The sequence below is a fragment of the Lithobates pipiens genome, unplaced genomic scaffold (assembly GCF_037356315.1).
Source record: "Lithobates pipiens isolate NorthernLeopardFrog02 unplaced genomic scaffold, aLitPip1_a1.2 Scaffold_16, whole genome shotgun sequence".
Lineage (NCBI taxonomy): Eukaryota > Metazoa > Chordata > Amphibia > Anura > Ranidae > Lithobates > Lithobates pipiens.
This window is the reverse complement of record NW_027507748.1, coordinates 261,998,414-262,286,771: the sequence shown is the minus strand read 5'-3', so window position 1 is coordinate 262,286,771 and position 288,358 is coordinate 261,998,414.

Here is a 288,358-nt window from a genome sequence, read left to right as displayed (position 1 = left end):
AATTACTTAAGTTTGCATTACCTGGGTCTGATTCCCTATTGAGGTTGATTTACTAAAGGAAAATAGACTGTGCACTTGCACTCTGCGAGAGAAGTTACTCCAGGGCCTAGTATTCCACCATCCAATCATATGCAAGCAAAAAGGCTGTTTTTTTAAAAAAAATCTTGAACCTGATTGGGTATTCTTTGCAAAGTAAAGCTTTACCTCATTTACTAAGCTCTGGAGCAACTGCACTTGCAGAGTGCAATTGCACTTTGCAAAGTGCACAGTCTATTTGCCTTTAGTAAATCAACCCCATTGTGTTAAGTGTTGTGCTCGAATCATCTTAGAAGATTTTTTCTTGTCAGATTTTTTTGTCCTTTTTAGGGTTTAGGGGCCGAGTATTCCCACCATATTGTAATCTTTTACGTGAGGAATTGATCTCAGTTGCAGTGGTAGTGCTTGAGTTTCTCTGTTGGGAAAGGGATGATGACAAAGAGGAATCCGATTCAATATCTGTACAAAGGGTTTTGGGTAGTTAACTTGTGGGGGTCCCCTTCTACCAAAGTTTTTACCTGACCACTTATACGCATAGACTTCAGAGAAGGCTAATTTATCTTTACAAAATTTGCCTGGTTTGTTAACTATTATCTCTTTGTTCATTAATTCTGTCCGGTCCTTCACTTCCTTACATTTAGTAGAGAAAGTGGGTATGATATTTAATTGGGGGGTGTCTATAGTATACCTGTAAAGTGGCACCCTTTTCCAGTGTTTACAAAATGACATTTCTAAAGGAAAAAAAAGTCATTTAAAACTACTCGTGGCTATAATGAATTGTCGGGTCTCGGCAATACAGATAAAAGTCACTGAAAAAAACGGCATGAGGATCCCCTCAAAAATCCATACCAGGCCCTTTGGGTCTGGTATGAATATTAAGGGTAATTCCAAACCAAAATGTAAAAAACAATTGCATGGGGTCCCCACAAATTCCATACCAGGCCCTTCAGGTCTGGTATGGATATTAAGGGGAACCTTGCGCCATTTTTTTTATAAATGGCGTCGGGGTCCCTCTCAAAAACCATACCAGAGGTCTGGTATGGATTTTAAGGGGAATCCCACACCAAAAAATGGTGGGGGTCCCCCCAAAAATCCATACCAGTCCCTTATCCGAGCACACAACCTGGCAGGCTGCAGGAAAAGAGGGGGGGCCTGAACCATACCAGGCACATGCCCATGCTGTTTTTTTTCAATTAATTTTATCTGTATTGCCAAGATCCGACAATTCATTATAGCCGCGAGTAGTTTTAAATTACTTTTTCCTTTAGAAATGTCATTTTGTGCAGGGCCTGTTGTAAACACGGGAAAAATGCGCCACTTTACAGGCATACTATAGACACCCCCAGATACGAAATTGAAAGGTATATTTCAATTTTATTGTTTCACTTTAAGCATTATTAAAATTACTGCTCCCGAAAAAAACATCAGTTTTTAAAACTTTTTTTTACACTGATACATGTCCCCTAGGGCAGGACCCAGGTCCCCAAACACTTTTTATGACAATACCAGCATATAAGCCTTTAAAATTAGCACTTTTGATTTCTCCCATAGACCTTTTAAAAGGAGTTCTGCGGCTTTCGAATTTGCCACAAACACCCCAAATTGTTCGCTATTCGGTGAACAGGCGAACACCTGATGTTCAAGTCAAACTTACATTCAACTCAAACATCGGGCTCATAACTAACTACAATTAGTTAGTGTGGTTGTGGAAAAATTTGGACTCTCAGGCCCATAGAACAAGTGTTTTCAGTGATATTCAGTTTAAAATATTCAATGTGCCAGTGCAAGTGAGATTTATGTTTCAATAAATTGAACATCTTATTGAAAAAGACCTTGACATCCTCATCAGTTTTATGGCTACTCAGACAGGAAGTCTGTCCGTTAGTCATAAAACCTGCCCAATCAGTACCAAGAACGTCCATACCTGCCAAGGGTTTTTGGTACTCTCCAATTAGTCTCTCATCACACACCTGGAGCAGCAGTTCTTTTTCTTGTATCCTGCCAAGGGTTGGGTTGGCCTCCAGACTACAGAGAAATTGAAATTCAATAGTGTCACATAAGTTCTGTTAAGTTAAATGAATACAAATTGGAGGCACCCAGAGGCAACAGTTGTTTGCGAAGAGGAGGAAAGAGAAATGTTCACCATAGTCACACCTGCGAGGTGCTCTCTCAAACAGCCAACAACTGGTGCAAGTAAACGTTAAAGTAAAAACATTCGTGTTTTATGAGCCACATGTAGCCATCTGTTAGCTGTTTTTATACAGACATGATGAAACCAGCCATTCCCATATATTAAACTGTTTGTTAGAAGTTCTGCAATTAGGGGGTTGTGTGTGTTATGTTTGATTTTTGTATAATGTATTTATCTTCCTAGAATAACTATTTGGTTATGAAGTTCCTGTCTCTATGATCCTGTTTTTGATTTGATTAAAAATGTAAATGCGCTAGGTACATTGCTGGTCCGTAAAAATGCTGCCTTTATATTGGTGCTCAGTGTAAATGTCCCTCCTACATTGTTGCTCAGTGGAGAATGTCCTTTTATATTGGTGGTCAGTAGGAAATGCATCATTAATCACTTGGTTACAATGTACTGCAGGCGATTGGCTGCTGTAGGCAAAGCATTGTACCCTGTACGTAGATGCCTACTTCCGGGTTTACAGCGTGCACATGTGCGCCTCCCGCCCAGCTTTCGCTATGATTGTACATAGCAGGGGTCTGTCAGCAAGTCCTGCCCCATTATTCACGGTTGGGATTGCAAGGTTGCAATCACAGCTAGTGATGGACGAACTTCCGACGGGACGTTTCGCGAACGCGAAACGCGAACGGGCACAAACGTTCGCGAAAACGACCGTTCGCCGCGGGCTCCATTGACTTCAATGGGAGGCGAATTTCGCAAACCTTTAGGTCGAATTTGCGGCCACGGGGTAATTATTAGGGGGTAGCACGTAGTCCCACCACCTGGACAATAGCATAATACATGTATGAGGTGAATTTGGGATCGATAACTACAAGCATTTTTTTTTTATTTGGGAAATTGTTCTGACAATTCAGGACTATGGAGCTAATGAAGGCAATGGAGGAGAGGGAAGGTCAGGGACCAGGGTAGGCAAACAAGAGGGTGCAGGAGATACAGAGCACTGACAGCAGCACCGTAATACAGAGCACTGACATCAGCACCGTGACATACAGCGCTGACAGCAGCTCCGTGACATACAGCGCTGACAGCAGCTCCGTGACATACAGCGCTGACAGCAGCTCCGTGACATACAGCGCTGACAGCAGCTCCGTGACATACAGCGCTGACAGCAGCTCCGTGACATACAGCGCTGACAGCAGCACCGTGACATACAGCGCTGACAGCAGCTCCGTGACATACAGCGCTGACAGCAGCTCCGTGACATACAGCGCTGACAGCAGCTCCGTGACATACAGCGCTGACAGCAGCTCCGTGACATACAGCGCTGACAGCAGCTCCGTGACATACAGCGCTGACAGCAGCACCGTGACATACAGCGCTGACAGCAGCTCCGTGACATACAGCGCTGACAGCAGCTCCGTGACATACAGCGCTGACAGCAGCTCCGTGACATACAGCACTGACAGCAGCTCCGTGACATACAGCGCTGACAGCAGCTCCGTGACATACAGCGCTGACAGCAGCACCGTGACATACAGCGCTGACAGCAGCTCCGTGACATACAGCGCTGACAGCAGCACCGTGACATACAGCGCTGACAGCAGCTCCGTGACATACAGCGCTGACAGCAGCTCCGTGACATACAGCGCTGACAGCAGCACCGTGACATACAGCGCTGACAGCAGCTCCGTGACATACAGCGCTGACAGCAGCTCCGTGACATACAGCGCTGACAGCAGCTCCGTGACATACAGCGCTGACAGCAGCTCCGTGACATACAGCGCTGACAGCAGCTCCGTGACATACAGCGCTGACAGCAGCACCGTGACATACAGCGCTGACAGCAGCTCCGTGACATACAGCGCTGACAGCAGCTCCGTGACATACAGCGCTGACAGCAGCTCCGTGACATACAGCGCTGACAGCAGCTCCGTGACATACAGCGCTGACAGCAGCTCCGTGACATACAGCGCTGACAGCAGCTCCGTGACATACAGCGCTGACAGCAGCTCCGTGACATACATCGCTGACAGCAGCACCGTAAGCAGCCCCAGGAGGAAGTCAGCACAGCACAGGGATGGTGTGATCCCCTCATAATAAGAACCCCCAGGAGGAAGTCAGCACAGCACAGGGATGGTGTGATCCCCTCATAATAAGAACCCCCAGGAGGAAGTCAGCACAGCACAGGGATGGTGTGATCCCCTCATAATAAGAACCCCCAGGAGGAAGTCAGCACAGCACAGGGATGGTGGGAGCCCCTCATAATAAGAACACCCAGGAGGAAGTCAGCACAGCACAGGGATGGTGGGAACCCCTCATAATAAGCAGCCCCAGTAGAAATATGACACCGCTCAACCTCTTCAAAGAGGAGGGTAGGGGCATATAGTACGGTGTGCTTTTTTGGGTCAGGGAAGTGAGCCAAATGAATTAAGAAGGTCTGTGTGCTTGATTCCAAAAATTGTTTATAGACATATACATGGTCTACTGATCACATGTGTTGAATTCCTCCGAGATCCATGCCTCATTCATTTTTAGAAATGTGAGGTAGTTAACACTGTGGTGAGCTAGGCGAGTACGCTTATCGGTCACAATCCCCCCTGCTGCGCTGAACGTCCTTTCGGACAGGACACTGGATGAGGGGCAAGCCAACAGTTCGATTGCAAATTGGGCAAGCTCTGGCCAGAGGTCAAGCCTGCCCACCCAGTAGTCTAGGGGTTCATCACTCCTCAGAGCGTCCACATCGGCCGTTAACCCAATGTAGTCGGACACCTGACGGTCTAGGCGTTCCCTGATGCTGGATCCGGATGACACCTGTCGATGGGTCGGCTGAAAGAATGACCTCATATCCGAAGTCACCAACACATCTTCAAACCGGCCTCTTCTTGCAGGCGCTGTTGGATTGGTACCCGCAAATCCTTCTCTGGGAGTGGGAATTGCTCCTCTGCCAGCGCACGCAAAAGCAGAATGCAGCATTTCTCGAAGCAAGGCCTGGAAGTGCTGCATTCTGACAGCCCTCTGCGACGGCGGTAACATTTCCGCCATTTTGTGTTTGTACCGGGGGTCTAAGTACGTTGCCACCCAGTACTGGTCCTTGACCCTCATGCTTTTTATACGGGGGTCCCTATTAAAACACTGGAGCATGAAGGCCCCCATTTGCACTAAAGTGGAAGCGGTGTGGTGGCCTGGCTCCTGCTCATCATCCAGGATAATGTCGTCCTCTTCATTCTCCTCTCCCCATCCTCGCACAACAGGGATCCCAGAAAGGTTTAAAGCATGCTCTTCTTGCTCCTGCTCATCCGCCCCGGCACCATCCTCCTCTGACTCCTCATCAGACTCCTGTTGTTGACTTGTCTCAGATAGAGTAGCCCCCCCTGGGAATTCATCCAGCATTGCGACTTCCTCATCTTCCCGCTCCTGCTCCTCCACAGCCTGATCAATGACACGACGCAATGCACGCTCCAGAAAGAAGGCATAAGGTACCATGTCACTGATGGCGCCATGGCTGCGACTGACCAGTTTGGTGATCTCCTCAAATGGCCGCAGAAGTCTGCATGTGTCGCGCATGAGCAGCCACTGGCGCGGTGAAAAAAAACCCAGCTCCCCAGAACCGTTTCTTTCGCAGAGTTCATACAGGTAGACGTTAACTGCACGTTTCTGCTGGAGCAGCCTATCAAGCATATAGAAGGTTGAGTTCCATCGCGTCGGGCAATCGCAAATAAGACGTCTGACCGGCAGATGGTGTCGCCGCTGAATGTCAGCAAGGCGAGCCATGGCCGTGTAAGATCTTCTGAAATGGGCCGAGATTTTCCTTGCCTGCCGCAAGATGTCCTGGACCCCAGGGTATTTGACAAGGAATCGCTGCACGACCAAGTTTAAGACGTGTGCCATGCACGGCACGTGCGTGATTTTGCCCTGTTTCAATGCGCTAAGCAGATTGGCACCGTTGTCACACACCACTTTACCAACTGTCAAATTGAGCGGTGTTAGCCACTCATCTGCCTGTGAACGCAAAGCTGAAAGGAGTGCCGGGCCAGTGTGGCTCTTTGCTTCCAGGCACAACAGACGCAGCACGGCATGGCAACGTCTCACCTGGCATGTGGAATAGGTTCTGGGGAGCTTGGGCGGTGCAGTGGAAGAGACGCTAGCAGCGGAAAAGGAGGAGGCAGCTGAGGAGGAGAGGGAGGAGGATGGAGTAGGAGGAGGAGAAGAAGAGTCAGGCCTGCATGCAATCCGTGGCGGTAAAACCAAATCTACACGGGTGCCACGGGTTACATGCTTGACGGCCGTCAGAAGGTTCACCCAGTGGGCAGTAAAACTGATATACCTTCCCTGCCCGTGTTTGCTAGACCACGTGTCTGTGGTCAGATGTATCTTGGCACCGACACTGTGTGCCAGAGATACATTCACTTGCCGCTGAACATGGCCATATAGCTCTGGGATGCCCTTCTCTGAGAAATACTTCCTTCCTGGGACCTTCCATTGTGGTGTTCCAATGGCCACAAATTTGCGAAAGGCCTCCGAGTCCACCAGTTTATATGGCAGTAGTTGGCGGGCTATGAGTTCTGACAAGCCAGCCGCCAACCGTTGGGCAAGAGGGTTATCCGGCGTCATCATTTTTTTACGCTCAAACATTAGGCCCACGGAAGCCTGCCTTTTTGCAGAAAAATGTGAGCTTGGCGTGATGGAAGGTGGAGTGGAGGACAATTGTGAGGAGAGAGGAGAAGGAGAAGTAGAAGACGAGGCTGGACGGTGAGAGCCTGCAGTGTGGCTTTGTGTGTTCCGTTGCTCCCACTGGGCTCGGTGATGGCTGCTCATGTGCCTTCTTAAGGCGGTCGTCCCTAGGTGAGTATTGGGCTTACCGCGACTAACGCGTTGACTGCAAAGATTGCAGATGGCAACGCTATTGTCAGCAGCGGACACGTTAAAAAAAGCCCACACTGCGGAGCCATGTGCCGGTGTCCTGGGAGCGCCAGATGTGACCGTACATGGTCGATGACTCGCTCCTGATACATTTGCAGTCTGCTTTGTCCCTGCTGTGCAATGTAAGTCATTGCTGCTTCTCCTCCCTATCTGCTGGTCCATATCTCCCTCTGAACTCCCCTCCTCTTCCTCTCTTGTGGGCACCCACGTGACATCACTAGACACGTCATCATCAACGTCACCTTCCCCACCGCTATAAGTAGAGTAGGCAGCAACACCGGGGACCAACCTCCTCCTTGGGCTGATCTGGGTACTGGCGTCAGACTGCTGAGTAGCGCTTGTTGCTACCTCCTCTTCCTGATCCAATACCAAGAGTGGCTGCGCATCAGAAATGTCCTCTTGATATGGATCGGAAAATAATTCCAGTGACTCAAGCGGAAGGTATGTGGTGGTGGTGGTGGTGGTCGTGTTGTTGGTGGTAGTGTCTTTGGGGGTGCACATAGCAGAGAGTGAAGAAGAGGGTGCAGATCGAGAGGATGAGGAGGGTGCAGAAGAATAAGGCTGAGTGAGCCACTCAACCAAGTCTGGTGCGTCCTTTAAAGTAATTGAACGCACCTTCTGCAACTTCCCACTTTGGCTCAAGGCTGTTGCTCCTGCCCTACCCCTACCACCCCTGCGGAAGGGCCTGCCTCTTCCTCTGCCTGTCATTTTTTAAATCACCCTGTGACAAAACTCTTAGTCCCTATACCGCTGAAGGACTGCTGCAGTATAGGGCAGCGGTCAGCAGTAGTGCACGTCAACCCTATGTATTGTGGACCGATAGCGGTCCTTACAGAACAGCAGACTGTACTGCACTCAGGCCTATGTACCGTAGCACCCTATACCAAGTTACCAGTCCTTATAAAAACTTTTGTGGACCAAGCAGGTTGTGTGTTAGTGATTAGCAGACTGTACGTCAGTCCCTATACCAATGAAGGACTGCTGCAGTATAGGGCAGCGGTCAGCAGTAGTGCACGGCAACCCTATGTATTGTGGACCGATAGCGGTCCTTACAGAACAGCAGACTGTACTGCACTCAGGCCTATGTACCGTAGCACCCTATACCAAGTTACCAGTCCTTATAAAAACTTTTGTGGACCAAGCAGGTTGTGTGTTAGTGATTAGCAGACTGTACGTCAGTCCCTATACCAATGAAGGACTGCTGCAGTATAGGGCAGCGGTCAGCAGTAGTGCACGGCAACCCTATGTATTGTGGACCGATAGCGGTCCTTACAGAACAGCAGACTGTACTGCACTCAGGCCTATGTACCGTAGCACCCTATACCAAGTTACCAGTCCTTATAAAAACTTTTGTGGACCAAGCAGGTTGTGTGTTAGTGATTAGCAGACTGTACGTCAGTCCCTATACCAATGAAGGACTGCTGCAGTATAGGGCAGCGGTCAGCAGTAGTGCACGGCAACCCTATGTATTGTGGACCGATAGCGGTCCTTACAGAACAGCAGACTGTAACGCACTCAGGCCTATGTACCGTAGCACCCTATACCAAGTTACCAGTCCTTATAAGAACTTTTGTGGACCAAGCAGGTTGTGTGTTAGTGATTAGCAGACTGTACGTCAGTCCCTATACCAATGAAGGACTGCTGCAGTATAGGGCAGCGGTCAGCAGTAGTGCACGGCAACCCTATGTATTGTGGACCGATAGCGGTCCTTACAGAACAGCAGACTGTACTGCACTCAGGCCTATGTACCGTAGCACCCTATACCAAGTTACCAGTCCTTATAAGAACTTTTGTGGACCAAGCAGGTTGTGTGTTAGTGTTTAGCAGACTGTGCGTCAGTCCCTATACCGCTGAAGGACTGCTGCAGTATAGGGCAGCGGTCAGCAGTAGTGCACGGCAACCCTATGTATTGTGGACCGATAGCGGTCCTTACAGAACAGCAGACTGTACTGCACTCAGGCCTATGTACCGTAGCACCCTATACCAAGTTACCAGTCCTTATAAGAACTTTTGTGGACCAAGCAGGTTGTGTGTTAGTGATTAGCAGACTGTACGTCAGTCCCTATACCAATGAAGGACTGCTGCAGTATAGGGCAGCGGTCAGCAGTAGTGCACGGCAACCCTATGTATTGTGGACCGATAGCGGTCCTTACAGAACAGCAGACTGTACTGCACTCAGGCCTATGTACCGTAGCACCCTATACCAAGTTACCAGTCCTTATAAGAACTTTTGTGGACCAAGCAGGTTGTGTGTTAGTGTTTAGCAGACTGTGCGTCAGTCCCTATACCGCTGAAGGACTGCTGCAGTATAGGGCAGCGGTCAGCAGTAGTGCACGGCAACCCTATGTATTGTGGACCGATAGCGGTCCTTACAGAACAGCAGACTGTACTGCACTCAGGCCTATGTACCGTAGCACCCTATACCAAGTTACCAGTCCTTATAAGAACTTTTGTGGACCAAGCAGGTTGTGTGTTAGTGTTTAGCAGACTGTGCGTCAGTCCCTATACCGCTGAAGGACTGCTGCAGTATAGGGCAGCGGTCAGCAGTAGTGCACGGCAACCCTATGTATTGTGGACCGATAGCGGTCCTTACAGAACAGCAGACTGTACTGCACTCAGGCCTATGTACCGTAGCACCCTATACCAAGTTACCAGTCCTTATAAGAACTTTTGTGGACCAAGCAGGTTGTGTGTTAGTGATTAGCAGACTGTACGTCAGTCCCTATACCAATGAAGGACTGCTGCAGTATAGGGCAGCGGTCAGCAGTAGTGCACGGCAACCCTATGTATTGTGGACCGATAGCGGTCCTTACAGAACAGCAGACTGTACCGCACCCAAGCCTATGTACCGTAGCACCCTAGACAGACCAAGTTACCAGTCCTGATAAAGAGCTTTGTGGAACAAGTGAGTTGTGAATGATTAGCAGACTGCAGCAGAAGGGCAGCAGTCAAGTATAATATTCTTTCTATATTTGGAAGAAAGAATATTATACGTGTACAAGCCTATTACCGTACCACTGATACCAGTCCTGAAAAGAACCTTTGTGGAACTAATAGTAACAGCAAGTCTTTAAAATTATCCTCACTGCCTGACAACACTGCTTCCTGCCTGTCCCTATACAAATTGGCAAAAAAGAGTAGGCTGGAACGATTAGCTGGAACAGCTCTTTTGTGGACCTGATAGTAACAGCTAATGATGATGATGATGATGATGATGAAGAAAGACTAATCTGGCTGAGCTGTCCCTAAAATAGCAGCATACAGCGCTCTGTCCCTTTATCTAAACTGACAAAAGAAACTCAGGCTGCTGACCTAACACCTATACCAGTCCTGAAAAGAACTTTTGTGTACCAAATAGCTAGCGTTTTCTCTGTCCCTACTCCACACAGGATCCTTTCCCTACAGTGACAGAAGAAAGAATGTAAAATGGCCACCGGATCGGGTGTATTTATAGGTTAGGGGGAATGTCCAAGTGTCCATGAGCTGTCATGTCTCAATTGGTTGTCCTGTAACACATGATAAACGTGTCACGAAAGGTTAAAGTTCTTGTATACATTAAACACGTAAGTCCGCCGGGGCGAACGACGGAAAAAGGCGTTCGAACCCGCGGACGGCGAAAGTCGGAAATTCGCCGCGAAACGACCGCCGGGCGAACCGTTCGGCCATCACTAATCACAGCCCATAGCTCTGTGATGGTAAACACAGAGCTCTGTACAGAGTCCTGCAAAGCATGGATGAGAAACAGAGATCTTTAGCAGAAAACAGCACACTTTACACACATTACACATAGTTAGGCACATATTTAACCCTTTGATCGCCCTAGAAGTTAACACCTTCCCAGCCAGTGTCATTAGTACAATGACAGTGTATAGTATTATCACCTTTTACTGTATTAGTGTCAATGGTGAAATCAATGGCATTAGTCAGTTCCCCCCAGCATAAGTTTGTGTCAGATTGTCCGCCACACTATAGGTCACTGATCGCTGCCACTAGTAGTATACAAAAAAATAAAATGCCAGTATATATACTATAGTTTGAAGGCAACTCCCACACAATCCAATCAATATACACTTTGATATATATTTTTTTTTAATCCAAATCATGTAGCAGAATACAATTTCACCACAATTTATGAAGAAACTGAATTTTTTTTTTGATATGTTTTATAGCAGAAAGTAAAAAATATTGAGATTTTATTTTCAAAATTTTGTGTTGTTTTTTTCGTTAATAAAAAATAAAAAAAAAACTCAGTGGTGATCAAAAACCACCAAAAGAAAGCTCTATTTGCGTGAAAAAAATTATACAAATTAAATTTGGGATCACTGGGAAATTACCACTTAAAGTAGCGCAGTGCCGAATATCAAAAAAATGGCTTGGTCATAAAGGGGTAAAATCTTTCCCGGAGCTCAAGGCGTTAAAATAACCTGTTGATTGGTGAGTGAAGTTCCACCTTACACTGACGATCAGTGAAGACATCCCCTTAAGCTGAAAGGGCAGTAGAGAAGTTCTCCCTTTCATTGGTGGTCATTGGGAACACACGATTGCATTTCAGTGGTCAGTGGGAAAGTGCCCTCTTACATTGATGAAGATCGAATAAGTGTCATAGATATACATACACATAATCCAACACCACATCTCAAAACCATGCATCAAAGGAAATGGCTTTCAGAACTGGCAACTAAAAAAGAGCAGAGAGACTTTTTAGGTGCCTACTCCTTTAAGAAAATGCACACAAACATTTGTCAAATCAAAAAAGTTTATTATTGTTTATGACAAATTAGCACAGCTAATAATAGAGCTGGTTGATAGTCTTTAAAGGAGAAGTATAGCCAAAGCTTTTTTTTTTCCCTTCTCCTGTGGGTCACCGTAGTGCAGTTTGTTCTGTAATCCCATGAACCGTTTTCAGCTGACAATGTGCTGAAGCCAGTCCAGGCTCTGGAAAGATCTTGACCATATGTTTGCGATCCACCCAGAAGCCTGGATCGGCACCAGGCTCAGCCTCTCACTGATCTGCCGAGAGCCTGAGTCAGCCCCTCCACAAGGAAAACAGAGAGCTGCTGACTGAGAGTCACATCTCTCTGCTCAATGGGGAGAAGAGAACTAAGCGATCAGCAGTCTTTGATCGCTCAGTTCTCCCTACAGAGTTGGCAGGGGACAGATGCAGCATCGGATCACTGCTGCATCCACCTACATGAGTATAATCCTTCCAGTGGTCCAGAAAGGTACAGCCCTAGTTAAAACATGAACGTGGCAGAACTGGTCCTAATTACTGGTGTGACTGTTCCCAAGGTGGGGCACACAGAATTTCATGGTCCACAGAAGAAGCCCTCCCACCTGAGAGAGATATTGAAACATACCTCTATACCTCTACCAAGAAGTCAAGCAGATGCTAGAATAGATGATACAAGGGGGGTGATCAACGACAAGAGCCCATGAGCATCTGTAATTCCCTGGGAAAGGAAAAAAATAGCATCCATCACTTTTGAGTGGAATATATGCATCTGAATGTAGTTACCATAAAGGACACCTATCCTTTTTCCAATTGTTGCGTAATCCCTTGTTACTCAAAGGCAGGCAAATTTTTTAACACTCGATATTATCAGTGAATATTGGCAGATGCCTTTTGTCAAGGTGGACCAGCCTAATGCTGCGTACTCACGATCGGAATTTCAGCCAGCAAAAGACCCATGAGAGCTTTTCGTCGGAAAATGCGACCGTGTGTAGGCTCCATCGGAATTTAGCTGGCCGAATTCCCGCCAGCAAAAATTTGAGAGCATGTTCTCAATTTTCCCGACGGAAAAACTTTCTAGCGGAAATTCTGATCATGTGTATGCAATTCCGACGTGCAAAAACAAAAACATGCTCAGATTCAACTAGGAGATGGAAGCTATTGGCTACGGGGTACTGAAATTCCTTCTTCCAGTCCCGCCGTATGTGTTGTAAGTCACCGCGTTCTTGATGGAATTTTGTGTGACTATGTGTATGCAAGGAAGTTTGAGCGAAACCCCTTCAGAATTCCATTGGGAAAACCATTAGAGTTTTTTCCGACCAAAATTCCGATCGTGTCTACGCGTCATAAGACCATTTTTGTTATTCCCATCAGTTTGTGCCAGTTCAAAAGGATGCCTTTGCTGACCTACCCTTCCATTACGGTTAAGAACCAATGCCAGTACTTAGGTCCTAGGGGGCCAAACTCTTGCAAGTACAAGGCATCTAATTTCAAGAGAGGGTCAAAGGGTGAAAATCAAAGCCTACATGCAACTGTTAGGAACTCTGAAAACTACAAGTCTTTCAAGCTGGAGTTGAACTTTGTGTGATCAGTCAACAAAGTACCTGACAGAAGCCAAGTTGGAGGTCTGGATGGATAACAATCCATTGGGCCATCTCCAAACAGGTAATTTTAGTGCTCTGAAGCAACATAGGGCAACCAGTGTGGTCAAATTTGAATTTTCCTAGCATTATCATCCTGGAAAAATCAACCAGGTGGCAGATGCCCTGTCTGTCACGTTATCCACTAGCTAGGCCTCACCGAGACATGGATAATGAAGCTGATGTGATTGAAATTCCTAACTCGACTGAAGAAATGCCTATCAGTAAGCCCCAAATGAACCTCATAACTGGAAGAATTTAACTGGACATAAACACAGAGAAAGGATCCAGTACTTATCCTCTAATAGAGGTGATATAGTTGGAGCAGTGGCCTAGTCCCACATAACGTTTAAAGCTAATAGTAGAAACCAACAAACTGCTGAGTGAGAATGGCCCTTACTCATCCTGGGAGATGGTACATATGCCAAAGGCCTGGACCCTCTCTGGAAGAATCTATAAGAGGGACACTGGAGTAGGCAAAAAACGTTTATCTGGTTCAAGAGACAAGTGTGTGGTACTGTTGCAGTTGGTTGAACATGTCTTCCACCTGGTCGGTTCAGTATTGAAGGAAGCCGAGACCTGGGATTCATCTCAGACATTTGCCCTACTGATCGTTGTCTTTCTCACACTCAACATGTCAGAAGCCAGATACCATCACATTCTAGTTATAGTGATATTTATGTTTCGTTTAAATATGAACTCCAGCTTTTCCTCCCCAAAACAACAGATGCATTGTGTATGTAAAGGAATCACAATCCCTGTCAGTTTGTGTGCAACTTACCTTCTTTAGCTGTATACAGCAGGTTTCTGTGTCTGTGATGTCACTCCTCCTCCTTCTGGCTGAATTTCAAAGTTCTCTGACTTATTACCTATTTTCTTCCTTTTTCCAGTTCTGATACTACATCTCCCATGATCCTTTTAGCCTCTGTAGCTTCAGGGAGGGGTAAAGAAGTCACTTGTATCAGTTCTAGGAGTTGATTTGGGCCGGTCCTTGGGTTACCGTGGGTGTTTCTGGGTATATGTCATACCTCCTCCTGTTTTATTCCCATCTTGCTGCATACCAAAGAATAATGGTTTAATACAAGACTACAGAGAAAGGGCTCTGGGAGGTTATTATGAAGGTGATTCCTTCCTATGTAAATTAATCACTTCAGAGAGAGCAGGGCTCTGGGAGGGCGGGAGCTGAGGGGTGGGACTCTCCATGTTCACAATGGCCGGCATATTTAACTAGGCAGGATTGAATTCTAATTGCGGTCCATCCAATCCTGCCCAGCAGCAGCACAGCTAGCTTTCAGAACAATCTATGTATGAAGGCGTTTCCTTCTTGAATAATGCTGTAATCTGTGGGGTGGGATTTGGGAGGTTAGGATTCTTCCTGTAGGTGTGACTGGGCAGAATTGAATGCTAATTATGATGTATTCAATCCCACCCAGCATCAGAGCTGTGAAGGAAGTTACATCATTTGCAGAGGCTGAAAAACTACAAAAGGGAGTGTTACAGGTGCTAGCTGCTGCAGGAAGTGGCTGTGGAAGGGACAGAGTCTATCAGCAGGATATAAAGAGTGTCACATGATCACAAGAGTTGGAATTCAACTTTAAATATTTAAGCAATCTACCAGTAATACTGTACATCTGTACAAAGCATGTTAGGCTTGTCTTGAGCATAGCAATTTTTTGTTGCATGTAGTGTTCTAACTAACCTCAGAAGATAGCATGCAGTATGGAAAAGACTGCCAGAGTTGGATGCTGCACTTAGAATGGATGGTATCTCTCTTTCTGTAAAAATTAAGCTTTTCCCCCGTTTTGTGTGTTGCATTTGAGATCAGCGTGATATGTGAAGTTCGGCTGTGAGAGGTAAAAAGAGAAAATAAAAAGATAGAGCAGCCCTGTTTCACTCATCTTTATATTTATTGCATTGAGTTATCACCTAGAGCTCAATGTGGCCTCCAGCTATCTCCTAAATCATTTAAGGGATGACAGGTTGTGTGGGGGGGGGGGGACGCTCCTGTAATTCTTCTGTATGAGGTCCATTAAACAGCCATAAGCCATGACAAGATCTTGAATTACATTAAGGAGATTACCCTGTAACAGTTCATAATACTTTGTAATATACCATTCCGCAAATCTCCTGTCAATCATAAATCGTGCCCTGTAATGGGGCAATTATGACCTCCAGTCCAGTGACTGTCCCCAATGTCAACCTGATATAAGAAGCCACATAAGCAGGGACAAGTGTGGGGACAAGAAAATGCATAATTTTCCCCTAGAGAAGTGTTTACTTGAATACTTCTAATTCTTACACAAAAGCACGCAGTTGTTATTAACTTTGTGACTATTCCATCAAAATGTAGATTAAGCATGGAGATTGGCACAACTGTACAGCACACAGTTTAGTTATTAGTTGTTGTTTTTAAACTTTGAGATAGTAATTTTGCCCTGTGCAGATGCTTTTGCAACATTTGTAGATTTATTGTGTACCAAAGTTGGCCAAAAAAAGTATCTTTGGTATGTTGGTGGAATTGTTTGAACGACTCCTCAGAATACGACGCCATGTCCATTCTAAAACAATGTATGTGGGTATCAGTCATACCAGTGATTTTATAATAATTATACAAATTTTAAATGTTTATATGGAGGCAAATAAAAATATACTCTTGTTTCTAGTAGTTGTGAAAAAAAATATATATTCACAATAAAACAACTCAATATACTACTTTCTATCAGGATGTACTGTAGCAGTAATTAAGAATATGTTCTGGTGAAAAATGCTCATTTTATTATTTGAAATAATTCACCTGGATTGTCCTTGTTTAAAATCAGTAATGGCTAAGGCAAGCAAATAAGGAGAGTATAAGATAAGTATATACAGCAACCGTATTCTGACAACAGATCACAACGTCTCTTTTTTTTGTATGCATGGCAAGTGTTGTGAGCAGAGTCAAACTGCAATGGTTTGCCACTTCTGCTGATGTAATAATCTAGTCCTGGAACCACTGTCAGCCCACCACAATACAAAAAAAGTCTGATCAGGCATATTAGGAATCCCTTTATGGGATACAGCTATTTTGCTGTAGTCGGCCTTTGGGCAGGGTCTCCTCACTCTGCATTCTTGGGGGTACCTCTCCTCTTATATGTACGGCCATCAATGCCAAGAAGCAGGCAGGGCCATGTTCATGTGAAAGTCAACATTATGGCAGTACCCCAGGTTAGAGGTGAGCTATACATTGTGTGCTACTGTTAAATATACAGAGTCCCTCTGTAAAATGTGCTGTCCCATGTTACTACATCTCTTTCTTGCTGAATGTTGCATTTAGGAGGGACACTACTGGGCCTATGCCCTCTCCACCTTACTTCCAGTAACATAATAGGGTCCTGCTGTGCCACCTAGTGTGCTGCTGCCTCAAATGATTACTAAGTTTTGCTCCAATCAGGAGTGGGAACACCTAAACCAGTCATCCATTAATCCTTTTTAATGGATTAATGGATTATAGGTTGAAAAAAAAAAATACAAATTAACCAATTGAATGTGTAGATGGGGGAAACCTTCTCGCTGAGCTTTTGTATTCTGACACCAGGGAAACTTCCCCAATGTCAGAATACAATGATCAGTGTTTCGGCTGTAGCCGGTGCCACTGATCATTCAGTGAAAACCCAACTGACTGGTTGTACAAAAGTAAATCGATAGATCTGGACTGGCCGCACCTGGAGTATGCTGTTCAGTTCTGGGCACCAGTCCTCAGGAAGGATGTACTGGAAATGGAGTGAGTACAAAGAAGGGCAACAAAGCTAATAAAGGGTCTGGAGCATATTAGGTATGAGAAAAGGTTGCGAGCACTGAACTTATTCTCTCTGGAGAAGAGACGCTTGAGAGGGGATACGATTTCAATATACAAATACCCTACTGGTGACCCCACAATAGGGATAAAACCTTTTTTGCGGAAGGGAGTTTAACATGACTTGTGGCCACTCATTAAAATTAGAAGAAAAGAGGTTTAACTTTAAACTACGTGGAGGGTTTTTTTACTGAGAGTGCGGCAGGGATGTGGATTTCCCTTCCACAGGCGGTGGTCTTAGCATGGGGTATCGATAGTTTCAAGAAACTATTAGATAAGCACCTGAACGACCCCAACATACAGGGATATACAATGTAATACTGACATATAATCACACACATAGGTTGGACTTGATGGATTTGTGTCTTTTTTCAACCTCACCTACTATGTAACTATGTAACTTGTGTACAATCAGCCATTCCACTCATAGATCGGAATTCAGCCAGTCCCTGCTGGACAGGCCAAATTTCAATCCATGTATGACCATGCTTAAGGGAGGGAAATTTGACATTTGGAAGGTTCTGTCAGCGAATGGAGATGTGTGGTGACAAAATGAAGAGCGTACATCTTGTGCTCTCTGTGGTAAGGAAGAAAAACTATCACAGTATAGGAACTTTTTGGTACAGTATAGGAACTTTTTGGTGTCCTCTGTTCTTGCTGTGTTCTCCCAGGGTCTTTAGAGATTATCCTGTATAGAGAATGGGAGTGGAGAGAGGAGAAAGACATTCCTAGTGTACCAGATGTAACTTATTACCTTAGTGAGAATGTCTTGTCTAAATAAGGAAAGAGACATGTATGTGAAGACTATTTTAACCACCCTGACGGTCTTCCCGAGTCTGGCCCGGGGTGGAATTTTTGTACCATTAGCGGTAACCCCGAGCCAGACTCGGGACTGCATCGCTGGATCCAGGACAACGCTTACTTACCTTCTCCCTCGGATCCAGCGTCGTCTCCCCGCTGTACGAGCGAGCCGTGTCTCGCTCCATCTATGACGGAGCCAGTCTCCGTTCCCTGCGAGCGTTGCGATGCACGGGGACGGAGATCGGCGCCAAATTCAAAAAGTGAAACACACAGTATACATACAGTATAATGTAATCTTACAGAATACATTGCTGTATGTAAATATTTCACATCCCCTTTGTACCTAGTGGTCTGTCCAGTGTTCTGCATGCAGTTTTATATTATAAAAACTGTTCTTTATGCCTGGAAACTGGAGATTGTCCATAGCAACCAAAACTGTCCCTTTACATCAAAAATGGTTTTAGACCAGCTAGAAAACAGCGATAATAAATTGGAATCACTCGCAGAATTGAGCGACAGCGATTTGTGGGGAGATCCGTCATCAAATATTGAAAAGTAATGACAGTGACAATTCTGCAACTGAGCAAATTTCAGTGTTTTTGATTTGATTACATTATTGAATAATTTTTATTATTGTTAGATTATTATTTGGTACAATTATTTATTATATTATAATTTATGATTTCATTTTTCAAACTTTATTATACCCGGGATGTCTGCTAGACTTTGGTTTGGACAGATTTAAGAGAGTTATTCCTAAGAATTACAGAACTACAATATAAAACGCCAAATTTTCATGCAAAATAATGGTACCGCTTTTAGCACCTAAAATCCGAAATAAATCGTACCGACAGGGAGGCTAGCGAATCTCGCATTTAATCTGCTGTCTGCATTTTTTTTAAATAAATTCTGTTTTATGGAGTTTTTTCTGGAAAGATTACGAACCACATTAAAACTGATGTCAATACTTAAACCCCTTTCACACTGAGGCATTTTACAGGCGTTTTTTGTGCTAAAAATAGCGCCTGAAAGGCGAGTGTAAACGACCTCTTCTGTAGTCCCAGTGTGAAAGCCCGAGTGCTTTCACACTGGGGCAGTGCACTTGCAGGATAGGAAAAAAGTCCTGCAAGCAGCATCTTTGGGGCGGTGCGGGAGCAGTGTATACACCGCATCTCCAATGCTCCTGCCCATTGAAATGAATGGGCACCGCTGCAAAGCAATTCGCCTGTGGTGCTTTTCGGGCGATATTAAGCCTTTCCTCAGCCGCTAGCGGGGGGTTAAAAGCACTGTGCTAGCGGCCGAATAGCTCTGCTATACCAGTGGTAAAGCACCACCAGAACTAGCGGCGCTTTACCGTTAATGCCCCCCATCCCTGTGTGAAAGGGGTCTTAACCAACAGTCCACTAGCAGAGGTAAGAAGATAGAGACCACTACCGAAGGTCAGTGATAATTAACAACACAGGTGAGCCCAGACCCACTACTCAAATAATACACAAAAGGCCAAATAATGTTATAAAGCTTCACAACAGCAGAGGATGTCCCTTATACAGACAGTAAATCAATTTATGCTGTCTACATGCTTAAAAGCCTTTTGCCTGAAGTAAAGTTAAAGTTTCTGTATGCCTAATCACAAAATTATCCTACTATTCCAAAAGAGATCCTGTGTATAGAGAATGGGACAGATACCAGTTACAGAAGGGACTACTATGTAACAAATATAAGTTATCTAGGTTCACATTTTTGTGTTGTGGGGACGCACGCAAAATCATGCCTTTTCCCACAACACACAAAAAATGTGCATCCCATTTGCAGGTGCGCCGCAGTACCAATAATTCTTATTGGTACATCCCAAGGCTCAGTATGGGGACCTTTACTTTTTAACATACATTTATAAATGACACCAAGCTATATAGTGGAATTAAGTCCTTACAAAATGTCTCCAATTTACAAACCAATGTCAGTATACTATTTATTTGGGCAACTATGTGGCAAGTTAGGTTTAATGTTGATAAATGTTAAGTTATGCACTTGGGGGCAAAAATATGCATGCATCATACATTCTAGGGAGGAACAGCTGGGGGAGTCAGTGGTAAAAAAGGATTTAGGTGTTCTGGTAGAGCATAGACTTACGAATAGAATACAATGCCAAGCTGCAGTTTCTAAAGCTAGCAAAGTACTTTCTTGTATTAGAAGAGGCATAGACTCCAGAGAGAGGGAGTATGTACAAATCATTTGTAAGACCTCATATGGACTATGCAGTTCAGTTTTGAACATCAGCTCACATAAAGAGTATTGGAGAACTGGAGAACCAGATATACTGTGGGGATAGGATGTAGCCCTCTTTTGGGTGATGTTATGAGAACTGACTCTCCCCAAACAGGACAGTGCGCTAAACCTGTAGGTAAATGAGAGGCAGAACCTTCACTAAGTAGAAGAGTGTGTTTCATAATAAAGCTGGCAGTGCCAACACCAAGGACAAGTCTTCTTTAACAAACAATTACACAGTGCAGGGTGGTAGCTTAAAATAGGGGGGCTGGCAGTGATTCATAGTGTAGGGTTACAAACACTTTAACAATAAGTACAGTATATACTGTAGATGCACACCAGTATGGAAGTAATACAAGATTTATATAAAAACAAAATAGTAATAGTACATACATCCACTGTACAAACAAATCAGCAAAGGGCCCAACAGAAGTCCTGGTGTATTTGTGCACATATACCCGGTTATTATACTGTATAGTCACTAAAGGAGATACTTCCAGATGAATGTTAAAGCAAAGTTCAGTTGAAGGGCCCCCTGAAGATGATCATGATGCAACATCTGTCTTTGTGTCAGGGAGGTCAGCAGTGATGGGGAGATACTGCAACCATTGTCCAACCAGCCTGGAATACAGATTCTCACAAGCAGAAACCATGGTGAGACACTGGGATCCAGAATCAGCCTGTCTATTGTACGTCTTAGTCCCTAATTGTTTCTTCTCTGTCATGCAACCAGACCTCTAACTACCAGAAGTGTCTGTTGTATGTCTAATCTGGCTGTAGCCTATGGCAGTTATTGAGCCGTAAGCTAAAATTAGCCATAGAATCCCAGACCAGAAGGGATAGGGTTAACTAAAATAACATAAGCTGTATGTAAACTCTATTGCAGGGGTAGGCAACCTCGGCCCTCCAGCTGTTTTGAAACTACAAGTCCCAGGAGACATTGCAAGAACTTGGCAATAATAGGCATGACTCCTAGAGGCAGAAGCATGATGGGATTTGTAGTTTCACCACAGCTGGAGTGCCAAGGTTGCCTACCTCTGCTCTATTGCAATAAACAGGTTCACCTATTAACATACAGCAAGGTGACCAATACACACACACATACTGTATCAAAGACTTAATTATCTGGTATAGTGCAGATAACAACAAGGAGACAGATATACCTCTGTCTCCAGTCTTTCAAAAACAGTATATACAACCCCAGTTCCAAAAAAGTTTTGGACTCTGTGTAAAATCTATATAAAAACAAAATGCAATGATTTGCAAATCTCAAACTCATATTGCATTCACAATAGGAAATAGAAAATATATCAAATGTACCATTTTAAGAAAAAAAACAGGTAATTTTGAAATTAATAACAGCAATCAGTCTTAGGGCATATGACCTGTGACATGAAACTGACTTCCATAACCTCACCTTAGTAGCATAATTTGTCTGTTCCTCAGTTTTAAGCCTCTTACACAGCTGCTTCTGTTTCAGTTAATAACTGTGTTTCAGCCTATATATGAAATTGATGATCATTAGCACCTGTTTGCTATAATTGGTTATTCATACACCTGACTTTATGTCTACAAAATCCCTAACTTTGTGCAAATGTACTAAGTGTGCAAGTGTAAGAAATTATGCTGGTTTGAAGACTAAAGCCCCATACACATGATCAGAAATTCTGACAGCAAAAGTCAGATTTGAGCTTTTGGTCAGAAATTCCGACCGTGTGTATGCTCCATCGGACTTTTGCTGGCAGAATTCCAGCCAGCAAAAGCTTGAAAGCAGGTTCTCCATTTTTCGGTCGGAAAAAGTTCCAATCAGAAATTCCGATCATCTGTACAAATTCCGATGCGCAAAATTCCTACGCATGCTCGGAAACAATTCGACGCATGCTCAGAAGCGTTGAACTTAATTTTCGCGGCTTGTCGTAGTGTTGTACGTCACCGCGTTCTTAACGGTTGAAAGTTGAGAGAACTTGTGTGACCATGTGTATGCAAGCCAAGCTTGAGCTGAGTTCTGTTGGAAAAACCATCCAAGTTTTTTCCGATGGAAAATCCACTTGCGTGTACGGGGCATTAGGGTAGTTACACAAAATATTGATTCTATGTAGGTTTTTCTTATGTTCGATCACTTTGCATTTTGTAAATTGATAAAAACAAATAATTTAAATATACATTTTTGAAAGCATTCTTACTTTACTGCAGTTCTTCACACCTGCCTAAAACATTTGCATAGTATATATATATATATATATATATATATATATATATATATATATATATATATACATATACACACACACACACACACACAGTATCGCACACAGTGAGTACACTCCTCACATTTTTGTAAATATTTCATTCTTTTCCTGTGTAAAGTAGTGAGTGTACAGCTTGTTTAACAGTGTAATTTTGCTGTCCCCTCAAAATAACTCAACAGACAGCCATTAATGTCTAAACCGCTGGCAACAAAAGTGATTACACCCCTAAGTAAAAATGTCCAAATTGGGCCCAAAGTGTCAATATTTTGTGTGGCCATCATTATTTTCCAGTACTGCCTTAAAGAGGAAGTAAACTCTCCCACTCTGATGCTTCTTTTCATTTAGTCCATTATAATAAGTCATTATCAGACTATAGCCACTGTAATCCAGCCCAAATTGCATATTAAATACTGTTTAAAGAAACTTTAAAAAACTTGTTTCCAGGGGTTAGGCAGCACCATCTTAAGTATTGTTTTCGGAGTCCACAGTGGAGTGTATTTCCGCCCTTACATTGAGCACTTCCTGTACTGTTAACCAAGCCTCCTTCTCATTTCAACATTTCTCTGGCAACCCTGCTTCCCTGTTCATAGCTGACTTGTTTATTTTATAGTATTTACTTGTGCTTATGTCTGATGTTTCTCTTTGTCAGACTTATCAGCTGATAAGACTGCAGTAATGGCTGCAGTTTAGACAGTATGTGAGGTCACATGGTGACATGGTGTGTAGGAGGAAGCTCTGAGTGATTAGCAGAGTTCAGTGTTGTGCGATAGGATGTCCTGATAACAGATAGATAAGACAGAGAGTGCGCCTTAAATCAGGGGAGATCTGGGCATACTCAGTGACTTCATTCTACAGAACAACAAGGATTACAACAATACTAAGCAAGTAAGGAGATATCTACAAGCAGTGTTCATTAGGGTTTTTATGCTGATTTACACGGGACAAAGTTGTGGGGGAGGGTTTACAACCACTTTAACCCTCTTGGGCATGGAGTTCTCTAGAGCTTCAGAGGTTGCCCCTGGAGACCTCTTCCACTACTCCATGATGACATCACGGAGCTGGTGGATGTTTGAGACCTTGCACACCTCCACCCTCCATTTGAGGATGCCCCACAGATGCTTAATAAGGTTTGGGTCGGGAGACATGCTTGGCCAGTCCATCAACTTTACCCTCATCTTCTTTAGCAAGGCAGTGGTAGTCTTGGAGGTGTGTTTGGGGTCGTTATGTTGGAATACTGCAATGCGGCCCAGTCTCTGAAGGGAGGGGATCATGCTCAGCTTCAGTATGTCACAGTACATGTTGACATTCATGGTTCCCTCAATGAACTGTAGCTCCCCAGTGCCAGCAGCACTCATCCAGCCCCAGACCATGACACTCCCACCACCATGCTTGACTGTAGGCAAGACACACTTATCTTTGTACTCCTCACTTGGTTGCTGCCACACACGCTTGAAACCACCTGAACCAAATACGTTTATCTTGGTCTCTTCAGACCACAGGACATGGTTCATGTAATCCATGACCTTAGTCTGCTTGTCTTCAGCAAACTGTTTGCAGGCTTTCTTGTGTATCATCTATAGAAGAGGCTTCCTTTTGGGACTACAGCCATGCAGACCAATTTGATGCAGAGTGCAGCGTATGGTCTGAGCACTAACAGGCTGACCCTCCCACTCCTTTAACCTCTGCAGCAATGCTGGTAGCACTCATACGTATATTTCCCAAAGACAACTTCTGGATATGATGCTGAGCACGTGCTCTCAACTTCTTTGGCCGACCATGGTGAGGCCTGTTCTGAGTGGAACCTGTCCTGTTAAACCACTGCATGGTCTTGGCCACCGTACTGCAGCACAGTTTCAGGGTCTTGACATTCTACCTATAGCCTAGGCCATCTTTATGTAGAGCAAAAATCTTTTTTTTCAGATTTCAGATCCTCAGAGAGCGATAACACCAAATTGAACACACCTACTCCCCGCACCTGAGACCTTGTAATACTAATGAGTCACATGACACTGGGAGGGAAAATGGCTAATTGGGCCCAATTTGGACATTTTCACTTAGGGTGTACTCGCTTTGGTTGCCAGTGGTTTAGACATTAATGGCTGTGTGTTGAGTTATTTTGAGGGGGCAGCAAATTTACACTGTTATATAAGCACACTATGTTATATAAGTACACTCATTACTACATTATAGCTAAGTGTGTGTGTGTGTGTGTGTGTGTGTGTGTGTGTGTGTGTGTGTGTGTGTGTGTGTATAAAATATATTTGCAACTTTATCTTACAGACACACTGTGGTAGTATGGTACCCCACCAGCAGAAGAATGCAGGGGCAGGTTGAGGGGCTCCAGGAAAGTTCTTTGTTTGTGAGGAAACTGGCTTTTCAGTTTCCTCATTGTTTTCAAGAATCCAGTTTGGGACCTGGAGCCCGGAGATTCCATAGTGTTATGGGTGGGATGGAATCTCCAATCCTGGGACCGGGTTTTGGGAACAGCCAGAAGTCTTTCTGGATGATTGCACAGGTGGGTCCTGGGTTTTAAAACAGAGCCAAGACCATGGTTCTGGGCTCCACCCTCCCAAGGAGTCCAGACATGCAAGGGAGAAGCGTGCATATCTGCAGGGTATAGCTAGAGGGCTGAAGTGTAAGCCTGAACGGCACGCTTCTCCCTTGCACGCCTGGACTCCTCGGGAGGGTGGAGCCCAGAACCATGGTCTTGGCTCTGTTTTAAAACCCAGGACCCACCTGTGCAATCATCCAGAAAGACTTCTGGCTGTTCCCAAAACCCGGTCCCAGGATTGGAGATTCCATCCCACCCATAACACTATGGAATCTCCGGGCTCCAGGTCCCAAACTGGATTCTTGAAAACAATGAGGAAACTGAAAAGCCAGTTTCCTCACAAAGAACTTTCCTGGAGCCCCTCAACCTGCCTGGTTGAGAACCCTGCATTCTTCTGCTGGTGGGGTACCATACTACCACACACACACATATACATATACACACACACACAGAAGCTATTGGCAGGACACATGGTCAGGACAGGACACATGGTCTCAAACATTCTAGCTCTCTTTACTTCCTCCTTCTGGGGTTTTCAACCCAACAACCAAGAGACAGGAAGTGCTATATATATTTAAATCTGTGCACAGCTGTTTACAAATATAGACAGCATAGGGCAGCAGATCCTTACATGTACATGAAGGTTTTTACATGTATTTCAAATGCAACCTGCTGTTTAATTTTTTTTTTTTTTTTCCAATATTTTTATTCAAATTTTCGGCAAGAGAAAATGACAAGTTCAGTATCTGACAATAAAGATACTTAAAAGTACAAGAAAACAATACGAAACAATTCAAGTAGAGAGACGGAAAAGGATAGACTGGCATTACATGTGTAAAGTTGCGAGGGCACTTCAAATAGTTACTGGCCCACCCCCTCCAGGTAATCGCCCTGGATCTTGCTTCATTTAGGGGTCAAGAGGCACACATCTGAGCGCTGATTATCCAACCCTCCCTTTTGACTTCAGTACTAAAATAAATCCTAAATGAATGATAATAAAAAGGTACTGGCGCATTTGTTTTCAGGTGTACTCCAATAAAGAAGGAAAGGAAGAAAAGTAACTCTAGTAAGATGGGATAAAGAAATAGAGGATAAAAAGCAAAGAAAGAGGAAAAGAAGAAGAAGGAGAAGAAGAGGAAGAAAAAGGGGGATGCACTCCAGATCCCGGGGACCACCCCCCAGCCACTCACCAGAAAAACCCTCTTACCCAGTTACGAGATCTTTAATCCAAGGTTCCCACACTCTGTTGAACCAAGCCATTCTATCAGCAAGTATTGCCGATAAACGTTCATTCACCATTATCCAGGACAATTTTGTTTTAAGTAAATAAAACGGGACAATTGGTGATCTCCACGATTTGGCTATGGAAATCCTTGCTGCCACAAAGATAAAAGCTATAAGCTTGCTCATTGGCTTTGAAGCCCCTTCTACGGGGCGACCCAGAAGCGCATGCAGGGGCGATTTGCGGAGGTTCACACGGGTCAAAGAATATATAAAGTTGTACGTACGGATCCAAAACCGTCGCACCTTCGGGCACGACCACCATATATGATACATGGTACCATCCGCATTACAGCCCCTAAAACACCTCGGGGACGCCCCAGGGGCGAAGGTGGCCAATCGAGCTGGAACCATATACCACCTCATCAGTACCTTATAGTTTGCTTCAATCAAGGAAGTGTTAATAAAAGATTTAGAGGCACCTTGTATTATTTTGTTCCACTCTTCCATCTTCAAAGTGGTATGCATATCCCCTTCCCATTTCTCCATATAAGGCAATTTCTGAGAAGGAGGGAATAAAATATTGTATAGCAGAGATATGTGGCCCGTGAGGTTGTCGTGTGTCTTACAAATAGTTTCCATCGGGGTGTATGTAGTGAGTGCAGAAATGCGACTTAATGTCGCCAAAAAGTGCGCTATTTGAGTGTAGCGGTAGAGTTCCGACCTCGGGAGCTGATACCTTTCTTGTAGGGATGTTCGCGACAGAGCCCCCCTATGGTCACATAAGTCTGCTATACGTAGTAAACCTTTGTTGGTCCACCATGAAAAATCTTGGGGGCGGAGACCCGGGGCGAACATGGGATTGTTAAGCAAAGGGGCTAGTGGAACATGTCCGGATCTGAAGTTGTGGGTAGCAGCTAGCCTATCCCACAAATTTAGAGAGAGGGACAAAGTCGGGCACATCACCTTAGGCCTATCTTTTGCCCTCAACCACATTAAGTGACTAATTTCTTTTCCTGGAAATTGAGAGGATTCCAACAGCATCCAGAGCGGCCTGTCGCGATAGGTATGGAACCGAATTAATTGGGAAATTAGTGCCGCCTGGTGGTATTTAAGCAAATCCGGCATGCCCAGGCCACCCCTCGCCTTTGGAGTAAACATCGTCTGTCTATTCACCCTGGGTCTTCCGTGCTCCCATATATAGTCCAACAGTTTACTCTGGAACCTCTGGAGTTCTCGCCTATCAATAGAGATCGGTAGAGACCTGAATAGGTAGAGCACCTTAGGCAAGACTGTCATCTTGATTGAACACAACCTGCCAAACCATGACGGAGGGTTATTCGACCATCTTTTGAGATCTGCAGAGATTTTCTTAAACAGTGGGGGGAAATTATGTTTATACAATGATGTAAGAGTAGGGGTCAGTGTGATACCTAAGTATTGTAAGGCCTTGTCTTGCCATTGGAAGGGAAAAGAGCTCCGTAATGCTCGGACTATGTGTGGTTGTAGGGATACATTAAGTGCCTGGGATTTGGAATGGTTTACCTTTAACCCTGAGAATGTTGTAAAATGTTGCAATACCCCGTGCAAAGTAGGTAAAGAGGTGACTGGGGAGGAGAGGAGCAGTAAGATATCGTCTGCGAACAATGCGCATTTATGTTCCCGTCCGCCGCTTTGAATACCCAGTATATCTGGATGTTCACGAATTTTAATTGCCAATGGCTCCAAAGCTAGTATAAACAATAGGGGGGACAGGGGGCACCCTTGACGGGTCCCCCTGCGTATGTAGATGTTCGGTGATTGGTAACCTTTGATCATTAAATTCGCCGTGGGGGTGTCATAAATCATTTTAAGCGTGGCCAAGAAACTCGGTCCGAATCCATATTTACCCAAAATAAAGAATAAATAATTCCAGGACAAAGAATCGAACGCTTTATGTAGGTCGAGAGAGACCAGTAGTGCTCCTCTCTGTCCCCCGCCATCCCAGCCTGAATTTAATGCAGAGATAAGATCAATGACGCGTCTGGTCTGATCCGGGGCCTGTCTAGCAGGGACAAACCCCGACTGGTCCGGATGAATATAGTGTGCTAGGAACCCATTCAAACGCGTAGCCAATATCTTGGTCATTAATTTAAGGTCCACGTTGATTAGAGAAATGGGCCTATAGTTTGTGCAATCACCGTGGTCTTTGTTTGGCTTGGGAATTACGTGTATGTAAGCCCTGTTCTCGTGTGGAGGCAAAGGGCAGCCCCTGCGTAGCTCATTGTAGAAAGAGCAGAGATGAGGAGTCAGAATCTCGCTATATTTGCGGTAATAGTGGCCCGAAAGGCCATCCGGGCCCGGCGATTTTGACGGGTGCAGGGATTTGATGGCCGCCGCTATTTCCCGCTCTGTAAACTCTGACTCCATTATTTCCGCATGGTCTCTAGATAATGTGGGGAGCGGTAGATCCCGCAAGAATGCTTCCGCTTCCTGTACATTAAGATCATTGGGAGAATCGTACAACTTAGAGTAGAATGTGTGGAATTCCTTCATGATGAGCTGAGGATTTTGGGAGGCGTGGCCAGTTTGTAGTCTCAATTTGGGGGGTGCTGGATTAAAAGGTCTTGGATTGAGTTTCCTAGCCAGTAGTGTGTTAGGCTTGTCTCCGAGAGAATAGTACCGGTGCCTATTCCATCTGACGTATTTGTCCGCTCTTGTGGTGAGGCTCAGATTTAGGGCCAATCGCGCTGCGTCAATCTGGCTCCTAAGATCTGTTTGCGGGTTGGATTTTTGTGTCTGAGTTATGTCTAACAGCTCCTTCTCTTGCTGCTGAATCAGCCGGTCCCTATCCCGTTTGATTCTGGCAGATAGCTGTATTAATTTGCCCCGAACAGTGGCCTTATGGGCCGCCCACACTATGGAGGGAGAGGTATCCTTAGAGGGATTGTCCTGGAAATAATGACGTAGAGTTTTTTCTATCTCATCCGCAATGACTGGGTCATTCAATAAGGATTCGTTCAATCTCCACGCGGTCGAACACGGTCTGGTCCATAAGCCCGTTAGGACCACCTGGACCAGAGAGTGGTCAGACCATGCCACAGGGATAATTTTGGATTCCAAAACATATGGGAACAAAGGGGACAGAGTAAACAAGTGATCTATACGGGAGTATGTTTTGTGCACTGGAGAATAGAACGTATAATCTCTAACAGAGGGGTGTGCATTGCGCCAAAGGTCGATGAGGTCATAGCTGTGCAATAAACGAGCTATTTCGCAGCTGTGTTTTGGGGCGTGTTTCAGAATAGGCTTCCCCAGGTTAGACCTATCCAAGGTCCGATCCAGAGAAGCATTGCTGTCGCCCCCTAACACTACATGGCCGGTTACATGGGGCATTACCACCTGTAACATTGCCCGGAAGAAGGATAATTGACCCGTATTAGGGGCATAGTAGGAGAGAAAGGTGACAACGCTGTCATCTATCTTCCCGACCACCAGAATATATCGACCTTCCCTATCTTTTATAACATTTGTCGGAGTGAAAGGGACGCGTTTCGCAAAGCATATGGCCACCCCCCTTTTCTTATCGGGTCCGCTAGACAGATAAGCTGTGGGGTATCTGGCATTCAGGTATTTAGGGGCTGAGTTTCGTGAAAAATGTGTCTCTTGTAATAGTAAAACGTCTACCCCCATTTTATGGTATTGGTGAAAAGCCTTTGCTCGCTTGGTAGGAGAGTTAAGGCCTTGTACATTATGTGTCACTATGGAATAAGTCAGTTGTGGATTATTGGCCATGATGGTTTAGCAGGTTGTACTCACTGTGTTGCCGCTGGAGGTGGAACCCTCCGAGGCCGCCAGGAATTCTCGGCCGGATCCGGTCCCGGAACCAGAGCGCATCCGTAGAGGAAGAGGTTGGAGAAAGGAAAGAAAAGAGGAAAGAGGAAAGACATAAGGTTAGAAGCATAACAATAACAGTATAACTGCGCATTTAGTGCCACCACAAGGATGGCAGAGGTAACTAAAGTTACAACTAGCAGTAACCCGTGCACTGTCTGACAGTACACCTATTGGGGCACCAAGTCCCCTTTATTTTTTGTGGAGTTGTCCCCACTAATAGTGTAGCAACAAGTCCACCACGAGTGGCGTGCGCCCTCCTCCGGCTCTAAGAACACGGCCGTTGAAGGGGTCAGGCCAGGCCGCCATCGGAATCAGAGCATGCTAAGATAAATAAAAGCAAGGTAACATTAGGGAGCTTAACATAGTCATCCTCAAGCTATTTGGAAGAGGAAACGAATAAACTCCAGGAAAGTAACTCCCCAGGCAACCGTAAAACAGCACTCCCCCCCCCCCCCCCCAAAGAAAAAAAAAAAAAAAACCATCAGAGGAACAATAACTTCTCTCAGTCTAGGGGGGGGGGGGGACACACAAAAAAAGGAAAAAGGAAAAAATAGCAAAACAAAACAAGAAAAAAAAACCCCTGAAGAGTCACAGGACAGCGTCCGAATCCCTGAGCCATATCAGGTACAATTTTGGAAAAGGCCCATCAGGGCCGATTTGGGGTATGGAGGTCCCACGACAAGTCAGGTGACCGACTGAGACTTCTTGGCCCTGGACTTGCCTTGCCGTGACCACAAGGGGGACACTGGACGACTCTCGTCCCCAGGGATGTTGGGGGCGTGAGGTTCCATAGAAAGCAAACCCAGATTCTGGAGCAGTTCCTCCCCAGACTGGAAATCAGTGAAGTAGTGGGTTTTACCCTTGTAGGCGAATGTCAATCTGAAAGGAAAAGACCATCTATATTTGATGCGGTGATCGATAAGTTGAGTCAGAAGCGGTTTTAGTGTCCTCCTCTTTTGGATCGTCGATGGAGCTAGGTCCGCGAAAATCTGGATCGAGTGTCCCGCCATAGAAATGTCTCCCCTCTGTCTTGCTTCCAACATTAGCCTTTCTTTAATCCGGTAGAAGTGAGGTTTGACTATCACATCTCGCGGTAGTCCATCCGCTCTTGGGGCAATCAGGGCCCTGTGGACCCTGTCCAGCTCTAGCTGATGGGGGGAGATATCTGGTATCAATTCCGTCATCAGGGCATGGATCGATTCTTCTAAATTCGTCTCTGTCTCTGGGAGGCCTCGTACTCGAAAGTTGTATCTCCGAGATCTGTTCTCCAGATCCTCGATCTTTGCGTTCGCTTGGTCAAGTTGATCTTGGAGAGATGTGATCATTCTAGAGTTCTGGTTCACACGCTTCACCGTACCATCCATTTTAGACTCAATGGTGTCTAGCCTTTCTCCAATGTTTTGAAAGTCGTTTTTTATGCCTGTTGTAATTACATCACACGCTTTGGACAGTTCTTGTTGCAACAGGGCAGAAAATCTGGCCAACAGGACAGTGTCCCCCGAGTATGCAACTGTAGGGGGGGGGTATTGGGCCGGCCCGTCTTCATTTTGGCTCAGCACAGCCTCAGCCATTTCAGCCATCTGCCTGTCTGTGGAGGAGGCTGGGGAATCTGTGAACCTTAGAGCTAGTTCAGGGGAGTCTGGCAGGGGAGACGATTGAGGGTGACCCCTCTGTGAGGAAAAAAGCTCTTCCTGGGACTGGGATGAGAAGGGGTCCCTGTGGACTTCAGCCTGGGTGATAAGGCTAGAGCGGGGCCGTGTTGTCAGCAGAGCTTGTCCCCCTCCTCGTGCTGCGCCCCCCCTCTCCCCCTCCTGCATGGCTTGAGGGGAATAGGCATAGGCCGGAACATTGTCTGTGTCTGTGGGATCCAGTGCTGCCTGGGGTCGCTGGATGTTAGGCCTGCTGCTGTCTGTTATCTCCTCACCTCGCTGCCGCTCAGTCTGTGCCGGGCGCTGCAGAGGGGGCTGTGGGCTGCCTCTCTGTGTGTCTCTCCTCCCGGGCGCCATTTTGGCCTGCTGTGAGGCCTGTGAAGTGCGGGACTTACGAGGCTCCTGGGGATGTTTTCGTTTGTGTGAGCCTTTCCCCGTCGCTCTCCGCTGCATCCTCCGCTCGCGGGAGTCTGTCTGGAGGTCCGGCGGCGTTCCGGTCGTTCCCCCTCGCTAGTAGTAGCTGAATTTAGCCGGAGAAGTGCGGAGCCCGATCAAAGCATGTCCGATCGCGGCGCCGCGCGCATGCGCACTTCCTGCTGTTTAATTTTTACTGCAGTATGTGTACAGCCATGGGTAGCTTAGGCAGAGGGTAAAACTCTGGCTCAACCATCTGGTCTTGCCGCACATGTGAAAGAAGTCTTATGTGGCAGCAACTATTTCCCACAGACTGATTCCAGCAACTAAGGGGCACTCCAAATTTAGAGGCAAAGGACTTTGGACCACTCCAAAATGGTCAATGCAATTTATATCTAGGGGATAGCCACATAAATTAGGGATACACTGTATGTGTCAGCCTAGAGTCCGAATGTGACATCAGAGGAAGGAATGTTCTGCAGGATAGACTTGAAGGACGGAGATTGGCGAGAGAAGTTTAAAGCGGAGTTCCAGCTGCAAAAATATATATTTTTTAAGTCAGCAGCTACATACACTTCAGCTGCTGACTTTTAATAAGGACAATTAACTGTCCAGGGAGACCACAATGTCAGCCCCCCGAGGCCGATATGTCCATCACATCGGGTGCAGGCGCCGCCATTCCAACTAAGGGAAACCTGCAGTGTAGCCTTCAGCTGTTTCCTACTACGCATGCGCGAGTCACGCAGCATTTCCTGAATGGTCCTTGCATCTTCTTGGACACACAAAGGTCCCAGAAGGCAGCAGGGAGAAAAGGATGCAACACACTGGGCCGCGGCGAGGCTGGGGTGGAAGTACACAAGGTACTTCATAAAAGGTAAGTAAGGAAAAAAAAAAGATATCCAAAATCGAGTGGTGGAGGGATTGTCATTATTTTAAGATAAAGTTGCAAAAGTGGGTGGAACTCCACTTTAAGGAGAGGAAAGCAGAGAGAAACTCCAGGGAAACATCCTGTGGATTCTTCAGTGAATTTCCTGTTCAGTGTCTAGAGAACAGCACAATAAGGCTGGAGTAGATTTTACCTAATATTGGTAATGCCGTGTACGCGTGACCAGACTTTTCAATGGACTAGGTCCGACTGTCTTCCTGACTGACTTTCAGCGGAGGTCCGACGGACTTTCTGAACGAACGTACTTGGCCACACATGGCCGGACTAAGTCCATTTGAAAGTCTGTTCGTTTTGAACGTGATGTCGTAAACGGGACTAAACAAGGAAGTTCAATAGCCAGTAGCCAATAGCTGCCCGTGCGTAGTATTTGGTCCATCGGACTAGCGCACAGACGAATGGTTTTCCCGATTTTTAGTCCGTCAGACTTGAGTCCGTCGGATAGATTTGAATCATGTTCTATTTCTAGGGCCGTCTGATTTTTTTAAATATAAAAAGCGGTCGGACTAGCCCACACACGATCAGATTGTCCGACAGACTGATCCTGTCGGACCTAGTCTGCCAGAAAGTCCGGTCGTGTGTACGCGGCATAAGATGAGTGAGGAGAGCTAACTGCTCTATTGTAAGTGCCACATGGTTTCTGCAAATAAATTCTTTGTGCTATTTTGTGAGACTGTCTCAGATATCTAGAACCACATTTTGCAATACAGTACCGCCATATCTTCAGCTATCTGTTCATCTCATCAGGAAATGAGTGATAGACAGTATTGCATTTTCAATGAAAGACTGTTCAGCAACAGAGGATATATACAGACAACTACTTTGCTGAAAAGGTTACATACAGGCAGCTGCTACTGTCTGGGAAGAGACTTTTGTCAAGGTGAATATCTTAAAGGGACCACACACCTGTTGTGTCACAGAGGCAGTACATTGGTTACCACTTTGTTGCGTTTGATAGGAATTTGTTTACTGCATAGTTGTTGGAACAACAGACAAGTTTGGGATTTATATATAGCTTATAGTTCGCTTAGCTAAATCAGAAAACTGGACTGCTAGATCACATTTGTTGATGTTCTAATGCCAAAACTGTGACTCCAATTTTGATTATTGAACTTGTTGCTTTGTGTGCTTTAATAATTTTTCTTATTTTCTTCATGCTGCCACTGCTGAATAAAGTTGCATATTATTTATCTTTGTCCGTTTCACTGTGTCTCGAGACTTGGAGGAGTCATTCAATTTAGGTAGGAGCAGTGCCTGCATAACTATTAAAGCCAACACCTACGGTTGCGCTTTATTAAATATTTTTTTTAGATTAACAACAACCTTTGTTACTACACTAAATGACAGCATTTAGGCCACTTAGAAGAAACAATTATACAGTCCAGTGGAGAAATGTCGTTATCCCAGTAACATTGCAACATTTAATCTCCCAATAAATGTTTATCACTCCCATATGTACCATTTAATTCCCCCTTCAATATCTCGTACCAGAAATACTTGCATTAGTGTCAGTGGGGTCAAACATGCAATTTTTTTGGTGGGTAGAAAGGCTGTAGAGGACTGTTTTTTGTTCTCAGGATCAGTGCTTCAGTTCCTACATTTATGTTGGCAGAAATTGAGTCTCAGAAGCAGGAATATATTATTGCACAGGGTACTACATGGTATGGTGACTTTAGCAACTGCCCCTATGGCCTTTGCATTACTTATAATTGCAAACAATTATTTAATAGAGGCAGTAGGGTGTTAATGAGACAAGATTTGTCTGGAGGTAATGCTGAGAGAATTGCTGCAGTTACAGTGCACCGGGCTGTGGGCTGCCCAGGAGGCACAGCATTGTACTCCACTGTTTTATTTTTTATTGCACTAGTCCTGTTTTCCACCACAAGGGACATACCATGTAAACAACACCTTCATGGTTAATTCACACTGGTGCTCAGTCAAATTGCAGAGCAGCCAGAATGATTTAGCGCTCTGGCCGCTCTGCGTTGCTGGCTGGCTTGGCTGTGTCCAATCACAGACAGAGTTCTGTGTTTACAAAAACACAAAACTCTATGTGCATAGAAACAGTGATTTGGCTGTTGCAGGGAGAAAAAACAGATCAGAAAGTAAAAGCAACGCATATTACACATTGCTAGGCACACAGTTAATGCCTTGATTGCCCCTAGATGTTAACCCATTCCCAGCCAGTGTAAATAGTACAGTGTCAGTGTACAGTATTATCACTGTATTAGTGTCACTAGCTACATCCGTGTCAGTTATAGACATGTGCAGAGTAAAATATTTTGTTTCGGAATTTCGTTTTCGTCCGAAAAATTAATTTATTTAGTTACTCCTGAAATTCTGTTTATTTATTTAGTTTTTCGCTCAAAAATTGCATTCGTCCGATAAGCCACATGAATTACAGTCGAATCTGTCTTTGAAGGCTTTATGGTGTCTGTCGAATGTATGAACAAGAACTTTAGACCCCTATTAAAGTCTATGGGACTCCAACGTTCAAAATCAAAAGTGCTAATTTTAAAGGCTAATTTGCAAGTTACTGTCCTACAAAGTGTTTGGGGACCCGGGTCCTGCCCCAGGGGACATGTATCAATGCAAAAAAAGTTTTAAAAACTGCAGTTTTTTCGGGAGCAATGATTAAAGTGAAACAATAAAAGTGTAATATTCCTTTAAATTTCGTACGGGGGGGGGGGGGGGGTGTCTATAGTATGCCTGTGAAGGGGCGCATGTTTCTGGTGCTTAGAACTGTCTCTGCACAAAGTGTCATTTATGCAGGAAAAAAAGTCCTTTAAAATCACTCGCAGCTATTATGAATTGTCGGCTCCGTAATACAGAGAACACTCATTGAAAGTCATTGATAAAAAATAAAATAAAAAAAAAGCGTGGGGGTCCCCCAAATTCAATTACTAGGCCCTTCAGGTCTGGTATGGATATTAAGGGGACCCTGCGTCAAATGTTTAAAAAAATTTGACGTGGGGTTCCCCCTAAATATCCATACCAGACCCTTTATCCGAGCACGTAACCTGGCAGGCCGCAGGAAAAGAGGGGGGGACGAGAGAGCGGCCCCCCCCTCCCTCCTGAACCGTACCAGGCCACATGCCCTCAACATTGGGAGGATGCTTTGGGGGTCTTGCAGAGAAGGGCCTCATTCCCACAACCCTGGCCGGTGGCTGTGGGGGGCTTATCAGAATCTGGAAGCCCCCTTTAACAAGGGGACCCCCAGGTCCCACCCCCCCTGTTTGAAATGGTAAGGGGGTACAAAAGTACCCCTACCATTTCACAAAGAAAGTGTAAAAAATAGTTAAATAAGACAAACACACTTTTGAAAAATTCCTTTATTAAAAAAAAAAAAAAAAAAAAAAAAAAAAGATTCCAGCAGTGGTAATCCACTCTTGCCATCCAGCGACGGCCGATCATATCTCCGGGGTCCAGCGATGGCTCATCTGAATCAGCGCAGCGAATCCATCCATCTTCTGTCTTCACGGAGGAGACACTGCGGGGATTCCGGTGGCTTGACGTTTGTTATATGCGGAGGACGGGGCCACCCGTCACCTGACCCCGCCCCCCTCTGATGCAAGGGGAAACCCGGGGTTCCCCATGACGTATGGGTGACCCCGCACCCCTCTGATGTAACACAGGCAGGTTTCCGTTACATCAGAGGGGGGCGGGGTCACCCATAGGTCACGGGGAACCCCGGGTTTCCCCTTGCGTCAGAGGGTGGCGGGGTCAGGTGACGGGTGGCTCCGCCCTCCGCATATAACAAATGTCAGGCCGCCGGAATCCCTGCAATGTCTCCTCCGTGGAGACAGAAGATGGATGGATTCGTTGCGCTGATTCAGATCAGCCATCGCTGGACCCCGGAGAGATGATCGTCCGTCACTGGATAGCAAGAGTGGATTACCACCGCTGGAATCTTTTTTTTATTTTTAATAAAGGAATTTTTCAAAAGTGTGTTTGTCTTATTTAACTATTTTTTACACTTTCTTTGTGAAATGGTAGGGGTACTTTTGTACCCCCTTACCATTTCAAATGGGGGGGTTGGGATCTGGGGGTCCCCTTCTTAAAAGGGGCTTCCAGATTCTGATAAGCCCCCCGCCCGCAGACCCCCACAACCACCAGCCAGGGTTGTGGGGATGAGGCCCTTGTCCTCATCAATATGGGGACAAGGTGCTTTAAGGGGTCACAGACCCCCAAAGCATCCTCCCAATATTGAGGGCATGTGGCCTGGTACAGTTCAGGAGGGAGGGGGAGCCGCTCTCTCGTCCCCCCCTCTTTTCCTGCGGCCTGCCAGGTTACGTGCTCGGATAAAGGGTCTGGTATGGATTTTTAGGGGGGCCCCCACGTCAATTTTGTTTTTAATTTGACGCAGGGTTCCCCTTAATATCCATACCAGACCTAAAGGGCCTGGTAATTGAATTCAGGGGACCCCCACGCTTTTTTATTTATTTTTTTATTTTTTTATCAATGACTTTCAATGAGTGTTCTCTTTTCTCTGTATTAGGGAGCCGACAATTCATAATAGCTGCGAGTGATTTTAAAGGACTTTTTTTTACCTGCATAAATTACACTTTGTGCAGGGACAGGTGCAGCAGTTCTAAGCACCAGAAACATGCGCCCCTTCACAGGCATACTATAGACACCCCCCCCGTACGAAATTTAAAGGCAAATTTACACTTTTATTGTTTCACTTTAATCATTATTAAAATCACTGCTCCCGAAAAAACTGCCGTTTTTAAAACTTTTTTACATGTCCCCTGGGACAGGACCCGGGTCCCCAAACACTTTTTAGAACAGTAACTTGCAGAATCTTTTCTCTCTGTCAAATCTTTTTTCTCTGTCGAATATTTTCTCGATATAATCTTGGACTAATAGAGGTAAGGTTAGGCACATTCGACCACAGGTTCTATAGACACAGATTGTTATTGTCAGAGTCACGTCGAATCTCCTATTCTATATCGAACTGTTGTAACAATGAAAACGAAAATAAAGCATTTATGTCGGATCTTTTGTTTTTCGGATTCTGTGCTTTCGTTATCGTTTGTCAAAACGAAAATGAAAATAGCTGAAATTCGGACGAAAACGAATGCACATGTCTAGTCAGTTAGTGACGCTACGAGATTACAGTATAGAGTCTATAGTTTGTAGACACTATAACTTTTACACAAACCAATTATTATACACTTATTGGGATTTTTTTTAACCAAAGACATGTAGCAGAATCAATTTTGCCCTAAATTTGTATTTATTACTAATACCACCAAAATAAATCTATATTTGTTTGATAAAAATGATATCAATTTCATTTGCGTACAGTGTTATATGACTGCACTTTTGCCAGTTAAAGTAGCACAGTGCTGAATAGCAAAAAATACCCTATGGGTAAAACCTTCTGGAGATCAAGTGTTTTAGCCATGCAATGATAATGTGCTATATGCAAGAGCCCACAACAACATTAAATCTCAGTTTACAACAGCGTGAACTCGAATTAGTTGGGACTGCACATTACTCTTTACCTTTTAAAAAAGGTATTTTATAGAAAAAGTATTCATGCCGTTTGAAATTTTTTACATTTTGTCATGTGACAAACACAAAAGTAAATGTGTTTTATTGGGATTTTATGTGATAGACCATTACAAAGTGGCATATAATTGTGAAGTGGAAGCAAAATAATAAATGGTTTTCAATTTTTTTTTACAAATAAATATCTGAAAAGTGTTGCATGCATTTGTATTTAGCCCCCTTTACTCTGATACCCCTAACTAAAATCCAGTGGAATCAACTACCTTTAGAAGTCAGCTAATTAGTAAACAGAGCCCTCCTGTGCATAATTTAATCTCAGTATAAATACAGCTGTTCTGTGAAGCCTTCGGATGTTTGTTAGAGAACCTTAGAGAACAAACGGCATCATGAAGGCCAAGGAACTTGACAGCCAGGTCAAGGGTAAAGTTGCAAAGAAGTTTAAAGCAGTATTAGGTTATAAAAGAAATATCCCAAGCTTTTAATTTCTCACGGAGAACTGTTGGCACAACTGCAAACCTACCAAGACTTGGCCATCCACCTAAACTGACAGACCAGGCATTAATCAGAGAAGCAGCCAAGAGGCCAATGGTAACGCTGGAAGAGCTGCAGAGATCCACAGGACAACTTATAGTCATGCACGCCACTTATCTGGCCTTTATGGAAAAGTGGCAAGAAGAAAGCCATTGTTGAAAGAAAACCATAAGAAGTCCTGTTTGCAATTTGCGAGAAACCATATGGGGTACACAGCAAACATGTGGAACAAGGTGCACTGGTCATATGGGACCAAAATTGAACTTTTTGGCCTAAAAGCAAAACGCTATATGTGTCGGAAAACTAACAGAGCACATCACCCTGAACGCACTATCCCCACTGTGAAACATGGTGGTGGGAGGGATGCTTTTCTTCAGCAGGGACAGGGGAAGCTGGTCAGAGATGATGGGAAGATGGATGGAGCCAAATACAGGGCAGTCCTAGAAGAAAACTTGTTAGAGTCTGCAAACGACTTGAGACTGGAGCAGAGGTTCACCTTCCAGCAGAATAACGACCTTAAACATACAGCCCAAGCTATAATGGAATGGTTTAGCTCAAAGCATATTCATGTGTTAGAATGGCCCAGTTAAAGTCCAGACCCAAATGTAATTGAGCATCTGTGGAAAGACTTAAAAATTGCTGTTCACAGACGCTCTCTATCCAATCTGACAGAGCTTGAGGTGTTTTACAAAGAAGAATGGACAAAAATGTCACTCTCTAGATGTGCAAATCTGGTAGAGTCATCCCCAAAAAGTCTTGCAGCTGTAATTGCAGCCAAAGGTGGTTCTATAAAAAACGACTCAGGGGGGCTGAATACGAATGCACACCACACTTTTCACATATTAGTAACAAAAATTTGAAAACCATTTATCATTTTCCTTCCACTTCACAATTATGTGCCACTTTGTGTTGGTCTATCACATAAAATCGCAATAAAATACATTTAAGTTTTTGGTTGTAACATGTTGTGGAAAATTTCAAAAGGTATGAATACTTTTTCAAGGCACTGTAAGTTGTGTGTTAGCTATGGCTCTGTTTTGTGGAAGAGTACAGTGTCAAAATTATTGTGTGTGTTTCTTAAAGCCAAGTTTTTTTTTGCATTGGCCCACCTTGAACCAATGTAACTATACATCTTCCATATCTGTTCAATTCCTTTGGAAGCGGAGAATTACTTTAGTGGCCACCACTACAGTGATCTTCACCATCTTTCAGGTCCTGCGCCAGGTGGCTGCCCTGCTGCAAAGTATCCAAAGAGGGTCACCATGGGCACCATTCAGAGAACACTTTGTGGTTTTCTCAATAAATACAAAGCATTCTCTGAATGGACCAGTGGAGATTGTGACATCACTGCCTTATATTTATTGAGAAAAATGCACATATCCTGGAAGACAGTGATGATCACTGTAGCAGCGGAAGCTACTAGCGTGATTCTCCACTGCCGCAGAGATCAGCCAGGTATAGTTAATTGTAACTATGCAAAAAAATAAAAAAATAAAAACACACCTAAAATTTCGCTTTAAATTGGTATATTATGTTTTATTAGTATTAATTATAACAGGTTTATTTATTTTGAATGTTTAGCTCTAAAAGAGATAGTTGGAGAAACACTTAAAGCGACACAGAATGCAAATCCCTTAAGAGATTCTTCAGGAAACTAGAAATCCCCTGTTTAGTTTGACCCTATAAATGTATAATTAAACCCCTTCATGTGGCTCTTTTCTTTTTTTTTTGGTACAGAGTGATACAAATACAGATTTCAGTATTAGCTCAACCTGCAAGTAATATCTTGTGTTTTTGTGTAAACTGATTTAAAAACAGACCACAAAACCCAAAAGCACAAGTAGATGCGAGTCCGAGATCCTTCTACTGTTTTACGAGGGGAAACCGCAAACTCACTTCAATATCTCAGCCTCAGAAAGTAAGGAATAAAATAAATAAATACACAGGAAATTGCGTAGTGCTAATTCATCATTAGTCTAACGCATAACTAGTTTCGTAGAATGACCTCTTTTTTGTTAAAGTACTTTTTGTCTTTTATTACCTTATCACACCTTGTTCTTTTTCTGCCTTTCACTTAGTTATCTTTATGTGTTGTACTTTTTTGTCCATTGTTACCAACTTCGTCACCAGTGTCTCTTTCTTTCCTCATTTACCCTGATCTCTTTTTTTATTTTGTGTCCCTCCTATTTCTTTCTTTTCATTTTCTTTAATTCTCTTTTTTTTGTGCTCCCCCTGCGGCTTTCCCAACTGCTAGTGGATGACATTTCCTTTCATGTTCGGGCTGAGCGGAGGCTTTGAATGGGGGTTTGATTCCTTTAAGATAATAGCTGGTTCCCTGTCAGATGCAGACTGATCAGTTAAAACCTTAATCACGGGCTGTCTGCTTGCATGGCACTTATTTTTAAGAGATTAATCCCCTAAGCTCCGCACTAGCATACATTCAGAGGGGAGAAAAAAGGGCAGCATTTTCTTTTTCTTATTGTTTCCTCTTCTCTTTTCTTTGTTCAAACCACTTTCCTCATTTGCCTGACCTCGGGTGGACCATTTACCATCTTATTTTCACTGCGTCTGTCAAGCAACTTGAGAAGTACAAATATGTAGCTACATAGTTGTAAATGGAAAATTACATATGTAGGTTTTAATGTACTCCTCCCAACCCTGGCACAACTTTTTTTTTTTTTTTGTAACTGTAAAATAGATCACAGTTTAGTCTGTTAATAATACCTGAACTGAACAATGACATCCGTTAGCAATACTACTTTTATCAATTTTTTTAAGAAAAAAAATACTGTCAGAAACACGTGCAACATTTTTTCTACTAATAGTTCAAATGATGACTTTATATTCACCCGGATGTGAAGACTGTTCTAATACAAGATAACCCTGGACTTGATTTGAACTTGTAGTTTAATGATATTTATTTATTTGCCGTTTGTGTCCCATTGGGGATATTTCCCTTGACTTCCTGTCCTGTCGATATAACAAGAATTTAGAATCTCTCCAAAGTAAATGAAAGGTGTTTTTAAGTTCGTTGTCAGCAGAACAAATGTCCTAACTGTTAGAATTTACTACCATTCTGTATAGGTGACCAAATTAAAATTATACATTTTTCACTCACTGACCAAGGTCCCAAGGACAAATAGAGAGAGTGTAAACATACTTCATGTCCTGTAGATACAACAGGAACTTAGAGGAAATCTCTCCAAAGTAAATGAAAGGTCCTTTTAGTTGTCAGCAGAACAAATGACCTAACTGCAATATTTTACTACCATTCTGTATAGGTGACCACTTAAAATTTTAGATTTTTCACTCACTTTCTGTCCTGTGACAATGGTCCTCAGGACAAATAGAGAGAGAGTAAACATCATTCACAGGTGTCAGCATAACATTTGCTTATTTTTTTTTTTTAAATCAACAGCGCCCTTAGATGGTCTTTGCTACCTAAAATGTAAATTGAATACAGGCATACCCCACTTTTAAGCACACAATGGGGTTTATTTACTAAATCTGGAAAGTCCAAAATCAGGCACACTTCTGCATAGAAACCAATGAGCTTCTAACCCCAGCTTGTTCAATTAAACTTTGGTAATAAAACCTGTAAACTCATTGGTTTCTATGCAGAAGCGAGCCTGATGCTGCACTTTCCAGCTTTAGTAAATAAACCCCATTGCGTACTAAAAGTGGGGTATGCCTGTAGGTGGTCCTTGTGTTTGTGGATTGCCTGATTCAAGGTGAAACTAGTTTGGGTAAACAGATGCATTCATCACTACTTGACAATGTCTTCATCTCTACAGTATACCTGTAGCGCAAGGCGACGCAGGGAGTGCTTGGATGGATATGCATTTTGGTTATTCCAAGAGGGTCATGACAAATAAACAATACTTGATATTGTGGCAAATTAGTAAATAGGGTCTTCAGAGCTGTTTCACTTTGAATACTCAATCAATTGTATGGGAAATTAAAGCTGAAGTTTAGATATGGTAATTTTTACATGGTTACATTGGTGCAGCTTTGACTAAATTATTATTATTATGCGCAATTTATATAGCGCCAACAGTTTACGCAGCAATGTAAGTATGTATAAGCCATACCTGTGAAAGCTGGAAATCACTGTATTCTAAGTTCAAATCTATGCATGTGCTGTTAATTCGTTTTTGAGGGTAATTTTCTAGTGTGTTTTGTGTTTTTGGGATGCGTTAATGTTAATAGGGGGCGATGTCTGTTGTCATGCAGGAAACGCACCAAAAATGCATATACATGCATTTTTCATGCAATTCCATTGAAGTCTATGGAGCCAAAAATGCATCGTGCTGCATGGCAAAAAGTCCCTGCACCCTTCTAAACAACACGCCGGTGGACACTGCATAGATATGAACCATAGGAACTAATGTTAAATGGACTTTAGTGCGTTTCTGCAAACACACTACAGGGATCTCCACTAGCTTCTGGGTCCCATGCCAAACGGCTACCCTGCTGCTTAGTGAACACATTAAATCATCTCAGCAGGGAACACTTTGCATTTTCTCAAATAACGCAAAGCAATTTCTGATTGCACAAGGTAGTGAGGTGACATCACAGTCTCCACCTCGTTCAAGCAGAAAACCCTGAGGGTTGATTTACTAAAACTGGAGAGTGAAAAATTTGGTGCAGCTCTGCATTGGAGCCAGTCAGCTTCTAATTTCAGCTTGTACAATTAAACTTTGACAAAACAAAAAACCTAGAAGGAAGCCTATAATCAACCCTTTTGTATTAATTGAGAAAATGAAAAGCATTTCCTGAATGGCGACCAGGCTGAACAAATAACCTCCTGTGTTCAGTAAGCAGCAGGGAGGCCCGCTCAGCACTGAACCCAGAAGCTAGTGGAGATAACTGCTGTAGAAATATATTTTACAGTGATTTTCAGCCGCCACAGAGATCTACCAAATATAACACATGCATACGTACATTGGCCCAAGCTGGAACCATGTACAAATTGTCATATCTAAATTTCAACTTAAAAAAAAACCCAGTATATTTGCTATTACATAATTGGTTGAATAAAGTGAACATACCTTATTTACACTGAGAAGCGCCTCTTTTTCTCTATTAAATCAACCCCACTGTGAAAGACAATTACAATCATGTTGCTAGAAATATAATTAGGAAATAGGTATTCAATTTTCATGTCTGGGATACTGATGTATGTATATCAACATATACATAGTTGTTTAAGAAGATAATGTACAGAGCTGTAATCATGTGTAAAAAGCAATAACACATAATAAACAATATACATTTTTTTGTAAACTGATCTGCCCACAGTAAACTGGGGTCCAAGTTAGATATTCTGTTTTTTTTTTTTCATTGTACAAACTCCCTATTTAATAAGCTTAATAATTGAAGAGGTTTGCGTATTAATTTCTATAGAGGCACCAATATTTTAACACATTTCTGAGTTAATCCTTCTACAAACAGTTAACAATACCCTGGTATTTTCAATGATTCTTCACAACATAGTAAAGACAAGCATTCTGTCCGCTGAAAGCTGTCCAAGCATAACTAAGCCATAGCTGTGAAATTTCACTATATCAGAGCTTTATTGTTACAGCTCTGCAAGTTTCTCCCAGTATGCCCGAAGATTTCTGAGAATGTCAAAGGATGGCAGAGACAGCCTGGTCATAAACTAATGCCGCAACACTACAGCAAAGGACTACAGACAGCAGACAATTAGGACACTGGATAGATAGAAGGAGTAAAAAAATAGGCAAAGTGCTGAAATGTTTATTTTAAAAATGCACAGCTCGCCATATTCTGATAAAAGGTGACTATAGCTTATGAACTGGCCAGGAAATGGCTAATCACGTAAACACTGAGAACACGTTTTTTTGAGATTCCCAAGAAACCCAAGTACTAAAAGGAGTCCTTTTTGTAAAGGCCTCTATTAATTAGAGATGTCAGGTCAGTTTCTAAGTAAATGTCCATTTTATTTGATCACAAACCTAAATTAGCATTTAAAGTGAACAAAAATCAGTCTAAAATAACTAATCTTGAAAATCATTTCTAGAATCCTAAAAAAAAACAAAAAAACAGATCTGATAGCAGAAATAAAATAATAAAAGGCACATTAGAAGACCTTTGGCATTCTAATTACAGTATCTGATAAAGCTTTCTTTATCCATTGAGTAGCAGAATAAAGTATTTTCTTCATACTGGTCACTGCACATCCCTTTTCTAGGCAAACAGTTCTTGATTCTATCAATCTTGGCCATGTCATGTCTTTAGCCTAATGTTTGTCACACTATGCTCTAAACTTTTATTTCGTTTCCACAAAACTGTCAGAGTATTCACCATCCACCTGAAACAGGAGACTATTAGAGACAATATGTAGTTACATTTTATATATGTTATTTTTACCATTTTATATATAACAATTCTAGTGAATTTATTAACTGTATTTTACTAGAGCTTCACACCTTCTCCGGCTATTGATTGCTGACTGGTAGCAGACATGGCAACATGAGTACAGGCAATAGAAACAAGACTCAATCCTCAACAAAGAGAGTCCATCCTCGTATTGCCCAGGGGGATATCTAGCAATATTTTACCTCATCTTTATGAACCTCCCCAGGGGTTATAGCGGTGATACCACGTAATCTGAGCCATGCTACAAACAGCAGACTGGACCTTCCAGCACCTCCCGCCTCAATATCGCAACATGTGTTTATGCCAACACGCATGGAAAGGACAAGGCCACAGCTTAATTAAATTCCAACACATAACATGCACGTGCACATATTCAGCCAGTGCCAGTCACAGTCGTACTGTGAGCACTTAAGCAAAAGAGGGAAGTGGGGCCTGTCCTTACCATAAGTGCTAGACAGACAGCCTACTTCCAATTTTCCATCAAAGGCATAGCCCATTACAGCAACTTTAACTGCTGGCAAGGTCAAAAACACGCAGCAAGCTGTGACATACCATAAGAGGAAAAAAGGGGTGGGAGGGTGGACAGCTCTTCCAAACGACTCTTCCGAAAGACCCAGAATTCCCTGGGGCACACGTTCCCTGAGCTCAGGCCCATCCCATCCCAACTGTCCCAACCAATTGTTCCCCTTGTCATGCATCTAGCCATGCCCCCATCAGTCAAGGCTCTCTTTCCCTAGGGAGCTCAAGAGGCCTTCATGACTGCTGAGGCGCAATGGGCTTAGGTCCCAATTAAAGTAACACAATGGGATCAAGTCCCCCACAACCCTTGTCCTTTACCCCATTAAATAAGACACTTACAACCATTAGGTTGGAAAGGGCAAGGCCACAGCTTTATTAAATTCCAACACATATTCAACCAGTGCCAGTCACAGTCGTATTACAAGCACTTAAGCAAAAGAGGGAAGTGGGACCTGTCCTTACCATAAGTGCTGAACAGGCAGCCTACTTCCAATTTTCCATCAAGGGCATAGCCCGTTACAGCAACTTTAACTACTGTCAAGGTCAAAAAACCGCCAACCGCCCATCAATAACTGACGAGCGCCCCACCGCAGCCAGCACCTGTTTCACACCTCGCTGCAGGCCAAGGTTGAACATGTCCAACCCAATGTCATTAAGGAGAACACCATCTCGCCTCAACAGATCGTTAGTACCCTCCAGATCCTTATGACGGATGACGAACCCACCGATTTGCTGAACAAACTTGGCGACCTGGGCGTTTGACAGAAGCATTCTAGCTGGGAACCAGGTACTTCCCTGGCCCACAGAAAGCGAGGCACGATTACAGACCATATGAGCACCAAGTTGGTATAAACTGCATAGCATTGAGCAATGTCCCGTTTGATAGCAGAAATAAAGTCCAGAGACCATGTATAAACCACATCATTCCCTCCAGCGTGAAGATTTAAAATTATGGGGCCAGACACGTGGGACCGAAGGCACAAACACTCTGGAAGGACTTGGGGCCAGCATAAACTGCGAGGCCCAAACCAGCGGATCCTGGCAAGATCATAGGTAAAGCCCAAATTCTTCCCGTCGCTCCGAACTACCGCACGACAAGCGGCCCAGTAAATGAAGGAATCTCCCATGATCCTGACCATAGCTGAGTAATGATCTGAAATTTAAAACAGGTGATGGCGGACATACAAAGAAAAAAACACCTACCCAAATGCTGGAGTTCCGTATCAGCGAAACCCATGCCTAAAGCAGCGGAGGCAGCAACGAAAAAACCTGCATAATTGGAACGTGCTAAGAGAGGAGGAATCAGCATGGACAAAGAAAAGGGGGATGGGGGTGCGTGAGGACAGGAAGGGTGACGAAACCAAGGAACTGGAAGAACCTTTTGTAGTAACTAAGCAGATTAAGAAAATAATGCCACACGTCGTTCCTGTGAAGCGAAATGGAAAAACTCACTGCCCGACACCTGATCCCGTTTGTCCCACATGCGACAGTACGACACCCACGTCCAAGAGGATAGCGATGCCCGGAAGAGATTTAGCAAACATCAGAAACAAGGTTCCAGCAATAGGCCAGACAGGGAAGGTCCTACAGGGAAGCCAACAGGGCGAGGGCACGGAAACGATCAAGCTGTGAACGAGAGACAGCATCGGCAATATCATTAGCAGTGCCAGGGACACGCCTAGCTCTAAAGCAAATGTTAAACTGAAGGCATTTTAAAACCCAAAAATTCAGCAACGACACAACCGGAGGGGATTTGCAGACTGTTGATTGACCACCTGCACCACGCTCATGTTATCGGAGCAGAAAAACCACCAAAAAGATCCATGCGGGCCCATGAGGCCGGCCTACATTTAGCTGGCCACTCCCCTTGGGAAAATGCCCAAAACCCCAGGAGCCTGCCGCATCAGTGTAAAGCTCCAGCTGCGAGTTCGGTACCTCCTCCAGCAACCAACATGACTGGCCATTGTAGGAAAGGAGAGCCACCCCCTTTGTGGCCCACGCCAGACATCTAGCCCTTTTTGCCAAGCGGACCAGGGAGAGTAGCCTGGCCAGCTTGTCACTGAGCAAGCCGGAAAAACCATCTCCACTGTGTCAATTTCAATACCCAAGAAGGCCAGAACCATCACGGGGCCCTCGGTCATGGCTGAAAGTGGGATGGCAAACCGCTCACAGGTGTCCTGAAAAACAGACAGGAGCTGCTGGCACTCACCGCTTTCAGCTGGGCCCATGAAGAGGAAGTCGTCCAAATAGTGTAACACGGAATGCAAACCAGCCGCCTGACAGCTACCCATTCAAGGAAACTACCGAAGAGCTCAAAGAAATCACAAGAAATAGCACAACTCATGGGAAGGCACATGACAAAAAGTAGCTTCCCTGAAAGCAGCATCTGGGCAAATGGACGTATTCCGGGTGGACCGGGAGGAGGCATAAGGCGGACTCCATGTCTGCCTTGGCTAGAAAGGCCGAAGGGCAAGTCACCCTGATCAGGTGGAGCGCCTTGTCAAACTAGGCATAGTGGACCCTGGTTTCTTCCTTGCCAATGCCGTCGTTAACCAAAGAGCCAGAAGGATAGGACATGTGATGGATGAGGCGGAATTTTTTCCTCAACCCTTTTGGGTTTCCCCCACCAAAGGGGGAAACCCTCAGGTTGTGGAAAGGGGGAAGATGACACGGGCCGCCATGCCCCCCAAATCCAATTCCTTCTGGAGTTTCTCGGCCACCATGGACTCGAAATGAACGGCCGTTTTAAAATTAGGTGCCATGGTTGGCATACCCAAAAGAGTTAAGGGGAACCAAAAAACCATGGTACAAACTGCCCCTCAAGATCAAGGCCTCTCTATGAAAAGGGGGGGTACTGGTCTAGCCAGAGAAGCATCTCTGACACGATCACTGGGATCCTCCAGTTTAGAAATGTCAGGCTTGGCCCTCAGCCGGGAAAGCAGTTGTTTTCACTTTCAGAAGCACCAGCCAGGTGAGCGCCCCCGCAAAGTGAGCACTCGTGCTTAAAATGGCACGCTGTGAACCACTTGCAGTGGCTCTCATTGAACAGCCATACTTTTTTGGGGTTTTGGCAGCTTCGGGAGAGAACAACCTGGGGGGAGCTATAGCACACAAAGAGCCCCGTAATTTCATTGGTCAGGAACCAAACCCGGGCCTGACAGGCGAGAATTCTACCACCGAACCACCAATGCTCCATGTCGGATATGTCGATCGTTTCACGGTCAGGAGGGACGAACGCAAGGAAATCCATAAATACGCAACACCAGGTTCTATCCTAGACATCTTCCGACAGGTGTGTACTGGTGGTGTAACTGCCCACAAAGTGCCACCCGATGAAGAGGCCGAACTGGATACCGAACCCAAAGCACCCACACGAGACAGGACCGATATTATGCCCGTAACAATGCCATCGTCCTGAGCACCCGATATGACAGCATTACTAGACCTACCCCAAATCAAACCACAATCGTACTCACTGATTCGCAGATGTGCAGATGAAGAAGGGCAACTGACAGCTGGTCCAGAAGGACTCCCCAGTTCAAGATTGTCCACATGATGAGCTGGCTGGGGGCTGTGACATCCATCACCTTGAGGAATGTTGATGGCTAAAGGAAAGTCCAGTGGCGGCGGGCCACCATCCCCCACCCAGCAGGGTGCATGGGGATGTGAATGCATAATGGCCAGGACATGAGGGCAGAGGCAGTATGGACTGTGCTGAAATATGAATCTCCCGTCCAGCTGGGAGCAGGGAGAGATGCTGGCAGGGACACACCAGCAGTGAGAGACAGCGTGGAGGAAGGAGGAGGAGGGGCAGCCTGTGCGGAAGCTCCGGGCTGGCTTGCCTGGCCTCTGGCACTGCGTGACGCCCCCCACCCGGCCCGCGATGTGCATCGATGGTGGGGGACCCACCGGGGAGGACTCAGGCAGTGGATGGCAGCAGGAGGAGACAGAGGGGGGGGGGCCATGACCAGTGGCCTCAGGGGCTCCAGAGGGACATGGGGGAGAGGAGGCAGTGTATGATGGACTGACCTTGACCTTGAAGAGCCAGCTCGTGGACCCTGGGCAACAGGAGGTCAGTGCCCATGGCAGAGGTGCTGGGTTCCACAGCAGCTCTTCCAAACGACTCTTCCGAAAGACCCAGAATTCCCTGGGGCACACGTTCCCTGAGCTCAAGCCCATCCCATCCCAACTGTCCCAACCAATCGTTTGTCATGCACCTAGCCATGCCCTGATCAGTCAGGGCTCTCTTTCCCTAGGGGGATCAAGAGGCCTTCATTATGGGGGATGCTACCTGCTATTGCCTTTTTTTTTTTTTCTTTAGCATTTTTTTTTTGCACAAGCCTCTTTGGAATAAGAAGATATATGTTTACTTGATATGGCTATAATAATCATAATATAATAATATTTATTCTTCAATTGTACTTGTCTCTATTTTTTCTTTTTTTCTTTACTGTAGCATTTTACTTGGTGGTTTCACTTAGGTAATTGTTTGCCCCTATGTATTTTGAGCACCTGGTAATTATTTTAATAATTTGTGATCTTTTTGTGGGTTTTTTCCTTTTTTTTTTGCTGTGATTTTTGCAGCTTGTATAAGATATAAGCACATGTTTATTTGCATATCACTACTTTCACTATTTTTGACTTACTAGATGAACGTCCACTCCCATAGGTGATCCTAGGGGGCCAAGGTTCCAAATTTATATTTCCTTTTTCTTCTTAAGCAACTTATCACGTTGTTGATGCTAGCTGCTGATTTTTACTCGATTTTACTTTGACTCATTTGTAGCGCAACTTTTCACATATTTTTTGTTCATAAGTAAGACGTTTGGAAGATTGACTGAGTTCACAACGGGACACTTGATTGTGGGAGAAGACCTAAATACTCCATTAGCCCCAGTAGAGGACATATCCTCCGGCGTGTCATTTCTTTTAGGGCACGAAATCACATTGTCCCATCTTTATCTCAGAAGTCAATTGATTGTCTTGATGGTGTGTCCTATTAAATAAAAAATTTGAGGAATTTATTAACTGTAGTATTATTACTGTTAGTTTTCTGCTTAGATTAGGATTTGATGTTATTAAGAGAACTAAAAAGCAGATAAAATAATAGACAGATTAATATACTGTATATCAACAAATTGCACATACTAGGCTATATTTATCACTAGGGGCATGCTTGTTTAAAACCTTTAATTGATAAACAGTTATTTCAAATATAACTAAACCCAAGAACAAAAAATTAATATATTGCAACTTACCATTATACATAAGAGGCACCTGCATTGATATTATTTTTTCAGAACTTTTTTCTCTGCAACGTCACTTGGTAACCATTTTTTGTTCATGCCTGGATATGATTATTCCTCCACTGTAGCTATAGAGTTGCTAACCAGGCTGGACATGATGAGATTAGTAGTTTACAGAGAAAGATAAGGTTGTTTGGGCTTTCTGGTTAACTCACAGGAATCGACAAGGACACTGCATTTCTAGCAAGATCAACATGTATTTTCTGAACTTGACAATGTAGTGTCACCCCCCCCCCCCAAGGAGCCACTTGGTAATTTGGGGTTCTCTGTTCTGTGCCTTGACCCCAAGAACAACCTCAGCCCCTCTGGCACACCTGGTTGAATAAAATTGCTGCAAGCACAAGTAACAACACAAGTGTTAAATACATTTCTCCTGGCTGTGAGGTATTGCCAGTAAAAAACACACACACCCGGTTAGTGATAAACACACCTAATCTAATAATAATGCAGATTAGCATAAATGGCAAATTACACAGAATTAAGCACAGAGCAGGCTGCTGAACAGGGTAGAATATATATGCGGAAGTAGAAAAGGAAAAAAGACAATACATTTCTATATCATTGCTAAAATCAATGTATCAATTAGAAAAACAACAATGAACAGTGTATAATAACTCAAAATGTGTTCAGAATGATAGTGCAGGATGATAGTTCAGAATGATAGTGCACTCATATGAACAGACAGGGGTGGGATACCACTTTAGCTGGCCAGTAACTAAAGCTTTAAGGTAGTTACAATTATGGGCAGTCCTTAGTCCCAAGTCTTCACTGGTTAAATATTGGAGCTCGTTGGCGTGCATTACAGCCATCAATAAGGCCTGCAGGCAGTATTAGAGCTATGGAGTCACTGGTTAAGTCGTTTCTAGTAGTGGCCGCAAGGCCTACACACTGGGCCTGGTCACACTGTGGTAGTTGTCTCTCCGATCAGGTGTCCACTCGCTTGGGTTGCTTGGGCAGGCAGCACGGCAAAGACCGTGTCCCAGCAGTGACTATCTCTCCACCCTCAGCTCACAGATCTGCTTCCCCACACTGTAGTGGCTTCCAATAGTGTGGTCCCCTTCTGTCTCTGGAGATTACACCCCACATCTCATCCTCTCACCACACTGGCCTCTCACAGCTGTGGGCTTCTGCTGACACAGGCTCTCTCTTTTAATGGTGTTGCCTTAGCACCGTCCTCTTGCTCCTCTCATTCTCTCTCTGGCTGCACTACTTCCCCCAGCCCATTCCCAGGCTCCCTAGGGTTCCAATCTGGCCGCCAGTCCTCGGGACTGCATGTCTCATGATGATGCTCCCCTTGTGTCTTCTGATTGGCCTTTATTGTGGCCAATGGGGAGGGAAACAGTAGGCAGCGAGCCTAATGAGAACCACTGTTTATCTCCCGCGGTGCTGAGATGAGAAGGGAGGGGGGCAAGTGGGGGAAACACTCTGAAAGCCCTTAGCTTGCCTCTCCCCTGTCACAGTGGCGCTGTGTTCTCTGGGGGAACCAAGCAAGGGCAGGGGAGCCCTGCCACTGCTCCACTGGTGAAGTGGGGGGCACTGGAGAGAGCAGAGGGAACAGATGTGGAGGGTAGCACCTGCTACACTAAGAAAGGGCTTAGAATGAAGAAAGATAATTAATACAGCCACCACATCTAAGGACTGGAAATCTTTAAGACAATACAGTTTGGATTATGGGTTAAAGTAAAGGCCACACATGCATGGAACAGAAGTAGCTGGCATAAGGAAGCCACAAGTGCAGCGTTCAACCTAGTATTGTAACAAATGGCTGTACACTGCTATACAAGGGTTTACTTTGATGCTTGTGTAAACTCATGCATACACAGGGGCATTCAACCATGGATGCAGACTGCCTGCATCCAGAATTTTACTTCCTTGATCATGTTCAAGTTTATGCAAGCTTTGGAGTAAACACTCATGTAGCAGCGCATAATCATTCATTGCACACTGTACCTGTGGCTCTAGGTATTTGGGCTCCATGCATGCTCTTACGCCCTCATGTGGCCATGTGCATAAAAAACCTAACCCTCCCCTACAATTTTGTTTCAAAGGCCACTTTATGCATTGTACCTCCTTTTTTTTTCATCTTATTCAAATTTTTTTATGTATAGGTACAAAACATATCTTTTAGGCTAATACATACAAAAAACACATAACTACTAAATAAACATCCTATTAAAAAAAACAAAAAAACATTCCATACACCTCTCATAGTTGTTCTCCCATAGAATCCAAGCAAGTGTTAAAGATTAGTAAGGAGATTCTTGTTCCCGCTCTACCATCAGGATACTGGATCACGGGGCACATTAACTCTAAGTTGGATTCATACCTGAACAGATATAACTGGAGTCATCACAGAGGAGTATATTCATTCATAGCATAAGCTAAACCTTAAAAGAAGTGGATGGATTTAGTCTACTGCATCCTGATCATCAATTGTATATTCTGAGTCTGTCCACAAGCGCCAGACCCTCTCAAATTTTTTCAGGGCAATTCTAAGCCAAATATGTAGCTCTGTATAGGGGTACAGTCCCTCTGATTAGACACTTCCAGAAGGGCAGAGTAGGGCAGAGTAGGGGCCGTGTCTGATTTCCACTTGAGCACCATTGCCTTCCTGGCGTAAAATAATAAGAGGCCCAATAGACTGCATATTGCCTCACTAATGGCCAAGGAGACGACTAACCCCAGGAGGCATACGCCAACCTTTACAGGGACATGTACAGTAGTCATGGTAAATATAAACCAGGTCACATCCTGCCAATAGCTACTAATCTGAGGGCACTCCGAAAATATAAGATATAGGCAAATCCTGCATGGTCACTATAGCATCTCTAACAGCAGGCAGAGGAATTAGGGTAAATACAATGTAACAGTTGTGGTGTAAAATAAATTCTGTGCACTATTTTAAATTGGATCGACCGGTCTTTAGTTAAGATCAGTGCTTGACTTGGGCTGTCCCAGAAATCTTCCCAATCTTCACTGTCTAAATCCTATCCCTCTGAACATCACACAGTAAGCAAGGCATCTAGTCCCACGCCAACAGAGCGCAATAGTGACTTGAAGTTTTTTTGAGAGAGTCATCCCGAAGGAGAACCTCCCAATCACCCTGCTCCTATCTAAAGGAAGAAAACTCAAATTGCGATGCATAGGCTTGTGGGAATTGCAGGAATTGGAAGAACACATTAGGCAGTGTAAAATAATTTTTCAACCTATCAAACATAAATAGTGCACTCCCACCACAAATATCTGAAAGGTATCTGACCCCTTTAGGTAAAATCCTGGGTTTGGTAGAGAATGAAATTCCGGTAACATGGGATTGTACCAAAGTGGCGTTGATGGGGACCTTTTATTCCTTACTACATTGGGTTTAAGAATGACAATGTACCAGGCCTTAATAACTATCTTCATAGCAGCAGTAAGAGACAGAAGAGAGACTCTCAGAACCCTATAGAGGAGATTACAGAGGGTCTCATAGGATCCCAAATGTGCAGCTTCTAATACTACTGAGGCATTTGTGTCATCAGAGATAAGCCAATTGTGAGCATGGGTAAGCATAGCTGCCAAGCAGTAGGTATAAAAGTCTGGGCAAGCTAAGCCCCCTTGTGTCCAAGGTCTGCGTAAAACCTTTCTGCTAAATCTAGTCCGGCGGGATTGTCATAAAAGGAAGCCTATGAGGGAATCCAATTATTTAAAAAGGGATTTTGATAGCCAAATTGGGGAGTGCAGTACAGTAAAACTGGGAGGATTTTCATTTTTATTATAAAGTACCTCCTTAAATCTATTCTGTTAGGACAGTATGGTCACCTGCTGACTTCCACAGTTTAATTCTTCAACAAGACACAGAAGTAAAAGCAATTTTACTTCAGTTAATTGCAGTATACAGAATGCTTTTCCAGTATTTTTGAAGTGGAAGAAGACTTTCTTGAGCCCTGTCTATGCAAAATACTAACACTGATTGAGGTAACATAAAAAAAATGGGTAGGGACTAGCTAGTACTAAACTAACTAGTAGGTATGAGCCGAACACCCTCCTGTTCGGTTCGCAGCAGAACATGCTAACAGGCACAAAATTCGACAGAACACGCGAACACCGTTTATGTCTATGGGACACAAACATAAATAATCAAAAGTGCTAATTTTAAAGGCTTATATGCAAGTTATTGTCATAAAAATTGTTTGGGGACCCGGGTCCTGCCCCAGGGGACATGTGTCCATGCAATACATTTTTTTTTAAAGCAGATGGTTTTTCGGGAGCAGTGATTTTTTAACACTTAAAGTAAAACAATAAAAATTAAATATTCCTTTAAATATCATGCCTGGGGGGTGTCTCTAGCATGCCTGCAAAGTGACAGTTGTCCTGGGGATGAAGTACCCCTGGCCCCTCCCTGAAAAAACTGGCCCGGTGCCCACGTCGAGGTCATGAGGCGCATCCACAGACTGATGTCTTTGTGATCCCACCACAGTGCCAGACATATCGCCCTCCTCTGCCGGGAACTGCTTATCATACTGTAGCCATGACGTGCCTCCGTAGACTCTTCCTCTTACCGAATCCATGTAACAAAAATAGGATTTTTATAACAGCTTACCTGTAAAAATTCTTTTCTTTTGAGGTACATCATGGGACACAGAGACTCAGTAATTACTGATGGGTTATAGGGTATTACTAGGTGATTGGACACTGGCACACCCTAAAAAGGAAGTTCAATCCCCCATATAACCCCTCCCCTTACTGGAGGTACCTCAGTTTTGTAGCAAAGCAATATAAGTGTATTAGAAGAGGGGAAGGACCTCTGTGTCCCGTGATGTACCTCAAAAGAAAAGGATTTTACAGGTAAGCTGTTATAAAAATCCTATTTTCTTTCTCGTACGACACAGAGACTCAGTAATTACTGATGGGATGTCCCAGAGCAATGCTATCTGAGGGGAGGGAACCACACAACATAGGGTGCAATCAGACCTGAGGACCCTGTACAGCTGCCTGCAGCACACTATGCCCAAAGGTGATATCCTCATGTCTTCTCACATCCACCTGATAAAATTTGGTGAATGTATGAACTGATGACCAGGAATGCGGCTTCGCAGATTTGAGCCATGGAGGCCTGGTGATGCACTGCCCACGAAGCACTAATAGCCCTAGTGGAGTGCGCCTTGATCTGAAAAGGTGGAATATTTCACTTTAAACCATAAGCGTGAACAATTACTTGTCTAATCCATTTAGCAATGGTAGATTTCGATGCTGCCTGTCCTCTATTAGGACCCTATGGCCATACGAACCTGAGCAGTCGCTTCCAAATAGGTTTTGACTGCTCTCACTACATCCAAGGAATGTAGTGACTTCTCTTCCGTAGAGCAGGGATTTGTAAAAAAGGAAGGCAGAACAATATCTTGGTTTAGATGAAAACCTGAGACCACCTTCAGTAGAAAACTAGGATGAGGGCGTAACACCACTCTATCCTTGTGCATTATCAGATAAGAGACAAGAGAGGGCCGCTAATTCTGATACTCTTCTGACAGAAGAAATGGCCACCAGAAAAATAAATTTCCTTGTCAACAGAACTAAGGGAATTTGATGTATCAGTTCAAAAGGCTGCTTCTGTAAAGCTGACAGAACCAAATTCAGATCCCAGGGGTTTAGAGGCACCTTAACTGGAGGATTAAGGCGTGTTACCCCTTGTATAAAGCTTCGGACCAAAGAATGCGAAGCAAGTGGACATTGAAACAGAACTGATAAGGCCAAGGCTTGGCCCTTGATGGTACTCAAGGAATGTTTCAACTCTAATCCCTTTTGCAGAAATTCGAGGATTCTGCTTATGACATATTTTCTGGGGTGCCACACCAGGAGACATATGCTTTCCAGACTCTGTGATAAATCATTCTGGAAGCTGGATTTCTTGCATTAATGAAGGTAGAGATCACAGGGCCCGAAAGCCCACGATTCTTCAGAATGTGGGTTTCAATAGCCAAACCGTTAAATTTAGCGTTTGTAAGGTAGGATGCAATACTGGTCCCTGGGATAGCAGGTCTGGACAGGACGGTAGGGTCCAAGGAGAGCCTACCGCCATCTTCCCTATTTCTGCATACCAAGTTCTTCTGGACCACGCTGGGGCCACCAGAAGCACTGACTTCCTTTCCTGCCTGATCCTGCAAAGAAGTCGTGGCAGTAGCAGAATAGGAGGCAATGCATAAATCAGAGAGAACTGATGCCACAGAGTTACCAACGCATCTGCAAGAGGATCCCTTGTTCTTGACACAAAGTTGTCGATCTTGTTGTTGGACCTGGACGCAAAGAGATCTACATCTGGAATCCCCCATCTCTGGCATATGACCAAGAAGACGTTGGGGTGAAGAGACCATTCCCCTGGGACTAACTGCTGGTGACTCAAGTAGTCCGCCTCTCAGTTCTCTACTCCCGGAATAAGGACAGGATACTGTTTTGCATCAGCCTCAAATGAAACTGAGTGTATGGAACTGCTTTGAATGAAGCCACCATCTTCCCCAACAACCTCATACAAAGACTAATAGAAGGGCCTTTCTTTGCACTGACTACCTGAATCAGTTATTTTATAGCACTGATCTTTGCTTGGGACAGGAATACCCTCTGCTGCGTTGTATCTATGACCAGACCAAAATACTCTAGTCTTCTTAATGGTTTTAAAGAAGACTTCTTTAAGTTGAGGACCCAACCTAGGTATTCCAGGTAGTTGATTGTGGTGACCAAATTATGGTCCAAGCGGGCTACAGACCGGTCTCTCAAGAGCAAGTCATCTAGGTATGCTATTATCATTATACCTTGGTCCCTTAATCTGGCCAGAGGAGGGGCCAAGATCTTGGTAAACACTTGAGGTGCAGTAGCTAGCTCGAAAGGCAGCGCTACTAACTGAAATTGGCGTTTTTTTCTACTCTGAAACACAGGTTTTTTTGATGAGCAGGGAAAATAGGTACATGCAGGCAGGCATCCTTGATGTCTATTGACGCCAGAAGTTCTCCTCCTTGCAGGATGGAGACTACCGATCGGATCAATTCCATGTGAAAGGACAGTATCTTTAGAAATCGGTTTAGCTCTTTGAGTTCTAGAATGGGTCTGACATCTGGGTTTGGCTTTGGTACCGTGAAAAGGTTTGAATAAACCCCCAATCCCTGCTCTTGCATGGGAACTACCATGATAACTTTTTGCGACAATAGTCGCTCCAACGCTAGAAAGAGAGACTTCTTTTTCTCTGGGTCTCTGGGTACATTTGATCTGAGGAAACGAGGAGAAGGGAATTCTCGGAATTCTAGTTTGTAACCTAGAGTTATTGTGGAGACCACCCATTTGTCCAAAAATTCCTCCTACTAGAGCCCTGAGAACTTTAGTAGTTTTCCCCCCACTCGAGCGAGCGAGGGCGCCCCTTCATAAGGATGTCTTAGCATTTTGTTTTGAAGACCTTCAACCCCAGGACTTCTTTTTGTCCCTGGGGTTGACTCTGAGTTTTAACCTTTGAGCCTGATGGAGGAGGCCGTCGTGACTGCCTGGAGGTTGATGACCCTGGCACTGGAGAAAGAGCCTGTTTAAAGGAGGGACGTTTACTCCTTTTCTTGACTGGTAAAAGGGTTCTTTTCCCACTAGAAATCCTTTGGATATAATTGTCCAAATCCTCTCCAAACAGTCTTGCACCACGAAAGGGAAATCCTGGCAGGAGTTTCTTACATGGTGATTCGGCTGACCAATTTTTCAACCATAAGATTCTACGCATATGTACGAACCCAAGCGTAAGGCGAAACGTCTGAAGGATAGAATCTCTGATAGCATGAACAGCAAAACATGAAGCCGCTGGTAGATTGACCAACCCCCGGGCTTGCTGTTCAGGTAAAGCTTTAAGCACCTTTTTAACATGGTCTCTCAAATATTGACAGACTTCAATAGTTGCCACTGCAGGTTGAGCTACTGAACCTGCCAAGGCGAAAACGTTTTTTAATAGGAATTCCAATTGTTTTTCAGTTGGATCCCTAAGCATCTAAGCGTTGTCAACAGGACAAGTCAGGCTTTTATTTACGGAGGATATGGCGGCGTCAACCACCAGTAAACCCCACATTTTAGTAAATTTTTCCTAGGATAAAGTGTAGAAAACTTTTTAGTAGAAAAAAAAATGTTTATCTGGGTGATCCCACTCAGAATAGATAAGCTTTTCCAGTAAACCATGAACAGGAAAGGCATGTGCAGTTTGAGGAGGCTTCAGTGAACCCAAAGAAGAAGTGGGTTCTTTAACCACTTCAGCCCCGGACCAATTGTCAGCCTAAGGACCAGAGGTCTTTTTTACAATTTCACACTGCACTGCTTTAACTGGTAATTGCGCGGTCATGCAATGTTGTACCCAAACGAAATTTGCGTCCTTTTCTTCCCACAAACAGAGCTTTCTTTTGATGGTATTTGATTGCCTCTGCGATTTTTATTTTTTGCTATATAAATGGAAAAAGACCAAAAATGTCGAGAAAAAAAGATATTTTCTACTTTTTGTTATAAGAAAAATCGAATAAGCTCAATTTTAGTCATACATTTAGGGCAAAATTTATTCAGCCACATGTCTTTAGTAAAAAAAATGTCAATAAGCGTATATTTATTGGTTTGCGCAAAAGTTATAGCGTCTACAAACTAGAGTACATTTTCTGGAATTTACACAGCTTTTAATTTATGACTGCCTATCTCATTTCTTGAGGTGCTAAAATGGCAGGGTAGTACAAACCCCCCCAAATGACCCCATTTTGGAAAGTAGACACCCCAAGGAAATTGCTGAGGGGCATGTTGAGCCCATTGAATATTTTTTTTTTGTCCCAAGTGATTGAATAATGACACACAAAAAAAAAAAAGTTTACAAAAAGTTGTCACTAAATGATATATTGCTCACACATGCCATAGTTATATGTGGAATTGCACCCCAAAATATAGTTACATAGTTACATAGTTAGTCAGGTTGAAAAAAGACACAAGTCCATCCAGTTCAACCTTAAAAACAAATAAATAAAATAAAAAATAATCGTACAATCCAGATACCCAATTTTATGCCCACAATTGATCCAGAGGAAGGCGAAAAAAAAAACCCAGCAGAGCATGCTCCAATTTGCTACAGCAGGGGAAAAAAATTCCTTCCTGATCCCCCAATAGGCGATCGGATTTTCCCTGGATCAACATTACCTATGTTAGTACCTAGTTATATTATGTACCATCAGGAAAGTATCCAGGCCTTTCTTAAAGCAATCTACTGAACTGGCCAGAACCACCTCTGGCGGGAGTCTATTCCACATTTTCACAGCTCTAACTGTGAAGAAACCTTTCCGTACTTGAAGATGAAATCTCTTTTCCTCTAGACGTAAAGAGTGCCCCCGTGTCCTCTGGGTTGACCGTACAGAGAACAACTCAACACCAAGTTCACTATATGGACCCCTAATGTATTTGAACATGTTGATCATATCCCCCTTAATCTCCTCTTCTCAAGAGTGAATAAATTTAGTTCCTCTAATCTCTCCTCATAGCTGAGTTCCTCCATGCCTCTTATCAGTTTGGTTGCCCTTCTCTGCACTTTCTCCAGTTCCCCGATATCCTTTTTGAGAACTGGTGCCCAAAACTGAACAGCATATTCCAGGTGAGGTCTTACTAATGATTTGAACAGGGGCAAAATTATATCTCTTTCTCTGGAGTCCATACCTCTCTTAATACAAGAAAGGACTTTGCTCGCTTTGCAAACAGCAGCTTGGCATTGCATGTTGTTATTGAGCTTATGGTCTACCAAAACCCCCAGATCCTTCTCCACTATGGATTCCCCCAGTTGAACTCCCCCTAGCATGTATGATGCATGCATATTCTTAGGCCCCAAGTGCATAACTTTACATTTATCAACATTAAACCTCATCTGCCACATAGTCGCCCAATTAGACAGTGTATTGAGGTCGGCTTGTAAATTGGAGACATCCTGTAAAGACGTTATTCCACTGCATATCTTGGTGTCATCTGCAAAGACAGAAATATTACTTTTGATCCCAGACCCAATATCATTTATAAAGATGTTAAAAAGTAAGGGTCCCAACACTGAACCTTGGGGTACACCACTGATAACCTTAGACCATTCAGAGTAAGAGTCATTAACCACTACTCTCTGAATTCTGTCTTCTAGCCAATTTTCTATCCATTTACAAACTGATATTTCCAAACCAGTAGACTTTACCTTACACATGAGCCGTGTGTGGGGAACTGTATCGAATGCTTTTGCAAAATCCAAGTATACCACGTCCACCGCCACCCCTCTGTCCAAGGTTTTACTTACCTCCTCATAAAAAGAAATCAGATTTGTCTGACAACTTCTGTCTTTCATGAATCCATGTTGTCTGTTGCTTAAAGTGTTTTTGTTCAGCAAGAACTCGTCGATGTGGTCTTTTATTAAACGCTCCAGTATCTTCCCAGCTATAGAAGTTAAGCTAACAGGTCTATAGTTACTTGGTAAAGACTTTGATCCCTTTTTAAATATAGGCACCACGTTCGCCCTGCGCCAATCCAGTGGGACTATTCCCGTCATTAATGAGTCCCTAAAAATTAGATACAATGGCTCTGAAATTACAGAGCTCAATTCTTTTAGGATCCGTGGGTGGATGCCATCAGGGCCAGGTGCTTTATCCACCTTTATTCTGTCTAAGTATTTCTGGACCATATCACTTTTGAGCCATTGTGGATCATTTGGGGCTGTGTCACTATCACCCCCATTATGGACATGCGCTCCCCCATGCTCTTTTGTGTACACAGAGCTGAAGAAAGTGTTTAATAAATTAGCCTTCTCTTTGTCCCCAGTCACCAACTCTAGATTGTTTTGTAAAGGGCCTACATGCTCAGACTTGACCTTTTTACTATTAATATATTTGAAGAATTTTTTGGGGTTTGTCCTACTATCTTTTGCAATCTGTCGTTCGTTTTGAATTTTTGCATCCTTGATTTCCTTTTTACATATTCTGTTAATTTCTTTGTAACATTTAAATGACACTAGTGATCCTTCATTTTTATATTTTTTAAAAGCTCTTCTCTTACAGTTTATAGCTTTTTTAACTATATTCTGCTGCTTCTCCTGAGTACGGGAATACCACATATGTGGGACTTTTTGGGAGTCTAGCCGCGTACGGCACCCCGAAAACCAATCACTGCCTTCAGGGTTTCTAAGGGTGCAAATTTTTGATTTCACTCCTCACTACCTATCACAGTTTCGAAGGCCATAAAATGCCAAAATAACACAAACCCCCCCCCCCCCCAAATGACCCCATTTTGCAAAGTAGACACCCCAAGGAAATTGCTGAGGGGCATGTTGAGCCCATTGAATATTTTTTTTTATTGTCCCAAGTGATGGAATAATGACACAAAAAAAAAAAAGTTTACAAAAAGTTGTCACTAAATGATATATTGCGCACACATGCCATAGTTATATGTGAAATCGCACCCCAAAATATATTCTGCTGCTTCTCCTGAGTATGGGGATACCACATATGTGGGACTTTTTGGGAGTTTAGCCGCGTACGGCACCCCGAAAACCAATCACTGCCTTCAGGATTTCTAAGGGTGCAAATTTTTGATTTCACTCCTCACTACCTATCACAGTTTCGAAGGCCATAAAATGCCAAAATAGCACAAACCCCCCCCAAATGACCCCATTTTGGAAAGTAGACACCCCAAGCTATTTACTGAGAGGCATGTTGAGTCCATGAAATATTTTATATTTTGCCACAAGTTGCAGGAATATTACAATTTTTTTTTTTTGCACAAAGTTGTCACTAAATGATATATTGCTCACACATGCTATGGGCAGAAGTCAAATTACACCCCAAAATAAATTCTGCTGCTTCTCCCGAGTACGGGGATACCACATGTGGGGGACTTTTTGGGAGCCTAGCCACGTACGGGACCCCGAAAACCAAGCACTGCCTTCCGGATTTAAATATAAAGCGCTACCAAAAAAACTGTTAGCGATCGCAGGGATCAGGCCTGACTCTGCGAACGCTGCAGTTATGTGTTTAGTGTTTTGTAAGTGACAGTGATCAATCGATCCTGCACTTGGGTGGGCTGCGCGGAGGGGCAAAACGCAGGTGCTAGCAGGTATCTGGGCTGATCCTGCTAACAATGCATTTTTTTGGAACCCTAAACTGCTGAGGACGCTAGTATAGATTTGATCAGTCAGATATTGATCTGTTCAGATTCTATACCACCACGGGAGGTTTATGCTTTGCGCGTGGGTGTTAGCGGTACTGGCACTAACCTAGCGCTGCCTGGGGCAACGCTGACCCTGACCCTAAAACCTAATTGATATCACCCGCCGGGTGATCAGGGGGGTTAAACCTTTATTGGGTAATAAATGGTGGGTGCCCTGATGCTATAAAAAGCGAACTAACTAACCAGAGTCACCCATAACACTTATACAGTGATCACTGGTGAAAGGGTTAACTAGGGGCAATCGGGGGGTTCAAATTTTTATTAGGTAGTATATGGGGGTCCCTGACGCTATATAAAAACCTTATGGGGAACTTAAATAACTAACTGGCTAACCAGCGTCACCAGTGACACTTATACGGTGATCGCTGGTGAAAGGGTTAACGAGGGGCAATCAGGGGGTTAAAACCATTATTGGGTAGTATATCGGGGTAGCTAGCGCTATAAAAACCTGGCGGTGAACCTAAAAAAATAACTAGCTACCTAACAGCACCAGTGACACTAATGCAGCGATCAGAAAAACGATCGCTTAGTGATACTGGCAAAAGGGGGTGAAAGGGTTAACTAGGGGAAATCAGGGGGTTAAAACCATTATTGGGTAGTATATCGGGGTACCTAGCGCTATAAAAACCTGGCAGTGAACCTAAAAAAATAACTAGCTACTTAGTGGCACCAGTGACACTAATGCAGCGATCAGAAAAACGATCGCTTAGTGACACTGGCAAAAGGGGGTGAAAGGGTTAACTCTAGGGGAAATCAGGGGGTTAAACCTTTATTGGGGGGGTAGGGGGCTACCCTGGACCTAACACTAACTGCCCTGACAGTTTTTACTGTCACAACTGACACTGAATGCAGTGATCAGTAAATAAATGATCACTGCAATCAGTGACACTGTGACTGGGAGGGGGAGGGGGGGCGGGGGTATCGGGGGGGAATTTGGGTGCCTGTGTGCGTCTACATGTTAGTGTAGTGTTTGTTGCACTTACTTTTAGTGTTCTCCGCCTAGTCCGGTCAAAAAGACCGCCCCGAGGAGAATGACATCACTTCCTACCTGCCTGTGTTTACTATACACAGCGGGGGGAAGCTTCTCATTCGCCAGGAGCGATCGAGAGGGGATGGCCAGAAACCAACGGCCATCCCCTCATCCCGCATCGCACCTGAAGCGAAACGGACCGCTGCATCCAGTGGGAGGGGGTCCGATCGGACCCCACACTCGCTGGAAGGCAAGCACGTACATGTACGTGCTTGTGCCTGTACATGTCATTCTGTTGACGTACATTGCCATGCGGCGGTCCTTAAGTGGTTAACTGACTCAGGTACCAACATCTTCTCATCCTGAGAAGCTTAAGAGGGCCCTTCTCCACTAGATTCCTCAGAAGTGGAATCATCAGTCTCCTCCCGATGCTCTGAGGGGGATTCCTCTCCTTTATCCCAGAGTTCCTCACTCTGAGGGTCCTGGGTGACAGCTGCAGGGTTTGAAGAAGCGTTACAGGTAAAACCTTGTTTCATCGGACATGAGGCCTGGGTACCATCCAATTCGGCCTAGAAAATACACTTTGAATGGATCTGGTTGCATAGCTGGCCCCAGTAAGGAATATTCCAGCTCAGCACAGCACTACTTGTGACCAACACCTAAGACACTGGTGTACCTCCAGTAAGGGGAGGGGTTATATGGGGGATTGACCTTCCTGTCTAGGGTGTGCCAGTGTCCAATCACCTAGGGTGTCTAATCACCCTATAACTCATCAGTAATTACTGAGTCTCTGTGTCCCATGATGTAGGAGAAAGAAAGAGCGCCAAACATTTTTTCCGGTTTTTTTTCTCCTATTACACTTAATAACCATACCATAATAGCAAACGCTTGCAACCAGTTGGTAAACATCAGCGGAATCAGTCGATGCCTCATCTTCTCCTCTTCCTCCTTCTTGGACTCCTCTGGCTTAACCCTATCCAGGTTAAACTTTTCTAGCGGCAGCAATGATAACATCTTCACGTACTCACCCTTCCAGATTTTTTGCCTGACCTCTGGCTTCAAGTGAGCTCCCAGCAGACCCTAAAAACACACGGACATTTCGCATTTCCGCCAAACGGATGACATCCTGTTTTCGAACGGTGTCCCCCGCCACCACAGCCTTCCCGGCCCCCTGCTGTGTTGGCACCACACTGTCAGCCGCTGTGGGTGGACTCACTACCACCGACCCCCCGCTGGCTGAACCCACGCCGCCGACAGGCTGGTTGTGGCGCCTTCCCCCTTCTCAAACCTGCCAACCAACTTAGCCCAGCCAGGAAACCCCACAAGCCCCCAGCTCCCCCAGCCGTGGCCCCATCCGCTGCATCTGCCTGGGGAGAAGCCCCCTGCGAACCACCCACTACTGCCGCCGCTGCACTGTGACCACCCCCACAAACCATCCCAGCCATATCTCCATCGTTTCCCAAAGAAGGCAATGAAAATTTTGACTTACTGGGCTGCCTAGGAAGAGTCCCACCAGCCGACCGTCCCACATCCACTGCTGCTGAGCGTCTCAGGGGAAAACAATCATCCTCCGACTCCGTCAGCTCGCCCTGTGACCTCTGTACGACCGTCTCACTCTAGTCTGATGAAAGCCCTCCAGGAGCAGCGTCTCTGGATGCTGAGGATCTAGCAGCTGTCTGGCCCCACCTCCAAGCTCCAGACCTGCCCACAGACTTCTGCATCACCTTCCCTGGGTCAGGGGGCTCCCCCACCTGCTGTGTGTCATTAGGCATGGTGGCAACCTCTCTTGGATGTCCGTCCTCTCATGAGGGTCACCAGCCGAGGCCGTGGAGGGCCCAGCAACTCCAACAGCTAATCTCCCCTGCTGAGGCTCCCCCCTGCTACTGCCCCATCAGGGATGGGGTCCGCACTCTCCTGGTCCATGTGTCGAGCAAGCCGCATGGCCCCCCCGGTATTGCCGGTGTGACTGCCCAATGAGCCCCATCTATGTGGGGGATTCCTTCTGGGCCCCCCCAAGCAAGGCTGAATGCTTGGTGGGGGAGCCTGAGGGGGACTCCCTGGCTGACGCTGGGCCTTTGGGTGAGGGGTTGGGTGAGAAGCACTCTGGAGGCCAAGACCTCCGAGCTTGCGTGTGCTGCCTTCCCCCTGAACCTTTCTCCATGGACCGTCCAGCAAGCATTGGCCCCAGGGCCTCCCTGCAGGCAACCCGCACCCCGTGATGCCGCCCCCGCCCACAGCTGTGCCAGAATATGCTTCACCTCTGCCATAGCTCTGTCTCCCTGAACTTTCCCTCACGCCGTGGTACTTGGGAGGAGGGGACAGCACCTTTTCTAATATACTCCCCCTCCCACTAGCTTCTCCCCCAATCCACACTCTTCTAATATCTTGTACCCTGTTTCCCCAGTCGTGTCAGCCCTCCACTCATTTCTGTGACTGACACTTGTAGCTGCAGCAAAGATCGATATAGTGGTGATTGAGCACAGTGGTAATTTGCCCCGCCCCTTGCTGTCATATAAGGCAGTGGTCATCAACCTTAACCTCAGGGCCTACTAACAGGCCAGGTTTTATGTATTACCTTGGGGAGATACAGACTAAAATACTGCAATCACTGAGAAGCAAATTATATCACCTGTGATGTAATCCAGTTATCTTGCAAACCTGGCCTGTTAGTGGGTCCTGTGGACAGAATTGATGACCACTGATATAAGGGACACAGCCAAATGTAAGTTTCTTCCTTCCATATGTAAACATGGCAATCAGTTCTCCTGATCTCTGTCAGTGTGTCCTGCTTTATTCCTCCACTGCCTCCCCATTACAGCTCAGTGCAAGCACAGGAAATGCGCAGAGCTGCTCTGACAGCCAGAGATTGTCAGCAAAGATAAGCTGTCCTGAGGTATAAGCACAGAGCTCCCTATCATGGATGAGCTCCAAAAAAAACAACAAAAAAAACAAAAACGAATGCAGCCACCACATCTAATGATTGGTAAGGCATGGGCCATGATGATTGGCCATCCATGACCGGGGGGGGGGGGGGGGGCTTGGGGGGGCACAGTGTGAAATGTTCACTCTGGGCACTGGATGACCTTGTCCCATCACTCGTGATAAATAGCGAGTATTCAAAATGGTCCGGTGTGGTAAGTGGGGTCCCCAAAGGATCTGTCTTGGGACCAATTCTGTTTATATTATTCATAAATGATATGGAGGATGGGATAAACAGTTCCATTTCAAAATGTGCTGATGATACTTAGCTGAGCACGGCAATAACTTCTCCGCAGGATGTTGAAACATTGCAAGAAGATCTGAACAAATTAATGGTATGGGCAACTACATGGCAAATGAGGTTTAATGTACAAAAATGTAAAATAATGCATTTGGGTGGCAAAAATATGAATGTAATCTACTCACTGGGGGGAGAACCTCTCAGGGAATCTAGGATGGAAAAGGACCTGGGGGTCCTAATAGAGCACAGACTCAGCAATGGCATGCAATGCCAAGCTGCTGCTAACAAAGCAAACAGAATATTGGCATGCATTAAAAAGGGGGATTAACTGGATGTGCTGGAACTGGAGAGAATCCAGAGAAGGGAAAAAAAAACTAATAAAGGGACTAGAGAACATTAGTTGAGGATCAGGAAAGGTTTACGAGCACTGAACTTATTCTCTCTGGAGAAGAGACGCCTAAGAGGGAATATGATTTCAATTTAAAATACCATACTTTTCCACGAAGGGGAATTTAATAAGACATGCAGGCATTCACTAAAATTTGAAGAAAAGTGGTTTAACCTTAAACTGTGTAGAGGGTTCTTTACTGTAAGAGCGGTAAGGATGTGGAATTCTCTTTCACAGGCAGTGGTTCAGAAGGGAGCATCAATGTTTTTAATTAGATAAGCACCTGAACACCACACCACACATACAAGTATATACATAAAATCACACACATAGGTTGGTCTTGATGGACTTTTTTCAACCTCGCTTGTAACTATGTAAGCTGCAATACATAAAATTTTTGGTTTTCAGGCTAATATTTCTTTAAGTGAACCACTCCCCAGTTCATGCGCACTAAAGTATTGTAGATATTCTGAACAAACAGTAAAAGAACCTTAAAGTGGACCCACCCTACTCTAAAAAACCTTTTATAGCCCAATCTATTTCCAATTTTTCATTATTTTCCTTTTCCTTGATAGGGTCAGACCATACAGAAATGTATTTTATCTTATCACCTCTTATGCTCAACTCACGTGCATGCTCCTGAAGAGTGAATCAATTAACAAAACACGTAGAGCTACCAATGCCATGTTTCCAATCATCACGTGTCTTACCGGATTATTTTTATAACATGTATTATGTGACATTGCTGTCTGCAATTATGTGGTATCTTACATTGTATATTTATAATGACTCATGATTACCATTTTGTATTATACTATTAATTTATACAATAAATTCTATTAATTATACCTACGTGCTTCATTTAAAGTCATACCTCCCCTTTCCAATTAAATAGGCATGGAGGCACTGGACCTTACCAGGTCACCGCCTCAAGTCCCAAACTAACCAAGCGTTTCTTTCTATAATTATCATAGGGATGGAAGCACACAGTTTATTTCTAGCTAGGTCTGACTATACTTATTCTATTATGTATTATATCTTAGTTTATTGTTTTGCCTAATTCCCCCCTCTCTCCAGGGTTTATATCCATAGGATGGTGTTTTCAATTCTCATCCCTCATTTAATTATAGTCCATCTCTTTCTTATGCAGAGTGTGTCACATGATCCAGATCAGGAGCCTCTGGCTCGCATCTCTTCCGGGAGATCCGATGCGTGCCTCGAGCCATCCTCCTCCCCTTTCTCTTAGGTTGGGTGGATGTCTCTGCTGCACACATCAACGTCATGCTCTCTGCACTGGAGGTGCTGCGTCACATGATGTTGCGCCTTCTCTCTGGTGTCGTTTACATCTAGCAGCTAGGCGGGGGAAGTTCATTGGTGCCGATGTCGGGCTAATTGCTTGTCCAGTTGGAGGCACCTGCCTCCCACCCACAGGGCATGCTAGTGTGATGTTGGTGGGTGTGTGGCGGCAGTGCCCTTATAGGCTTCATTCAAGGGTGGTTTATTCACCTTGATGGTTTCCATTGCTGTCGTTGCCTCACTCCGTGTATTATCCTGGACCCCAGGTTCTTATTCACTAGTTTAAGGTAATTTAGTTATTCCCAATCAACTATTTGTTTAATGCGCATATGAATATTGATGTATAATAAAGTGCGTACATGTCATGTGAAAAATAAAGACTGCTGATAAACATCATCATAAAACAACCAACCTACCAAAACTTAAGTCCATGAAATGGAATTTGAAACTAAAATTACATCCAAAAAAGGAGTTAATTCCAATAATCAATAGGTCTGCCACAAACACGGTGATTCATGATAAACCAGGAATAATAGTGGAATTCTGAAGAAATTACTTTGATGATCTAAAAAAGATGGGTACTCTTACCGGAGCCAATGGACCTACATATCAGCGACACCAGGTCAAACGAGCATACACGAATGGAACCGCGATCATGCACGAACAACGCAGCAGGCCGCCCGGAGTCCCTCAATCGATATGGAGCAATCCGCGTTGTCCTCAGGAAATCAAATCTTCTCTTGATGGGATTAGGAGAATGGAAGAAAAGCCATCAAGCAATGAACCCCCAAAAGGTGATTCAAACCGGCTCATAGAGCAGGTAATATGTAAAGCAAAAGGAAAAAAAGCTTTCAAAAAAAGATGGCCATTTATTTGCATAAAAACCACATACAAATTAAATGAAAGAAACAGTGATCACAAAATATAAAAAAGGCTATATGGAGAGCGGAGAAACCAGGCCCTACGTATTTCATCCAAAAAGGACTTCTACTGGGCCATCTTACAGCTCCCCCCATATTGCAGATGTATACATAGATATCTAAAAAACTTTTACACCAATCACAGACCTCCATCAATGATTGGTGAAAGTAAGCTCTATGATGGGGGGGACTGGTTACCTGGTGGATCATACTCCCCCCACATATGTGGGACTTTTTGGGAGCCTAGCCGCGTACGGGGCCCCGAAAACCAAGCACCGCCTTCAGGCTTTCTAAGGGCGTAAATTTTTGACTTCACTCCTCACTACCTATTACAGTTTTGAAGGCCATAAAATGCCAAGATGGCACAAAACCCCCACAAATGACCCCATTTTAGAAAGTAGACATCCCAAGCTATTTGCTGAGAGGCATGTTGAGTCCATGGAATATTTTATATTTTGCCACAAGTTGCGGGAAAATTACAAACTTTTTTATTTTATTTTATTTTTTCACAAAGTTGTCACTAAATTATATATTGCTCACGCATGCCATGGGCATATGTGAAATGACACCCCAAAATAAATTCTGCTGCTTCTCCTGAGTACGGGGATACCACATGTGTGGGATTTTTTGGGAGCCTAACTGCGTACGGGGCCCCGAAAACCAAGCACCTCCTCCTCACTACCTATTACAGTTTTGAAGGCCATAAAATGCCAAGATGGCACAAACCCCCCCCACCCCATTTTGGAAAGTAGACACCCCTAAATTTAGGGGTACACTAGTGAGACTCACAGGTAAAAAAGCACCTAGGCTGTCAGCGACTGTATCAAAACGCTACAAGAAAAACTGTTAGCGATCGCAGGGATCAGGCCTGACTCTGCAAACGCTGCAGTTATGTGTGTTGTGTTTTGTAAGTGACAGTGATCGATCGATACTGCACTTGGGTGGGCTGGTCTGGGCTTGGCGGAGGGGCTAAACGCAGGTGCTAGCAGGTATCTGGGCTGATCCCGCTAACAATGCGTTTTGGGAAACCTAAACTGCTGGCGACGCTAATATAGATCTGATCAGATACTATATTACTAAGGGAGGTGTATGCTTTGTGCGTGGGTGTTAGCGGTACTGGCACTAACCTGACGCTGCCTGGGGCGACGCAGACCTTATCTGACCCTCAAACTTATATCACCCGCCGGGTGATCAGGGGGTTAAACCTTTATTAGGTAATAAATGGCGGGTGCCCTGAAACTATAAAAAAATAACTTACCAACCAGCGTCACCTGTAAAAGTTATATGGTGATCACTGGTGAAAGGGTTAACTAGGGGGCAATCAGGGGGCTTTATGCGGTAGTATATGGGGGTCCCTGGCGCTATAAAAAGCTGCGGCAAACCTAAATACCTACCTGCCTAACTAGCGTCACCTGTGACACTAATACAGTGATCAGAAAAATGATCGCTTATTAGGCTGGGTTCACACTGGAGCGATGCAGGAATGCCACGAATCCGCGGCGGGTTCCCGCATCGCATGCCTCCCGGCGGCAGTTCACACTGCCCTCTGCGAACTGCTGGGAGTGTCAGTGAAATGTTAATGACACCCCCAGATCAGTTCGCATATCGCAGTGCGATCTGCAAACTCGGATCGCATGGTGTGAACTCCCATGCGATCCGATTCTGCTGCGGACCAAAAAAAGGGTCCCGTGCGAATTTGCGGTGGGTGCGGCGGGTGCGACGCAAATTCAGTCATACTATCTGTATGGCTGAACTCGAATCGCACAGAGATCGGATGTGATTTGCACTCGAGTGCGGTGCGAATCACATCCGTTCTCATAAACCGCTGCAATGTGAACCCAGCCTTAGTGACACTGGCGACGGGGGGTGATCACGGAGTTAAACCTTTATTGGGGGGGTTAGGGGGGTACCTTAGAACTAAAGGGGGCTAACCCTAACTGCCCTAACAGTTATTACAGTCACAAATGACACCCGCCGGGTGATCAGGGGGTTAAACCTTTATTAGGTAATAAATGGCGGGTGCCCTGAAACTATAAAAAAATAACTAACCAACCAGCGTCACCTGTAACAGTTATATGGTGATCACTGGTGAAAGGGTTAACTAGGGGGCAATCAGGGGGCTTTATGCGGTAGTATATGGGGGTCCCTGGTGCTATAAAAAGCTGCGGCGAACCTAAATACCTACCTGCCTAACTAGCGTCACCTGTGACACTAATACAGCGATCAGAAAAATGATCGCTTATTAGGCTGGGTTCACACTGGAGCGATGCAGGAACGCCACGAATCCGCGGCGGGTTCCCGCATCGCATGCCTCCCAGCGGCAGTTCACACTGCCCTATGCGAACTGCTGGGAGTGTCAGTAAAATGTTAATGACACCCCCAGATCAGTTCGCATATCGCAGTGCGATCTGCAAACTCGGATCGCATGGTGTGAACACCCATGCGATCCGATTCTGCTGCGGACCAAAAAAAGGGTCCCGTGCGAATTTGCGACGGGTGCGGCGGGTGCTGAACTCGAATCGCACAGAGATCGGATTTGATTTGCACTGCAGTGCGGTGCGAATCACATCCGTTCTCATAAACCGCTGCAATGTGAACCCAGCCTTAGTGACACTGGCGACGGGGGGTGATCACGGGGTTAAACCTTTATTGGGGGGGTTAGGGGGGTACCTTAGAACTAAAGGGGGCTAACCCTAACTGCCCTAACAGTTATTACAGTCACAAATGACACCAATGCAAAAAAAAAAAAAAATAATGCAATTGGTGTCACTGTGACTGGGGGTGCAGGGGTGATTGGGGGGGGATCGGGGGGTGAAGGGGGGGTTAGAGTGTGCCTGGCATGTTCTACTGTGTAGTGTCGTGTTGGTGCAACTCACCGATCCTCTCTCCTCGGTGCCGGAACGAAAAATACCGACACGGAGGAGAGATTACATCACTTCCTCTGCCTGTGTTTACATTACAGGAGAAGAAGTGATGTCACGCCTCACTTCCATTCGTCAGGAGCGATCGCGAGGGGGTGGCCATGAACGAATGGCCGCCCCCTCATCCCGGATCGCTCCTGAACGGATACCGACCGCCGCTGGCACCGGAGGGGGACCGATCGGGCCCCCCACCCGCGGGAAGGCAGGGACGTACAGGTACGCCCATATGCCTGCCCGTGCCATTCTGTCGACGTACATCGTCGTGCGGCGGTCGGCAAGTGGTTAAAAAGGGCCGGTAGTAAATATGTAAATACAACATGTGGCGCATGAAATAAAAAGCCAGCGAACACCGATTCAAAGCCGCATTATGAACATTAACAAATCGGGAGCGGCCGTACAGCCCCTTTTGTTAGATGCCTCAGAAGAAGTCCTTTTTGGACGAAATGCGTATGACCTGGTTTCTTCGCTCTCCATATTGCCTTTTTTATATATTGTGATCAGAATTTTTTTTGTTTCATTTGTATGTGGTTTATATGCAAATAAATGGCTTTCTTTTTTTTACCTCCACCATTGGAAGCTTTTTTTCCTTTTGCTTTACATATTACCTGCTCTACGAGCCGGTTTGAATCTCCTTTTGGGGATTCATTGTTTGGTGGCTTCTCTTCCATTCTCCTGATCCCATCGAGAGAAGATTGGATTTCCTGAGGACACCGCGGATTGCTTCATATCGATTGAGGGACTCTGGGCAGCTTGCTGCATTGTTCCTGCATGATCGTGGTTCCATTCATGTATGCTCGTTTGACCTGGTGCCGCCGACACGTAGGTCCATTGGCTCCGGTAAGAGTACCCATCTTTTTTACATCATCAAAGTAATTTCTTCAGAGATCCACTATTATTTCTGGTTTATCATGAATCACCGTGTTTGTGGCAGACCTATTGATTCTTGGGACTGACTCCTTTTTTGGATCTAATTTTAGTTTCATATTCCATTTCATGGACTTATGTTTTGGTAGTTTGGTTGTTTTATGTTGATGTTTATTTATCAGCAGCCTTTATTTTTCACATAACATTTGTCATGAGCACATGACATACGCACTTTATTATGCATTAGTATTGTATGAATGAATGAATGAATGAAATACTTATATAGCGCGCAATGCGAACTGAATCGCCTCTAGGCGCTGTGGCGAGCTTTGATCATCTGCTAAAAGAGGAAGGTCTTGAGTTTTTTCCTAAAAGCCAGGTGATTTTCTTCCAGGCGGATGTTGATTGGTAGAGCATTCCATAGCAGAGGCCCTTGGACAGCGAATCTCCGATCACCCTTGGATTTATACCGGGCTTTGGGCACGAGGAGGAGGTTTTTGTTGGCTGATCGAAGACTGCGGTTTGGTGTGTAATGATTTATTTTCTCCATTAGGTATTGCGGAGCTTCTCTATGCACGCATTTGTGGGTGAGGCAAAGGGTCTTGAACGTGATCCGATTTTTTACGGTTAGCCAATGTAAGCTCCTCAGTGAAGGAGAAATGGATTCCCAGGGTTTTTTTCCTGTTATCAGCCTTGCCGCCGTGTTTTGGATCAGTTGTAATCGCGCAAGTTGATATTGTGGTAATCCTATGTAAAGCGAGTTTGCATAGTCCAGTCCTGAATTAATGATTGTTCCAACTACCACTGCTTTGTCATTCCTTGGGATAAAAGGGATGAGTCTGCGAAGCATGCGCAGTAGATGGTGTATAGTCACTAACGCTACATTTTTATCCCTTCACATTTATGAATTTTGTCACATTTGTATTTAGCTGCTCTTTTTTGTTTTTCCTGTAGATTAGCGCAATCATTTTTTTACATTTTGCAAATGAATATTGGCATTTACTTTCTTCTCTCCTGTTGGTCTCTATCTTTTACCACTGCATTATTTTTTTATGTATAGGTAAATAACTCCCGCACTGTAAAAAAAAAAAGAACTAAGGTACACTGCAGCAAACACCTGGTAAACTGATCTTAGGCAGAAAATGGGTGAATATATAAATGATGGTGTTGTGCTTTGTAAGTGCAAATGTATGCCAGAGAACTATTTAAACAAGTGAAAATTAACGTAGGCAAAACTTGCTCAAAACAAACAATTGAGTGAAGTGATTGAAATAATGACTGATTATAAAACATATACAATCAAGCCAATATAAAACAGGTGAAACAAAGTAATGAAAGTCCAGTGCGCACAACCAAATAAACAGTGAAAAGGCTGCAATCAACATAAATGATAATAATCCAACGATTGAACGATGTGATCCAGAAAATATTAAATTATGACAGTCTAAACGATTTTCCACACAGGTAATAAATCCCTCCACCGTGATACAGCCAACCAGTGCCTGTCCAGTCTTCAATTAGTGACACCTCTGTGTGTGCAAGCCCCTTGCCTTACTGCCGTAAGGTATACAGCATGAATTAAATCACAGGTATCAGTCTTCAAATGCTCCCCTCTTGATCAAATGAATGAACCTTCTTTCAATCGTGGTCTCAATATCGGGGTTTAGATGTAAGAGAGAAAACAGCCCAAAGTGTGATCCCATATAGGAGGATTTTTTGCAACGAACAAAGACAAAACACTCACTTTTTTAAATGTAGCACCCTCTACCATAGGTAGGTGCTAGCAAAGGATTTTTTTCTAGGCAAACTATCAGCACAGGTAAATTTAGGCAGGCCTATCCTTTGAGCTAGACCTGTCTGTATTGATCTGGGGGCAGAGAGTTGTTAGTTTAGAAGTGGGTGTGACCACCTGTGCTTCAGTGCTGAGGCACCTCCCCTGCTTCCAGGGAGAATGTTCTAGAAGAGGGGCAGGGCCTTGAACTGGAGTGGCAGGTAGCTCATATGGGAGCCCTGACCAATACCCAACTGGAATTGTCAGGGGAAGGGCCACCTATATAAGCTGATTTAACAGGCCACTGGGAGGAGTTGTCGGCCGGGAGAAGTGAAGAATGGAGTGTTAGACAGCAGCAGGAGGGCACCCCCATCTGGATATGGTGGATGTTTGCTACTAGTGGCTACATAAAAGTAACAGATGGCAACAATCCACGTGCGCTCAGCTCATATGCTTCTGCCCAATCCTGGTGGTGTATGACATTCAGATCCTTTCACTAGTGATTGGTAATACTGTTCGGAGGGGAACTGTTCGGAGGGGAACTTAGTGGCCAGTTCTTTGAGCTGTGTCCTGACGGTGCTGAAATGTTCTCTCGCTTTCAAGCTCTTTGCAGGAATGTTATTGAATCCTCCTGATGGACTCCCTGAAGTAGGATGAGGATCTCCCGAGCCGTCTGCTCCAAAGTCTGCACCACCTCCCGGATATCCTGGTCAGCGCTCAGGCCGCTCTGTAGTTCCTAACTAGACATCTGCACTCTATATGTAGGTATAATCAAGTGTGGCTATCAGGTGTAGCTTAGATGATTGGTCATGCATGACCGGGGGGGGGGGGCTTGGGGGCACAGTTTGAAATGTTCACCCTGGGCACTGGATGACCTTGTCCCAGCACTCGTGATAAATAGCGAGTACTCAAAATGGTCCGGTGTGGTAAGTGGGATCCCCCAAAGGATCTGTCTTTGGACCAATTCTGTTTATATTATTAATAAATGATATAGAGGATGTGTTTATCCAACAGTTCAATTTCAACATCTGCTGATGATACAAAGCTAAACAGGGCAAAAACTTCACAGAAAGATGTGGAAACCTTACAAGGAGATCTAAATAAAGTAATGGAATGGGCAACTACATGGCAAATGAGGTTTAATGTTGAAAAATGTCAATTAATGCACTTGGGTGCTAAAAATACAAATGCAAGTTAAACCCCATACACACATCAGATTTTCTGCTGATTTTTTACTTCAGATTTACCAAAACCATATAATATGAGGTCAAACCTTAGGAGTTTCAATTTGTATGCAATCAGGCAGGCCCTTGCACTACATGGTTTTGGTAAATCTGAAGACAAAAATCAGCAGAAAATCTGATAGTGTGTATGGGGCTTGACTCGTTAAGGGGAGAACCCTTGGGAGAATCCAGGATGGAAAAAGTTCCAGAGGTCCTAGTAGTTAACAGGTTCAGCAACGGCATGCAATGCCAAGCTGCTGCTGCAAAAAAAAACAGAATATTGGCATGCATCAAAAAGAGGATTTACTCCAGAGATAAGACTCTGGTCCGGCCGCATCTTGAGTATGCTATCTAGTTCTGGGCACCAGTTCTCAAGAAGGATGTGCCAGAACTGGAAAGAGTTCAAAGAAGAGCAACAAAGCTAATAAAGGGACTGGAGGACCTCAGTTATGGGGAAAGACTACAAGATTTAACCGATATACAAACAAAAAAGCGGAAACTGGGCCAAAGAGGCCTAGGTCGGACTTCAGAGGCAACACTGGACGATATTGCAAAGGATAATTTGATTTATACAAAATACAATTATGCAAGAAGAAAATACCACAAAAAGAGTTAAAATCATGCAGAGTGAGTTAAAATGAGAAATTACAGGGTGCAAACTGAGGAAATGCACCATGTAGCTATAGTGAGCCTCTGTGCATCATTGTATTTTGTATAAATACAATTATCCTTTGATTGCAATATCGTCCAGTGTTGATGCTAAAGTCTGATCTATGGCTGTTTTGCCAGTCTTCCTCTTTTTTGTTTGTATATCCATTATTTATGGATGTGGGTTTAGGAGTGTTTTTGCTTTAATTAGTTACAAGCATTAACCCTTTCACTGCCAGGTCTGTACGGCGTACAGACCTACAGCATTGCTTCCAGCTGGCCAGGTCCGTACACCGGACCTCATTTCTCCTTCTGCCATAAGCTCGTGGTCGATTCAGTGACCAAAAAATTATAGCAGAATTGTTGAGCAGACTCTGCTGAACAATCCTATAACTCTGATCAATGGATTACAATCTGCTGATCAGAGTTATTCAGCTCAAATGTGACCGCTCCCCATGCTGCTGCTTCTCTGTCCCCAGCCTCTCCACCTCCCACCACTCCCCTTCCTCTCCTCTAAAAGGACTCCTCTCGTTCTTATTTCCTATGTCCTTTATCCCCCCCCCCCCCCCCCCCCCAGCACTTATCCCTTACTGCTACCCTCAGAAGCTGGCTTTCCTCCTGTTAAAGGAATACTTAAATATTTTTGACAGCCTGTAAGGTGTCAAGTACCACCTATGATATGTTTTTGAAAATGTTCCCAGTGCTCAACACAGAAAGACATACTGAAGCTCGATTGTATGGTTTCAACCATTGCTGTAGGGAGAATTCTTTCTGCAGATCTTTTTCCCATTTGAACATGTTGGGTGTTTTAGACAATAATATGGGGCCTGTCAGGGAGTTGTAAAAGAAAGAAATCCCATGGTTCAATTTGTTTGAATTCCCTTGAAGGAATTCCCAAACAGAGATTGGAATTTCTATGCTTTCCTTGCATTTGGTAGTTGAGTGGAAGTGTCTGATTTGTAATGACTTATAAGCGCCATTAGGTAATCCGCTTTGATGTAAGTTGTTTGTGAAGTTTATACCTCGTTTATGACAATCTCTCACGTTAAGTCCCTAATTACCAATTCATATGTTTTATCTCGTTTGTGTGTGTTTTCTATGTAGTTTTTACGGGAAAGTAATGTGGGCCATGCTTTAAGGGTGGCTCCAGTTGTGGGGTGATGCACCATGGAGGTTACTTGGGGGGACATAAGAGAAGCTGATAGGAGTAATAGAGAATCCTGGTGTTTTATAAAGCTTTGTTCCATGTCAACCCATAATTTGTCCTCAGTCAGTTTAATACAGTTTTTGGCTTGATCTATTAACCACTTGCCGACCGCCTCACGCCGATGTACGTCGGCAGAATGGCACGGGCAGGCATAAGCACGTACATGTACGTGATTTGCCTCCCGCGGGTCGGGGGCCCGATCGGGCCCCCGCCCGGTGCCTGCGGCGGTCGGTTTTCGTTCGGGAGCGATCCCGGACGAGGGGACGGCCATTCATTCATGGCCACCCCCTCGCGATCGCTCCCGACGAATGGAAATCCCCGGTGACATCACTTCCTCTCCTGTAATGTAAACACAGGAGAGGAAGTGATGTATTCTCTCCTCCGTGTCGGTATTTTTCGTTCCGACACGGAGGAGAGCGGATCAGTGAGTTGCACCAACACATCCCACACACAGTAGAACATGCCAGGCACACTCACACCCCCCCTTTACCCCCCGATCACCCCCCCAATTACCCCTGCCCCCCCAGTCACAGTGACACCAATGTCATTTTTTTTTTTTTTTTTTTTTTTTTTTGCATTGGTGTCATTTGTGACTGTAATAACTGTTAGGGCAGTTAGGGTTAGCCCCCTTTAGTTCTAATGTACCCCCCTAACCCCCCCAATAAAGGTTTAACCCCGTGATCACCCCCCGTCGCCAGTGTCACTAAGGCTGGGTTCACATTGCAGCGGTTTATGAGAACGAATGTGATTCGCACCGCACTGCAGTGCAAATCACATCCGATCTCTGTGCGATTCGAGTTCAGCCATTCGCCGCACCCGCCGCACCCGCCACACCCGCCGCACCCGCCGCAAATTCGCACGGGACCCTTTTTTTGGCCCGCAGCAGAATCGGATCGCATGGGTGTTCACACCATGCGATCCGAGTTTGCAGATCGCACTGCGATATGCGAACTGATCTGGGGGTGTCAGTAACATTTCACTGACACTCCCAGCAGTTCGCATAGGGCAGTGTGAACTGCCGCCGGGAGGCATGCGATGCGGGAACCCGCCGCGGATTCGCGGCGTTTCCGCATCGCTCCAGTGTGAACCCAGCCTAATAAGCGATCATTTTTCTGATCGCCGTATTAGTGTCACAGGTGACGCTAGTTAGGCAGGTAGGTATTTAGGTTCGCCGCAGCTTTTTATAGCGCTAGGGACCCCCATATACTACCGCATAAAGCCCCCTGATTGCCCCCTAGTTAACCCTTTCACCAGTGATCACCATATAACTGTTACAGGTGACGCTGGTTGGTTAGTTATTTTTTTATAGTTTCAGGGCACCCGCCATTTATTACCTAATAAAGGTTTAACCCCCTGATCACCCGGCAGGTGTCATTTGTGACTAATAACTGTTAGGGCAGTTAGGGTTAGCCCCCTTTAGTTCTAAGGTACCCCCCTAACCCCCCCAATAAAGGTTTAACCCCGTGATCACCCCCCGTCGCCAGTGTCACTAAGGCTGGGTTCACATTGCAGCGGTTTATGAGAACGGATGTGATTCGCACCGCACTGCAGTGCAAATCACATCCGATCTCTGTGCGATTCGAGTTCAGCTATACAGATAGTATGGCTGAATTCGTGTCGCACCCGCCGCACCCGCCGCAAACTCGCACGGGACCCTTTTTTTGGTCCGCAGCAGAATCGGATCGCATGGGTGTTCACACCATGCGATCCAAGTTTGCAGATCGCACTGCGATATGCGAACTGATCTGGGGGTGTCATTAACATTTCACTGACACTCCCAGCAGTTCGCATAGGGCAGTGTGAACTGCCGCCGGGAGGCATGCGATGCGGGAACCCGCCGCGCATTCGTGGCGTTCCCGCATCGCTCCAGTGTGAACCCAGCCTAATAAGCGATCGTTTTTCTGATCGCTGTATTAGTGTCACAGGTGACGCTAGTTAGGCAGGTAGGTATTTAGGTTCGCCGCAGCTTTTTATAGCGCCAGGGACCCCCATATACTACCGCATAAAGCCCCCTGATTGCCCCCTAGTTAACCCTTTCACCAGTGATCACCATATAACTGTTACAGGTGACGCTGGTTGGTTAGTTATTTTTTTATAGTTTCAGGGCACCCGCCATTTATTACCTAGTCTCACTAGTGTACCCCTAAATTTAGGGGTGTCTACTTTCTAAAATGGGGTCATTTGGGGGGGGGGGTTTGTGCCATCTTGGCATTTTATGGCCTTCAAAACTGTAACGCCCTTAGAAAGCCTGAAGGCGGTGCTTGGTTTTTGGGGCCCCGTACGCGGCTAGGCTCCCAAAAAGTCCCACATATGTGGTATCCCCGTACTCAGGAGAAGCAGCAGAATTTATTTTGGGGTGTCATTTCACATATGCCCATGGCATGCGTGAGCAATATATCATTTAGTGACAACTTTGTGAAAAAAAAAAAAAGTTTGTAATTTTCCCGCAACTTGTGGCAAAATATAAAATATTCCATGGACTCAACATGCCTCTCAGCAAATAGCTTGGGGTGTCTACTTTCTAAAATGGGGTCATTTGTGGGGGTTTTGTGCCATCTTGGCATTTTATGGCCTTCAAAACTGTAATAGGTAGTGAGAAGTGAACTCAAAAAATTACGCCCTTAGAAAGCCTGAAGGCGGTGCTTGGTTTTCGGGGCCCCGTACGCGGCTAGGCTCCCAAAAAGTCCCACATATGTGGTATCCCCGTACTCAGGAGAAGCAGCAGAATTTATTTTGGGGTGTCATTTCACATATGCCCATGGCATGCATGAGCAATATATCATTTAGTGACAACTTTGTGAAAAAAAAAAAAAAAAAAAAAAAGTTTGTAATTTTCCCGCAACTTGTGGCAAAATATAAAATATTCCATGGACTCAACATGCCTCTCAGCAAATAGCTTGGGGTGTCTACTTTCTAAAATGGGGTCATTTGTGGGGGTTTTGTGCCATCTTGGCATTTTATGGCCTTCAAAACTGTAATAGGTAGTGAGGCGTGAAATCAAAAATTTACGCCCTTAGAAAGCCTGAAGGCGGTGCTTGGTTTTCGGGGCCCTGTACGCGGCTAGGCTCCCAAAAAGTCCCACATATGTGGTATCCCCGTACTCAGGAGAAGCAGCAGAATTTATTTTGGGGTGTCATTTCACATACGCCCATAGCATGTGTGAGCAATATATCATTTAGTGACAACTTTGTGTAAAAAAAAAAAAAAAATTTTTTTTTTGTCATTATTCAATCGCTTGAGGCAAAAAAATAAAATATTCAATGGGCTCAACATGCCTCTTATCAATTTCCTTAGGGGGTCTACTTTCCAAAATGGGGTCATTTGGGGGGGTTTTGTACTGCCCTGTCATTTTAGCACCTCAAGAAATGAGATAGGCAGTCGTAAACTAAAAGCTGCGTAAATTCCAGAAAACGTACCTTAGTTTGTAGATGTGACAACTTTTGCGCAAACCAATAAATATACAATTATTGACTTTTTTTTTACCAAAGACATGTGGCTGAATACATTTTGGCCTAAATGTATGACTAAAATTGAGTTTATTGGATTTTTCTAATAACAAAAAGTAGAAAATATCATTTTTTTTCAAAATTTGCGGTCTTTTTACGTTTATATCGCAAAAAATAAAAATCGCAGAGGCAATCAAATACCATCAAAAGAAAGCTCTATTTGTGGGAAGAAAAGGACGCAAATTTTGTTTGGGTACAACATTGCATGACCGCGCAATTACCAGTTAAAGCAGCGCAGTGCCAAAGTGTAAAAAGACCTCTGGTCATTTACCAGCAAAATGGTCCGGTCTGAAAGTGGTTAAGGACGCATTATACTATCCCTGCAGACCTGTTAAACCAATACCACCATTGGTTCTCATCAATTGTACTGAGGAAAGGGCAATTTTCAGATTTTTGCTTTGCCAAAAATAGTTCTTCAAGAGAGAGTTACATTTTGCGAAAAAAGGGAATGGGGACAGTGATAGGGAGTACTTGCATTTTAAATGCGGCAGCTCTACCTACCCAAGAAAGTTAAGTTGTCCCCATTCGTTTTAGATACTCAGAGATACTGGACAATAGCGGGTTGAAATTAGCCTCAAAGTGAGCTGGTGGGATAAGAGATGGATTCCTAAATATGTGATTGATGTAGCTCCCCATGTATATGGGAATTCACTTTTCAGTTGGTTTATTTAGCGTTGTGGCAATCCTATGGCCAGTATTTGACTTATTTCACTTATTAGAATTGATCTTGTAGTAGGATGCTTCTCCAAACTCTTCAATCAGTTGTTGGGTTCTATGTGGGGATTTGAGGGGGTTTGATAGTGACACAATAATCTCGTCCGCAAACAAACCTATTTTGTGTTCACAGCGGCCCACTCGCAGTCCCTGGATAAGAGAGTAATTTCTAATGGCTTCCGCAAAGGGTTCGATAGCTAGGGAGAACATAATTGGTGACAAGGTGATCCGGACAGGATGCTGTCAACATATACCCTCGCCGAAGGGTTATAATATATAGGTCACAATAGCTGAATATATTGTCACAAGCAATCCTAATTTAATTAGCACTTGTGACAGATATTCCCAATGAACTCTGAATGCCTTCTCCACATCCAAGGCAAGGAGAAGAGAAGGCACCCAACATGACTCAGCATGATGAATTAGGTTGATCATTTTTCTTGTACCGTCTGGAGCCTGCCTCCCTCTCATAAAACCAACTTGTTCTGGCCTTAGAAGGAGTGGTGTTAGATCTAAGAGTCTGTTATTAAGCAGTTTGGAGTATATTTTTAAATCCAAATTTAACTGGGTCTGAAGTTTTGTGGATGATTTGACTCCTTTCCAGGGTTAGGGAGAGTGATAATAACTGCTTCTAACATTTCTTTTGGGAAGTGTCCTGTTAGAACAGCTTGGTTATATAGTTCAAGTAAGGGTTTAGAATTGGGTTATGGGATTTATAGTATAGAGAGGCCATCTATGCCCAGTGATTTGCCTAAAGGGAGGGAAGCAATGACATTTATAATTTCTTGCTTTTCTATAAGGCGACTGAGATGGTTTAGCGAGGTAGCATCTATCACCAGTCATTTTTTATTTTTTTTAGTAAATTGGAGATTACCTCATCATTGGGTTAAGGGATGGTGTAATCTTCTTTCAGATTGTACAGTGCAGCATAGTAATCCCTGAATGTTTGAGCTATATCTGCTGGGTCAAGGACATATTTACCTGTTTTATGGTGATAGAGTTGTGTAATTTTTTTTCTCTGGCTCTTTGTTTCAATTGTATAGCCATTCTTTTCCCTACTTTATTATTTTGTGAGTAAGCTGCTAATTTAAGGTCCTTGATATATTTATCATGCTCAGATATCAATACTGTTCTAAGTTCCACTCTGAGTATTGCAAGTCGAGACAGTAATGTGTTTTGGGAAGATGTTTTGTGCTGAGCTTCCAATATGGCTATTTCAGTAAGAAGAGTGGAAATTTGTAATTTGCTCTTTTTCCTCTCTCTGGAGGCCATCTGGATCAGCACTCCCTTAACAAAGGCCTTATGAGTGCACCAGAGATTGAATACACTGCCGGAGGATCCCGCATTAAATGAAAAGAATTCCTCCAATTTTGTTCCCAACTCTGCTACATATTCTGGGTGAGACAATATAAAGGTATTATTTCTCCACAGTGGTCTATGTTTACCTGTGCATCTCTCTGAAATTTCCAGCGAGATAGGGGCATGGTCAGACCATGTAATATTGTGTATAGTTGCCCTTGTTACCTGCTGGAGAAGAGTTCTATCTGTAATAAAGCAATCAATTCTTGAATATGTGTTATGGGGATTAGAGAAAAAAGTATAGTCTCTTTCTGTTGTATGTTGATAGCACCATGGGTCATGGAGATCTTCTTGCAGCAGGAATTGTTTGAGTCCTGGTTCTCCCACTGAGTTCCTAGTGGTAGGGTCTAGTTTGGGTTCCATGGGGATGTTGAAATCACTGCAAATTAGAAGTTGGCCTTTTTGGATTGAGCGAGCTTTGGCCAAAGTCCTTCTGATGAACCTTATTTGGTGCCTGTTGGGAGCATAAATATTGATGAGGGTATATAGAGCTCCATTTAGATCTGCAACTAGGATTACATATCTGCCTTCTTTGTCCACCAGTGATGCATGTAACTTAAAGGATATTGAATCTCTTATTTCTACCATAACGCAGCTTTTTTTTTTCTTATAATTAGTTTGGTAAATGTGAGGGAAGTGCTTATGAGTATAACTGGGAGGTTTTGCAGTCAGGAAGTGGGATTCCTGCACACATAAGACGTCACCGCAGTGGTTTTATGCTTCCTTCCATAGAGCCCTTCTTTTGCATGGGCTGTTAAGCCCTTTAGTATTCAGTCAGATTGCGAATGAATGATTCGTCTTCTAAATAAGCATGTTGCTGGATGAGGGAAAGGCAAACATGGTAACAGGAACACAAAACAAATAAAAAGAGAAAAAAAACAGGATACTTGCAGTGCTGTAGTCCCATTCTTGACGATGAAAGAGAACTTTTAGGGTACAGGTGTCTCCTGTACACATATCCAATGGAATGTAAAGTCTAACCGGACAGGATTTTAGTATGCAATATGGTGGTTTCTTTATATCAATAGAGCTGTAAACTTTCAAGGCTTTAGGGCTGGAATGTGATTCTGATCCTGAGAACTCAGGTGTGTGTCGACAGGTCCGTGATATCCTCTTCATCTTGTGGAAGGAGTCCCCAAGACTTCACTAGCTCCTTCATCTAGAGTGGTCACAATTGAGTTTTTGTTGTATATTTAAATGGACAGCTTAGTTGGAAACTTCCATTTATAGAGAATATTGTTATTTCGCAAGATCTTGGTAATGGTGAGGAGGTTTTTGCGGGCTTGTATGGTTGCATGTAAGAGGTCTATATATAGTGAGATTCCAGAATATGGTTCTGGTAAGGAATTGCATTTGTGGAAGAAGTCCATGAGCGGTCCTTAATGTGGAAATAATGGATCCTAGCTATCACATCTCTCAGTATACGTTCCGATAGATAGGATGGCTTTGGAAGGCGGTGGGCCCTGTCTATCACCAACTTTGTGGGTTTTGTCGCTAGAAGTAATTCAGCTATCATTTTTTGCAGATATGGGCAGAGTTCCCCTGGGGGGACCAATTCCGGAATGCCTCTAAATTTCTAATTTTTCCGACAGGAACGATCTTCTATGTCCGCTATTTTGATTTTTATGTTGCGGATTTCTTCTGCTAGATCATCGTAGGCATCTACTACTTCATTGCGTGCTAGCATGTAATCACTCATGTTCTCTAATGCCGTGTACACATGAGTGGAATTTCCGACAGAAAAAGTCAGACGGAATCTTTTCATCCTATATTCTGATCGTGTGTATGCTTCATCTGACTTTTTTTTTTAGGAAAATTCTGATGGACCTAGAAATAGAACATTTTTTAAATCTTTCCGACGGAACCAATTCCTATCGGGAAAACCGTTCGTCTGTATGCTGTTCCGACGGACCAAAAACAATGCATGCTCTGAAGTATGAGACGGAAGCACTCAGTGTTGTAAATCTAGCGTTTATATTGGCGCTAGCACATTCCTCACACTGCTAATTCTGTGATCTTTTAATGCAGCGCATTCTTTTCTTCTTTAGAATGCTGGAAGAATGAAGTTGTTTTGCTGCTCATATTCACAGTTCTCACAAACTTCTTTCTTCATTATTTATCCTCATCTCCTGGCTAATTTTCTATTTTTTAAAAGACCGATCTCCATAATAATGTTTACAATTATTTTTTATACTCATCTTTTATTATTTTTTATTTCAATCAAGATTTGTTTTACGATTACTTAAAAACTATTTTCTAGTGATCAGCATATCCTGTTGAGATCTTGTGGTCCTGCAGGCTTCTCCTAGTCGTCAAGTACCGCAAGGTGGCGACTAGGCTCTGCTCCGGAGTGATGGCTTGTTGCAAGCAGGTATCCTGCCTGCTGATATAAGGGGTGAGCAAAGCCCACAGACGGTGAAAAACGGGGTCTGTAACCCTGAGATAATTCCTGAAATCATTAGGATTATTCTCCTGGATCTCACAAAGCATAGGCCTAGGCATGTGCAAGAATTGGTCAAGCTGGGGTAACCAATTCTTGGTCCATGAACTCCTCCTTGCCCTGTTCATGGACTGGGCTTGGGTCAACACCAAGCCCCCACATAGCATGAACTCTACACCATGCTTTCAAAATGGTCGGCTGGTCAGAACGAACTTAACAGAATGCACTGAAGAACAGCAAGGCCTGTGAAGAGCGAGCTGAAAATCAGTAACGAGTGGACCATAACGCACCGAAAAACAGATACAAACTGACTATGCGCACTGAAAACCAGATACAAACCCACAAGCACAAACTGAACTGCAGTAAAACGATCAGAATAAACTGGAGTCTGAAAAGCGCTAATCGTCTCTAACCAACTAACATGAGATCAGCAGAAGGAGTCCAAAGGGTGGCGCACTGGGTATTGAACTTCCTTTTTCTAGTCCCGTCGTACGTGCTGTACACCACCACGTTCTTAACGGTCGGACTTTGGTGTGATCGTGTGTATGCAGGACAGTTTCAGTGGAACTCTATCGGAACTTCGTCAGAAAAACCTTCAGAGTTTATTCCGACAGGAAAACCGGTCGTGTGTACGCGGCATAAGTGATCCACTCTATCACCTATGGCTGCTATTTCCCTGCTAGTTTGCCTCATGAAGTTAGACGTGTCATGCTGCAGTGCTCCACGTAATGTGATTAGCATATCTTTGAGGGCAGAGTCCAATATAGGCTGGCCCACTGTAGGAAAGGCATCCAGCTTCTCACCAAAGCCGTTAATGTCAGCCTGACTGTTAGTGTAAAGGGAGGCATCACTCACTGTGACAGTTTCCTCCTTTGCTTCACTGTGTCAGTTTCCTCCTTTGCTTCACTGGACTGTTGAATGTGGATGGAGGAGAACGTCCTCCACTGTCTGGAGCTGTGGGGTCATGCAGCTGGCTTATATTCCTTGCTGCTGCGGCCGCCCCCCATTCTCCTCCTTGAGAAAGCCGTTGCGCCGGGGCCATCTTGAAGGTAGTCATTGGATTTTGGGCCCCTGTACATGGCTAGGCTGCCAAAAGTCTCTCATATTATCACCATACTCAGGAGAAGTAGCAGAATGTGTTTTGGGGTGACTCAATATGGCTCTCAGCAAATACCTTGGAGTGTCTACTTTCCAAAAAGGGGTAATTTAGGGGTTGTCTGTACTGTCCTAACATTTCAGCACCTCAAGAAATGTGATAGGCAGTCAAAAAGTCAGAGCTGCGTAAATTCCAGCATATATACCATAGTATTCAGATGCTATAACTTTCACACAAACCGATAAATAAATATATCTTAGTCCTTGTACACACGGTCGGAGATTCCGACGGAATGTTTCCAATCGGAGCGTTTTGTCGGATATTCCGACTGTGTGTGGTCTGCATCAGACTGTTTCCGTCGGAGTATCCGATGGACCAACTTTTCCAACTTGCCGGTAAAATTTTCCGACAAAATGCTCCGATCGGACATACTCCGATCATGTGTAGCCTACTCCGATGAACAAGGTGCCACGCATGCTCACAATCAAATTCGGAAACGCAAGCGCTCGCTCAGGTAAAACTACTGCTCGTAATCGATATAGCACATTTGTCACGTTGCAATGTTAAAAATTCTTTCATGAAGCGCATTCTCTTGTTCTTTACAATGCTGCAAGAAGGAACTTTTTTGATGCTCATAGTCACACACACTTTTCCCGAACGTATTTCCTGAGTCTTTTTTACTCATTTCAGCAATTTTTGAAATCGTCACATCTACACAATTTTTTTTTTATTGTTTTTTGGGTGAATTTTGTGTTTGTTTGTTTTTTCATAAACATCTCCTTTTTTGACTGTTTGCTCATCTTTCCATTTTTTGGGGTGTGTTTTGTGCGTCAACTTACCACAGCAACATTATTATCCTTTTTATATTTTCCTTTTTAATCTACAGGAGGTTGTTTAGTGTTGGTACCCCTTGTTATTCATGTCACTTTGTATTTTTGAAATGTACCTGCCTGTTCACAAATAAACTGTCCTTTTTGAAGTCAAACACATACGCAAGTATTTCTTCAAACAAAAAAAACCTTTATTTAGGTGTCAGTAACAGATAAAGGGGGAGGCAGCGATGGAGAAACTGGGGAGATTAGCGAAGCCTTTGGCCCCCAGGGCACACATCAACTATTTTAAAACAAAACTTGGTGGCCTGAGGAGTACATATCTGAGGGAGAGAAGTCTGGTCCTGAAGTCCAAGAAACCTGGAACAGCAGCAGATGACATCTATGTTCCCAGGCTGTGGTACTACAAGAGGCTGCATCTTCTGTCAGACCAGACTAAACCCAGGTCATCACACTCTGGTCTTCCTTCCACGCTTCCTTCCAGGCTGTGGCTGTGGTGCTGGAGGTGTGGCAGAAGGAGGAGGAGGAGGAGGAGGAGGAGGAGGAGGGGCATGGACCAAATCACACAAGTGTGTTTGTGTCATTTGGCCCAACAGACCCTTGTTGAGGGTGTGTATAATTATCTCCTCACACAAGAGCTGTTGCCCCCTCCTCCATTTTGTCCAGTTTGCACGCAGCCAAGGCGGGAAAGGCTTCTTGATAGGTGGGTTTGGCTTGGAGGGCCGCTGAAGCCTCCCGGATCAGCCTCAGAGCCGACTCCTCCACATTCCCCCCCTTTCTCGCCCTTTTGCATGGAAGGCGGAGGGGAGGGACCTGGCATTCTGTCAGGCTCCTTTGCCCGCTCACCCCCTGGCTGCCGCTTACCCCCACCTCCTCCTGGCTGCCACTTTCCACAGCCACCTCCTGGCTGCTGCATTCCACGCCCTCCTACTGGCTGATGTCTTCCTGTGTATGAAAAAGGGACATAGTTTTAGTTTTTGGTTCATCAAACACACACAATTATCACATCAAGACTGTTGCAAATTGTTAAGCAATACAAAAGACTATCATTCTGAGCCCAGCATTTTTCTTTCGTGTCCCAAAGGTTTTGGCCACTACTGTCTATTGATATGTGAAATCAGCAATTCGTGAGCAAAAATCAAGTTAACATCATTCATTTATACTCCCAAAATATGTACAACAATACTATACCTGGCTCAAGCTGGGCTCCCCCAGTTCTTCTTGAGTGGAAGGCCCAGGTTGGGCGTCGGAAGACTCAGCGGGTGTGGAATGTAGCATAGGGCACGTGGAAGGAAGAGTAGAGAGTGATTCCCTGGCCTCAGCCTGGTCTGACAGAAACGACATCCTGTTATAATACCACAGCCTGGGGACATAAACGTCATCTGCTGAAGCACCAGATTGCATGGACTGCAGCACCTTCTTCCTCTCCTTCAGATAAGTACTCCTCAGGCCACCGATTTTCACTTTTAAATAGTTGACGTCTGCCCTGGGGACCACCGGCTTCACAAACTCAACCAGTTTCTCCATTGCTGCCTGCCTCTTTTGTCTGTTACTATAATGAGGGTGCGTCGCTTGCCACAGGCAGGGCAGCTCCCTGTATTTATCGATGAACAGAGGGAGGAAGCTATGATCATTGAAACCGTCCATAATCTCTGCAAGACACAACACAAGACAAACCCTAATGTCAGGCTAAACTCCACTAATGCAGGCCTCAATCTAGAAGCAGTATAGCCTAGTGATGTACCAAGTTCAAAATTTTACCTTTGTTTGCACGATCGTCGCGTCAGCTTCTCTCTCTGTTCACAGATCATACGGACGACACACGCGGGTTGCGTTTTATATACAGTGCACATGCGTGAAACTCCGCCTGCCCCGACGTTCTTTCAAGACTATTCCCCGCCCTTTCGCTTTCGCTGCAGTGGGGAGAGCACATGGCGGAGAGAACGCAGGTGCGCAATCAGAGTTCCACTAACGAGGAGGAGGGCGAGGAAAGCCCAGAGCCTGAAACGTCCTGATCCAGGAAGAGAAGATTTAAGGCCTCAAATATGTCCTTTGTAGAGGTGTTGGAGATGGTGGACATATTGAACAGGACCGACTATGATGGGAAGTATGGACCTTACCCAAACCCAAATATCAGAAAGGCCAAGATCATGACTAAAAGTTGTGAAGAGTCTTCAGAAGAATTTTGGGGTACGCCGATCCATGGATCAACTGAGAAAATGCTGGTCAGACCTGAAACTGAGGGAGCACGATCAGTACAGAAGGATCAAGCGTGTTCTTGAAAAAAGTAAGTAGTTGTCGTGTGTTCATATGATTATTCTTGCTTGCATACTGCTCCATGTGCTTTGATTTCATGTTGTGCATTTTAAAATGGCCACTTTCAAGTTCATGGTTTCATCCGTTCTGCGGGTAAGTATTCCAGCTTAACAAAGTGTCCACAATAATTTTCTCACCTTTGAACTCGGCCAAAAAACACAATTGTACAACACTTCCAAGCAATGTTTCATATTCCTATTTCTGCCCTCTGTGTACTAATTATTTATTTTTTACATTCTCATAGGGGAGAGAAGACTCGGGAAGTCTGAGGACACCAGGGACCCCACCCCTCCCAAAGAAGGCAAAATTCCAAAACCAGAAGCAGAGGAGCAGGAGGAGGAGGAGGAAGGAGAGATTGTTGAAGTTGGGCAAATTGTCCCCACAACAGGTGAGTGTTGGAGAACACAGCTTCCGGTAAGCTCATGAATGTATGTTGGCATATTTATAATACATGGTGTGTTTTTTTGCTTTGTTTTGTAGGTGATGTGGAAGAAGAATCACATTTTACCAGTGAAAGTGTCCAGATCCTGATTGGGGAGATAATGGGGTGCAATCGGGATTTAGAAAATATACAGCAAAACATCAATGATGCTAAAAATAAAATGAAGACCATCATTGATGTTTTGGGGAGAGTGTGAAACAACACAAACTATCTCGTGTTTTATTTTTTGCTTTTAAAAAATAACTTTTGTCTTTTATAAAAATCTAAATTTGGAAGATGAACACAGTGTGTCAACATGTGCTATCTCCTATCGTGGGGGATCAATGTACGTGTTTTGTGGAAAGTGGCTGAGATGAAGCGGTTGCAGCCCCAAAACATGTACATTGATCCCCCATGATGGGAGATAGCACGTTGACACACTGTGTGCATCTTCCAAATTTGGCTTTTCCAGGGTTGACACCCCATGTGATGAAGGCAATATCAGCCCAGTTTGTACATACTCATGTCTGATATTGTCTTCACTTTTCAAAGTTGAACTTTGTAAGTTCCTGTGTTCTGTATGTTACGCTTTGATACATGCCTGTTTACACAAAAACACCAAGTTACAAAAAAATTACCTGAAATAATGTTTTTGATACACCCAATATGTTGGTTTGTTGTAAAACCCTTTTCTAAACGCATATGTGAATGTGCTTTGATTAAAAAGTTAAATTATCAACAATGTGTGGCTTCCTTTTTCATTGCGCAAAAGCAGTATTTGGAGTAAAATTGTTGTGTTCGGTGACAATGGGTGTTATTTACTAAAGGCAACTCCACTTTGCACTCCAAGTGCAGTTTCAGGTGTACTTTTGCAGTGCACTTGTAGTGCATAGTCGATGTGCCTTTAGTAAATAACACCCATTTTTCTGCCATGGTGCTGAAAATGAGCAAGATTTTGGTAAGTTATGCACTACATACAGTACATTAGTTAACAAAAACAAGGTGTGTGTGTGTAGCAGACCCACAACATAATAAGATTATCTGAAGAAGAGACTGTCCCCTCATCTCGCTCAGAACTTGGGTTTGCACTGTTGTTGAAAAAGGCACAACAAGAAAAAACATAAATTTACCTAGGACCTAAAACCAAGCCAAGCTGTAAATGAAAACAAAGATTGCAGTTCTCAAAGAAAAATTTATTCCAAAAATGCCTCTCAGACATTGTCTGGCATATCAATGGCCCCCTACCCACAAAGTAGTCCATGTATTGGGTTCTGACCTCACGGGCGCTTGGGTGGGGCAAGCCAGGACGAGCAGCTTCATTTTCAGGCAAGTCTGCTTCTTGGACAACTGAGACCACATAGTTTGCAGAATGTCTTTTTAGGAAATTGTGAAGAACACAGCAGGCCAGCACAATGTGATTTATTTTGTATTCCGCCATGTGGATAGGCATTAAAAAAAAGGCGGAACCGGCTGCCCAGTATTCCAAAAGTGTTCTCCACCACTCTTCGGGCTCTGGACAGCCAGAAATTAAAAATCCTCTGGTCCGGGGTGAGGGTCCTCATCGGGAAAGGCCGCATCAGATGGTTTGCCAGGGCAAACGCCTCATCCGCGACGAAGACGAACGGGAGTCCTTCCTGATTCTCCTCTGGGGGTGGCAAGCCCAGACTGCCACTCTGGAGATGCCAGTAGAACTCCGTCCGTGAGAACTCTCCACCATCAGACATCTGGCCATTTTGCCCCATGTCCACATACAAGAAGTCATAGGTCGCAGACACCACCACCATCACAATACTATTAAACCCTTTGTAGTTAAAGTGGTTGTAAACCCTTACAAACCACTTTGACCTACAGGTAAGCCCAGATTAAGGCTTACCTGTAGGTCCAAGAAATATCTCCTAAACCTATATGGTTTAGGAAATATTTGCCCGAAAACAGGCACCGCTGTCTACGGCACATGTGCCGTAGACAGCGGCGCGCAGGCGCACTGAGCACGGCATTCTCAACGACGGAGCTGCCGCGCGTGTCGGCTCCCGCACGCATGCGCGGGAGTGACGTCATGGCGGCTTCGCCGAATGACAGCGGCGGAGCTGCGAGACTCCACCAAGAAGATGGATGCGGCGGACTACAGGGGACAGCTGCGACTTCGCTGGCTCCTGTGTCAGGTAAGTGACACATAATGGACTACTATGCGATGCATAGTAGTCCATTATGTTTTGCCTTTGCAGGGAATGAAAGAGGAAGTAAACTCATCAGGGTTTACTTCCTCTTTAAAATACTACGACCCCGAGTTGGGTTTTGGGATGATGTGGACGTGTTTCCCATCAATTGCACCTCCACAATTGGGAAAGTCCCAACGACTGGCAAAGTGGAAGGCCACAGTCTGCCATTCCTGTGGCATTGAAGGACACTGTGAAGAGAAACAAGACAAAAAAAATTGTAATTTTGCTAATCAACTTTGCAAGCAGATTAGACACCAACATTTTTGGCCAAGATCAGTATAACATTTTGGGAACTGAGTATTTAAAGCCTAAAGTAAAAAGGTCCCCTTATGAGAGTCACACACATAACATTTGTAGACATTTTAGGGGGTGTTTAGGGGAAAGCAATACTATGGAGCTGACAAAAGACATTGGTAAGTGACTAGACTATAGTTTTATGGGCCAAGAAGAGCATGGTGGGAAAGTTAGTGAGGCAAATATGCCTGAGGACAAAGGGGCAGAGTATATGAATTAGAGCATATTGCAATCATGGTAATTAGGGAATGAGGAAAGAAATGCAAGACATTAACATCACATTCTATGTATTTAATGATTGCTAAAGGATAAAACTTACCTTCATATAGTCCTTCTGCAGGACCTGAATGATGGCAGAACAGGTCTCTGGAATAATGATCCCGAGAGCCTGGGGGGAGATGCCTGTAGAGAACTTGAGGTCCTGAAGGCTTCTCCCTGTTGCCAAGTAGCGCAATGTAGCGATGAGCCTCTGCTCCGGAAGTGATGGCGTGCCGCATGCAGGTATCCTGCCTGCTGATATAAGGGGTCAGCAAAGCCAGCAGACGGTGAAAAACGGGGTCCGTCATCCGGAGATAATTCCTGAAATCATCAGGATTATTCTCGTGGATCTCATGGAGCAAAGGCATGTGCGAGAACTGGTCACGCTGGCGCAACCAATTCTTGGTCCACAAACGCCTCCCCTCCCTGTTCATGGACCGGGCTTGTGTCAAAGTAAGAACCCCAACACGAAGCCCCTGCACAGCACAAACTCTACGACGAGTACATAGACGAAACATGGTTTGAAAACGGTCAGCTGGTCAGAACGGACAACAGAAAGCGCTGATAAACAGCAATGCCTGAAAGAACGACCTGAATAGCAGAAGCAAGCAGACAATAAGCAATGCAAATCAAAGCCGTACTATACCAAGATACAGTCCACAATGAGAAACAAATACTGACTACACGCACTGATTATCAGATACGCAAAGACAAGCAGAAACTGAAGAGCAGTAGCGAACTGAATCACAAATCTGAAAAGCGCGAATCGTCTCTCACCAAACTTCTACTAACACGCAATGCACACGAGATCAGCAGAAGGAGCCCAAAGGGTGCCGGACATGGTGCTGAACTTCCTTTTTCTAGGCCCGCCGTACGCGGCTTACGTCACCGTGTTCGTGGCAACCCGAAATTCCGACAACTTAGTCCGACGGTGTTTATGCAACATCGCTTCTGGACCTCGTCCGGAATTAATCCGTCGGAATAATTCCGACTGATTTGGTTGTCGGAATCTCCGACCGTGTGTACAAGGGCTTAGGATTTTTTATTTAGGACATAGCAGCAGAGTAAATTCTGGCCTAAATTTATGAAGAGATTGTATTTGATTGGATATGTTTTATAACAGAAAGTGGAAAATATATATATTTTTTTTTTCTTATTTATATAATAAAAAGAAATAAAAAAGACAGTGGTGTTGTGTATGTGCATGATGAAAAAACCCGTTTGTGATGGAATACCACAAAAAGGAAGCTCTATTTGTGTGAAAAAAAATCTATAAATATAATTTGAGTACAGTGTTGCATGACCACGCAAGTTAAAGTAGCACAGTGCTGAATAGCAAAAAAATGGTCTGGTCATGAAGAGGGTAAAACCTTCCAGTCAAAAGTCTCTAAAACACCATCTCCCAACCCTAAAACACTACATCTCAAATCTCCCCCCACCCCCCCACCCCCCAAAGAAATGGTTACAAAAAAAGAAGGGGAGGGGGGCCGCAGCTAAATTGCAAAGTAAGTTGTTGTAGACGCACAAAAAGTTCTAGAAAGGGCACTTGGGTCTATACACTGTGTACACAGGGAGGTACATAGTAAAAAGTGCACTACACTGTAAATGACTATCTACTACATGCCTCCTTAATACACAGTGAACAAAAGCTGCTGAGAACCAGGACTTTTATAGGAATGAGGCTGAAATTTTAGAAAATCAGAATGATTGGCCCTGTTGAGCCACCTGACCACAGTACAGAGGGCAGAAAGTGCATTGCTGCTAATTGGTAACTGTGGGTCTAAACGGACGCATTTTTTCAGTCTGAAAAGGCTGAGTATTTCATTTTAATGTTTACAGAGGAGACCCAAGGCTGGGTTCACACTGCAGTATGAAGTGGCTCACAGCAGGGGATACGTGTGTCGCTGTTCACCATTTCAGGTCCGATGTTTGGTAGAATTCAGACCTGAAACGGACCAGAAGGCGCATAGGACTCCTGTGCAATTCGCTCTGGAGATGTGTGAACTGGCTCCATCTATTGAGAGACGGTCACAATCTCCTGACACCCGCATCCAATTTGCAATAGTGTGAACCTAGCCTTAAGAAGAAATTACTAAATCGGGAAAAGTTTTGGATACTGACCCTGTGTACATGTTTTCTTAGGGTAAAACTTCAGGTAGGAGATCAGTCTGCTATTTTCCTAGCCTTGATTCTTCCTAGCCTGGATGATTTTTCAACACATTTTTGTATTGTTAATAGCATTTACAATTTTAGTGTCTGAGTCCCCAGAATACATACATGATTTTTTTAATACCATTTAATACATTTTTTTTGAATATGTATATGTCCTTGTACACGTTACATTTAAATAGTCTATTCCAGAGTTGAGACATGTACATAAGAATTATTTATGTTGATTGTTTGAGAAAGAATGTCTGAAACGCGTAGCAATGCATTAATTTGCATTTTAACCATTCATGTCCTGTTATTGTAAAAGAAAGTAGCAGGGCTTTGCTCAGGAGGGCTTTAATTTGACTATAAATAAACCTTTTGGCTGGGAAAAATGAGACGCAGGCAGGGAAGAAGCTTAAAGAATGGTGATATAATTAAAATGATGAACTGATTATTCTAATTTAGCCATGGGCTCTCCCTCGGTTGGGCAGCTTGATTGCTATTTCACTGATAGTAGCTATTAATTACTCTGTGTTTCAACAACTCACTGAAAAGACTAAAGTGTCTGATGCTGGTGGTTTGTCCCAATAAACGATTACGATTGTACCTTTTATACAAAAAAAAAAAAATTCTCTGCCTGTAAATGATTTGTTTTAAAGCACAGGGTTTGTTTTATGCAAACACAATATAATTCTGTTTAATTCCAAATTAGGCCAGGATTGACAAAACTGCAGCCAGAAAGATTGGTATACTGTATGGTCAATGTAAGAAAAGGCTTGACTGTTCTAATACAGTGATTTTTCTTATGAAAACCTATAGTCCTAACATAGCAAAAGGCTGGATTGTGGTTTTCCTGAAGAGTTTTTTTTTTTTAACAGGACAGAAGATAACCTTGTCTACAAAATATGACACACACAGTTTGAGGAAAGTACTGGTCTAATATTTTCTTGTAACCAACAATACTAACACGTAATAATGGACTCGATTAGTAAGGGTGTTATGCCTGTAGTGGCAGCACAGCTTGGTCAATGCGGCCTGCTGACTGGACAATCATGGTCTCCCATCGCACACCATGGTTTCGCCCCTTCCGACTCCCTATGTCACAGAGTCTAATGGTGACCTACCTTTCCCCAGTATGAGTGCTGCTGTGCATATAAATAAAGGATTGTCACGTGAAGACAAATCTTCTTACACTACTGAATGTTATACTAGCTCAAATATATTGTACAATGATTGTTGAATCATAAAATTATTGTATAACTGCATTAACTGGTGTTTTTATATCTTTCTTACATTTTCCTTTAAAAATGAAGTGTACCTCATGTCTTAAATTTTGGAGCCAATTTTATTATCGTTTACATTTTTTTTTTTTTTTAATGAAAGGTTCCTGAGACAAACATTGTGTCAACTGGAATACAGCTGAAGAGCTTTTACATTTTAGTTTTCTCAGCGTGTAAATAATGAAAGATAGAAGCTGATTGGTTGCTGTATAATTTGTCTCAGAGTTGGAGTTGAGTATACTTTCTTTGGTGTACAAGAGTACAATCTATTAACATGGAATAATTTTAACAGACAAATGAAAGAATATTAACCACTTCCCGACCAGCGCGCGACAATGTATGTCGGCAGAATGGCACGGGCAGGCAAATTGGCATACAGGTACATCCATTTGCATTTGCCGCCCTGCCATCAAGTGAGCGCCAGCGGCGGCACGCGCATGTGCCGGTTGGGACCCCTGTGAGTCCGGTTGCGGGTCCCGCGGACTCGATCGCCGCGGGGATACCCGCAGTCGTCTTGCGGGGAGGCTGATCGGGGAGATGTTGATGTAAACAGCATCTCCCCGTTCTGCCTAGCAACAAGTGACACTGATCTCTGCTCCATGTGATTGGAGCAGAGATCAGTGTTCACTAAGACATAGCCCAGCCCCCCACAGTTAGTAACACGCCCCTAGGACAAAGTTAACCCCTATACTACCACCCCCTAGTTAACCCCTTCACTGCCAGTGTCATTTATACAGGGATCAGTGCATTTGTATAGCACTGATTTCTGTATAAATGACAATGGTCCCAAAAATGTGTCAAAAATGTCCGATGTGTCCGCCATAATGTCGCAGTCACAATAAAAAATCGCTGATCACCGCCATTACTAGTAAAAAAAAAAAAAAATTATTAATAAAAATGCTATAAAACTATCCCCTATTTTGTAACCGCTATACATTTTGAGCAAACCAATCAATAATCGCTTATTGCAATATTTTTACCAAAAATATGTAGAAGAATACGTATCGGCCTAAACTGAGGAAAAAAAATGTTTTTTTATATATTTTTGGGGAATATTTATTATAGCAAAAAGTAAAAAAGAATGCGTTTTTTTCAAAATTGACGCTCTATTTTTGTTTATAGCGCAAAAAATAAAAACCGCAGGGGTGATCAAATACCACCAAAAGAAAGCTCTATTTGTGGGAAAAAAGAACGTCAATTTTGTTTGAGAGCCATGTCGCATGACCGCGCAATTGTCAGGTAAATCGACGCAGTGCCAAATCACAAAGCGTGGTCTGGTCTTAAGCCAGAAAAATGGTCCGGTCTGAAAGTGATTAAGTAGCACAATTTGAAGTCCAATCCACAATCTGCATAAACAGCTTCACATTCACACTAAGCGTGTTTTTTTTTAAAGACTTTTCTCCACAACCGGAGTACATATGCATGCTTTAGCTAGTCTACCACACTGTTATTGATCATTTTTTCTTTGTATCACCCCACTAATGCCTAAAACTAAAACGTACACACCTTATAAATGTAGATATAAATGTGCTGCCTCAGCCGTACCTTTTATGGAAAACATGGTGTGGCTGAAAAGGAATAGTGTGCCTCAAAATTTTCTAAGACAAGAGGGAGTAACACACCAGTCACACTGTCATCATTTCATATGGAAAAAGCACAGTGATATATTTCAAATGAGCAACAGACTTGTTTTTGAATGTATTTACTTATTTATGTACTTATTTAAAATCATATCTGTGCAGTTATATAGCAACCAATTTTTACCATTTTCTTGAGTAATTTTGAAAATTCAAACCCACACTTGATTGTTTACTTTGAGTATTATCACCATTTCTCATCTGGAGTGTAAAAGGCTCAAGGTTTTTTACCTTCATGCATTCTACATGAAGGTAAAAAACCTTCTCTGTGTAGCAGCCAAACCTCCCCCCCCCCGATACTTACCTGAGTCCCACTGCAATCCAGCAATGCACATGAGAGTCTCGGCTCTCCAGCGACTCTCCCTCCTCATTGCATTGGCTTCTGCTATCTGCAATCACAGCTAGTGAGCCAATGAGTAGAGAGGGGGCAGGGCCAATCCACGGCTGTGTGTGTGAGAGAATAGATAGGCAGAGCAGCAGTCAGAGAAAGCTTGCTTGGCGCCCCTATTGCAAGTTGCTTGCTCTGGTAGCAGGGGGACTCAAGAGGAGGAGGATCAAGGCTGCTCAGTGCAAGATCACTGCACAAAGCAGGTTAGTATAACATGTTTGGAATCTGATTTTTAAAACTGATATTAAACAAATTGCCTTTAATATCACCTTATGAACAATAAAATTGTACTGCATTTATAGTTTCATAGTACATCTATCCAGCTGCTGAGGAGTGAGGAACAGAGGCATTTCACCAAGTTATCAATTGCAGAAAACAACCGAATGGATGAAGACGTACAAAAAGCTTTAGAGCATCACATTAAAAAAAAATGTTGGTGATAGGCTTGTATTGACCCGCTCGTGTGGTGTACATTCAAACATTGGTTGAAAATGGCTTGGAAATTGTGTGACCAACTTAAAAAGGTGGCACAGAAGATTGCTGGCTGAAATTATTTTTTCATAATAACAGCACAAGCCTAGACTTTGGCAACCGTATCCAGTCGGTTGTAACTGGGACAAATCAGTTGTAAATAATTTATCACTTATAGTAGGTGTTCTGCAACTTTTCCTTTGACTGCGGCCACTTTACTATCAATTCCACTGTGCCGTGTGGCTGCAAGACAGCCACTGAATTAGCGGAGATGAAGCTCATCTCTGGGGAGCTGTTCCTGTTATTATATGGTCACACTAATGACAATATGAATGTAATCCAGTGTTTCAAAGCAAAAGTAGGAAGGATATTTAAAAACACTTGCTGGTAGGTTAACTGGCTCCTGACTAAATTGCCCATTGTATGTGTATGTATAAATGCGAGTTCGGAACCTTAGACCCCATACACACTATTCGATTTTCTGCAGACTTTTGTCCTCAGATTCACCAAAACCACGTAGTGCAAGGGCCTGACTTGTTCTATACAAATTGAAACTCTTAGCCCACGTACACACGGTCGGAGATTTTGCCAACCAAATCCGTTGGATTTTGCCTGTCGGATTTAGTCCGACGGATTGTGTCCGAAACTGTTGCATACACACGGTCGGGCCAAGTTGGCGAAAAATCCGATCTTTCAGAACGTGATGACGTAATTTCGTTACGATGGGACTACATTCAGGCTAGTAGCCAATAGCTTTGATGTAGGAATTTGATCTGAGCATGCGTGGCACTTGGTCCGATGAAAATGCTCTACACATGATCGGATTAGGTCCGTCTGGCCCAGTTGGTCGGGAAATATTTCCAACATGTTGGAAAATTGGGTCGGACGGAGATTCGGACAGAATCAGTCCGATGCATACCACACACAGTCGGATTATCTGATGACACGGTCCGATAAGACTCATTCCGACAGATTCTCCGACCATGTGTACAAGGGCTTAAGGTTTGACCTCATATTATATGGTTTTAGTGAATCTGAAGACAAAAATCTGCAGAAAATATAATAGTGTGTATGGGGTCTAAAATTGTAAGCTCCTTGAGGGCAGGGACTGATATGAATGTACAATATATATGTAAAGGGCTGCATAAATTGATGGTGCCATATAAGTACCTGTAATAAATAAATAAATAAATGCGGCTAATGATGTCCTGACAGGCACATGTGAGGCTTGAAGAGCTGAGGGATGTCATATATAAACAAGTACTCTGCTACTTCTATTAAGGAACATGCCAAAGAAAACTTTTTTATGGCTTTCCACACCACTTTAGTGTGATAAAGCAGGGGTTTCCAACCCCTGGGCCTTGGACCAGTGCCGGTCCATTGCCTGTTGCTGACCGGGACGCAAAGCAGGAGCCAGACTGCAGGGGCACTGTGATGGGCAGGACTGCAGGGCCACTGTGATGGGCAAGAGTGCAGGGCACTGTGATGGGCAGACTGCAGGGGCACCGTGATGGGCAGACTGCAGGGGCACCGTGATGGGCAGACTGCAGGGGCACAGTGATGGAGGAGGCTGTGTTTGCAGGGGCATTGTAATATAAAGGGCACTGCAATTATTACAGTGTCCCTTTACAGTGCAGTCCCCTTTATATCACAGTCCCCCTTTATTTTACAGTGCCCCCCTTTATATGCAGTCCCCTTTACATCACAGTGCCCTCTTTACAGTGCAGTCCCCTTTACATCACAATTCCCTCTTTACAGTGCAGCCTTCTTTACATCACAGCCCCCCTTTACATTACAGTGACCCCTTTACAGAGCAGTCTCCATTACAATAATGTAAAGTGGACTACACTGTAATGTAAAGGGAGGCTGAGGAAACCCCCGGTACCTGGGAAGATTGACTGCTGTGAAACCGGTCTCTTGTGCCAAAAAGGTTTGGACCGCTATGGTAAAGAATCCCTGTTAAATAGTCCAAGTTTAGACTTTAATCATTGATATGCTTTAAGAATAGTCCAACAGTGCCACACTTCTTCTAACAGAAAGGAGACAGTAGAAACTACTGAGCGCAGATACACGTCACAATGCAAGGAAGTTGCTTTTAATAATGTTTAATTAGCCCAATTGATGTGCACACTCATCTGGTCATTAGACTACAAAAACGTGAATAGAGGGCATTAGAGGGTTAAGATCCCCCATGCTCAGGATGAAATGAAGTAGTACTGAGCATCCTGGAAGAAATCGATAATTTGGCTGCTCCACTTTTTGAGGGAAATACCTGGAAAATGTATGCTTTAAATGTTGCTGGTTTGACCTTTGCTAGCTCTGCTCTCCATAACATCCTCAAGAAAAAGATGTTTTATGGATATTTTGACATTTACTTGAGAAGATTTGTAGTTAGACTTTCAATCCCTGAAAGCTTCATTACACACCCTAAATTATATGCAGCAGAGAAATGTAACACATGGCAGCCAAGGTGCCACTTATTTGATTGCTGTAGTTCAGTGTGTGTGTTGCTAAGCCACGTGTAGCTGTAATTATATATGGAATTCCCAGGTCAACAAGTGTCCAGCAGGAGGTCAAGCAGTTAGTTTAAGGTCAAGTTTTTTTTTTTTTTGTTTTTTTTTTCAGGTTCCAACCCATCTGCCTGGTGCTGGACAGCTTGCACAAAGAAGATCTGTACTGATCAGTCTGACCGCAGCCTTTCCTCCTCCTCCCACCTCAGACAGCAGCAATTAACATAATCAAGCAGTTGACTCCAATTAAGGCTTCCTCTTATTACTGACGATGGAAGGGCCGCGGCAGGACTGAGAGAAAATTAGCAGCTGACTTGGTTTTGCATATCTTAATTTAAAATGACAGGGTGTGTCACAGGGGGACGGTGACCCTGCCAGCGCTGAGTAGCTCTCGTGTGGCAACAATTTCCAAAACTGAAATTACTCGACGCAGCTTTCCGCTGGAGGATGGAGGCCATCAGAGACAGCCAATAGTGGGCTGAGACTTGCCTCACCTCCCACCACAACCTCATCTGCATGACGACCCCCTTCTCATTTCTTCATAATTAAAAATGATATTATCATTCGCCTGTGTATTTATAAGATTACCCAGGACACATTTCTGCTCATCTCATTGTGAGAATCTGGAGATTTATAACTGACAGAAATGTATCTCACAGCAATCACAATGGTAGGAAAAAAAAACTTCCCTGTGTCTAAAACATCTAGTTAGAAGATTAGATATTCTGTCATTGAATGAATGTCTACCCAGTAATTGTGTGTCGATCAGCTAAGTGAACGTGGACAATTTTTACAAGAGAAACAAAAAAAAACAATGGGATACATCAGTAATTTCTAAGGGATGCAATGAAAATGACAGCAAGCCAGCAACCATGATACTATTACTTAAATTGATGCCATAGTATTCTAATAGGGAATTACATGTGGGAACCCAGAAGTTTAAGGGGGATAATATATGCAGGAGAGGGGGGCAGAAGCCATGACAAGTTGCTCTGTGTGCAGACGAGAACTACAAGAAATAGGACAGTGGCCAATATGAGAAATGTACAGAGGGAATTGTGGCAGGGAGTATGTACAGTACAGAAGTGTGGAGGCTATGATGGTGGCAATATCCGCATGAGATGAGTGAGAGGGCATGGGAACAGGCAGAACACTTAAAACAGAGCTAAACCTAAGAACAAAACTTTAATATATGCTGCAGTATACCAATCCTTAGAAGTTTATTTTACATTTTTTTAGGCTAAAAACATAGGAAATACCTGTTGATCTTGCCAGGAATGCAGTATCCTTGTCACTTTTTGATGAGGTGAACTGAAAGGACAAATAATGTTATTTTTCTTTTGTAAACTAATCTCCACATTACCCATGTAATTGGTGCAGGTTGGGCGAACAGTTCAAGCTGAGCAAAAGTTCGGCCTGAACATCGCTGTTCATCCATTTGGTGAACACCCATATTTGTGGGGCTGGTGTGGATTTTAAGGGGAGTGGGATCCCCCCAAAATCCATACCAGACCCTTAGGTCTGGTATAGATTTTGAGGTAAACCCCCCACACCAAATATTTTTTTAAATGGCATGTGACCCCCCAAAATCCATACTTGACTCTTATCCAAGCATGCAGGTCAAAAAAAGGGGGCGGCAAATGAGTGCCCCCCTATCCTGAACCATACCAGGCCACATGCCCACAACATGGGGGGTCACTTTGGGTCAGGGAAAACTCTGCCCCTTCACCCCAAAGCACCTTGTCCTCATGTTGATAGGGACAAGGCCCTGTGGTTGTGGGGGTCTGCAGGCAGGGTGCTTATTGAGGGGGCTTTACCAAGGGGGCCTCCCCCTATGTGAATGAGTATGAGGTACATTGTACCTCTACCCATTCCATTTGTGTACGTGGAGCGCATTGCATCTCAGACTTCCTGATTTCTATGCTAAATAGTGATGGACGAACTTCCGATGGGACGTTTCGCGAATGTGCCCAAATGTTCAGCTACAAAATTCTAGCTGTGCACGCATAGTCCCACAACATCGACACTGACATACCAGAAGTGTTAAGTGAATCTGGGATCGACAACGACAAGCATTCTTTTTTTATCTGTGAAATTTTGTCAATTCAGGAGCGCATGAAGGCCATAGAGGAGAGGCAAGGTCAGACCAAGCTATGAAGGGGGTGCAGGAGATGATCAGGGCAGCGCAGTTCTGTGCCAGTGTCCCAATGAGCCAACCTGTGCTTGAGCCCCTGAACCCTCCCTCTGCCCGGCCCTAACCCCCACCTATTGCAGGGCTCCACTGCGGTGGTCCAGAGGTCTCAGTCCAGTGCTGATCCTCAGCCATGGTGCTGGCACTGCCTGCTGATTGGTTCTCCATTGCCATCTCCCTCACTGTCTGACACCAGCACCACGATAGGGACTGAGCACTGACACCAGCACCGTGATAGAGAACACGGACACCACACCAGCACCGTGATAGAGAGCACTGACACCAGCACCGTGATAGAGAGCACTGACACCAGCACTGATACAGAGAGCACTTACACCAGCACCGTGATAGAGAACACTGACACCACACCAGCACCGTGATAGAGAGCACTGACACCAGCACCGTGATAGAGAGCACCGACACCAGAACTGATACCAGCAACTCGCTGCTGGACCCAAAAATATGACACCGCTCAACGTCTTCAAACAGGAGGGTACGGGCATATAGTACGGTGTGCTTTTTTTGTACAAGTGAGGAAAAAAGGTAGAAAAAAGGTTTGTGTGCTAGAATATATAAATCATTTATAGAGTTATGCATATACATGGTCTACTGGTCACATGTGTTGAATTCCTCTGAGATCCATGCCTCATTCATTTTTATAAACGTGAGGTAGTCAACACTTTCGTGAGCTAGGCGAGTACGCTTATCGGTCACGATCCCCCCTGCTGCGCTGAACGTCCTTTCGGACAGGACACTTGATGAGAGGCAAGCCAACAGTTCCATTGCAAATTGTGCAAGCTCTGGCCAGAGGTCAAGCCTGCCCACCCAGTAGTCCAGGGGTTCATCACTTCTCAGAGTGTCCACATCCCGATGTAGTCGGACACCTGTCGGTCTAGGCATTCCCTGATGCTGAATCCGGATGACACCTGTCGATGGGTCGGCTGAAAGAATGATCTCATATCAGAAGTGACAAACACATCCTCAAATGACAAACGCAGCCTCATCAGTGTCCATCTGCAGCCTTGTCCATCATTGTACCCTTATCAGTGTCATTTGCAGCCTTGTCATGCACGCTTACCAGTGTCATTGCAGCCTTGTCATGCACCCTTACCAGTGTCATTGCAGCCTTGTCATGCACCCTTGCCAGTGTCATTGCAGCCTTGTCATGCACCCTTGCCAGTGTTATTGCAGCCTTGTCAGTGTCATATGCAGCTTTGTCATGCAGCCTTGTCCATTGTTGTACCCTTTTCAGTGTCATTTGCAGCCTTGTCAGTTTTATTTGCAGCTTTTTTTATTTAAATGGCACCGCCGAGATACAGAGCCGGATGTCCTGTGTATCTCTGCGGCGCTCGGTAGTTCTCGGCCGCCTTCGGCCGTTCTCGTCGGCTTTCGCCTGCCTTGTAAGTAACTCTGCTTTACAACTGAATGATGCACTGTCCACACCACTCTGATATATCAATAGAATTATTAAATATTATTGGTCAGTCAGAAATGGGGCTAAATCACAGACCTAGATGGTTGGTCACAATAAAGGAAAAAATATATTAGTCCAAAGATACTTTTTGGTGAAAAAGCCCTTCACGGGCAGATGTATTAATTTCTCCAAAAAAGGCAATAAGTCCCCATGAGAACTCTTCCTGATGTTGGAATGTAGTGATGAAGACAAAGATATAAGTCCCCTTACTAGAGAGATAGTATAAGTCCCTGAGTGCTGCAATTACAAATTATATTTTATCCTTGTTTGAAAGAACCACAGATATGTTCACAGGTTGATTCAATGTAACCCCATTGCTAGGCCTTACAGATGTGTGGAGAATGCACAATCCTGATGCCCGGGTATACTCATGTCAGTCTGCTTTGATTGGGGGACTGTCTCGAATTGACTTAGGATTGGGGAATGAGCTAATGTTGCCAATGATATTTTCTTTGCAATACTCTGCTAGGCTTGTGTCTGATCACTCTCCACTCTTGGTAGATATCAGAGCAGGGGCTGAATGGAGTCAAACATTGTGGAAACTGAACTCTTTTTGGCTATCTCTCCTACCAGACCCTGATTCGACACCGCCACTATTGACCTCCTTTTTAAGATATAATGTAGGAACTACAATTAGAAGACTGGGGACATGAGGATGCTGCAGACCCCATTAGGAATTTACTAATAGCAAGTGACCCGTTGTTATCCCATCTGGAAGCAAGATTCTCACATCTATCGATCAGTTTATCCCAAAAACTCCCCACTATACTCCTCTTAAATGCTCTATGGAAATATATCAGAACTGTTCTGCATATCCACGGTTACTGTCTTTATACCTCCATATGGCGTAATCTATATTATAAAGAATTGTCCAAACTTCAGGATTTCCAATTCTGGGAGAGGAAATGAAGAATAATAATCCTATGCTTGCTTTTCTAATAAGTCTTGTACTTAAGTCCACTCCCTCAGTCACGAGACTTGACTCAGTCTCCTCCTGTCAGGGCTGGCTTAGCCCTTCCTCCTCTGGGCTGGCCGCTCAGCTGTCGGCTAATTGCCAGCTCTCTTCTCTCTCCACAGTTACCAGCTGTTTCCGATGATGCTCATCTGGCCTGCCTATTTAAAGTCTCCAGCTCATTTTTCCATTGCCTTCACATTTGGTCACATCACTAGGTACCATCGCCTGCTGTTGTTTCAAGACTGGCTTGCTAACATCCCTCCTGGCTTCCACCCTGCTTGCAGTTGCTCTCCTTGGATCCCTGACGTCTGGACTGGTTGATTACCCGATCTGGTTTATGAACTTTGGACTGGCCGACTACCTGATCTGGCTACTGGACTCTGGCTTGCTTGACTTCACTTTTTCCTATTTACCTCTTTATTTTTTATTAATAAACAAGTGTGATTTGATTGCACTTCTGTCTCTGTCTGTTTCATGGTTCCTGACAGTACGTGAAGGCCATGAATTCAGAAGATACAGTCAATCCACTTGTTGGTAATATTTTTTCCAGATTGGATGAGCAAGATCACCGCATGGATCAGTTTGCCTTGGCATTACAAACGCTCCTGGATCGCACGGCTCACCTGGAATCCCCCGCGGTGGCTGCTCTGGTACAACCTGAGTCGCAGGCCGTCCCTGCTGCTGCGCCAGTCTCTGTGCAGGCACCCACCTCGAGTATTACCTCTATAAGAGGTATGTCTGGTTCTGCTCCACTTCCCCAGCGATTTGGGGGCGATCCAGTTCAATGCAGAGGGTTTCTCAATCAGGTTGAGATATACTTCGAAATACTGCCCCAGGCATTTCCCACGGACAGAAGCAAAGTAGGTTTCGTGATATCTTTGCTTTCTGAGAGAGCCTTGGCCTCGGATAACCCTCTATGGGAGACGCAAAAACCTGTTGTCTTGATTTGCCCTCAGTTTGTGGCCTCCTTTAAAAGGGTTTTTGATGTCCCTGCACGCTCCGCTTCTGCTGCCAAGTGCCTTATGTCCATCAGAGTACGTGAACTGTTGCCGACTACGCCATTGAATTCCGTACTCTGGCAGCAGAGGTTGCTTGGAAAAATGAGGCCCTCATGGCTGCTTTTTCTCATGGTCTCTCGGATTCCATCAATGATGAGATAGCAGTCCGAGATATACCCACTGAGCTGGAGAGCTTGATCTCGTTTGCCATCCTCATTGACTGCAGACTCAGAAAAAGAGTCTTTCTTAAGGAGCGCTTGCGGAAGCCTCCTGTACGTTTGCCTCTGAGCTTTGTAGTCCCACCCATGCCTCCCTCACCTCCCATGCCTCCTGGTACCGATTTGGTCAGTGAAGATGAACCCATGCACCTGGGCTTCCCGCGTCTCTCTGCGGATGAGAGAGCCTTTAGGAGGAGGGAGAGATTGTGCCTTTATTGTGGCCAGGCAGGTCACTTTTTGAAGTCTTGTCCTACCCGTCCAGGGAACGCCCGAACCTTGAGGTCCTGTCATGGACAGACCTTAGGTGGCGTTGTTTCGTCCCCAGTTATCCAGAAGGATAAGCCCCTGGTTTTGGTCACCCTTTCTTGGGCTGAGTCGTCCATCGAGATACAGGCTCTAATCGACTCTGGGGCTGCAGGCCTGTTCATTGATGCTGCATTTGTTTCGCAGCACTTGATTCCGCTGCAGCTGCATGACACTCCACTTGCCATTGAGGCTCTTGACGGGAGACCTTTACAGCCTGCCCATGTGACTCATGAGACGGCACTTCACCATGAGATAATCCAATTTCAAGTTATTTCCTCACCCAGATTTCCGCTGGTTATTGGTTATCCTTGGTTACAGAGGCACAACCCCTCTTTTGATTGGCTCCGTGCCGAGGTTATCTCCTGGTCACCACAATGCAGTGAGACATGCTTCCTGAAGGTATCCAAGGTCCTGTGCACCGCTTCACTCCCCTCCCTCCCGGAGGAGTACCGTGATTTTGGCGATGTCTTTGATAAAGGTCAAGCCGGTAGTTTTCCTCCACAATGCCCTTATGATTGTGCAATTGACCTTCAACCTGGTGCCATACCTCCTTGTGGCCGGGTTTACCCTTTGTCGGTCTTGGAGGATAAGGCCATGGAGGAGTATGTTGCTGACGCACTTTCTCGAGGTTTCATCCGCAAGTCCTCGTCTCCTGCTGGTGCTGGTTTCTTCTTTGTGAAAAAGAAGAGCGGTGAACTGAGACCTTGTATAGATTATAGGGGTCTCAATCATGTCACGATTAAGAATGCCTACCAGATTCCACTGATTACTGAGTTATTTGACCGCCTCAAGGGAGCAACGTTTTTCACGAAGCTTGACCTGAGAGGGGCATACAATCTCGTGTGCATTAAGGAGGGCGACGAGTGGAAAACTGCGTTTAGTACCAGAACAGGCCATTATGAATACCTGGTAATGCCTTTTGGCCTTTGTAACGCCCTGGCAGTTTTACAGGAATTTATTAACGATGTCCTCCGAGATTTGTTGCAGTTGTGTGTGGTGGTTTATCTCTATGATATCCTCATATTTTCCAAGTCCCTGGAGAGCCACCACACAGATGTCTGTCGTGTACTTCAGAAACTAAGAGATAACAATCTCTATTGTAAACTGGAGAAGTGCGAGTTCCATCGTGAACAGGTTACATTCATGTCATTTCCACTGCTGGTTTTTCAATGGACCCAGAGAAACTTTTGGCAGTCCTACAGTGGCCTCGACCCATGGGTTTACGTCCTCTGCAGCATTTTCTGGGCTTTGCCAACTACTCTTGGAAGTTTATTCATAACTTCTCGTCTCTGGTCAAGCCTTTGACTGACATGACCAGAAAGGACGGTAATCCACAAAGTTGGTCTCTGGGGTCCATTAAGGCCTTTGAGACTCTCAAGGCTGCCTTTGTTTCTGCTCCTGTGTTGGCACATCCTGATCCTACGTTGCCTTTTATCCTAGAAGTTGATGCTTCTGAGACTGGAGTTGGTGCCCCTCTGTCTCAACGTCCTAACTCTGAGAGCGCTATGCATCCATGTGGCTATTTTTCCAAGAAATTGTCACCTGCTGAGTGCAATTATGAGATTGGTGACAGAGAGCTTTTGGCGATAATTTTAGCCCTGAAAGAATGGAGATATCTCCTTGAAGGTACTACTGTGCCCGTTCTTATTCTTACTGACCATAAGAATCTTACATTGTTGTCTGAGGCTAAGCGACTCTCTCCCAGAAGGTCGCGATGGGCTCTTTTCTTGTTGAGCTTTAATTACATTGTCTCATTCTTACCCGGTACTAAGAATATAAGGGCTGATGCCTTGTCGCGGCAATTTTCCTCCACTTCCAAGTCGGAGTCGGTTCTGGTTCCTATGATTCCTTCTGCTCGTATCTTAGCTACGGTTTGCACCAGTCTTACTTCTCCTTTGGGTGACAAAATTCTTGCTGCTCAGGTCCATGCTCCTCCTGATAAACCTTGTGACCGCTGCTTTGTCCCAGAGTCTCTCCGTACTGCAGTGCTCCAGACTTACCATTCTCCCAAGGCAGCTGGCCATCCTGGGAAGAATCAACTCATTTGGGCCATCTCCCAGCAATTCTGGTGGCCTAGTCTACGGGCTGATGTTACTGCTTTTATAGCTGCCTCTCCAGTGTGTGCTCAGAGTAAGACTCCACGACACCTTCCAGTGGGCCTCCTACAACCCATACCCAATGGAGAGAGGCCCTGGACTCACCTGTCTATGGATTTCATTGTGGAATTGCCCAACCTACCCAGGCAACACTGTTATCCTCATGGTGGTTGACCGATTCTCAAAGATGTGTCATTGTATTCCACTTAAGAAGTTGCCCACCTCTAAGGAACTGGCTTCCATTTTTGCTCGGGAGATCTTTCGCTTACATGGGCTACCCAAGGTGATTGTCTTGGAGAGGGGCAGTCAGTTTGTCTCCCGATTCTGGTGAGCCTTTTGTGTACAGTTGGGAATCCAGCTTGCGTTCTCTTCTGCGTATCACCCGCAGTCTAATGGGGTCGCAGAACGAGCCAATCAGTCCTTGGAGCAATTCCTACGTTGCTATATTTCTGACCATCATAACAACTGGTCTGACCTATTACCTTGGTCAGAGTTTGCTCACAACAGTGCCTTGAATTCTGCCTCCCGATTGTCTCCATTTATGGCGAATTTTGGTTTCCAACCTTCCATGTTGCCTGACTCGTTTGTTCCGCAGAGTATTCCTGTGTTAGAGGATCATCTCCGTGGTCTTCGTTCCACTTGGGTACAAGTCCAGGAGGCTTTGCGTCATGCTAATGATAGGTACAGACTCCATGCTGACCGCAGACGCCTGCCAGCGCCTTCCTACCAGGTTGGGGACAGGGTCTGGCTGTCATGTCGCAACCTCCAGCTTCGTGTTCCCTCACTGAAGTTTGCACCTCAGTTTATTGGGCCTTTCCGTATCCTTTGCAGGATTAACGCAGTAGCTTACGCGTTGGAACTTCCTCCTAGTATGCGCATCTCAAATGTGTTTCATGTCTCCTTATTGAAACTGTTGGTCTGTAACCGATTTACCACTTCGGTGCCAGGTCCTCATCCTATTCAGGTTGAGAACCATGAGGATTATGAGGTACAATCCATTGTTGACTCCCGTAGGTTCCGCGGGAACATACAGTACCTGGTGCATTGGAAGAGGAACGCTCCTGGGTTCCATCCTCTGACGTACATGCCCCTGTTCTCCTCCGCAAGTTCCATAGACGGTTTCCCCTCAAGCCTGGTGGACCTCCGAGGGAGAGGGGTTATTGAGGGGGGGGGGGGGGGGGGGGTACTGTCAGGGCTGGCTTAGACCTTCCTCTTCTTGGCTGTCCGCTCAGCTGTTGGCTAATTGCCAGCTCTCTTCTCTCTCCACAGTTACCAGCTGTTTCCGATGATGCTCGTCTGGCCTGCCTATTTAAAGCCTCCAGCTCATTTCTCCATTGCCTTCACGTTTGGTCACATCACTAGGTACCATCTCCTGCTGTTTCAAGATTGGATTGCTAACATCCCTCCTGGCTTCCACCCTGCTTGCAGTTGCTCTCCTTGGATCCCTGGCGTCTGAACTGGCTGATTACCCAATCTGGTTTATGAACTTTGGACTGGCTGACTACCCGATCTGGCTACTGGACTCTGGTTGCTTGACTACACTTTTTCCTATTTACCTTTTTATTTTTATTAATCAACAAGTGTGATTTGATTGTACTTCTGTCTCTGTTTCATGGTTCCTGACACATCCTCAACTAAATCTAAAAAGATTCAGGAATGCAGTGTGACTCAGACACAAAAGGGATAAGCCGATTGGCTAAAGATATTAAGTAAGATACATCACTCACTAATACACTGCCCATTCAAAAGAACGATTCGAGAACACGAAATTACAAACATACATATTAAGATACACTTACACTGTCTATTCAAAATAACGAAGAACACGAAGAAACTAAATTATGAACATATGAAGAAACTAAATTACGAACACACAAATAAAAATACAAACATACGAAATTATGAGCAGACAAAGGATTGAAAATACAAAATGTAAATCATACGTTATAGAAGTAATTTTCTTTCTTTTACTGTTCTGTATTTTTGTAAGTTTGTCCGTTCATAAGTTGGTATTTTCGCGTGTTTGTTATTTTGCTTATTCGTGATTTTGTAATTTTTGTATTTTGGTTCTTTCAGCTATTCGGATGTTCGAATTGATCCGAATGTATGAATACTAACAAATTTGTATGAAAATCTATTTGTTACGAACCGAATCGCACATGTCTAGTTCTATATATCTCTGTTATATAATGGAACTACACTCAAATCCTTTATTGAGATGCAGGCAGAGTTCACCTTCCCCAGAAATCAATTTTACAAATACCTACAACTTAGGCATTGCTATTCAGAGTGAGACTAAAACCTCCCTGCTTATACCAACAACCCATCCCTTCATGTCTGACGCCTTCTTGATGGCAGACAGGAAGGGGATGATCTCGAGAGAATATTCTAAGCTGTTGCAATCCACATATAATGCTGCCAAACTCCCCTGCAGAAAAGGATGGGAAAATATAGATAGGAACATATAGCTGGAGAAACCCAGGACCTAGGCCTGACCTCCGCTCCTATGGTATCGGTTTCAGCATCGCACAAACTATCTCACCTGTTGAACACTAGTGGGGGATTAGGGAATCGCCAATATGCCCAAAAGGCAATAGAACCAATGATCTGCTACATATGATGCAGAAATGCCCAAAACTGTTTCGCTATTGGTACTATGTAGCCTCTACTATCTCACGAGTCTTTCAATTCCTACTGGCGCATAGGGATGAGCTTCGTGTTTGACTCGAACATCGGCTGTTCGCCCGTTCGGCGAATTCCGAACGTTATGGGCCGTTCGCGCCAAATTCGTGTGTCGCTCACGGCCCACAATGCACTGCGATGGCGCAGTGCATTGCTGGCTCATGATTGGCCAAGCATGCACTGTGACCCCGCATGCTTGGCCAATCACAGCACCAGCAGCAAGGAGAGCCATGATTGGCCACAGGCAGGATGCCTGTGGCCAATCAAAGCTCAGGCTGTGTAGTACACGCCCCACACTATATAAGGCCGCCAGCGCGGGGGCCTTGTGTAGTGTGTTGGCATCTGAAGCAGTCAGTGGGTGTTCTGTGTACCTTCAACACAGTATACACCGATCGTTATCGGCCGATTTTTCGTTCTTGCTCTTCTGTAGTGGTTGTTGTCTGCGTGCCCTGACCGCAGTTTAAACCGCTATATTCACCTATATAGCTAGCGATATATCTATCTTTTATAATAGAGCTTGCAGTCAGTGTTAGGAGCTTGTGCGTGCTGTCTGTGTGCTCTGAACCCAGTACACACCGCTATATCCACCTATATAGCAAACTATCTTGCTCGTTTTAAATAGAGCTTGCAGTCAGCAGTAGGAGTTTGTGCGTGCTGTCTGCGTGCTCTGAACCCAGTATACATCGCTATATCCACCTACATAGCTCTTCTCTATTTGAGCCATCTGCCATCTGCAGCACAATATACACTACCCAATTGCTGTTTTTCCCAACTCCCTTCAGGCCATTACCATGTCTGGAAGGCCAGCAAGGAGAGGCAGACAGGCGCGAGCCGATAAAAGAGGGCAAGCAGGCTCTGTGTCTAGAGACAACAGTGCTGGTCGTGGGCGCGGTGCATCATCATCATCAGCACGTGGCCATGGGACACGCTTGTCCTTTTCGGCAGCTGGACATGTTGAGCCGCAACATGCCAACGACTTGGTAGAGTGGATGACCAAGCCCTCTTCATCCTCCTCATCCTCTCTCACCCAGTCTCAGGGTACTAGCAAAGCAGCTGCCAACGCATCGTCTTCCCTCCTCTCAATGTCATCATCAGTGACTCCTTCCCTAGACCCACCACGTCCTCCTGAGGAGTCTCCTGAACTCTTTGAGCACAGTGTTGGGTACATGCTCCAGGAGGATGCCCAGTGTTTTGTAAGCTCTGATGATGATACTCAGCTAGAGGAAGGCAGTAGCGTGAATGCAGAGAGAGGGGATGCTCAAGAAGAAGGACAGCAATCTGGCAGTCATGTTCCACAAGCTGCAACATACTGCCAGGTTTGCTCCAGCGATGAAGAGGGAGGGGATGATGAGGGCACTGACTCCACGTGGGTGCCTGGTAGGAGAGAGGAGGAGGAGGAGGCACATGTCCAACGAGGCAGGATGCCCTCCGGGGGCCAGCTTAGGGGCAGCACACCGACTGAATCACACCGCAGAGCTCCGCCTGTGCAGGGCGCTGCCTCTGCACGTTACTCTAAAAGTTCTTTGGTGTGGGCCTTTTTTGAGACGAGTGCATCAGATCGCACCGCTACTATTTGCAACATATGTCTCAAGCGTATCTCGCGTGGCCAAAACATCAGCCGCTTGGGCACCACATGCTTGACCAGACATATGTTGACCTGCCATGCAGCTCGTTGGCAAGCGTACCTCAAAGACCCACACCAAAGAACAAAGCGGACCTCTCCTTGCTCCTCATCAGCTGGGATCTCCAACCCCACTAGACCTTCAGTCCTCTCTGAAACCTGCTCTGAGAGGAATGAAGGTGTAGAATTAGGTGTGTCACAGCCAAGTGCTTCCGGGCACTCTGCTAGCAGTAGACCCACGTCCGATTATAGCAGGCAAATGTCCCTGCCCCAGCTGCTGGACCGGCGAAAGAAGTTCACTCCCAGCCATCCACATGCCCAGCGGTTGAATGCTAGCTTGGCTAAATTGCTAGCACTTCAACTGCTGCCTGTTCAGTTGGTAGACTCAACCCCCTTCCGTGAGTTTGTACAATATGCGGTTCCTCAGTGGCAGGTCCCCAAACGCCACTTTTTGTCACGGAAGGCGATTCCGTCTCTCTACCGGCATGTGGAAGGCAATGTCCTTGCCTCGCTGGACAGGGCGGTCAGCGGTAAGGTGCATATTACCGCTGACTCATGGTCCAGCAGGCATGGACAGGGACGTTACCTGTCTTTCACGGGCCATTGGGTCACTCTTCTGGCAGCTGGGAAGGATGCAGGACAAGGTGCAGTAGTGTTGGAGGTTGTTCTGCCACCACGCCTCCAAAATGCTACTATTGGTTGTGACACACCTCTCTCCTCCACCCCTCCTCTTCTTCTTTCTCCATGGCCTCTTCCAGTGCTCTGTCCTCAGAACCAGCGGTGCTCCCTAGGCGTTCCAGGGGCTACGCAAGTACGCAGGCAAAACAATGCCATGCCGTGCTTGCGCTGGTTTGTTTGGGGGACAGGAGCCACACTGGGGCGGATGTTTTGTCAGCTCTGCAGGGGCAGGCCGAGAGGTGGTTGACGCCACGCCAGCTTAAGCCAGGAATGGTGGTTTGTGACAATGACACCAACCTCCTCTCCGCCCTCCGACAGGGACAACTAACCCATGTGCCCTGTGTAGCTCACGTCCTTAACCTGGTGGTGCAGCGGTTCTTGGGCAGGTACCCCGGCTTACAGGATGTCCTGAAGCAGGCCAGGAAAGTCTGTGTGCATTTCCGCCGATCATTTAATGCCTGTGCTCGGCTGGCTGAGCTCCAAAAGGAGTTGAACCTGCCCAAGAACCGCTTTATATGTGACATGCCCACCAGGTGGAACTCAACTTTGGCCATGCTGCAGCGGCTGCACACGCAGCAGAGGGCCATCAATGAGTACCTGTGCGAATACGGCACCAGGACAGGGTCAGGGGAGCTCGGTTTTTTCTCACCACGCCAGTGGGGCATGATCAGGGATGCATGCACTGTCCTGTCACCATTTGAGGAGGCCACAAGGTTCGTGAGCAGTGACAGTGCATGCATCAGTGACACTGTACCTCTTGTCCACCTCTTGGAGCATACGCTGCGTGGAATAATGGACAGGGCACTTGAGGCAGAACAGAGGCAGGAAGAGGAGGACTTCCTTGCCTCCCAAGGCCCCCTTTATCCAGACAGTGTTCCAGCTGTGCCACCCATCACACAGGAAGAGGATGAGGAGGAGGATGAGGAGGAGGAGGATGATTGTGTCAGCATGGAGGTGGAGGCTTGCACTCAGCATCAGCAGCAGCAGTCTTGTAGGGATGATTTACAGTCCCAAGAAACCCGTGGACTTGTACGTGGCTGGGAGGAGGTAGCTGCGGATCAGGTTGTCCTTAGTGACCCAGAGGACTCCGGACCGAATGCCTCAGCTAACCTACGCTGCATGGCCTCCCTGATCCTGCAAAGCCTGCGGAAGGATCCTCGTATTCTTCGGATCAAGGAGAGGGACCATTACTGGCTGGCCACTCTCCTTGATCCACGGTACAAGGATAAGGTTGCCGACCTTATCTTGCCATCGCAGAGGGAGCAGAGGATGAGACATCTCCGGGAGGCCTTGCAGAAAGGTCTGTGCAATGCGTTCCCAGAGACTGGGAGGTTACAAACTCCTGGTCCTGGACAACGTGTTGCTGAAGCATCGGTCAGAAGGAGCAGTGGAGAAGGTGGCCATCTGACTGATGCTTTCAGACAATTTTTTAGTCCGCAGCCCCAAGGTATGATCGGTTCCAGCAACCATCGCCAGCGTCTGATTTACATGGTGCAGGAATACCTAGGGGCAAGGTCAGACTTGGACACCTTTCCCACTGAAAATCCTCTGGCTTACTGGGTCTTGAGGATGGATCACTGGCCAAAGCTTGCACAGTATGCAATTGAGCTACTGGCCTGTCCTGCATCCAGCGTTCTTTCGGAACATTTTTGGTTCTGGGTGATGCCATCAGCCCAATTTTTCTGCCCCTGTTTAACAGGGGCATTTAATTACAATTTTTGATGCAATGCTTTGCAGCAGGGCTAATTCCTGCACTAAAACTAGAGTATATGGGAGAGGTTGCAGTGTGGTGGCACCAGCACCAGTGCCTAAGGCCCAATTTTTCTGCCCCTGTTTAACAGGGACATGTAATTACAATTCTTGATATAATATTTCACAGGAGGGCCCATTCCTGTGCCCACCCAGAGTAACTGTGAGGACTTATAGTGTTGTGGCACCAGCACCACAACCACCAAAGGTCAATTTTTCTACCACTGTTCAACAATGGCATGTAATTACAATTCTTGATATAATCGTTCACAGCAGGGCACTCCAGCGTCCACCAAGAGTCACTTTGAGGGCTTACAATGTTGTGGCAAAACCAACACCTTGTTCCGCCATTTCTGCAGAGCATATAGGGCAGGCCCCTACTTTCAAACATCCAACTTACAAACATCTCCTACTTGCAAACGGAAGGAGACAACAGCAAGTGAGATGAAAAAAGATGGACGACAAAACAAATTATACAGGGGTGATAACCCTTCCCTATGTTTTCCAAAAAGCTTAAAAATTGTTTTTTTGACTGGAGCTACACTTTAAAAATGTACCAGTTGAAAATTACAAACAGATTCAACTTAACACAACAAACCTACACAGTCCCTGTCTTGTTTGCACCGCCTGTATACTGCTGTTTTGAGTATATAGGGCCTGGGGGCCACACGCATTTCCTTTTTTTAATATGGGTACGGGGTTCCCCTTAATATGCGTACAAGACCCAAAGGGGCTGGTAATGGGCAGGGAGGGCTACCCATGCCATTTTCTCAATGATTTTCAGCCATATTGCAGGAACCAGATATAACATTAAAACCGCAAGCAGTTTTAAATGATGTTATTTACGTTAAATGTCATTTTGTGCAGGGACTGTTCTAAACACGGGAAACACGTGGCACTTCACAGGCATACTACAGACACCCCCCAGGCATGATATTTAAAGGAATATTTCACTTTTTTTTTCACTTTAAGCGTCATTAAAATCAGTGCTCCCGCCAAAACGGACATTTTTAAAACTTTTTTTTGCATTGACCCATGTCCCCTGGGGCAGGAGCCAGGTCCCCAAACCCTTTTAAGGACAGTATCTTTCATATTAGCTGTTAAAATTAGCACTTTTAATTTCGAACGTTCGAGTCCCATAGACTTCAATGGGGTTCTAAAGAATTTGGGGTCCGTTCGAAAGTTCTGGTGCGAACCGAACCGGGGGATGTTCGGCTCATCCCTACTGGCGCATAATCCAATCATTTGCTTGTTAGGTGCTCTGGAAGTAACCTCACTTTCTAAAAATTATAATACTTTAGTGCTGCGTCTATTGTATGTAGCTCGCAAATTGATTGCTTGGTACTGGATATCTCAAGTACCAAAGAGAAAACAATGGGTGGACACAGTAAATAGTACACTGATATGTAAAAGACTCACTTATCAACATAGTTGTTCAACAAACTTTTTTTTTTATTGATACATATCCCCCAGGGCAGAACCTGGACACCTATAACCATTGTATGCCCAATTACTTGCATATACTTTTGATGTTTTGATGATTTTTGATGATTTTGAACTTTCGCGGTGTTCGGAAGTTCTGGTACGAACCAAACAGGGATCTGTTCGGCCTATCCCTACTTAATAAATTGTTGTATATGAGATATGCATAGATGTAATTCTGCTTTGTTCTTCAATAAACCTTTTTTTTCTGATTTAAAAAATAAATAAATAAATAACCCAAATAAGTGTATATTATTTGGTATTTGTGAAAGTTATAGAGTCTACAAGCTATGGTGACAATCATTGAAAATTGATCACACCTGATGTACTGATGGCCTATGGCCCCTTTCACGTGGACGATCCGTTCAGGTATGCCTGTCAGTTTTTCAGGCGGACCTGAGCGGATGCTCCATAGAGCTCTATGGAGCGTCGGATGTCAGCGGTGACATGTCTGCTGACATCCGACCCACTCCGATCCGAAAAAGTGTGATGGAGGAAAAAGAGCTATTTTTCCATCTGTCATCGCATCGGATCGGACACTGGGGTCCGTCGTCACCCAATCTCCCATAGGGGAGAGCGGCGCTGTGACAGGTCCATCCCTGCGCAGTGTGCAGATACAGACCTGTCATCTTCCTGCTCAGCGGAGATCGCTCTGGGTCTAGGGACCCAGAGTCTTCTCTGTAACGCAGCAAAACAAACACAATCCTCTTTTTGATTACCCTATCTCTGTCTGCTTACCCACCTACCATAGCTGGGGTTTGCAATTAATAAAATTGTTCCCTGCAAAGCCTTTCCATCTCTCCCCTCTTCCCACTAGCCATCAACCCACCTCGTCTTCAGACTACTCAGACTACTGCTGTCTCTTCTCCATTTCTTGCTGCCTACCCCCTCACCTCCATTGGGAGACTGGCATCAAGTCCCCTTCCTCCTGGATCCCACTGCTGCTATGCCTTGAGTGCCTGGTCTATAAAGTCATGTAGCCCAGGAGAAAGATGAAGGGATACAAAATTGAGCAAGCATCCCATATCAGCAAGCACTGCAGAGGGTAAAAAACCCAAGCTCCCCAGAGCCAGTCCATATGTGGTAATTACACATGTAATTGTTTAATTCTCACATTTGCTGGCACAGGCTCTGCAGAATGTGCAACCTAAAATTTGTAGGGGTTTCTCACACTAATTCATTTGTGGTCAGTTGGTCTTGTATCTCCAATTCTTCCAGACAACCAGTATCCAAGTAGGAGCAGTGAAAATGTCCTCAAACCCTCATCGACTGGCTTATTATGTACTATAATATTGACTCCTTGCCCAGGAAGTGCTCAAATAGCAAGCAGACCAGGCAAGGCACATGCTTGCTATTTGCCATGTGAAAGGTGACTAACACATTTGTGCAATTAACAGACGACTTGCCTTTCTGCTGGTGCTGAGGCATCAGCCACCTTTCAACTTAAGCCTAAAAAGCTACAACCAGGTCTAGCCCAATGTGTCTCCATTCCCATGGCATACAAGCTAAGGCAGTTCACGGTAGCATTTGGCCTGAGAGGTGGCATATCCTCTAGGATGCTTGAAAGGATCCAGTGTTGACAATGGAGGACTGGATGACCACAAGGAGGAGGGGCTAGAAGTGACAGAGCTGGCAGCTCTCCCCAGCAAACATTGTGGTGCCATAATGTATAACATTTCTGGCCATTTTTTCTTTACTGGGCACTCTGGTCATTGCCACTGAGAGTATGGTTGACAGTGACAAGGACATGTTTCATTTCACGTGATTGTGAAAAGCAGGGATTAACTTCTGAAAGAATAGTAACTGGTTATCTACCTCTGTGGGGCCATGCAGGTCAGGAACTGGTGGAAGGAAAGTGCTTCCATTAGCGGTTATGGGAGAAGTTGCATTGACAGGAGATTGTCCAAACTCACAATCATTGGGGTGGTTATGGGAAAGTATGTTTGGTCTTCTCTCTGGCTGTCCTAACCTGCCTCTCACTGGATACAAAATAGGTACTTGCGGATGCACTAGGGGAATGTGGGAGGTTTTCTTTGTCTGCTATTTATTCTACTGCAGACAGATGCTGCAGATGAAAAAGGTAGGGAAAAATGCCCACATTGCCAAGCTCTGCTGACCCACATTAGAGATAAAACTGTGCCCCCGCTGTTCCACCAGATGACTTGATTATGATTTCCTTCTGTCTGCTGCAAAGTGTCCCTGCGTTTGGACAAAGTTCCCTTTTGTGTCTTGGTATATTCCACAATTTCCCCCTAGTGTTTCATGTAAATTAGTGCAGCCTTCTAATTAGACATTCCCTAGTTCTCTTTCGCCAATTATGTTAATTTTCTCCCTCACTGTGTTTAAGGTGGTTTTCTAGATGTATAAAGCTTCCAGAAGGAAATGTCTTTCTACCTCTAAGAAAGACAAATCACATCCTTTGTATTGTCAAGCCTGAACAAACTACATTAGATTCTTCTTGGTGAGATGTAAACTTCCTGTGGATTGTACAATCTCAGCAGATTGCCATTCTGACCATATAGTCTGGGTCAGGTGTTATGTTTAATTGCATAAAGTGGTAATTTAAGATACAACAGGAATTCTAAAGCCTTTCTATACACTTTGCATTATTTGCTGTGAGATTTTACATGTGTAAAAGCATATGGTCTCTGCTGAAACTAAGAGTGGGCACATGTTGCATAAAGAAGCTGACAGATTACAGTTTACTGTATTATAGAGCTGCATGATTCTGGATAAAATGAGTCACGATTTTTTTGCTTAGAATAAAGATCAAAATCTCTCTCAGCATAAAATCATCACATTATACAAATAAATTGGGCTAACTTTACTGTTTATTTTTCTTGATCATACATCACGGGACACAGGAGCTCATTACATAGTAGGTTATATAGGCACCTCTGGTGATTGGACACTGGTTAACCCCAATTAAGGAGAATTCCTCCCCTATATAACCCATCCCATATGGGAGGCACCTCAGTTTTTTCGCCAGTGTCTATGGTGGTTGGTCACGTAAAATATGTGTTATGAAGAAAGCTCTGTGCAGGTCCCTGCGGGGGCCTAAGGGCTACAACAAACCGGATTCATATCTCGGACCGATATTTGACTCCCAAGATATGGTACCCAGGCCTCATCAGCCGAAGAAACGAGGTTTGGCCTGTAAGTCCTCTCCTATTGGAAGACTGGGCTCTGGGAAAACCAGACTTGGTGTACTGTTTACACAGAGCACACAAAAGTTTCTGCCAGTCTTTTACATGGTCCAAGGTAGGAGGCTCTTCTGAGAAAGAGCCCCAGATAAACCTGAAGGTTGGCCAACACTGCCCGCCGTGATGGGTGAAGGCTGGAATTTGTCTGTTTCAGCAATTCCTGCGGCGAGGACAGGTAAGGGAAGTTAATCCTATATATATAATTATATGATGGATTTCTTAATTTTGAGTAGTTGTATGTCTTACCTGGTTTCCACCACTAGAGGGAGTAAGAGCAGCTTGATGCATACTTACATGCCTTTCAGTACACACGCTCAGTGAAGCCTGGTTCTCCAGCTGTCTCACGTCTCCACTGCAATCCCTGCCACAATAGAGGTAATACAGGGGTCCCACGTAGTCTGGGGGTCCCACGCAGCTCCGATGGAGTTTCCCTTTCCCCCCCTGGATTCCGCAGTCCTCGTGCACGCACGCACACCGGCCTAATGGAGGAGTGTGGTTGTGAGCCGTGCACGTCAGTGTGCATGGCGCTGTACTGCGCAGGCGCCAGGGGGCAGTTTTAAAAATCCCAAAACATCAGGGGGCTGTAAGTGGAGACACAGGAGTTGTGGGCAGTAAGCATTCCAGGGGATTGGATCCAGGCAAACCTTAGACACCTACTCAGCATCAGGTTGTGCAGTTTAAGCATATATATATTTATTGTGAGACTTTAAGCACAACAGTGATTGCACTTTGTACTAGTACCTCTGCTTTGTAGCTTAGGACTATGTCTCCTCCTAAGAGGGTCTCAGGGGGAGGTAACAAGAGCACTGGTAAATCACCGCCTAGGTCCAGGGGTTCTAAAAGTGCCTGTAAGTTACCATCCCCCCCTACAAGACTGGAGCCAGCCTCTCAGGAGGAGTCAGTGCCCCTGTCAGGCTTTGCAGCCTCTCCTAATGTGTCAGCCCCGGTATATGTCACTGAGGACTCCCTTAGGGCTACATTGGAGGGTTTTGAAGGGAGAATAATGAATTTTATTTCTGCTTCCCTGAAAGATAGCAGGAAAAGGGGTAGATCCCCTCCCTCTGCTGAGATTCCTCTCTCAGATGATTCTTCTGACAATGAGAAGAGATCCCTGTCTTGGGACAGGGATCTTGAGCAATTAGAGGAATCAGAGGAAGAGGAGAGAGTCCCTTCCTCCCAGGCGCTCAGAAAACAGGTGCGGTATTATACTGAATTGGTGCCTACCACATTCAGAATGCCTGCTGCTGAAGTCGCTACATCCTCTGTTTCTTCCCTGGGAGTCAGGAAAGCCCCATAGACTGCCTATTCCTTCCCAATTCATCCCTTAATGGATAAATTGTTGTATGAGGATTGGGGACATCCCGATAAACTGTTTGCTCCTCCTAAAAAGGTTTTCTATGCATTATCCTCTGGAGGAAAGTTTCACCAAGAAGTGGGGGGTCCCATCTATTGATGTGGCTGTTTCTTGTGTGAATAAAAACCTGACTTGTCCCTAGGATAATGCGCAGGTATTTAAAGATCCAACTGATAAAAGCCTCCTTTTCCATGACTGGCGCTGTAGTGCAACCTACAGTCGCAGCCGTGGGGTTGTGTCAGTTCCTCAAGGAACAGGTTAAGCAGATGCTTGGGCTCCTTCCCAGCGAGGAAGTAGAGAATTATGCAGAAATACCTCATATTCTGTATTTCATGATTGACGCGATTTTGGATTCTGTCCAGCAAGCATCACGTTTGTCTCTCCTGTTGGTACACATGCGAAGGGCCCTATGGCTAAAGAATTGGGCAGCTGAGCGGTCATGCAAGAAGCATTTGATTGGGTTCCCGTTTAAATTTCAGGGGGTAAAAATCTACTCTCCTTCCAGGCAAAAGGAGCAAACGTCCTTCATTTAGGCGTGCTCTCTCTCCCGGAGCATCAAGCTCTAAGCAGTGGTGACGGTCTTCTCAACCCTCCTCTACAGGAAAGGCTCAGGGCCGGGCCCAGGGGCAGAAAAAGACTTGGGGGCGAAAGCCTGCCAAGCAGAGCCCAAAAGCTTCCTTGTGAAGGGGCGCCCCCACTCGGCCGAGTGGGGGGAAGGCTCCTGCAGTTTGCAGGAGCCTGGCGGGAAGAGATCCGGGACAAGTGGGTGATCTCTTCGGCTACAGGCTAGAGTTTCAGGAGATTCCACCTTCTCGCTTTCTAAGGTCAAGGATCCCCAGGGATCCAGTAAAGCAAAAAAACGCTATTTCTGGCCTTAGATCACTTACTATCCCAGGGGGTGATAGTAGAAGTGGACCCAAAAGAACAAGGTTCAGGGTTTTACCCGAATCTCTTCACCGTTCCGAAGCCAAATGGAAGTGTCAGACCTATCCTAGATCTGAAGGATCTGTACCGGTCCTTCCGAATGCAGTCAATCCGCACTGTGGTCTCCTCCCTGCAAGGGGGAGAGTTTATGGCATCAATAGACATCAAGGATGCATATCTCCATGTGCCAATTTTTCCCGCACACCAAAAATTTCTAAGGTTCGCGGTAGAGCAGCACCATTTTCAATTTGTGGCCTTGCCGTTCGGGCTTGCTATGGCCCCTCGAGTCTTCACAAAGATTCTGAACCCTCTCTTGGCAAACCTAAGAGCTCAGGGTATAGCCGTCATGGCTTATCTAGATGATTTGCTTCTCATGGAGAAAACAGTAGCGTTCCTGAACCACAGCGTTACCAGAACGCTAGAACACCTGGAACGCCTAGGTTGGATTATAAACCGAGAAAAGTCGTCCCTACAGCCTGCCACCAGGTTGGAATACCTGGGTATGATCATCGACACCGCTCAGGGCAAGGTGTTTCTTCCAAGGCCAAAAGCCTTGGCCATTGGGGATCTGGTGCGCCTAATTCTGGGCAGGAGATCTTCCCCCATTCGATTGTGCATGAGACTGTTAGGGAAAATGGTCGCCTCCTTCGAGGCCTTCCCATTCGCCCAGTTCCACTCAAGGCCTCTGCAAAGATGCATCCTTGCGGCTTGGAACAGGAAGCCCCAATTCTTGGATCTTCCTATGTGTCTATCCCCAGGGACACACATGAGTCTCATCTGATGGTTACAAACCAAGAATTTGCTGAAGGGCAAAACTTTTCTTCCTCTTCCATGGAAGATTATCACAACAGATGCCAGCCTGACAGGCTGGGAAGCAGTGTTGGAGGAGACGTGCTCGCAGGGGAAATGGTCTGCGATCGAGAAGCTATTGCCCATAAATGTCCTGGAGATCCGGGCAATTTATATGGCTCTCATAAAGTGGTCTTACAGACTACGATGTCTCCCTGTTCGGGTTCAGTCCGACAATGCCACAGCAGTGGCTTATATCAATCACCAGGGCGGTACCAGGAGTCTGGTTGCACAAAAAGAGGTGAATTGCATACTTGTCTGGGCAGAAAAGCATGTTCCGTGTCTTTCTGCAGTCTTCATTCCAGGAGTGGAAAATTGGCAGGTGGATTTTCTGAGCCGCCAGCAGTTGTGCCCAGGAGAATGGGCTCTGCACCCCGACGTGTTTCGGAACATATGTCACAGGTGGGGTACTCCAGACGTAGATCTGTTTGCATCCAGGTTCAACAGGAAACTGGAAATTTTGTGTCAAGGAAAAGAGATACACTTGCTCAGGGGTCAGATGCTCTGACAGTTCCCTGGGATCAGTACAATCTGATCTATGCCTTCCCCCCCGAGCCCGCTTCTGTCGCGGTTCCTGGGAAGAGTCAAGAGGGAGACAAAATCGGTCCTTTTGGTGGTCCCGGCTTGGCCCAGGCGACCGTGGTACGCAGAGATCATGAAGTTGGCAGTAGGCAGGCCATGGATCCTCCATCTCTGGCCAGATCTGCTCTCACAGGGTCCAATTTACCATCCTGCTTTACACAGTCTAAATTTGACGGTTTGGCCGCTGAGACCCACATTCTGAGACTGTGGCCTTTCGGGACCAGTCCTTTCTACTCTGGTCAATGCCAGAAAGCCGGCCTCCAGGCTTATTTATTACAAAATCTGGAGGGCATATGTTTCCTGGTGTGAACTCAGGAAATGGCATCCTAGAAAGTATGTCATTAGCAGGATCTTGGCCTTTCTCCAGTCAGGCCTAGAAATGAATTTGGCCATAAGCACTATCAAGGTACAGATTTCGGCCCTGTCCGTGTTTTTTCAGAAGCCACTTGCATCACATTCCCTGGTGCCGGCTTTCATCCAGGGGGCCATGCGGATAAGACCACCAGTCAAACCTCCGGTATGCCCATGGGATCTGAATTTGGTTCTCTCGGCTTTGCAGGGGCAACCATTTGAACCTTTGCATCTGGCTTCATTAGTTCTCCTGACTAAAAAATTGTTTTTCTTGGTAGCCATATCCACGGCTAGAAGAGTATCAGAGCTAGCAGCTCTTTGCAGCAAGGAGCCGTATCTAATTATTCATAAGGACCGGGTGGTCATGCGTCCCAACAGGTCCTTTCTACCTAAGGTGGTTTCGGGATTCCATTTGAATCAAGACGTAATCCTACCATCCTTTTTTCCGGACCCACCGTCCGCAGAAGAATCTTTGCACACTTTGGATGTGGTTAGAGTAATCAGTATATATCTTCAAGCAACCACTCAGATAAGGAAAACTGATTGCTTGTTTATTTTGCCGGAAGGCCCTAGGAAGGGCCAGGCAGCGTCAAAATCCACTCTCTCAAGGTGGATTAGACAGGTTATTTCTCAAGCCTATAGTGTTAAAGGGAAAATCCCTCCTTTTCGAGTGAAAGCGCACTCTACTAGGGCTGTAAGTGCTTCTTGGGCAGTGCATCACCAGGCCTCCCTGGCTCAGATCTGTAAGGCTGCAACTTGGTCATCAGTCCACACATTCACCAGATTCTATCAGGTGGATGTCAGAGGGCAAGAGGATATCGCATTCGGGCGCAGTGTACTGCAGGCTGCAGTTTAGGTCCTCCGGTCCCTGGCGGTCTATAATTATGATCTGTGTCTCCCTCCCCTCAATCTGAGCATTGCTTTGGGACATCCCACTATGTAATGAGCTCCTGTGTCCCGTGATGTATGATCAAGAAAATGGGATTTTTATATACAGCTTACCTGTAAAATCCTTTTCTTGAGAGTACATCACGGGACACAGAGCTCCCGCCCCTCTTGGGTTTTACGTGGTTTGCTACAAAACTGAGGTGCCTCCCATATGGGAGGGGTTATATAGGGGAGGAATTCTCCTTAATTGGGGTTAACCAGTGTCCAATCACCAGAGGTGCCTATATAACCCACTATGCAATGAGCTCCTGTGTCCCGTGATGTACTCTCAAGAAAAGGATTTTACAGGTAAGCTGTATATAAAAATCCAATTTTTTTTAATTCATTGCATTGCATTCAGTGTATTTTTTCCCCAAAAACTCTGAAAGGCCGCTGCGCAAATACAATGTGACCTAAAATATTGCTACGACCGTGTCACTACTGAAAACATATATATCATGTTTAGGAGTTTCTAAGTAATTTTCTAGCAAAAAATACTGATTTTAACTTGTAAGCAACAAGTGTCAGAAAAAGGCTTAGTCTTTAACTGGTTAAACCTCATTTGCAGACTGAAGTTCATCCCTTTGATCTAAAAGAACCAAATGATACAATGTTTCTTTTTATCTCTCAGCACTAATCAATGTTGTGATAAACTTTGCCAGCTGCTCTTTTTTTTGACAGCTGTGAGTGAGCAGAGAACAGCTCTGCACTGTTTACAATAATAATTGTGGAAGTGTTGGATTAAGATGGTGAGGGAGATTGAATCGAGATTGCGATTTTTTTTAACGATTAATCACGCAGCTCTACTGTATTATGACATCCATATGGAGAAAAAGCTTCTAAAGTATGGAAAGCTGTGCAGGTATTGGGAGTTCTGTGTATTAAACTCACTTGCAGAACTATAAGAACTGTTTTTTTCTAGAATATTTCCTCTTGCCTTTGCTCACAGATACAGCCACACTGCTCCCATTAACAGCAACATATCAAAACTGTTTTTTGTGCACCTTGCTACAATTTAAAACTGGCCTTACACTGATACACTGAAGCATCCACATTTCAGTGTGTGGCAGTCCCTGCTCAAACAATTGTTTGATTTACATTTTGGAAAAGTTTTCACGATCAGCAGGTGCCTCTTTCAGAACACATTGCCCTGGCGGGGAGTTACACCATCTACCTCACTTTTGCTAGTCAGCCAATAGGAAGAACAAAATAAAAAACAATGTATGGCCAGCTTAACGCTCTGCACCATAGGGTGAGTACATGGCTACAGGGGCGAGTTCAGAGGGTAATGATAAATGGGGAGCACTTGGATTGTTCCAGGGTGGAAAGTGGGGTCCCCCAGGGTTCTGTCCTGGGACCAATCCTATTTAACCCTTTCATGACTAAGCCTATTTTTGGAATTTGGTGTTTACAAGTTAAAATCCATATTTTCTACTAGAAAATTACTTGGAACCCCCAAACATTATATATATTTTTTTAACAGAGACTCTAGAGAATAAAACGGCGATTGTTGCAATATTTTATGTCACACGGTATTTGCGCAGCGGTGTTTTAAATGCAACTTTTTGGGAAAAGGTACACTTTCATGAATTAAAAAAAAAAAAAACAGTAAAATTATCCCATTTTTTTTGCATAATGTGAAAGATAATGTTACGCCGAGTAAATAGATACCAAACATGTCACACTTTATAATTGCACGCACTTGTGGATTGACGACAAAGTACGGTACCTAAAAATCTCAATAGGCGACGCTTTAAAATTTTTTTACGGTTACCAGGTTAGCGTTACAGAGGAGGTCTAGTGCTAGAATTATTGCTCTCGCTCTGACGATCGCGGCGATACCTCACATGTGTGATTTGAACACCGTTTACATACGCGGGCGCGACTTCCGTATGCGTTTTCTTTGCTTTGCGAGCTCGCGGGGACGGCGGGCGCTTTAAAAAAATTTTTTTTATTTTTTTATTTATTTTATTTATTTTAAAATTACTAAATTGTTTAAAATAAAAAATAAAATTTTTGATCACTTTTATTGCTGTCACAAGGAATGTAAACATCCCTTGTGACAGTAATAGGTGGTGACAGGTACTCTTTATGGAGGGATCGGGGGTCTAAAAGACCCCCCACCCCTCCTTTACACTTCAGTGTATTCAGATCGCTGAAAACGGCGATTCTGAATACCGGATATTTTTTTAAACCCGGCGCCATTGGCAGCCGAGTAAACGGGAAGTGACGTCATGACGTCGCTTCCGTGTTTACTATGAGGAGACTGGAACGAAGCCGATTACGGCTTAGTTCCAGTTCCTCCCCAGCGGCCGGAGGCATCGCAGCAAGAATCGGTGCTCCCGATCGAGCGGGAGCACCGGTAACAGCGGCGGGAGGCGGCGGGAGGGGGGGACGTCCCCTCCCGCTCCTCCGGCATAACAGCCGAGCGGCTTTTAGCCGCATCGGTTGTTATGGCTGGAAAGCCAATCGCCCGCTGAACAAAACGGTACCGGGATGATGCCTGCAGGTGCGGGCATCATCCCGGTATACCCCCCGGAAGCCGAGTACGCAGATCTGCGTACGCTCGGCGGGAAAGGGTTAATTTATTCATAAACAACCTGGAGAATGGAATAAACAGCTAAATCTCTGTATTTGCAGACGATACTAAGTTAAGCAGGGCAATAACTTCTCTGCAGGATGTGGAAGCCTTGCAAGAAGATCTGAACAAATTAATGGGGTGGGCAACTACGTGGCAAATGAGGTTTAATGTAGAAAATTTTAAAATAATGCATTTGGGTGGCAAAAATATGAATGCAATCTACTCACTAGGAGGAGATCCTCTGGGGGAATCTAGGATGGAAAAGGACCTGAGGGTCCTAGTAGATGACAGGCTCAGCAATGGCATGCAATGCCAAGCTGCTGCAAACAAAGAAAACAGAATATTGGCATGCATTAAAAAGATGATTAACTCCAGAGATAAAACAATAATTCTCCCATTCTGCAAGACTGTGGTCCGGCTGCACCTGGAGTATGCTGTCCAGTTCTGGTCACCAGTCCTTAGGAAGGATGTGCTGGAACTGGAGTCCAGAGAAGGGCAACAAAACCAATTAAAAGACTGGAGGACCTTAGTTATGATGATAGGTTACGAGCACTGAACTTGTTCTCTCTGGAGAGGAGACGCTTGAGAGGGGATATGATTTCAATGTACAAATACGGTACTGTTGACCACACAATAAGGATAAAACTTTTTCGTCAAAGGGAATTTAATAAGACACGTGGCCATTCACTAAAACTAGAAGAAAAGCGGTTTAACCTTAAACTGCGTAGAGGGTTCTTTACCGTAAGAGCGGTTAGGATGTGAAATTCTCTTCCACAGACAGTGGTTTCAGCGGAGAGCATCGATAATTTCAAAAAACTATTAGATAAGCCCCTGAACGACCACAACATGCAGGGATATACAATGTAATACTGACAAAAACACACAGGTTGGGCTTGATCGACTTGTGTCCTTTTTCAACCTTGCCTACTATGTAACTGTCTCTTCCTCAATATGAAAATTCTTTGCAGTAGCTAGAGTTATCTGCTAGACTGAAATGCCCAGTTAACCTTTGAAACCAATAGAGAGTTATGTAGCAAGAAAGGCAGAAATGATTGACAACCTGTTTGATCTTTGAAATAAAAATTTTAATGTATAACTGCTGCTTACTAAACCTGTAATGATGTAGTGCATCTTTTGCAAAGCTGAAAAGTACAACTGTACTTACGAAAGCTATAAGGGACTATCTGACAACTATTCTCTTATATCAAGTATAATTACATAAGAGTCTCCTCAAGTGTTAAATAGTTTTACTGCCCTTAACAAAGAAAGACATTTTTTAGAGGACAAGTCACTGAGAGCCAAGATATTTAAATGGCATAAGACTGCATCGGGATACTCTATGCCATCCAAGCACTCCAGGGGGTCCTATAGATCACTAAGGTCCCATGCAATTTGCCACTAAGGTCTTGCTCACAGCATCATCTCTCTGAGTACCCCCTTGATATTAACCTATGCAAAGATTGTAGAAAGGGCAAAAGCCCACAGCATAAAGAAGGGAACAGCCATCAAAGCACAAGCTGCTCAAGCTCATGCACAGGAACAAGCAAAGACAGAAACACAAACTGATTAGACAAAAGCCCAGCTAGAAGTTCTTCAGCAAGAAAGGGAGGAATCCTCAGCAATAGATGAACTGCAGAGAAAGAGGTCCATCATCCTGTCTTCAACACAGCTGATGATCCTGCAAGACAGACTCTGTAATTTGTTCTGAGCCAGAACAGTTTCTAATCTTAAGCCTCGTACACACGATTGGATTTTCTGATGGGAATTGTGTGATGACAGGCTGTATGCAATTGTTGTTGGATTTTCCACAGACAAATGTTGGATGGCAGACTTTAAAATTTTCCACGAACAAATGTCTGTTGTCAGATTTTTCAAGCGTGTGTACACATGTCTGTTGCACAAAAGTCCAAAGACGCTCAGAAACAAGGAAGAGCCGGAAGCGGTCGGTCTTGTAAAACTAGCGTTTGTAATGGAGAATTCACATTTGTGACGCAGCAAATTATGAAATCTAGAAATACATTCTCTTGTTCTTTATAATGGGATAATAATGAAGCTGCTTTGCTGGTGATACTGATGGAGTTCTGCCAAACATGTTAAAAATGCCCTTGTTAATTTTACATTGTATTTTTTGAATGTACCTGCCTACTTCCAAACTGTAATTTTAAGTAAAACACATAGCCAAGTATTTTTCAAATAATTCTTTTTTTATTTAATATGGATCACAAAACGGTCCTATAAAAATCAAGAGGAAGGCAGCGATGGAGAAACTGTTGGAATTTGTAAAGCTTTTGTATCCCAGGACAGACCTCAATTCTGGGAAGAGCAATATTGAGAACCTGAGGAGTACATTTGAAGGGAGCATAAGAATGTCCTGGACTCCGTTGGTATTACAACAGCCTGTGGTTTTTGACAGACCAGACTAAACCCAGGCCATCGCTGTCAACGCTCCCTTCCACATCGGCTGAGGCCATTTTTTTCTTGTGCATTATTCCAAAAATAAACTCAAATACTTTAGACATGTTATCTGCCACCAAAAGCAAAATTCAATAACTTAAACAAAAACTGCATACAAAAATAAATAAAGTATAACACTTAAAATCATAATTTAAAAACAAAAAAAAGGAAATTAATAATTGTATGGCTGGAAATCCCCAGCCCAGCAAGCTTGTTGGGGGTCTTGGGGCTGAAACTGCCAATGTCCTACATCCTACTGTGGTGGGTGGGGCTGCTGTGGTGGGTGGGGCTGCTGTGGTGGCTGTGGAGGTGGGGGAATCCAAATCTGAGGAAATTTGTCCCCTCTCCCTGCAGAATGAATTCCTCGCACATCCTTCTTTGCTCCACATCCATATCTCTTAACTTATTAGCTGCCAGACAGCCAAATGCCTCAGCTGCATCTGGGGCCATACTTATGGCAGTTGTTACGTGGCTGAGGAAGGCAGTTGTGGCCTTGTCTAGGTTCCTGCTTTTGCTGGCCCTTTTAACAGGCTGGCGTAGTGAAGGGATCTGGGACTTTGTGTGGCTGCTGGCCACTGGCTCTTCCAAATTGCCACTTTCCTGTGTATGAAAATAGGACATAATTAGTATTTATTTTATTTTTCTTGGTCGTCAATCACACACAATTTTGAGCTCATGACTGTTGCAAATTGAATGTGGAGAAATAGAAAAGACTATCATTCTGACCCCAGCATTTTTTCCTACTTGTCCCAATCATTTTTGGTCACTACTGTCTATTCGATATGGAAACCCCTTTGTTAGGGCAGACATTTTTGAATAATAATATCTAGTTATCATCATTCTATTTTTGGATACAAATATGTTCAACAATGCTATACCTGGGTCAAGCTGGGCTCCTCCACATCATCATCCTGTGTCGAAGGACCAGAGTGGACCTCAGGATCTGTGGCCACATCCGATGTGAATGAATGAATGAATGAAATACTTGTATAGCGCACAATGCGAACTGAATCGCCTCTAGGCGCTGTGGCGAGCTTTGATCATCTGCTAAAAGAGGAAGGTCTTGAGTTTTTTCCTAAAAGCCAGGTGATTTTCTTCCAGGCGGATGTTGATTGGTAGAGCATTCCATAGCCGAGGCCCTTGGACAGCGAATCTCCGATCACCCTTGGATTTATACCGGGCTTTGGGCACGAGGAGGAGGTTTTTGTTGGCTGATCGAAGACTGCGGTTTGGTGTGTAATGATTTATTTTCTCCATTAGGTATTGCGGAGCTTCTCTATGCACGCATTTGTGGGTGAGGCAAAGGGTCTTGAACGTGATCCGATTTTTTACGGTTAGCCAATGTAAGCTCCTCAGTGAAGGAGAAATGGATTCCCAGGGTTTTTTTCCTGTTATCAGCCTTGCCGCCGTGTTTTGGATCAGTTGTAATCACGCAAGTTGATATTGTGGTAATCCTATGTAAAGCGAGTTTGCGTAGTCCAGTCGTGAATTAATGATTGTTCCAACTACCACTGCTTTGTCATTCTTTGGGATAAAAGGGATGAGTCTGCGAAGCATGCGCAGCAGGTGGTGAGATCGACTGACTACAGATCCTATTTGCGCATTCATTGACATTTGTGCGTCTAAAATAACCCCGAGACTCTTCGCTTTGGTCTTTGGGGAGATAGTCTGCCCAAAGACGGTTGGTGGAGACCAGGAGGTTTTGGTTGCGGGCTTATGATTTGGGTGTAAGATAAGAAGCTCTGTCTTTGATTGGTTCAGCTGGAGGGAGTTGGTGGTCATCCAGTCCTCTATTGATTTGAGGCAGTTTTCAAGTTGTTGTTGGTGATCTTTTTTTCCATTGATCCGGAAATAAAGTTGCGTGTCGTCAGCGTAAGAGTGGAAGCAGTGTTGTGGAAGCAGCGTAAGATGTGGAAGGGAGTGTTGAGAGTGATGGCCTGGGTTGAGTTTGGTCAGACAGAAAACGCAGGCTGTGGTAATACCACAGCCTGGGGACATAAATGTCATCTGCTTATGCTCTTGATGTGATTCCTGGACCTTCTTATGCTCCTTATTAAACGTTAGACATGTGCGATTAGTTTCGTACGAATCGCAAATTCGTACGAATTTCCCTAAATTCGTACGTTCGGGAGAATCCGAAATACAAATTGCCATGCGTACGAATTTTGTACGCAATACAAACTTTTGTTTACGAATTTCGGATCAGTTGTCGTCGCATTTTGCTTATTATGAGGGGCTCCCATCATCCTTGTGCTATGCTGACTTCCTCCTGGGGTTGTACCTCTGCTGTGCTCATTATGAGGGGTTTCCACCATTCCTGTGCTGACATACTGAGCATAGCAGGGGTACAGCCCCAGGAGGAAGTCAGCACAGGGATGGTGGGAGCCCCTCATAATGAGCACTTGGCTGCCATGCACAGCTGCTTTTGTTTTTATACCCCGCACAGCGGGGATATGCGGGGTCACTGGAAGTTCTTTGGTGTTACCAAGCATGTGCTCTCCGCACATCCCCGGTGACCCCAAACATTGTGGGGTGATCAGGCGAAAACTGGACCAGCGATGCATGGCAGACAATCCGCTTCTCTCTTGTATTTTCAAATCTATTTGTGGGGAAAAAAAGGATGTCAATTTAGTTTGGGTACAACGTTGACCGACAGTGCTAATTGTCAGTGCTGAATCGCAAAAAGTGCTCTGTTCGGGGGGGGGGGGGGGGGGTAAATTCTTCCGGGGTTGAAGTGGTTAACTTTACTCATTTCTCAGGGTGGTTTGCTCCTCCAGCTACAGCACCAAAGTGGACACAGCACATTGTTGAATATGGTGGGGTAGCTTGTTCAAAAGTATTGTCATTTACAAAAAGCACACATTGTACAAATATCCGTGTTTTGTAAATTACTATTTCACCCAAAAACTTGAATACCTTCACCAGTTTTAGTTACACTTTTACCTGTAATTTTTGTAGTTTTCGAAGAAACTTTTATAAGAAATGTGGCTGTTAGCAAAGTTACATCTAAAAAAGTAGGAACCAACTTTGTGTCTGTCCTTGCTGTTTTAGGAATGCTTTATTTTGTTTGCAGGGAAGTACAAATACGTACTTTGTTAATTTGGGGTGCAAATCGGGTTGGGTCTTTTGTGGCGAGTGCAAAAATCAATGCAAGCCCTGGTTCACATTGATGCTACTTAGAAATTGTGCAACTTCAAGTGAAGTAGCACGATTTCCAAGTAGCAAGGTCAGAGCAATTTCAGGTGCTACTTGATAAGCATTTGTGTGGCTTCATGCCCAGATGCCTATTGAAGTTGCGCCTGAAATCTTCAAAAGTAGTGCACGAACTACTTTTGCAAATTAGTGCAGTGCCGCCAATTCTGTGTCGCACAGATTGGAATAGTGCCATTGCCACCAATAGGCTGCGACTTGTCATGCAATTTTATCTCTCAAATCTCATGACTAGGGATGAGCTTCGTGTTTGAGTCGAACATACGTTCGACTCGAACATCGGCTGTTCGCCCGTTCGGCGAATTCCGAACGTTATGGGCCGTTCGTGCCAAATTCGTGTGGCGCTCACGGCCCACAATGCACTGTGTCATCGCAGTGCATTGCTGGCTCATGATTGGCCAAGCATGCACTGTGACCCCGCATGCTTGGCTAATCACAGCGCCAGCAGCGAGGAGAGCCATGATTGGCCACAGGCAGGATGCCTGTGGCCAATCATAGCTCAGGCTGTGTAGTAAACGCCCCACACTATATAAGGCCGCCAGCGCGGCAGCCTTGTGTAGTGTGTTGGCGTCTGAAGCAGTTAGTGGGTGTTCTGTGTACCTTCAAATCTTGCTCTTCTGTAGTGGTTGTTGTCTGCTTGCCCTGACCACAGTATACACCGCTATATTCACCTCACCTATATAGCTAGTGATCTATCTTTTATAATAGAGCTTGCAGTCAGTAGTGTTAGGAGCTTGTGCGTGCTGTCTGCGTGCTCTGTACCCAGTACACACCGCTATATCCACCTACATAGCTCTTCTCTATTTGAGCCCACTTGCCATCTGCAGGAGTTATTGGAAGTTGTGTGTGCCTCCAGCACAGCACAGTATACATCTGTATATACCCCTTTATCTCTGGTGTTCTATAATAAAGGCATCTGCAGGAGTTAGTGGGTTTTTTGTGCCTCCAGCACAATATACACCTGTATCTACCCTTTATTGCTGTTCTCTAATAGAGCCATCTGCAGGGCTTAGTGGGTGTTGTGTGACTCAATTACAGTATACCCCTTTATCTCTGGTGTTCTATAATAAAGGCATCTGCAGGAGTTAGTGGGTGTTGTGTGCTTCCAGCACAATATACACTACCCAACTGCTGTTTTACCCAACTCCCTTCAGGCCATTACCATGTCTGGAAGGCCAGCAAGGAGAGGCAGACAGGCGCGAGCCGATAAAAGAGGGCAAGCAGGCACTGTGTCTAGAGACAACAGTGCTGGTCGTGGACATGGTGCATTGTCATCAGCACGTGGCCATGGGACACGCTTGTCCTTTTCGGCAGCTGAACATGTTGAACCGCAACATGCCAACGACTTGGTAGAGTGGATGACCTTCATCCTCCTCATCCTCTCTCACCCAGTCTCAGGGTACTAGCAAAGCAGCTGCCAATGCATCGTCTTCCCTCCTCTCAATGTCATCATCAGTGACTCCTTCCCTAGACCCACCACGTCCTCCTGAGGAGTCTCCTGAACTCTTTGAGCACATTGTTGGGTACATGCTCCAAGAGGATGCCCAGTGTTTTGTAGGCTCTGATGATGACACTCAGCTAGAGGAAGGCAGTGGCGTGAGTGCAGAGAGAGGGGATGCTCAAGAAGGAGAGCAATCTTGCAGTCATGTTCCACAAGCTGCAGCATACTGCCAGGTTTGCTACAACGATGAAGAGGGAGGGGATGATGAGGGCACTGACTCCACGTGGGTGCCTGGTAGGAGAGAGGAGGAGGAGGAGGCACATGCCCAACGAGGCAGGATGCCCTCCGGGGGCCAGCTTAGGGGCAGCGCACCGACTGAATCACACCGCAGAGCTCCGCCTGTGCAGGGCGCTGCCTCTGCGCGTTATTCTAAAAGTTCTTTGGTGTGGGCCTTTTTTGAGACGCGTGCATCAGATCGCACCGCTGCTATTTGCAACATATGTCTCAAGCGTATCTCGCGTGGCCAAAACATCAGCCGCTTGGGCACCACATGCTTGACCAGACATATGTTGACCTGCCATGCAGCTCGTTGGCAAGCGTACCTCAAAGACTCACACCAAAGAACAAAGCGGACCTCTCCTTGCTCCTCATCAGCTGGCATCTCCAACCCCACTAGACCTTCAGTCCTCTCTGAAACCTGCTCTGAGAGGAATGAAGGTGTAGAATTAGGTGTGTCACAGCCAAGTGCTTCCGGGCACTCTGCTAGCAGTACACCCACGTCCGATTATAGCAGGCAAATGTCCCTGCCCCAGCTGCTGGACCGGCGAAAGAAGTTCACTCCCAGCCATCCACATGCCCAGCGGTTGAATGCTAGCTTGGCTAAATTGCTAGCACTTCAACTGCTGCCTTTTCAGTTGGTAGACTCGGCCCCCTTCCGTGAGTTTGTACAATGTGCGGTTTCTCAGTGGCAGGTCCCCAAACGCCACTTTTTCTCACGGAAGGCGATTCCGTCTCTCTACCGGCATATGGAAGGCAATGTCCTTGCCTCGCTGGACAGGGCGGTCAGCGGTAAGGTGCATATTACCGCTGACTCATGGTCCAGCAGGCATGGACAGGGACGTTACCTGTCTTTCACGGCCCATTGGGTCACTCTTCTGGCAGCTGGGAAGGATGCAGGACAAGGTGCAGTAGTGTTGGAGGTTGTTCCGCCACCACGCCTCCAAAATGCTACTATTGGTTGTGACACATCTCTCTCCTCCACCCCCTCCTCTTCTTCTTCCTCCATGGCCTCTTCCAGTGCTCTGTCCTCAGAACCAGCGGTGCTCTGTAGGCGTTCCAGGGGCTACGCAAGTACGCAGGCAAAACAATGCCATGCCGTGCTTGCGCTGGTTTGTTTGGGGGACCGGAGCCACATTGGGGCGGATGTTTTGTCAGCTCTGCAGGGGCAGGCCGAGAGGTGGTTGACACCACGCCAGCTTAAGCCAGGAATGGTGGTTTGTGACAATGGCACCAACCTCCTCTCCGCCCTCCGACAGGGACAACTGACCCATGTGCCCTGTGTAGCTCACGTCCTTAACCTGGTGGTGCAGCGGTTCTTGGGCAGGTACCCCGGCTTACAGGATGTCCTGAAGCAGGCCAGGAAAGTCTGTGTGCATTTCCGCCGATCATTTAATGCCTGTGCTCGGCTGGCTGAGCTCCAAAAGGAGTTGAACCTGCCCAAGAACCGCCTTATATGTGACATGCCCACCAGGTGGAACTCAACGTTGGCCATGCTGCAGCGGCTGCACACGCAGCAGAGAGCCATCAATGAGTACCTGTGTGAATACGGCACCAGGACAGGGTCAGGGGAGCTCGGTTTTTTCTCACCCCGCCAGTGGGGCATGATCAGGGATGCATGCACTGTCCTGTCACCGTTTGAGGAGGCCACAAGGATGGTGAGCAGTGACAGTGCATGCATCAGTGACACCGTACCTCTAGTCCACCTCTTGGAGCATACGCTGCGTGGAATAATGGACAGGGCACTTGAGGCAGAACAGAGGCAGGAAGAGGAGGACTTCCTTGCTTCTCAAGGCCCCCTTTATCCAGACAGTGTTCCTGCTGTGCCACCCATCACACAGGAAGAGGATGAGGAGTAGGAAGAGGAGAAGGAGGATGATTGTGTCAGCATAGAGGTGGAGGCTGGCACTCAGCATCAGCATCAGCAGCAGCAGTCTTGGAGGGATGATTTACAGTCCCAAGAAACACGTGGACTTGTACGTGGCTGGGAGGAGGTAGCTGCGGATCATGTTGTCCTTAGTGACCCAGAGGACTCCGGACCGAATACCTCAGCTAACCTACGCTGCATGGCCTTCCTGATCCTGCAAAGCCTGCGGAAGGATCCTCGCATTCTTCGGATCAAGGAGAGGGACCATTACTGGCTGGCCACTCTCCTTGATCCACGGTACAAGGGTAAGGTTGCCGACCTTATCTTGCCATCGCAGAGGGAGCAGAGGATGAGACATCTCCAGGAGGCCTTGCAGAAAGGTCTGTGCAACGCGTTCCCAGAGACTGGGAGGTTACAAACTCCTGGTCCTGGACAACGTGTTGCTGAGGCATCGGTCAGAAGGAGCGGTGGAGAAGGTGGCCGTCTGACTGATGCTTTCAGACAATTTATTAGTCCGCAGCCCCAAGGTATGATCGGTTCCAGCAACCATCGCCAGCGTCTGATTTACATGGTGCAGGAATACCTAGGGGCAAGGTCAGACTTGGACACCTTTCCCACCGAAAATCCTCTTGCTTACTGGGTCTTGAGGATGGATCACTGGCCAGAGCTTGCACAGTATGCAATTGAGCTACTGGCCTGTCCTGCATCCAGCGTTCTTTCGGAACGCACCTTCAGTGCTGCTGGTGGCTTTGTTACTGATCACAGGGTGCGCCTGTCCACCGAATCAGTTGATCGACTGACCTTCATCAAGATGAATCAGTCTTGGATCACCCACAGCTACCAAGCATCTGAAGCTGATGTAACCGAATAATTTTTTTGGGAAATATCACAGCCCTTCAAGACTGCCTATGCTGATGCTGAGTGACTGTCCTGTTATGTTGATTGTCTATCCTCTCCCTCCTCCGCTGATATGTTGGAAGAACATTTCTGGTTCTGGGTGATGCCATCAGCCCAATTTTTCTGCCCCTGTTTAACAGGGGCGTTTAATTACAATTTTTGATGCAATGCTTTGCAGCAGGGCTAATTCCTGCACTAAAACTAGAGTATATGGGAGAGGTTGCAGTGTCGTGGCACCAGCACCAGTGCATATGGCCCAATTTTTCTGCCCCTGTTTAACAGGGGCGTTTAACTACAATTTTTGATGCAATGCTTTGCAGCAGGGCTAATTCCTGCAATAAAACTAGAGTATATGGGAGAGGTTGCAGTGTGGTGGCACCAGCACCAGTGCCTAAAGCCCAACTTTTCTGCCCCTGTTTAACAGGGACATGTAATTACAATTCTTGATATAATATTTGACAGGAGGGCCCGTTCCTGTGCCCACTCAGAGTAACTGTGAGGACTTATAGTGTTGTGGCACCAGCACCACAACCACCAAAGGTCAGTTTTTCTACCACTGTTCAACAATGGCATGTAATTACAATTCTTGATATAATCGTTCACAGCAGGGCGCTCCAGCGCCCACCAAGAGTCACTTTGAGGGCTTACAAGGTTGTGGCAAAACCAACACCTTGTTCCGCCATTTCTGCAGAGCATATAGGGCAGGCCCCTACTTTCAAACATCCAACTTACAAACATCTCCTACTTGCAAATGGAAGGAGACAACAGCAAGTGAGATGAAAAAAGATGGACGACAAAACAAATTATACAGGGGTGATAACCCTTCCCTATGTTTTCCAAAAAGCTTAAAAATAGTTTTTTTGACTGGAGCTACACTTTAAAAATGTACCAGTTGAAAATTATAAACAGATTCAACTTAACACAACAAACCTACACAGTCCCTGTCTTGTTTGCACCGCCTGTATACTGTTGTTTTGAGTATATAGGGCCTGGGGGCCACATGCATTTCCTTTTTTTAATATGGGTACGGGGTTCCCCTTAATATGCGTACAAGATCCAAAGGGGCTGGTAATGGGCAGGGAGGGCTACCCATGCCATTTTTCTCAATGGTTTTCAACCAGATTGCAGGAACCAGATATAACATTAAAAAGTTTTCAATGATGTTATTTCTGTTTAATGTCATTTTGTGCAGGGACTGTTCTAAACACGGGAAACACGTGGCACTTCACAGGCATACTACAGACAGCCCACAGGCACCATATTTAGAGGAATATTTCACTTTTTTTTCACTTTAATCGTCATTAAAATCAGTGCTCCCGCCAAAACGGCCATTTTTAAAAACATTTTAGGCATTGACCCATGTCCCCTGGGGCAGGAGCCAGGTCCCCAAACCCTTTTTAGGACAGTATCTTGCATATTAGCCATTAAAATTAGCACTTTTAATTTTAAACGTTCGAGTCCCATAGACTTCAATGGGGTCCTAAAGTTCGTACGAATTTGGGGTCTGTTCGAAAGTTCTGGTGCGAACCGAACCAGGGGGTGTTCGGCTCATCCCTACTCATGACAAATCACTCCAATGTGAACCTAGGCTTTACTCTCTGAGGTCATTGTTTCTCCACTCCTCTAGGTGCATCACCAGGTCCTGTTTTCTGTATTTTCCTCAGTATAAATTACTAACCTTTAAAATGACATCACCTGTGACAAAAGCAAAAAATATATAAAACATGATGTAGGAATGCATCTGGAAAAGGAGAGTCGGAAAACACTGCTCTAAGTAATATTAATTTAATCTTTATGTGTTTTTAAGAATCACAAAGCCAAAATTTGAAGATGCCTACAAATGGTGGCTAAAAAAATCTTATTTCCCTCATGATCCAATGCCAAAAATGCATGTCTTTCCCTACATCTAGTTTGCTAAAGATCCAAAACACACAGTGTGTTAACATGTGCTACCTCACATCATGGGGTATCAATGGAACTTGTTTTGGAGGTGCAACCCCTTCCTCTTACCTACTTTTATGAGGAAAGGATTGCACCAAAGGATTGTCCATTGATACCCTGTGATAAGAGATAGCACATGTTGACGCATTGTGTGTTTTGGGGCTTTAGAAACTAACTTGTTTGAACCTACACACATTTTAGGCAGGGGATCATAAGGGACATTTAACCGTTATGCCTCTAGGTGGATGTGGCTTCACATTTTGGCTTTTAGATGGGTGAGATCACCCCATCTGAGGAAGGCAACATCAACACTGTCTTGGGAGACTAATGTCTCATATGGCCTTCACTTTAACAAACTCGAACTTTGTAAGTTCCTGAGTTGGAGATGTGTATCTTATGTTTATAAACATGCCTGTTTAGCTCCAAAAAAGGCAAAATAATGGGAAACATACATGTTTATACACCAAGATGTTGGTTTATTATAAAACCTTAAAACACACATGTGAATGTGCTTTGCGTAAAATGTTTTTTCCTAAACAATGTGTGGCTTATTATTTCAATGCTCAATACCAGTGCATTTTTTAAGTTGCTGTAGTTACAGTGATAATGTGCTCTAAAATGTGCCCATCTCTGGCAATTTTATGGCCTCAAAGAAATTAAAGGAGTTGCACTACATGCTTTGGTGAATTCATCCAGAAATATCACCAAAGTGGTATAGCGTGTATGTGTTTTACAAAGTCAGCAGCATCGGTTGACTTAGCATTTGGGGGGGTTACAAATGAGTTTGTGCCCCAAAAAATGGCCTCTTGCACTCCTGAATTTGAGGACAAAAATAACATTTGGACACATTTTAGGGGGTGTTTAGGGTAAGCACAAAAATGTAGCTTTTAAGGTTGAACTGGATGGACTTGTGTCTTTTTTCAACCTGACTAACTATGTAACTATGTAGCTGAAAAAATACAATGTTAAGTTACTAGGCTAGGTGTGTATGAGCCCAGGATAGCATGCTGGGGAGGTTAGTGAAGGAAAATATCCACGAAGGACAAAAAAGGAGCATAAAAAGCTTACAGCATGCATGAGGGCAAAGAGCACATTCACAGCATATTACAATAATGGTAATTATGGAATTAAGAAATACTATATATTAGCAAACTTTAAATACATAGAATGTGATGTTAAAGGCTAAAACTTACCTGAATATAGTCCTTATGCAGGACTTGAATAATGGCAGAACAGGTCTCTGGAATAATGAGTCCCAGAGCCTGGGAGGAGATCCCAGTCATAAACTTGAGGTCCTGGAGACTTCTTCCCTGCCGCTAAGTAATGCAAGGTGGCTATAAGCCTTTCCTCTGGGGTAATGGCAAGCCGCATGCATGTGTCCTGCTTCTTAATATAGGGGGTCAACAATGCCTTGAGATGGTGAAAGCAGGGGTCCGTAATCTGGAGATAATTCCTAAAATCATCAGGATTATTCTCTTTGAGCTCCTGCAACAAAGGCATATGACACAATTGGTCATGATTAAACAACCAATTCTTGGTCCAAGAACTCCTCCTCCTGTTCCTGGACTGGACGATCTCTCCTCCAATAATGCAATATTTCTGGTTGATGAACGGCCGTTCAGAAACGAATTTACAAGCACGAACTGAAAAGAGCGAATCGACACTCACCAAACTTTCAACACTCACCAAAACTCTTTATTGGCTTGTAGTATGTCACCAAGTTCATGTTTGTTGGCTGACAACTGTGTGTCGTTTGTATGTAAGACAAGTTTGGGGCCAACACCGTTCGGACAAAAGTCAGAGGTTTTGTCTGCTGAAAATCCGAATCGTGTGTACGAGGCTTTACACACACACACACACACACACAACACTGCAGAACATCCACCAGTGCAAGATGCTACATAAATCACATATATGGGTCAGCTAAGCCATTTGAACACTCCTCTGTCTCGCTAGTTATTAACACCATGCAGTGATTTATGTGCCAGCACTGATCCTCCGGAGCCCTAATCATCAAATTGTTCTAAAACCTCCCAAAACTCATACAACAGACCTTGCAAGGTACATGACTAGAGAACTTATTAACACCGGCCTCATGAACTTCGATAACTTCTCAGGGAACTATAGGAGCTGGACATCCAAATTTAAGTCAGTAGTTCTTGAGATCAGCAACCCACCCATACAAGAACTTGATCTTCTAGACAGATGCACAGGTCTGTGCCAAAAGACATATTCAATTGCATAAAGCAGTATTTGAAACAGAACCGTGAGAAAACTGGATAAATGAAACGCAACCTTCCTGTCCACCAAAAAACAAAACTTAATTTTGGCAGCAGTCCAATACAAAACACTCACAAGAAGGGAAGGAGTTATGCCTTCCAGTGTAATACTGAGGAAAATTATTTACCAGTGAAAACAATCTTATTTCCCCCTCCTGCTGTAGGACAGTCAACCAGTAGACTGCTTTTCCCATCTGAAAGGGACAGGGAATACAGAGAAGATTGAGGATAGGACAGAAAATAATCTCTCCTGCGCTTATGTTGTTTCCCCAGTCACTAGGCTGAATCTCATTTTTATTTTTACATTTTTTTTTAAATGGACCTACATCTGAACTGCAGCATGGTTTCTTCCAGAAGTAAAAGCTCAGTGTGACAACTGGCCCAACTCTACATCAGAAACAAAGAGCTCACAATACACAGAGCCTTGGCCGTCTTTAATGCAGGGCAAAAAGGGCAGCTGCCCTGGGCCCTGTCATGGTCGGTGGGCCCGCAAAAGCACCTGCCCCTTGAGCCTGTGCTGCCCGCAAATTGGGTGCTGAGCGCAGAAAAACATTGCTGTATTCCCCGGCCAGCAGGGTGGGCGGGGCCGGGAGCTCCACTGCAGCTCGGAGCTGAGATAGGAGTAGGAGCGCTGAGAGCCCCGCCTCCGGACCTCTTCGAAACCTGCCCCCAGACCTTTGCGAGTGCCACTCCCAGACCTTTGTAAGCCCTGCCTCTGGACCTCTAAGGGCCCCACACCTTAATGTCTGAGGGCCCCACGCCTTTAAGTCTGAGGGCCCCGCACCTGGACCCCTGAAGGCTGTGAACCTGGACCTCTGAGGGCCCTGCACCTGGACCTCTGAGAGCACTGTCCCCAAATCAATGAGAGTGGGTGGTGAGCCTGGCTGGCTAGGTAAGTCCTTCTCCCCATAGTCTGCTTGTTGACTGTTATCCTAGCCCTGTCCTGTTTATGAACAGTATATCTGTTCATTGCTCATTAGGGATGAGCCGAACACCCCCTGGTTCGGTTCGCACCAGAACTTGCGAACGGACCGAATATTTGCGTGAACTTTAGAACCCCGTTAAAGTCTATGGGACTCGAACGTTTGAAATCAAAAGTGATAATTTTAAGGCTAATATGCAAGTTATTGTCCTAAAAAGGGTTTGGGGACCCGGGTCCTGCCCCAGGGGACATGTATCAACGCAAAAAAAAGTTTTAAAAACGGCCGTTTTTTCGGGCGCAATGATTTTAATGATGCTTAAAGTGGAAAAAAAAAGTGAAATATTCCTTTCAATATTGTACCAGGGGGATGTCTATAGTATGCCTGTAAGGCATGTTTCCCATGCTTAGAACAATCCCTGCACATTTTTAAAAGGAATAAAAGTTATTTAAAACTGCTTGCAGCTTTAATGTAATGTCTGGTCCCGGCAATATGTATGAAAATCAGTGAGACAAATGGCATGGGTACTCCCCCCCCCCCAGTCCATTACCAGGTCCTTATGGATATTAAGGGGAACCTTGCACCCAAATTAAAAAAAGGAAAGGCGTGGGGCCCCCAGGCCCTATATACTTTGAACAGCAGTATACATGCGGTGCAAACACAGGGACTGTAGGTTTGTTGTTAAGTAGAATCTGTTTGTCATTTTGAACTGGTACATTTTTAAAGTGTAGCTCCAGTCAAAAAATCTATTTTTAAGCTTTTTGGAAAACATAGGGAAGGGTTATCACCCTGTAACATTTGTTTTGCTGTGCACCTCTTCAGAAGATTTCACCTCACTTTCTGTCCCAATGACAAAATGTTTTTTGAAAATTTGGGGGTTTTAGTGAAACAAGGATTGGGGATAAAGCATCAGTGGAGAGTAGACACGTTTTTCCCATATTAAAGGGGTTGTAAAGGTAAATGTTTTTTCACCTTAATGCATTCTATTAAGGTGAAAAAACATCTGACAGTGCCAGCCCCCCCCCCAGCCCCCCAAATGAACTTACCTGACCCCTCGAAAGTCCTGAAATCCTCTTCGCCGCTCAGCCTGGCCGCTGGTTGGCTAGAGTGAATGGATTGAAAGCAGAGCAGCCATTGCCTCGCGCTGTTCTCAATCACATCCAATGATGCGGGGGCCGAGTGATACAGCGAACGGCTATAGCCGGCGGCTGTATCACGGGAGCACGCCCACAAGTGCTTCTCACCATGCAAGGGAGCTCGCATGAACGTGAGAAGTACTTGCGAGGGGGGGAGCCGAGACAGCTGCCGAGGGACCCCAGAAGACCAGGTTCTGGGGCCACTCTGTGCAAAACGAGCTGCACTGTGGAGGTAAGTATAACATTTTTGTTATTTAAAAAAAAAATTTACTTTACAACCCCTTTAACTCTTACAGGAGAGAATTTCCCTTGCTAGGGGTAGATTTAATCTCACTTCCTGTTGTCTCCTTTCGTTTGCAAGTAGGAGACGTTTATAAGTTGGATGTTTGAATGTAGGGGCCTGCCCTATATGCTCTGCAGAAATTTGAGCCTAAGGTGTTGGTGATGCCACAACACTGTAAGCCCTCACAGTTACTCTTGGTGGGGGCTGGAATGCCCTGCTGTGAACTATTATATCAAGAATTGTAATTACATGCCATTGTTGAACAGTGGTAGAAAATTGGGCCTTTGGTGGTGGTGGTGGTGGTGGTGTTGCCACTACACTGAGCCCTCACGGTTACTCTTGGTGGGCGTAAAAATGGGCCCTGAAGTTAAATGTTAGATCAAGAATTGTAATTACGTGTCCTTGTTGAACAGGGGCAGAAAAATTGGGCCTTAGGAACTGGTGCCACAACACTGCAACCCCTTACAGATACTCTAGTTCAGTGGTCATCAACCCTGTCCTCAGGGCCCACTAACAGGCCAGGTTTTATGTATTATCTTGGGGAGATGCAGACCAGAATTCTGCAATCACTGAGCAGCAAATTATATCATCTGTGATGTATTTCAGTTATCTTGCAAACCTGGCCTGTTAGTGGGCCCTGAGGACAGGGTTGATGACCACTGCTCTAGTTGGAGTGCAGGAATGAGCCCTGCTGCATCAAAAATTGTAATTACACGCCCCGGTTAAACAGGGGCAGAAAAATTGGCCCTTAGGCACTGGTGCTGTTGACACAACACTGCAACCACTCACAGATACTCTAGTTGGAGTGCAGCAACAAACCCTCCTGCAAAATATTGCATCAAAAATTGTAATTACATGCCCCTGTAAAACAGGGGCTGAAAAATTGGGCCTTAGCCAGTGGTGGCAGCGCCCAGAACCAAAAATGTTCTTACAAGCTAGCAGCATGATCATTGAGGAGGAAGAGGAGAGTGACTCAGCATAACAGGATAGTCACTCAGCATCAGCATAGGCAGTCTCAAAGGGATCTGACATTTAAAAAAAAAAATATTCAGTTACATCAGCATCAGGTGCTTGATAGCTGGTGGTGATCCAAGACTGATTCATTTTTATGAAGGTCAGTCGATCAACCAAGTCGGTTGACAGGCGCACCCTGTGATCGGTTACAAAGCCTCCAGCAGCAGCATACTGTGCAAGCTCTGGCCAGTGACCCATCCTCAAGACCCAGTAACCCAGATGATTTTTGGTGGGAAAGATGTAAAAGTCTGATCTTGCCCCTAGGTATTCCTGCATGTAAATTAGACACTGGTGATGGTTGCTGGAACCGATCATACCTTGGGGCTGCGGATTAAAAAATTGGCTGAAAGCATCGGTCAGACGGCCACCTTCTCCACCGCTCCTTCTGTGACTGATCGAAGCCTCAGCAACACGTTGTCCAGGACCAGGAATTTGTAACCTCCCAGGCTCTGGGACCGTGTTGCACAGAGCTTTCTGCAAGGTCTCCAAAAGATGTTTCATCTTCTTCTCCCTCTGCGATGGCAAGATAAGGTCCACAACATTACCCTTGTAACGTGGAACAAGGAGGGTTGCCAGCCAGTAATGATCCCTCTGCTTGATCTGATGAATATGAGGATCCTTCCGCAGGCTTTGCAGGATCAGGGAGGCCATGCAGCGTAGGTTAGCTGAGGCATTCGGTCCGGAGTCCTCTGGGTCACTAAGGACGACGTGTTCTGCAGCCACCTCCTCCCAGCCACGTATAGGTCCATGGGTCTCTTGGGACTGTAAATGATCCCTTAAATACTTCTTCTGATGCTGAGTGCTAGGCTCCACCTCCATGCTGACACAATCCTCCTCCTCCTCCTCCTCTGTGTGATTGGCAGGCCAGCAGGAACACTGTCTGGAGGCCTTGAAATGTAAGGAAGTTCTCCTCTTCCTGCCTCTGTTCTGTCTCAAGTGCCCTGTCCATTATTCCACGCAGTGTGTGTTCCAACAGGTGGACAATGAGGGACAGTGTCACTGATGCATGAAATGTCACTGCTCACCATCCTTGTGGCCTCCTCAAATGGTGACAGGACAGTGCATGCATCCCTGATCATGGCCCACTGGCATGGGGAAAAAAAAAAAAGCTCCCCTGACCCTGTCCTGGTGCCATAGTCGCACAGGTACTCATTGATGGCCCTCTGCTGTGTGTGCAGCCGCTGCAGCATGGCCAACGTTGAGTTCCACCTGGTGGGCATGTCACAGATTAGGCGGTTCTTGGGAAGATTAAATTCCTTCAGCCAGCTGAGCACGGGCATTATATGACTGGCGGAAATGCACACAGATTTTCCTGGCTTGCCTCAGGACATCCTGTAAGCCCAGGTACCTGCCCAAGAACCGCTGCCCCACCAAGTTAAGGATTTGAGCAAAACAGGGCGCATGGGTCAGTTGTCCCTGTCGGAGGGCGGAGAGAAGGTTGGTGCCATTGTAGCAAACCACCATTCCTGGCTTGAGCTGGCATGGTGTCAACCACCTCTCAGCCTGCCTCCGCAGAGCTGACAAAATCTCTGGCCCAGTGTGGCTCCTGTCCCCCAAGCACACCAGCGCAAGCACTGCATGGCGTCTTTTTGCCTGCGTATTTGCGTAGCCCCTTGAACGCCTACGGAGCACCGCTGGTTCGGAGGACAAAGCAAAGGAAAAGGCCTGGAGGAAGAAGAAGAGAATGGGGTGGAGGAGAGAGGTGTGTCAGAATCATCAGTAGTAGCATTTTGGAGGTGTCTTGGCGGAACAACCTCCAACACAACTGCACCTTGTCCTGCATCCTTCCCAGCTGCGAGCAGAGTCACCCAATGCACCGTGAAAGATAGGTAACCTCCCTGTCTATTCCTGCTGGACCATGAGTCAGCAGTAATATGCACCTTACAGCTGACCGCCCTGTCCAGCGAGGCCAAGACATTGCAGAGTCTTCCAACTGAAAAGGCAGCAGTTGAAGTGCTAGCAATTTAGCCAAGCTAGCATTCAACCGCTGGGCATGTGGATGGCTGGGAGTGAACTGCCTGGTACAATCTGATGTCGGTATACCGATAGCAGATTGCCTGCAAGTACCTGGCTGTGACACACCGAATTCTACACCTTTATTCCTCTCAGTGCAGGTTTCAGAGAGGACTGAAGTATAGTGGGGTTTTAGATCCCAGCTGATGAGGAGCATGGAGAGGTCCGCTTTGTTCTTTGGTGTGGGTCTTTTAGATAAGCTTGCCAATGAACTGCATGGCAGGTCGACATATGTCTGGTCAAGCATGTGATGCCCAAGTGGCTGATGTTTTGGCCATGCAAGATACGCTTGAGACATATGTTGCAAATAGCAGCGGTGCTATCTGATGCACTCGTCTCAAAAAACCCACACCAAAGAACTTTTGGAATAACGTGCAGAGACAGCAGTGCCCTGCACATGCAGAGCTCTGCGGAGGGGTGCAGTCGATGTGCTGCCCTTAAGCTGGCCCCTGGAGGGCATCCTGCCTCATTGGAGATGTGCCTCCTCCTCCTCTCTCCTACCAGGCACCAACGAGGAGTCAGTGACCTCATCCCCTCCCTCCTCATCACTGGAGCAAACCTGGCAGTATGTTGCAGCTGGGGGAACATGACTGCCAGTTTGTTGTCCTTCTTGGGCACCCCCTCTCTCTAGGCTCATGTTACTGCCTTCCTCAACCTGGGTACCATCATCTGAGCCTTCAAGACGCTGCGCATCCTCCTGGAGCATGTACCCAACACTGTGGTCAAACAGTTCGGGGGACTCCTCTGGAGCACATGGCGGGGCTAGGGAAGGAGTGACTGATGCCATTGAGCTGAAAGAAGAGGCCTCGTTGGCAGCTGCTATGCCAGACAAAGTACCCTGAGCCTGGGTGAGAGAGGATGGGGAGGATGAGGACGGCTTGGTCATCCACTCTACCAAGTCTTCGCATGATGTGGCTCAACACGGCCAGCTGCAGAAAAAAGGGACGAGCGTGTCCCACGGCCACATGCTGATGAGGATGCACCCTGTCCACGACCAGCACTGTTGCCTCTAGACACCAAGCCTGCTTGCCCTCTTTTATTGGCTCGTGACTGTCTGCCTCTCCTTGTTGGCCTTCCAGATATACTAATGGCCTGCAGGGAGATGTAGCTGCACAAAGCTGTGACGTGTATATATATATATATATATATATATACACACACACACACACACACACAGATTATACTGCAGCTAGCAGAATAGACTGCCTGCCTGTAGTATTATTTGTATGAGAACACTGGCAATTGTATTCAGGTAAAGCTTTAGGTGCACACTGTGCAAAGGACACAATACACTAAGTGAAAATAGTGCAGCTCCCTGCCTTTATTTGTTTAAGAACGCCGGAAATTTTATTCAGGTAAAGCTTTAGGTGCACATTGTGCAAAGGACTCAATACACTAAGTGAAAATAGTGCAGCTCCCTGCCTGTCAGTATATTATGAAGAGAATAACAGGAACGGATCTAGCTAAACTGATTACAGTGTATAAATATATACAAGGTGGCTCTTTATGAAAGATGGGCTGCATGGTCGAGTCGCCAGAAGAAAGCTATTACTAAGCAAATGCCACAAAGTATCCCGCTTACAATACGCAAACAGTACAGAGACAAGCCTCAAACCTTCTGGCACAAAGTCATTTGGAGTGATGAGACCAACATTGAGCTTTTTGGCCACAACCATGAACCACAACGATTTAGAGAGGAGTCAACAAAGCCTATGATGAAAGGTACACCATTCCTACTGTGAAACAGGGAGGTGGATCGCTGATGTTTTGGGGATGTGTGAGCTACAAAAGGCACAGGAAATTCGGTCAAAATTGATGGCAAGATGAATGCAGTATGTTATCAAAAAATACTGGAGGAACATTTGCATTCATCAGCCAGGAAGCTGTGCATGGGACGTAATGGGACATTCCAACATGACAATGATCCAAAACACAAGGCCAAGTTGTCCTGTCATTGGCTATAGCAGAAAAAGTGAAGTTTCTGGAGTGGCTATCTCAGTCTCCTTACCTCAATATCATTGAGCCACTCTAGGGAGACCTCTAACATGCAGTTCATGCAAGACAGCCCAAGAATTTACAGGAATTAGAGGCTTTTGCCAAGAGGAAGGGGCGGCTTTACCATCTGAGAAGATAAAGCGCCTCATCCACAAATACCAATCAAGCTGAAATTGATGTTAAAGGAGGCAATTAGGGATGAGCTTTATGTTTGGGTCGAACATGAGTTTGACTTGAACATTGGCTGTTTGATCATTCGTCAAAATACGAACATTATGGGGCGTTCGCACCAAATTCGAGCGGTGCGTCACCCCCATAATATACTGAGACATTGCAGTGCATTGCTATCTGATTGGCCAAGCGTGCACTATGACGGGTGTGCCTTTGGCCAATTACAGCTCAGGGGGTTAAGTCCACGCCCCACACTATATAAGGCCGCTTGCATGTCGGTCCTGTATAGTGTGTTGCTGGTGTTGACTGAGAGAGTGTCATTTCATTTAGATTGAGCAGGCAGGGGATTCAGTTAGCCAGGCCATTCCTGGTGAAATGTTTCTAGTAAACTTCAGGAAGGACATGAAGGAGAAGCAGATGGTCACAGGCCCCTAAAAGAGGGCAAGCAGGCTCTGTGTCTACAGTCTACAGGACACAGTGCATCCTCAGCACATGGCCGTGGGGCACGATTGTACTTTTTTCCTGCAGCTGGTCATGTTATTGACATGCAGAAGAGTTGGTGGAATGGATAACAAAGCTCTCCTCATTCTCGGTCACCCAGGCTCAGAGCAGTTTGCCTGCCAATGCAGCTGCCAAACAGCCTATTCCATTGGCTCAAATGTCATGGGCACAGAGGAGTCCCCTGAACTGTTCGACCACAGTGTTGAGTATATGCTGCAGGAGGATGCACAGCATCTTGAAGGCTCTGATGTTGGTACCCTGGTTGAGGAAAGCAGTAACATGAGCCTAGAGAGAGGGGGTGCCCAAGAAGGACAACAAACTGGTAGTCATGTTCCCCCAGCTGAAGCATACTGCCAGGTTTTCTCCAGTGACAAGGAGAGAGGGGGTGATATGGTCACTGACTATACGGGGATGCCTGATAGAAGAGAGGAGGAAGAGGAGGCACACCTCCAATGAGGCAGGATGCCCTCCAGGGGCCAGCTTAAGGGCAGCCACCCAACTGCATTACACCACAGAGCTCCGGATGTGCAGGACACTGCTGACTCCCCACGTATTTTGAAAAGTTCTTCGATGTGGGTCTTTTTTGATACGTGTGCAGCAGAGCGCACCGTTGATGTTTGCAACATATGTCTGAAGCGTATCAAGCATGGCCAAAACAGCAGCCACTTGGGCACCACATGCTTGACTAGACATAAGTCGGCCTCCTATGCAGTCTGTTGGCAACAGTACTTAAAAGACCCACACCAAAGAACAAGGCAGACCTCTCCTTGCTCCTCTGTCAGGAACCATGAAACAGACAGAGACAGAAGTACAATTAAATCACACTTGTTTATTAATAAAAATAAAAAGGTAAATAGGAAAAAGCGTAGTCAAGCAAGCCAGAGTCCAATAGCCAGATCGGGTAGTCAGCCAGTCCAAAGTTCAAAAACCAGATTGGGTAATCAGCCAGTCCAGAAGTCAGGGATCCAGGGAGAGCAACTGCAAGCAGGATGGAAGCCAGGAGGGATGTAGCAAGCCAGTCTTGAAACAGATGGTTCCTAGTGATGTGACCAAACGTGAAGGCAATGGAGAAAAGAGCTGGCAGACTTTAAATAGGCAGGCCAGACGAGCATCATCAGGAACAGCTGGTAACTGGAGAGAGAAGAGAGCTGGCAATTAGCTGACAGCTGAGCAGCCAGCCCAGAGGAGGAAGGGCTAAGCCAGCCCTGATATCCTCATCAGCTGTGTTGTGGCACCACCACCAGTGGCCTAATTTTTCTGCCCCTATTTAACAGGGGCATGAAATTACAATTCTTGATATAATATTTCACAGCAGGGCCCATTCCAGCACCCACTAAGAGTAACTCTGAGGGCTTACAGTGTTCTGGTACCACCAACACCTATATATAGGTATGGGGCAGGCCATAAATTAGATACAGGTGGTCCCCTACTTTTAAACATCCGACTTACAAATGTCTCCTACTTACAAATGGAGGGAGACAAAGGAAGTGAGAGGAAATCTACCCTTAGGAAGGGAATTTCTCTCCTGTAAGAGTTAATATGGGAAAAAGGTGTCTCCAGTAGTGATGGACGAACTTCCGACGGGACGTTTCGCGAACGCGGCCGATAGTTCGCGAACCGTAACGTTCGCAAAACCGTAACGTTCACGGCGGGCCCCATTGACTTCAATGGGAGGCGAACTTTGCAAACCTACAGGTCAAATTTGCAGCCACAAAATAATTACTAGCTGTGCAAACATAGTCCCACCACATGGCCAATGACATAACACATATCACGGTGCAATCTGACACCAGCACCGTGATAGAGAGCACTGACATCAGCAGAGTGACATAAAGCACTAACACCAGCACCGTGATATACAGCACTGACACCAGCACCGTGATAGAGAACACTGACATCAGCAGCGTGACATAAAGCACTCACACCAGCACCGTGATATACAGCACTGACACCAGCACCGTGATATACAGCACTGACACCAGCACCGTGATATACAGCACTGACACCAGCACCGTAAGCAGCCCCAGGAGGAAGTCAACATAGCACAGGGATGGTGGGAGCCCCTCATAATGAGCATAGCACAGGGATGGTGGGGGAGCCCCTCATAATGAGCATAGCACAGGGAAGGTGGGAGCCCCTCATAATATGCACAGCAGAAGTACAGCCCCAGGAGGAAGTCAGCACAGCACAGGGATGGTGGGAGCCCCTCATAATAAGCAGCCCCAGTAGAAATATGACACCGCTCAACCTCTTCAAACAGGAGGGTACGGGCATATAGTACGGTGTGCTTTTTTTTGGACAAGGAAGTGAGCCAAATGAAGAAAGAAGGTCTGTGTGCTCGATTAAAAAAATTGTTTATAGACATATACATGGTCTACTGGTCACATGTGTTGAATTCTTCCGAGATCCATGCCTCATTCATTTTTAGAAATGTGAGGTAGTTAACACTGTCGTGAGCTAGGCTAGTACACTTATTGGTCACGATCCCCCCTGTTGCGCTGAACGTCCTTTCGGACAGGACACTGGACGAGGGGCAAGCCAACAGTTCGATTGCAAATTGGGCAAGCTCTGGCCAGAGGTCAAGCCTGCCCACCCAGTAGTCCAGGGGTTCATCACTCCTCAGAGCGTCCACATCGGACGCTAACCCGATGTAGTCGGACACCTGACGGTCTAGGCCAGGGGTCTTCAAACTACGGCCCTCCAGTTGTTCAGGAACTACAATTCCCATCATGCCTAGTCATGTCTGTGAATGTCAGAGTTTTACAATGCCTCATGGGATGCGTAGTTCCGCAACAGCTGGAGGGCCGAAGTTTGAGGATCTCTGGTCTAGGCGTTCCCTGATGCTGGATCCGGATGACACCTGAAAGAATGACCTCATATCCGAAGTCACCAACACATCTTCAAACCGGCCTCTTCTTGCAGGCGCTGTTGGATTGGTACCAGCAACTCCTTCTCTGGGAGTGGGAATTGCTCCTCTGCCAGCGCACGCAAAAGCAGAATGCAGCATTTCTCGAAGCAAGGCCTGGAAGTGCTCCATTCTGACAGCCCTCTGTGACAGCGGTAACATTTCCGCCATTTTGTGTTTGTACCGGGGGTCTAAGTACGTTGCCACCCAGTACTGGTCCTTGACCCTTATGCTTTTTATACGGGGGTCCCTATTAAAACACTGGAGCATGAAGACCCCCATTTGAACTAAACTGGAAGCGGTGTGGTGGCCTGGCTCCTGCTCATCATCCAGGATAATGTCGTCCTCTTCATTCTCCTCTCCCCAGCCACGCACAACAGGGATCCCAGAAAGCTTTAAAGCATGCTCTTCTTGCTCCTCCTCATCCGCCCCGGCACCATCCTCCTCTGACTCCTCTTCAGACTCCTGTTGTTAACTTGTCTCAGATAGAGTAGCCCCCCCTGGGAATTCATCTAGCATTGCGACTTCCTCATCTTCCCGCTCCTGCTCCTCCACAGCTTGATCAATGACACGACGCAATGCACGCTCCATAAAGAAGGCATAAGGTACCATGTCACTGATGGCGCCATGGCTGCGACTGACCAGTTTGGTGATCTCCTCAAATGGCCGCAGAAGTCTGCATGCATCGCACATGAGCAGCCACTGGCGCAGTGAAAAAAAACCCAGCTCCCCAGAACCTGTTCTGCCGCAGAGTTCATACAGGTAGACGTTAACTGCACGTTTCTGCTGGAGCAGCCTATCAAGCATATAGAAGGTTGAGTTCCATCGCGTCAGGCAATCGCAAATAAGACATCTGACCGGCAGATTGTGTCGCCGCTGAATGTCAGCAAGGCGAGCCATGGCCGTGTAAGATCTTCTGAAATGGGCCGAGATTTTCCTTGCCTGCCACAAGATGTCCTGGACCCCAGGGTATTTGACAACGAATCGCTGCACGACCAAGTTTAAGACATGTGCCATGCAAGGCACGTGTGTCATTTTGCCCTGTTTCAATGCGCTAAGCAGATTGGCAACGTTGTCACACACCACTTTACCAACTGTCAAATTGAGCAGTGTTAGCCACTGATCTGCCTGTGAACGCAAAGCTGAAAGGAGTGCCCTTGGATTCCGGGCACAACAGACGCAGCATGGCATGGCAACGTCTCACCTGGCATGTTGAATAGGTTCTGGGGAGCTTGGGCGGCGCAGCGGAAGAGACGCTAGCAGCGGAAAAGGAGGAGTCAGCCGAGGAGGAGAGGGAGGAGGATGGAGTAGGAGGAGAAGAAGAGCCAGGCCTGCATGTAATCCGTGGCGGTAAAAACAAATCTACATGTGTGCCACGGGTTACATGCTTGACGGCCGTCAGAAGGTTCACCCAGTGGGCAGTAAAAGTGATATACCTTCCCTGCCCATGTTTGCTAGACCACGTGTCTGGTCAGATGTATCTTGGCACCGACACTGCGTGCCAGAGATACATTCACTTGCCGCTAAACATGGCCATATAGCTCTCGGATGCCCTTCTGTGAGAAATACTTCCTTCCTGGGACCTTCCATTGTGGTGTTCCAATGGCCACAAATTTTCAAAAGGCTTCCGAGTCCACCAGTTTATATGGCAGTAATTGGCGGGCTATCAGTTCTGACAAGCCAGCCGTAAACCGTTGGGCAAGAGGGTTATCCGGCGTCATCATTTTTTTACGCTCGAACATTAGGCCCACGGAAGCCTGCCTTTTTGCAGAAAAACGTGAGCTTGGCGTGATGGAAGGTGGAGTGGAGGACAATTGTGAGGAGAGAGGAGAAGGAGAAGTAGAAGACGAGGCTGGATGGTGAGAGCCTGGAGTGTGGCTTTGTGTGTTTTCCATTGCTCCCACTGGGCTCGGTGATGGCTGCTCATGTGCCCTATAGCAAAATGATGACCAGGAAGTGGTTCAGTTATCCTGACTGGGCGTTATATGATGTCCTTCAGGATAACAGCCGTCGTGTGCCCAGTGGTGCGGTGTGTCAGTTTGACACACCGCTACACTAATCTCGGTAAAGAGCCTCTGTCAGAGGCTCTTTACTACGTAATGAGCCATATCCAATCACGGCTGATCACAATGTAAACAGGAAAAGCCATTGATCAGCTTTTCCTCACTCTCGTCTGACAGACGCGAGTAGAGGAGAGCCAATCGGCGGCTCTCCTGACAGGGGGGTCTGCGCTCATTGTTCATCAGCGCAGCCCCCGCCGTTGCCCACACTGGACCACCAGGGATGCCGCCAGGAGCACCAGGGAAGGTGGCAATATGTGGATGGCCAGGTATGTACCCCATGGCCATCCACATGTGCAAATCAATGCCCAATCTGTGCCAGTGCCCACAAATGGGCACTGACTGGCACCCTTATGTAAAAAATTACATCAGTAATGCCCAGCAATGTCACCCATCAGTGTCATTAGTGCCACACATCAGTGTCCATCAGTGCCACCCATAAGTACCCATCAGTGCCACCCATAAGTACCTATCAGTGCCACCATCGGTGCCCATCAGTGCCGTCTTATCCATGCCTGTCAGTGCTGCCATATCAGTGCCCGTTATTGACACAAACAATTTAACAGAAACAAAGAAAAACATGTTTTTTTTCAAAATTTTCAGTCTTATTTGTTGCGCAAAAAATAAAAATCGTAGTGGTGATCAAATACCACCAAAAGAAAGTTCTATTTGTGGGAACAAAATTATAAAAAATGTGTTTGGGTACAGTGTTGTATGACTGTGCAATTGTCATTCAAAATTTAGTCATTGAAAATTTACTTGGGCAGGAAGGTGTCTAAGCGCAAAATATTGACACTTTGGGCCCAATTTAGACATTTTCACTTAGGGGTATACTCACTTTTGTTGCCAGCGGTTTAGACATTAATGGCTGTGTGTTAAGTTATTTTGAAGGGACAGACAATTTACACTGTTATACAAGCTGTACACTCAATACTTTACATTATAGCAAAGTGTAATTTCTTCAGTTTTGTCACATAAAAAGATATAATAAAATATTTACAAAACTCACTTTTGTGAGAATATATTATATATATATATATATATATATATATATATATATATATATATATATATATATATATATATATATATATATATATATAATTTTATTTATTCTCTTTCCAAAATATTGTGTCACAAAATTACAATTTCACAAAGTCACAGAAAACTTGCCATGCCTTGTACTGTCTACTTTCTAAAAAGTGGTCATTTGGGAGGGGTATTTGTACTGTCCTGGCATTTTTGGACCTCAAGAAATTAGATCAGTATATCAGGATTGATTGATTTTCAGAGATATACATAATTTTCAACCTCACCTACTATGTAACCAATATTTTCAGATGTGTGCATGTACATACATGAATTCCTCTTTTTTGTATGCAATCACCTTTTGTATTTAGATATAAATACTCATGTTTTAGGCTTTGTTTATATGCTATTTAAACAATTTTACAATTTCTCCTACCACGTATCTTGTGCCTCACTCAAATTCACAAAAAAAACGTCTTCAATATATTACATGTCTTTAGATTTCAATACACTTTAATTTGGTGGTTAGTAGAGGAGTTGCCCCTTACATTGGTGGCCACCATAGTGCCCTGATTTAAAAAAATTCAGTGGAATTTGTGATTAGAAAATAATTACATAAGAGAAATTAAAAAATCCCCAAGTGTCAGTGGCCAGAATAAATGCCTGGATGTCAGTGCTCAAAAACAATGCCCGGAAGTCAGTGATCAGAAAAAAATGCTCTGCATTAAATGGACAGAAAAAATGCCCTGTAATCACAGTAAATAGTTGGAAGACATGCTCTGGGTTTAGTGTTAGTGGTTAGAGAAAAATCACCCACTGATGCCTGTGGAAGATGTTTGTAAATATTTTATTAGTAGCTCCCTGCTGTGACCTGAAAATTTTGTCATAGAAGGTCTTACACCTCTTTTTCTGTGTGGCACTCATGTGAGTTGTCAACTCAAAAAAGTAGTGAGTAGCGCAAGTCTTCTTTGCAAGAGCTTTAGTTACAGGTGACATCAGGAAGCTTCTGAGATATGTTATCTGTCTGAGGTCTGTTTCTGCTTTTTAAAATCAGAACAGACACACCATCAGGAGCAGGTGCTGCTCTGCTTGCTGCCACAGTCTGTTGCTGTGTACTTTTAGGGTGCTCATAATGGTGCCAGTAGTGGAATCTTTGCTGGTATTTTAGCCCCAGTATGCTCCCCCTTGCATTGGCCCTGTCTTAGTTCAATGGCAATTTTTTTTTTTATTAAAATCTTACAGCCTCTCCCTCCTAGCGCCCTAAACATCAGGCCACCAGAACAGTAACCAAACACTTGTGGTAGTGGTGGGGGGGGGAGAGAGATTGGCAAGGCTGTATAGATTTAGAGGGCTAGGAAAACATAGTTGCTGGGAAATTTTTGTAGTACATCTGAACTTGTCCTTTAACCACTTCAGCCTCGGACCAATAAATACCTTAAGGACCAGAGGTGTTTTTGCAATTTCGCACTGCGCTGCTTTAACTGGTAATTGCGCGGTCATGCAATATTGCACCCAAACGAAATTTGCGTCCTTTTCTTCCCACAAATAGAGCTTTCTTTTGATGGTATTTGATTGCCTCTGCGATTTTTATTTTTTGCGATATAAATGGAAAAAGAGCGAAAATTTTGAAAAAAAATGATATTTTCTTCTTTTTGTTATAAGAAAAATCGAATAAACTAAATTTTAGTCATACATTGAGGGCAAAATTTATTCAGCCACATGTCTTTAGTAAAAAAAATGTCAATAAGCGTATATTTTTTGGTTTGCGCAAAAGTTATAGCGTCTACAAACTAGAGTACATTTTCTGGAATTTACACAGCTTTTAATTTATGACTGCCTATCTCATTTCTTGAGGTGCTAAAATGGCAGGGCAGTACAAACCCCCCCCAAATGACCCCATTTTGGAAAGTAGACACCCCAAGGAAACTGCTGATGGGTATGTTGAGCCCATTAAATGATATATTGCTCACACATGCCATTGTTATATGTGGAATTGCACCCCAAAATATATTCCGCTACTTCTCCCGAGTACGGGGATACCACATGTGTGGGACTTTTTGGGAGTATAGTCGCGCACGGCATCCCGAAAACCAATCACCACCTTCAGGATTTCTAAGGGTGCAAATTTTTGATTTTACCCCTCACTACCTATCACAGTTTCGAAGGCCATAAAAAGCCAAAATAGCACAAAACCCCCCAAAATGACCCCATTTTGGAAAGTAGACACCCCAAGCTATTTACTGAGAGGCATGTTGAGTCCATGGAATATTTTATATTTTGCCACAAGTTGCGGGAATATTACAAACTTTTTTTTTTTTGCACAAAGTTGTCACTAAATGATATATTGCTCACACATGCTATGGGCATATGTGAAATGACACCCCAAAATACATTCTGCTGCTTCTCCTGAGTACAGGGATACCACATGTGTGGGACTTTTTGGGAGCCTAGCCGCGTACGGGACCCCGAAATCCAAGCACCGCCTTCAGGATTTCTAAGGGCATAATTTTTTTATTTTACTCCTCACTACCTATCACTACCTATCACAGTTTTGACGGCCATAAAATGCCAAGATGGCACAAAACCCCCCCAAATGACCCCATTTTGGAAAGTAGACACCCCAAGGAAACTGCTGATGGGTATGTTGAGCCCATTGAATATTTATTTTTTTTGTCCTAAGGGATTGAATAATGACTAAAAAAAAAAAAAAAAAAAAAAATGTACAAAAAGTTGTCACTAAATGATATATTGCTCACACATGCCATGGTTATATGTGGAATTGCACCCCAAAATATATTCCGCTACTTCTCCCGAGTACGGGGATACCACATGTGTGGGACTTTTTGGGAGTATAGTCGCGCACGGCATCCCGAAAACCAATCACCACCTTCAGGATTTCTAAGGGTGCAAATTTTTGATTTTACCCCTCACTACCTATCACAGTTTCGAAGGCCATAAAAAGCCAAAATAGCACAAAACCCCCCAAAATGACCCCATTTTGGAAAGTAGACACCCCAAGCTATTTACTGAGAGGCATGTTGAGTCCATGGAATATTTTATATTTTGCCACAAGTTGCGGGAATATTACAAACTTTTTTTTTTTTGCACAAAGTTGTCACTAAATGATATATTGCTCACACATGCTATGGGCATATGTGAAATGACACCCCAAAATACATTCTGCTGCTTCTCCTGAGTACAGGGATACCACATGTGTGGGACTTTTTGGGAGCCTAGCCGCGTACGGGACCCCGAAATCCAAGCACCGCCTTCAGGATTTCTAAGGGCATAATTTTTTTATTTTACTCCTCACTACCTATCACTACCTATCACAGTTTTGACGGCCATAAAATGCCAAGATGGCACAAAACCCCCCCAAATGACCCCATTTTGGAAAGTAGACACCCCAAGGAAACTGCTGATGGGTATGTTGAGCCCATTGAATATTTATTTTTTTTGTCCTAAGGGATTGAATAATGACTAAAAAAAAAAAAAAAAAAAAAATGTACAAAAAGTTGTCACTAAATGATATATTGCTCACACATGCCATGGTTATATGTGGAATTGCACCCCAAAATATATTCCGCTACTTCTCCCGAGTACGGGGATACCACATGTGTGGGACTTTTTGGGAGTATAGTCGCGCACGGCATCCCGAAAACCAATCACCACCTTCAGGATTTCTAAGGGTGCAAATTTTTGATTTTACCCCTCACTACCCATCACAGTTTCGAAGGCCATAAAAAGCCAAAATAGCACAAAACCCCCCAAAATGACCCCATTTTGGAAAGTAGACACCCCAAGCTATTTACTGAGAGGCATGTTGAGTCCATGGAATATTTTATATTTTGCCACAAGTTGCGGGAATATTACAAACTTTTTTTTTTTTGCACAAAGTTGTCACTAAATGATATATTGCTCACACATGCTATGGTTATATGTGGAATTGCACCCCAAAATATATTCGGCTACTTCTCCCGAGTATGGGGATACCACATGTGTGGGACTTTTTGGGAGTCTAGTCGCGTACGGCACCCCGAAAACCAATCACCACCTTCAGGATTTCTAAGGGTGCAAAGGCCATAAAATGCCAAAATAGCACAAAATCCCCCCAAATTACCCCATTTTGGAAAGTAGACACCCCAAGCTATTTACTGAGAGTCATGTTGTCTGAACGAAAAAAAAGAGATTGATCGGTGGGTATGCCCACCATTAGATACCTCCCTTCATCCACCCACTTCTAATGATGGACATACATGCACCATTTATATATGCCGAAGCATGGGGGCATCCTCCCGCAAAAAAGTTATGCCGCGTACATACGTTCAAACTTTTCCATGGGCAAGCCCCCTGTCGGAATTTTGACCGTATGTACGCGGCATTAGGAGCAAAATCACTCCTCCACCCCTTATGCCCCCATGCTTCGGCATATATGCTCTTTTTTAACTGTGGTGGTGAAATCACCGCCTACAGCACTGGAGTCACGGCTTTATGTATCGTGGGAGCAAACGCTGTTGCTGTCAAGATAAATAAATCCGCGCTGCAGCTGAATGGCGTACCTGCTAAGCAAATTATGGTTAACGTTAAAACAAAGTAACATCCCAGTAAAACCTTACCATACCATACCTGCAAAGCAATTGCCAAAAAAAACAGTAAAAAATAAAAAAATTTTTAACACAACCTGTGCCTAAAATATATATATGCCGAAGCATGGGGGCATCCTCCCGCAAAAAAGTTATGCCGCGTACATACGTTCAAACTTTTCCATGGGCAAGCCCCCTGTCGGAATTTTGACCGTATGTACGCGGCATTAGGAGCAAAATCACTCCTCCACCCCTTATGCCCCCATGCTTCGGCATATATGCTCTTTTTTAACTGTGGTGGTGAAATCACCGCCTACAGCACTGGAGTCACGGCTTTATGTATCGTGGGAGCAAACGCTGTTGCTGTCAAGATAAATAAATCCGCGCTGCAGCTGAATGGCGTACCTGCTAAGCAAATTATGGTTAACGTTAAAACAAAGTAACATCCCAGTAAAACCTTACCATACCATACCTGCAAAGCAATTGCCAAAAAAAACAGTAAAAAATAAAACATTTTTTAACACAACCTGTGCCTAAAATATATATATGCCGAAGCATGGGGGCATCCTCCCGCAAAAAAGTTATGCTGCGTACATACGTTCAAACTTTTCCACGGGCAAGCCCTCCGTCGGAATTTTGACCGTATGTACGCGGCATTAGGAGCAAAATCGCTCCTCCACCCCTTATGCCCCCATGCTTCGGCATATATGCTCTTTTTTAACTGTGGTGGTGAAATCACCTCCTACAGCACTGGAGTCGCGGCTTTATGTATCGTGGGAGCAAACGCTGTTGCTGTCAAGATAAATAAATCCACGCTGCAGCTGAATGGCGTACCTGAAAACATGAAAAATGGTTAACAATAACACAGTAAACAGTAAAGTATAAAAAATTTGAGAGAAGAGAGAGAGAGAGAGAGAGAACAATAAAACGACAACTATTTTTGGTTTTTATATTTTATATTTTTTTTGGTTTTTTTATTTTACTTTTTTTTTTTTTTTTTTTTTTATACACTTTTTTTTGAACTGTAAACTGTAACTGTAACGGTTCGGGTCTCTCAAAATGCGATGGCATCTTGGGAGACCCTGTGTTAGTGTGCCTAGCCTGTGAAATGCTGTACCCTACGCTAATACTTCACTCGTTCATGGTAGCGTTCAAAACACTCACCCTGACAAAGACCAGGCTGGCCAGGACAGCGTGGACAATAAGAACGGGTGTCACGCCTATATCCGCGCTTGCTACAGACACGACATCTTTTTTGGGGGGCTCGTTGGGTAGGGGTACTCGGGAGGACATAAGAATAATGCCTCTCATACAGCCGGCTTACTGCATTTGGTTGGGAATGGTGAGGTACAGAACCGTCTGGAAACAGAAGCTCTGTGACAACCTCTCTTTGGAAGAAAAGAAAGGTTAATGTTCCGCCTGAAGCTTTGTATAGCACAAAAGCATTCAGCAAAGCCAATTGAAATAAGTAAGCAGACACTTTTTTGTACCAGCGTCTGGTCTTACGGGAAGTTAGATACGGCGCTAACATCTGGTCATTGAGGTCCACCCCTCCCATATTTTTGTTATATTCGTGGATACAGAGGGGTTTCTCCACAATACCAGTCGCCGTAGAAATTTGGACCGTCGTGTCTGCATGAAGGGAGGTAAGAACGAAAACATTCTTATTATGCCTCCACTTCATAGCGAGCAAATTATTACACCGATAGCAGGCTCTCTCCCCCAGCCTAAGACGGGAATCTACAAGCCGCTGGGGAAAGCCCCGGCGATTAGGTCGCACGGTGCCACATGCTCCAATCTGATTATCAAATAAATGACTAAACAGTGGCACGCTGGTGTAATAGTTGTCCACGTACAAGTGGTACCCCTTTCCGAATAAGGGTGACACCAATTTCCACACTATCTTGCCAGCGCTTCCTATGTAATCAGGGCAGTTCTCCGGCTCTACGTAACTATCTTTACCCTCATAAACCATAAAGCTCCATGCATAGCCTGTGGCCCTGTCACAGCACTTATAGAGCTTGACCCCGTACCTGGTACGCTTGTTGGGAATGTACTGTTTGAATGACAAGCGACCAGTAAACTTAACCAGGGACTCATCAACGCAGACAACTTTTTGGGGAATAAACAAGTCTGCAAAACGTTGGTTGAAGTGGTTTATGAGGGGCCGAATTTTGTAGAGCCGATCGTATTCAGGGTCTCCACGTGGACGACAAAGTTCATTGTCACTGAAGTGCAAGAACCGCAAGATCTGCTCGTATCGTGCCCTGGGCATGGAGTTAGAGAACAGGGGCATGTGGTCAGCCGGATGCGTGGACCAATAAGCCCGCATCCGCATAAATTTGTGTGTGCCCATGTTGAGGGAAAGGCCCAAAAACGTCTTAAATTCGGAAACCGTAACTGGTTTCCAATCTCTGGCAAGAGACGGCAACTGGGGATTAGCGGCGATGCGTTGACCAGCATATAAATTGGTTTGGTCCACAATAGATCTATAGAGATCTTCCGTGAGATACAGAGAATAAAAATCGAGTGGCGTAAAATCATCTGTATCCACCTGAATACCGGGTTGGGCAGTGAATGGGGGAAGTACGGGTTCTGCAGAAGTGGTGGGCACCCAATTGGGATAGGCGAATTCTGCAGGAAGGGCACTATGGGTACGACGGGCCTGTCTTTGTCTTCTTCTTCTTGGTGGCAGCGGGACACTACTTGTGCTTGCCACCTCGCCAGCTTGAACTGCACTTATGGGACTCGCCACGTCACCACGTGATACTGCAGTGCTGGATGTACGCCCAGGGTGTACTAGGCCGCTGGTGCTTGCCAGTTCACCAAAAGGATGAGCGGCGCTAGTACTGGCTCTATACTCCATACGAGGGACTTCCGGTTCCTGCACCTCAACAACATCAGAAAATCGGGGTCGGGTACGCCTGACAATAGCAGGGACCTCTTCTTCGTCGTCAGAGCTATCTGACATGGAGGCGCTGTCCTCTACAGGTTCGTATTCTGAGCCTGATTCTGACAGATCAGTGTCTTCCTCTTCACTATCTGTCATGCTCAGAAACGTGTAGGCCTCTTCACTAGTGTACCTTCGCTTTGCCATTTTGGGCTCTAAATTTAGGGGTACAGTAGTGAGACTCACAGGTAAAAAAGCACCTAGCCTGTCAGCGACTGTATAAAACGCTACCAAAAAAAACTGTTAGCGATCGCAGGGATCAGGCCTGACTCTGCGAACGCTGCAGTTATGTGTGTTGTGTTTTGTAAGTGACAGTGATCGATCGATACTGCACTTGGGTGGGCTGGGCTGGGCTGGGCTGGGCAGAGGGGCAAAACGCAGGTGCTAGCAGGTATCTGGGCTGATCCTGCTAACAATGCGTTTTTTTAGAACCCTAAATTGCTGGGCACGCTAGTATAGATCTGATCAGATCAGATATTGATCTGTTCGGATACTATACCACTAAGGGAGGTGTATGCTTTGCGCGTGGGTGTTAGCGGTGCTGGCACTAACCTAGCACTGCCTGGGGCGACGCAGACCCTTTCTGACCCTAAAACCAAATTTATATCACCCGCCGGGTGATCAGGGGGTTAAACCTTTATTAGGTAATAAATGGCGGGTGCCCTGATGCTATAAAAAGCGAACTACCAAACCAGCGTCACCCGTAACACTTATACGGTGATCACTGGTGAAAGGGTTAACTAAGGGCAATCAGGGGTTAAAACCTTTATTGGGTATTTATATGGGGGTACCTGAAGCTTTATAAAAAGCTGACGGGGAACCTAAATAACTAAATAACTAACTGGCTAACCAGCGTCACCAGTGACACTTATGCAGCGATCGCTGGTGAAAGGGTTAACTCTAGGGGCAATCAAAGGGTTAAAACCTTTATTAGGTTATATATCGGGGTACCTAACGGTATAAAAACCTGGCGTTGAACCTAAAAAAAAACTAGCTTCCTAGCGGGACCAGTGACACTATTGCAGCGATCAGAAAAACGATCGCTTAGTGACACTGGTAAAAGAGGGTGAAAGGGTTAACTGGGAGGGCAATCAAGGGGTTAAACCTTTATTAGGGGGGGGTAGGGGGCTACCCTGGACCTAAAGGGGCCTAACACTAGCTGCCCTGACACTTTTTACAGTCACAACTGACACTAAATGTAGTGATCAATAAATAAATGAACACTGCATTAGTGACACTGTGACTGGGGGGGGGCGGGGGGCCGATCGGGGGGGTGATCGGGGGGTGACTGGGGTGAAATGTGTGCCTGTGTGTACCTATGTGTCAGTGGACTGTTGGTGCACTTACTTGCGTCTTCACTCCTCGCTGTCCGGTTCAAAAAGACCGCCACGAGGAGTGTGACATCACTTCCTCCTCCTGTGTTTACATTTTCACAGGGGAGGAAGTTCGTCACTGGCCAGGAGCGATCGAGAGGGGATGGGCGGAAACCAACGGCCATCCCCTCATCGCCGATCGCTCCGGCACCGAAAGGGACCGCCGTATCTAGCGGGAGGGGGTCCGATCGGACCCCCCACCCGCTAGAAGGCAATCACGTACATTTACGTGATTATGCCTGCCCGTGCCATTGTGTTGACGTACATTGGCAATACGGCGGTCCTGAAGTGGTTAACCACTTAAGGACTGAGCCTCTTTTTTAGATATGCGGTTTACAAGTTAAAAAAAAAACATTTTTTGCTAGAAAATTACTTAGAACTCCCAAATATTATACATTTTTGTTTTCTAATACCCTAGAGAGCGGTTGTTGCAATACTTTCTGTCACACCATATTTGCACAGCTGTCTAAGCCCCCGTACATATGGTTGGACATTCCGGCAACCAAATCCGTCGGATAAATTCCGACGGATTTAGTCCGGAAGTGGTCCGGAAGTGGTGATGCATACACACAGTCTGATTAAGTTGTCGGAATTTCCGGTTGCCAAGAACGCGGTGATGTAAGCCACGTACGACGGCAGTAGAAAAGGGAAGTTCAGCACCACATCCGGCACCCTTTGGGCTCCTTCTGCTGATCACATGTTTATCGCATGTTAGTAGAAGTTTGGTGAGAGACGATCGCGCTTTTCAGATTTGTGTTTCAGTCCATTACTGCTCTTCAGTTTGTGCTTGTCGGTGCGTATCTGCTTATCAGTGCGTGTAGTCGTAAGCATTTGTTGCTCATTGTGGACTATATCTTGGTATAGTACGCTTTGATTTGCATTGCTTATTGTCTGCTCGTTTCTGCTTTTCAGGTCGTTCTTTCAGGCATTGCTGTTTATCGGTGCTTTCTGTTGTCCTTTCTGACCAGCCGACTGTTTTAAGCCATGTTTCGTGTATGTACTCGTCGTAGAGTTTGTGCTGTGCAGGGGCTTGGTGTTGGGCTTTTAGCTTTGACACAAGCCCGGTCCATGAACCGGGGCAAGGAGAAGTTTGTGGACCAAGAATTGGTTGCGCCAGCATGCACATGCCTTTGCTTCGTGAGATCCGGGAGAATAATCCTGATGATTTCAGGAATTATCTCCGGATGACGGACCCCGTTTTTCCCTGTCTGCTGGCTTTGCTGTCCCCTTATATCAGCAGGCAGGATACCTGTATGCGGAAAGCCATCACTCCGGAGCAGAGGCTCATCGACATGCTGTGCTACTTGGTGACAGGGAGAAGCCTTCAGGACCTAAAGTTCTCCACAGGCATCTCCCCCCAGGCTCTGGGAATCATTATTCCAGAGACCCGTTCTGCCATCATTCAGGTCCTGCAGAAGGACTATGTGAAGGTAACTTTTCTCCTTTAACATCACATTCTATTTAATGATTGCTAATGTCTTGTATTTCTTTCCTCATTCCCTAATTGCCATGATTGCAATATGCTGTAATTGATATGCTGTGCCCCTTTGTCCTCATGCATGCTGGAAGCTTTTCAAGTTCCTTTTTTGTCCTTCATGCAAATTTGCCTTCACGTATCTTTCCCAGCATGCTCTTCTGGGCCCATAAACCTATAGTCTAGTCACTTAGCAATGTATTTTGTCAGCTCCATAGTATTGCTTTCCCTTAAACACCCCCTAAAATGTGTACAAATGTTATGCGTGTGCTTAAATTCATGCAGAGTGACAGATTTTTTTTTTTGGTTGGGCCAAACTCATTAGGAACCCCCCTCCCCCCAACTGCTAGGTCAGCCGATAGCAATCCTCTATCTGCTAACTTTGCCAAACCCAATACACACTATACCTACCTTTTTCCTGGTCAGATTTATGGACGAATTCACCAAAGCATGTAGTGCAAGGGCCTGCCTCAAAACTTTCAAATGCTACAGTTTCAAGTATTTTTTCTCCTATTATCTTGATAGGCAATATCAGAATGTACAAATGTGCTTCCATTTGTTCCTTTTTTTGGGGGTATTATGACACTTCTTACCTGTCCGGTGGGCTGCCAGTAGTGTAAGTAAGGAGGGGTTGGCCAAAGTATCACACATTATTTCTGCATTCAGCTCTCAATTAAGTGGAGAGGGTTACCTGTCCAAAACATCCCCCCCTCATTTTTTGCAAGGGCCCATCAGATGGGGGGGGGGGGGTGGGGGGTGATGACTCTGATAAGGGGACCTTCTACTTTAGGCTTTAAATACTCATTTCCCAAAATGTTATACTGACAGTGTCCAAAAATGTTTGTGTCTAATCTGCTTGCAATGTTGATGTGCAAAATGACTAATTTTTTTTCTTGCTTCACTCCACAGTTTCCTTCAATGCCACAGGAATGGCAGACTGTGCCATTTGCCAACTCCCATTCGTTTTCGTCGCGGATGAGTCGTTTGCTCTGGCAAACCACCTGATGCGGCCTTTCCCGATGGAGGACCCTCACCCCGGATTAGAGGATTTGAAAATTTCCAGCTGGCCAGAGCCAGAAGAGTCATGGAGAACACTTTTGGAATACTAGCCAGCCGGTTTCCACCTATTTTTGAGGCCAATCCACATGGCGGAATATAAACTAAATCACGTTGTGCTTGCCTGCTGTGTTCTGCACAATTTTTTGAAAAAACATTCCTCAAACCATGTGGTCTCAGTTGGCCCAGATGCAGACTTGCTGGAAAATGACAACCTCACAGCCCTTGAAGCTACTCGTCCTGGCTTGCCCCCCAAAGCGCCCGTGAGGTCAGAAACCAATACATGGAGTACTTTGTGGATAGGGGGCCATTGATATGCCAGACAATGTCTGAGAGGCATTTTTTTAATAAATTTTTCTTTGAAACCCCAATAATCTTTGTTTTCATTTATTGCTTGGCTTTGTTTTAGGTGTCTCATAGGTATTTATGTTGTTTTTTGTGCCTTTTTTTAACAGTGCAAACCCAAGTTCTGAGCAAGATGAGGTGACAGTCTCTTCTTCAGATAATCTTATTATGTTGTTGGGCTGCTACACATACACCTTGTTTTGTTGATAATGTATGTAGTGCATTACTGACAAAAATATTGCTCATTTTCAGCACCATGGAAGAAATATGTGCAAAGTGGATTTGCCTTTAGTAAATACCACCCATTGCCACAGAAAACAACAACTTTAATCCAAATACCGCTTTTGCGCATTGAAAAAGGAAGCCCCACATTGCTGTTATTTTCACTTTTTACTCAAAGCACATTCAAATGTGCATTTAGAAAAGGGTTTTACAACAAACCAACATATTTGATGAATAGAAAACATTATTTTGGGTAACATTTTTATAACTTGGCATTTTTGTTTAAACAGGCATGTATCAAAACATAACATACCAGTACACAGGAACTTACAAAGCTCAACTTTGAAAAGTGAAGACAATATCAGACATGAGTATGTACAAATTGTGCTGATATTGGCTTCTTCTGATGGGGTGTCACCCCTGAAAAAGCCAAATTTGGAAGATACACACACATTGATAATACAAAAGTGGCCATTTTCCTCCTGATCCCATGCCTAATGACAACATGTGCTATCTCCCATCATGGGGTATCAATGTACATGTTTTGGGGGTGCAACCCCTTCATCTCAGCCACTTTCGTAGCAAGGAAGGGGTTGCACCCACAAAACACGTACATTGATCCCCCATGATGGGAGATAGTACACGTTGACACACTGTGTGCATCTTCCAAATTTGGCTTTTTGAAAAATATAAAAAATTTCCGGAAAAATAAAAAAATATATGCTAGCTAATCAATGATGTTCTTTGTTTTCTGTTGAACATCATTGATGTTTTTCTGTATATTTTCTAAATCACGATTGCACCCCATTATCTCCCCAATGAGGATCTGGGCACTTTCACTGGTAAAATGTGATTCTTCTTACACATCACCTAAAAAATAAACACACCATGTATTATAAATATGCAGACATACATTGATTAGCTTACCGGAAGCTGTGGTCTCCGACACTCACCTGTTGTGGTGACAATTTGTCCAACTTCAACAATCTCTCCTTCCTCCTCCTGCTCCTCTGCTTCTGGTTTTGGAATTTCTGCTTCTTTGGGAGGTGTGGGGTCCCTGGTGTCCTCAGACGTCAAGAGTCTTCTCTCCCCTATGAGAGTGTAAAAAATGAATACTTAGCCCACAGAGGGCAGAAATAGGGATATGAAACATTGCTTGGAAGTGTCGTACAATTGTGTTTTTTGGCCGAGTTCGAAGGTGAGAACATTATTTTGCACACTTTCTAAAGCTGGAATACTTACCTGCAGTGTGAACAAATCTAGTAAAGTGTAAGTTGGGAAAACATCATTTTGGGAGTGGGCTAACGAACGATGTTTATTACGAACGATTGAACCCATGAACATGAAAGTGGCCATTTTAAACTGTACAACATTAAATCAAAGCACATGGAGCAGTATGCAAGCAATAATAATAATAATATGAACACACGACAACTACTTACTTTTTTGAAGAACTCGCTTGATCCTTCTGTACTAATCGTGCTCCCTCAGTTTCAGGTCTGACCAGCGTTTTCTCAGTTGATCCTTAGATCGTCGTACCCCAAAATTCTTCTGAAGACTCTTCACAACTTTAGTCATGATCTTGGCCTGATATTTGGGTTTGGGTAAGGTCCATACTTCCCATCATAGTCGTTCCTCTTCAATATTAAGAGAGAAAGAGAAGGGGCGGGGACTAGTCTAGAAAGAACGTCAGGGTTGGGCGGAGTTTCACGCATGCGCACTGTATATAAAACGCAACACGCATGTGTCATGCGTATGATCTGTGAACAGAGAGAGAAGCTGACGCGTCGATCGTGCAAACGGAGGTACAATTTTTAACTTGGTACATCACTAGCTTATACTGCTTTTAGATTGAGGCCTGCATTGGGACAAGATTTAGTTGAGTTTAGCCTGACATTAGGGTTTGTCTTGTGTTGTGTCTTGCAGAGATTAATGACGGGTTTAATGGCCACAGTTTCCTCCCTCTGTTCATTGATAAGTACAGGGAGCTGCCCTGTCTGTGGCAAGCTACGCATCCACATTACAGTAACAAACTAAAGAGGCAGGCAGCGATGGAGAAACTGGTTGAGTTTGTGAAGCCGGTGGTCCCCAGGGCAAACAACTATTTAAAAACAAAAATTGGTGGCCTCAGGAGTACATATCTGAGGGAGCGGAATAAGGTGCTGAAGTCTGTGCAATCTGGAGCTGCAGCAGATGACAATTATGTCCCCAGGCTGTGGTATTATGACAGGATGCATTTTCTGTCAGACCAGGCTGAGGTCAGGGAAACCCTCTCTACCCTTCCTTCCACGCGTCCTTCTATGCTACATTCCACACCCACTGAGTCTTCCGATGCCCAACCTGGGCCTTCCACTCTGGAAGAACTGGAGGAGCCCAGCTTGAGCCAGGTATAGTATTGTTCTACATATTTTGGGAGTAAAAAATGAATGATGTTAACTTGATTTTTGCTCTCTAATTGCTGATTTTAGAAAAAGTGTTTCGCATATCAATAGACAGTAGTGGCCAAAACCTTTGGGCCAAGAATGAAAAATGCTGGGCTCAGAATGATAGTCTTTTGTATTGGTTAACAATTTGCAACAGTCTTGAGCTGAAAATTGTGTGCGTGTTTGATGAACCAAACACGAAAACGATGTCCCTTTTTTATACACAGGAAGACCTCAGCCAGGAAGAAGAGGGGGTGGAATGCAGCAGGAGGTGGCTGGGGAAAGTGGCAGCCAGGAGGAGGCAGGGGTAAGCGGCAGCCAAGCGGTGGGCGGGCGGAGGAGCCTGACTGAATCACAGGTCCCTCCCCTCCGCCTTCCACGCAAAAGGGCCAGAAAGGGGGGGGGGGGAATGTGAAGGAGTCGGCTCTGAAGCTGATTGGGGAGGCTTCAGCGGCCCTCAAAGCCACCCCCACCTATCAAGAGGCCTTTGCCGCCTTGGCTGCCTGCAAACACCAGCAAATGGAGGAGGGGCAACAGATCTTGTGTGAGGAGCTAATTATCCACACCCTCAACAAGGGACTGGTGGGCCATATCGCTCAAGCAACACACTTGTGTGATTTGGCCCATGCCCCTCCTCCTCTTTCTGCCACACCTCCAGCACCACAGCCACAGCCACAGCCTGGAAGGAAGCGTGGAAGGAAGACCAGAGTGTGATAACCTGGGTTCAGTCTGGTCTGACAGAAGATGCAGCCTCTTGTAGGACCACAGCCTGGGAACATAGCTGTCATCTGCTGCTGTTTCAGGTTTCTTGGACTTCAGGACCAGACTGCTCTCCCTCAGACATGTACTCCTCAGGCAACCAATTTTTGCGTTTAAATAGTTGATGTGTGCCCTGGGGGCCAAAGGCTTCGCTAATCTCTCCAGTTTCTCCAGCGCTGCCTCCCTCTTTATTTGTTATGAGCACCTAAATAAAGGTTTTTTTTGGTTGAAGAAATACGTGTTTTACTTCAAAAAGGACAGTTTATTTCTGAGTAGGCATGTACATTTCAAAAATACAAAGTCAAATGAATAACAAGGGACACCAACACCAAACAACCTCCTGTAGATTAAAAAAGAAAACAATAAAATGAAAAAGATAATAATGGTGTTGTTGTAAGTTGACACACAAAAAAAAAATGCAAAGATGAGCAAACTGTCAAAAAAGGAGACGTTGATTAAAAAAAAAAAAAAAAAAAAAAAAAAAAAAAAAAAAAACTTACCACAAAATTATAAAAAAAAAAAGATTGGGGAGATGTGACAGATTAAAATATTGTATTGCTGAAATGAGTAAAAACAATAAAGAAATACGTTTGGGAGAAGTGTGTGTGAATATGAGCAGCAAAACAAGTTCATTCTTGTAGCGTTGTAAAGAAAAAGAGGATGTGCTGCATGAAAGAATTTTTAACATTACAGCGTGAAGAATGTGCTATATCGATTACGAGCAGTAGTTTTACCTGAGCGAGCGCTTCCGTCTCCGAATTTTATTGTGAGCATGCGTGGCACCTTGTCCGTCAGACTAGGCTACACACGATCGCAACTGACACGATCAGAACATGTTGTCGGAAAATTTTATAGCCCAGCTGTAAAACTTGGTCTGTCGGATATTCAGACGGAAACAGTCCGATGGAGCCCACACACAGTCAGATTATCTGACAACACGGTCCTATCGGACATTGTCCATCAGAATATCCGACTGTGTGTATAAGGGCTAACAAGCGCACTTTTTTTGGAAAAAAAAAATGTTGAATTAGAAAATTAGACAACAGTAAAGTTATCACAATTCTTTTTAATATTGTGAAAGATAATGTTATGGCAAGTAAATTGATACCCAACATGTCACACTTCAAAATTGCGCCTGCTCGTGGAATGGTGTTTTGACGTTGCTTCCGCCCTGCAATGTCATGGAGAAGGGTGAGGGCTATCTTCCCCTCACTCATCTCCATGCCAAGGAAGGCATAGCATCCGATCTCCTTCGCTGCTGCTGACTGCTCCAGTAAGTGGCGAGGTGGCCCTCTTCCACCGCCGATTAAAGTGATCTCGCGGCAAGTCAGGATGTATATCGGCGTGCGGCGGTCCTTAAGTGGTTAAAGTGTAATTACACTGCATAAGAGAAACACAAACTAAAACTGTTTTTCAATTATTTTTTAATATTCAAAGCAAACTCACCCATCCACCCATGTCTCCATACTTTATTTTGCTGAGAAATCACTTTGAAAAACACTCCCTAGCATTTTTCAGCCGGGGTCAACTTCAGTAAGGGCAGGTAATTTATTTAGCAGTTACTTCTTGGAATCCACCTGCCCTTAGCTCAGGCACGCAAGCAGGAATGTGTGTTCAACTGAGAAAACCCCTCCTACCTTCTTGAAGACTCCTGGGATGTATGACATTATTTTCCTAGGCCTGGTGACCAGAAAGTAACTGAAGAAATGTAAAAAAAAAATGGCTAGTGTAGTCTGTTCAGTGTGCTCTGGTGCTGCTCAAGCTGTCTTGAAGTTTTCCTGTATCCAAAACTAAGGAACGTGCTGGAAAATAGGCAGAAACTATGCAAATGGAGGCATGAATATTCATATAGCCATGGCCAATTGCAAGAGGATTTATATTTTAGAAACACATAGGCTCTTGGTCTTTCCTAGCAGAGGATTGCACAAAGCTGGGGGAGAGGCACTGCTTCCCCTAGCGTTTGCTGCCAGGTGGGCCACTTGAGGGCCTGAATTGAGAGTTTGGGCTGCCATGCGGCCTTAGGTGGGAGTCCTGAGGGCCTGAAGTTAGTGAGAGAAACCCTGGTTCTGCCGAGAGTTGGCTGGAAGGGTTGTCTACAGTATTCAAGATCTGGTCTGGTATCACTGATATAGAGTGTCACATGGAAGTTGGAAGGAGGCTACCAGCTATCCCTGGACATTTTGTGAGTACAGATAACCTAAATGATCCATAGGCTTGTGTTTTTCAGCCCTTCTAGTGTGCTATATAGTCAGCTGAGGGTCTGAACAAAGGGAACACTGGCTAGCATTCTGAAGAGCTTGTCCAACCGCTACTGCATAGGACTTTGCTCAGTTCTACTACTTCCACAGTCTGCCGTAACTGGCTTGTACCTGAGGAGCTTTGCTCTGCTACTACTTCTACTACTGAGAGACTTTGCTCACGCCTGAAACTAGTTTGTGCTACTTTGAAGGAGAAGTCTGCTATCAGCATGCACTTCACCAGAGCTTAGTCGAGAGAACAGTTAGATGGCCTCAATTGTAAATAGCTCTATTTCTTGGAGTATCCCACTAAGTTCCCTTCTCTATCCGAATTCTCCAAAAATAAAACACAAAAACAAAACCCCTAGACTGGTCACTGAAGACGAGGACTGCAAGCGTGTGCACCTGGCTGTGTGAATTTACCTTGTGACTGACTGCGGGGCAAAAAGGGGGAAGACCGGGGCAAAATACCAGCAGCTCCTATGGGGGTAGTGCTACATACAGCTAAATTACATTCTCTCGTGGGACTAGTTTACAAATCTTTGTATTTTATACCATAACCGAAATATGAAAGAAAAAGCCAAGCATTTAATAATAGTAAGTCACATGAAAAAAAATATTTAGTGTGCATGTTTTATCATTGTCTACCCGTCAAATTGTTTACGAGGATATTTACAGGTGGCAATGATGACACATAGCTGGTGGTCGTGCCTGAGAGTGTGCAGACTTTTGATCATACAACCGCAAATGGAACCCATACGAAGCCCTTCTCTGCAAAGCAATTGAAGAATTACTTTGCCCAGGGTAACAATTGGCATTACACCTTTTTACTGCAACTAAATTAACCATAGCAAGGGCTTGGAAAACTCAAATTCTTCATTTGGAAGCTGCCAAAAACTGAATGATTGACATTATGGTCAACAAAAAAGTAACAGCCATATTGTCAGACAGTTGGGATTGGGAAATTTCTCTGGGTGTGGCAACCCTGGATTGCCCATGCCTAGCTGTCTCGGTTTGTGCTCTTCTGTTGCAGTCCTGCGTTGCGATTCCCTGGGGCTCCTTCTTTTTCTCCCTTCTTTTTCTAGCTCTTGCTCTCTTTCTTTTTTGTTTCCTCTGTTTTCTGATCATTGACCAGTTACTAAGAATAATCGGCCGTGAAGGATAGGCCTGGCTTGCATGGTTACGATAAGTACAATGTTTATTTTTGGTACTGAAACAAGCCTTAGACATTGCACTTCAAAGTCTATGTATTTGTATAGTGGAATATACTGTTTAATACTAATGTTGCTGACATTTATATGTTAACTTAAATTTCCTATATTCTATAATTCTGTACATTGGCTATGTGAGCTTTTAATGCTCGCATTTATTCATTGTTGAATGTAATTGAATTATTGGCTCTATCTATTTAACTGATTATTAATTAAAAAAAAACCCTTGTAAAAGAAAAAAATCATTTAAGGTATATACTTCAATAATAACTGATACTATGGGAGAGATTTACTAAAATTGGTGCACACAGAATCTGGTGCAGCTTTGCATATTAACCAATCAGCTTCCAGGTTTTATTCTCCAAAATTAATTGAACAAACTGAAGTTATAAGCTTATTGGTTACTATCAGGGCCGGCGCTACCACTATGCGAAGTAGGCAGCCGCCTAGGGCGCACTACCACCTAGGGCGCAACCACGGCCTCTGTCCAGTGTGAGCTCAGCTCTCCTCTCCTGATCGCTCGCTCCCCATGGTGTGCCACCGGCGCCACCAATCCCCCATGTTTCCCGCTGAGCGCCCCGCTGTGTTCACACAGGTTTATCTCACAGCACCGCTCCGGGACTCCTTTGCTCCAGCCTGTCCCTGTGGAGCGGCGCTGTGTGTCTCTGAGTGCAGCGGAGCGGCGGGGCTTGGCGGAGATGGGAGCATTGAGAAGTCTGTCAGCTGACCTCCCGCCCGGCGGGGACATCGTGGAGTGGGTGGACGGTGTTGGCCTGGCCCCGGCGGGGACATCGTGGAGGCGGAGCGGGTGGACGGCACTGGCGTGGACTCCTGAACAATTCTGCACACCCAGTGCTGAGGAGAGGCCCTGATTATGGTCGCTGAAGTATCAAAGAGCAGAGGTAAGGAGGAGGGTGGTTCTTCCCTTATCTACATTGAGCTGTATGGAGAGAGTTTGTGTGTGAGTAATGCCGGAACTAGGAGTCAGGTAGGTCAGTGTATGGGTCAGCGTGTGTGTCAGTGTGATGGTCAGCGTGTGTGTCAGTGTGATGGTCAGCGTGTGTGTCAGTGTGATGGTCAGCGTGTGTGTCAGTGTGATGGTCAGCGTGTGTGTCAGTGTGATGGTCAGCGTGTGTGTCAGTGTGATGGTCAGCGTGATGGTCAGTGTGATGGTCAGCGTGATGGTCAGCGTGTGTGTCAGTGTGATGGTCAGCGTATGTGTCAGTGTGATGGTCAGCGTATGTGTCAGTGTGATGGTCAGCGTATGTGTCAGTGTGATGGTCAGTGTGGGTGTCAGTGTGGGTGTCAGTGTGGGTGTCAGTGTGGGTGTCAGTGTGGGTGTCAGTGTGGGTGTCAGTGTGGGTGTCAGTGTGGGTGTCAGTGTGGGTGTCAGTGTGGGTGTCAGTGTGGGTGTCAGTGTGGGTGTCAGTGTAGGTGTCAGTGTAGGTGTCAGGTGGGTTAGTGTAGGTGCAGGTGCCAGGTGGGTTAGTGTAGGTGCCAGGTGGGTTAGTGTAGGTGCCAGGTGGGTTAGTGTAGGTGCCAGGTGGGTCGGTGTAATTATCAGGTAGGTCAGTGTAGGGGTCAGTGTGATGTGAGTAGTGCAGGAAGTAAGAGTCAGGTGGATTCGTGTATGTATCAGGGGGTCAGTGTAGGGGTCAGATAGGTCACACGTGTAGCAAGGGCAGGGTAAGGTGGAGTCGGGGCGCAGTCGGGGGGGGGGGGAGGTGGAGGGCGGCAAAATTAGGTTTCGCCTAGGGTGTCAAAGATCCTTGCACCAGCCCTGGTTACTATGCACCAGATTTGGTCTGCTCCAATTATAGTAATTCTCCCCCTATGTGCCTATTTCCTCCCCCACATACTCATAACAGTTAAAAGTCTGATCCACTCCTTGCAGAAAAGAGAGAAGACATCTGACCACACAGGAAATGATTCCAGAATTAATGAAACAAGGGAGGCTAAAAAGTGTATATACAGTATCTTAGTAAAGACTGTTGTTACAAGTTCTACAATATGTGGGCTGTTTGCACCCACTTTCTTGCCAAAAAAAACCTAGATTGGAGCTGGTACGCACACTCTCTACACAACACATGACACGCTATGCTATGAATGAGAGTAACACCACACCAAATTTTTTGTTCAATCACTTACACCAGTCAAAATCTGGTAAACACTTGTTTCTGCATTGTACATGAGGTCTCCTATGGGAAATGAGGTGCATAGACATTCGCCATAAACATAAACACCATGCAACATAAACACTGTAACCATTACTTCCTCCATGCGGTCACAAATGTAACATTGCTCTCCCCCCTTTTTATGCTTTCATACCCGTACTTCATCCTTCTACCTACTACTGTCCAGACTTATAAAATATTCCCCACCTAATTAAGACCTCCACACAAGTCTGGAGGTCAAAAGAGGATCATGACAATCATTGTAATTTATCTCTTTCACACAACAAAAGTTTAATTATTTAATTATTCTACAGTTATGCACGGTCTTTAAAAGTATTGCATTAAACAAATAAAATAAAAATTATATATATTATATATATATATATACATATACACACACACACACACACACACACACACACACATATACCCATTGAAAATGTGTACTGTATACTGACCTGGAACAGATACATGCACAGTAAAGTATTCTCTTTCCCTTTCTCTTGCGCTCTTATCCAGAAACCAAAAGGTTAGTTACAAGTATGATAGAAACCTAATTACTGAGGTCCTCCATGGGTTACCAACCTTTATCAGTATGAGCTTGTAATCAAGTGTAGTGCCAAAGTTTTATTGACATCATTAAGGTTTACCAAGATTTTTAGGATAAAGCATATTATAAACACAAGAATAGTGGACTTCCAGATGCTATTCGAAGAAAAAAATCTTTTTTTTTCACATTTAAAATTTGCATTTTAACAAATACATGTAAGTTGTCAATAAATGACAGTTGTGGTGGACAGTAGGATACAAAGACAAAAATAAAAATATGTAAAAGGATGATCTATGCCTCCAGGAGGACAGGGTTGGTGGAGATCAGTATACATAAGTACTTTTCCAGATGAAAAAATAATTTAGTGACATTAATAGAGGAGAAACTTTCCCAGGAATGTCAGGCGGCCTCTTAGACACAGGTGGGTTCTTTCACTGGCAGGATGGAGAGAGAGAGAGGTAACATGACTCCAGGAGAAAGAAATGAGAGCGTGACAGCAGCAACAAACCAAAGGAAAATATGCATTGTGTAAACATTGCAGAGAGACTGATCTCAATCTGATTTATTCTAGAATGTACGTCTCAAAACAAAGCTTGACTTTATAGGCTCTGACATCCAGTGAAGAATAGAAAAACACACACCAGAGCAGTCTTAAGACAGTACTTGAGATCAGAAACTATTTTAAAGTTGCTGATATTAAAGCTCTAGATGCGTTCTTTAACATTTTAGCTGTCTTGTAGATGCAAATATCCCTGAGATACTGAAACAGCCTTAGATTCTGACAAAACTGTTTTTCCTAATGTTTTGTTACAGAATAAGTCCCCTATATTCATCACTGATTGATTATTTAAATCCTTGTCCTGAAGATTTACCATAATGGGGAATGTAGACATGGTCATAGCTTAGCTAAAGGTATAAATAATACTCTGAAAATTATTTTAGGATATAAACACAGAAAAATAAAATGTGTTCTTAGTGCAAAAAGAGGTAATTCAGCAATGTATATTCCGGAAACAAAGGATTTACAAAAAGAATTAATCTAGGAGGTGTGCAAAACCAATATCTTTGTAGGGATCAATACAAAAATGTGTGTGTGGAGAAATAAAGTTAACTCATATTAAACCATAATGAACCAAATAAATGGTGAAATAGCAGTCCCATAACATATTATTCACCTGAGCATAACAAAGAAGTAAACGTCAAAAGGGAAATATATAAAAGTCCAAATGTGAACTCTTGAAAATGTTGAAAGTCCATGTGCAAGAATCCAAAACCACCTCACAGACAAGTGTGCCAATTCCCTTCATTGGTTATCCAAAGCCAGCACCTCAAAGTAAAAAGGGGTAGGAGAAGTTACAAAGGACCATATAGTATTCTAAAACTACAGGAAATATTAAAAGTAAATATACTCACAAGGGTAACACAGGCAAAACACACCACAGTAGGGATCAGCAGCGGGTGTACAACATCATATGCCACAAGCCTCACCCTACATGCTTTTCTTCTGTTGCAATGGACTAATAGAGTTACCCTTTAAAGAGGAAGTAAACCCTGATGGGTTTACTTCCTCTTTTTTTCCCTGCAAAGGTAAAGCATAATGGACTACTATGCATCGCATAGTAGCTCATTATGTGTCACTTACCTGACACAGGAGCCAGCGAAGTCGCCGCTGATCCCTGTAGTCCGCCGCATCCATCTTGCTGGTGGCGTCTCGCAGCTCTGACCAATGACAGCGGCGAAGCCGCGATGACGTCACTCCCGCGCATGCGCACGGGAGTCGCGTCTCGCAGCTCCGCCGCTGCCATTCGGCGAAGCCGCGATGACGTCACTCCCGCGCATGCGCACGGGAGTCGACAAATTAGGCAAATCCATTCTTGGACTTGCCGCATTTAGTGCGCCTGCGCGCCGCTGTCTACGGCGCATGCGCCGTAGACAGTGGTGCCCATTTTCGGGCAAATATCTCCTAAACCATATAGGTTTAGGAGATATTGCTTGGACCTACAGGTAAGCCTTAATCTAGGCTTACCTGTAGGTCAAAGTGGTTTGAAGGGGTTTACTTCCTCTTTAAACTTGTATGTTTGTTCTTCAGTCTCTGATAGAGTTACGCTAAGTTTCTCTGTTTTGCTTTGTTTCCCACCCTTTCATTGTTCTGTCTGAAGCTTATAGCCTTGATATGAAAGGCAATAACTAATGCATAAACCCTCACTGCTAAAAAGGTCAATAAGTAGCTGCCAACATGGAAGGTGTTCAGACACGGAAAGCAATATGATAAAGGGTAATGTGGGGCTAACTCAACCAAAATAAATAAATAAGTAAAACCAATCAATAGGAAATTGATATAAATGTGAAAGTGCAATACTCATGACCAGTGTAGTTCAGAGGTACCAAACCTGCCTCTTACTGCTATACCACTTGTACGCCAACAACCCCATTTCTTACTCTTCTAAAATGATGAGACCACACCTTAATTTTGGAGTATAAATGGCCATAGCAGACTATTATTCACACCATATAAATAACTCCAATATCAAATATATACCAAAATATCCCCTCTGTAACAACTTGTTTAACTCCAGTCTGTTGGTCTTTGATGGCACCCCCGAACTCCAACACATATTCCACCAATACACTGCGGGACCATTTTCCACATGATAGGCCTCCAGCGGATAATCAGCTTGGAGACAACCCCCTTCCCGTAGTGCAACCATTACAGTATTCCAGCTAAACTTTCGCTGGAATACGCCGGAGGGGCACATACTACCGATGAGCCCCCCACCCCTTTCCATCACATATGTTTACTGCCACCATCAAAGACCAACAAAACACCGCCACAGCCTGCAAGGATGACAACTTACCCTTAAGGGCTCCCCCACACCCCCAGGGCCCGCTGGATCCCATCTTGCAGCCCCAGCACCCAGAAAACAATCCCCACTACCTTAGGTATTAGTTAGGGCTCCTGCGCTTTAAAAGGGGGTTGAGTCTAATTACTGGGTGCAGCAAGCACTTGCACGAGATACACTCTCATGTAAATTAAATAGATAATAAAGGAATAGTTCTGCGCTACCAAAGTGAAAAAAAGTAGAAAAATATGATATAAAACCTTTGACCCCTTATGGCACGTATAGATATACTCTGAGCTAGCCAAGAAACCATATATATATATATATATATATATATATATATATATATATATATATATATATATATATATATATATATATATATATATATATATATAATCTTCATATATGTGTATCTAAAAGCCAAGGTAAAAAATATCAGCTTAAAATTGAAGTGTCAAACAACATATATTAAATGTGATTTAGTCCACTATCATAAGGACTAACCCCCACTCAAGTGCTCAAGTGTATATATAAAATTGCTCAAGTGTATATAAAAACCACATAACCAATGTATATATGCAAAAAACAATTAACAAAATATCGTCCGTGATAAAACGTAAAAGTGATCAAACACAATGTGCTAAGTGCATATAATGAACAAAACAGAAAAAAACACAGCAAAAAAAAAAAAAAAAAAACACACAATAGTCCAACTAGGTGAATATTGTAGTGAAAGTTCAAATGCAGAAATAAAGTGACTTAGTGCTTGCAACGGGCAGAAAAAATGTATCCTTTCTTCACTTCAGTGATTCACCATGTTTGCTAGGCACACCAGGTAATTACCTCACTGCTGTAAGGTATACAGCGTATCTATAGCCTTTTCAGAGACACACAGAGAATCAGGAGGGGGACTTCAGATACTCCTATTGTTATCACCATCCATAAAATTGCTCCATAGGTGGATTCAACTGTTGAAGTCACGGAAAGTGACGTAACGCATAGGATACGGAGACCGGAAGTGACTCCTACACCCGAGCGATCCGCTCGTAGTCTGCTGTTATTGTGTGACTCACCTTGCTGTTTTGTGAGTAGTTTTTAATTGTTGAATAAATTTGCTAAAGTTTAATTTTACTACACTATGGTCGTCTTCATATCTATTCCTTGAGCAACATCTGAATATATATATATATATATATATATATATATATATATATATATATATATATATATATCCCGCCGAGCCTAATGTTCCACCTCCGATATCACCTTGCTCCAACTCAACCCACATACCCCTAGCCAGTGAACACATGCCTCCTTCATCTAGCTACCCCACTGTCTGCCAACCAATCCCGCATCTGCTCCCCTGGCCCCCCAACAAACATACAGATAAAGAAAATCCAGACAAGGCGTATAAGTCCTCCATCTGGACGAAAAAACCTCCAAAGGCAGCACCAACTTTAAAGTAAACAAACGTACCCCATACCACAAACACAGCTTGTATGTACAGCCTACCCCCCCCCCCCCCAACTCGTTTATTTTTTATTTATTCCACCACCACATGAAGGCGTAGGTAAGTGTGTAATCTCTTTGCTTCCCACCTACTATTCCTCCTTACCGCCGCCTCATCCAACCCACATCTGGCAGCTTCTACAGCCGCCCCGATGCGGAAGGAGTGTGAACCGTATTCTGCACCATCCAACCTTGTGTCCCAGTGGCATTTTCAGAACACCCACCCAAACTGGAACCTCGACCAATACTTCCCAGCCTTGTGCCGCATGAACTTCCCCCCATGCCATCTGTTCCAAACCCTAGAAACTCCCTTACCATTTTGTCCCGTTTTTTTTATTATTACCCTGAAGCCTGGTAACACAAACAGCAGCACCTCCACCCCTCTAACCCTTTGATAATTTTTATTTTTAAATTGTCCAACCCAAACTCCTTTTTCAATCCACCCTACACAGCAGGTTAAAAAAAAGCCAAAACCCCAGCAGTTTCCACTCAATGGCAGAAACTGACCCCGATTTACCAAGTTCCTGGAACCATAGTGCCCCCCAACAACCTTACCCCCCACATCCTGCACCAAACAACCCACCCTTCCTTTCATGCCTTCACGTAAGCCGCCCATGTGGACTCACTGGCTGACTGCCCTGTTACCTCCCGTGGTGACTCCAATGCCATCTCCCATATCCAGCCTGAGTAGGGAATTCCTCCCCCTCTGTGGCCGGCTAACTCTCTGAACCTGTCCCAATGAAAATAGATGCGAGTAGTAAGCCCCTGTGTTTACGATGCCTGCAAGATGAATTGCATATAGAAAATGTTCAACTGCACCTAACGCAACACAAAACGGCGTAGCTGCCGTATGACCAGTTGTGACAATGCGGACATGTGGTTGACCACGTAAACCACACCCACATAATCACAATTCAGCTCCGTGTCAGGTTCCTGCATGACCCTTACTCCAGCTCCATAGCCAGAACCACTGGAAAAATTCCAATAGCACCCGTTTACGAATGAGCACCCCACTTCCACCCAACAAAATTGGGGCCAAAGTTCCTCACTCTATTGCCCCTGAAAGAAAAATTTCCCCCAAACCTGTTTACCCTGACATGTTCGTGACCTCTTTTCCCATCGACCTTACTCACCGGGCTGGCATCCACACCTATCGTCCACTGTATGCGACCAAGAACTCGTGCCAAACCTTCTAATCCTCCCTATGTTCCGCATTCAACTGTTTAAATTGTCCAGGGCCTGAAACCCCCACTGTAGCAGATGGCAGCCGTTGGGCAAAACCCACTCATTGGAATAAAACCAGCAGGAGAAATTGAACTTACCCAGCAACGAATGCAAAGTCCTTAACTGTACCTCGCACCGTCCCTGGGCCACCCAAACCCCCTTCTATAGTACCTCCAACTTGGTCACCGGCAGACAACCTTCCATAACCCCTGAAACAATAACAATGCCAAAACAAAATAGTACAATATCCCTCATTGGCCCCCCTGTGTTTTGCAGCCAAAGGCACTATGAACCTACCTGCAGTGTGTTGCAATGTATAAAGTTTTTTTTTTTTTTTTTTTAAATCTTTTTATTGGTTTTATAACAAACATACACATATACAACAGTGGATGTGCCCTCACAGCCTCATCCACGACCGGGCCCGGAGGCCCGCAGTTACCTAACAACAAAAGCTAACGTACTAAGAACAACCCAATTCCCCCCCTCACCCCCCCCCCCCCCCCTCCCCGTCACATCTCGACCGTTTCACGGATGCTAATTTTCCTCAAAGTCCTGTACATGTGGGAATATCACATGGAACTATCCCATTGTTTTATGGGGTGGTATCCCCCTAGACTATACCGGTGGGTACTAGATTAATAGGATCTCGTCCAATGTGCGACCACAGCATCTGGGCTCAGGATAGTACCTCATCCCACAGTATCGCTGGAATGTAACCATGAGTGCCATATCTTGTCAAATTTTCGCAAACACCCCCTACTTTCATACGTGGCTTTATAATAAGGAAGCATTGCATTCACCAAGCCCTTCCATGTTGCAATGTATAAAGTATAATCGCACACACACCGGAGGAAGGCAGCCCAGCACAAACTTCCAAGCCATGTATGATTGAATCAGGGACCGACAAGTCTCTACTCCCCCCCCCCCCACTATGGTAAAGCACTAAACATCTAACCATGGCCCACTAAATTGAGCAACCGATAGGCAGGCATCGATCCAAGTAAAAAACGCCTCTTGCCAGCATCTATCCAGCAGGCGAAGCACTCTGAATAAACTGTAAGCAAGTGGAACACGGATTCCTAGTTTGCTATAAGCACCCCTTTGCCGTCACACCCAACCCACCTTATAGCTGTGTATCTGAATTATCGGACACAGTGCACTGCATTGGATTATGACAGAGTGGGGAAAAGAGGCGAAAATTGTTTGGTTCCTTCTCAAGCACAACCCCCACTGTAGACACCATTAAAAACCCCGGAGGCAACCAGCCTCACCATTTCCTTATCCGAGTATCTACTTATGAAAGGCTGCAACCTGTGACTAGGCTCGCCTGTACATTGTCCTCATGTGAAGCCACGATACAATAGACCCACCACCCTCTTAACACTCGTGTTTAACGTCAAAAACTACTGAACTGACAGGAGCTCACATTGCACTGCCAACCCACTCCCCATTCTTTTCGGCCGACCGTCTAAAGGGGGGGTTTACCCCCTCCCCCGAAGGAACTGCTTCGGGGGCCTACATATAACAGAACAACGCCGAACCATGTTGGGGTTCTTCCCCCCATGACAATTGCATAATGGTGACCGCCTTCCACAAAATCATTCGGTACCTCCTCTTACCTTCATCCTTTTTCCCCTTAATCACCCTGCTTGACCCTATACACTTAAAATTTTAATTCCCCCCCCCCTTTTTTTTTAACCACTTGCCGCCCGCCCTATTACAAATTGACGGTGGCAAAGTGGTTTCATAATCCTGATCGGACGTCATATGACGTGATCAGGATTATGAGCCGCTGCACGCCCCCGGGGGCGCGCATCGCGGCGATCGTTGTTGCGGGGTGTCAGTCTGACACCCTGCAACTACGATCTCGGTAAAGAGTCTCCGACGGAGACTCTTTACCACGTGATCAGCCATGTCCAATCACGACTGATCACAGTGTAAATAGGAAGAGCCGGTGATCGGCTTTTCCTCACTCGCGTCTGTCAGACGCGAGTAGAGGAGAGCCGATCGGCTGCTCCTCTGACAGGGGGGGCCTGTGCTGATCGATTATCAGCACAGCCCCCCTGAGGATGCCCACACTGGACCACGAGGGACGCCACTAGACCACCAGGGATGCCCAGGATAAGGTATGCCACCCTAGACCACCAGGGATTCCAGTCAGTGCCACAATGGATGCCAATCAGTGCCCATAATGGATGCCAATCAGTGCCCACAATGGGCATCACTGATTGGCATGCATTATTGTTTGGCACTGATTGGCATCCATTAGTACAGTATATTATAATACAATGCCGCCTATTAGTTCCCATCCGTGCCGCCTATCAGTGCCCATCCATGCCACCTATCAGTGCCCATCCATGCCCACCTGTGCCGCCTACCCATGCCCACCTGTGCCGACTACCCATGCCCACCTGTGCCGACTACCCATGCCCATCCATGCCGCCCATCCATGCCAGCTATCAGTGCCAATTTGTGCCACCTATCAGTGCCCATCCGTGTCTCCCATCAGTGCCACCTATCAGTGCCGCCTATCAGTGTCCATCAATGCCACCTCATCAGTGCCACCTCATCGGTGCCCATCAGTGCCGCCTTATCATTGCCCATCAGTGTATCCCCATCAGTGCCCATCAGTGAAGGAGAAAATTTACTTAATTACAAAGTTTTGAACTGAAACAAAAAAAAATTTTTTTTCAAAATTTTCGGTATTTTTTTATTTGTTTAGCAAAAAATAAAAACCGCAGAGGTGATCAAATACCACCAAAAGAAAGCTCTATTTGTGGGAAAAAAAATGATAAAAATTTCATTTCGGTACAGTGTAGCATGACCGCGCAATTGTCATTCAAAATGCGACAGCGCTGAAAGCTCAAAATTGGTCTGGGCAGGAAGGTGTTTAAGTGCCCGGTATTGAAGTGGTTAAAGGGGGCCATAACGAGAAGATCTCCACACACTTGCCTTTCAAATCGTATCGCGGACCTCCTATTTAATTGCGTTCCCAGGTGACCCTCAGAGCACCTGTACATCTCAAACCCCACCGCTGCACCACTGTCCCCGAACTGGCAGGCACAGCGCCCGCTACTTGTGGGCCAGCATCCACCACCACTGTTCCCGGCAGAGCAACCGCCACCGACATTGCACCCCCCTTTCCAACCCCCCAAAAAAACCTGCAATGCAGCTTAAACTAAAAACATTTAGACATTATTTGACTTACCGGCTGACTGGAACTCCAACAGCTGCCTCGCTTGCCTCCATCACTGGCTCGCATCCCTGCGGCTCCTCCTCCTCGCACACCGACAGCTTGCCTTCTGACTTTTCGTCCTAGATCAGGACCGGTGGTGTCATCAGCAGGCAAAGAGGTCCTGGGGGCCATGGAGTCCCTCCGTTGTAGTGCCCGTTTCACCCCTTTTTTCTTTTCTTTGTATAAGTGGCCCAACGGTTGTACTAATAAGTCTCCCTCACCGAGCCTTCCTCCCCACACAGCGATGCAGGCAGAGGAGGTAGTAGTCCTGCGATTCGCGGGCGGGGAAGCGACGCCCCAACACCCTGTGGCCCCGTCCACTGAGCCGGCCTGGCAGAGTGGAGTCTGCCCAGGCCCTGCTCAGGCAGACTGCCAGTTTACTTTACTGGGGGACCGGATTGTTCCCCCCCAGAGTGCTCCTCGCCTGGCGCATGACCCCTGATGAGGGACCTGGTGAAAACAGAGTGCCAGAGGCCGCAATCTCCTCATGCACAACAACCCTCACCTCCCATGCTTCCACCCGCTCACCTGGTCATCCTTAAAGACCCCGGTCCCCTGTTCACCACTGCTGCCTGCAAACTCATCCGAGTGACATCTCAGCCATGTTGGAGGAGCAGAGGAAAAAACTGCCTCCTCCTTTCTTTCGCCACAACTTTATGTTCCCCAGCCCAGTCCCACCTCCTTAAATAGTACCACTCCCCCTTGGACCTTACCCACTGTCCCCTCCCCTCTTAGCTCTTTATATTAACCCATGCATTGTCTCCCCTAAACACACTGTCAGGCCCCGGCCCTGCACTACTTTTCTTTTCTGTCTTTTCCGTTCCGGGCCTCACTGGCTTCACGGGAACACCTCTGTGATGTTTAATGATGAATAACAAAGTGCAATAATTAGGAAAATTTCATAAACATGTGCAAAAATAGAAATTACATGATAATGATCTCTTTCAAGGTGCAAAAACAGTCTTAGAACATATAAAAAGTGCAACAAATGCTCCAAAAGTGATAATAGTGCAATAATAACAATGTCCTTAGAAAAACATCCAGGTAAATAGGTCATAGAAAAAAGTGAATGTGCAAACAGCAAGGAAAAACGTCATCCGAATATTTCACCATCTGATGTGCCCCAGCCTCTCACCTCATAGGAAGACCCATACAGGTCAAGTCAAGCACTTATATGTATAGAGAGATGGATCCTCAGTAATCGATCAATTCCCAAAGGTCTCCACATTCCATCATTCAATGTAATATTACACGCAATAAAAAAAGGGGGGGGTTTTCACTTCATAGTGTAGTAATCCAAGAATGTTTATTAATAAAATCAGTAGTAACTTACAATTAAGGAACACTCAGTACAGCGTGCAAACAAAGGAAACCGTGACCAAAAGTGCCGACACCCAATTCCTCCCTGACGTGTTGCCTCACTGAACATGTGACTTCATCAAAGATTAATGACCCTTTGATGAAGTCATTACCCGTTGATGAAGACACGTGTTCAGTAACGCAACTCATCAGCAAGGAGCCGGGTGTTGTCCCTTCCGATTGTGGCCTTTGAGAATCGATCGATTGCTGGGGATCCATCTCCATATCCATATAAGGACTTGACTTGACCTGTAGGGGATTTCCTATGAGGTGAGAGGCTGGAGCAAATGAGTGGCGCACAGTGGATGGTGAAATATCCGGATGAAGTTTTTCCTTGCTGTTTGCACATTCACGTTTTTCTATGAACAATTTACCTGGATGTTTTTCTATTGGATGTTATTATTGCACTACTACCACTTTGGAGCATTTGTTGCACTTTTTATATGTTCTAAGACAGTTCTTTGCATCGTGAAAGAGATCATTATAATGTGATTGCTGTTTTTGCACATGTTGATGAAATTTTCTTGATTATTGCACTTTATTATTCATCATTAGTTAGACATTATCACAGAGGTGTCCCCGTGAAGTCTGAGTATTGCACTTTCACATTTATATCAATTTTCTATTGATTGATTTTACTTATTTATTTTGGTTGGGTGAGCGCCGCATTACCCTTTATCATATGTTCTTGATAAATGTAACTAGAACCTTGGCAGGGTGTTCTATAAGCCAAACTACGCAACGAATTCCTGATAAGACACAATTTGGCTAAAAACACTATTTCCCACAGAAAGGCCAGAAGAATGGCTATGTCACGGTGCTGCTGGTGTAAGGCCACAGGCGAACAGGTGACACGGAATCCCACAGGGCGTGGAATCTAAGGGCCAGCCGGTATTCTGCCAGGGGCCCTCTCATGAGGGTTTGGGCTTAGCTGCATGCTGACCCCAGGTCACGACCCCTAGGTTCACCCTGCTCGAGAGGAGAGTACCAAAAGACACTGTTGGACACAGATGGATGAAGCAATGGAGAGCCGGATAGCGAGCCAAGGTCAGGGCAGGCATGCAGACAACGTAGTCAGGAGAACTAGCCGAGTCGGTACACAAGAGATCAGTTCACGAGGGGTCAGGATAAACAGGTTACAAGCAGGGTTCTCAGGAACAAGCATTGCTCAAGCAACCAGAAACTGGTCTGAGAGGAATTTAAATAGGGAAGCACGTGGGAGGCTTGACAGGAAGTAGCAGGAAGGAAGGATATAAAAAGGTAAAAGACGAAGCCGGTGACACCCGTAGATGCTGTGGAACCACAGGAATCAGCCGCCCTACAGCAGGAAAAGGTAAGACACAGATCAGCACCACAGCTGATCTGTGACAGTACCCCCCCCGCTAACAAGGTCCCCCTTACACGTCTGAGGGCTGGTTTTGAAGGAAATTTCCGATGGAATCTGTTCACCAAGCGTGGGGCTGAGACATCTGTAGCAGGAACTCAAGACCTCTCCTCCGTGCCATAACCCTTCCAATCAACTACAGTAGCTTCCCTTAGGGATATTTGGAGTCCAATATTTCTTTAATCTCATACTAATCTGTGTTATCAGCCACAGGAGTGGGGTGAGAAGAAGGGGGCGAGAGAAGCGATTGAGAACTAGTGGCCCGAGCAGGGACACATGGAAAGCATTGGGGATCCTGAGATGAGAGGGCAGACGGAGCTTGAAAGCAACTGGATTGATCTGGCGGAGAATGGGAAAGGGACCAATACAGCGAGGAGCAAATTTCATTGAGGGCACCCGGAGTCAGATGTGCTTGGTAGAGAGCCAAACCCTATTGCCAGGTAGGAACTTAGGACCTGGACAATGATGATCTGCTGACATTTTATGCCTGGAAGCAGCCAGGTGAAGATTCTTAGAGACTTCTTCCCAGATTGAATTGAAGGTACTGCTGGTACAAGAGGAGAAATGGGAATAGGAAAGGGAACAGGAAAGGTAACAGATGGATGCTGCCCATAAACAGTGAAGGGAGATTTTCCAGAACTGGTATTGGAGTGTTGGTTTAAGGCAAAAAAAGGGCAAAAGGTCCACCCAGTCATCTTGGTGGGCTGAGATGAAGGCATGGAGAAAATGTTCTACATTTTGATTGAGACATTCCATTTGCCCATTCGACTGGGGATGAAAGGCAGATGAAAAATCCAATTTAATCCCAAAGGAACTGGCCAAGGCTCTCCAAAACAGAGCAGTAAATTGAACTCCTCTGTCAGAGACAATATGTGAAGGCATCCCATAAAGATGAATGATCTCCTTAATGAAAGTTGTGGCAAGACTGGGAGCAGAAGGTAGGCCTGGGAGAGGAATCAAGTGACACATTTTGGGGAACTGATCCATCACAACCCAGATGACAGTAGAACCTGTTGATGGAGGCAGATCCGAGATAAAATCCATGGAAATACAGCGCCAAGTTACATCAGGAACTGAAAGGGCAGAAGCAACCCAGCTGGGGTGGAAGTAGAAGACAGTAGTACACAAACCGTACAAGCTTGAACGTACTCTTTAACATCCTTACGAAGAGAGGGCCACCAGTAATGACACTGAAGAAGGTCACAAGTACGAAGTATACCAGGATGTCCAGAGAACTTGGAGTCATGTGCCCATGCAAGGAGTTTGGGACGAAGTACGGGAACTACAAAAGTTTTACCCGGAGGAGTCTGTGTAGACTGGAGCTGGGTAGTGGCTAGAATACAATGCGGAGGGATGATGGGACCAGGATCTAGGTGATTATCAGAATCGTTGACATCAAATGACCTGGACATGGCATTGGCCCGAAGGTTTTTGGCACCTGGATGAAAGATGTTGTTGATGTTGAAGCGGGCAAAAAAGAGTGCCTAGCGAGCTTAACGTGGGTTCAAGCATTTCACGGATTATAAATACTGCAGATTTTTATGATCAGTATCGATGATAATACATTGGGGAGAACCCTCTAGAACAGGGATATGCAATTAGCGGACCTCCAGCTGTTGCTAAATTACAAGTCCCATCATGCCTCTGCCTCTGGCTGTCATGCTTGTGGCTCTAAGAGTCTTGCTATGCCTCATGGGAATTGTAGTTCTGCAACAGCTGAAGGTCCGCTAATTTCATATCCCTGCTCTAGAAGATGTCACCATTCTTGAAGAGCTAGTTTAACAGCCAGTAGCTCACAGTCCCCAATGGTATAGTTCTTTTCAACATCAGAAAACTTCTTGGAAAAGAATCTGCAAGGCTGAGACTTACCCTTCTGAGCTTGGAGTAGGACAGCACCGACTCCAACTGAAGAGGCATCAACCTCCATGGAAAAGGGTTTCGTAATGTCCGGACGTAGGAGAATTGGGCCGTAGAGGAAGGCTGCTTTGAGTTTGTGGAAAGCATCAATGGCTTCAGGGGACCAGAGCCGGGCATGGACACCCTTGCGGGTGAGAGATGTAATAGGAGCCACCAAGGTGGAGTAGTTACGAATGAATTGGTGATAGTAATTGGTGAAGCCCAAAAAGCATTGGGTGGCTTTAAGACCAGAGGGCTGGGGCCACTCAGAGATGGCCCGAAGTTTGGCTGGGTCCATGAGGAGGCCCTGTGATGAGATTATGTAGCCCAGAAATGGAATTTGTGTTTGTTCCAATTTAGCATATAGACAATTGTCCCATATACGCTGTAGCACAGCTTTCACATGGAGACGATGGGTCAGTAAGTCTGATGAGAAAATAAGAATATCATCCAGATATACAATAACACAGACATACAGAAGGTCGCGGAAGATCTCATTAACCAAATTTTAGAAGACAGCTGGGGCATTGCATAAGTCAAAGGACATTACGAGATATTCATAACATCCATCCCTGGTGTTAAAGGCGGTCTTCCACTTGTCTCCTTCCCGGAGTCTTATTAAATAGGGATGAGCCTAACACCCCCTGGTTCGATTCGTGGCAGAACATGCGAACGGACCGAAAGTTCACGCAAACAGCTGAACACCGTTAAAGTCTATGGGACGCAAACATGAAAAATCAAAAGTGTGAATTTTAAAGGCTAGTATGCAAGTTATTGTCCTAAAAAGTGTTTGGGGACCTGGGCCTTGCCCCAGTGGACATGTATTAATGCAAAAAAAAGTTTTAAAAAAGTGAAATATTCCTTTAAATATCGTACCTAGGGGGTGACTATAGTATGCCTGTAAAGTGGTGCGTGTTTAGAACAGTCCCTGAAGAAAATGACTTTTTTAAAGGAATAAAAGTAATTTAAAACTGCTTGCGGCTGTAATGTAATGCCGGTCCCAGCAATATAGATGAAAATTATTGAAAAAAAAACGGCATGGGTACCCCCAGAAGCCAATTACCAGGCCCTTTGGGTCTTGTTTGGATATTAACCACTTAAGCCCCGGACCAATTTGCAGCCAAAGGACCAAGCCCCTTTTTGCAATTCCGCACTGCATCGCTTTAACTGACAATTGCGCGGTCGTACGACGTGGCTCCCAAACAAAATTGGCGTCCTTTTTTTCCCTCAAATAGAGCTTTCTTTTGGTGGTATTTGATCACCTCTGCAGTTTATATTTTTTGCGCTATAAACAAAAATAGAGCGACAATTTTGAAAAAAAATCTATATTTTTAACTTTTTGCTATAATAAATATCCCCCAAAAATATATAAAAAAAAATTTTTTTCCTCAGTTTAGGCTGATATGTATTATTCTACATATTTTTGGTAAAAAAAAAAAAATCGCAATTAGCGATTATTGATTGGTTTGCACAAAAGTTATAGCGTTTACAAAATAGGGGATAGTTTTATAGCATTTTTATTAATATTTTTTTTTTTGCTAGTAATGATGGCGATCAGCAATTTTTATTGTGACTGCGACATTATGGCGGACACAGACATTTTTTACACATTTTTGGGGCCATTGTCATTTATACAGCAATCAGTACTATTTAAATGCACTGATCCCCGTGTAAACGACACTGGCAGTGAAGGAGTTAACCACTAGGGGGCAGTGTAGGGGTTGTGTGACGTTATGTGTTTTTTTTATTGTAGGGGGTGTGGCCTGGTATAGGGGAACAGACGATTGGTGACAGCCACACTAGGAAGCACGGGGAGAGGTTTGTTTACACAGACCTCTCCTCATTCTTTAGCTCTGTGACCCGATCGTGGGACACCAGTGGCGATCGGGTCCGCTAGTCCCGCGGCCACGGTCACAGAGCTCAGGACCGGGTTGGGAGCGCCACTGGCTGGGCACTTAAAGAGCCACATACAGGTAGGTGATTGTGCCCAGCCGTGCCATTCTGCCAACGTATATCGGCGTGAGGTGGTCCTTAAGTGGTTAAGGGGAACCCCGCACCCAAATTTAAAAAAGAAAAGGTGTGGAGCCCCCAGGCCCTATATACTCTGAACAGCAGTATACAGATGGTCCAAACAAGACAGGGACTGTAGGTTTGTTATTAAGTATAATCTGTTTGTAATGTGGAACAGATAGATTTTGTAAGTGTAGCTCCAGCCAAAAAATCTATTTTTAAGATTTTTGGATAATATAGGGAAGGGTGATCACCTCTAACATTTGTTGTGCTGTCTGTGCCACTGTTCAGAAGATTTCACGTCACATTCTGTCCCAATGACAATTGGATTTTGAAAATTTGGGGTTATTAGGGAAACCAGGATTGGTGATAAAGCATCAGTGGAGACACCTTTTTCCTATATTATCTCTTACAGGAGAAAAAATCCCTTCCTAGGGGTAAATTTCCTCTCACTTCCTGTTGTCTCCCTCTGTTTGTAAGTAGGAGTCGTTTGTAAGTCGGATGTTTGAAAGTAGGGGACCGCCTGTATATACTATATGGCCTGTCCTATATATTCTGCAGAAAATTGGGCCTTGGGTGTTGGTTGTACCAGAACACTGTAAGCCCTCACAGTTACTCTTGGTGGGCACTGGAACATGCCCTGCTGTGAAATATTATATCAAGAATTGTAATGACATGCCACTGTTAAACAGGGGCAGAAAAAAATGGTGGTGGTGCCACAACGCTGCATTCCCTCACAGATACTCTAGTTGAGTGCAGGAACGAGCCCTGCTGTGAAATATTACAGCAGAAATTGTAATTACACGGCCCTGTTAAACAGGGGCAGAACAATTGGGCCTTAGGCACTGGTGGTGGTGCCACAACACTGCAACCCCTCACAGATACTCTAGTTGAGCACAAGAACTAGCCCTGCTGCAAAATATTACAGCAAAAATTATAATTATATGCCCCTGTTAAACAGGCAGAAAAATTGGGTCTTAGGCACTGGTGGTGGTGCACGGAAACAAAAATGTTCTTGGAAGCTATCAACATGAACATTGAGGAGGAATAGGATAGTCACTCAGCATAACAGGATAGTCACTCAGCATAGGCAGTCTTCAAGGGATCTCACATTCATAGAAAAATGAATCGGTTACATCAGCATCAGGTGCTTGGTAGCTGGTAATCCAAGACTGATTCATTTTTATGAAGGTGAGCCGATCAACTGAGTCTGTGGACAGGCACACTCTGTGATCAGTTACAAAGCCTCCAGCAGCACTAGATGTGCATTCAGAAAGAACGCTGGATGCAAGACAGGCCAGTAGCTCAATTGCATATTGTGCAAGCTCTGGTCAGTGCTCCATCCTCAACACTCAGTAACCCAGTGGATTTTCGGTTGGTAAGGTCTCCAAGTCTGATCTTGCCCCTGGGTATTCCTGCGCCATGTAAATCAGATGCTGGCGATGGTTGCTGGAACCGATCAGACCTTGGGGCTGCGGACTAAAGAATTGCCTGAATGCATCAGACGGCCACCTTCTCCACCACTCCTTCTCTGACTGACCGATAGACATGTGCACACTGAAATATTTTGTTTCGGAATTTCGATTTCGTCTGAAAAATTCATTTATTTAGTTACTCCCGAAATTTGTTTTTATTTCGATTCATTAAAAAATGCATTAGTCCCAAAATCCGAAATAATTAAGGTCGAATCTATCATTGAAGGCTTATGGTGTCTGTCGAATGTTCTAAAAAGATTTGACGGAACAGCTAAACTGTACGACGCCGCAATTGTACATTTCCTGTTGAATGTTCTGCCTACAAGCTATAGTAGAATTATAATGTTGTATGATACTACTAGTAATAATTATATTTATTAATTATTATTACTAGTCAACCTACATTAGAATTCTTCTATAGCCTATGGGTGGAGCATTTGACCATAAATGTCCACTCGCGTCAACTGCTTTGCCAAATCTTCATGTTGAATCTTTTCTCTCTATGTCAAATAATCTTGGACTAGTAGAGTTAGGTTAGGCACATTCAACCTTTTTTGCTATTGTCTTTATTATGTCGAATCTTTTCTCTCTATGTAGAATAATCTTGGACAAATAAAGCTAAGGTTATACACATTCGACCACAGTTTCGATGGACACAGATCGCTACTGTCAGCATCATGTCGAATCTCCTATCTATATCAAACTGTTGTAGCAACGAAAACGAAAATGTTTATGTCAGATCTTAGAGTTTTTGGATTCTGCACGTTTGTTATCATTTGTTAAAATGATAACAAAAATACCTGAAATTCGGAGGAAAATGCATTTGAGCAAAAACGAATGCACATGTCTACTGACCGAAGACTCAGCAACACATTGTCCAGGAGGACCAGGAAATTGTAACCTCCCAGGCTCTGGAAACGCATTGCGCAAAACTTTCTGCAAGGCCTCCCAAAGATGTTTCATCCTCTGCTCCCTCTGCGAAGGCTGGATAAGTTCTGCAACCTTACCCTTGTAACGTGGATCAAGAAGGGTTGCCAGCCAGCAATTATCCCTCTCCTTGAAACCACGAATCCAAGGGCCCTTTTGCGGGGAGTCAGCAGGGCCCTGCACATGCGGAGCTCTGCGGTGTGATGCAGTTGGGGGGGGCTGCCCTTAAGCTGGCCCCTGGAGGGCATCCTGCCTCATTGGAGATGTGCCTCCTCCTCCTTCCCCTCATTTCTATCAGGCACCCTCCTAGAGTCAGTGACCTCATCATTCACTCCCTCCTCGTCACTGGAGCAAACCTGGCAGTATGCTGCAGCTGGGGGAACATGACTGTCAGTTTCTTGTCCTTCTTGGGCACCCCCTCTCTCTGGGCTTTACTGCCTTCCTCAACCTGGGTACCATCATTGGAGCCTTCAAAACGCTGCACATCCTCCTGCAGCATGTACCCGACACTGTGGTTGAACAGTTCAGGGGACTCCTCTGTGCATGATGGTGGGCCTAGGGAAGGAGTGATTGATGACACTGAGCTGATGGAATAGGCTGCTTTGGCAGCTGCATTGGCAGGCAAACTACCCTGAGCCTGGGTGACAGAGGATGAGGAGGATGAGAACGGCTTAGTTATCCACTCTTCCAACTCTTCTGCATGTTGTGGATAAACACGGCCAGCTGCCGAAATAAAGGACAATCGTGCCCCACGGCCACATGCTGAGGATGCACGGTGTCCACGACCAGCATTGTTGTAGACCCAGAGCCTGCTTACCCTCTTTTAGTGGCCTGTGAGCATCTGTCTCTCCTTGGTGCCCTTCCAGACATGCTGTAAAATTTTATTAGCAAAACACCACCTGAAGGTTACTAGAAAAGGTACACCAGGAATGGCCTGCAGTCAGATATAGGCTTGGCTAGACTAGAATGCAGTGGATATATATATATATATATCCACTGCATTCTAGTCTAGCCAAGCCTATATCTGACTGCAGGCCATTCCTGGTTTACCTTTTCTAGTAACCTTCAGGTGGTGTTTTGCTAATAAAATTTTACAGCATGTCTGGAAGGGCACCAAGGAGAGACAGATGCTCACAGGCCACTAAAAGAGGGTAAGCAGGCTCTGGGTCTACAACAATGCTGGACGTGGACACCGTGCATCCTGTATAGGAGACTGTATATATATTTAATGCAATGTAGATCACGGACTCACCTGCCTGCCTGAAAGTGTACTTGAGAACATACACCAGGAATGGCCTGCAGTCAGATATAGGCTTGGCGAGACTGGAATGCAGTGGATATATATATCTGTAGAAGACTGTATATATATTTTATGCACGACAGATCACTAAATTCCCTGCCTGCCCGAAGTATATTAGAAAGAGTACACCAGGAACAGACTGCGGTGAGATATAAACAAACTGGATACAGTGTGTATAATATATTATATATATATATATATATATATATTTTTTTTTATATATACTGCAGCTAACTGAATCACCTGCCTGCCTTAAGTATATTAGAAAGAGTACATAGGGACAGACTGCAGTCAGATCTAGCTAAACTGGATAAAGTGTATGTGTGTGTGTATATATTATATATATATATATATATATATATATATATATATATATATATATATATATATATATATATATATATATATATAAGCCTGGATGTATATATTTAACCACTTTCAGACCGGTCCATTTTGCTGGCTTAAGACCAGAACACTTTTTGCGATTCGACACTGCGTCACTTTAACTGACAATTGCGCGGTCATACAACGTGGCTCCCAAACGAAATGGATGTCCTTTTTTCCCCCACAAATAGAGCTTTCTTTTGGTGGTATTTGATCACCTCTGCGGTTTTAATTTTTTGTGCTATAAACAAAAATAGAGAGACAATTTTGAAAAAAAATCATTATTTTTTACTTTTTGTTATAATAAATATCCTCCAAAAATATATATAAAAAATTTTTTTTCCTCAGTTTACGCCAATACGGATTCTTCTACATATTTTTGGTAAAAAAACTCAATTAGCGATTATTGATTGGTTTGCGCAAAAGTTATAGCATTTACAAAATAGGGGATAGTTTTATGGCATTTTTATTAATAATTTTTTTTTTTTTTTACTATTAATGGCGGCGATCAGCGATTTTTATTGTGACTGACATTATGGCGGACACATCGGACATTTTTGACACATTTTTGGGACAATTGTCATTTATACAGCAATCAGTGCTATACAAATGCACTGATTCCTGTGTAAATGACACTGGCAGTGAAGGGGTTAACCGGGGGGTGGCAGTGTAGGGGTTAAGTGTTCCTAGGGGAGTGTTACTAACTGTGGGGGGCTGGGCTTTGTGTTAGTGAACACTGATCTCTGCTCCAATCACAAGGAGCAAAGATCGGTGTCACTTGTTGCTAGGTAGAGCGGGGAAATGCATCGATCGCCGCTGGGAGAGGTATCCCCCTCGGTGATCGAGTCCGCGGGACCCGCGACCGGACTCACGGGGTCCCAACCAGTAAACGAGCGAGCCACTGATGGCGTGCACAGGGTGGCAGGGCGGCATATAGAAATTGACATACCTGTACGCCAATATGCCTGCCCGTGCCATTCTGCCGACGTACATCGGCGTGCGCCGGTCGGGAAGTGGATAATAAATACACTGCAGCTAACTGAATCGCCTGTCTGCTCAATCTAAATTAAATGACAATCTCTCTGGCAACGCCAGCAACGCCAGCAACACTACACAGGGCCGTCGTGCAAGCGGCCTTATATAGTTTGGCGCGTGGACTTAACCCCCTGAGTCATAATTGGCCAAAGGCACCTATGGCTCTCTTTGCTGACAGCGCTGTGATTGGCCAAAGCATGCGGGTCATAGTGCATGCTTGGCCAATCATCAGACAGCAATGCACTGCACTCCCGCAGGGCATTATGGGCAGTTACGCGCCACTCTAATTAAATGCGAATGGCCCATAATGTCAGTTTTTCAGCGAACAGCCAATGTTTGAGTCAAACTCATGTTTGACCCGAACAGAAAGCTCATCCCTATTAAATTGTAGGCCCCTCTAAGATCCAATTAGGTAAAAACATGAAAACCTTGCAGTCTGTCAAAGAGTTCCGAAATTAAGGAAGAGGGTATTTGTTCTTCACAGTGATGGCATTAAGGCCCCTGTAGTCGATGCATGGATGAAGTGAACTAACCTTTTTCCCTACATAGAAAACCCGGCTCCGGCAGGTGAGTTGGATTTCCTGATGAAACCCTTTTGCAGATTTTCCTGAATCTATTCAGACATGGCTTGTGTCTCTGGAATAGATGGAGGGTAGACTCGGCCTCGGGGAGGAGCAGTCCCTGGTTACAGATCAATAGAGCAGTCATAGTGTGAGGAGTGGACTGACATTGGGAAAGCAACATGGGAATTGGGGAGGTCTCCGCCAGCATAATGGAGGGAGGTGGTAGTACCTTGGAAACACATCATTGCTGACACTGATGACCCCAAGCCAATACTTGTCCAGAGTTCCAGTCAAGATGCGGAGAGTGTTTCTGCAACCATGGCAGACCCAGAATGATGGAACTGGAGGATTTAGGCAGAACTAGGAAAGAGATTTCCTCACCATGCAAAACCCCAATGCATAACGCAATAGGAGGGGTTTTAAACCAGATGGGACTTATTGGCAAGAAGGAGCCATCTACTGCAGTCACAGAGAGGGGTATAGCCAAGGCAACAATGGAAATGCCCAACTCGGAAGCCAATGATTGTTCAATGAAATTCCTGCCTGCATGAGATTTGATAGGTATTTTAAGCCCATTGGATAGACACGGGTAGGGTGAAAGGAAAGAAGCTGACAGAATTAAAAGACCGGTCTAGCTCACCTCTCTCCAAGTGACCTAGACCCCGGAGTTTTTCTGGATGAACCAGGAGTTCAAAAGATGTCTTATTGCCACATGATGACTGGATTTGTATCTCTCCAGGGCCCGCTCCTGGAAGCAAATGTCTATTTGAATGCTCAATGCGATTAAATCATTAAATGTGGTAGGAATGGTGCGTCCAGCGAGTTCATCCTTCACACACTCAGATAGGCCTTGCCAGAAGGTTGCGATAAGAGCCTCATTATTCCATTTGAGTTCATCAGCCAGTGTAGGGAATTTAACTGCGTATCTGCATCTCTAGGAATTATAGACCAGTTAGCCTAACATCAGTAGTATGCAAGCTCTTGGAGGAGATAAGAAGAGACTATATACAAGATTTTAGTAACGAGAACGGTATCATTAGCAGTAATCAGCATGGATTCATGAAGAATCATTTTTGACAAACCCATCTATTAACCTTCTGTGAGGAGATAAATTGTCATCTAGATAAAAGAAGTCCCGTAGACATGGTGTATCTGGATTTTGCGAAAGCATTTGACACAGTTCCCCATAAACGTTTACTGTAAAAAGTAAGGTCCATTGGCATGGACCATAGGATACGTACATGGATTGAAAGTTGGCTACAAGGGGCGAGTTCAGAGGGTAATGATAAATGGGGAATACTCAGAATGGTCAGGGGTGGGTAGTGGGGTCCCCCAGGGTTCTGTGCTGGGACCAATCCTATTTAATTTGTTCATAACCGACCTGGAGGATGAGGTAAACCGTTAAATCTCTGTATTTGCAGACGATACTAAGCTGATCAGGGCAATAATTTCTCCGCAGGATGTGGAAACCTTGCAAGAAGATCTGCACTAGTTTTGTGCAATTCGTTTCGTAACGAATCGAAATTCGGCCGAATTTTTCATCTGAATGTCCGAATAAAAAAATAACGAATTACAACGAAAGAAATATAACAAATTAATTTGAATGCAACATGATTAGGTAATTCTTTAAAGATCTAATGAAACAAAAGGTCAGCTCAAAGTAAATCTTATAGTCCAATCAGCTAATTAATTTTGTGTCGGAGGATGGATTACTGGCAAAGTACATTCCTGAGAACTGAGTTAGAAGGGTGTTGTATTGTAATTGAGCCGAGGAGAAGAGACGTTGTCATTGTGTGTGTTAAAAGATTCAACAAACGACTTTCCAAACTACGAATCATCACCACGAATGTCTATACATACATAAATAGTGAATTTCAACAAATACGAACTAATGAATTTGACACTCTACGAATAACAACGAATTATCCGAAAACGTATTAACGCAACATAATGAATATAACAGAACGAAATTATGTATTTTACTACTGACAACGAACCGAAACTAAACAAAATTTTCCGTTCTGCACAAGTCTGCACACGCTAAGGGGTGGCCAACTACATGGCAAATTAGATTTAATGTAGAACAATGTAAAGTAATGCAGTTGGGTGGCAAAAATATGAATGCAAACTATACACTAGGGGGAGAACCTCTGGGGAGTTTAGGATGGAAAAAGACCCGGGGGGTCCTAGTAGATGATAGGCTCAGCAATGGCATGCAATGCCAAGCTGCTGCTAACAAAGCAAACAGAATATTGGCATGCATTAAAAAAATTTATCAACTCCAGGGATAAAGCGATAATTCCCCCTCTCTACAAGACTCTGGTCCAGCAGCACCTGGAGTATGCTGTCCAGTTCTGGGCACCAGTCCTCAGGAAGGATGTACTGGAAATGGAGCGAGTATAAAGAAGGGCACGCTTAAAATAAGAAAAGAGGTTTAACCTTAAACTACTTAGAGTGTTCTTTACTGTAAGAGCAGCAAGGATGTGGAGTTCCCTTCCACAGGTGGTGGTCTCAGCGGGGGGCATCGATAGTTTAAAAAAACTATTAGATAAGCACCTGAACGACTGCAACATACAGGGATATACAATGTAATACTGACATATTATCTTACAAACATAGGTTGAACTTGATGGACTTTTTTTTTTTCCCAACCTCACCTACTATGTAACTATGTGTATAAAGCATGTTTACAGTACATTTCAGATTACATTGATAGGATGAATGAAATTGGATAGAAAATATTTACTGGTCGGGTTGTTTCTACCAACTATCAGTGGCCAGCTGAATGCCTCCTAAAGATACACTGCTCACATTTTGTCTGATTCCTGCTAAATCGCTGTTGATTTTTCAATCAGTTTTTGTCGAAGGAGCCGGGTAAAACATTTTTGCCCAAACAGTGGCTGCATCCAGTCAGATTCAGGTATTCAGCAACTGCAGATAACACCTTCTCCAAAGGAAATTTCCCCAGCAGGGGAGATTCTTTCATCCACAGGTTTAGCATGGATATGGGGAATCTACTGATTAAGACCACGGGTCTGAATGAGAGAAGGCTAATGCAAACCCTAGATGATATGATTTATTTTTTTCCTGCAACTGAAAATTGCTCAGTTTAGTGTTGATAAAGGGAATCCCTCCTGCGGAGCTGTTGTGTTCTCTCAGCAGGAAAGGGGGGGAAGGGAGGTGCTGGGAGGGTCCCTGCCGGGAGGATGCAGTAGTTAGAACGAAATACTGTAGCTACTGGCAATAATTAAATCCTAAAAATTCAACATGCTGGTTGTACCCAAGTTGATTGATGGATACAATTAGTCTGCCTATACATGGTTCGAATCTCACCAGGTTCAGCAGGGACCAGCAGAGATTCAAACAAACAATCTATGGCTGGCTTAAAAGTGTACAGCCAATTTAAGTTTTATCACCTGGCATTTAGCAGTTAATAGATCAGTATACAGTATGTCACAAAAGTGAGTACACCCCTCACATTTTTGTAAATATTTTGTCATATCTTCTCATGTGACAACACTGAAGATATGACAATTAGTGGTGCACAAGTAATGAGTGTACAGCTTGTATAGCAGTATAAATTTCTGTCCCCTCAAAATAATTTAACACATAGCCATTAAGGTCTAAACCACTGGCAACAAAAGTGAGCACACCCCTAAGACCCTTTTCACACTGAGGCGCTTTTCAGGCTCTTTAGGGCTAAGAATAGCACCTGTAAAGCACCTGAAATCTCGTCTCAAGTCACCCCAGTGTGAAAGCCCAAGTGCCTTCACACTGGGGAGGTGCACTTGCAGGACCAAAAAAAAAGGTCCTGCAAGCAGCGTCTTTAACCACTTAAGCCCTGAACCATTTTGCAGCTAAAGGACCAAGCCTCTTTTTGCGGTTCGGCACTGTGTAGCTTTAACTGTCGTGCAAAGTGGCTCCCAAACAAAATTGGCATCCTTTTTTTCCCACAAATAGAGCTTTCTTTTGGTGGTATTTGATACCTCTGCGGTTTTTATTTTTTGCACTATAAACAAAAATAGAGCGACAATTTTGAAAAAAAAAATGCTATATTTTTTACTTTTTGCTATAATAAATATCCCCCAAAAATATATAAAAAAACATTTTTTTTCCTCAGTTTAAGCCGATAGGTAAACAAAATCGCAATAAACTTTTATTGATTGGTTTGCACAAAAGTTATAGCGTCTAAAAAATAGGGGACAGTTTTATGGCATTTTTATTATTATTTTTTTTACTAGTAATGGCAGCGATCAGCGATTTTTATTGTGATTGCGACATTATGGCAGACACGTCGGACAATTTTGACACATTTTTGGGACCATTGGCATTAATACAGCGATCAGCGCGATTAAAAATGCACTTATTACTGTAAAAATGTCACTGGCAGTGAAGGGGTTAACCACTAGGGGGCAGAGTAGGGGTTAAGCCTGTGTGTTTTTTTACTGTAGGGGGCGTGGCTTGGCGTGTGACATCACTGATCATCTTTCCCTATGACAGGGAACGGACGATCAGTGACAGACTCACTAGGAAGCACGAGGAGAGGTTTGTTTACACTTACCTCTCCCCGTTCTTCCGCTCTGTGACCCAAACACAGGACACCGACAGCGATCGGGTCCACGGGTCCCGTGGCCATGGTCACGGAGCTCAGGACTGAGTCACGAGTACGCCGCGAGTGCGACCCATGGCTGGGCACTTAAAGAGCAACTTACCTGTACGTACTTGTGTCCAGCCGTGCCATTCTGCCAACGTATATCAGCGTGAGGGGGTCCTTAAGTGGTTAAGGCAGTAAAGGAGCAGCGTATACACCACTTCTTCACTGTCCCTGCTATTAAAATCAATGGGCAGAGTTGCCGAAGCGCCTGCAAAGCGATTCGGCAGTGACGCATTTACCCCTTTTTTTCAGGAGCCAGTGGGGTTTAAAGCACCCCACTAGTGGAAAAAAAGTGTGGCTAAAATGACGGTATAGTGCCGCCAAAACTAGCAGGGCTTTACCGCTAATGTGGACATGCTAGCAGCCTGAAAGGGGTCTTATTGAAAATGACCAAATTGGGCCCGATTAGCCATTTTCCCATGTGACTCATTCGTGTTATAAGTACAACCTAACAACTGGGGTATCTGGCGCTACCTTTTATCGAAAAATAATAATTAATAATTATAAACACTTGAAAGGAAAGTGTATTTTGGTGGGAAACCCTAAAAAATGCCAGCAAGTCCAATAACGCACCAACCTATTCTAAGAGCTAACCTGTCTCTCAAATAATAATCTTATATATCCAATTACTGCCACATGAAGATATTGACTCCTTGTCAAAGGAAAACACAATACAATCCTTTAGAACCCACTAGCTCTAATTCTGTACAAGAATAGACAAAACGGTAACCTCTGCTAAAATCGCATAGATTGACCTTTTGCGATTCAGACACAAATATGGTAAGTGTGACCTTATCTAATATATTTTTTAATCCGTGTTAAAAGAATATATAATTTACCAAAAAAATTATATATAAATTATGTGAAGAAAATCTAAATAACAAAAGTGATACTTAATGCGACCATAACCTTAAAGTTGCATGGGTATTAATAATGTGACTTATCCAACAACTCATCAACTAAATTAGTAAACAAGTCTAATTTGAAAGTGCAGATATCTAAAAAAGTGTATAAAGTGCAATTAGATACAGGTAAAAAATCAAAATCAAAATTCTAAAGTGCAAAATATATATCACAACAAATACCCAACTAAGTGAATCACAGAACTGAAAAATAAAAATGAAAATAAATAAAAGTAGAAATAAATAAAAAATAAAAAACCAAAAATAAAATAAAATAAAAATAAAAAATAAAAAAATAAAAATAAAAATAAAATAAAGACACAAATAAAAAACAAAAAATATAAAAAATAATAAGCAAAAAAAGGGGGTTAATTATAAAAAAGAAAGAAAAAAGGAAAAAAACAAAAAAAAGGTTATATGGTGTCCACTTGTCCAAAAATAATCTTCAATAGTGCAAGTCCAACAGTAAATGTTCATAAGGTGACTTTAGTGCTTGCTGTAAAATCTTCAAAGTGACTTCCGTGCTCCCCCACAAGGTGCCCCACTCACCAGAAGAATACACCCCTGCAGGGGTAATTCGCCTTTAAACCAAATTTGAGGAAATCCAGCTCCTTGGCCCATATATTGTATGATCATTCGTATCCAGAAGGAAATTCCATTTTTACCCTCATAGGAAAAAAATTATAGTCTCCATAGTGTAATACGTATAAAAAACATTTATTTCCACAAAAAACAAAAAACAAAATTCATATGATAAAAAGGAATGATAATCAATATGGAACACAGTCCAACAAAACTTCCACTTAACATAGACTCCGTGGGTTATTGATCCATTTCTTAGATATCAACCCCGAAAAATAAAAAATCAGGATAATGTATATAAAAAATATAAAAAAACAAAAACACACTTAAAATAAACGCTAATGGCTAACTGGCCCCAGGGGGACAGGAACAATCCTGATTAATATAAATTGCTCCAATAAGAATGAGCAATATCCCCAGATTAGTTCCGTTTGTAAAAATATATTATTTATAAATTCCCCTAGGGTAGAGCCCTTATAGCGAATCTCCTAAACACAATGCGGGTTCCGCTCGGTGGATGCGCAGTGTGCGCTCCAACTGCGTTCCAACCACCGTAGGCGACCCGGAAGTGACGTAGTAAGCGTAACTCCATCGAACGCGTTTCGTCATTGACGTCTTCAGCGGCGGTGTCACGCCACTATACATTAAATAAGGAAGTAAGAAAACTACTAAACGCCTTAATGATCATTCCCATTCCCAGCATCCAATCAGAGTCTGAGGGGGGGAGCAGTCATCCGAGACTATGGGAAAAAAATGCCTATTCGTTACTCACGTTCGTAACACCCAGTCACAAACTGAGAGGCGGAGTAAGCATATGAGACTCTAGAAAAAAACGACCAAATTGTATAAACATTATTCATATAATTTCTAATATATCTCACTTCAGATGACAACCCGCAAGGGTGATCTGTCCGAGGGGGAATTTAGAAATAATTTTTTCTCTCTTTTACATAGTGACCTTTTCCAGGGAGATTTATAAAAAAAACACAAATACGAAAATATATCATAATAACTTAAACATTTACAAAATACAAAAAATAAATATCTAAATCTACCCCTCTAAAAATAGGGCATTTCTAAAGCTATGAGACATCCGGAAAAAAGAGAATTGAATGCAAATAATCTTAGCAAAAATTAGTATCTCAGACCTTCATCAAAGCCCTATATTATCTCCTTGCAATCCAGATACTATATAGTAAAATGTTATATATCTGAAACTTTTGATATATATAATTCTTTTTCTTTCCACAGAACCATAGGATGAAAAGAAAAAAGAAGAAAAAGAGGGAAAAAATCATCTTATTAAAAATATGACAATAAAAGTAATGTAATATTAAAACTAATATTAATAACGAAGGAGAAAAACACAAAAGGGGGGACCAAGACAATAAATACAAAAAATCATGTCTATAAAAGGAATGCCATCTATATATATGTCATAAGGCTAAAAAAGGCTAAACAGCATCAACAAACCCCAAGCAAAAGGGGTATGTATAGAAAAGCTAACATATTAATGCTAACCAGCATCGCCACAGCCCCACACAAAGGGGTATATTAATATTTATCTGTAGTCAATTATCAACGAACAAATAATAAACTATCAAGAAGAGGAGTTATTTAAGGATTGGCTATAAAGCAATTCAAATCTATATCTAGGTTGAGGCCCCGCGGCGCGAGGGGCCTCAACCTGGATACATTCGTGTTATAAGGTCTCAAGTGTGAATGGGGAGCAGGTGTGTTAAATTTGGTGTTATTGCTCTCACTCTCTCATACTGGTCACTGGAAGTTTAACATGGCATCTCATGGCAAAGAACTCTGAGGATCTGGAAAAAAAGAATTGTTTCTCTGCATAAAGATGGCCATGGCTATAAGAAGATTGCCAAGACCCTGAAACTGAGCTGCACGGTGGCCAAGCCCATACAGCGGTTTAACAGGATATGTTCCACTCAGAACAAGCCTCGCATAATCGACCAAAGAAGTTGAGTGCATGTGCTCAGCATCGTATCCAGATGTTGTCTTTGGGAAATAGACATGTCAGTGCTGCCAGCATTGCGGCAGAGGTTGAAAGGCTGGGGAGTCACCCTGTCAGTGCTCAGACCATATGCCGCACGCTGCATCAAATTGGTCTGCATGGCTGTCGTCCCAGAAGGAAGCCTCTTCTAAAGAAGCACAAGAAAGCCCTCAGTTTGCTAAATACAAGCAAACTAAGGACATGGATTACTGGAACCATGTCCTGTGGTCTGATGAGACCAAGATAAACGTATTTGGTTCAGATGGTGTCAAGCATGTGTTGTGGCAACCAGGGGAGGAGTACAAAGACAAGGGTGTCTTGCCCACAGTCAAGCATGGTGGTGGGAGTGTCATGGTCTGGGGCTGCATGAGTGCTGCCGGTACTGAGGAGCTACAGTTCATTGAGGGAACCATGAATGCCAACATGTATTGTCACATAGTGAATCAGAACATGATCCCCTCCCTTCAGGGGACTGGGCCTAAGGCCAGTTTTCCAACATGATAATGACCCCAAACACAGCTCCAAGACAACTACTGCCTTGCTAAGGAAGCTGAGGGTAAAGGTGATGGACTGGCCAAGCATTTCACCAGATCTAAACCCTATTGGGCATCTGTGGGGCATCCTCAAATGGAAGGTGGAAGAGTGCAAGGTCTCTAACATCCACCAACTCTGTGATGTCATCATGGAGGAGTGGAAGAGGACTCCAGTGGCAACCTGTGAAGCTCTGGTGAACTCCATGCCCAAGAGGGTTAAGGCAATGCTGGAAAATAATGGTGGCCACACAAAATATTGACACTTTGGGCCCATTTTGGACATTTTCACTTAGGGATGTACTCGCTTTTGTTGCCAGCGGTTTAGACATTAATGTCTGTGTGTTGAGGTATTTTGAGGGGACAGCAAATTTACACTGTTATACCAGCTGTACACTTACTACATTGTAGCAAAGTGTAATTTCTTAAGTGTTGTCACAGGAAAAGATAGAATAAAATATTTACAAAAGTGTGAGGGGTGTACTCACTTTTGTGAAATACTGTAAGTAAGTTCAAACAAATCATGCAACAAAAGTATAAATGTTTGCTTTATTGGTGCACGAATTAAAAATGTGCATTGAGTACTGTAAAATATTAATTGCTATATGAGTGATGCTGTAGTGAGACGTGAACAATAACACCCGCTCAGATCACCATGCCTAGTGAATTCTGTTTTCAGGATGTCCTGTGAGCAAGTTCAAATGCCATAAAAGGACAAAATACATTTCTGGTTTATAAACCGAACAGTGAAGGCTCTGTTCTACTCTTGTAGGAAGAAAAAAAAAAAAAAGAATATATATACACGTGTAAGAAAAAAAAACACAGTTGGAAATGCACTTTTCATTTTTGACCGATTTTTAAGAAAAATAAAATGCATTCCAGGAAAAGGGCTGCAGCTAAAAAAACGAAGACCAGAAAATGCTTAAAGATGTTTTAACGACTTAAACACAGGCCAGATTGTGTCTAAAAATTTCCACATTTTAAGAAGAAAATTTTATATTAAATATACTCTTCTCTGAGCTGCTGGATATAAACAGTTTTGTTCTTAGTTTTGCCTGAACTTTCATTTTTACCAATTAGTTCAAAAGCTCTGATTTTTTTTTATGCATTTTTTTAACTTTACCCACATTTGACATTTTGTCACATACAGATCTTCCTTTTGGGTTTAATCAACTTTTTGCTATTCTTCTTAAAACCACCTCAGTACCAAAATGTTTCACCCAATCTTTATCAAGCCATTTTTCATTCAGTAATGTGACACTTTGACTGAAAGTAACTCATAAAACACTGTACCCAAATACATTTTATAACATTTTTGAGAGAGACAGAGCTTTCTCGCCCAGGTCCAGGCCCCCCTTCTTTCTCCATGGCTCTTATTATGAAATGTCACAACGCTAGTGCCATCGTTCAGGGCACCTATGTGTGGGTAGTTGGCCTTGCCGTGTGTAGCCATCTTAGCAGTTCGAGGACAACTACCATCAATCTTGTCAACAGTGAAAAAAATTCTGTGCTTAACCGTTGGTAAGAGAGGAGAGAGTTGAACAGGGAAAAGAGAGGAAAAGAAAAAAGGGAGGGGGGGGGGGGGTGGCAGGAGACGCTGGATGGGGTTTCAGGGGAAAAGCATAGGGGGGTGGGAAAGAGTTTGGAATAGTAGGGGGGGGGGAGAGAAAGTCAGAATCTCACCATAGGCTTATAAGGGACTCACCTTGCTCTCACCGGACTGCCAGCCGCCCGATTATTGTGTAAAAAAGAAAAGAGAAACGGTTATGCAATGTCCGTGGTCTATGCTCCATTCCCCAGGGTGTTGGTATTAATTACTGTATAGTGTCCTATTGTGGCCCAGGGTTGGACCTGATAACTTTAGTAGAGGCTCGTCTAAACTAGAGGGGATATGGTTGTGGTCAGAGAAATGATCTGTCCGGAGAACCCATCGAGCAGTGTGTTTATCTTTAGTTCCTTTACAGGTTGCAATCCATTCTTATGCTTCCCTGATCTCATTTATCTTGCATATACATTCATCTATGTTTGCTATCTGCATTTTCTTCCAATAAATAGGAAGTAGCCATCTAGCGGCATCAAGTAGGTTAGGTAGTACGTTCTTTTTGTAACAACTTATAGGCATGGGAGGGAAGAGAAAGTGGACTGGAGAGAGGAGAATACCTATCCCCAAAACGTCCTTAGTCTGGTCTTTAATATCTTCCCAGTAAGGTGCAATTATTGGGCATACCCACCATAAATGTAGGAGGATTCCTTGGCCTCTGAATCCTCGCTAGCATAAATCAGAGCCGGTGGGGTACATCCGGGACAAATACACGGGCACCCTGTACCAGCGCGACATCAATTTGTAGTTTCTCTTGCATTTTGGTGTCAGCCGAGCTAGAGTGGGTCATCTGATATAAGTGTGTCAATTGAGGACCCGTGAGTTCCTGCCCCAGGTCTCTCTCTCATACCCTATACATGGGTTTGGATTCCGTGGCCGAGGACCCCAACAGTTGGTATAACTCTGATACCATTCTTGGGACTGGTTTGTCTGCTATGAACAGGCCTTCAAAAGGTGTAAGTGACGTGGTATCTTTTATTGAGCTACCATTTATCTAAAAAAAGTGGTGTAACTGTCTATACCTCCAAAAGTTAATTTGTGGTCTCCCGGGGCTGTCTGTTAAAGAGTCATAGGGTATCAGTTTGCCGTTTCTTAATTTCCCGCAGCTAGCATTCCTATCATCAACCCATGTGCCAAAGAAGTCTGCGCTTTCCCCAGGGGGGAACCAAAGGTACCCTCCCATCAGTGCCAGAGGGGACACGGGGGGGCAGACCTAGTGCTCGGTTGATTTTATCCCACGTCCTGAGCAACAGGTGCGTCAGGGGGATGTGTCCTGCGACAGCCCAGTGTTCCCTCGAGAGCCACGGGGCATATGCCAAATTTCTCCCGGCCATGTCTTTTTCCATCATGACCCACAGTTTAGATTGGTCATGAAAGTGCCAGTTGAGGAGTCTATGGAGGGCTATAGCCAGTATCTCTGTAGGCCTGGAACACCTAAGTCTCCAGAGCTCTTTGGGTGCTTCAGGGCCCTCAGTGCTATGCGTGGTTTCTGGGAATTCCATATGAACTTAGTAAACATGTGGAATATGTGAGCAAAGAAGGTTCTGGGTTGGGATATAGGGAGCATTTGGATATAGAACAAAATCCTGGGCAAGACATTCATTTTTATAATATTCGCTCTCTCTAGCCATGTGAAGGCGGTTTTCATCCAGTGTTCCAAATCCTGTTTGACCGCAGATATCAACTTAGGGTAGTTTGTCATGTATAGTGTGTCTAAACTGTCTGTTAGTTGTATGCCTCGATAACGGAGGTAGGTTGTAGCCCATGTAAAGGGGAATGCTGTTTTCAGTCTGTTATTTTGGGGATAATTGTATGGGCAGAATTTCGGACTTTGTGTAATTGATGTTAAAGTTCAAAAATGTTGGAGCTCCTTCAGCAGGACTGGCAGCGAGATCAAGGGGTTTGTTAGGTGGAATAATATATCATCCGCATATGCAGAAAGCTTTTGTTCTACAGTACCTACTGTCAGGCCCGTTATGTTCATGTTTTTTCACTCTACGTAACATAGGCTCTAAGGCTAATGTGAAGAGGGGTGAAAGGGTGCACCCCTTTCTCGTGCCATTCCTGATGAGGAACTTGGATGCAAGAGTGCCATTTACTTTAACCTGTGCACTAGGGTCTGTGTATAGGGCCTGTATCCAGGTTAAAATATTGGAACCCAATTCCAATGTGACAAGTACTAAATGCAGATAAGACCAGTCGATGTGGTCAAATGCTTTCTCTGCATCAGTAGAAAGTATTAAATAGGGAAGGGGTTCTTCCGGTTTCTTGGCCTAGTAAATGAGTTGAATTGCTCATATGGAGTTGTCTCTGGCTTCCCTTCCTGTGATGAAACCTGTTTGATCTAGGTGGACTACTTAGGTTAGATATTTTAGTCAGTTCGCCAGAATTTTTGCCAATATCTTCACGTCAGTGTTCAGTAGGTATATGGGGTGGTAGCTTCGTGGAGTGGTGGGGTCTTTTCCTTCTTTCGGTATAACTGAAATGTGTGCTAATAGGGCCTCTGGGGGAATACAGTTACCTTTCGTCAGGGAGTTGAAGTATTTGCCCATCTGGTTGGCTGGTATCTGGGAGAATTTCTTATAGTAAGCCTTGGTGCATAAGTCTGTGCCTGGGCTTTTCCCATTGGGCAGTGATTTAATGGTGGATTTGATCTCTCCAATTGTTATGAGGGAGTCTAAATCAGTTTGTTGGTCTTCAGTCAGGGGGTTAATCCATTCGTGGTTAGATATTTGCAAATTCTACACATTTTGTCAGTCTTATCTTCTTTGGTTATATCAGCGTCAAGGTTATATAGGGTAGCATAGTAGTCGCGAATTCCTGCAGCGGGAGGATTTATACATAAAGTCACCTGAGGGGGAGCAAAGTTTGTGTATTTGTGTCTGGGCCCTTTTTTTCCCCATAGTGCTCTCGCCAGCATATGGCCACATTTATTACCATGTTCATAAATACTTGTTTGACAGGTAGGGATGAGCTTTCTGTTCGGGTCAAACTTGAGTTTGACACGAACATTGGCTGTTTGCCCGTTCATCAAAAACCGTACATTATGGGCCGTTTGGGCCAAATTAGAGTGGCGCATAACAGCCTATAATGCACTGAGGGTGCCCAGTGCATTGCTGTATGATTGGGCAAAGCATACACCATGACCTGCATGCTTTGGCCAATCCCACCACCCTCAGCTAAGAGAGTCATAATTGGCCAAAGGCAGAGGACAAGAGACCTAACCAGGCCTGAAGGGCCTGGTATGGATCTTGAGTGGGACCCCCACGGCATTTCTTTATTTTTTTTTGGCACAGGGTTCCCCTTAATATCCATACCAGACCTAAGGGCCTCTTATGCTCTTGGAGGGGAACCCATGCCGGTTATTTATATAAAATTAAAGTCGCCTGGCCTGGGGGTGACTTAAAGTCGTGTTGAAGTCACCCCAAGTCACGCTGGGATTCATACTTAAGTCGTGTCCAAGTTGCCTCCCAAAGGTCGGCTGGAAGTCGTGTTGCCCCTGTGTGAATGGACACTTAATGATACAGCGTGCGTTATTATCAATGGCATATTATTATAGCTGTTGCGCATATGAGTGCTCCAGTTCACACGCTCAATTAATGATTTATCCGGCACACCAATTAAAGGTATGAACCAGCGCAGCGCATTCATGACTGTCATTTCATTTACTTTGAGCAGGCAGTTTATTCAGTTAGGTAGATCTCTCTGCAGACAATTCCTGCTGTACTATTTCTGTACTATTTCTAATAACTACTCCAGGCAGGCATTTAGATAGATCTCACTGCAGACCATTCATGCTGTACTGTTTCCAAGCTACTTCAGGCAGGCAGTTGATCCCGTTTAGCTAGATCTCACTGCTGACCGTTCCTGCTGTACTATTTGTAATCTACTTCAGACAGGTATTTGATCCAGTTTATCTAGCTCTCACTGCAAACCGTTTATGCTGTACTGTTTCTAATCTACTTCAGGCAGGCAGTTGATCCAGTTTAGCTAGATCTCACTGCAGACCGTTCCTGTTGTTCTGTTCCTAATATACTACAGGCAGGGAGTTCATTCAGTTAGCTGCAGTATATTCAGTATACTACATGAAACAGGGGGGTTTGTGTTGCGCTTCCTTAATACCAAATGAACTAACACAATTAAAAAATATACAAATAAATATCGAGGCAAAAAGTGCAATAGTGCTTGTAAACTAGAACAGTGCTTAGTGCTTATGAAGTTGCATTAAAGGTGCATCGCATAAAACAACTGATTTAAGGTGTCTCTGTGCATCACTCAGGTGTCAAAATCAAGAATGCATGTGCTAAATACATACAGTGCCTATAGCAACTAAAAATTCAGTATATAAAAGAATATATATATATATCTGTGATATAAACTTAAAAAAATGGGTATATATAATATATATATTCTTTTATATACTGCATTTTTTAGTTGTTATAGGCACTGTATGTATTTAGCACATGCATTCTTGATTTTGACACCTGAGTGATGCACAGAGACAACTTAAATCAGTTGTTTTATGCAATGCACAGATGCACCTTTAATGCAACTCCATAAGCACTAAGCACTGTTCTAGTTTACAAGCACTATTGCACTTTTTGCCTCAATATTTATTTGTATATTTTTTTTATTGTGTTAGTTCATTTGGTATTAAGGAAGCGCAACACAAACCCCCCTGTTTCGTTTTCTATATTATTGAGAGCCAACTCATAGAGTGTCTGCTGCTCCCATTAGAACAGAATTTTACCTTCTGACCATTTTTTGGCCATATAGCGCGGGAGCCTTTGATATACATATATTCAGTATACTGTATCCAGTTTATCTAGATCTTGCTGCAGACCGTTCCTGTTGTTCTGTTCCTAATATACTACAGGCAGGCAGTTCATTCAGTTAGCTGCAGTATATTCAGTACTGTATCCAGTTTATCTAGATCTCGCTGCAGATCATTCCTGTTCTGTTCCTAATATACTGCAGGCAGGCAGTTCATTCAGTTACCTGCAGTATATTCAGTACTGTATCCTGTGCAGCTAGATCCCGCTGCAGACCATTCCCGTTGTTCTGTTCCTAATATACTACAGGCAGGCAGTTCATTCAGTTAGCTGCAGTATATTCAGTACTGTATCCTATGTAGTTAGATCTCACTGCAGATTATTCTTGTTGTTCTATTCCTAATATACTGAAGGCAGGCAGTTGATTCAGTTAGCTGCAGTATATTCAGAATCAGTATATATATATATATATATATATATATATATATATACACACACACATACACATCCCCGCTTTGTGCAGCTACATCTCACTGCAGACCATTCCTGATGTACCCATTCAAATACATTACAAATAAATCAAATACAGTATGTCTGGAAGGCCAACAAGGAGAGACAGATGCTCACAGGCCACTAAAAGGGGGCAAGCAGGCTCTGTGTCTACAGCCAACATGGCTGTTTATGGACACGGTGCATCCTCAGCATGTGGCCGTGGGACACACTTGTCCTTTTTTCGGCAGCTGGCTGTGTTGAGCCATATCATGCAGAAGAGTTGGTAGAATGGATGAACAAGCATTCCTCATCCTCTGTTAGCCAGGCTCAGAGTACTTTGGCCTCCAATGCAGCTGCCAAAGTGCCCTCTTCCATCGGCTCAATGTCATCAGTCACTCCTTCCCTAGCCCCACCATCATGCCCTGAGGAGGCCCCCAAACTGTTCGACCACAGTGTTTGGTACATGCTGCAGAAGGATGCGCAGCATTTTGAAGGCTCCAATGATGGTACCCAGATTGAAGGCAGTAACATGAGCCCAGAGAGAGGGGGTGCCCAAGGAGGACAACAAACTGGCAGTCATGTTCCCATAGCTGCAGCATACTGCCAGGTTTGTTCCAGCAGCGAGGAGGGAGGGGATGATGAGGTCTCTGACTCTACGTGGGTGCCTGATAGGAGAGAGGAGAAGGAGGATGAGGAGGAGGCACATCTCCAACAAGGCAGGATGTCCTCCAGGGGCCAGCTTAAAGGCAGCCAAATGACTGCATCACACCACAGAGCTCTGCATGTGCAGGGCACTGCTGACACCGCACGTTTTTCTAATAGTTCTTTGGTGTGAGCCTTTTTTGAGACGTGTGCAGCTGATCACACCATTGCTGTTTGCAACATATGTCTGAAGTGTATCAAGCGTGGCCAAAACTGCAGCCGCTTGGGCACCACATGCCTGACCAGACATATGTCAAACTCCCATGCAGTCCTTGTTCTACATCAGCTGGGATCTCCAACCCCACTAGTATGTCCTCTGGGAACTGTGTTCTTGTATGTACAGAGTCCTGTGATCGCACTGTGATCGGACACAGTGGATCATAGGCAAAAGGCACAGAGCCTATGAGAGTGGCTCTTTACCATGTGATCACTGTGACCAACCACAAAATCAGATAGTATAAACAAAGGCTGCTGTTAGCAGCAGTCTTTCTTTTAGTGGTTGGTGATCAGGAGGCACTCTTGAACTTCACCAGTCAGCACCAGTTCAATACAATAACAGTGCCAAGAATATTAAAAGCCCATTTCTGTCTCTGATCTGACCTGTATATTAACCCATAACCTGCCTTATTCTGCACATTGGTACATTGGTACATTAAGCCTCTCATCAACATCCTGCCACTGTATGCCACCTCTATATTAACCCCCTCCCCTCCTGATTCCTCTGTGTAGGACCTGTACTTTTTATGTAACTGGCGTACTCTTGCCAAGCTGCATTATTTAACCCTCTTTAATACCAGCATGTTTAATCATTTCCAAAAAATTGTGGTGAAATATAAGATCTGCTTTCCCAGTAAGTATATCCTTTCCAAAAACAGGTCATTTTGTTTTGTTTTTTTTTGTATTGCCATGGCATGTTGCTATATTTTGAAACAAAAAGTAAGGGGAATGGTTTATTATTCTTTTTTTTCTTTATATAAAATAAAAATAATCAGTGGCAAATAAAAAAAAGAAGGGGGCGTGTCCTTGACATAGAGCTGTGAGGAGCTGTGTTTGTTCCCTGCTCCGCATCCATTGCAGCAAACACAGCAGGACACTACACATTTGGGAAACAGGGTAGAGACACTGGAGCAAAGGCTAGATGAGATCCTTCCCACCATATCAGAGCTGCAGATACAATTTGCGGCACAGGATCACAAGCTAGAAGCACTTGTGTCACAACTAGATGACTTTGAGAATTGCAGCAAATGTGCAAACATCCACATTCACGGCCTGCCTGAAGCTACTGCCCCCAGAGATATAATCCCATCTCTAGTTGGGATATTCAGGTACATTCTGGAACTCCCTAGCACAGTGCCTATCAAAATCGATCGTGACCATCACGCTCTGAGGCCTCCCTCTCAAGACGCAGACAACCTCAAGGACATCATATGCAAATTATACAAATATACCCTTAAAGAGCGCATCATGCAGAAAATGCACAATAAACCCGTTTTTTACTTTGATGGCGCACAGCTCTTTTTTTACCAGGACATCTTCAGGACGCACTCTCATGCAGCACAGTGCCCTTAAACCTGCGCTTCTCTTCCTAGGGGTTGATTTCCTCACACTACAAGCCCCTGTTGAACAGGGGCAGAAAAACTGGGCTTTAGGCACTGGTGCCACAACACTGCAATCCCTCACAGATACTCTAGTTGAGCACAGGAACAAGTTCTGCTGCAAAATATTACAGCAAAAATGGTAATCACACGCCCCTGTTAAACAGGGGCAGAAAAAGTGGGCCTTAGCCACTGGTAGTGGTGCCCAGAACCAAAAATGTTCTTACAAGCTATCAACATGAACATTGAGGAGGAATAGGTTAGTCACACAGCATAACAGGATAGTCACTCAGTATCAGCATAGGCAGTCTTGAAGGGCTCACATTCATAAAAAAAATATTTGGTTATATCAGCATCAGGTACTTGGTAGCTGGTGATCCAAGACTGATACATTTTTTGAAGGTGAGCCGATCAACTGAGTCAGTGGACAGGCACACTCTGATCAGTAACAAAGCCTGCAACAGCACTGAATGTGCATTCCGAAAAAGAACGCTGGATGCAGGACAGGCCAGTAGCTCAATTGCTTACTGTGCAAGCTCTGGCCAGTGATCCATCCTCAAGACCCAGTAACCCAGAGGATTTTCGGTTAGAAAGGTTTCCAAGTCTGATCTTACCCCTAGGTATTCCCAACATCCATTAGTTACTTCTGAACCATTAAGGTGCAAAGGAGGTGTTTGCCTGATATTTTCAAAGCCTTCCAAGCACCTTCCATATGCCAAATAGGAAAGATTCTACTGGATTGATTGGACTCTTATTGGGCTTCATATTTGGGTCCATCTGAATGACTTTGTCAACATTAAAGTGGTTGTAAACCCAATAAAAAAAAAAAAAGACCTGCAAGACAAAGGCATAATGAGCTAGTGTGCTATGCAGACTAGCTCATTATGTAATACTCACCCGAGATCGAAGTCCCTGCTGTGGTGCCCGTACACAGCACCGGCCAACAACATTTCTCCCTGGAGTTAATTCCAGGTATCACGGTTCCAGCACTGTGATTGGATGGAGCCGCAATGACGTCACTCCCACGCATGCACATGGGAGCCACTGGTAACGGCACACTCACTGAAGCAAACGGCACGTACGTGCCATTGCTTCAGTGCGCATGTGCCGATGATGTCAGCACATGCAGATACAGGGGATATCTCCTAAACCATGCAGGTTTAGGAGATATTCCTGGTAACTACAGGTAAACCTTAGTATAGGCTTACCTGTAGTCAAAAGTGGTTTGTAAGGGTTTACAAGCACTTTAAAGTCATACTAGACTTCGCAGATAGCACTCCAAATGCTGGCTGAAAAACACAGGAGCTATATGCTTTTTGTATCTAGAGTCCATGTAAATGTAGCCTTAAAGTGACTACATGATACATATACAATTGTTTCTTTTTTGTCAGTAACCATGTAACTATTGTGTCAGATTCCAAAATAAAAGCCCTGGTGGTCCCAAAGCTGGGAAGAGCCAATTCAGTTGGGTTTAAGGTGGTCACTGGAAATTTCCTACTGGCTGACATTAAACCTTACTTTGGGCAGTGCCATGTTTAAAATAGCAGTCTCCACCATCCCTTTAGATGTGAATATATTTGCTGTTATTCATAAGGTTGATCTATGAGAGCCATTTTATTTAGGCAGTGTAACTAACTTGTATTGCTACTGCAATGACTATTGACATTTTACAGCTTACTGTCAAAAAATAATATCAAGTTTAAAGTGTTACTAAACCCAAGAATCTGCATTCACTATATCTGGTCTCCCGCAGTACACAGAACATGAAAATGCAATTATTTTAGTAAATATAAACTGCTAAATACCCTTTCCCATCAGCAGTATATAGCAGTCTTACGGGTTCTATCCCTGTGTGGTAAAGCTTGTAGGAGGAGTTTTCATTCTGTTCTCACTGCCCTATAAAACTTCAGGACCTCTGATACGCCTGTCTGGACAGTGCTGATTGGCCTTGTGCTGATCACATGGACCCTCCCAAGAACAGAAAAAAAAACTTCTCTAGCAATACACACCAAATTGAGCATGTGCAGCCTGATTACTTCCATTTATAATATTCAGAGAGGAGTTGGAGACACTGGAAGAAGATGAAGATAAGAGGAGACGGGATCAAACAGCCTTTTTACAGAATTCAGAGGATTGACCCCTTAGGTTCCAGTGTATAACAAGCATGCTTTACTACATATACAGATGGATTTTACTGTTGTGGGTTTAGTAACATTTTAAGGGCACAATTTCTGTCTAAGGCCGGGTTCACACCGCTGCGATGCGGGAATGCCGCGAATCCGCTGCGTTTTCCCGCATCGCATTACTCCCGCCGGCAGTTCACACTGCCCTATGCGGACGGCTGGGAGTGTCAATGATATGTTAATGACACCCCCAGATCCGTCCGCATATCGCAGTGCGATCTGCTGACTCGCATAGGAATCGGATCGCATGGTGTGAACCCCCATGCGATCCGATTCTGTTGCGGACCAAAAAAAGGGTCCCGTGCGAGTTTGCTGCGGGAGCGATGCGAATTCAGCCATACTATCTGTATGGCTGAACTCGCATCGCTACGGAGATCGGATGTGATTTGCGGTGCGAATCACATCCGGATCTCCCCCCGCAGCAGTGTGAACCCAGCCTAAAAAGTCTGAGAGAATTAAGGTAGTTTAATTTTAATGGTGCCACAGCTTCTTTAAATCATTTAAAATAAAACACATTTTTGTTTAAAGATGTTACTAGCATGTTATCCTCTAATTTACTGTAGAACAAAACAGCAAAAGGTCATTGTATTAATTATTTTCTAGGAAGAGTGAGTATATATTTCTCAAAATGAAGGGAAGATCTCTGCATACAACAGAAAACATCTTCAATGCTTGCATGTCCCTAAAATGACTTGTGAAATAACCCATGCACAATAAAGAATCTGCAGGCAAAGCTTGAATACAAATTAAAGCCAAGGGGAAGCTCTGCTTGTTTGCTTCCTCCCCTCTCTGCTGTCACATTTGGCACCTTTCCGGTAAGATTGCCGCAGTCATTGTGGCGATGTACGATATTTCTGGCCCCTCCTCCCCCCCAGCTGCCTTCTGGGAGACACACAGGTCCCAGCAGGACCATTCAGAAAGCACAGCGCAATTCATGCATGCACAGTAGGAAACAGGCTGTGAAGTGAAGATGCCGATGCTTGCACCTAGAGCCGATGGGCAGATCAGCTTGAGGTGCCAACATCACAGGATATATTAAAAGTCAGCAGCTATAGTATTTGTAGCTGCTGACTTTTATATATTTATTTTTTACAGGCTGGAACTACGCTTTAATTCTTAAGGGAACACTATTATGACTCAAATTGTTATAGTGACTTATCTTTCCCTGAGACCTTTTGCCTGGCCTGAATGGCAGTGCAATAAGCATGACGGACATTACACAATGGGGTTTATTTACTAAAGGCAAATCCACTGTGCAGATCCAGTGTAGATCTGAGGGGGACATGCAGGGAAAATAAAAAACAGCATTTTTGCTTGTACATGATTGGATGATAGAAATCAGCAGAGCTTCCTCTGATTTCAGATCTTCCCCTCAGATCTACATCAACGGCACTTCCAAGTGCACTTGTAGTGCAAAGTGGATTTGCCTTTAGTAAATAAACCCCAATGCACATTACATTAGAGCACCTATCATAGTTTCCTTCTGATATGTAGTAAGGAGTCATTTCCCTTCCACTATTCTATGTGGAAAGAGAAGTTCACCCTAGTTTTTAAGAGATACGTGTGAACATGTGTTGAGAGGCTGGAGCAGAAGAGAACCCAGGATATAGAATAAGGGTTCCGGCTCAGGTTCAGGTTCCCTACTTCAGGGGAGAGGCCTAACCTGGGGGGTTGTGGCCCTGTAATGAGAACTAAGAAGAAGCTGTGAAAATGTAATGTAAAATTTTGAGTGCTTGCATAGAACTGCTTGTCATTGCTATGGACAGTTTTGAGGTCACTGCCTACCATATCCGTTGTACTGTATGCATCTGATTGCTGTGGACCTTTTACAACTATTTAAAGTAAATAAGTTAATTGCAGTAATCAGCCTCCAAGTAGTGTGATGTGATGACTAAGAACGTAATGTTTAGGACTTAAAGTGTAGCCAATACTTAGGGAATCAGTGTCTTTATGTAACAAGTTCAAGCCTGATTGACCTAGGAGCTGGTTGTTAAGGTAAAGGGTCACCCTTCTGGTGGTGAAAGAACCTCTTAATGGCGCATGCACCAGGTGACCGGAGCACCCCTGAGCCCCAGGTGTTCGTTTTGACCTATGGAGCCTTAACCTATAAACCTGTGTGGAATACAAGGCCCTGTGTGAAAGTGTGCTCCAGGGATATGGAAACGGATCAGGGAGATAGTGTGCAATAGGTTTCAAACCCGCGATCAATGCAGTGTGTGCAGACAGTGGTTTGTGTTTGCTTTCAGATGATATAGTAGGGGCCCCTGGAAAATCATGTGCATATAATCTTGGCATAGTCAGCAGCATTGGCTGTTGCAAGGAAGGAGGAAGATTAACAGGAGGCTGCTAACAGAGGTTGGCGTTCTTAAGGAAGTGAGGAGAAATTGCCCTATTGACAGGAAGGAGACATACACATGGAGTAGGCATATTGGAAGGAGCATGTAATGCTGTAAGCATGAAGCGGCACAGAGTCGGTCTCTGATGGATAGAAGTCTGTTTACAACCTGTGGCAAACTTGGTTCTTTACCCGCATGTGGGTCATGATCTACTTTTACCCCTTTGCAGGATTTGCTCAACACTCTCTGAAGACGTCAACACCTGGACACGGTACCTACTTTTCTTTTTGATTTGCTCGGTGAATGAGAGGTTATCAGGGACTTGTGTACAGTAAGTGTGCCACAGTGCTCTCACTGAATTTTATCTTCCTTTCTCTAAAGGAGGTAGGCACCAAGTTCAAGTCTCTTTCTGAACTAGGATGCTAGTCCAGATATGTAACTTTGTGCCTTCATGGTAGTCCTTATGTCTTTGGCTGCATGTACATATGTTGCCTCTTAGAGGTCAGCTGTCAGCCACGGCTTCTCTCCATGTGAGTTACCATACAGTTACAATAATTTCAAAGAATGACTGTGAGGGATAAGAGATGGAGGAAAAGCTTTGTCCCTGCCTGCAGCAGACCAAAGATATTCTCCCAAGTTACTTCTTGTCCGTCTCAGGCACAACCACTTCACTGGTGGTCAGTTCTCTATTAAAAACAGAATTACCTGCAAAACCAGTGTTAGTTTTGTTTTTAAATTAAAAGCCTAAATTATTAAACTCATTAGCTTTGTTTTATAATTTAGCCCTGTTATATTTATAAATATTTTCTTTGCATTCTCCTCTAGCTTGTTTAATAGAAAAGTAGTGTATTTCATCTTTTTTAACTTCTTATTGTCTTTAAATATATGCACATTATATAAAAGTTAGAAAACAGAACCACCAAAATATGCTCTTTGTCCCCACAAAAAAAACAATATATAACAGTATTCTGTATCATAAGTAATAGCAAGGTTATTGTTGAGTTAATTGGCCTATATATAAAAAGAAAAACATGTTTACTTGTAATATCCAGGGTATTAGAGCAGTAACACCTCATGCCCTAATTGATAATGCAGAATTGTTTGACAATGTTTACACCTATTGATACCAGTAAAATGTCCACCCCTGCTGGCCACAATCTAGCCCTCCTAAAGTCTGAAGAACAATAAACCGACCCTTTGTTTTGAAAGTTTGAAGACACCCGATTTAAAGAAAGGGTGTCCAACTTGTGGTCCAAGACAACCATGAATTCCGCTCAACACAAAATCGTAAACTTATTTCAAAATGTTGATTTTTTTTTTTTCTGTATAAAAGGTGTTTACACCTAGCGAACACATGCTGTGAACAAAGATTTGACAGTCTCTCTTTATTAAACTTTGAGATATTTTTCTTTGGAAAGATAAAATTTATAAATCTTCACAATCATGCCTTATTCATGTCATCGGTTTCAGCAGGACCTATATCAGTGAGCAACTATTGTCAAGGATGAAGTACACACAGGGCAAAATTAAAATATCTGATTTGAGAATTGCAACTACATGCACCGAACCAGTTATTGCCGCATTCATTTATCAAAAACAGTGTCAAATATTACAAGGAACAATTAAGTTTAATTATTCAGTTATTCAGCCATCTGAGCAGGGCCACCCACAAACTCTTCTCAATACCTATTTTACCCACTGTATATGATTCCCTGTTTTGGGGTATTAGGATACAGTATATCACCCTTTGAGCATGATCAGCGTGTAATAATGCTTGTCCCGGTGTGCTATACATATTGCAAGCATTGCTTTGCAACACTTGGTTTTAAATGGGTAATTCAGTTTAGTTTAGAGTCAACCCCCTTTAAAATAATCAAATTTTGTTGCTTTGCAAGATAGACAGTTTTTGTTTTATCCAGCTGTATTTAGTCAGTGCAACTTATAACATCCAAGTGAAATATATAACACCAGCATGTCAGAAAACAATTTATAAAAATCAAAAACAGAATCACTGAGTTGAAAAAAGGATCGCCCCCCTTGTGTCGGTATTTTGTTGAACCGCATTTTGCTTTAATTACGATCTTTAGTCTGTTGAGTTACTGTATGTATGAACAGCTGGTTGTTAAGGAAGAGGCCAGGAAGCCCAACAACCGATGAGTCATCAGGCGGTGGCAGCAGGCATTGTGATTGATAATGAACATCAGGGACATTGTTTTTAAATTAAAGGACTTATCAAAAATAGCCTAGTGTCATTTTTTACACTACACCTTTTTTTTGGTGAATGAGTAGGGGTACTATGTACCCCATACTCATGAACATAGAGGGGTCGGGATCTGGGAACCCTCTTGTTAAACCACCAGCCAGGGTTTGCGGGAAAGAGGCCCTTGTTCCCATCAACATGGAGACAAGGTGCTTTGGGGGGCAGTGGGCAAGGCATCTCCCCATGTTAAGGTCATGTGGTCTGGTATATTATGGTTCAGGAGGGAGGTGCTGATTCGTCCCCTCCCTTTGCTGACCTGCCAGGCTGCATGCTCAGATAAGGGTCCAATATGGATTTGAGGGGGGGGGGGGCACACTTTTTTTTTTGGTGTGGGGTTCCCCTCAAAATCCATGCCAGACCTAAAGGGCCCTGATTTATTGATGACGCATCGGTTTTTATGGACACAGCGTCCAGCTTCCTGAGGTATTTACAAGCTATTTACAGTTTGTTATGGAGAAATAACACCCTAAAAAATGCAAAAAACACAACACTTGCATTTTTGGTGCGGGTCCATTGAAGTCTAAGGCCGCGTACACACGCGCGGACTGTTTGCCCAACCTTGTTCGTCAAACAGTTTCGGCAAACAGTCCGCTCAAAATTTGCATGAGCGGACTTGCCCACACACGAGCGGACTGTTTGACGAACAAGGTTGGGCAAACAGTTCGCTCAACTTTTGGAATGAACGGACTCGCCCACGTAAGGAGGCAAATCCGCCCATTTCGAGCGCGTGTACAGGTAGGCGGGGCCCGCGAAGGAGACGTCGCGGGCTCCGCCGCCTGGAATGGGCTTAAAGGGGAACCCCAACGCCGAAAAAAATCGGCGTGGGGGTTCCCCCAAAGTCCACACCAGACCCTTGTCCGAGCACGCTACCCGACCGGCCAGGAAAGGGGGGGCGAGCGAGCGCGCCCCCCCTCCTGAGCCGTACCAGGCCGCGTGCCCTCAACATGGGGGGTGCCTTGGGGAAGGGGGGGCCGCGCGGCCCCCCCACCCCAAAGCACCTTGTCCCCATGTTGATGAGGACAAGGGCCTCTTCCCGACAACCCTGGCCGTTGGTTGTCGGGGTCTGCGGGCGGGGGGCTTATCGGAATCCAGGAGCCCCCTTTAAGAAGGGGGCCCCCGGATACCGGCCCCCCACCCTATGTGAATGAGTATGGGGTACAATGTACCCCTACCCATTCACCTGTGAAATAAAGTACAAAAAAAAAACACAACACAGGGGAAAAAATATTTTATTGCACAGCTCCGGGGGTCTTCCGTCTTCGGGGGTCTTCTCGCCGGACTCCTCCGCTATGTGTGTGTAGCTCTTTTACTAGCGGAGGAGTCCGGCTTTCTTCCTCCCCGCCGCCGGCCTCTTCTCCCGACTTCGGGGGTCTTGTCCCCCTCTTCGGTTCTTCTGCCGGGCCACCGCGCCTTCTTGTAGCTCTTTTGCAGGCGGTGGCCCGGTCTTCTGTCGCCGCTGCCTTCCGTTCTTCTGTCGCCGCCTTCGGTTCTTCTGCCGGGCCACCGCGCCTTCTTGTAGCTCTTTTACAGGCGGTGGCCCGGTCTTCTGTCGCCGCTGTCGCTGTCGCCGCCTTCCGTTCGTGTTCTTCTTCTTGTTCTTCTTGTTCTTCTCCAGGAGATGTTGACACGTCGCTCCCTCCGGCCGGAATGCCAGAGCCGCGCTGTGCGGTCACTTATATAGTGACAATGGGGCGGGGTCACATGGTATATGTCACATGGGTTGGTCACATGGGTTGATGTCACATGGGGACTATGACATCGTAAGGGGGCGGGGTCACCATGTGACCAACCCATGTGACATATACCATGTGACACCGCCCCATTGTCACTATATAAGTGGCAGCGGAGCGTGTCTCTGGCATTCCGGCCGGAGGGAGCGACGTGTCAACATCGCCTGGAGAAGAAGAAGAAGAACAAGAAGAAGAACAAGAACGGAAGGCGGCGACAGCGACAGCGGCGACAGAAGACCGGGCCACCGCCTGTAAAAGAGCTACAAGAAGGCGCGGTGGCCCGGCAGAAGAACCGAAGAGGGGGACAAGACCCCCGAAGTCGGGAGAAGAGGCCGGCGGCGGGGAGGAAGAAAGCCGGACTCCTCCGCTAGTAAAAGAGCTACACACACATAGCGGAGGAGTCCGGCGAGAAGACCCCCGAAGACGGAAGACCCCCGGAGCTGTGCAATAAAATATTTTTTCCCGTGTTGTGTTTTTTTTTTGTACTTTATTTCACAGGTGAATGGGTAGGGGTACATTGTACCCCATACTCATTCACATAGGGTGGGGGGCCGGTATCCGGGGGCCCCCTTCTTAAAGGGGGCTCCCGGATTCCGATAAGCCCCCCGCCCGCAGACCCCGACAACCAACGGCCAGGGTTGTCGGGAAGAGGCCCTTGTCCTCATCAACATGGGGACAAGGTGCTTTGGGGTGGGGGGGCCGCGTGGCCCCCCCTTCCCCAAGGCACCCCCCATGTTGAGGGCACGCGGCCTGGTACGGCTCAGGAGGGGGGGCGCGCTCGCTCGCCCCCCCTTTCCTGGCCGGCCGGGTAGCGTGCTCGGACAAGGGTCTGGTGTGGACTTTGGGGGAACCCCCACGCCGATTTTTTTCGGCGTTGGGGTTCCCCTTTAAGCCCATTCCAGGCGGCGGAGCCCGCGACGTCTCCTTCGCGGGCCCCGCCTACCTGTACACGCGCTCGAAATGGGCGGACTTTCCGAGCGGGAACAGTCCACTCATTTCGAAAGTACAGCGGACAGGCCCACACACGGGCGGACTGTTTGCTCAAACACAGTTTCAGCGGACAGTTTTTCGGAATTTCCGAAAGACTTTGTCCGTCCAACTGTCCGCTGAAACTGTCCGCTGAAAGCCCACACACGGGCGGACTGTCCGCCCAAACACTGTTCAGCGGACAAGGTTGGGCGAACAGTCCGCCCGTGTGTACGCGGCCTAATACTTGCAAAAAGGAATCTGCTACAGTGAAAAAAGTCTCTGACCCTTTCCACAAACACACCGGCTGAAAAACACATAGATGTAAACGTATGCCATAGGAAACCCTGTTAAATGGACTGTAGTGCGTTTCTGAAAACTGCAAAATACATTGCAAAGCGCATAGGTGTGAACCTAGTGTTAGTCTGGGTCCTAACTGGGACATTCACCTTTTTCTCCTTCAACCACTGTGTAGTAATTTTTTCTGTGTGGTTTGGGTCATTGCCATGTTGGAAGGTAAACCTTCTTCCCACTGACAACTTTCTGGCAGGGGGCAGCAGATTTTCCTCGAGAATTTGAGGTTATTTTGCCCCATCCATTTTTCCTTCTATCCAGACATGTTCCAGTCCCTGCTGCAGAGAAACACCCCCATAACAGGATATTACCACCTCTATGCTTTACTATAGGAATAGTGTTATTTGGCTGGTGAGCTGTATTTGTTTTCCACTAGACATTATTTGGTGTTGAGGTCAAACAATTCAATGTTAGTCTCATCTGATCATAACAGCCTTTTCCATGTGGCCTCAGAATCTTCAAGGTGTATTTTGGCAAAGCTCAGTTGTGAGTTCTCGTGGCCTATCTTGAGGAGTGGCTTTTCATTTAACTCTCCCATACAAGCCACATGTGTAGAAAATTTGTAATATTATTGTCACATGCACACAATGACCACTCTTTTGCCACGTACACATGGTCGGAATTTCGGCCAGCAAAAGACTGATGAGAGCTTTGCATTGGAAAATGCGACCATGTATATGCTCCATTGAGAGCAGGTTCTTAATTTTTCTGAAAAAGTTTCTATTGAAAATTCTGATAATAGCACAAGATGGAACTGCTCGGTCTTGTAAAACTACTCGCAAACTCGTCACACAGATCATTTTTAAATCTTTTAATGCAGCGCATTCTCCTCTTCTTTATAATGCTAGAAGAATGAAGTTGTTTTGCTGCACATATTCACACAAATGTCGTTGTTTATTATTTCTCCTGATCTCATGAATAATATATATTTTTTAAAAGCCAGATCTCCGTAATAATGTTTAGAATACATTTTTTTTGTTGTTTTTTTTTAATCAAGATTTCCTGTTTTTGTTTTTTTTGGCAAATTATTTTATAATGATTTCCATTTTTTTTGTATGTCACGTTTCCTCAACACCATTATTATCTTGTAAATCTCAAGGAGGTTGTTTGGTGTTGCCTTCAGTGTTTAAATGTTGAACTTTGTAAGTTCCAGAGTTGTGTATGTTAGGTTTTGAAACATGCCTGTTTATGTACCATAACATTTTTAGAAAAAAAAGAAACCAAGAATTGGTGTTTTTACCAAAAATATGTTTTACAACGCACATGTACATGTGCACAGAATAAAAGATTTTATACTCAACAATGTGTGGTTCTTCTTTCAATGATCAATACCAGTTTTTGTATTAAGTTGGTGTTTACAGTGACAATGGGTGTTATCTAATAATGGAAAAACCACTTAGCACTACAAGTGCAATAGGAGAGCCTAGGAAACAGCAAAAATAAACCCAAGTAGTAAATGAAAATACAGATTTTATCTGATAAAAAATAAAATTTATTCTAAATTGGGTGGCAAAGCAATGGCCTCCCTACCCGTAAAATATTCTAAATATTTTTGCCGCACTTCACCAGCGCTTCCAGGGACGTCAGTATTTCACTACTAAGTCCAGCCTCAGGCCCAACTGTTGCAACATAAATAGCATTGTTTCTTTTTAAAAAGTTGTGCAGGATGCAGCAGCTCAAAATTATACAATTCAGTTTGTATTCCGCCATATCTATGGCCATTTGAAACAGGCGGAACTGGCTTGTTCTCCACAACTCAGCCAGTAATTAAAAACCCTCTTCTCCGGGGGAATGGCCTCATCATGTGGTCACCCAGACCAAATGCCTCACCTGCGCCGAACACAAAGGGCAGTCCATTCAACGTTCTTCTCCGGAAGGTGGCAATCCAAAGCCACCACTCTTGAGACATCGGTAGAACTCGGTCTGGGCAAATACTCCTCCATCTGACCATTCCTCCCCACGTCCACATACAGAAACTCGTATGTCGCCGACACTACCGCCACCATCACAATACTATGAAACTCCTTACTGTTAAAATAGTATGACCCTGAATGGGGTGGTGGGATGATGTGAATGTGCTTTCCATCGATTGCCCCTCCGCAGTTAGGAAAATCCCACCGCTGGGAAAATTGGGAAGCCACAGTCTGCCATTCCTGTGGCGTTAAAGGAAACTGTGGAGTCAAACAAGAGTAATCAAATTTGTAATTTTACACATAAACATTGCAAGCAGATTAGACAAAAACATTCTTGGCCAACATCAGTAAAACATTTTTTGGAAGGAGTATTTAAAGGCAAAAATATAAGGCCCACTTATCAGATTCCTCACCCCTCTGATAGCCGCTTGGAAATATTTTGAGGGGGATGGGGTATGTTTTGGAAAGGTACTAAGTAATGGAGTAACAAAGTAATGTGTGTTATTTGGCCAGCCCTCCTTAAATTACTCAATTGGCAGCCCACTGGACAGGTAAGAAGTGGCATAATAAAAAAATAAAAAAATTGGAAGCACATTTTTAGTTTCTGCAATTACCTATCAAGATAACAGGAGAACAAAACTTTAAACAGTACCATTTGAAAGTATTCAGGCAGGCCATTGCACTACATGCTTTGGTGAATTCATCCATAAATATGAACACAAAAGAGGTCAGTATAGTGTGTATGGTTTAGCAAAGTCAGCAGATAGAGGATTGGTATCAGCTGACTTAGCGGTTGGGGGGGAGGGTTCCAAATGATTTTGGGCCACACAAAAAAAAGCTTCTGACACTCTGCCTGAATTTAAGGACACAAATAACATTTGTACACATTTTAGGGGGTGTTTAGGGTAAATTACTACAATGGAGCTGACTAAATACATTGCTAAGTTATTAGGTTAGGTGTGAATGGGCCCAGGATAGCATGCTGGGAAGGTTAGTGAAGGCAAATATGCATGAAGGACAAAAAAAAGAGCATTAAAAGCTTACAGCATGCATAAAGGGGGCATTCACAGCATAATACAATCATGGTAATTAGGGAATGATGAAAGAAATAAAATACATTAGCAAACATTAAATACATAGAAGGTTATGTTAAAGCATAAAACTTACCCTAATATAGTCCTTATGCAGGACCTGGATGATGGCAGAACAGGTCTCTGGAATAATGATCCCCAGAGCCTGGGGGGAGATGCCCGTTGAGAACTTGAGGTCCTGCAGGTTTCTCCCAGTCGCCAAGTAGCGCAATGTGGCGACTAGCCTCTGTTCCAGAGTGATGGCTTGCCTCATGCAAGTATCCTGCCTGCTGATATAAGGGGTGAGCACACAGTGAAAAATGGGGACCGTCATCCTGAGATAATTTGTGAAATCATCAGGGTTAATCTCACGGATCTCACGCAGCAAAGGCATGTGAGAGAATTGGTGACAATGAAGTAACCAATTCTTGGTCCATGAACTCCTCCCCACCCTGTTCATGGACTGGGCTTGTGTCAAAGTAAGAACCCCAACACCAACCCCCGCACAGCACGAACTCTACGACGAGCACTTACCCGTATTATGGCTTCAAACTGGTCAGCTGGTTAGAACGAACTAAACAGAAAGCACTGAAAAACAGCAAGGCCTGAAAGAACGAGCTGAAAATCAGAAACTAGCAGACCAGAATGCAATGAAAATCAAAAACGGTACTACTATAAATAGCATGTACTGACAAACAAATGCGAATTGACTACACGCATTGAAGAACAGATACGAACCTAAAAACACAAACTGAAGAGCAGCAACGATCTGAAAAGCACGAATCGTCTCCCACCAAACTTCTACTAACATGAGATAAACACAAGATTAGCAGAAGAAGCCCAAAGGGTGGCGCACTGGCTATGGAACTTCCCATTTATAGTCCTGTCGTAAGTGGTGTACGCAACAGCGTTCTTGGCGGTCAGAATTTGGTGTGATCGCGTATAGGCAAGAACGCTTGAGCGGAATTAAGTTGGAAAAACCATCAGAGTTTATTCCGACGGAAAAAATGGTCCTGTGACGTGTCATTTGTCATAAACTCCTGCAGCTGCTTCAGAGCTGCTGAAGGCCTTTTGGTAGCCTCTCTGACCAGTTTTTTCCTGGCTCTTTCAGACAGTTTGGAGCGACGTCTTGATCCAAAGAGGGTCTGTGCTGTACCAAATGCCTTCCACTTCTTAATAATAGACTTCAATGTGCTTCTAGGCATTGATTAAGCCTTTAACTTTTTTTGTATCCATCTCCTGACTTGTGCCAATCCATAACTTTATCCTGGAGTTCAACCAATCATTGATTGTTTGCCCTATCAGGGACTGGAATGCTCCAGGAAAGCTATTTTCATGAGTCGAGTCTTGATATAGCGCGGTCCTTTACCCCATAGGTAGGGATGAGCCAAACACCCCCTGGTTCAGTTCGCACCAGAACTTTCGAACGGACCGAAAATTTGTACGAACTTTAGAACCCCATTAAAGTCTATGGGACTCGAACGTTCAAAATAAAAAGTGCTAATTTTAATGGCTAATATGCAAGATATTGTCCTAAAAAGGGTTTGGGGACCCGTCTCCTGCCCCAGGGGACATGGATCAATGGCAAATTTTTTTTTTTAAATGGCTGTTTTTTCAGGAGCACTGATTTCAAAGAAGATTAAAGTGAAAAAAAAAAAGTGAAATATTCCTTTAAATATTGTGCCTGGGGGTGTCTATAGTATGCCTGTGAAGTGCCACGTGTTTCCCGTGTTTAGAACAGTCCCTGCACAAAATGACATTTAATGGAAAAAAAGTCATTTTAAAACTGCTTGCGGTTTTAATGTAATATCTGGTTCCGGCAATACGGATGAAAATCATTGAGAAAAAAATGGCATGGGTAGGCCCCCCTGCCCATTACTAGCCCCTTTGGGTCTTGTACGGATATTAAGGGGAACTCCGTACCCAAATTAAAAAAAGTAAAATGGTGTGGCAACCAGGCCCTATATACTGAGAACAGCAGTATACAGGCGGTGCAAACAAGACAGGGACTAAGTAGGTTTGTTGTGTTAAGTAGAATCTGTTTGTAATTTTGAACTGATACATTTTTAAAGTGTAGCTCCAGTCAAAAAAAGCTATTTTTAAGCTTTTTGGAAAACATAGGGAAGGGTCATCACCCCTGTATAATTTGTTTTGCCGCCGTCCTTTTTTCATCTCCCTTTCTGTTGTCTCCTTCCGTTTGCAAGTAGGAGACGTTTGTAAGTTAGATGTTTGAAAGTAGGGGCCTGCCCTAAATGCTCTGCAGAAATGTGGGACTAAGGTGTTGGTGTTGCCACAACACTAAGTCCTCACAGTTACCCTCGGTGGGCGCAGGAACGGGCCCTGCTGTGAAATATTATATCAAGAATTGTAATTACATGCCCCTTTTAAAGAGGTGCTAAAAAATTGGGCCTTAGGCACTGGTGCTTGTGCCACGACACTGCATCCTCTCCCAGATACTCTAGTTGGAGTGCAGGAGTGAGCCCTGCTGCAAAGCATTGCATCAAAAATTGTAATTACAAGCCCCTGTTAAACAGGGGCTGAAAATTTGGGCCTTAGCCACTGGTGGTGTCGCCCAGAACTAAAAATGTTCTTCCAAGCTATCAGCAGGATCATTGAGGAGGAAGAGGATAGTCAGTTAACATAACAGGACAGTCACTCAGCAACACCATAGGCAGTCTTGAAGGGGTGTGACATTTCCAAAAAAATTATTCGGTTACATCAGCTTCAGGTGCTTGGTAGCTGTGGGTGATCCAAGAATGATTCATCTTGATGAAGGTCAGTCGATCAACTGATTCGGTGGACAGGCGCACCCTGCGATCGATAACAAAGCCACCAGCAGCAATGAAGGTGCGTTCCAAAAGAAAGCTGGATGCGGGACAGGCCAGTAGCTCAATTGCATACTGTGCAAGCTCTGGCCAGTGATCCATCCTCAAGACCCAGTAAGCCAGAGGATTTTCGGTGGGAAAGGTGTCCAAGTCTGACCTTGCCCCTACGTATTCCTTCACCACGTAAATCAGACGCTGGTGATGGTTGCTGGAACCGATCATACCTTGGGGCTGCGGACTAAAAAATTGTCAAAATGCATCAGTCAGATGGCCACCTTCTCCACCGCTCCTTCTGTGACTAACCGAAGTCTCAGCAACACGTTGTCCAGGACCAGGAGTTTGTAACCTCCCAGTCTCTGGGAATGCATTGCACAGACCTTTCTGCAAGGTCTCCCGGAGATGTCTCATCCTCTGCTCCCTCTCTGACGCCAAGATTAGGTCGGCAACCTTACCCTTGTACCGTGGATCAAGGAGAGTGGCCAGCCAGTAATGGTCCCTCTCCTTGATCTGAAGAATACGAAAATCCTTCCGCAGGCTTTGCAGGATTATGGAGGCCATGCAGCATAGGTTAGCTGAGGCATTCGGTCCGGAGTCCTCTGGGTCACTTAGGACAACATGATCCGCAGCCACCTCCTTCCAGCCACGTACAAGTCCACGTGTTTCTTGGGACTGTAAATCATCCCTAAAAGACTGCTGCTGATGCTGAGTGCCAGGCTCCACCTCCATGCTGACACAAGCCACCTCCTCCTCCTCGTCCTCTTCCTGTGTGATGGGTGGGACAGCAGGGCTTGAGAGGCAAGGAAGTCCTCCTCTTCTGCCTCTGTTCTGCCTCAAGTGCCCTGTCCATTATTCCACACAGCGTATGCTCCAAGAGGTGGACAAGAGGTAGTGTGTCACTGATGCATGCACTGTCACTGCTCACCATCCTTGTGGCCTCCTCAAATGGTGACAGGACAGTGCATGTATCCCTGATCATGCCCCACTGGTATGGTGAAAAAAAATGAGCTTCCCTGACCCTGTCCTGGTGCCGTAGTCACACAGGTACTCATTGATGGCCCTCTGCTGCATGTGCAGCCGCTGCAGCATGGCCAACGTTGAGTTCCACCTGGTGGATATGTCACATATAAGGCGATTCTTGGGCAGGTTCAACTCCTTTTGGAGCTCAGCCAGCTGAGCACTGGCATTAAATGATCGGCGGAAATGCACACAGACTTTCCTGGCCTGCTTCAGGACATCCTGTAAACCCGGGTACCTGCCCAAGAACTGCTTCACCAACAGGTTAAGGACGTGAGCCACACAGTGCACATGGGTCAGTTGTCCCTGGAGGTGGAGGTTGGTGCCATTGTCGCAAACCACCATTCCTGGCTTAAGCTGGCATGGCGTCAACCACCTCTTGGCCTGCCCCTGCAGAGCTGACAAAATATCTGTCCCAGTGTGGCTCCTGTCCCCCAAACAAATGGCATCTTTTTGCCTGCGTACTTGTGTAGCCCCTTGAATGCCTACAGAGCACCGCTGGTTCCGAGGACAAAGCACTGTAAGAGGTCATGAAGGAAGAAGAAGAGGAGGGGGTGGAGGAGAGAGGGGTGTCACAACCAGTAGTAGCATTTTGGAGGCATGGTGGCGGAACAACCTCCAGCACTACTGCACCTTGTCCTGCATCCTTCCCAGCTGCCAGAAGAGTAACCCAATGGGCCATGAAAGATAGGTAGCGTCCCTGTCCATGCCTGCTGGACCATGACCGTCAGTGGTAATATGCACCTTACTGCTGACCTCCCTGTCCAGCGAGGCATGGAAATTGCCTTCCACATGCCGGTAGAGAGCCGGAATCGCCTTACGTGAGAGAAAGTGGCGTTTGGGGACCTGCCACTGAGGAACCGCACATTGCACAAACTCACGGAAGGGGGCCGAGTCTACCAACTGAAAAGGCAGCAGCTGAAGTGCTAGAAATTTAGCCAAGCTAGCATTCAACTGCTGGGCATGTGGATGGCTGAGAGTGAACTTCTTTCGACGGTCCAGCATCTGGGGCAGGGAGATTTGCCTGGTACAATTGGACATGGGTGTACTGCTAGTAGAGTGCCCGCAAGTACTTGGCTGTGACACACCTAATTCTACACCTTCATTCCTCCCAGTGCAGGTTTCAGAGAGGACTGAAAGTCTAGTGGGGTTGGAGATCCCAGCTGATGAGGAGCAAGGAGAAGTCTGCGTTGTTCTTTGGTGTGGGTCTTTAAGGTCCGCTTGCCAACGAGCTGCATGGCAGGTTAACATATGTCTGGTTAAGCATGTGGTGCCCAAGTGGCTGATGTTTTGGCCATGCGAGATACGCTTGAGACATGTTGCAGATAGCAGCGGTGCGATCTGATGCACTCGTCTCAAAAAAGGTCCACATCAAAAAACGTTTGGAACAACGCGCAGAGGCAGCGCCCTGCACAGGCGGAGCTCTGCGGTGTGATTCAGTTGGTGTGCTGCCCCTAAGCTGGCCCCTGGAGGGCATTCTGCTTCATTGAAGATGTGCCTCCTCCTCCTCCTCCTCCTCTCTCCTATTAGGCACCCACGTGGAGTCAGTGACCTCATCATTCCCTCCCTCTTCATCACTGGAGCAAACCTGTCAGTATGCTGCAGCTGGTGGAACATGACTGCCAGATTGCTGTCCTTCTTGAGCATCCCCTCTCTCTGCGTTCACGCTGCTGCCTTCCTCTAACTGGGTATCATCGGAGCCTTCATAACACTGGGCATCCTCCTGGAGCAGGTACCCAACACTGTGCTCAAACAGTTCGGGGGATTCCTCAGGAGGACATGGTGGGTCTAGGGAAGGAGTGACTGATGACATTGAGACGAGGGAAGAGGACGCGTTGGAAGCTGCTTTGCTAGTACCCTGAGCCTGGGTGAGAGGAGGAGGGGGATGGGGGGGGCTTGGTCATCAACTCTACCAAGTCTTCGGCATGATGCGGCTCAACACATCCAGCTGCCGAATATAAGGACATGTGTCCCATGGCCACATGCTGATGACAATGCACCGCGTCCACGACCAGCACTGTCGTCTCTAAACACAGAGCCTGCTTGCCCTCTTTTATTGGCTCGTGACTGTCTGCCTCTCCTTGTTGGCCTTCCAGACATAGTAATGGCCTGCAGGGAGATGGGAAAACCAGCAATTGGGTAGCTTTAGGTGCACACTGAACAGATGACACAGTACACCGACTGTAATTACTGCAGCTGCCTGCCTGTGTTACAGAGAGAGAACACCAGCAATAAGGGGTATCTTCAGATGTATACTGTGCTGGAGGCACACAACACCCAATTTAACTCCTGCAGATGCCTGTATTACAGAACACCAGTAATAAAGGGTAGCTTCAGGTGTATACTGTGCTGGAGGCACATAACACCCACTTTAACTAGGCATGTGCAATTCGTTTCGTAACGAATCAAAATTCGGCCGAATTTTGCATCTTTCGGACATTCGGATGCATCCGAATGTCCGAATAAAAAAATAACGAATTACAACGAATACGAAAGAAATATAACGAATGAATTTGAATGAATTCGAATGCATTCCACATCAAATTCTAAAACAATTCTAGTCGAATCGAATTTGAAAACAATTCGAATCGAATTTGAAAACAAATTTGAATAAAAATCGAAAAAATATAAATCGATTTCTAAAAAAAAAGAATACAGTAAAATAGAATATAAAATAATAACACAATAGAATGTGTATATATATATATCCCATCTTCCGAAATTCGAATTTCCTATAGAATGAATTAGAATAAAAAAGATTTGAATACAAAAGAACAGACCAGAAAAACTATTGAACAGAATAGTATAAAATATTATTTTTCTATTTATTTTTATTCTATCACTCAGTCCAAGCCTTATTCTTCAAGGGGAAACCCTAACCCCAACCCTAACCCTAAACCTAACCCTAACTCCAAGTTGGGGATTGTCCACTTGCCACATCACCTGCCACAAGTTGGGGATTGTCCACTTGCCACATCACCTGCCACAAGTTGTGTATTGTCCACTTGCCACGTCACCTGCCACAAGTTGTGTATTGTCCACTTGCCACGTGACCAGCCACGGGTGCCACTTGACCGGCCACGGGTGCCACTTGACCGGCCACGGGTGCCACTTGACCGGCCACGGGTGCCACGTGGCCGGCCACGGGTGTCACGTGGCCTGCCACCAAGTTGTGGACTGTCCACTTGCCACATCACCTGCCAAAAGTTATGGGGTTCCTAGCACCAAGTGTGGCCCCAAATTCAGGTTGCAAAATGTCATTCTCTGATATGGACAATATGTCAAGCACTTTTCTGTAGCAGAGAATGACATTTTGTGACCCGAAATTTAGGGCCACATATCTCAGGGTCACTTGGTGCTGGAAACCGCAAATTTGGTGATTTGGTGAAATCATTATATACTAAATTCGAATTTTGGAAGATGGTGGTTTTATAATATATATATATATATATATATATATATATATTCTTTCCGACATTCGAATTTTGTATAGAATGAATTTGAAGTCTATTCCTTTATATTCTTTTAAAATCTTTTCTATTCAAATTCGAATTCATTCTATACGAAATTCGAATGTCTAAAAAAAATAAAAAAAATTATATATATATATATATATATATATAATTATTTTTTTTATTTTTTTTAGACATTCGAATTTCGTATAGAATGAATTTGAATAGAAAAGATTTTAATAGAATATAAAAGAATAGACTAGAAAAGAACAGAATAAAATATAATATATTCTATTCTATTGTTTTCTAGTCAACTTTCTATTTTATTATAATCTTTTCTATCCAAATTTAAAATTAATTAATTTAAAATTTTTAATTCATTCTATTTGAAATTCGAATTTCAGAAGATGGTTGTATATTCTTTCTATTTTATTCTATTAAATTATATTTTTTTTCTAATCTTTTCTATTTGAATTAGAAATTTTGGAAGATTGTTAGTTACTTACTTATATATATATCTCTCACATCAACTTCTCATACTTGCAGTGTACCAGTGCAAAAAAACACACACATCTTATTTCATTTATATTTATCACATCAATGAAGTTGTCAGCATGCCTGATTGAAGAGGTCACGGATGTCGATCTTAAGGCAAGTACATATGCTGTATGTCATTGTCCACTTGCCACGTCACCTGCCACAAGTTGTGTATTGTCCACTTGCCACATCACCTGCCACAAGTTGTGTATTGTCCACTTGCCACATCACCTGCCACAAGTTGTGTATTGTCCACTTGCCACATCAACTGCCACAAGTTGTGTATTGTCCACTTGCCACATCAACTGCCACGGGTGCCACGTGACCGGCCACGGGTGCCACGTGACTGGCCACGGGTGCCACAGGAACTGCCAGGGGTGCCACGTGACTTGTCACGAGTTTCACGTGAACAGCCACGAGTGCCACGTGTACCACCTGACCTACCACAAGTGCCACATGACCTGCCACATGACCAAGTTGTGGATTGGCCACTTGCCACGTCACCTGCCACAAGTTGGGGTTCCTAGCACCAAGTGACCCATAGATATAGGCAATATGTCAAGTACTTTTCTGCAGCAGAGAATGACATTTTGCGACCCGACTTTGGGGCCACATATCTCGGGGTCACTTATAGCTAGAAACCCCAAATTTGGTATGCAAACACAATAGTACTAGCACTACAACATATCCAAATTTGGCAAGTTTCCAGCACCAAGTGACCCCGAGATACATGGCCCTAAAGTCGGGTCACAAAATATTTTCGAATGCGGTTGAAATAATTTTGAATCATGTTTGAAATAATTTCGAATGCGGTTGAAATCATTTTGAATCATGTTGAAATCATTTTGAATCATGTTGAAATCATTTCGAATCATGTTGAAATCATTTCGAATCCGGTAGAAATATTTTCGAATTTGGTTGAAATATTTTCGAATGTGGCCGATTTTTCGAATTCGGTAGAAAACTAAACGAAATCCGAAAACAAATTTAAGGAAGTTAATGAATATAACTAAACGAAATTAATGAATTAACGAATTAAAATGAAACGAAACTAAACAAACTTTTTCCTTTTGCACATGCACCAGCACAGTGGTGTAGTGGTTAGCACTCTCACCTAGCAGTAAGAAGGGTCACTGGTTCAAATCCTAACCATGACACTACCTGCCTGGAGTTTGCATGTTCTCCCTGTGCCTGCGTGGGTTTCCTCCGGGTACTCCGGTTTCCTCCCACAATCCAAAGACATGCAGGTAGGTTAATTGGCTTCTGTCCAAAATTGGCCCTAGTATATGAATTGGGACCTAGGATAGTGGGCTCCTTGAGGGAAGGGACTGATGTGAGTGTGCAATGTACAGGGATAGGGACAATTGTAGACACTCACTCAGGTTGAACTGGATGGACTGGTGTCTTTATTCAACCTTACTAACTATGAAACTATGAAACTATGAAACTATGAAACTATGTCTAACTTTAACTGCTGCAGATGCCTGCATTGACCACTTCAGCCCCGGACCAATTAACAGCCTAAGGACCAGAGGTCTTTTTACAATTTCGCACTGCACTGCTTTAACTGGTAATTGCGCGGTCATGCAATGTTGTACCCAAACGAAATATGCGTCCTTTTCTTCCCACAAATAGAGCTTTCTTTTGGTGGTATTTGATTGCTTCTGCGATTTTAATTTTTTGCGATATAAATGGAAAAAGACCGAAAATTTTGAGAAAAAAATATATTTTCTACTTTTTGTTATAAGAAAAATTGAATAAACTCAATTTTAGTCATACATTTAGGGCAAAATGTATTCAGCCACATGTCTTTAGTAAAAAAATGTCAATAAGCGTATATTTTTTGGTTTGCGCAAAAGTTATAGCGTCTACAAACTAGAGTACATTTTCTGGAATTTACACAGCTTTTAATTTATGACTGCCTATCTCATTTCTTGAGGTGCTAAAATGGCAGGGCAGTACAAACCCCCCCCCCCAAATGACCCCATTTTGGAAAGTAGACACCCCAAGGAAATTTCTGAGAGGCATGTTGAGCCCATTGAATATTTTTTTTTGTCCCAAGTGATTGAATAATGACACAAAAAAAAAAAAAAAAAAGTTTACAAAAAGTTGTCACTAAATGATATATTGCTCACACATGCCATAGTTATATGTGGAATTGCACCCCAAAATATATTCCGCTGCTTCTCCTGAGTACGGGGATACCACATATGTGGGACTTTTTGGGAGTCTAGCCGCGTACTGGACCCCGAAAACCAAGCACTGCCTTCCGGATTTAAATATAAAACGCTACCAAAAAAACTGTTAGCGATCGCAGGGATCAGGCCTGGCTCTGCGATTGCTGTAGTTATGTGTTTAGTGTTTTGTAAGTGATAGTGATCGATCGATACTGCACTTGGGTGGGCTGGGCGGAGGGGCAAAACGCAGGTGCTAGCAGGTATCTGGGCTGATCCCGCTAACAATGCGTTTTTTTGGAACCCTAAACTGCTGGGGACGCTAGTATAGATCTGATCAGATCAGATATTGATCTCTTCAGATTCTATACCACTACGGGAGGTGTATGCTTTGCGCGTGGGTGTTAGCGGTATTGGCACTAACCTAGCGCTGCCTGGGGCGACGCAGACCCTGACCCTAAAACCTAATTGATATCACCCGCCGGGTGATCAGGGGCTTAAACCTTTATTGGGTAATAAATGGTGGGTGCCCTGATGCTATAAAAAGCAAACTAACCAGAGTCACCCGTAACACTTATACGGTGATCACTGGTGAAAGGGTTAACTAGGGGCAATCAGGGAGTTCAAATTTTTATTAGGTAGTATATGGGGGTCCCTGGCGCTATATAAAAACCTGACAGGGAACCTAAATAACAAACTGGCTAACCAGCGTCACCAGTGACACTTATACGGTGATCGCTGGTGAAAGGGTTAACTAGGGGCAATCAGGGGGTTATCTACCATTATTGGGTAGTATATGGGGGTACCTAGCGCTATAAAAACCTGGCGGTGAACCTAAAAAAATAACTAGCTACCTAGCGACACTAGCGACACTAATGCAGCGATCAGAAAAATGATCGCTTAGTGACACTGGCAAACGGGGGTGAAAGGGTTAACTAGGGCAATCAGGGGGTTAAAACTGTTATTGGGTAGTATATCGGGGTACCTAGTGCTATAAAAACCTGGCGGTGAACCTAAAAAAATAACTAGCTACCTAGCGACACTAGCGACACTAATGCAGCGATCAGAAAAATGATCGCTTAGTGACACTGGCAAAAGGGGGTGAAAGGGTTAACTAGGGGCAATCAGGGGGTTAAATCTTTATTGGGGAGTGGTAGGGGGCTACCCTGGACCTAACACTAACTGCCCTGACAGTTTTTACTTTTACAACTGACAGTGAATGCAGTGATCAGTAAATAAATGATCACTGCAATCAGTGACACTGTGACTGGGGGGGGGAGCAGGGGCGGGGGGACATCGGAGGGCGATCGGGGGGGTTTGTGTGCCTATGTGTTAGTTAGTGTCAGTGTAGTGTTTGGTGCAGACTTACTATGTCCTCTCCTCGTAGTCCGGTCAATAAGACCGCCCCGAGGAGAATGACATCACTTCCTCCCTGCCTGTGTATACAATACACAGTGGGAGGAAGCTTCTCATTTGCCAGGAGCGATCGAGAGGGGATGGGCAGAAACCAACGGCCATCCCCTCATCCCGGATTGCTCCTGAAGCGAACCGGACTGCCGCATCCAGCGGGAGGGGGTCCGATCGGACCCCCCACGCGCTGGAAGCCAAGCACGTACATGTACGTGCTTGTGCCTGTACATGCCATTGCAATGACGTACATTGGCATGCCGCGGTTCTTAAGTGGTTAAAGAACACCAGCAATAAGGGGTATATTCAGGTGTATACTGTGCTGGAGGCACACAACATCCACTTTAACAGCGCTAGGTTCACAAGAAAAGAACACACTGTCCCTGTCTATCCTGCTCTCTCCCTGAACGCCGCAACACACTACACCGCGATGGTGGCCTTATATAGTGTGGGGTGTGTACTAAACCCCCTGAGCTATAACTGGCCACAGGCATCTTGCCAATTATGGCTCTCCTTGCTACCGGCGCTGTGCTTGGCCAATCATAAGCCAGAAATGCACTGTATTGTGGGCTGTGACCGCCACACAAACATGGTGCAAACAGCCTATAACATTCATTCATTATAACATTAGCTGAATGGGTGAACAGCTGGTGTTTGAGTCAAACATGTGTTTGACTCAAACACCAAACTCATCCCTACCAATAGCGTACCGACTTGCTTAAACACTATTTTTACAAACACATACACATACACATACTAGGGCCAATTTAGAGACAGGATCTGATTAACCTAACAGCATGTCTTTGGAGTGTGGGAGGAAACCAGAGTACCCATGCAGGCACAGGGAGAACATGCAAACTCCAGGCAGATGGTGTCATGGTCCGGATTTGAACCAGCAACGCTATTGCTGCTAGGTGTGAGTGCTAACCACTACACCGCTGAGCTGCCTCATGCTGAGCTTATCAAAAATGGCCACAGCTGATCACATTTGAAAGTCAAATGGCTTTGTGTGCCATTGAATTGTGATAAGCTACACCTGTTCGAGTTTACAAGTAATTTTCAGTGATCCTTTTTTCCAACTCTGTGACTGGATAAAACAAACTGTGTCTATATTTATTTCAGGAAGCAAAGCAACAACATGTGATTATTTTTAAGGACAATAATTATTTTCTATACCCATTGTATATAGTCCTCTTTCACATAAAACACTGAAATTGATTTACAAAAATACCTTTGTGACCTAAATAACTTGGTGTGAATAGATCTGTGGCATCTCAAATAAGCTGTAATGTCTATTTTTATGATGCAGAATATAATAAAAGGGAACTATTGCTCAGCTATACAGTGCTGTGCGGCTGGTACCATATGCTGCTTGCTTTTGGTGCTTGAATTGCAGTTCTTAAGGCCTAAATGTACACACCCAATGACCTCTAAATCACAGACTGCAACCAGTCCAGATTATTGAGATCAAATTTTAATGGGTTTTCTCACTTTACTCTTTCCAAAAGTGTAGGAGGAAGAGTCAGGAGACTTGCAAACACCAGACATTACACTCCAGACTAAATTTTCCAAAGGATTTTCCTCTGCAGCTGATCTTTGGAAAAATAAAGGAAATTTTAAACGCCTATCTTTTTTTTTTCATTCATGGCATTTCTAAGTGAGAAAAGAGAAATTGGGCAGAAGGAGGGGGACCGAGGAGTCTTTAATCAGAGGCTTTGATAAATAGAAAATGTTCTAGTCATAATAGAGCGTAGTTTACATCTCTGGGGCAGACAAGGGGGGAGTGTGGAGGCACCGAATTGCACAGATTGCCTCAAAGTACAAACAATGAGGTTAAGAAACATAACTATAACACATTAGTAAATTGACAATGAAATTGCAGTTACTTCACTAGCTCTTTATTAAATAAACACAGGCTGAATTGGACCAGTCTGCCCAAGTTATTTGCAGAGGGTTCAGATTACTAATTCAACACTGCTGAATATCACAAGTTCTGAGGCTCCCTCCAGCCTCTGAATCTAAACACATTCCGAAGGATGCAGCCTAAACCCCCAGTCCTAATCTGCCCCTGCTTCCTTTTGTGTTTTCCACTATATACCCTTTCTGAATGTGCACTTCCACTTCACTACTTAGAACCTATCGACAAATGTAACCACTTTCATAGACGTCGCAGTATGTCTGTAGTTATCATTAGAAAGAGAAGTTTCTTTGCTCCATACTTCAGCAGCTCAGAGGGGCCACCCACACCTAATGAAGTAGAGGTAGCGGTAGCTGGGCAGTTTATGCCAGGTGGGAGACCTTCTACTGTGAGGACTGGTTTGTGGGCAGAAGCCCACTGCACACAAGTCAGATGCACACTGGAGCTCATAAACTGCAGTTTATTGGAGTTTGGGCGTTTTTTTTAAAAGCCCATAAACTCCACTCTATGCTAGCCTATGTGTCCATCCACACATGGACATTTTTTAGCTTTAATGATCAGTGGAGTTTATGGGCTTTTTTCTGAACGCCAGAAACTCGCGTTCAAAGTGCCGTTTTTCACCGCCAAAAAACGGCAAACGCTGATAAACGCTGATAAACGCTCATAAACGCGCGTTAGTGTTCAGCATTCTATTTTTTCAGTGCATTGTGGGAGTTTGGAATGCATTGCGGGATTTTTGGGGTGACCTCTGTGTATTTTTATTGAAAACGCCCATAAACGCTAACGCTAATAAACGCTCATAAACACTAGTACAAAACGCTGTCAAAAACACGTTTTTCAACCAGTGTTTTCTGCTAGCAATCTGGCGTCCAGAAAAAGCTTTTTTGAGCTTCAGTGTGCATGGAGCCTTAAAACAAGCAGGTTCTCCAAAACACCCAACCGCTGTAAAGAGCTGTAGGAAAAAAGACCTGCACTCCGGTTGTTTTTAAAAGAAAAAAAAAAATCTTCGTTTTTATTGACACAAATAATACAAATGCTAGAAATATCTCGAATGTAACACGTCTCTTTAGAGAATGTCATAAATGATCTCTCCTCATTTCGCTTTAGAGGAATGGAACGGTTGTCTCATTTATCCAGAGGAGATTATAGGGCGAGAAACAGTGTATCTTTAGATTTACCACTTGCTTACTGGGCACTTAAACCCCCCTTCTATCCAGACCAATTTGTGTTCTAAACTGTTTTTTTTGTGAGGTACTTCCAGCATCTCATATGTAACACTAAACTGGTAACCTGTAAAGGCTTATAAAGCTTTGCCTATGGAGGTTTTTAAATTCATTAGTTTGGCACCATTTTACAATCATGCACAATTTTAAAGCGTAACATGTTTGGTATCTATATACCCGACACAGCACCATATTATATATTTTACAAAAAATTGACTATTATATTGTGTCTGTGTGCAATAAAACTCAATAAAGTGTATTTTTATGTTAGTGTGTAAAATAGTGTTCAAAAAACCACTGCGCAAATACCATGTGACATAAAAATTTGTAAAACATACCATTTTATTCTCTAGGGCCTCTGATAAAAAAAAATATATCTAATGTTTGGGGGTTCTAAGTAATTTTCTAGCAAAAAATACAGATTTTTACTTCTTAACAAAAAGTATCAGAAGAAGGCCTGGTCTTAAAGTTTATAATTCCTGAAGGTGCTCCTTGGCTATATGGCTAGGCTGTGAAAAAGTCTCACGTGTTATCACCATATTCAGGAGTAGCAGAATGTGGTATAGTTGCAAGTATGAAATTTTTGTGAAAATAACCCTAAATTTTATTTAATTTCTTTATTTTACAAAGAATTGTAGGAAAAATATACAACTTAAAAAAACTCACCATTAGGGATGAGCCGAACACCCCCCGGTTCGGTTCGCACCAGAACTTGCGAACGACCCCCGCGTTCGGTACGAACGTTAGAACCCCATTGAAGTCTATGGGACTCGAACGTTCGAATTGGAAAGTGCTCATTTTAACGGCTAATATGCAAGATAGTGTCCTAAAAAGGGTTTGGGGACCTGCCTCCTGCCTCAGGGGACATGGGTCACTGCAAAAAAAAGTTTTAAAAACGGCCGTTTTGGCGGGAGCACTGATTTTAATGACGATTAAAGTGAAAAAAAAAAAGTGAAATATTCCTTTAAATATGGTGCCTGGGGGGTGTCTGTAGTATGCCTGTGAAGTGCCACGTGTTTCCCGTTTTTAGAACAGTCCCTGCACAAAATGACATTAAACGGAAATAACACCATTTAAAACTGCTTGCGGTTTTAATGTTATATCTGGTTCCTGCAATATGGTTGAAAATCATTGAGAAACATGGCATGGGTAGCCCTCCCTGCCCATTACCAGCCTATTTGGGTCTTGTACGCATATTAAGGGGAACCCCGTACCCATATTAAAAAAAGGAAATGCGTGTGGCCCCCAGGCCCTATATACTCAGAACAGCAGTATACAGGCGGTGCAAACAAGACAGGGACTGTGTAGGTTTGTTGTGTTAAGTTGAATCTGTTTGTCATTTTCAACCGGTACATTTTTAAAGTGTAGCTCCAGTCAAAAAAACTATCTTTAAGCTTTTTGGAAAACATAGGGAAGGGTTATCACCCCTGTATAATTTGTTTTGTCGTCCATCTTTTTTCATCTCACTTGCTGCTGTCTCCTTGCGTTTGCAAGTAGGAGATGTTTGTAAGTTGGATGTTTGAAAGTAGGGGCCTGCCCTATATTATAGCGGTATGTACTGGGTACAGAGCACGCAGACAGCACGCACTATCTCCTAACACTACTGACTGCAAGCTCTATTATTAACCACTTGTTAGCCCAATGTTTGCATAAAGTGAAAGATGAAGTTATGCTGAGTAAATAGATATCAAACATGTCACTCTTCAAAATTGCACATGCCCGTGGAATGGCGCCAAACGTCGCTACTTAAAAAATCCCCATAGGCGACGCTTTAATTTTTTTTTTACTGGTTACATGTTTTGAGTTGCAGAGGAGGTCTAGGACTAGAATTATTGCTCTCGCTCTAACATTCTCGGCGATACCTCACATGTGTGGCACATGCGAGCACATGGGGACATGGGCGCTTTAATTTTTATTTTATTTTTTTATTGTTCATTTTACTTTATTTATGTTAGTTTGACATTTTTTTCCCCAAAAATATATTTTTGATCACTTTTATTCCTATTACAAGAAATGTAAACATCCCTTGTAATAGGAATATGGGGTGACAGGTCCTCTTTACAGTGAAATCTGGGGGGTCAATATGACCCCACATCTCACCTCTAGGCTGGGAAGCCTGAAATAAAAAATAAAAAAAAGATTCTGGCTTTGATCGTACTGGCGAGTTGGTAGAAGCACCGGAGGGCGGTGAGGGGTGGGGGGCGTCTATGGCTGGGTATTTCAGGGTATCACCGAGTATGGCTGGGTATCTCTGAGTATGGCTGGGTATGGCAATTTATGGCAGGGTATTACAGAGTATTGGCGGGGTATTGGCGGGGTACTACAGAGTAATAGCAGGGTACTGCAGAGTATTGGGGGGTACTACAGAGTAATGGCAGGGTACTGCAGAGTATTGGGGGTACTTCAGAGTAATGGCGGGTACTCTAGAGTAATGGCGGGTACTGCAGAGTATTGGGGGGTACTGCAGAGTATTGGGGGGTACTGCAGGTTAATGGGGGTTACTGCAGAGTAATGGCGGGTACTGCAGAGTAATGGCGGGTACTGCAGAGTATTGGGGGGTACTGCAGAGTATTGGGGGGTACTGCAGAGTATTGGGGGTACTGCAGAGTAATGGCGGGTACTGCAGAGTATTGGGGGGGTACTGCAGAGTAATGGGGGTTACTGCAGAGTAATGGGGGGTACTGCAGAGTAATGGCAGGGTACTGCACTGCAGAGTAATGGCAGGGTACTGCACTGCAGAGTAATGGCGGGGTACTGCAGAGTAATGGCAGAGTACTGCAGAGTATGCACTGGTATTGCAGAGTATTGGCAGGGAATTGAGGGGTTAAATTCGGTGAGCAGCGATGTGGGCACTGCAGATGCAGCCCACATCGCTGCTGACACCGATCTCTTTCCCCTCCGCTGTACCGATCGGTACAGAGAGGGGTGGGAGGAACAGGCGTCATAACATGACGCCGGTTTGTTTCCAAGTGATCACTCCGTCATTTGACGGAGCAATCACGTGGTAAACGGTCGCTATGAGCGGCCGTTTACCGTGATCCGTGATGCGACCCGGCGGTCACGGATGCTCTCGAGTGCGCACACCTCGGGGCACGCGAGAGCAGAATTCTGGGAGGCCGTTAATTAACGGCCTCTCAGAGTTAAACAACCCCCCTGAAGCCGTTAATCGGCAATGGGCAGTTGTTAAGTGGTTAAAGCTAGATCACTAGCTATATAGGTGAGGTGAATATAGTGGTGTATACTGCAGTCAGGGCACAGACAACAACCACTACACAGCAGCAAGATAGGAAATCAGCCAAAAACGATTGGTGTGTACTGTGTTGAAGGTACACAGAACACCCACTGCTTCAGATGCTAAGTAACACACTACACGAAGCCGCCTCAAAGGCGGCCTTATATAGTGTGGGGCGTGCACTACACAGCCTGAGCTATGATTGGCCACAGGCAGGATGCCTGTGGCCAATCATGGCTCTCCTCGCTGCCGGCGCTGCGATTGGCCAAGCATGCGGGGTCACAGTGCATGCTTGGCCAATCATGGGGCAGCAATGCACTGCGCCACCGCAGTGCATTGTGGTCCGCACGCGCGTCACTCGAATTTTGACGCGAACGGCCCAAACGTTCGGAATTCGCCGAACGCCCGAACAGCCAATGTTCGAGTCGAACGTACGTTCGACTCGAACACGAAGCTCATCCCTACTCACCATGCCTCTTACTAAATACCTGTCTAATTTCCATTTCCATTTGGGGATGTTTGTACTGTCCTTGCATGCTAGGGCCTAGAAATGAGATAGGCAGTCAGTACATTATTATTTTTTTATTATACAGGTTTTATATAGCACCAACAGTTTACGCAGCGCTTTACAACATTAGGGTAGACATTACAATACAATACAATACAATTCAAGACAGGGGGAATCAGAGGGCCCTGCTCGTTAGAGCTTACATCAGGTGTGATCAATTTTCAGTGATTGGTACCATAGCTTGTAGACTAACTTTTACACAGACCAAATAATATGCACTCCTTTGGGTTATTTTTACCAAAGAAATTTAGCAGTATCATTTTTTATCAACTTTCTATATTAAGTTGCACTAAGCCCTCATATAAGTGAATTCATGCAATAAACATTAATAATGCTATATTTTATATATAGAGTGACTCTGTGAGAAAATGGGAAAATTGATTCATTAATTATCACATAGTATCTTGTTTTGAATAGTCCACTGTATTAAGATGATTTTCAAACGTGAAACTGACACACTATGCACCCAAGAGTTGTGGTTGGGAAAGATAAAACCTCCACCTCTACATATACTGTCGCTTACCGACTCCAAATGATCTCCTATTACAAGAGATCACACTCGCTTGTGGCTTAATACCCAGCATGGGTCTTTAACCACTTCAGCCCTGGAAGATGTGGTTGCTGAATGACCGAGCCATTTTTTGCGATTCGGCACTGCGTCGCTCTAACTGACAATTGCACTAACTAACTGCGTCGTGCAATGCTGCGCCCAAACAAAATTTTCTTTTTTTCCCCAGAAATTGAGCTTACTTTTGATGGTATTTGATCGCCTCTGCGGGTTTTATTTTTTGCGCTATAAACAAAAAAGTGTGACAATTTTGAAAAAAACACAATGGGGGTTTTTTACTAAAGGCAACTCCACTTTGCACTGCAATCTAAGGGGTAGATCTGAAATGAGGTGAAGCTCTGCTGATTTTATCATCCAATCGTGTGCCAGCTAAAATGCTGTTTTTTATTTTCCTTGCATGTCCCCCTCGGATCTACAGCGACTTACTTCAAAGTGCACTTTCAGTGCAAAGAGGATTTTCCTTTAGTAAATAACTAAATAAGTACTTTTTGCTGTAATAAATATCCGCATTTTCTTTTTAAAATAATAATTTTTTTCTCAGTTTAGGCCAATATGTATTCTTCCACATATATTTGGTAAAACAAAAATCACAATATACGTATATTGATTGGTTTGCGCAAAAGTTATAGCATCTACAAAATAAGGGATAGATTTAGAGCATTTTTATTATTATTTTTTTTTTACTAGTAATGGCGACAATCTGCAATTTTTATAGGGACTGAGACATTATGGCAGACACATCAGACACTTTTGACACATTTTTGAGACCATTGCCTTTTTTGTACAGCGATCAGTGCTATAAAACTGCATGAAAATGAATACTGTAAAAATGTCACTGGCAGTGAAGGGGTTAACACTAGGGGGATCAGGGGGTAAACTGTGTTCCCTGGGAGGTAATTCTAACTGAAGGGGGAGGGGAGTGACTAGAGGAAGTGACGGATTGTGATTCCTAGCTAATAGGAACACACGATCTGTCACTCCTCTCAGAACAGGGAAGTGTGAGTTTACACACACTCGTCCCTGTTCTGTGTCCCATGCTCCCGATCACTCGTGGGCGGAGGTCATTGTGACCGTTGGCCACGAACATCGGCACCTCCACTGTACACACCTGCTATTCCGATCGTATAGCTACAACAGTTTGCGGGATCGTGCCAACCTGCTGCAGTAAAATGATGGCGGTTGGTCAGCAAGCAGTTAAGAGACAGAGCGATAATCTCAGCATCTTCCCAGATGTAGTCCAACTGCAATCAACATGTGGCCTGGAGCATGATAAAAAAAAAATCTGAAGAAAAATTACTTATTTGCATAATTTCATAATAGAAACAAAGAAAAACGTTTTTTTTTCCAAGATTGTTGGTCTTTTTTCATTTATTTAATGTAGCACTGACCCCGAAGGAGCGACTGGTTTTGCTGGGCTTACCGTTACCTTCTCCACCTCGTGCCCAGTCACACCCAGGGGGAGGAGTTCCGGGAGGAGCGCGGGTGGGGGGAGCGGCCATATTTAAAGGGGGCGGAGCTGGGGGAAAGCCAGTCGGAGGCCAACGCGCGAGGAGGCGGTTTTTCCCACCCACCCTCCTTTGGATTGTTTAACCTTTCTTTTGTTTTGTTCTTGCAGGTATGGTTCGGCAAGGTCGTCATGACAGCTGGGGGGAGAGTTTTGGCGGTGTTTTTGTTTGTTGGTCAGTGACGGTAACGGTAACGGAGGTGACAAAATGGGGGTGGGGGGCTCATCAGTAGTATGGCCCCTCCGGTGTATTCATCAAATGGTTGGTGAATACCAGTGGTTGCACTGCGGGAAAAGGGGGTGTCTCATAGCGGCACAGCTGGAGGCCTATGATGGTTGATAAAGGTCCTGCAGTGTACTGGTGTGGTTTAGAGGGATATATATATATATTCGGTGAAAGAGGAGATAGCTACGTCACTGACCAATAAACGTGGGTTGAAACATGTTGTTTCTCATGGTTGTTATTACTTTGTTTTATAAAGTTATTTTGGAGTTTTATGTTATCTGGTTAATAAAAGGCTGTTATGGCCATTTATACTCCATAAGAACGGTGTGGTCTCTTATTTTAAAGAAGGTAAAAAGGGGTATGATGGGTCTGTAACAGTTAGAAGGAAGTTATCTGGGTTACACTAGTCATGTAAGAGACTTCCTGTTCTATTCTAAAGTTCTACAATCAAGTCTGTGGCAGAGACTTTGCTATACTTAAATCACCTGTTGGTTGCTAAATTCACCAAAAAGGGATTTATCCGACAGTTGAAATATCCAGTTGCGAATGGCTGTTCCCTGGATCACCTAGAGACAGACATTTTAAGTGTCTGCAGTTCCAAGAGTACCTGAGCTTTACTACCCATACCGTCTATTCCCTACTGAGAGACTGTGTTCTATTCAGAGTTCTGCAAATAAAAATTCCTAAAGGGATTCAAGTGTCAGTCTCTACAGTTTATTGGGCCACCGACTTCAGTAAACAAGGGAAAATAAAACAGGTCAACGCCGACAACATAATGAGAAGCCTACGGCACCTGGTATTCCCAAGCTGTCTCCCATCCAGGAACTAACCAGGCCCATCGCTTTTAAATTACTTTAACCACTTAACAACCGCCCCATAGCCGAATGACGGCTACAGGGCAGTTTCTCAACTCTGGGAGGCCGTCATATGACATTCTCCCAGAATTCCGCTCTCGCACGCCCCCTGGGGCGTGCACTCGAAAGCATCTGTGATCACGGTAAATGGCCACTCATCGTCAAATGACGGAGCAATCACTTGTAAACAAACTGGCGTTACCGGTTCCTCTCTCCCCTCTCTGTACCAATCGGGAAGAGATCGGTGTCAGCAGCACTGTGGGCTGCATCTGCAGTGCCCACATCACTGCTCACCAAATTTAACCCGGCAATACTCTGGCAATACCCCGCAATACCCCGCAATAAATTGCCATACCCGGAGATACCCAGCCATACTCGGAGATACCCTGCAATATCCAGCCATAGATGTCCCCCCCCCTCCCGCCCCCCTCCGGTGCTTCTACCGACTCGCCAATACGATCAAAGCCAGAACCTTTTTTTTATTTTTATTTTTTATTTCAGGCTTCCCGCCTAGAGGTGAGATGTGGGGTCTTATTGACCCCACATCTCACTGTAAAGAGGACCTGTTATGCCATATTCCTATTAAAAGGGATGTTTACATTCCTTGTAATAGGAATAAAAGTGATCAAAAAATTTATTTTTGGGGAAAAAAACGTCAAACTAAAATAAAGTAAAATGAACAATAAAAATAAAAAATTTAAAGCGCCCCTGTCCCCATGTGCTCGCATGCAGAAGCGAATGCATACGCAAGTCCCGCCCACATATGAAAACGGTGTTCAAACCACACATGTGAGGTATCGCTGCGAATGTTAGAGCGAGAGCAATAATTCTAGCCCTAGACCTCCTCTAACTCAAAACATGTAATCAGTAAAAAAAATTTAAAGCGTCGCCTATGGGGATTTTTAAGTAGCGACATTTGGCACCATTCCACGAGCATGTGCAATTTTGAAGAGTGACATGTTAGGTATCTATTTACTTGGCGTAACTTCATCTTTCACATTATGCAAAAATTGGGCTAACTTTACTTTTTTTTTTTTTTTTTAAGCACAAAACTGTTTTTTTTTTCTAATAAAAAGTGTTAGAAAAATTGCTGCGCAAATACCGTGTGAGATAAAAAGTTGCAACGACCACCATTGTATTTTCCAGGGTGTTTGCTAAAAAAACATATATAATTTTTTGGGGTTCTTTGTCATTTTCTAGCAAATAAATGATGATTTTTATATGTAGGAGAGAAATGTCACAATTGTCCTAGGTGCTCCAGAACGCCTGATGGCGCTCCCTGCATGTTGGGCCACTGTATGTGGCCACGCTGTGTAAAAGTCTCACACATGTGGTATTGCCATACTCGGGAGTAATAACAGAATGTGTTTTGGGGTGTAATTTGTGGTATGCATATGCCGTGTGTGAGAAATAACCTGATATGACAATTTTGTGAAAAAAAAAAAAAAAAAATCTTGATTTTGCAAAGAATTGTGGGAAAAAATAACTTCAAAAAACTCATCATGCCTCTTACTAAATATCTTGGAATGTCTTCTTTCCAAAAAGCAGTCATTTGGGGGGCATTTATACTTTTATGGCATGTTAGGGTCTCAAGAATTGAAATAGTCCGTCAGTACTTCAGGTGTAATCAATTTTTAGATATTGGCACCATAGCTTGTGGACGCTATAACTTTCACAAAGACCAAATAATATCCACCAATTTGTACTTATTTTTACCAAAGATATGTAGTGGTATAAATGTTGGCCAAAATTGCAAAGAAGAAAAATTACTAATCTGCTAAATTTTATAACAGAAACAAAGAAAACATTTTTTTTATAGAATTTTCGGTCTTTTTTCTTTTATAGCACAAAAAATAAAAAACCCAGCGGTGATTAAATACCACCAAAAGAAAGCTCTATTTGTGTGAAAAAAAGGACAACAATTTCCTATGTGTACAGTGTTGCATGACTGAGTAATTGTCATTCAAAATGTGAGAGCACCGAAAGCTGAAAATTGGTCTGGTTATTAAGGGTGTTTAAGTGCCCAGTGGTCAAGTGGTTAATTAATTAAAAAAAACTAACCAGTGAAGTTAGCCCATTTTTTTGTATAATGTGAAAGCCATCGTGAGAATCGGGAGAGAATGGTGATCTTTTTATTCTAAGCAAAAAAAATCGTGATTCTCATTTTGGCCAAAATCGTGCAGTTCTAGAAGGTGCAATAACTATAACTGTGACCCTTCTGCTCTCTTGCTGTGTCTTGTATCTGCCTTTGGTGTGAGAAGTTCATTCTGTTAGCCATGTGTTCCTCCAATGCAATGCTGAGTAATTAATTAGCAATACCCCCACCCAAACTCAGTATAAATCTAGGCCTTCTCTAGGGGTACAGCCAAGGGTTTGCACAGGTAGGGATTGCATTGGCAACTATTATCTTGGATAAAGTATTCATATTTGATTAAGTATTACACTTCGGCTCTGCACAAAGCGAAAATCCACAACAGACTACTGCAGAACACTAAACAGACTACAGGCAACCAGATTCTCCATCAAAATTTTTCATCTCTTATCCAGGCTTACTCTCAATTTCACCACTCTGTATCATGCACTCACTCCTTTTCCAACTCACAGTTGCATCCTCTCCGTCAGGGCTGGGCTCAGCCCTTCCTTCCCTGAGCTGGCCGGCCACTCAGCTGTCAGCTAATTGCAAGCTTCTATCTGTCCACAGTTACTCAGCTGTTTATGATATCCTGTTTGTCAGTCCTGCCTATTTAGGCCATCCAGTCCAGAGGATCTCTGCCTTCACCTTGGTCAACATAACAGAAACGATCTCCTGCGAACCTGTTCAAGACTTGCTTAGCTGACATCCCTTCTGGCTCCAGACCCTGCTTGCTGTTCCACTACATTGATCCCTGAGTTCTGGCTTGGCTGACTATCCTTTCTGGTTACTGAACTTTGGCTATGTTTTGACTAAGTTTGTTCTTTTTACTTTTATTATTAAACAAGTGTGATTTAAAGCGGAGGTCCACCCTAAAATGGACCTTCCGCTCATCGGAATCCTCCCCCCCTCCGGCGCCACAATTGGCACCTTTCAGGGGGGAGGGGGGTGCAGTTACCTGGATAATCCAGGTAAATGCACCCACTTCCGGAATAGCTCTCTGCGGAAAGGGGCGTAGATTACGCCCCTTTCCGCAAGTGCCCGCCCCTTTCCGCAAGTGCCCCGCTGCCTGCTGGGAAAACACACAGATCCCAGAGGCAGCGGGGACCGTCCTAATTGCGCGGCTCGCGCATGCGCAGTAGGGAACCGGGAAATGAAGCCGAAAGGCTCCATTTCCTGATTCCCATACCCAAGATGGCGGCGGCAGCACCCGAGAAACGATCTACAGATCGGCTTCGGGTGCCGACATCGCGGGCGCACTGGACAGGTAAGTGTCACTATTTTAAAAGTCAGCAGCTGCAGTATTTGTAGCTGCTGGCTTTTAAAAGAAAAAAAAAAAACGCGGAGTCCCGGCGGACTCCCGCTTTAACTGTTTCGGCCTGATTTCATGGTTTCTGACAGTAGACAAAGGCCATGAATTCAGTAGATGCAGTCAATCCACTTTCCAGACTATCACCTCATGGATCAGTTTGCCATGGCGTTAAAAACACTCCCGAGTCACACAGCTTACCTGGAATCTCTGTGGCCGCCCTGGTACAACCTATGTTGCAGGCTGGCCCTGCTGATGCTCCAGTCTCTGTGCAGGCATCTGCCTCAATTATTACCTCTATAAGAAGCATGTCTGATTCCACACTGCTTCCCCAGTGATTTGGGGGTGATCCAGTCCAATGCAGAGGGTTTCTCAACCAGGTTGAGATATTCTTTGCGATGCTGCCCCAGGTGTTTCCCACAGAAAAAAAAAGTAGGTTTCGTGATATCTTTGCTTTCTGAGAGAGCCTTGGCCTGGGCAAACCCTCTATGGGAGATGCAAAAACTTATTGTCTTGACCTACCCTGAGTTTGGGGCTTTGTTTAAAAGGGTATTTGATGTTCCAGCATGCTCCGCTTCTGCTGCCAAGTGCCTCATGTCCATCGAACAGAGTACAAGAACTGTTGCCGGCTACGCCATTGAATTCCATACTCTGGCAGCAGAGATTGTGTTGAACAATAAAGCTGTCGTGGCTGCTTTTTCTCATGGTCTCTTGGGTACCATCAAGGATGAGATAGCAGCCTGAGATATACCCACTGAGCTGGAGAAGTTGATCATGTTTGCCATTCTCATTGACTCCAGACTTTCTTTTAAGGAGCGCCTGCGGAAGCCTCCTGTACATTTGTCTCCAAAGCTTTGCAGTCTCACCCATGCCTGCCTCACCTCCCATGCATCCTGGAACCGAGTCGTTCAGTGAAGTTAAACCCATGCACTTGAGTTTCACGCTTCTCTCTGTGAATAAGAGAACCTTTAGGAGGAGGGAGAGATTGTGCCTTTATTGTGGCCAGGCAGGTCACTTTTTGAAGTATTGTCCTACCCGTCCAGGGAACGCCAGAACCTTGAGGTCCTTTCACGGACAGACCTTAGGTGGCGTTGTTTCACCCCCAATTATCCAGAACAATAAGCCCTAGGTTCCGGCTACCCTTTCTTGGGCTGAGTTGTCCATCAAGATACAGACTCTAATCGAGTCTGGGACTGCAGGCCTGTTCATTGATGCTGCTTTTGTATTGGAGCACTCAATCCCGCTGCAGCTGAGTGAAACTCCACTTGCCATTGAGGTTCTTGACAGGAGACCTCTACAGCCTGCCCATGTGACTTATGAGACGGTTCCATTGTCCATGGCCGTAGGGGCTCTTCACCACAAGATAATTCAATTCCAATTTGACCGCTTCAAGGGAGCAACGGTTTTCACAAAGCTTGATTTGAGAGGGGCATACAATCTTGTGAGGATTAAGGAAGGATAAGAGTGTAAAACTGCATTTAATACCAGAACAGGCCATTATGAGTACCTCATAATGCCTTTCAGCCTTTGTAACGCTCCGGCAGTTTTCCATGAATTTATTAACTATGTCCTCTGAGATTTGTTGCAGTTATGTGTGGTGGTCAACGATATCCTCATTTTTCAAGCCCCTGGAGAGCCACCACACAGATGTCTGTCGTGTGCTTCAGAAACTAAAAGAGAACAATCTCTATTATAAACTGGAGAAATGTGAGTTCCATCGTGAACAGAATAAATTCCTGGGTTATGTCATTTCCACTGCTAGTTTTTCGATGGACCCAGAGAAACTTTCAGCAGATCTACAGTGGCCCCGACCCATGGGTTTATGTCCTCTGCAGCGTTTCCTGGGCTTTGCCATCTATTATCGGAAGTTTATTTGTAAATTCTCATCTCTGGTCAAGCCCATGACGGATATGACCTGAAAGGACGGTAACCCACAGAGTTGGTCTCCGGAGTCCATTAACGCCTTTGAGAGTCTCAAGACTGCCTTTGGTTCTGCTCCTGTGTTGGCACATCCTGATCCTATGTTACCTTTTATCCTTGAGGTTGATGCTTCTGAGACTGGTGTTGATGCCCTTCTGTCTCAACGTCCTACCTCTGAGAGCGCTATGCATCCTTGTAGCTACTTTTCCAAGAAATTGTCACCTGCGGAGTGCAATTATGAGATTGGTGACAGAGAGCTGTTGGCGATCATTTTAGCCCTGAAAGAATGTAGACATCTCCTCGAAGGTACCACTGTGCCAGTTCTCATTCTTACTGACCATAAGAATCTCACTTTATTGTCTGAGGCTAAATGCCTTTCTCCCAGAAGGGGGCTTTTTTCTTATTAAGTTTCAATTACATTGTCTCATTCTTACCCGGTACTAGGAAGGTAAGGGCTGATGTCTTGTCGAGACAATTTTCCTCCACTTACAATTTGGAGTCGGTTCCGGTTCCTGTGATTCCTCTTGATCATATTCTGGCTACGATTCGCACCAGTCTCATTTCTCCTTTGGGTGATAAAATGTTTGCTGCTCAGGTCCATGCTCCTCTTAAGAAATCTTGTGACCACTGCTTTATCCTAGAGAGTCTTCATATTGCTGTGCTCCAGACTTACCATTCTCCCAAGGCTGCTGGCCACCCTGGGAAGAATCAACTCTTTTGGGCCATTTCCCAACAATTCTGGTGGCCTAGTCTACACGCTGATGTAACTGCCTTTGTAGATGCCTGTTCCGTGTGTGCTCAGATTGAGACTCCATGACACCTTCCAGTGGGCTTCCTACAACCCATACCCAATGGAGAGACCTGGACCCACCTGTCTATGGATTTCCTTGTGGAGTTACCCAACTCCCAGGGCAACACAGTTATCCTTTATGGTGGTTGACCGGTTCTCAAAGATGTGTCATTGTATTCCACTTAAGAAGTTGCCCACTTCTAAGGAACTGGCTTCCATTTTTGCTTGGGAGATCTTTTGCCTACATGGGCTACCCAAGGTGATTGTCTCAGACGGGGTAGTCAGTTTATGTCCTGGTTCTGGCGAGCCTTTTGAGCACCGTTGGGAATTCAGCTTGCTTTCTCCTCTGCTCATCACCCGCAGTCTAATGGGAGCCACAGAACAAGCCAATCAGTCATTGAAGCATTTCTTATATTTGCTATATTTCTGACCATCATAACAACTGGTCTGACCTATTACCTTGGGCAGAGTTTGCTCACAACAGTGCTTTGAATTCTGCTTCCCGATTGTCCCCGTTTATGGCGAATTATGGTTTCCAACTTTACATGTTGCCTGACTCCTTTGTACCGCAGAGTATTCCTGCGTTAGAGGAGCATCTCCGTGGTCTTCATTCCACTTGGGCACAGGTCCAGGAGGCTTTGTGACATGCTAATAATAGGTACAGACACCATGCTGACCGCAGACTGCCTGCACCTTCCTATCAGGTTGAGGACAGGGTCTGGCTGTCATCTTGCAACCTCCGACTTCGTGTTCCTTCACTGAAGTTCGCACCTCAGTTTATTGGGCCTTCCGTATTCTTCGCAGGATTAACCCAGTGGCTTACGCATTTAGACCTTCCTTCTAATATGTGTATTTCAAATGTATTGAATTTTCACCTTTGGTCTGCAACCGCTTTACCACCTCTGTGCCATGTCCTCACCCTGTACAGGTTGAGAACCATGAGGATATGAAGTACAGTCCATTGTTGACTCCTGTAGGTTCCGTGGGTGCAAACGGTACCTGTTGCATTGGAAAGGGTATGGTCTGGAGGAACGCTCTTGAGTCTCATCCTCAGATGTACATTTCCGTCTTCCTCCGTAATTTCCATACATGTTTTGCCCTCAAGCCTGGTGGTTCTCCGAGGGGGAGGGGTCATTGAGGAGGGAGTACTGTCAGGGCTGCGCTCAGGCCTTCCTTCTGTGACCTGGGCACTCAGCTGTCGGCTAGTTGCCAGCTTCTATCTTTCCACAGTTACTCAGCTGTTGATGATATCCTGCTCATCAGTCCTGCCTACTTAAGCCGTCCAGTCCAGAGGATCTCTGTCTTTGCCTTGGTTAATATCACAGAAACAATCTCCTGTGATTCTGTTCAAGACTTGTTGAGCTGACATCCCTTCTGGCTCCAGATCCTGCTTGCTGTTCCACTACATTGATCCCTGACTTCTGGCTTGGCTAACTATGCTTTCCGGTTACTGAACTCTGGCTATGTTTTGACTAAATTTCTTATTTTTACTATTATTAAACAAGTGTAATTTAACTGTAATTCTTTCTTGGCCTGATTTCATGGTTTCTGACACTCTCTCCTTAAATTCTCTCTCTTTCACCCATCTTTTCCACCCCACAGCTTATATATACCATTCTAAATCCTGTCTTCACCTCATTACTGCACGCATGAGCTCCTGCTATTTCTGAACCCAGATATCAATAAAACCTCCAGGACACTGGGACGTGTCCTCCATATAACCGCAATTCATACCATCTCATTTATATTCCTCTTCTGCCTAGAACAAGACTCCCCCCTTCCCCTGTGCCCTTTGGAATGCCCGCTCTGTTTGTAACAAACTTACCACCATTCATGACCTATTTATCCAAACTCCCTGAACCTACTTGCAATTATTGAGACCTGGATTCAAGAATTTTACTTTCCTTCTCCTGCTGCCCTTTTCTATGGTGGCCTCCTGTCGACTCACTCCCCCAGGCCTAGTGGAGGGCAAGGAGGTGGTGTTGGAATCCTCCTATCCCCTCAAAGCGCTTTTCAGGTTCTTCATCCACAACAATCTGTGTCCCTCTCCTCATTTGAAGCTTACTGTATTCATCCTTTTTTGTCCAGTTTCATTGAGAATTGCTGTGATCTATCGGCCTCCTGGACTGGTATCAAGCTTCCTTGACGACTTCTCTGCCCGACTACCCTACTTTCTTCTCTTCTGAAATTCCAACAATCATTCTTGGTGACTTCAACATCCCTGTTAATCTTAACACTGCCTCTACTTCTAAGCTGCTGAGCCTAACCTCCTCTTGTGACCTAAAACAATGGACACACGCTTCTACTCCCTCTGTTGGAAACTGCCTTGACCTCATATTCTCCTACCTATATATTCCGCACACCCTCTTCAACATTCATTTTCCTCTCTCTGATCACCACCTTATTAGTTTCACTCTCTCCTTTTCTTCCTCCTCCTTGCCTTCCAAATACCAAACTATTACCTGTAGAAACCTTTGCCATCGTAACCTCTTCTTTTTTCTACTACAGATTGTCTCTGACAAAATCTAATCCTTGTCCTGCCCGAACCTGGCCACTTCTGTCATCCACCCTGGATACCTTGCCCCCCCCCCCCCCCCCAATACCAGAAGCCTCAAAAAACATAGCTGGGCTCTTGAGCATCTGTGGCATAAGACTAAGTCACTGCAAGATTTCAGCCAATACAAATCTGCCCTCCAAAAATACCATTCCTGCCTGCACTTTGCCAAACAGTCCTCCTTTATCACTCTCATTAACACCCTCTCATATGGTCCCCATCAAATCTTTTCTACCTTTACCACTTTACTTCGTCCTCCATTACCTCCACCCACTAACTTACTCACTGCCCAGGAGATTGCTAATCACTTCAAAAATAAGATTGAGACAACTTGTGTCGAGATCTCCACTCTACAGATATCTCCCTCACTTTACACTCCTTATCCTCCTGCACAATCAATACTTCTCTCTTTTAACCCAGCTACTATAAAGAAAGTCACTAAACTTTTTTCTAACGCCCACCTAACCTCCTGCCCCCTTGACCCTGTTCCTGCTCAAATATTACGGTCACCATCTGGCTCTATTCTACATCCTAACTCATATATTCAACCTCTCCCTCTTTACTGGCATCTTCCCCAACCCTCTAAAACATTCGCTAGACACTCCTATACCAAAAAAGGCCTCACTGGACCCCACCAATCTTAACCTAAGACTCATCTCTTTACTACCTTTTGCCTCCAAACTCCTTGAACGTTTAGTCTACAACTGAGCAACCACCTCATTGAGAATAACCTTCTTGATCCCCTTCAGTCTGGATTTCGCCCATAGCACACCACAGAAACTGCTCTCCTAAAACTCACAAACAACTTATTAACAGACAAAACCAATGGTCCATACTCTTATGCCGCGTGCACACGACCGGACTTTCCGGCAGAAAAGGTCTGACGGTCTTCCCAACGGACCTTTGACGGAGTTACGGTGGACTTCCAAATGAACGGACTTGCCCACACACAAACGGACTAAAGTCTGTTTGAAAGTCCGTACGTTTTGAATGTGATGACGTATGACGGGACTAGAAAAGGAAGTTCAATAGCCAGTAGCCAATAGCTGCCCTTGCATCGTATTTGGTCCGTCAGACCAGCAAACAGACGAATGGTTTTCCCAATAGGAATTGAGTCCGTCAGACAGATTTGAAACATGTTCTATTTCTAGGTCTGTCTTTTTAAAGAAAAACGATCAGATTATCACATGGAATGATTCCGGCGGACCTATTCTGCTGGAAAGTCGGTCATGTGTACGCGGCATTACTCTTGGACCTTTCTGCTGCCTTTGATACAGTTGACCACCCCCTCCTCTTCAAAATACTCAATTTGCTTGGTCTCCATGGCTGCACTCTTTGTTGGTTCGAATCTTACCCATCTCACCGCACCGTCAATGTCACTTACAATTCCACTCCAACTCCTCTCCACCGCCTCTTACCATTGGGGTCCCACAAGGTTCTGTCCTTGGAACTCTACTATTCTCGATCTACACATCCTCTCTGGGTCAGCTGATAGTCTCCCATGGCTTCCACTACCATTTATATGCCGATGGCACCCAAATATATCTCTCTGCCCCTCAGTTCACACCATCAGCCTCCTCACACATCACTGATTTGCTAACTGACATATCAGCCTGGGTGTCAAACCATTTTCTCAAACTGAATCTTAAACCAAGCTCTTAATATTTCTTTCCCCACGTGCTCCTTCCCCTGACTTCTCTGTCAAGATCAATTGCACATCTATTAGTCTGTCCCCACATGCCAGGGTGCTAGGGTTAACCTTAGACTCTGAACTGTCCTTTCAGGCCCACATCCAATCCCTGCCCAAATCATGTGGCCTTAGCCTCCGCAACATTTCCAGAATATGCCCCTTTTTAACTAATGACACCACAAAGCTTCTTATTCATTCCCTTGTTATCTCTCGCCGACTACTGCAACTCCCTCCTCATTGAATTACCTTTACATTGACTATCCCACCTTCAGTCCATAATGAATGCCGCAGCAAGACTCATCCACCTTGCCAACCATTCAGTGTCTCCCACCCCTCTCTGCCAACCCCTCCACTAGCTTCCACTCAACCAACGAATAAAATTTAAAAGTACTAACAATAATTTACAAAGCTATCCATAAATCTGCCCCCAGCTAAATCCCTAATCTAGTCCCAAAATACCAACCAAGCTGCTCTCTTCGGTCCTCCCTAGACCTCCTGCTCTCTAGCTCCTTTGTCATCTCCTCCCATGCTCGCCTCCAGTATTTCTCAAGAGCTTCTCCCATCCTTTGGAACTCCCTACCCCAATCTGTTTGACTGTACCCTAATCTATCCATCTTTAGACAATCCCTGAAAACCCTTCTCTTTAAAGAAGCCTATCCTGCTTCTAAAGGTTTTATTTCCTCCATCAGCTCATCTCCCACAGCTATTACCCTTTGTATCAATTGACCCTCCCTTTTTAGATTGTAAGCTCTAATGAGCAGGGCCCTCTGATTTCTCTTGTACCAAATTGTAATTTAACTGTAATGTCTGCCTTTATTTTGTTAAGCGCTGCCCAAACTGTTGACGCTGTATAAATCCTGTATAAGAATAATAAAAAAATAGCAAAACAATTACGTGGTAAGCTTAGCAGAATGTTTTGCAAGATTCTTGCACTCAAAAAGGTGTATAAAATGACACCCAGTCAAAAAAATGTTCTTTGCAGCTTTACTAAAGAAATCATACGCTTGGCTATCCTATAAAGACACGGCCATGAGAGAAATGTCATGTAATACTTTATGTATGTGAGGTCTTCAAGAAGACTGAAGATCTATACATAAAGCACTATTCAAAAAGGCTAGGATGGTGCTTTGGAGCATTGAGCTGTTCGTGTTTTCAATATGACAAATTGACAGTGCAACAAACTAATAGTGCTCAAAAGTAGCATGCATTTCATATATGGCATATGTCAAAACAAAACAGAAGGTAGTATTTCTGACTTTACAGTCCTTTAGATGCAAAATTTGTGAAAGACTAATGCTGGGCTCTACACATATGCAAATTGGATGCGGATTTCCCTGCATCTAATTCGCATAACAGGCAAGTGTGACCGGCTCTTAATGGTGCTGGTTCACACATGTCCAGGGTGGCTGCAGTTCAGTTTGAAAGAGGGTCCGGTGTATCTTTGGGTCTGGTTCAGGTGCAAATTTGGGCTAAAAATTGGACCTGAATCACACTTGAAATGATGTACAGGAACGCACCGGATCCCAGGCAAAAATCTGCGGCCCCACATGTGTGACCCCTCCTAATAGAGTTGTAAGGGTAGGAATGAACTGGAACTTATCCTTAGTTCACAGTAACAAAGAAAAACATGCAGCTGCACACCAGAAATTATATTTTAGGGAATTTATGATGGTTTTGAATGCATAAAACAATAAGCATAATATATTTGAACATAAAAAAGCCTCAATTCAGGTATCCACTTATTCCCAGGCAATTTTTCAGTCTGTCAACATCACATTTTGGTATAGAATATGGGAATACACAGCATACATACAATATTAATATTCAAATTATTATTGTACTAGAAAGAACTTAATAAAGTAAAGATATGCACCAGTTGTAATGTACTATCCACATTGTGACCAATAAATCTGTTTCTGAAGTATGCTATTGTTCCATCACTTGACAAAAAAAGGGAGAGGGCAGTTTCTTGCCCCCCCCCCCTTTTCCTCATGGGAGAGCGGCTGGATCAGCTGTTTCAAGTTCCCCCAAAGAGCCTGTGGCTCGTGGGGAAACAGCTGTTTGTCAAGTGTACTGAGGAGGTGTACAGGTGACCCCTCTTCAGGCACGTGAAAAAGCCTGGGAAGAACTGTTTTAAACCAGTCTTTCTGGGCTGTTTTAGGGCTATTTAAGGAGGGTTCTGTTTAGGGGGTTCATTCGCCTCAGAAGAGGAGCAGTGGTGTTCTCTCTGGGGTTCTTCCCCTGAACAAGCAGTCTCTTGTGAGGCCGGAAGATGAACCTCCTTCGTCGACTGATCGAGCGGGCTAGCGAGGATGGCAGGGAAGCCTGGATTCGCCAGTGCTTGGACTTACCCCACCCGACGTGTCAAGAGGCTCTGGTGGGAGCTACGTTGCCCGAAGATCGCCTGGGGTACCGTCTGCTGGAAGCGTAGATGGGCCAGCCGTTGAAGCCCGGGAGCCTTCATCATGTCGGGAGGAAGCGGATGCTGAAGACATGGAGGAGTAGTCATCGCGTCAACAAGAAAGCGCTTCCCCGTTCGTTCGAATGGGGCATCGAAAAGGAAGCGCAACCCCCGTCATAGCTACTCTCCTACCCCACCGCGCTCTGCTGTGTATAAAAGAGCTGGTCCTTCTCAGGAACGTACCAGAGGGCTGGTGGGCGGGGGTCCGCTTGAAGCGGGAGGACAGAGCGGAGGCCAGCTGAGCAGAAGAGCTCCAACGTCGGAAGAGGTGGGCGTGGCCGGAGGTGAAACGGAAGGCACAGCAACTTCACTGAGGGTGTGGTCTACCTCCCGACAGCTTCAGGCATCACCTAGGCAACCAATCATATTGCCGTTCAATGAAGCAGGGCCTGCCATTGGGCCTGCTTTGCAACAAGTAAGCACAGGTATGAATGAACCTTCAATTAATGTATTACTGTATGGCATTGTAGAAATGTTATCTAAAGTGTCTAAGGAATTAGCTGTCCAGAATTCTGTTTGTCAGCCAGCACCAAGTAATGCTTTAATTTCTGATGTTTCAGCTATTGGGGTTTGGTCGCCACCTAGTGGAGTTTCTGCTAATAGCGCCCAAGCTATGCCAATTTCTTTAGAGCAGAATAGTAATATTTCTTCTTATAGCAATGCTAAATCACAAAACTTACCTGTAATTTGTTTAAAGGAATCCATGCCTTGTGAAGTTTCGCCATTAGGTTATCATTTGTCACAGGTTATTAAGGAAAAAATTTGGAGGGGGGAGTTTGATATTCTTTCAATTCTCCCTTCCGCTAAAGATTTTATTAATGAATCAGAAAAAAAGGAGGATGACAGATATAGACCCGTAGCAAAAAATAAATAAAAATAATAATAACTGGTTACAGGCGTTTTGTATTTTTGCAGGAATTTTATCTGAAAAGTCACCTGAAAAGAGTACGGGTTTATTTCAACACTTGTATTATCATTGAAGCATTTTGGTGGCGTAGCCTGGTTTACTTATGATGAGGCATTTCGGCAGAAATTGTCCGTTCATCCTAGGTTAAATTGGGGAGTTAAAGATGTGGGCCTTTGGCTGAACCTTTTTCTACCCCTGACTGAGGCAAACGGTTTCCAGGCCACTATCAGCTCCATGAGGTAACAGCACTTCCGGTTACAAAAAAGGAATCGGTTTTAATTTCTGCAATCTGTGAATTTTCAAAAAAGCACAAATCAGTGATCCTAGTAAATATGCTACCATGGCTCAAGCAGGCGTTTGAGAAGTTGAAGGCCCATCTTCTCATTGAAAAAAAAATTATTTTAGTTTAATACATCACTTATCTTTTCCCAAAGGTGATTCCCTTAACAATCAAATTGATTGAGAATATGTCATCAGGTTCGTATGCTTCTTTCAAAGATGCTCTTGTGAAATTAAGAATTTTGGGTAAGGGAGCTATTTTTGCAAAAGCGGATGTTAAATCATCTTTTCGCCTGCTCCCCATTAATCCCGTATCTTTTTATTTCTTGTTTTTTTCTTTAATGGTAACTTTTATTTTGATAAATGCTTACCTATGGGTTGTTCCTTGTCTTATTTTTATTTTGAGTCTTTTTTTCATTTTTAGAGTGGGTAGTTTCTTTTATTTCTGGTTCAAAAATGTTTAATTCTTTACTTAGATGGTTTGTTGTTTTAGGCCCTCCCAATTCCTTCGAGTGTGATAGTTTATTACTGACATTTTTTAAGTTTGTGTACACTTTGGCATTCCCTGGGCTCATGAGAAGACTATTTGGCCTTCCACTTGTCTGGAATTTTTGGTACTTGATACCGAGTTGATGGAATTCAGATTGCCAGAGGCGAAAATTTAGAAGATTTGATCTTTATTATTAAATCTGATATGTAAAAAGAAAGCCTGCTTGAAATAAATGCAGTCTCTTCTGAGTCTTCTGGCATTTGCCATTAGAGTCATGCCAGTGGGCAGAATATTTACCAGAAGGCTCTACCTTGCTATCGCTGGTTTAAAATCACCTTTTTTTCGCTTGTGCTTTTATTCAGCGATATGAAGGAGGACCTGTTGGTCTGGCTGCAGTTTCTTTTGCATTTTAATGGTAGGGCCTTGGGGCAAGAGAACTTCGTTTTGGATTCAAAATTCCTTCTTTTCACTGATGCAGCAGGATCTTATGGTTTGCAGCAATTTGGCGAAAGCATTGGTGCGTGGAGCATTGGCATAACTCTTGGCTAGTAAAAGGTTACATTAAAAACATAGTTTTACTGGAGTTATTCCCTATCATTGTTTCACTTGAGATTTGGAATAAAGGCGTTATGTACGATATTAATTGTTTAACATCAAAGTCTCCGCCAGTCATTGTCCTTTTAAGATACCTGATTTTTAAATGTTTAAATTTGAACATATGGTTAAAGGCTATACATGTACCAGGTAAGGACAATGGTTTGGCGGATGCATTATCTCGTTCACAGATGGAGTGTGTTTCAAGCTATTCCCGAAGGCGGATCGAGTGGGGCAATCCTGTCCAATTTATGGGACCTGGTTTAAGGCCCATTTCTGCATATGTTATCAATTCTTTGGCACCTTCCACTTGGGCAGGATATCAGTCTGCCTGGTTTCTGTACCTAACATTTTTGAATATGTTAGATGAACCACTGGGTTCAGTGTCTGAGTTATTATTATTGAAGTTTTTTGGTTCTCTTTTTGAGCAAAGTTATTTTTGGTCCAACATACACAAAACTGTCTGGAATTGATTTATTTTTTAAACTAAATAACATGCCATCTTGCATGCAATATTTTTCTATAAAACAAGCTTTAAAAGGTTATAAAAGGAATCATTTTAGATCTGATTCAAGAAAACCTATCACTCCATTAGTGCGAGCTCTGCGCGATAACCAATGCAGTTTGTTTTTCTTACTTTGAAACAGTTCTTTTTCATGTGTTTTTTTCGGTTATATTTAGGGTATCGAGCTGGTTTCAATGCAAACATCTGAAGTTATTATTTCTGACAGTTCAATTAAACTTTTGTTGTATTATTTCCCAATTCAGTTGTGTATTTTTTCAGAAATTGTAGAGAATAGGTTGGCTTTCCCACCCTTGTGTACGCCCTTTTGAAAAAAATCAGGAAAAGAGAATCCAAGCTACTGTCTGGATTTGGTACGTTATCCTTTAGGCACACTGAGTTAGTGGGGGCATTCCGGGCCTTTACAGGCAGGATGGCATCCATCTGTCTGATATAGGCTTGGATATTTTCAACGTAGATTTAAGTTCTTGTGTGAATTGGCCCCGGGTTGGGGTTCTGTGGGCAGTTGACCTTAGGTCCACCTTCCCTTTTAGGAATTTCGTTGTTGCTGCCTGAGCCGTAGTGGCTGGGCTAGCCTTAAGTTTATTGGATGTGTATTTGATACGTTTTATGTACAATTTTGAAACCAGTAATAAACAACTGCGGCCTTTATTATCCAAATACTTTTCTTTTAGTCTTATTTCATTCTATTGCACAACATTCCAGCCTGCTGTCCCATGTTATTTCCAACATCTGGTATTACTATAATGCAAAGGGTGCAAGGTGAATTATGTAGATGATATTACCCTACAGGTAAAGCAGATGCGATTCCATGATTTCAGACAAAAAGACCCATATTGTTGGACAATCCGAAACCATATAAAGGCCTCTTTCACACGAACTGTCCATTCAGGTCCACCTGTCAGTTTTTTAGGCAGACCTGAATGGACACTCCATAGACCTCTATGGAGCGTTGGATGTCAGCGGTGTCCACTAACATCCGACCCGCTCCGATCCAAAAAAGTGTGACGGAGGAAAAACCTACTTTTCCATCCGTCTGCAGATCGGATCAGGTGACTACGGACTCTACTGTCCATCTTCATCAGATCCCCCATAGGGGAGAGTGGTGCTCTGACAAATACATCCCTGCACAGTGTGCAGAGACGGACCTGTCATCTTCCTGCTCAGCAAGAATCGACGGAGCGATCCCCCGCTAAGCAGAGCTCCATATATGGACACTTCCCTGTGAAGGAGCCCAAAAAGAGTTGCATGATCAAATAAACAATTGAAATTTAGTCTATGTGAGTCTTCTGGTCTTGGTATGAGCAAAAGGCCAAAGAGGCAGAGATTAGTTTATGGTGCTCTGGCTGAACAATACATTTTTACAGGTTAGAACAGAGAATGGAACTTTAATTAGACCAAACTGTGCTGCTGCTTGTCTAATTTGTAAGGTTCCATGCACACTAGTGTTTTTCATAAGCTCAAAAAAAAGCTAGAACAAAATTCAGTATGAAAAATGCCGATAACAGCTTTTCTATGCCAGCTTCTAGTAGCATTTTAGTAGTTTTTAGAAGCAATCAGAAGCTCTTAGGAGCATTAGCATTTTATTAGCATGTTTGCAGTGCATGAAGAAAAAAAAAAAAAGGTAAAGAAGCTGTTAGGAGCATTTAAGAGAGTTCAGCATTTTTTTTCTGCTGTAAAAACGCTCCAAGAAACTCTACAAAAACATTCACTTCACTTTCTGCTCCTAGACGCTAAAGCTCAAAAAAATGCTAATAGACTAAAGTAGTGTGCATGGACACATAGGATAACACTATTTACATAGCTTCTAGGAGCAGAAAAAAATGCTAATAACAGCTTCTCGGAGCTTAAAAAAACAAAAACGCTGCATGGAGCCTAAATAGTGAAAATACGCAGAATGCAGCAATCGTTAGTCTTGCATTGTAATATAAACTGAAATCATTCAACTCACCATAATGCAGAATCTGTGGGAGCTCTGAGTGTGTCACTAGACACTTCGTCTGCCACCAGGTGTCCCCAGCGGAGTCCTTCCTTACATCATGTGCCCCCAGCGGTGTCCCTCCTTACATGCAGCCTGTGTCACATAAAATTCAGCCTGTGTCCCCACCAAATTGCTGCAGCACGTGTCCCCACCAAATTGCTGCAGCACGTGTCCCCACCAAATTGCTGCAGCACGTGTCCCCACCAAATTGCTGCAGCACGTGTCCCCACCAAATTGCTGCAGCACGTGTCCCCACCAAATTGCAGCAGCACGTGTCCCCACCAAATTGCAGCAGCACGTGTCACCACCAAATTGCAGCAGCACGTGTCACCACCAAATTGCAGCAGCACGTGTCACCACCAAATTGCAGCAGCATGTGTCCCACCAAATTGCAGCAGCATGTGTCCCACCAAATTGCAGCAGCATGTGTCCCACCAAATTTCAGCAGCATGTGTCCCACCAAATTGCAGCAGCACGTGTCACCAAATTGCAGCAGCATGTGTCACCAAATTGCAGCAGCATGTGTCACCAAATTGCAGCAGCATGTGTCCCACCAAATTGCAGCAGCATGTTTCAAATTGCAGCATGTGTCACCAAATTGCAGCAGCATGTGTCCCACCAAATTGCAGCAGCATGTGTCAAATTGCAGCATGTGTCAAATTGCAGCAGCATGTGTCACCAAATTGCAGCAGCATGTGTCACCACCAATTGCAGCAGCATGTGTCCCACCAAATTGCAGCAGCACGTGTCACCAAATTGCAGCAGAATGTGTCACCAAATTGCAGCAGCACGTGTCCCCACCAAATTGCAGCAGCACCTGTCCCCACCAAATTGCAGCAGCACATGTCACCGCAAAAATTGCAGCAGCACGTGTCACCACCAAATTGCAGCAGCATGTGTCCCACCAAATTGCAGCAGCACGTCTCCCACCAAATTGCAGCAGCACGTGTCACCAAATTGCAGAAGCACATGTCACCAAATTGCAGCAGCATGTGTCCCCACCAAATTGCAGCAGCATGTGTCACCAAATTGCAGCAGCATGTGTCACCACCAATTGCAGCAGCACGTGTCACCACCAAATTGCAGCAGCACGTGTCCCCACCAAATTGCAGCAGCACGTGTCCCCACCAAATTGCAGCAGCACGTGTCCCCACCAAATTGCAGCAGCACTTGTCACCGCCAAATTGCAGCAGCATGTGTCACCACCAATTGCAGCAGCACGTGTCACCACCAATTGCAGCAGCACGTGTCACCACCAATTGCAGCAGCACGTCTCCCACCAAATTGCAGCAGCACGTCTCCCACCAAATTGCAGCAGCACGTGTCACCAAATTGCAGAAGCACATGTCACCAAATTGCAGCAGCATGTGTCCCCACCAAATTGCAGCAGCATGTGTCACCAAATTGCAGCAGCATGTGTCACCACCAATTGCAGCAGCACGTGTCCCCACCAAATTGCAGCAGCACGTGTCCCCACCAAATTGCAGCAGCACGTGTCCCCACCAAATTGCAGCAGCACTTGTCACCGCCAAATTGCAGCAGCATGTGTCACCACCAATTGCAGCAGCACGTGTCACCACCAATTGCAGCAGCACGTCTCCCACCAAATTGCAGCAGCACGTGTCCCCACCAAATTGCAGCAGCACGTGTCCCCACCAAATTGCAGCAGCACGTGTCCCCACCAAATTGCAGCAGCACGTGTCCCCACCAAATTGCAGCAGCACGTGTCACCAAATTGCAGCAGCACGTGTCACCAAATTGCAGCAGCATGTGTCACCACCAATTGCAGCAGCATTTGTCCCACCAAATTGCAGCAGCATGTGTCCCACCAAATTGCAGCAGCAGGTGTCCCACCAAATTGCAGCAGCAGGTGTCCCACCAAATTGCAGCAGCATGTGTCACCACCAATTGCAGCAGTACGTCTTCCACCAAATTGCAGTAGCATGTGTCAACACCAATTGCAGCAGCATGTGTCCCACCAAATTGCAGCAGCAGGTGTCCCAAATTGCAGCAGCATGTGTCACCAAATTGCAGCAGCATGTGTCACCAAATTGCAGCAGCATGTGTCACCACCAATTGCAGCAGAATGTGTGTCACCAAATTGCAGCAGCATGTGTCCCACCAAATTGCAGCAGCACGTCTCCCACCAAATTGCAGCAGCAGGTGTCCCACCAAATTGCAGCAGCAGGTGTCCCACCAAATTGCAGCAGCAGGTGTCCCACCAAATTGTAGCAGTACGTCTCCCACCAAATTGCAGCAGCATGTGTCACCACCAATTGCAGCAGCATGTGTCACCACCAAATTGCAGCAGCATGTGTCATCACCAAATTGCAGCAGCATGTGTCACCACCAAATTGCAGCAGCATGTGTCACCACCAAATTGCAGCAGCATGTGTCCCACCAAATGGCAGCAGCATGTGTCACCATCAATTGCAGCAGCATGTGTCACCATCAATTGCAGCAGCATGTGTCACCATCAATTGCAGCAGCATGTGTCACATCAATTGCAGCAGCATGTGTCACCATCAATTGCCGCAGCATGTGTCTCACCAAATTGCAGCAGCATGTGTCCCACCAAATTGCAGCAGCCTACCTGTGTCACATCAAACCCCCCTCCCCGTTACTTACCATGCTGTGTGTTGTCCTCTCGAGCGGTGTCTCCTGTGGAGAGGTCTGTCCTCTCATACTTCCTGTTTCCTCTCTCCTGTGCGCAATAGGAGAGAGAAAACAGGAAGCGACATCAAACTCAGATGTCAATCAAACCGCCTGGCCATAGTAATATATACTATGAGCGCCGGGCGGAAGCCACTAGGTGCTTCAGAAAGTGGCGCAAAATGGGCTAAACGCTCTCAAATGAAGCACCACATCTACGATCTCGTGATTGCATAGACGTGGCACTTCCCATAGGTGCACTGTGTCCGGCATTGGACTGTGTCCGGTGTCTGAACACAATGCACTTAAGGAGCTTTTTTTGTATTTTTTTTCAAGGGTTAGCTTTAAAAATATATATATATATTTTTTTTACTTTTTTTGTGACTGGCTGGGGGGCGGCGCCCAGGCACCCCCTATGGATGGGCCACCACTGATTGTTGTCCTTAAATTTAGACAGAGTGTCAAGCCCCATACAGATTTTCTGATGATTTTTTCCTTCAGATTTACCAAAATCATGTAGTGCAAGGGCCTGCCTGATTGCATACAAATTGAAATGCCTAAGGTTTGACCTCTTATTATATGGTTTTGGTAAATCTGAAACTCATTTAAAACCCTCCCCCCCCCCCCCTAAAATTTGGACAATGGGCCATCAGAGGGGGTGAGGAATCTGACCTTATTTTTTTGTCTTTAAATACACATTAAGATCAATGTTATACTGATGTTGGCCAAGAATGTTTGTGTCTAATCTGCTTACAATGTTTATGCGCAAAATTACTCTTTTTTTTTTCCTGTTTTGACTCCACAGTTTCCTTCAACGCCACAGGAATGGCAGACTGTGGCATCCCACTTTGCCCATCGTTGGGACTTTCCTAACTGTGGCGGGGCAATAGATGGGAAGCACTTCCACATCGTCCCACCACCCCATTCGGGGTCATACTTTTAACTATAAGGGGTTTCATAGTATTGTGTTGATGGCGGTGGTGTCAGCGACACATGAGTTTCTATATGTGGATGTGGGGAAGAATGGCCAGATGTGGAATGGTGGAGTCTTTGCCCAGACCGAGTTCTACGGACATCTCCAGAGCCTTTGGATTGTCACCTGTGGAAGAGAACGTCGAAGGACTTCCGTTTGTTTTTCTTGCTGATGAAGCGTTTGGTCTCAGCAATCACATGATGAGGCCATTCCCCCAGAGGACCCTCACCCCGGAGATGAGGGTTTTTAATTACCGGCTGGCCAGAGCCCGAAGAGTCGAGGAGAATACGTTTGGGATAATGGACAGCCGTTCTGCCTATTTCTAATGGCAATCAACCTGGCGGAGTACAAACTGAACCACATGCAAAGTGGTTTACAAGTGTTACTGGATTATATCTGTACAGTGCATTAAACTTCTAAATGATTCATAGAATATGAGAATAGCCACCTCCACAGCGATAAATGCATTGGTAATTTCATGAAAAAACTAAACTGGGTGATACAAACGTTAACAATGCGCAACCAGTGATGAATGCCCAGAATGGCCATGCACCTAACAACTTTATTTTTATTTTATCCATGAACTCAACCCCCAACCTGTATCACTTGACCCTCCCTTTTAGATTGTAAGCTCTAACGTGCAGGGCCCTCTGGTTCCTTCTGTTTTGAATTGTATTGTAACTGTACTGTCGGCCCTTGTGTTGTAAAGTGCTGCATAAACTGTTCACACTTTTTAAATCCTGTTTAACCACTTCAATACAAGGCACTTTCACCCCCTTCCTACCCAGGCTAATTTTCAGCGATGTCGCTCCTTGAATGACATTTGAACAGTCATTCAACACTGCACCCATATGACATTTTTAGCATTTTTCACACAGAGCTTTCTTGTGGTGGTATTTATTCACCACCAGGTTTTTTTTATCATTTAAATAAATGAAAACAGACCGAAAATCTTGAAAATAGAAACACATTTTTCTTAGTTTCTGTTATAACATTTTGCAAATAATCTTTCTACATAAATTTAGGCTAAACTGTTTCTGCTACATTTGTTTGGTGAAAAATAATATAGTATATACCGTATACAGTATCTGAAAAATCGATCAATCCTGAAGAACTGATGGCCTTTCTTGAGACCCAAAAACACCAGCACAGTACAAATACCTCCCAAATGACCCCTTTATGGAAAGTAGACAGTTCAAAGTATTTAGTAAGAGGCAAGGCAAGTTAATTTTTTGAAGCTGTGGTGTTTGTCTTGTTTTGGAAAATAATGAAAATAAAATGAAAATGAAATAAAAATTGTCACTAGTATGACTGTGTTCAGGGCCCCATTTTTTTTTAACGCACTGTGACCAGAGCAATACAGTGATACCATAGTAACACTGTACTACTCTGGGAAAGTGATCGTTTTTTATTTTTTTTTATTTTTTTACATATTATGATGGCTTATACCACTGAATTTTACTGGTATAAGCCACCATTTTTACTGAATGAAACTGATTCAGTATTTACTATTGTGATTAGCTGTGACAACACAATTGTACACAATGAATAGAATGAAAGGAAGCCATTCATTGTGTACAATTGTCATGTGATCTGCTGTGATAGGTCAGAGTGATCACATGATACTGGTAGTGGGGCGGTACGCTGATCGTGACAGATCGCACTGGAGTGCGGGTCAACACATTTCTCTTGTCCAGCTTATTGTAATGTAGAAGGTGAAGAATAATAACTATAATAATACAGGCTGCTTGCATTTCGGCATCCATCCTGGGTGTCCTAATAGTTCCACTAAAACCTCTAACCATAAAATTGTGTTCTTTTGAAACACAAACAACCAAAAGTGAATATTAGGCTCCATTCAATCTGGGCATAGGAAACCAGCGTGTTTCTTCAAAGGTGCGTAAAACGTGCTAAAACATGAAACGTGTTTGCAGTGACATTATTTCTTAATGGCACCCCAAATGTGGGTAAGAGTCATGCATTTTGCAAAGTTGAAAACATGCTAAAAACTTTTGTTGTAAAACAAGCTTGGTTCAGTGTCAAAATTTGGTACATGAGCTTCTTCAGCACGTTTTTAGAGCAGAGGGAGAGGAGTTGCTCAGTACAGGGCCGTCTTTAACTTTTATTGGACCCTGGGCAAAACATTTTTTAGGGCCCCCCTCCCCTCTCCATCTGCTCTGAGACATACAGTAAATAGCAGCTAGACTTAAAATCAGTTTACTGTATAAGATCAGGCAGCAGTTGCGATTGGTTGCCAGCAGTTACAGCACATAATCTCCTCACAGCAGGGGAGCATGATATACATATGAATGCCACCTTTATTTACATATCAATGCCGCCGGCCGCAACTATTTACTTAGTATTGTCACCACTATTTACATATGAATGCCGGTTATTTACATGTAAACGCAGGGTCTGCAGGTGAGTCACTTGTACACAACAATAGGGCAGAGCTGGGCAGCATTAGTACCAGCACTTCACACAGATATTGGGACACAGCACAGGACTAAAACTTCAAGGGACAAGGAAATTTAAACCTGAATAGTCAGCAAATATGAGGCAACTGTTTTGGGCCCCACAACAATGACAGGGCCCAGGGCAGCTGCCTCTTTTGCCCTGCCTTAAAGATGGCCCTGGCTCAGATGTGAACGGGCCTTAAGATATGTTGCTGCCCTTAAGGTATGTACTTCTTTCCTAAATATGGGTATGACTGGGCTTAAATGAGTTACAATTTTTGCTTTTACAAATATGGAAGGTTTACCCCACTGGAGTTCTAGAACAACTAGGGTCCCATCTGTGTACACTTTATTGTTATTTCTACATTCCCATTTTTTTTTTCATTTGAACTATCTCCTACTTTCCAAAATATACTAGTAAATAAATTGTCTCCTGACTAATTGATGTGACCAGTAGTCATAGTAGATTGTCAGCACCACAACATACAATGTTACAATACTTTGTTATTTGAAAAGCACTATGAAAAGTACCATAAGAACACTAGGCACTTACTTATGAGTGCCAGTGTGCAAGACATCATGGTTGTTTCCAGGGCTTTTTTTCAGCTGGAACTGAAGATCTGTCTCTGGCCATCTGCTCCTAGATCACCACTATTACTTGAAAATACAAAAGTCCATCTTCTGTGCTTACAAGTGACAGCTTGTCTCCCAACATCTCCCACAGAGATGGCTCCCACTAAGTGGGATTGGGACAAGGGAGATGAAGGTGCAAATTCATAAATCACCACTGGATGATCTCCCCACAAGTGAGAGAGGCGGAGCCAACTACAGTATGTGAGGGGGGGGGGGGGGGGTACTAGAGCTGTCTGGCTGCTTCAGCTTAATACAGCAACAAAAATAAGACATGTGGAAGATGGAGGAGTGTCACAGTCTCGAGTCAGGCTCAGAGCTATAGCAGTAGCTATAGCAGCAGAGCAGGTATTCACACAGGTCACCCTGGCTGATGACACGGGTTCACCTGAGGTGCGGGGTCTAAGCACTAACTGGTATTCACCAGAGCTCCTGAAGGTGGAGATGGGCTTTGCTGCATGTTAGTGCCAGGTAACGGTCCTCAGGATAGCCCCACCAGGAGGTGAGCAAGCTGGGGTCTGGTAGCAAATATAGCAGGTAGGGATCAAGCAGAAGCGTAGTTGAGAAACAAGCCAAAAGTCGGTAACAAATAGTTGCAGGTTGGGATTCAGCAGAAGCATAGTGCAGGAACAAGCCAAATGTTGGTAGCGAATGGTAGCGAGGATACGGTCGGCAGCAGGAGAGACAGGAGCAAGATATTGGCTGGTGAAGGCACAATATTCTGGCAACCAGGAAGTGCAGAGACATGGCTTAAATCAGGAAATTCATGGGAGGAGCAAAGGGTTCAAGGTTCAAGGAAAACAGATTCAATACAAGATCTTTCAAGGAATTGTCCAAGGAGCTGTCCAGCATTCCAGGTGGCTCAGCAAGCAGAGTCACTGCCAGACACACCAGAGGTCCCAGGTTCAAGCCCAGGTCCTAAGAAGGAGCTTTTAAGGAGGTGGGAAGAAGATTGGGGCAGTGGAGGGGGAGTTGCATGCAGAGGTCAGAGCTGAAGAGGGCTGAAAATAAGATGTGGATGGGGGAAGCAGAGGTAAGCAGCTATGGAAGGAGGTTGAACTTTGCACTCTGTGTGTAGCACACCCCTAAACTCTGCACTTTTTTTTTTAAATCAGAAAAGAAGTTTATTGAAAAACCAAACAACACTACATAAACAGGCATATCCATATTGTAGCCAGTACATATAGAACAGTTGTTATACATGTCATATAGTATGCAACATATTAATAGATCTGCAGGAGTTACTTCTGTATGCATAGAGTAAACTTGAGTACAATAATGTTGCCTGATGTACCGGATACATTGATTTAGCTTGTCCCTATTAGGATCGATATGTCCTTATAGGGGAATTCTTCTAAGCTTATAGTTATATAAAAAGATCTTGGTATCCTCAAGGTTTGTACAACTCTCAAACCAAACAAAATAAAATCAAATAACAAAGAAAAAGAACACATACCCTCTCTTCACTCTTCATACATTTGTGTTCGTACACCATGGTCCTCTAAATGTAATTATATCTATATGAGCAAGCAGTACAATTATTTCCATCTCTGTGGTATGTCACATCTGTAGTAGCCTATCCTTAATTAGCTGGGTTGGGACTAAACCAGGAGTGTCTAACCAGGGTTGCCACATTACATAGGATTTTAAGAGCGTTTCTATGTTGGTAGGTAAGTTTTTACCGTATTAGCATGTCATTTACCAGTTCCACCCATCTTTTCCCTTTTGGGACTTTCGGAGTTATCCACAATTGCCTTGCGTGATAAATATAGTAAATGTAGTACTGTGGTATGGCCACTCGGCGAGAGAGAGGGTATCTCCAATGCGCCAAGTAGACATACAGCTGGGTCCTGTAGAATTGGAATTTGAAATACCTGGGATATAGTTGTTAGAACGTATTGCCAATATCTGAACAATTTTGGGCATTTCCACATGTGCAATAGATCTCCTTCATCCCTGTTACATTTTGGGCATAGCGGGGAGCTTCGAAATCCCCATTTATGTCATTTGGATGGAGTTCTGTACACTCTGTGTAACAAGAATAAGTGTGACAACCTGAGCGAAGTGGAGACTAAGACCAGTGGTGCTGATGTCAGGCAAAGCTCCCACCGTTCACCATCAATGGGACCCAGATCCTTCTCCCACCCCCGTCTGCAGGGCAATTTGGAGGCATTGTGTGTTGAGTTGAGTAATCCAACATATATGTTTTCGAGATCATGCCCTTCCTGTCTCCTGACAGCAACACATCATTCATCAAGGGCGAGTCACTATTGCAAGAGAGGACAGCCTGAGCTCGCTTTGCACTGCATGCCGAAGCTGCAGGTATTGATAAAACTGCGTTCTGGGAATTGGAAATTTCTCTTGTAGGTCTGTAAAGGATTTAAGTACCATACCCCTGAACAACTGGGAGATGTAATGCACACCCGCCACCTCCCACTGAGAATTTGTGAGTTTATATAATTCCTTATAATATTTATTCTTCCATATGGGAGTGAAAGAGCAGACTCCTTTTATATTCATAAGAGATCTGATATATTTCCATAAAGTGTTTAAGAGCACTATTGTAGGGAGAGATTGTAAAATATGGGTAAGACCTGCTTCCAAGTGTGATAGTTCTGCAAGCGTGGAGACCTGTGGGACCAGCAGGGACCTAATAGGATCCTCAGCATCCAGTACCCCCCCAGCCATCCAAGTGTTGGATCTGGGAGGCTACAAAGTAATATCTAGCATGAGGGACTGCCAAGCCACCTTGGTCTTTTGCTAATTGTAACGAATGTAAGCTAATCCTTGCCGATTTATTTCCCCATATTAGATCTCTAAAACTATTTGTGTGAACCATTTGTGTGGTATCCATATGGGGGTGTTATGAAATACGTACAGGAGTTGTGGGGCCCACACCATTTTAAATCAAGTTTAAATCAAGTTCGCCCTCCCGGTTACAGATAAAGGTAACTTCACCCACGCAGCGCATTTACCTCTAAATTTACGAAGTAAGGGTGCCAGGTTTAAAGTAAGGTACTGGTTGGGGTCCGCCGTCACCTGTATGCCTAGGTAACAAAATTCAGCCACCATGAGCATATCTTTGGCACACTCAGGTAGTGGTTTCGGCAGGGGGTCTAAGGGAAGAATCACAAATTTGTTCCAATACTAAACCCCGACAGCTCGCCAAAATCTGCTATTAGTTGCATCACATTTTTCAGCGAGTGGTCGGTGTCTCCAAGATAAATCAGCGTATCATCCGCGTACAGAGAAATTAATTTTGTCTGGGGCCTCGGCGAAAACCAATGATGTCTCGCGAGGCTCTGACATGAATGGCTAAGGGCTCGAGCGCAAGGGCAAATAACAGGGGCGACAAAGGGCACCCCTGTCGAGTGCCTCTGAAGAGATTGAAGGGTTCTGATACATCACCATTGATTCTCATTCTCACTGACGGGGTGTGATAAAGTAATTGAACCCATTTTAAGAAAGAGGGGCCCACCCCAAATTTCTACAGTGTTTCCTAGAGATATGGCCATTCGACACTGTCAAATGCTTTGGCCACGTCTAACGAAATAATGGCCCTATTACCCGGGTTATCTACAGGGATTTGTAAGTTGAGAAAGAGTCTGTGTAAGTTTTGGGCAGTCAATCTGGTTGGAATAAATCCAGATTGGTCTCTGTGTATCACCGTTTGAATACATTTGGCCAATCTGTTAGCCAGCACTCTGGCCAGTAGCTTAACATCAAATGTGAGCAGTGAAATAGGCCGGTAGGAATCTGGGGACAGGGCATCCTTACCAGGTATCAGCAGGACCACCACCAGCGCCTCACTCAGAGTTGGGAAGTATTCCAGTTTCAAATGCTCTATTGTAAACCTGAAGAAGGATTGGGATCAGTTGTGAGGTATAGCATTTGTAGACCTCTGATGGCAAGCCATCAGCTCCTGGTGCCTTCCCATTCTGTGTGTGAGCTAGGGCCTCTAATAGTTCCTCTTCTGTCAGTGGGGCATTTAACTGGTCTGCGTCTGTCTTAGACAGACGGGGTATGGTGTGCCTATCAAGGAATGAATGAATTTCCTCTGTAGAGCAGTGTACTTTGGATGTATAGACATCTTGGAAAAATTTCTTAAATGTCTCCATGATAGTGTGTGTGGAGTAACAAAGTGTCCCCTGTGTGTCAGCCACCGCCCTTATATGTGATGCTGGTTGTTGTGATTTGGCTAGTAAAGCTAACATGTGGCCTGTGTTTTCTCCTTCTTCAAACTGTGCCTGCTGTAAGAAGAACCGTTTATTTTCTGCGAGTTGTAGGGTTATGTTTTTGAGCATGGATTGAGAAGACAGCCACATTCTTTTGGTATTATCGTTTGGGTCAGCTACATAAAGTGCTTCTGCTTTTCACGCTTCTGCTAGTACCAATTTTTCCCATTCTGTCGTTTTTGATTTAATATAGAATATTTCCCTTATGAATTGCCCACGAAGGTAAGCCTTGGCTGCTTCCCATACCATGGTCAAGTCCATTGAACCTATGTTTTGTTAAAAAAAGGAAACCAGGAGAGACTGTATCGGGTCTGGGTTCGGCATAAGAGACAACCAGAATGAATTTAATTTCCACGGCCCCCTTCTCCTCACTGCCCCCAAGCAAATATCCACAGACAGCGGCGAATGGTCAGAAATCTGTCTGGCATGATATTCTAATGAGTCAATCAGGGGTAACATACATTCATTTCCCAGACCCAGATCAATTCACGATAAACCACCTACTGAGACCGACTGACAGGAATACACTTTAGCATCGGGGTTATGCATCCTCCACACATCTGTAAGACCCATCTCCTGGAGAAGGCGTGCAAACGGTGTGTTCCGTTGCTTATTCTGTGACCCATCCCCTCTACTGGCACCCAGTTTGTCCTTCTCTAGGTCAATATAATTCATGAAATCCCCTACTGCCAATAGTGGTACACCCAGGAAGTGGGACATGTAGTCCGCAAGTAATTTAAGGAGATTAGCCGAGAACGGAGGAGGAATGTACAACCCCGCTATAATGCATTTAGTCCCATAAATAAGAATACATAGCGACCCTCTGGGTCAATCTTAATGTCCAACGGGGAAAATTGTGTACCTCTTTTGAACAGGATGCTCACTCCCCTCGAGTAGACCGAAAAAGTGGCATGGTACTGATGACAGAACTGTTTTTGTGCTATTAGTGGGGTGGATGTCGGGGGGGGGGGGGGTGAGTCTCCTGTAGGCATATCACGTTTGCCTTCAATCGCTTGATCATCCGCAGCACTGCCAAGTGCTTGATCGGATTATTTAAGCCCCGGACATTCCAGGTCAATATTCTCGTTACTATAGACATTGGAACATTACAATATTAAAACTCTGCACTATTTACATGCACACTGAACTCTGCAGTCTGTGTGTAACCCCTTCCCCGAACCCTGCACTCTGTACGTAATGCACTCCTAGTTTTTAATGGTCCTGTTAAGACCCACCCACTGTTGGTAAAATTTGACCACCATCACTATTTAATGCGGTTTGGAGAGTGTGTGTAAGGGGGGGGGGGGGGTCCTGTACCTATTTTCTAAGAAAAAAATCCCTGATTGTGCCTCTTATCTCAAGCTGTGGAAGTCTCAAGTTGTTGAACCTGAGGTTCAAGAAGCAGCAGAGGGAGCTAGTGATAGATGAGGAGGTGGACATTACAAGGGATGGACTACAGTATGGACCAATTTTAATGGCTTAGCTTTTCTGCTGTGGGCAGAGCAAGCTATGAGAGAGTGTGTCGCTATGGATATTTTTGGGTGATTTTATAACCAAGATGTGTAAATTATTAGATTTTAAGATCATGTGTTTTTTTTTTTTTTGTTTTTAAAGCTAAGCCTCCCCTACTGATATGCTAGCAAGTCGATTCGTTTGTGAAGCTCCTTTTAGGATATGATGTACAGGAAGTTAGGGGAGGGGAGGGCTTTGAGCAGGCCATGTGGTCAGACAAAGGATAGTGTTTTGGAGACAAAGAAGAAGAAAGGTGGACTCTGAGTGAGCAAGAAGCCATGAGAAGATTTCATCAATGGAAATTAAATAGCTGTTTAGTATACTTATTGCATATATATTGTACATGCTTATTTTCTAGAAAGGATAATTGACTTGTGCATATTTTGTAATACGTTACATGCTATGATCTGTGTTTCCTTCAGTTGTGCAATTCGTTTTAGTAAAGCACTTTAATACTACAGAGATATAAAAGCTTCCTAGGCTTAAAGTGGTTGTAAACCCTTTACAACCACTTTATACTACAGGCAAGTCTATAATTTGGCGTACCTGTAGCTACACTGTATATCTCCTAAACCTGCACGGTTTAGGAGATATCCTTGTATTTGCATGTGCCGTCATCGGCAAACCTTTGGTTACAAAGGATGGGGAGATGGTGGAGGTATTGAATTTATTCTTCTCCTCAGTCACAAGGGAATCGGGGGCTTCAGTAACCAAAACTGTAGTGTTTATCCTCAAGACGCATCACAGGAAGCACCTCCATGGTTAACAGAGGACATAATTAAAATTAGACTTGGGAAACTTAACATTAATAAATCTCCGGGACCAGATGGCTTGCATCCGAGGGTACTTAGGGAACTCAGTCAAGTAATTGCCAGACCATTGTTCCTAATTTTTACTGACAGTCTACTGACTGCAATGGTTCCAGCTCATTGGAGCAAAGCCAATGTAGCACCAATATTTAAAAAGTGCCCAAAATACATCCCTGGGAATTACAGACCAGTTAGCCTAACATCAATAGTATGTAAACTCTTGGAGGGGGTGATAAGGAACTATATACAAGATTTTAGTAATGAGAACGGTATCAGTAGCAGTAATCAGCATGGATTAATGAAGAATCGTTCTTGCCAAACCAATCTAGTAACCTTCTATGAGGAGGCGAGTTGCCAGCTAGATAAAGGAAGGCTGTAGCCATGGTATATCTGGATTTTGCAAAAGCATTTGACACAGTTCCCCATAAACGTTTACTGTACAAAATAAGATCCCTTGGCATGGACCATAAGGTGAGTACATGGATTGAAAACTGGCTACAAGGGCGAGTTCAGAGGGAGGTGATAAATGGAGAGTACTTGGAATGGTCAGGGGTGGGTAGTGGGGTCCCCCAGGGTTCTGTGCTGGGACTAATCCTATTTAATTTGTTCATAAACGGCCTGGAGGATTGGGTAAACAGTTCAATCTCTGTATTTGCAGACAATACTAAGCTAAGCAGGGCAATAACTTCTCCGCAGGATGTGGAAACCTTGCAAAAAGATCTGAACAAATTAATGGGGTGGGCAACTACATGGCAAATGAGGTTCAATGTAGAAAAATTTAAAAATGCATTTGGGTGGCAAAAATAGGAATGCAATCTATACACTGGGGGCAGAACCTCTGGGGGAATCTAGGATGGAAAAGGACCTGGGGGTCCTAGTAGATGATAGGCTCAGCAATGGCATACAATGCCAAGCTGCTGCTAACAAAGCAAACAGAATATTATTATTGCATGGCATGGCAATGGCATGCATTAAAAAGGGGATCAACTCCAGAGATAAAATGATAGTTCTCCCGCTCTACAAGACTCTGGTCCGGCCGCACCTGGAATATGCTGTCAAGTTCTGGGCACCAGTCCTCAGGAAAGATGTACTGGAAATGGAGCGAGTGCAAGAAGGGCAACAAAGCTGATAAAGGGTCTGGAGAATATTAGTTATGAGGAAAGGTTGCGAGCACTGAACTTATTCTCTCTGGAGAAGAGACGCTTGAGAGGGGATAGGATTTCAATATACAAATACCATACTGGTGACCCCCACAATAGGGATAAAACTTTTTTCGCAAAAGGGAGTTTAACAAGACTCGTGGCCACTTATTAAAATTAGAAGAAAAGAGGTTTAACCTTAAACTACGTAGAGGGTTCTTTACTGTAAGAGCGGCAAGGATGTGGAATTCCCTTCCACAGGCTGTGGTCTCAGCGAGGGGCATTGATAGTTACAAGAAACTATTAGAGAAGCACCTGAACGACCACAACATACAGGGATATACAATGTAATACTGACATATAATCACACACATAGGTTGGACTTGATAGACTTGTGTCTTTTTTCAACCTCACCTACTATGTAACAAACTGAAGCAATGGCAAGTATGTGTCGTTACTATGCATACTAGCTCATTATGCCTTTGTCGTGCAGGTTGTTTTTTTGTTTTTTTTAGAGGGTTTACAACCACTTAAAACCATTAATAACCTAAATAACCTTAAATAGGCACCAAGAAAAACAGTAAGCCAGGCCAGTACATCATAGGATACACACAGGGTTGATTTGCTTATGGAGAGTGAAAAATGTGGTGCAGCTCTTCATAGAAACAAATCGGCTTCTAGTTTTTTTTTTTTTTTTTTTTGTCAAAGCTTAAGTGAACGAGCTGAAGTTAAAAGCTGATGGGCTACCATGCACAGCTGCACCACATTTTGCACTCAGTGTCTCACATATGCTGTCCACACAAGTTTTTTGAGCTGGCATCTTGCATTGAAGCATCTACTTATACTTTTAGTAAATGTGAGAATACTTTTTTTTCTTTCTAACCTGCAATAAACTGTTAGTGCTACATTATGAGGCCTTTTTATAGGCAACAGGGAATAATGCTATCCACTCTCCTGTGGCCTCAGGCACCATTCATAAAACGTAGGCTGCATTGTTGAATCTGCAGTATCCCACAGAGTTGCTGAATAGTGTATAAAGCTCTGTGACTGGAGGAGAGGCTAGTCGCATGACTGCCATGTGATCAGGCTGTTGCCTTCTACCAGGTTTTTGTTTTTTCCATTAGACTGGTGGTCCTGAAGCAAGTAAAGCACATTTTAAAAAACATTTCTGTGCATTCTAAATGTGATAATTTTCTAAAGTAGCAGCGTGCCATGATAAGGCCATACAGCTACTTTATAAATGGGGCCCTATGTCTCATATGCCCAGCAGGGCTTGCTGAGAAATGAATAATGAACAAGCAATGCTCAGACATTTCTAATATGCTTACCTCTGGATGTCTTTTATATAGCTAAGGCTGCATTCACACCTGAGCGTTTTCAGCTCGAACAATTTAAGCTCGAACAATTTAAGTTTATTTCAAACCTGAAAATAAACTACTCAAAATCATTTGCCCTAAATATTTCCCTACCAGATAAAGTAGTGAAATTGTGCCAGTCGAACTTTCCCTTTAAATGGCAAACAGATGCTATCACTTACTTGGGCATTCAGCTCCCGAGAAAGCTGGACACTCTCTATGAGAAAAATTTTGCCTCAGAGCTCAAGCACTTGCAACAGGATCTGAAAAAATGGGATACCCCGACTTTATCCTGGTTTGGAAGAGCCTCTGCTCTGAAAATGACAGTTCTCCCCCGAATACTGTACAAAATGCAAACGGTACCAATACGCTTACCGCCAATGTTTTTTGCAACGTACAAGAGAATGTGCAGAAATTTTCTTTGGGGGTCAAAACCGGCGCGTATTAGTTGGACGAAATTGGTCCTGCCCAAATCCAAGGGAGGGATCAGACTTCCGGACATATTGAGGTACTATTGGGCAGTACAGATGGCCAGAGTTGTAGACTGGAGGATACATGAACGCTTTAAAGACTGGGTCAGTCTTGAAAGACGTCTGGCGGACCGGGACCTTCGCTCCCTCCCTTGGCTTTCCAAATTACCATCTAGTCCCCCCCTTCATTCACACCCACTTATCGGGGCGACTTTCCATGAATTCCAGAGGGTATGTAAACCACATGCGCTCTCTAACGCGGTCTCCCCGATCACGCCTATAAGAGGCAACCCTGATTTCCCTCCCGGGCTGGACAAGTCCTATTTGGCACAGGAATGGCCATATGAGGAGATGCTTGCTAAGCACTTTTTCCATAGGGGTAAGTTTACACGGCAACAAGATTTAGCGGCAATTTCTAGCACTAAAGCCTTCCCCCTCTGGCCCTACATTCAACTAAAACATTTTTTAGATCACCCAGAGAGAAGGAGGGGCTTCACAAACGCACCCACGGTGTTTGAATCTCTATGTTCGGGCTCAGCCCCCCAGGATCATGTCATTTCCGCACTCTATGCGTCCCTGTTCAAGGATACTCACTCTGTTCTGCGCTCAGATCAAGAGTTCTGGGAAGCGGCACTGGGTAGGGAAATAGGTGACACTGAATGGGACCGCATTCACTTATCTATCCACAAAGGGTCCCTCAATGTAAACGCTCAGGAAAATGGGTACAAAATTAAAACTAGATGGTACAAAACCCCAGAATTGTTGCATAAGATCTTCCCGACTGTCGGATAGGTGTTGGAGATGTGAACAAGAAGTCGAGACGTTCCTCCATGTGTGGTGGACATGTCCCTTGATTCAGCCTTATTGGAACAGGGTGCACGAGGTGGTCTTGAACGTCTCCTCCTTGCCCCTGCAATTTGTCCCAGAGCAATACCTCCTCCACCTATCCGATATATCCCAAAAAAAATATTTTAAGTCAGTAGCCATGCATATGATTAATGCTGCCAGGATGTGCGTCCCGGCCTTATGGAAATCTAGAGCCCCACCTTTGATTAGAACCTGGATACACCGTATCAACCGCATTGAGACGATGGAGGAGCTGATCCATTCATCGCATGACAATATCTCTAAATTCTCTGCAATCTGGGAACCTTGGCTCAC